General features: G+C 45.3%; 1 protein-coding gene across 1 annotated transcript; it reads right to left on the bottom strand.

Annotated features, from left to right (window-relative positions):
* Positions 1-96228: 96228 nt before the first annotated feature.
* Positions 96229-259410, bottom strand: LOC144768533 (uncharacterized). Its single transcript, XM_078652286.1, has 3 exons — positions 259231-259410; positions 141082-141411; positions 96229-97081 (listed from the first exon to the last, which is right to left on the bottom strand). The coding sequence occupies exons 1-3, from the start codon at positions 259283-259285 to the stop codon at positions 96822-96824; spliced, it is 645 nt and encodes a 214-aa protein (XP_078508412.1). The 5' UTR covers positions 259286-259410; the 3' UTR covers positions 96229-96821.
* Positions 259411-288358: the final 28948 nt, after the last annotated feature.

Here is a 288358-nt window from a genome sequence, read left to right as displayed (position 1 = left end):
AACATTTCTTTGATTTTATTAAATTATCATAATAAATATTAATATTTTTATATTTATTTTTATAATTTTACAACATAGGTATATTTTGTTACATATTTTTATAAAAATTAAAAAAATAATAACATTTTATTGACATAGTATTGCATTTTTTACATGTAAAGTGATATTTAAATGTATTAAATGATATATTTTCAATGATAACCGTTTCGTTATGTTTTGGGTCTTTTATTTTGTAACTGCGTTAGGTCGTTTTGTTTTCATTTGGATTGAAGAGAAGCTCGCGGTTGGGAAACACTTCACGGGTAAGGTTTGTTTTATATGTTTTAAGTGTATTTTATATTAATTTTGATACTATTTTGATAGTGTTTCGTGTAGTTAGAAGTTAGTTTTTTGAATTTGGTGTTTTTATATGTTGTGTTTACGTGTCGTGTTTTTACATATTGATAGCGTTGTCTAGGCCTGTTTAGAGAGTTAGGATTTCGGAGTTTAAAGTATATTTAGATGAAATGTAAAGGTAGTATTATTGTTAGTAGGTCTTTATGTGTTGTTTTATGTGTTTGTTAGTTTTATCGACTAATATATTTGTAACACTTCTCTAAATTTTTTGGTTTTCCTGGAGCATTTTTTTACTCTTTTATATATTTTCAGTTTTTTTATGGATTTTTCAAGGAACCTTGTTTGGTGGATTATTCTGTTTTGGTACAGTTGTATTTTTATTCATTTTTTTGGGGGCAAATTTTTTTTGGTTTATGGATTATGTTGGCTGAAAATGGATTCTACAGTCTTTGGAATATGATTGGTAAGTTTTTTATTTTTATTTATTGTGGGTAGGTAATGTTTTTATTATTATTGTTATGTTTTATTTTATTACAAATATTATTATGTGTGTGTATACATTTTATAAAATATAAAAATTATATTGCACACAAAAATTATTTTTGTGATAACATATATTACTGTGATTTGCATTTTATTGTTGAGAATTTTTTATTACTGATTTATTGGTGATAGCAATTTAGAAGAGAGTTTAGGCTCTTATGTTGAGGTATTCAATGCCTTTTTTACTAGGGTACAGTTTTACTTGTTGTTCTAATATTTGTGCATTTGTTTGGTTTGTTTAGATGTTTTGGGAGTTAATTGAGTAATGGGTTGTTCCATTCGGAACTCTTGATAGCTTTGTTCCTTTTGTAAGCATTTAATACATGTTTCTAAACTTGGATTTGTTCTGCCTGTTGATTGAAGGAAGGCATTATGCCATCCTTCGACTGCGTTGTTTGTTTCTGATTCTCCATTTAATGTACTTCTGTAAACATTCCACCAGGGTATTAAGAATTTAGGATTTCTTCTGCGGCCAGATCTGTGGAGTCTACCCACCCATGTGTCCTCAAAATAGTCTAATAGTGGACTTAGTTTAACTTCATTTTCTTTGTAAAAGTTGCTGTCTATTAAAATGCTGTAGTGTTCTGCAATGTCTATCTCTGGGACATAAGCAAGTGCTGTTAGTTTTTATACCTGATATGCAAAAGATGCGTTTGTTGCATATTCTATGCTTAGGGGCTCATTAGGATGACGGGCGGACTTTGTCCACCCGCCATCCCATCGTATATAGTGACCACCCGCCATTCCTGAAATTGTGGCGGACGGTGCACTCAGCACCGCCCGCCACAATGCCAGGAAGGCATTCTGTGCACTTCAATGAACAACATGTGTGCACCCCCCACCCCTCCTTCACTCTGGGGGCCCGCATGGGGCCCCTTAGAGTGAAGACCGCATGCCTTTCCCTGGCGGCATCGCCGCCACAGAAAGGCATTAGATTGGGCCCATCATAATATAGCTGGCGGTGTCTATTAGACACCGCCACCATATTAATCCTTTTCCGCCCCGGCCGCAAGGCGACAGGGGCGGAAAAGCAGCGGACGGTCTTTCCGTCCGCCGCAGTCCCCCGCCATACTAATATGGCGGGGGGCATTTGGGAGAGGATGGCAGGCGGATTGCTCCCGCCAGGCTGGCGGTGGCTATCGCCAGCCTGGCGGGGGCAATCCGCCCGCCATCCTAATGGGTCCCATAGTTGGAAAAAAGGTTTGGGACAAATATTAAAAGTCCCATCCATCATCCAATATTGGCTTTCTTGTAGTTTTATGAGGTTATTAGCAGTGCCAAATATTATTAGTCTTTTGTCATTGTTTTCGTTATCATAAATGACAAATGGTTGTTTGCTTAAACTTATAATTTGTTCAAGACTTAAAATGACTTCACTATATGTTCTGGGAATTGGAATGGTAGTGGTAGTTGTTTTTTTGGTACGTGAAATGGTTCTTTTTAGGGAAGCTACACTTGGCATTTGTGTGGTGGCTGTTTTAGGGATTTGGGGAATCTGTTCTTTTAAAATGACACTTGTTGGTTTTTGGGAACCTGTGCTAGCGTCTTTTATATTATCCAATGCTGTTCTTACTTCAATTTCTGTTATGTTCGGTGGGCGGTTATGTTCCCTAGTATAAAGTACTGTTGCTTCCCTAGTTGTTGCCCTCCTATAACATTTATTGGAGTAGTATTTACAACATTTCCAGTTCACTTTCAATCCAAATTGTTTTTCCTGTGTATAGGTGTAACCCATATAGCAGAGTAATAATTTTCCTTTCTGGCTGGTTATAAATTCTGCTCCTTTAGTCATCTTTCTGTATGTTAATCTATACGAAATATATATTATAGTTATTTAAAATCTTGTTCTATGTATTTTAATTCAAATATAAATACATTGTTATATAATATTCTTACATTGTTGATAAATCTGTATTTGAGTTTGATGGTTTTTACTCTTCAGTTGTATGTTTTTTCTGTATTTTCTTTCGCTGAAAAACAAAAGTACATTTGTTTGTAGTAATTGTTTCTATATTTTTTATAGGTTGCAGTTAGGCTTTTTGCTATTATTTTTAGCTTTGAGTTATTTAATCTATTTATTTAAATGGTTTGGAAATACTTACTTTGTTAGTTGTATCCTTTTTTTGCGTCTTCTGTTGGTTGTTATTTTTCTGTAGATTTCTCTGTAGTGGTAGGAGAAAATAAAAAGAAGATATTTATTACTATTTAGGTAATTTTTTTTTTTTTTTTACATTTAGCTGTTTGTTTAGTTTAGTTTAGTTACTTAGGGGTCCATTAGGATGGCGGGCGGATTTTGCCCGGCCGCCATCCCCGTGCAAAACGGGACCGCACGCCATAGGAGCAGGAGTCCCGCCTTGGCCATTAGGATGCGCCCGCCACACTGGCGGGCGCATCCTGTATTTTTACCATTGCGGCGGGCAGTGCTGAAAGCGCCGCCCGCCGCAATGATAAAAATGCACATTGTGCATTTCAAAGCACAACATGACAGGCACTGCGCGGTGCCTGCCATGTTGCACTTTGAAATGCGGGGGGTACCATAGGTACCCCCCATGTGCACCCCCCAACCCCGGAGTCCCAGGGGGCCCACAATGGGCCCCCGCAGGGAGTCTCCGCATGCCTTTCCATGGCGGCATTGCTGCCATGGAAAGGCATGTCTGCCAACCCATCATAATATGGCTGGCGGTGTCTAATAGACACCGCCACCATATTAAACATATTACGCCACTGCTGCAAGGCGACCGGGGTGGAAAAGCAGCGGACGGTGTTTACGTCCGCCGCGGTCCCCCCCGCCATGGTAATATGTTAGGGGAAAATGGGTGGCGGCCGGGCATGAATGTCGGGCGTATCGCCACCGCCACCATGGCGGTGGCGATCCATCTGACATCGTAATGGGCCCCTTACTTTTAATCCTCTTTATTTTTGGTTATATGTTGATTTTCTTATATGTGTATTTGAAGTCGTCCAGCGTTTTCTCTCCAGTAGTTCTCTTTTTTTGGTTGTGGATTGTGTTTAGTGTTTAACTATTTCTATAGTGTTTTTTAATTAGTAATTAGTATATTATTGGTTCATTTGACTTAGCAGTGTTTTTATTGCTTCGTTTGTATTTTTTTTAATTTTTTTGGGATAGTTAGTTTCCAAATAAGGAAAACGCTAATTAGTAGTTAGGTATGTATAGTTTATTGTATTTATTTAAATACTTTTTGGTAAATATTATATGTTAAAGTATTTTGTAATTGTGATATATAATAATATTTATTGTTGTAATCTTATGAGTGATGTTTTAGTTATTTGTTTGTGTTCATTAGATTTTTAATGGTCAAAAAGTGTTTTTATAAAATAATACTTATTTTTGGTATTTTTAGTAATACATTTTTTTGTATTTTTATATTTGTATTGATTGTTATAGTATATTGTCGATAATTTAGAAGTAGCGACATTAATGTTGTCGATAATTTTGTTAACGAAATTTTTTACTTACTGTATTATTTTTTATTGTTGTTGATATTTAAACATTCCGATATTTATGTTAGCGTCGGGACACCCCTGTGCTGGGGGTAGCTGTCAGGCTTAACAAATTACAGTATTAATATTAGTGATATCGATATTTATGTATCTCGATATTGTGTATCCAATATTTTTGTAATTTATCTATGGGTATATGATGTCGATAATATTGTTATCGATTTTTGTATCGATATTTTGGTAGGTCGATATTGTGTCTTTCGAAATTATGTCAGTGATTCATAAACCCCAAAACTCAGTAATAGAGCCAGTCAGTAATATATATAGCCAGGTATATATTTATTTATTTATTTTATTTTAATTTTGAAGGTTTTATATAGCACGAACAAGACCCTTGCAAGTATCAGAGCGTTTTACAGGGAGAATATAGGAAACAAACAGGCAAACCGTGCATAACATAATGTTCAATACTAATCAGGAATCGTGTAATGCTTAGGAACATGGCTCAAGTGAATTTATCTGTGAGAAGAGATTTCACTTCCTTTTTGAAAGATGCAAGAGAAGTGCTCATAAATATAGACAGAACACGCGGGAAAACTAATTGCTGTTTTGCTAAAAATTAATTTACTAATAAAACAACGAGTCATGCTAATATAGAGCTGTGGTATTGTAGATATAATTGAATAAACATGTGTATTTGTGCTTATGTTAGAAGTTTGTGTGGCAAACAGAATGCAGATGCTAAGTAAATGACTCATATTTGTGTGCTTTTGCTAGGTAACTTCTTACAGGGAAAATTAGACTGGTGGGAAGTAAACAGAAGGGCTAAAATTCTATATCTAACTTCTGTTGTGTTTGTTTTCATATTAGTTCCCATTGAGGCTGCGCGGCCTAGTCTGAAAATGGCTGTTTAAACGAGACAATGAAAGTTGACTCCAAAAAGATGGCCCCCACGCATGCGCAAAGTAAAAATGAGAGATGAGTGAACGGCCTGTCCTCGGAGCGAGAGATGTCAAGGCCAGCTTGGCCTATGAACGGGAAATGTGCCAAAGGATGCCTGCATTTAAAAGCCTGGGAAAGGAAGAAGCTGTATTTTTCTTATGTATAAAAGATATAAGAAGTGAATGACAAGTACAAATGTGAACATTAAGGGGTCGATTCCGATTCGGGAAAAAAAACGTCCGTACGATTCGCATCCGGAGCCCTCGCCGTACGAATCGTACCCGTCCGTCCGAGTCGCGTAGTACGATCCGTGTTTCACCAATCCGTCTGAATTGTCGTGATCCATACGTATTGCAAGGCTGAAACCGTGAACCGTATGACTTGTACACATGCCGTACGACCCGACGAGTACGATCCGGACCGGGGTATGAGGACGCGATTCGTACGGCCCACGTCAGGTAAGGGCGATTCGTACGGAAAAGCACATATAAACATACACACCATACGGTGCGTACACCCCATGAACCTAGTGGTACGGTGCCTACCCCTGCGATCATGGGGTGTACGCACCATACCCTGCAATCGCAGGGTGTTCGCACTGTACACCCAGTGAACATGGAGTACAGTGCGTACACCCCAACATCGCAGGGTACGGTGCGTACACCCCAAGATCACAGGGTACGGTGTGTACACCCCATGATCGCAGGGGTACGGTGCATACCCCTGCGATCATGGGGGGTACGCATCATACCCGGGGGGTCCGTTCCGTACCTGTTTCGAGACATACTCTGCTTTTCCGACAATTTTCAGCTCCCGTAGGAAAAGTGTTGTACGGAGAGTCGGCGGGACGAATCGTACTTGCTGGGTCGGGAAAACCTGCTGCGAACCGTACAAACGTCGCTTGCTGCGTGTTCCGGCAGCGATTCGTACAGGAATTCGAGTCGTACGGTTCCTGGTACGATTTGTACGGGGAGCTGCATTTGGTGAGAATCGTACTACGTCGTACGTACGGGGACGTTGCAGGGTACGATTCGTATGGGAAAAAGACTCCGTACGGCTATTCGGAGTGCATTTTCCCGAATCGGAATCGGCCCCTAAGTGATGAGAAACCTTGGGAATGACACGGCAAATTTGTGAACTGGTTTGAACAAGGAGGACATGAGGTGATCATCACCACCCCTCTAATGGACCAATGAGAAATGAATGCGGACCCTAAAAGTTTCAATTTTGGGTTAGATAGTTGGTGAAAAGGGTATAAAAGAGCTTGTGTGAATGAGGGAAAATGTTGGTTCTGTGGATTTTATTTTGCACCCCGAAATGTTGTTGGTTTAAACAATTGTATGGTGCAAAAGACTTTGAAATATTTTTGGGCTTTAAAATTTGATGGGGCAAAGAGAAGGATCACAGAGATTTATGTTGGGAGGGAGACATCGAGGAGGCTAGAAAGACAGTCAGCTTGGGAACCTGTTCTATGCAGTTCAGTCATCTTCTTATGACAGATTGGTAATATGCTTTCTAAATGTTCATCTTTTTGACTGTATTTAATAAATGCTTAAATTGTGCTTGTGTAAAGAACATGCTATTTTCATTTTCCTAATGAATTCAGATAAATTTCTGTAAAATATAAACTTGAGTCTGTTTTTATTTAGAATGAAAGTCATGTAAAAATTAAATGCTTAAAGTTATGGGAATATATTGTAATTGAGCTAGACTTAATCACCATCAACGTACTTCTACTAGTTGGTTCATCGACCAAATAGCGGAGTATCTTGATGTTTTATTTCTTATGACTGTTGAATAATTTTAAATGTATATAATGTATAAAGATAGAATTTAGGTTAATAAGGTACCTCGCCTTTCCAGCAGCTCGTCTTCTTTTGTCATTGATTCAGGGGCGGTGAATACTGATGTGTGAATGTGTGACTAGCGTGTCATGGGCCCCACCGATGAGTAAAATAGTTACTCCTGGGTTAATGAGATGAGTTGGAGGGTCATTTTGGAGCCGTGCTTCATGAGATTTCTTGGTAGCAGAGGTCTGGTTACTATAGGTCAGTTTGGAGATTATTGTTGTTTTGCGTTTAACACTATGGGGTCAATTCCGATCTGGGTCGGAAATCACTCCGACCGAGCCGGATCCGGGGGGTTTTCCGACCGATCTGGACTCCTGCAGTCCGACCGAGCGAGTATGATGTGGCCATATGCTGTCGGACTCATTTCGGTCGGACTCCGATTGAAGTCAATGGGAGCCGGTGATACAACGTGTACATGGGCTCCCATTGACTGAATGGGTACGTTCCGGACAAGTGCGCCCCTACAGTGGGTACGTGTAGGTGCCATCCTCACCGTACCTGCCTGTGTTGGTGTGTCCGAGCCGTAAGGCTGCGGGTAACAGGGGGTCCGATGCGGACCCCCAAAGTCCAGCTCCGGGAGCTATTGTGAGCCGGGAGCTCCGACTCGAACCGGCTGTCCAAATCGAGCATCGTACTGGCTCGGTCGGAATTCGCCTCCATTGCGCGCCATGGTTAGCTTAGGGCCGAGCCATACGGAGCGGTTCGGACCCGGAAACGATTCAGACAGAGATTTTGCGCTTGTTTGCATCGTACATCGACGTCCGGACCCGTGTACGAACCAGACGGAAATTCAGCCTCTGAATCAGACCCGCTAATGCCGAGCCCGATTCAGAGCCCTTCCGACCGTGATCGGAATCGGCCCCTAAATGTTGAGTTTGTATTAGGTTATGTGTAGTCGGAATTTAGAAGCTTCCGAGAAGTAGGATATATGTAAGGAGGTAGTTACATGGAATTGTGCATTGTCTACTTTCAAAATTGTTAACACAGGAAGGTGTTATGTTAGGGAATTCTCATGTGAGTCGCGTTGAGTGAATCGCATTGGGTATTCTTGTGAAACTCTGGCCTTAATTCTCAGGAGCCGTAGTCTCTATATGTGTTTTATCCCCAGAGAAACGGGGTTGCCTACTGCATGATAGAAGGGTAAGGTAGAGGGAAGTGCTACTTTATAGAGGAAACAAAATTCTGTGGTAGGATAGAGGTAATCATCTGCCTACTGGAAATACAGAAAACTTTTGCGCTTGTACAAACTATCTCTTTGGTTTTAGTGAAATAGACAATGAAAATGTATTTTGTGTTGTAACTAACTGATTTAGTTGTATAAAATATACAAATACTGTGCCAATTAATTTTTGTAAAGGAGGGGTCAGCAGAAGCAGGAGCAGAGCTGACATCAGCAAGAGTTGCGCTGGGATAGGCCCATGTGACTGTGATGTATGAAAAATCTGATTGGTGAGTTAGCAAAAACTGCACTGGAATAGGTCCGTGTGATTGTGACGTGTACTGCTCTGATTGGGGCGTTAGTGTAAGTCACGCTGAGATAGGTCAGAACCTCAGAACAGACTGAAAAGGGGCATACGATAGTTTTGGGGAGAAAAACTGTGAAAATGGATCATTACTATGAACATGACAGGGAGAAACCTTAATAGTTCAAGAAAATTAAGAATCTATTTAAGAAAGACATAGAAATAGTTACCAGAGAGGGAAAAGTACTTCCTCCACCGAAAACGCCAGCATCATACATGATAACGAAATATGGCTATCATACTTGTAAATGGTTAGAAAATTGGGTGAAATATACTAAAAATTATGGAGTATTGGCATTTCCAGAAATAGGTTTGCTCAGCGCAGCAGTGCTATGAAATTTGAGATAAATAATGGTGAGACTTGAAACGAGACCTAGGCCGACATAATTTGAAGCTTTGATGGAATGGGTACATGAGATGTATGAAAGAGAAAGAAAGAGATTCAGAGATACAAAAGAAAATCAATGTAGTCCTAGAGGATTATGAGGAACCCCACATGAGAGTAGGATGAAAAGATGGAGATGTGCTGATATGTGGGATGTAATGTATCCAGTGCGAACAGTTGATGAGGCTGTAGGGAGAAAATATACAGAGAAAAGGAAAAATGTAATACCAGAAAAGGGTGGGTGTGGAATTAGTGATACAGAGGACGTAGTGCTGATATTGGGCCTGATTCACAGAACTATCTTAGGACAAAATCCTAAACTTACTACCATTTTGGTATTCACAGAAGGCACTTACTCCTTTTGGTATTCACAGAAGGCACTTTCTCATTTTGGTATTCACAGAAGTTAGGAGTCCTAACTTTAGGACTCCTAAATGCCTTCTGTGATTACCGAAAGTCTTAAAGTTAGGATTTTTCTCAGTTTAGGAATAGTAAAGTTAGGACTCGTAACTTTAGGACTCCAATAAGACTTCTGTGAATACCGAAAGTCTTACAATTAGGATTTTTCTCAGTTTCGGAGTAGTAAAGTTAGGAGTCCTAACTTTACTACTCCTAACATCCTAACTTTAAGACTTTCGGTATTTACAGAAGGCATTTAGAAGTCCTAAAGTTAGGACTCCTAACGTCTGTGAATACCGAAATGAGTAAGTGCCTTTTGTGAATACCAAAATGATAGTAAGTTTAGGATTGTGTCTTAAGTTAGTCCTGTGAATCAGGCCCATTCTAAATAAGAGACCCCCTCCATATAAACCAACTTCTGCATTTGTGACACCGAATGCACCGCCAATGGAGATTGGATTAACAAAAACCCCAAAACGATATTCTGAAGTAAAGAGTACCCCTGAAAAACAAGTTAATACCTATTGAAAAACCTAGTACTTCTGACTTTGAGAGATCAACAAAGGAATTAGCTGAGAAAATCCAAGAATGAACAAGAAATGTAGAAACTGTGACTGTACCAGTAACTATAGGTCCTGTAATACCAGTTTTTGAAAATCAGAGAATAAATGAGCCTTCGTTAACCATTCTCTCAAATTCCAGTTTGCAAAATGTAAGAGAAAAGATTTATCCTGACTTGAATGAAACAAAGAATACAATTAGAACAACACCACCTGATTTAACTAAGAATCAAAGTCCAATATATAGAATTTCTATGGGAGCAGAATCAGAGACTGAAACTCCAGAGAGAAGTATAGATAAAATAGATTTGACTAAAACTCTGGTAGGACCAACAGCAGAAGAATTAAATGATTGGGTTAAAACTTTACAAAAGAAAGAATCGGAACCTAAACTTTTAGATGTGGTTGGATTAAAAATAGACATGGAAGAACTGATTATTGGAACTATTTGAATTTGAAAGACTAAAAACATATCAGGATGACGAACTGATGTTCATGTGTAAAAGTATAACTTGGAGAGCAAAGAATCTACATGATAAACTAGAAGAAACAGCAAATGTATCAGGGATAGATTTTGCTAAAATAAAATGATTACAGAAACCTTATAGAGTGGATTTTACTGAAAAGGATATAGATAATTTAAACACAGCAGGAAGATTGACCCAGACAAAGGAACTTATTGTATTACTGAGAAAATGGGGAGATGTAGACCTATGGAGAAATAGGTGGTTAAAGAAAAAGGAAGAGGCCAATGATAAAACATCCTTAGCTTTCCATGTTAAAGAAAGGGCACTAGTGGCAACCAAATATCCCATGAGAGAAATACCAGGAGAAGGGTAATTTACATGTACCATGGACTAGACAGGATATATTGTCATTTACAAATGATTTTCCAAGATTACGAGAAAAACCTGTAGAATGATATATAGGCAAGTAGATAGGTTTGTAAAAGTTTCAAAGGTGTTGTGGGAAGACCTAGATAGATTGTTTAATATAGTTGTGCCTGCAGATTTGTGGACAGAATGTAAAATTACAACTGATTGGCCAAAAGCGGAATATCCAAGAGATGCAAAAACAGGAGCTCCAGGTCCGGAGGTAATGAGGAAGTATGACCAGGTCATAACCTTTTTGAAAAATAAAATTCCTCCTAAAGAAACAGATTGGGTAAAAATTGATAGAACTCTTCAGGATCCTAAAGAATCTGTATATGCTTATTATGAAAGATTGCTTCAAGTTTTTAAACAATACAGTGGATATGAAAATTTGAGTGAGAAGGATATGAGTCACTTTGAATATTGGCTTGTGTTTGGTTTGAGACCTGAAATAGGTGACATGATAAAACATCACATGATATGCTGGCAATCCTGTTCAGTTGATGAAGTGTTGAGATATGCAAAGTATTGTAGTGATGATATTGAAGCAAGACAGCGAAAGAATAAAGAAAAGGCTATGTGGGCACAAGTGAAAATTGCAGAACAACAAGTAGCACAATTGATTAATCAAGGTAATGAAATGGGTCAAGCAAAAATGAAAGGTAATATAAATAAAGGAAAAGTACAAATGAATATAGATGAGGCTAAAAGGAAATGGCCATGTCATAATTGTAGCAAGATAAGGCATTGGAAGAACGAGTGTAAGTTACCCCCAAAGGTTAATCCTGAAAATAAATCATTGAATCCACAGGTGCAGAATGAAGTAAATCAACAATCACCGCCACAGCAACAGGTAGTTACCCAACAGAGTTAGGTGCCATTACCACCTCTCCCACAGAGTGTTAATCTTCAGAAATACAGTAAATGTAAATGTCATGGTACTTATAGAGCGCACTGTCACCAGACGGTCACCTTGCGGTGTCGCCTATTCGGCTTCCTGTCGCTGATACTCATACCGCTGTGGAACCCCTCCTGGCTTTACCTGTGAAGTGTCCACTCCTGGGCACCCCCAGGGTGAAGCCAGGCATCCTTAGCGCTGTTGGGGCCGGTGTGGAGGCTAAGCAAGCTATTGCCCAGAGTTGCAGCGTGGGGCCCATGATTAGAATAGGCACCCAGGCGAGAATGAACAGGTCCGAAGAAATTGAGCCCGAGACCCCGCCGAGGCGGGAATCGAACCCTGGTCCCTGGCCAGAACTCTGCATCAGGGTCTGCCGCTCTAACCATTGAGCCACACTCCTCCACTGTGCAGAGACAGGATTCTAAGGAGGAGAGCAGGTAAAAAGATAATCGCGTACAGCTGCTGTTCCGCAGTTTTGGTTGAGATCGGATGGAAATGAGTTCGATGGTAGTTATTGACGGTGCCTAGGAGAGGAAGTAGAGTGACTGCTTAGCGCAACTCTGGAGGTAGATCAGTCTGGTCCTTTTGTGAATGGAAAGGTGAATGGTGTAAATATTACTTTCCTAGTGGACACAGGTACTACCTGTTCTACAGTTAGATCAGTAGAAAATCAAAACCTTCTTCTCTCAGGAGAGCATATCCAAGTTGTAGGTGTGACAAAGAGGCAGATTAAAACCCCTCTCACACAACCCGTGGAGTGTGAAATTGGTTCTTTTAAAGAAATGCATCGCTTTGCAGTATGTGACAGCAGTCCAGTAAACTTGCTTGGACTCAACATACTTTGCAAGATGAATTGTGCTACTTACTGCTCACCAGATGGCATTGCTTTCCAAACAGCAGATGATGATATTCTGTATAAAATGACAATGTCGATAATAGATTCAGAAAAGAGTGAAACGTTCCCTGCGTTTGACAAAGAGAAAATTCCAATTGAATTAAAAGAAACAGGTAAAGATGAGGTGTGGAATTTTACAGGAGAAGAAATAGGTCTAATGAAAGGAGTGAGCCCTGTAAAAATTACTGTAAAAGAAGGAGCTAATTACCCAAATACCCCACAGTAAAAATTGATGGAGTAACTCCAGTAATTAAAAAAAATATTGAATAAGGAAAACTTGAACGAAATAATGAGTAGTCCATGTAATTCACCCATAATAGTACTGAAAAAGTGAAACTGAACTTTTAGGATAGTACAACATTTAAGAAAGGTGAATAAAATTGTTGTCCCATGTTGTCCAAGTGTACCAAATTCGGCAGTGATAGTATATCAAATTCCAGCATGATGCCGAATGGTACACAGTCATTGATTTGTGCAATGCGTTCTTTACAGTTCCATTGCACCATGGAAGCCAGCCACTATTTTCCTTCAGGTTTGGCGAGCGTATTTTGGCATGGTGCCGAATTCCTCAAGGGTATACTGAAAGTCTTCCATTTTTAATCAGATACTGAAGAAGTCATTGGAAAGTCTAAAAATGCCTGGCAAATCTGTTTTGGTTCAATATATTGATGACCTATTAATGGTATCAAGGACCAAAGAAGCTTGCATTTCTGATACTATTGCATTGCTGAACCATTTGGCAGAAGGAGGACATAAAGGCCCCCATTAGGATGGCGGGCGGACTTTGCTCGCAAGGCGACCGGGGCGGAAAAGCGGCGGACGCTCTTTCCATCCGCCGCGGTCCCCCCTAGCCATGTTAATATGGCAGGGGGGTCATTCCGGCATGGATGGCGGGCGGATTGCCCCCGCCAGGCCGGCGGTGGCTACCGCCGGTCTGGCGGGGGCGATCTGCCCGCCATCCTAATGGGCTCCAAAGAGAGGAATTAAGTTTGGGTATACAGAGATGAAAGACCAGTCAAATAAAGGTGCACAGAAGGAGAAAATGTCTAGTTCCACACCGGGACAAACCATGTCAAGTAATACTGGTCAGCACCATGGCATTGAAGAGTGCAGGTGTGAAAAGGTGGGTTCACGCTAGCCACACCATCCGATTACCAGAACCTGAAAATCAACATCTGGAAGAGGCAGATACTAGATCGGACTCTGACACAGAGGATGAATCAGAGAGAAATCCAGATCCGGAAGCTTCACCTGTGAGGTGACATCTGGAGATATCAGATACAAGTTCAGCATCTGAAGCAGAGACTGAGATAATTGAGATTCCAGATCTTGAAGATCGACCTGTAAGTCGCCATCTGGAAGTAAACAGTTTGGACACTGAAAGAGAACAAGATAAAACTGGTGAAAGTGAGAACCTCGCAGATCAAACAGAATTCAGAGAACAGGAATATTGATCTTGAAACTGGTGAAAAGGAAATAACTCACAATAGAGATGAGACTCCAAGCACCAGTCATGGAAATGTTTCTTGTAAAAGAACTGAATTAACTGTTTCCAAGATGAAGCCGCAATGGGGAAGGTTGCGGCAGCAATAGGGTAAGTTTTATTCAAGTTTCATTTCAGGCTTTTAAATATAATTTAATAAGGCGGGCGGAAGGCGGGCGGGAGGCGGGCGGCCAACCTCCGTTCCGCCCCCGAATGTGCTGCAAATTTCCACCCCTTTTGCGTAGGGGCGGAAGGGCAAATCTCCGCACATTCCGTGGGCGGAACAGAGATGTCCGCCCACCCCTACTTTTAGATATAACCTGACATGTAAAATGCATAAGGAGGAAAAGGTTTTTGTAGATATGGTTGAGGAAAGGAGAATTAGCTATCAAAGAAAAGCAACTGAAAGTAAAACAAAAACAACAATGTTGATTTGTGAAGATGAAAACCTTGATAAAAGTAATATTTCTATAGCAATAGGTTTAGATACGCCACAACAAGGGAAATTGTGTATTCGTAGAGACAATACTATGGGGGTCATTAGGCAGCAGGCACCGCGCGGTGCCTGCCGCTTTCTTTATGCAAATGCAGGGGGGTACCACAGGTACCCCTCGTTTGCACCCCCCACCTCTCCTTCACTCTGGGGGCCAGCAGGGGGCCGCCAAAGTGAAGACCGCATGCCTTTCCGTAGCGCCATTGCCGCCACGGAAAGGCATCTAAAAAAGCCCTTGCTAATATGGCTGGTGGTGTCTATTAGACACCGATTTTGGAAAAGGGGGGTGGTGATGGACAGAGTTTCTGAATGATGCAGAATACTCTTACCAAGTCAAGAGATCATGGTTTTAATCCATCACCGTTTTTTAGCTCACTGCACCATCCCAGCTCAGAACCTGGCTATATGCAAATTAGTCTGTTCCTGTCCCAGTGCATGATGGGAACAGGGCAAACCAAACTACCAAGCCAATTCTTATACTGGGAAGGAAACAAGCTCCCGGGGACCGGTTTCTGGCATCACAGCCTTCTTCGGCCCGATTTGCTTGAATCCTGATGGTGCAATGAGCAAGGGACTCACATCTGAGTATACCCTCCCACACATAGTGTGGATAAAACCGATTTTGGAAAAGGGGGGTGGTGATGGACAGAGTTTCTGAATGATGCAGAATACTCTTACCAAGTCAAGAGATCATGGTTTTAATCCATCACCGTTTTTTAGCTCACTGCACCATCCCAGCTCAGAACTTGGCTATATGCAAATTAGTCTGTTCCTGTCCCAGTGCATGATGGGAACAGGGCAAACCAAACTACCAAGCCAATTCTTATACTGGGAAGGAAACAAGCTCCCGGGGACCGGTTTCTGGCATCACAGCCTTCTTCGGCCCGGTTTGCTTGAATCCTGATGGTGCAATGAGCAAGGGACTCACATCTGAGTATACCCTCCCACACATAGTGTGGATAAAACCGATTGTGGAAAAGGGGGGTGGTGATGGACAGAGTTTCTGAATGATGCAGAATACTCTTACCAAGTCAAGAGATCATGGTTTTAATCCATCACCGTTTTTTAGCTCACTGCACCATCCCAGCTCAGAACCTGGCTATATGCAAATTAGTCTGTTCCTGTCCCAGTGCATGATGGGAACAGGGCAAACCAAACTACCAAGCCAATTCTTATACTGGGAAGGAAACAAGCTCCCGGGGACCGGTTCATCACCACCCCCTTTTCTGAATCGTCTATTAGACACCACCACCATATTAGACCTTTTCCGCCCCGGTCGCAAGGTGACCGGGCGGAAAAGCGGCGGACGGTCTTTCCCTCCACCGCGGTCCCCCCGCCATACTAATATGGCGGGGGGTCATTTAGGTGAGGATGGCGGGCGGATTGCTCCCGCCAGGCCGGCGGTGGCTACCGCCAGCCTGGCGGGGGCAATCTGCCTGCCATCCTATTGGCCCCAATGTAGGATAATTATTTTGTAGGTGCAAGTGAATGTAAAGACACGTACATAATTAAAGCGGAATGGGGATTTAAAGGTGGATTGATCCTGTTTTTCCTGGAATTTAATTTATATGTGAAAACAAAGCTTATTGTAGGTTACCAGATCATTGGTATGGGACATGTTACGTAGGTCTGGTCTTTACAAAAATATTTCATATAGTTAGGGGAACTAAAGGAGTTCATGAGATAGGTAACCCATTAACACGTAGAAGAAGGGAAAGTTTTAGTTTTTTAGAAATAATAGGTGATATTTTTGGAGCATTGATGCCAGCAGTGGGCATATCATTTAATGCAAATAAAATTCGGAAATTGTCAACGATAGTAGATTGTTTATCAACAAGTACTGCCGGAGGATTTTTAATGATAAATACCGAAATGGTTGCTATGAGAGCTATGGTGATGCAAAATTAACTTGCTCTTGACATTCTATTAGCAAAAGAAAGGGGAGTTTGTGGAGTATTGAAAGTGCAGCACTGTTGTACGTACATTCCTGACAAAAGTCAGAACATTCAAAGATATGTTAAGAATATTACTGAATTATATAAAGAAATTACTCCACTGGAGGTTGATGGTGTTCTAGAGAAACTTAGTAAGAGTTTTTTCTGCTGTAAAGAAGTGGTTTTCAGAAATAGGTAGTTCAATTGCAGGGAAAGGATTAATTCCAGTAACAATAGTAATATTAATAGCATTAATACTAAGATGAGTGTGCAAATGTGTGAGAAAAAAAACCTGAAAAACTGATAATGAAGAACATTGAGAAAAGTAAGCAGAGAGAACGTGAAATGGGAGAAATAGAATTGGAAGAATATAAAGAGAAAATGTACAACAACTCAAAAAGACAAAGTACGAAGGATACTAAAGTTTAAGCTGTAACAAAAGAACCTGAAACATGTTTTTAGAAATTTAGGGGTCCATTAGGATGTCTGGCGGATCGCCACCGCCATGCGGGCAGTGGCGATCCGCCAGACATCCATACCCGCCGGCCACCCGTTTCCCCCGCCATATTACTTTGGCAGGGGGACCGCGGTGGACGGAAAGACCGTCCGCTGCTTTTCTGCCCGGTCGCCTTGCGGCCGGGGCGGAAAAGGTTTAATATGGTGGCTGTGTCTATTAGACACCGCCAGCCATATTAACATGGGCCAAAACAGATGCCTTTCCGTGGCCATGCGGTCTTCACTTTGGGGGCCCCCTGCGGGCCCCAGAGTAAAGGAGAGGTGGGGGGTGCACACGGGGGGTACCTGTGGTACCCCCCTGCATTTGCATAAACAAGGCGGCAGGCACCGCACGGTGCCTGCCGCTTTGTTTATGCAAATGCATAAGTGCATTTTTAGAATTGTGGCGGGCGTTGCTGAGAGCACCGCCCGCCACAATGCTAAAAATGAAGGATGCGCCCGCCACAGTGGTGGGCGCATCCTAGAACCCCCCACGGGACCCCCTCTCTTATGGAGGGCAGTCCAAATCCCTGTGAGGATGGCGGGCGGGCAAAGTCCGCCCACCATCCTAATGACCCCCTTAGTTGGGATGATTGGTGGTGATAAAATCACCAAAGGGGGGAGTTGATGGAGCAGAGGAGAGACAAACATTTTTGTGTACCCCTTGTAAAGTTATTTTCTCATAACTCTAATAATATTAACTTTGTTAAGCATGGAAACTAATCAACCAAGTGCACATAAATATAGACACAACACGCGCGAAAACTAATTGCTGTTTTGCTAAAAATTAATTTACTAATAAAACAGTGAGTCATACTAATATAGAGCTGTGGTATTGTAGATATAATTGAATAAATGTGTGTATTTGTGTTTATCTTAGAAATTTGTGTTACAAAAAGAATGAAGATGGTAAGTAAATTATGCATATTTGTGTGCTTTTGCTACGTAACTACTAACAGGGAAAATTAGAATGGTGGAAGGTAAACAGAAGGGTTAAAATTCTATATCTAACTTCTGTTGTGTTTGTTTTCATATTAGTTCCCATTGAGGACTGCGCTGTCTAGTCAAGTCAAGTCAAAATATATGTTTATTGTGACCGTAGTCTTTAAACAATGCAATTAGAATAGCACAGAATGGAGTATGACTTATTATTTTTAAAACTTTGTCCATATGCGAGGTTCGTACACACCATTATCAAAAATACAAAAAATCAGTAAAATTTACTGTCTAGTCTGAAAATGGCTGTTTAAATGAGACAATGAAAGTTGACTCCGAAAAGATGGCCCCCATGCATGCGCAAAGTAAAAATGAGAGATGAGTGAACGGCCTATGCTCGGAGCGAGAGATGTCAAGGCCAGCTTGGCCTATGAACGGGAAATGTGCCAAAGGATGCCTGCATTTAAAAGCCTGGGAAAGGAAGAAGCTGTATTTTTCTTATGTATAAAAGATACAAGAAGTGAATGACAAGTACAAATGTGAACATTAAGTCATGAGAAAACCTTGGGAATGGCAAGGCAAATTTGTGAACTGGTTTGAATAAGGAGGACATGAGGTGATCATCCCCACCCCTCTAATGGACCAATGAGAAATGAGTGCGGACCCTAAAAGTTTCAATTTTGGGTTAGATAGTTAGGGAAAAGGGTATAGAAAAATAGAAAAGCTTGCGTGAATGAGAGAAAATGTTGGTCCCGTGGATTTTATCACACACCACGACATGCTGTCGGTTTAAACAATTTTATGGTGCAAAAGACTTTGACAAATTTTTGGACTTTAAAATTTGATGGGGCAAAGAGAACGATCGCGGAGATTTATGTCGGGAGGGAGACATCGAGGAGGCTAGAAAGACAGTCAGCTTAGGAACCTGTTCTATGCAGTTCTGTCATCTTATGACAGATTGGTAATATGCTTTCTAAATTTTCATCTTTTTGACTGTATTTAATAAATGCTTAAATTGTGCTTGTCTAAAGAAAATGCTATTTTCCTTTTCTTAATGAACTTAGAATCATTTCTGTAAAATATAAACTTGAGTCTCTTTTTATTTAGAATAACAGTCATGACAAAATTAAATGGCTAAAGTTATGGGAATATATTGTGATTGAGCTGGATTTAATCAACATCAACTGGCTTCTACTAGTTGTTTCATCGACCAAATAGCGGAGTATCTTGATGTGTTATTTCTTATGACTGTTGAATAGTTTTAAATGTATATAATGTATAAAGATAGAATTTAGGTAAATAAGGTACCTTGCTTATCCAGCAGCTCACATTCTTTTGTAATTGATTCAGGGGCAGTGAATGCTAATGTGTGAATGTGCAACTCGCTGTGTCATGGGCCCCACCGATGAGTAAAATAGTTGCTCCTGGGTTAATGAGATGAGTATGAGGGTTTTTAGGGAGCCGCGCTGCATCACATGCAGACAATACAGTACAGACATAGTAAACAATCAATTTTAAATAACAGTCCATAATAACATGGGCTATTTCTTCTTGGAGTCAAGACTTCCTAAAGTTCCAGGGAATTAAAAGAAGCCACAAAAGTGCATGTTCATAGGGTATAATGAATTAATAAGTATCTTACAAAAGCAGGAGCCTAGGATTAGTAGAGTCTGCCCAACCCCCAGTTAACAAATAGGGACCTTGAAAAGTCCGGTGCCTAAAGTGCAAAAGGGACCAAAGATATATTACAAAGATCCAAAAGCTGTTTTGGTTCAACTATCTAATACAATAATAAGACAAATTTGAAAAGAACGATAAAAACAATCAAAATCAGAACCAGGAGGTGTAGCAGCAAAATTCTATGCCGTAAGAGTTAACGGCATGACCTGTCATGCACTACAATTCCATGTTTGGTATGATACTAAGGTAATGAATAGATACTAATGTAAAATCAGTTAGGAAATAATAAAATACCAAGGAACAATGTCAGTTGCATGGTCAATGTGTGCCTTCTACTGATCCACATTTTACCAAGAAATTTTGCAACTGCACAGACAATTAGCATGCGAGAGTCAGATTTTAAAATACATAGCATATCGCTATGACAGTGGGTACCTAGCTGTTAGCAGGTAGGAGCTATCCACCTAGATCTCAAATGGTGGTACCTAGGGTATGCAAAGTGTATGTGACTGATGGACCAGGCTGCAAGGGAGCAAATCACAAATACAGAAGAATGCTGGGACCAGGAGGCAACAAAGGTGTTAAGCGAGAGGAAACCAAATCTGAATTGCATGAAGAGTTTCCTATACTGGGCATTTGTAATAACCTCCAGATATTGCTCAAAAGCGCCTTCTAGTTTGAACTCCATAAAGTTGAGAGTCAAATGGCTCCCAGTTTGGTGGGAGAAAAGGGACTGCGCCTCCCAGTCCCTGTAGTGTTTCTTAAGTTGGATTTTGGTTGGAAGAGATTCTGGGGTGTCGGTATCCCAAATGCATTACATCCCTAGAGCGGACAACAGTGATTTCACCCTGGTTATCCAGCCTATTTTCTTGTGACGTTCTAGACTTTGTCCAGAGCAGCAGCATATGGATTTAGCTCAGGAGTAAAGAGCATAACTGAGCTTTTTGCACAATCGTAAATGTACCTAAATCAAATCTCAGGGGTTGCAGGTAGGTACTCCGTGGGAGGGAACAAAGTGATCTTAGGAATTTATTTTGTCACTAAAAGTGCGTCCAATTTTTCAAACCGCTAGAGTTCCACCCCATATACAGCTTCTCCCATGGCTTTGTGAGCGTAAATACAAATGGGGGCGGCTATTGGCTTACTCACTGAGATTATATGTTCCTTAATCAAAGCCCCCGAGATACTCCTTAGCTGAAAGTTCTGCTGCTTGACATGAAATCTCCAGGAGAGGTTATCAGAAAGAGTGATACCCAAGTAATCAAAGGTACTTACTCTCTCTAGTGGGGTCCTCTCTAGAAAAAGCTTCCCCTTAAAGGATCGATAAGGGTTGATCAAAAGGAGCTTTGCAGTATTTATCTCAAACCCTCCTAGTGCGCAAAAGGACTCAAAGCATTTTAGAAGGGATTGTAGGCCACTCCTTGTCTTAGAAACTATCAAAGTGTTGTCTGCAAAAAGTAAGGTTGTCACTTTAACCCCCCCAGGGGTGGTGCATCAGCTGGACTCTGAGCGAGAAACTGGAAAACACAATTAATATAGAGAGAGAAGAGAGTAGGGGCTTTAACACACCCTTGGCGGACCCCTCTATGTACCCTAATCGGATCTGACAATTGACCTTGATTACCCCAACGTACCATTGCATAGTTGTTCTCATGCAAGCAAGTCCACTAAACTGAAGAACCCTTCAGTCTCAGAACTGTCATGAACAACTGTAAGCTCTATGTTAGCATCAGTTGGCTCTCCTGTGTATCAAGACGAGAAATGTCGATATCATTCTTCGACAATATTGTTGTTGTCGGGTGACTGGGACCTATTTTCTCTCTCCCAGTTACTAGAAGCCAGAACCATTGTGTGTCTTTCTTTGCACAAGCATCGCTAATCAGTGCCCAACGCTCCACTTCGCAGTCCTTTTAGACCTTGAGAATCGCCTTTTTATATGCTTGCCTAGTTTCCCTCACTTGATTTACAATATTTAAATGGATTGCCGATGTCAGCTGGGTTCTAAGGTCCTTGCATTCTAGCGTAAACCAGGCAAACTGCGATTTAGAGCATCTGTTCCCTTTTTTCCATTGTATTTTAAAATAAGTGGCCAGCAACTTAAAAAAATGAGTATGGCAGTCAGCAATCTTGCCAAGATCACCAGAGGTTCTGCAAGTCTATGAATCAATTTAGTACCTGCCTCTAAGTTGGTGTTAATAAGAGCTACCTTCACCGGGTCCATTGCTACACATGCCCATTTAATCATGTGCCTATTGTTATTGGTAGAATGGACCACCCTGGTGGCAAGAGTGGCATCAGTGGAATTTAGGCGTCTAGCCCAAGGATAGATTAGGGTTAGCTCGAGAGGGGTTGTGATCACTATCCGTGGTGGACCCTACAATCATTTTAACAACTTTCGGCCAGTCTAAAATCTGACAAAAAATAGTCAACTCAACTCAAATTGGTGGTCTGATTAAAAGTGTTTGCTCTTGCCTTGTCAGAATTGGCTCGACCATTAGCTGCCCTCAAACCAAATTCAAGTGTTATTGCATTAAGCTGCAGTGCGGTTTGAGACCACTTTTTGATGGGAGTATGATCCAAGGGGGGAATGTGCCATAGTTCCTCCTCTACTTTACTTCCACACAGATCCTCCAGCCCCAAAAGTTCAAAGGGGACGTTGAAGTCTCCTGCGACTATTACTGGTGATAAGAGATCGCTAGCATCTAAGAGATTCTCCAACTCCTGGAGGGTGGAAGATGTACTTCTTGCTTTCGTCCCTCTGGCATATAAGTTAAAAAGATCCATCCCCATGGTAAACAACCTTTACAACGCAACTTTTACATCGCAGAGCCTTTACAACGCAACCATTACAACGCAAACTATTACAACGCATTGCTCTGGGGGGCGCTCTAGGATAGGGAATAGGTTAATTTACTATCCAATAACCTTCCCTAGTGTCCACAGGGACTGGAGTTGGAATAGTAAATTAAACTATTCACTATCCAGCACCCCAAAGCACTATGCGTTGTAATGGACTGCATTGTAATACTTGCGTTGTAAAGGCATGCGATGTAAAAGCATGCGTTGTAATGTCATATGTAGGAGAGTAGGGTCTGCTATCCCATGGTCACCCCAAATTTTTGCTTTTTGCTTCACTGGTTTTCGACTACTGAGGCTGTGGGCCTGCTAATCAGACCCCCAGCCTGCTGTTCTCTCTCTAAATTATTGATACATGTGCTATAGGTACATACCACAATTGGAAATGGACTCCTTGTCAGCCCCTGTACCATGCACTATAGGTGCTCAGGGCATAGGTGCCACCAAGGCCTACCAGGGGCTGCAGCATATCTTTTGCCACCCCTGGCTGGTTCTTAAATTGACACAACTGGCTGATCACTCAGCTGGGGCAAGATGGTGTAATCACCCCTTGCTTAGGTATAGTATACCTATATGTAAACCTATATCTGGACACATATAAACCTGTGAGCCACTCCTATGGAAGGCCTTATCAATTCTGGAGGCAGAGTGCGTGGTTTAATGTGAGATGGAGCACTAGCATGAGCTGAGCCTGTCTGCAGCTGTCGGGAACAAATCCCTAAGCTGTTTCAGGATAATGCCATACCATATACTATTAGGTGCATTATAATCCTCGCGGTTATATAGCAACTTTGGTTTGGCTTTATCAAAACATGTCGTGTAAGGTGTCATACGACTTGGAATACTATCCCCTCGCCAGTTCTGGCGACGGGGATAGCATTCCACCCCTCTAGAGGGAGAAGACATGTTACTTTACTGAAATGCAGTTGATTTTTAAAAGAGCCCCAGATCCACAAAATGGATGCTTCTGCCACAGACACAAGTCTGACCCCCTGAAGCTGACCGAAACTCAGCCAAGGGGGCCTGGACAAAGGGTTTCCTGTCGCAGGGAGGTGTCATACCACCCCAGACAGGAGATAGTGGATTGTAGCAGGGAGGTTTGAAAGAAACCAGACACTGCATGGGGAGCACAAGGCTGCCCCTTGCATAATCCAGTCAAACCGGTTCTGGGGCACACCAGCCCCAGTCCCAGTGCGGCCTGGATCAAAGGAAAGGGGTGTATCCACCCCCTTCCTGGGTCCCACCCATAGGAGGGGACCTAGCAGGTAATCCAGCCCCCCAGATTCGAATAAGAGTGGGAGCAGTGCCAATGCACTTCAGATTATCCTGATGAAACATAAGAAACAAAACTCTGGACCCTTCGACATCCTACTCAACGTAGAAGACTGAAGAATCTCCCTTGTGGTCAAGGAGTGACCACCCTGTGCAAACAGGCACCATCCAGCACCTCGACGTCTGCTTTGTTGCAGTTCCCACCGGAACTCGAGCAACAGAGATCGACGAGATCAAACTTGCCTGCCTTCTAACAGCCCGATCCACAGTCCCTGTAGAGCTGAGACCCGTGGAGGCGACCAGAAGCATGGGGCACGCCATCTTAAAAAGACCATGAGACGCTGACCGTGCAGCCCACGAGTGACCCTTGAAGCTCTACACTGGGGTTTGAGAAGCCCCAACCCTGAGCCACTCTTGCACCGAAGTTCAGCCCTCCACACTTGACGAGTGCTGCGTGGGGCCCTTCTGCTTCTTTTGGCTCAGCGCGTTGGCCCGGTCACTTGCCAGCTGGCTTGTGGCCCCTGTGCCGACGAAAACCAAACTACAACTTGTGATTCTGGTTGCTCCAGATTTACACCAGCTCCCCTGAAAAGGAGCCCCCACTCTGACCCTCCTGGTCCGAGTGAGAAGCAATCTTCCAGTTCCGCGTGGATTGCTTTTGCCAAGTGTTGTTTGCTCCAATCTTGAAGCCGACAGCGCCGATGGCGAGAGACTACGTGGGACAGCTTGTGACCCGCTCCTGGACATTGCAGATGCCCCAGAGCCCACGTGGCAGTGGAGAGAATCTCCTCGATAACCACCTGATTGCGCCCGACATTGCCTGGTTCCATCCTGGTTCCACCTGGTCACTGCTGAGTGACCCAGACTCTGTCCCCTCTGCTTTCAGGTACTTTACGACTCCGATCCACCCTTGGATCACACCGGACACTTCTCCTTCACATCGCCTGCAGCATCTTCAGCTTCAAGCACCAAGAACCTTTACGACGAAACCCGACGCCACTTCGACCCTATGCACCCGCTTCCTGTGGGTGAGGTAACATAGCAACGCCGGTGTTCCCACACTGGTACACACCTCTAGGGTCTGTGTCTAAAGTTTTGTCCTTCTAGGTTCAGCGGAAGTATCCTAAAACTCTATTTGTGTAACTTTTACGCACCATTGACTTGCATTGGTGCATGCGTGTGCTTTAAGCACTGCACCCGAATCCCGCGGGCTTTTCCCGACTTCAGCATTGCTTGTCCCGACTGCTCCCAGCGATTCCCTAGGCCCTAGGCCTAACCACTGTTCGATTGGTATCTCTTATACCACTTTCTTAGTATATGGTCTGAGTGGCCCCTCGCCCTCATCCATAATTGTGCAACTTTGTATGTTATACTGTGCTTTTGATTTAACGCTTGTGCCCCTTTGTTCATAAAGAATACTGGGGATTATTTTAAGTAATAAATACATATATTTTTATAATATATACTTGTGTGGTGTCCTTTCATTTGATATTACAGGACTGTGATTGGTAAAACAGCTCGCTTAACACGACCTCTTGAGGTAAGCCTTCAAGGCTGCTTAGTCTATGCTACCATTAAGATAGCTTGTCTACAAGGTTGAATTACAACCAGACACCATAAGGGAAAGCTTGGACTGATACAAGGTGGTTCCAGAATTGGAAACATCATATATCAGGCCAACTTCTCACATTGGTGCGCAGCGGTGCGGATTTGAGCTTGCTGTTGTTTTACCATTGCAATCTTTTTATCAAATTGAAAGATCACATCAAGTACCTTAGGTACATATAAATCAAAAGCTTAGCATATTAAGTTCTACTGAACTTAGTAGTTGTAGATTAAAGGGAGTAGCACACCCTGACTACAACTCACTAGCAAGGTACAGTAGGAAAACACTTAGTGTAGGTAAGTGCACCACTTACACCTCACTAGCAGCCATGTCTGGCACAGGTGAAGCTCCAAGCTCTCTGCCTGTGACAGTTGACCTTACCAAGGCAACTTCCAGCTATGACAAACTTAGCCACAAAGACTTGTGTGCCTTGTGCATATCAAGAGGGCTAAAAAGGGGCAGAGGTCCCACCATTCCTACCCTGATAGCCATTCTAGAACAGGATGACTTAGCTAAGGCGAGTGCAGCTCCCCTAGATTCAGGAGATGGAGTAAACCCCCCTGTAACTGATACCACTCCAGAGGAGGAAGAAGAAGAGGAGGAAGAAGAGGAGGATGGGTCAGATGTAGAGGATCTTGAAGATCAGGATCAGAGGGGTAGCCAGGTTATAGTTGCCAGGCTTAACCAGGCCAACTTAAACCTACTTGGAAATGGAGAGGGCCAGCACCTCCCCAGATCCCAAAATATCATTCTCCCAGGCAACAGAAGAGTGAGATCTCCATCAGGGGATTCTCATATTTCTAGTGCCTCCAGAGAATCTCAGAGAGGGATGACTTCCTCTCAGAAGATAGAGCATAGAGCCAGGATGAGGGCTGTCAATCTCCAGATAGAGAGGGAGGAGGTAGCCCTGGCTCAAGCTAGACTTGCCTTGGCAAGAGAGCAGAAATTGTGTGGCTTAGATGCCACTGGTGGCAGCATAATTCCTAGAGAAAAAGACAGGAGCTATGATAACAGAAACCTGACAAAAATTGTGCCCCCCTACAAGGAAGGGGATGACATCCACAAATGGATGACTGCACTTGAGAGAGCCTGCATGGTACAGCAGGTTCCTCAGGATCAGTGGGCTGCAATTTTATGGTACTCCTTTTCTGAGAAAGGGAGGGATAGGCTCCTCACAGTTAGACCTGAGGATGCCAAAAACTACTCTGTCCTGAAGAGTGCTCTTATTGAAGGGTTTGGCCTAACCACTGAGCAATACAGGTTGTTGTTCAGAGACACCCAAAAAGCACAGACTCAGGACTGGACTGATTTTGTTGATTGTGCCACTAAGGCTCTGGAGGGTTGGCTGGAGGGAAGTAAAGTCTCAGACTATACAGGATTGTACAATCTTATAATGAGAGAGCAGATCCTTAATAACTGTCAGAACCAGCTTTTGCATCAATACCTTATTGACTCTGATCTGACCTCTCCCCAGGAATTGGGAAAGAAGGCAGACAAATGGGTCAGAACAAGGATTAAGCAGAAACCCCAGAACCAAGGTGGTGACCAGAAGAAAACAGACCAGAAGGGTGGGAATCAGAAAGATAAAGAAAAGGACCAGAAGTATTCAGGCCCCCAAACTAATAATAAGGAGGGTGGTTCCCAAAATGGAAACAAGAAAAAGAAGAATGATGGCCCAAAGAAAACCTTGGTGTAATACCTGCAAATCAGTTTCACACTGGGGCAGTGAATGCACCAAGAAAAATCCAGACCCCACCACTGTAGCTCCTAAAGCACCTTCACCCCCTAGTACAGTTAACAGTGGTGGTACACAACCAAAGGGTATAGTAGGGTTAACCTTGGGCACTGAGATGGAATCTGGCCTAGTCAGAATCCCTACTCAGGCAGTTCTCCTATACGATGTGGACTTAGCTTTGTCCACTACAGTGAGTCCCAGTAACCTGGGCAAATATAGGCAGACGCCTTTGATAAATGAGAAAATGGCTCAGGCCTACAGGGACACATGTGCCAGTGTCACTATGGTGACACCTGACTTTGTGGACCCTGGACAGATTGTACTAGGTGAAAGTTACCTAGTGACCAATGCAAGCAACTCCACTACTTCACATAGTGTGGCTGTTGTGAACTTCTCCTGGGGAGGGGTAGATGGCCTAAAGAAAGTTGTTGTGAGTGCAGACCTCCCAGTAGACTGTCTGTTAGGCAATGATCTTGAAAGCTCAGTTTGGTCAGAAGTGGAGTACAGGACTCATGCAGAAATGCTAGGGATTTCAGCACATGTCCTTGCAGTGACAAGGACTCAGGCTAAGAAGTGCCTTCCTGAACTAGTGGTGGATCTTGGAACAATAGACCAACCACAACCCAAGAGAAGGAGCAAGAGGGTTAAGGCTATGTCTTCCCCCTTGCCCCAGGTTGAGCATCAGATTTCACAGGAAACTGATTCTGCAGTCCAAGAGGAGACTGTCTCAGAGGAACTTGAGCCTGATCAGGTTGAGTTTCTGGGGACAGGGGGACAGGGGGACCCTCAAGGGCAGACCTGGGGCAGGCTCAATTAGATTGCCCTTCCCTTGAACCCCTCAGACAGCAAGCTGCTGCTGAGGCTGCAGGGAATGCTCAAGGTGCCCATAAAGTTTATTGGGATGATGGACTCCTTTACTCAGAGGCTAGAGACCCCAAGCCTGGTACAACCAGGAGGTTGGTCATACCTTTGAAGTTTAGGGGTTTCCTTCTCACCTTGGCCGATGATATTCCCCTTGCAGGACACTTAGGCCAGAACAAGACTTGGGACAGGCTTGTTCCACACTTTCACTGGCCTCATATGTCAGAAAATGTCAAGGAGTTTTGTCGCTCCTGTGTCACTTGCCAAGCCAGTGGTAAGTCAGGTGGCACAACAAAGGCCCCCTCATACCACTACCTGTGGTGGGGGTACCCTTTGAAAGAGTTAGAATAGATATTGTGGGTCCCATGGATCCTCAAACAGCATCTGGGCACAGATTTATACTGGTGGTAGTGGATCATGCCACCAGGTACCCAGAGGCAATTCCCCTAAGGACCACCACAGCACCTGTGGTGGCAAAAGCCCTCATTGCAGTTTTCTCAAGAGTGGGCTTTCCAAAGGAGGTACTTTCAGACAGAGGTACAAACTTCATGTCTGGATATTTAAAAGCAATGTGGAAGGAGTGTGGAGTAAACTACAAGTTTACCACACCCTATCACCCACAGTGCAATGGGCTTGTGGAGAGATTCAACAAGACCCTCAAGGGAATGATAAAAGGTTTACCAGAGAAGCTCAGGCGGAAATGGGACATCCTTTTACCCTGCTTGCTCTTTGCTTACAGAGAGGTCCCACAGAAGGGGGTTGGCTACAGCCCTTTTGAACTTTTGTTTGGCCACCCTGTGAGGGGTCCCCTATGTTTGGTGAAGGAAGGATGGGAGTTACCTCTCAAAAAGCCTAAGCTAGATGTTGTGGACTATGTACTTGGTCTCCGCTCCAGGATGGCTGAGTATATGGAGAGAGCATCCCAAAACCTGGAGGCAAGTCAAGAACTGCAGAAAGCTTGGCATGACCAAAAGGCTGTTCTGGTTGAGTTCCAGCCAGGGCAGAAGGTGTGGGTGTTGGAGCCAGTGGCCCCAGCAGCACTCCAGGACAAATGGACTGGACCCTACCCTATCATTGAGAAAAACGGAGAAGTCACCTACTTGGTTGACTTTGGAACCCCTAGGAGCCCCCACAGGGTGCTTCATGTAAATCGTTTGAAAGCATTTGTGGACAGGGAGGACACGAGCTTGCTCATGGCCACAGATGGGGAACAGGAGGAAGAGAGTGACCCTCTCCCAGACCTGCTTTCCCAGAACCCTGATGATGGGTCAGTTGATGGAGTAGCCTTGGCAGGCAGCCTCACTGACCAGCAGCAGATGGACTGCAGACAAGTTTTGCAAGCCCACAGACACTTGTTTTCACTCACACCCAGTAAAACTAACTGGTGCACCCATGAGGTGGACCCTGGTGACAGTCTGCCTGTGAAGAATAAGATCTACAGGCAACCTGACCATGTCAGGGATTGTATAAAGGCTGAGGTGCAAAAGATGTTGGAGCTTGGAGTGATTGAGCCATCAGAGAGCCCATGGGCTAGCCCAGTGGTCCTTGTGCCAAAACCTCATACCCAAGATGGAAAGAGAGAAATGAGATTTTATGTGGACTACAGAGGTCTCAATGCTGTCACTAGGACAGATGCACATCCCATTCCAAGAGCAGATGAGCTCATTGATAAATCTGCTTCTGCCAAGTTTCTGAGCATATTTGATTTGACAGCTGGCTACTGGCAGATCAGACTAGCTGAAGAGTCAAAAGCCAAGACAGCATTCTCTACCCCTAGTGGACATTATCAGTTTGTGGTAATGCCCTTTGGTTTGAAGAATGCACCTGCCACTTTCCAAAGGTTGGTGAACCAAGTCCTTGCTGGGTTGGATGACTTTTGTGCTGCATATCTAGATGATATTGCTGTCTTTAGCTCCACCTGGGAGGATCACCTGATCCACCTGAAGAAAGTTCTGGAGGCCCTGCAAAAGGCAGGCCTGACTATCAAGGCTACCAAGTGCCAGATAGGGCAGAGCAAGGTTGTATACCTGGGCCACCTAGTAGGTGGAGGTCAGGTTCAGCCACTGGAGAGCAAGATCCAGACCATACAGGACTGGGCTCCTCCAACTACCCAGGCACAGGTCAGAGCCTTCTTGGGTCTGACTGGGTATTACAGAAAGTTTGTGAAAAACTATGGGTCCATTGTGACACCATTAAATGACTTGACATCCAAGAAGATGCCAAAAAAGGTTCAGTGGACAGTTAGCTGTCAAAAGGCATTTGATGACCTGAAGAAGGCCATGTGCTCTGCACCTATCCTGAAGAGTCCTGACTACTCCAAACAGTTCATTGTACAGACAGATGCTTCTGAGTTGGGGGTGGGAGCTGTGCTTTCACAACTTAATCAAGATGGTCAAGACCAGCCCATTGCTTTTATTAGCAGAAGGCTGACCCCCAGGGAGAAACGTTGGTCAGCTATTGAGAGGGAGGCCTTTGCTGTGGTTTGGGCCTTGAAGAAGTTGAGGCCATACTTGTTTGGAACTCACTTCCTAGTTCAGACAGACCATAAGCCCCTCTTGTGGCTAAATCAGATGAAGGGTGAAAATCCCAAACTGCTCAGGTGGTCCATTTCCCTACAGGGGATAGACTTTATAGTGGAGCACCGCCCAGGGACTGACCATGGTAATGCAGATGGTCTCTCCAGGTACTTCCACTTAGAACATGAATACTTATCTGGTCAAGGTTAGTTTAATGTCCCTGCGTTTGGGGGGGGGGTGTGTAGGAGAGTAGGGTCTGCTATCCTATGGTCACCCCAAATTTTTGCTTTTTGCTTCACTGGTTTTCGACTACTGAGGCTGTGGGCCTGCTAATCAGACCCCCAGCCTGCTGTTCTCTCTCTAAATTATTGATACATGTGCTATAGGTACATACCACAATTGGAAATGGACTCCTTGTCAGCCCCTGTACCATGCACTATAGGTGCTCAGGGCATAGGTGCCACCAAGGCCTACCAGGGGTCCCCGGAAGCTTGTTTCCTTCCCAGTGTAAGAATTGGCTTTTGTAGTCTGGTCTGCCCTGTTCCCATGATGCAATGGGCCAGGGACAGACTAATTTGCATACAGCCAGGTTCTGAAACTGGGATGGTGCAATGAGCTAAAAAACGGTGTTGGATCTAGCCCTGATCTCTTGACTGGGTGAGAGTATTCTGCTTAATTCAGAGACTCTGTCCATCACCACCCCTTGTTGTAAATATTTTTGTCCACCCTAAGCGTGGAAGGGTATACTCAGATGTGAGTCCCTTGCTCATTGCACCATCAGGATTCAAGCAAGCCGGGCCAAAGACGGCTGAAATGCCAGAAACCGGTCCCCGGAAGCTTGTTTCCTTCCCAGTGTAAGAATTGGCTTTTGTAGTCTGGTCTGCCCTGTTCCCATGATGCACTGGGCCAGGGACAGACTAATTTGCATACAGCCAGGTTCTGAAACTGGGATGGTGCAATGAGCTAAAAAACGGTGTTGGATCTAGCCCTGATCTCTTGACTGGGTGAGAGTATTCTGCTTAATTCAGAGACTCTGTCCATCACCACCCCTTGTTGTAAATATTTTTGTCCACCCTAAGCGTGGAAGGGTATACTCAGATGTGAGTCCCTTGCTCATTGCACCATCAGGATTCAAGCAAGCCGGGCCGAAGACGGCTGAAATGCCAGAAACCGGTCCCCGGAAGCTTGTTTCCTTCCCAGTGTAAGAATTGGCTTTTGTAGTCTGGTCTGCCCTGTTCCCATGATGCACTGGGCCAGGGACAGACTAATTTGCATACAGCCAGGTTCTGAAACTGGGATGGTGCAATGAGCTAAAAAACGGTGTTGGATCTAGCCCTGATCTCTTGACTGGGTGAGAGTATTCTGCTTAATTCAGAGACTCTGTCCATCACCACCCCTTGTTGTAAATATTTTTGTCCACCCTAAGCGTGGAAGGGTATACTCAGATGTGAGTCCCTTGCTCATTGCACCATCAGGATTCAAGCAAGCCGGGCCGAAGACGGCTGATGTGCCAGAAACCGGTCCCCGGAAGCTTGTTTCCTTCCCAGTGTAAGAATTGGCTTTTGTAGTCTGGTCTGCCCTGTTCCCATGATGCACTGGGCCAGGGACAGACTAATTTGCATACAGCCAGGTTCTGAAACTGGGATGGTGCAATGAGCCAAAAAACGGTGTTGGATCTAGCCCTGATCTCTTGACTGGGTGAGAGTATTCTGCTTAATTCAGAGACTCTGTCCATCACCACCCCTTGTTGTAAATATTTTTGTCCACCCTAAGCGTGGAAGGGTATACTCAGATGTGAGTCCCTTGCTCATTGCACCATCAGGATTCAAGCAAGCCGGGCCGAAGACGGCTGAAATGCCAGAAACCGGTCCCCGGAAGCTTGTTTCCTTCCCAGTGTAAGAATTGGCTTTTGTAGTCTGGTCTGCCCTGTTCCCATGATGCACTGGGCCAGGGACAGACTAATTTGCATACAGCCAGGTTCTGAAACTGGGATGGTGCAATGAGCTAAAAAACGGTGTTGGATCTAGCCCTGATCTCTTGACTGGGTGAGAGTATTCTGCTTAATTCAGAGACTCTGTCCATCACCACCCCTTGTTGTAAATATACCAGGGGCTGCAGCATATCTTTTGCCACCCCTGGCTGGTTCTTAAATTGACACAACTGGCTGATCACTCAGCTGGGGCAAGATGGTGTAATCACCCCTTGCTTAGGTATAGTATACCTATATCTAAACCTATATCTGGACACATATAAACCTGTGAGCCACTCCTATGGAAGGCCTTATCAATTCTGGAAAAAACACAGTTGATGGACAGAATGTAGAACAATGTCATACATTCACCCCAGTACAAGGATCTGGGCCTAAATCCATCGTTTTTTTGCACTCCACACCACCCTGGGTTAGACACTGGCTATATGCAAATCAGCTCTGACCCTGTGCCTCATGGGAACAGTCCAGTCCGAACTACCAAGCCATGTCTTTCCCAGACCGGAATCAAGCATCCAAGGACCGGTTTCTGGCTATCAGCCTTCATCAGCCTGGATAGCTTGACTCCAGTGGTGTGGAGAGCCTGGGACTCACGTCTGAGCATACCCAGCGCACTCGGGGTGAAAATTGCAAAAAACAAAGTTGATGGACAGAATGTAGAACAATGTCATACATTCACCCCAGTACAAGGATCTGGGCCTAAATCCATCGTTTTTTTGCACTCCACACCACCCTGGGTTAGACACTGGCTATATGCAAATCAGCTCTGACCCTGTGCCTCATGGGAACAGTCCAGTCCGAACTACCAAGCCATGTCTTTCCCAGACCGGAATCAAGCATCCAAGGACCGGTTTCTGGCTATCAGCCTTCATCAGCCTGGATAGCTTGACTCCAGTTGTGTGGAGAGCCTGGGACTCACGTCTGAGCATACCCAGCCCACTCGGGGTGAAAATTGCAAAAAACACAGTTGATGGACAGAATGTAGAACAATGCCATACATTCACCCCAGTACAAGGATCTGGGCCTAAATACATCGTTTTTTTGCACTCCACACCACCCTGGGTTAGACACTGGCTATATGCAAATCAGCTCTGACCCTGTGCCTCATGGGAACAGTCCAGTCCGAACTACCAAGCCATGTCTTTCCCAGACCGGAATCAAGCATCCAAGGACCGGTTTCTGGCTATCAGCCTTCATCAGCCTGGATAGCTTGACTCCAGTGGTGTGGAGAGCCTGGGACTCACGTCTGAGCATACCCAGCCCACTCGGGGTGAAAATTGCAAAAAACACAGTTGATGGACAGAATGTAGAACAATGTCATACATTCACCCCAGTACAAGGATCTGGGCCTAAATCCATCGTTTTTTTGCACTCCACACCACCCTGGGTTAGACACTGGCTATATGCAAATCAGCTCTGACCCTGTGCCTCATGGGAACAGTCCAGTCCGAACTACCAAGCCATGTCTTTCCCAGACCGGAATCAAGCATCCAAGGACCGGTTTCTGGCTATCAGCCTTCATCAGCCTGGATAGCTTGACTCCAGTGGTGTGGAGAGCCTGGGACTCACGTCTGAGCATACCCAGCCCACTCGGGGTGAAAATTGCAAAAAACACAGTTGATGGACAGAATGTAGAACAATGTCATACATTCACCCCAGTACAAGGATCTGGGCCTAAATCCATCGTTTTTTTGCACTCCACACCACCCTGGGTTAGACACTGGCTATATGCAAATCAGCTCTGACCCTGTGCCTCATGGGAACAGTCCAGTCCGAACTACCAAGCCATGTCTTTCCCAGACCGGAATCAAGCATCCAAGGACCGGTTTCTGGCTATCAGCCTTCATCAGCCTGGATAGCTTGACTCCAGTGGTGTGGAGAGCCTGGGACTCACGTCTGAGCATACCCAGCCCACTCGGGGTGAAAATTGCAAAAAACACAGTTGATGGACAGAATGTAGAACACTGTCATACATTCACCCCAGTACAAGGATCTGGGCCTAAATCCATCGTTTTTTTGCACTCCACACCACCCTGGGTTAGACACTGGCTATATGCAAATCAGCTTTGACCCTGTGCCTCATGGGAACAGTCCAGTCCGAACTACCAAGCCATGTCTTTCCCAGACCGGAATCAAGCATCCAAGGACCGGTTTCTGGCTGTCAGCCTTCATCAGCCTGGATAGCTTGACTCCAGTGGTGTGGAGAGCCTGGGACTCACGTCTGAGCATACCCAGCCCACTCGGGGTGAAAATTGCAAAAAACACAGTTGATGGACAGAATGTAGAACAATGTCATACATACACCCCAGTACAAGGATCTGGGCCTAAATCCATCGTTTTTTTGCACTCCACACCACCCTGGGTTAGACACTGGCTATATGCAAATCAGCTCTGACCCTGTGCCTCATGGGAACAGTCCAGTCCGAACTACCAAGCCATGTCTTTCCCAGACCAGAATCAAGCATTCAAGGACCGGTTTCTGGCTATCAGCCTTCATCAGCCTGGATAGCTTGACTCCAGTGGTGTGGAGAGCCTGGGACTCACGTCTGAGCATACCCAGCCCACTCGGGGTGAAAATGGCAAAAAACACAGTTGATGGACAGAATGTAGAACAATGTCATACATTCACCCCAGTACAAGGATCTGGGCCTAAATCCATCGTTTTTTTGCACTCCACACCACCCTGGGTTAGACACTGGCTATATGCAAATCAGCTCTGACCCTGTGCCTCATGGGAACAGTCCAGTCCGAACTACCAAGCCATGTCTTTCCCAGACCGGAATCAAGCATCCAAGGACCGGTTTCTGGCTATCAGCCTTCATCAGCCTGGATAGCTTGACTCCAGTGGTGTGGAGAGCCTGGGACTCACGTATGAGCATACCCAGCCCACTCGGGGTGAAAATTGCAAAAAACACAATTGATGGACAGAATGTAGAACAATGTCATACATTTACCCCAGTACAAGGATCTGGGACTAAATCCATCGTTTTTTTGCACTCCACACCACCCTGGGTTAGACACTGGCTATATGCAAATCATCTCTGACCCTGTGCCTCATGGGAACAGTCCAGTCCGAATTACCAAGCCATGTCTTTCCCAGACCGGAATCAAGCATCCAAGGACCGGTTTTCGGCTATCAGCCTTCATCAGCCTGGATAGCTTGACTCCAGTGGTGTGGAGAGCCTGGGACTCACGTCTGAGCATACCCAGCCCACTCGGGGTGAAAATTGCAAAAAACACAGTTGATGGACAGAATGTAGAACAATGTCATACATTCACCCCAGTACAAGGATCTGGGCCTAAATCCATCGTTTTTTTGCACTCCACACCACCCTGGGTTAGACACTGGCTATATGCAAATCAGCTCTGACCCTGTGCCTCATGGGAACAGTCCAGTCCGAACTACCAAGCCTTAAGGCACAGGGTCAGACTGATTTGCATATAGCCATGTCTGAACTGGGGTGGCTGAGTGAACTAAAGAATGGTGATGGATTGAACCCAGATCAGTTGACTGGGGGTGAGTGTTTGATTTGTTCAAGCGCTCTGTCCATCATCCCCTTTTGTATCGCTTTGTTCGCCCTAAGTGTGGCAGGGTATACTCAGACGTGAGTCCCTTGTTCACTTGGCCACTGGATTCAAGATAGCCTGGCTGATGAGGATTATGAATCTGAAATCGGTCCCAGGATGCTTGTTTCCGGTCCAGGGAAGACATGGCTTGGCAGTTCGGGCTGGACTGTTCCCATAAGGCACAGGGTCAGACTGATTTGCATATAGCCATGTCTGAACTGGGGTGGCTGAGTGAACTAAAGAATGGTGATGGATTGAACCCAGATCAGTTGACTGGGGGTGAGTGTTTGATTTGTTCAAGCGCTCCGTCCATCATCCCCTTTTGTATCGCTTTGTTTGCCCTAAGTGTGGCAGGGTATACTCAGACGTGAGTCCCTTGTTCACTTGGCCACTGGATTCAAGATAGCCTGGCTGATGAGGATTATGAATCCGGAACCGGTCCCAGGATGCTTGTTTCCGGTCCAGGGTAGACATGGCTTGGCAGTTCGGGCTGGACTGTTCCCATATGGCACAGGGTCAGACTGATTTGCATATAGCCATGTCTGAACTGGGGTGGCTGAGTGAACTAAAGAATGGTGATGGATTGAACCCAGATCAGTTGACTGGGGGTGAGTGTTTGATTTGTTCAAGCGCTCCGTCCATCATCCCCTTTTGTATCGCTTTGTTTGCCCTAAGTGTGGCAGGGTATACTCAGACGTGAGTCCCTTGTTCACTTAGCCACTGGATTCAAGATAGCCTGGCTGATGAGGATTATGAATCCGAAACCGGTCCCAGGATGCTTGTTTCCGGTCCAGGGAAGACATGGCTTGGCAGTTCGGGCTGGACTGTTCCCATAAGGCACAGGGTCAGACTGATTTGCATATAGCCATGTCTGAACTGGGGTGGCTGAGTGAACTAAAGAATGGTGATGGATTGAACCCAGATCAGTTGACTGGGGGTGAGTGTTTGATTTGTTCAAGCGCTCCGTCCATCATCCCCTTTTGTATCGCTTTGTTCGCCCTAAGTGTGGCAGGGTATACTCAGACGTGAGTCCCTTGTTCACTTGGCCACTGGATTCAAGATAGCCTGGCTGATGAGGATTATGAATCTGAAATCGGTCCCAGGATGCTTGTTTCCGGTCCAGGGAAGACATGGCTTGGCAGTTCGGGCTGGACTGTTCCCATAAGGCACAGGGTCAGACTGATTTGCATATAGCCATGTCTGAACTGGGGTGGCTGAGTGAACTAAAGAATGGTGATGGATTGAACCCAGATCAGTTGACTGGGGGTGAGTGTTTGATTTGTTCAAGCGCTCCGTCCATCATCCCCTTTTGTATCGCTTTGTTTGCCCTAAGTGTGGCAGGGTATACTCAGACGTGAGTCCCTTGTTCACTTGGCCACTGGATTCAAGATAGCCTGGCTGATGAGGATTATGAATCCGGAACCGGTCCCAGGATGCTTGTTTCCGGTCCAGGGTAGACATGGCTTGGCAGTTCGGGCTGGACTGTTCCCATATGGCACAGGGTCAGACTGATTTGCATATAGCCATGTCTGAACTGGGGTGGCTGAGTGAACTAAAGAATGGTGATGGATTGAACCCAGATCAGTTGACTGGGGGTGAGTGTTTGATTTGTTCAAGCGCTCCGTCCATCATCCCCTTTTGTATCGCTTTGTTCGCCCTAAGTGTGGCAGGGTATACTCAGACGTGAGTCCCTTGTTCACTTGGCCACTGGATTCAAGATAGCCTGGCTGATGAGGATTATGAATCCGAAACCGGTCACAGGATGCTTGTTGCCGGCCCAGGGAAGACATGGCTTGGCAGTTCGGGCTGGACTGTTCCCATAAGGCACAGGGTCAGACTGATCTGCATATAGCCATGTCTGAACTGGGGTGGCTGAGTGAACTAAAGAATGGTGATGGATTGAACCCAGATCAGTTGACTGGGGGTGAGTGTTTGATTTGTTCAAGCGCTCCGTCCATCATCCCCTTTTGTATCGCTTATCAATTCTGGAGGCAGAGTGCGTGGTTTAATGTGAGATGGAGCTCTAGCATGAGCTGAGCCTGTCTGCAGCTGTCTGGAACAAATCCCTAAGCTGTTTCAGGATAATGCCATACCATATGCTATTAAGTGCATTATAATCCTCGCGGTTATATAGCAACTTTGGTTTGGCTTTATCAAAACATGTCGTGTAAGGTGTCATACGATTTGGAATACTATCCCCTCGCCAGTTCTGGTGACGGGGATAGCATTCCACCCCTCTAGAGGGAGAAGACATGTTACTTTACTGAAATGCGGTTGATTTTTAAAAGAGCCTCAGATCCACAAAATGGATGCTTCTGCCACAGACACAAGTATGACCCCCTGAAGCTGACCGAAACTCAGCCAAGGGGGCCTGGACAAAGGGTTTCCTGTCGCAGGGAGGTGTCACACCACCCCAGACAGGAGATAGTGGATTGTAGCAGGGAGGTTTGAAAGAAACCAGACACTGCATGGGGAGCACAAGGCTGCCCCTTGCGTAATCCGGTCAAACCGGTTCTGGGGCACATCAGCCCCAGTCCCAGCGCGGCCTGGATCAAAGGAAAGGGGTGTATCCACCCCCTTCCTGGGTCCCACCCATAGGAGGGGACCTAGCAGGTAATCCAGCCCCCCAGATTCGAATAAGAGTGGGAGCAGTGCCAATGCACTTCAGATTATTATTAGATTGCACCATCCTGATTTGAGAACTAGATGAACCGTAGTGCTTGACCTGGTCTACTGCCTGGTCCTTGTGTTTTAGTATTTTCATTATTCTGTACATGCAGTGCCAATGCACTTCAGATTATCCTGATGAAACATAAGAAACGAAACTCTGGACCCTTCGACATCCTACTCAACGTAGAAGACTGAAAAATCTCCCTTGTGGTCAAGGAGTGACCACCCTGTGCAAACAGGCACCATTCAGCACCTCGATGTCTGCTTTGTTGCAGTTCCCGCCGGAACTCGAGTGACAGAGATCAACGAGATCAAGCTTGCCTGCCTTCTAACAGCCCGATCCACAGTCCCTGCAGAGCTGAGACCCGTGGAGGCGACCAGAAGCATCGGGCACGCCATCTTGAAAATAACACGAGACGCTGACCGTGCAGCCCACGAGTGACCCTCGAAGCTGTACTCCGGGGTTTGAGAAGCCCCAACCCTGAGCCACTCTTGCACTGAAGTTCAGCCCTCCACACTCGACGAGTGCTGCGTGGGGCCCTTCTGCTTCTTTTGGCTCAATGCGTTGGCCCGGTCACTTGCCAGCTGGCTTGTGGCCCCTGTGCCGACGAAAACCGAAATACGACTTGTGATTCTGGTTGCTCCAGATTTACTCCAGCTCCCCTGAAAAGAAGCCCCCACTCTGATCCTCCTGGTCTGAGTGAGAAGCAATCTTCCAGTTCCGCGTGGATTGCTTTTGTCAAGTGTTGTTTGCTCCAATCTTAAAGCCGACAGCGCCGACGGCAAGAGCCTACGTGGGACAGCTTTTGACCCGCTCCTGGATGTCGCAGATGCCCCAGAGCCTACGTGGCAGCAGAGAGAAGCTCCTCTACAACCACCTGATTCCGCCCGACATTGCCTGGTTCCATCCTGGTTCCACCCTGGTCACTGCTGAGTGACCCAGACTCTGTCCCCTCTGCTTTCAGGTACTTTACGACTCCGATCCACCCTTGGATCACACCGGATACTTCTCCTTCACATCGCCTGCAGCATCTTCAGCTTCAAGCACCAAGAACCTTCACAACGAAACCCGACGCCACTTCGACCCTATGCACCCGCTTCCTGTGGGTGAGGTAACATTGCAACGCCGGTGTTCCCACACTGGTACACACCTCTAGGGTCTGTGTCTAAAGTTTTGTCCTTCTAGGTTCAGCGGAAGTATCCTAAAACTCTATTTGTGTAACTTTTACGCACCTTTGACTTGCATTGGTGCATGCGTGTGCTTTAAGCACTGCACCCGAATCCCGCGGGCTTTTCCCGACTTCAGCATTGCTTGTCCCGACTGCTCCCAGCGATTCCCTAGGCCCTAGGCCTAACCACTGTTCGATTGGTATCTCTTATACCACTTTCTTAGTATATGGTCTGAGTGGCCCCTCGCCCTCATCCATAATTGTGCAACTTTGTATGTTATACTGTGCTTTTGATTTAACGCTTGTGCCCCTTTGTTCATAAAGAATACTGGGGATTATTTTAAGTAATAAATACATATATTTCTATAATATATACTTGTGTGGTGTCCTTTAAGCATGGGCGTAAAATCCGCTCCGATCGCGGATTTTTCGGATTTTCGGCAAATTCGCAATCCGCGAACTCTCGCGAATTTGTCGAAAATCCGTTAATCCGCTCGCGGCGGATTTTTTGCTTGGTTGCGGCGCGCGGCGTGGTGCACGGCGTTCACTTTCCGTCATTTAGCGTTTGCCGAGTTGTTTTTCTTTGCGAGTGCCGCGCCATTTTGGATCTTGCTGCTTGATCCCGCGGGAGTTTGGCGCCCGCGAATACGTAATCGCGGCTTGCCACCTTGCACAGCACACCTCGCGAGAGTTCGCAATTGCGAACACGTAGTTGCGGCGGAAAGGAACAATCTCGCACTCGCGAAATAGAGCTTTTGCAATTCTGCACAAGAAAATCACCAGCAAACAGGATAAACCTTCAGAAAATTATGATTTTTATCAGAATCACTCCTCAGGTTGACATTTGCATGGCCTTTTTTTTTGCAAGGAGTCCATTTTTGGGGGGGGGAGGAAGGAAGTGCCCCACAGTCTCCAACTTCCTGTTCCTGTCCAGCAGGCTCCTCCCAGTGCTTTGTCCATCTCCTGGTCACTATTCATTTGGATCTGGAGCTGGAAGGATTACTTTTTGTGGGTGCTGCTGGATATTTGGATTTGAGGCCTTTTTGACTGTCTTTGGATCACTTTTGGATTAGAAATCAACTTTCACAAGTAAGTTTGTTTGGGGCATTACAGTTGCTGCAAGTAAAATTTTGGAACTTTTTCAGAACATTAAATACATTATATTGTGGGTAGCCACAGTATCCAGTAGGACCAGGGTTGGTTAGGGGTGCATGATACAACTGTTGTGTTGAATTTAAACACCATTGAGGCCATGGATGGGCTGGGATTGTGCTGATTTTTGTCGTTTTTTTGGGCCTGCTGGTGGGGCCCTTTGCCCAGGGGTGGTGAGTGTTGCATGGGCCTAGTCTGTCTGTGGGGTGTCTTCTTGAATTTAAACATAATTGAGGCCATGGATGGGCTGCGATTGTGCTTATTTTATTGTTTTTTGTCGTTTTTTGGGGGCTGCTGGTGTGGCCTTTTGCCCAGGGGTGGTGGTGCATGGACTGAGTGTGCCTGTGGCGTGGTCTCACTCTCTTTAATGTAAACATCATGGATGGCATTGGATTGTGGTGATTTCTGGCTGTTTTTCTGTTTTTGGGGGGTGTACTGTTGATGTGGACTGGCCATGTGGGTGGTGGTGGTGGCCATCTTGAGTGCTGGCTGGTACAGGCAACATGTGCTTGGGGTGTAAGGGGCCATTTTGCGGAGAGGCAGTGTCTGAGGCCTGCACTTATTTTGCCTACTTTTCATCCATTATGCCCAGGGGTAGTGAGTGTTGCATGGGCCTAGTGTTTCTGAGGGGTGTCTTCTTGAATTTAAACACCATTGAGGCCATGGATGGGCTGGGATTGTGCTGATTTGATTGTTTTTTGTCGTTTTTTTGGGCCTGCTGGTGGGGCCCTTTGCCCAGGGGTGGTGAGTGTTGCATGGGCCTAGTCTTTCTGTGGGGTGTCTTCTTGTATTTAAACATAATTGAGGCCATGGATGGGCTGGGATTGTGCTTATTTTATTGTTTTCTGTCGTTTTTTTGGGCCTGCTGGTAGGGCCCTTTGCCCAGGGGTGGTGAGTGTTGCATGGGCCTAGTCTTTCTGTGGGGTGTCTTCTTGAATTTAAACATAATTGAGGCCATGGATGGGCTGGGATTGTGCTTATTTTATTGTTTTTTGTCGTTTTTTGGGGGCTGCTGGTGTGGCCTTTTGCCCAGGGGAGGTGGTGCATGGACTGAGTGTGCCTGTGGTGTGGTCTCACTCTCTTTAATGTAAACATCATGGATGGCATTGGATTGTGGTGATTTCTGGCTGTTTTTCTGTTTTTGGGGGGTGTACTGTTGATGTGGACTGGCCATGTGGGTGGTGGTGGTGGCCATCTTGAGTGCTGGCTGGTACAGGTAACATGTGCTTGGGGTGTAAGGGGCCATTTTGAGGAGAGGCAGTGTCTGAGGCCTGCACTTATTTTGCCTACTTTTCATCCATTATGCCCAGGGGTAGTGAGTGTTGCATGGGCCTAGTGTTTCTGAGGGGTGTCTTCTTGAATTTAAACACCATTGAGGCCATGGATGGGCTGGGATTGTGCTGATTTGATTGTTTTTTGTAGTTTTTTTGGGCCTGCTGGTGGGGCCCTTTGCCCAGGGGTGGTGAGTGTTGCATGGGCCTAGTCTTTCTGTGGGGTGTCTTCTTGAATTTAAACATAATTGAGGCCATGGATGGGCTGGGATTGTGCTTATTTTATTGTTTTTTGTCGTTTTTTTGGGCCTGCTGGTAGGGCCCTTTGCCCAGGGGTGGTGAGTGTTGCATGGGCCTAGTCTTTCTGTGGGGTGTCTTCTTGAATTTAAACATAATTGAGGCCATGGATGGGCTGGGATTGTGCTTATTTTATTGTTTTTTGTCGTTTTTTGGGGGCTGCTGGTGTGGCCTTTTGCCCAGGGGTGGTGGTGCATTGACTGAGTGTGCCTGTGGTGTGGTCTGGTCTCACTCTCTTTAATGTAAACATCATGGATGGCATTGGATTGTGGTGATTTCTGGCTGTTTTTCTGTTTTTTGGGGGTGTACTGTTGATGTGGACTGGCCATGTGGGTGGTGGTGGTGGCCATCTTGAGTGCTGGCTGGTACAGGCAACATGTGCTTGGGGTGTAAGGGGGCATTTTGAAGAGAGGCAGTGTCTGAGGCATGCACTTATTTTGCCTACTTTTCATCCATTATGCCCAGGGGTAGTGAGTGTTGCATACTTGCATGTCCCTAGTCTTTCTGTGGGGTGTCTTCAATGTAAACATCATGGATGGCATGGGATTGTGCTCATTTTTCTGTGTTTTGTCGATTTTTTGGGATGTATAACTGAACTGATGTTCCTCTGTCTTCCATTGCTTTTAGGTGCACAAGAAGACTCAAGAGAACCACCAGTGCCAGGAAGAAGTCCTGCAGCGGTGTGTGTGTGCAGCATAACGTCACGCGACGTCACGTCTGGACACAGAACCCTCTGCAACTCGTGCAACTGCTGCCTGCTGACCTGCTCTGAAGAAGATGGCCCCAAAAAAAGTAACCCGTAGCTCCTCTAGCAAGAAAGGTGCCAGTAAGGAGCAGAAGAAGCAAGTTACCAAGGACACTGGTGTGCCGCCCGCCCCTTTTTTTGGGAGTAAAAAAAAAAGTATGCCTGCAGCAGCAGCGGGATCTGCTGGGGACCAAGCTGGCAGCAGCACCCCCGCTCCATTGGGCTCAGTGCCACCACCACCACCACGCCAACTTCAGTCCAAGCCCTTGAGTGCTGCAGAGGCAGCCAGTATAGTTCTTCAATCACCATCGACCAGTGATGTTGGCTCATCGCAAGAAAGCAGCAGCAATGTCCCTCAATCAACACAGGTTGTTGTAGCTCATCTGACGAGTGTTGAACAACCACAGCCGCAACAACAATCACATGTGCAAGTACAAGCCCAAGTACATGTGGAAGGAGAGGCAGCGCAAGGAGATGCGCAAGTAGAGGTGCATGGAGGGTCACAAGTGCCCACAATAGTTGTTCCTCCCGAAGTAGGGGCACATCAGGAAATCGACAATCAAGGCGAGGTATCATTTGAGGAAGCCACTCCTCCTGATGATCCTTCATTGTCTTCCACACCCCTAGCAAGGAAGAGATCAAGGGTGGTGTCTACATCTTCTTCAAGCACACCTCCTTCTGATGATACGGATCAAACTTGGGAACCAGCACCACAGCCGTCTGAGAGTGAGGCACACCATGATCCAACAAAGGTAGTTAAGCGTAAAAGGAAGCTCGTCCAAAGTCTCAGAGTTATGGAGTGTGATGAGGCTCAACAAGAAGTGGCGGATACTGCTGCTGATGAAGACTCTGCCAACGACGACCCAGTCATCATAAAGGTCACTGCAGCCCCAGCGGGCATGCAGCAAACAGACATTTTGACCCTAGCCCGAAGAGCTGCTGAGCGTGATGATGATGATGATGTTGTCGATGAGGAGGCAGTGGAAACACCACAATCATTGGAGTTAAGTAGTACACCAACTCGTCCCGCTTCCATATTTCTTTCTGGCAAGAAGAGACCTCCGTCAACCTCGACCTTAATTAGTGGCGGTGAAAGTGCAAAACGTACAAAAGTTGGGCAATCCAGATCCTCCACTTCATCTGGCATTAGCTTCATGACCACCACCACCAGTATCGCCGCCTCCTCCAGGTCCCACAGACACTTCAAGTCCCCAGTTTGGGACTTCTTTACTGTTTGTCAAAAAAATCCAAAGTTTGCCATTTGTACCCTTTGTAAGGTTGCAGTTAGTCGTGGTAAGCCAGGTACCAACTATGGTACCGGAGGCCAGAGAGGTCATCTTAGGAGACAGCACACTGTCAAATGGTTTGCGCACCTAGATGCGATCAAGAAAGGCCGAATTCAAGGAAACGTTGATGTTTCATCTGATGATGACGAGGAGGAAGAAGACGTGTCAAACACTTCCCTTACACCCAGTACCCCTGTCAGCAGCACACCCAATGTGAGGCACACTAAGAGTGTTGGAGCGAGTGAGACACCAACGCACAAAAGTTCACCAGCGAGCAAAATTGGGTCAACGAAGTCATTATCAGCCCGTAAATGCTTGGTCCAGGGCAACATTAGAACAATGCTTACTTCAGACGTGCCATATGAACGCAACCACCCATTGACGCGTCTGTATAACACTAAGCTGGCTAAAATGCTAGCTGTGGACCTTCTCCCTTTTTCTTTTGTAGAAGCGGTAGGTTTTCTAGAATTAGTGGCAACGCTCTGCCCTAAATGGAAGGTTCCTAGCCGGTTCTATTTTGCCAGAGTTGCGGTTCCAGCACTACATGAAGATGTGCTGGAGGCGATTGGGGCAGCTTTGCAGAAGAGTGCTGTTCACACAATACATCTGACAACAGACATGTGGACCAGTGGCGCAGGCGCTGATTACATGTGCATCACTGCACACTGGGTCTCTTTTTCAGGTGTTAAAGCAAAGCTAAACGCAGGTGTTGACCCGGACAAAGTTTTCAAAGCTGCTCGGAAACATGCAACACTAGCCATGTTTGGCTTGGAGAAAAGTCACACAGCAGAAAACCTTTTGGAAGAGTTTGACAAAAAGGTCTTGAAAATGCTATCCCCCCAAAAACGCAAGATTGGTTATGTTTCCACGGATAATGGCGCTAATGTAGTTAAGTCTAACAATTTGGGGCTAGGCGCACAGCGGACGTTGTTGGATGTTTAAATACATGTGAAGGTATCTCGAAGATTTTTAAGGTGCTCCTGCAGGTATCGCAACTGTTCAAGTGCGACTTGAAGTAGAAACAAAGTTGAGTATGCTACTGAAGCGTAGGCATATCCCTGCCTTGGGCACACTTGTGTGGTTCAAGGCACCAGGAATGGTGCGTCGAATTCCAAAAGAAGTTCAAGTCAAAAGTTATATGTTAAAGTTTCAGATTTTTATTCATTCCATTCGTTTCTCATGGAAATTCATATTTTTGTCATATGAAACATCACGGTGAAGTTTATAATCATTATATGACGCTGGATTAGCTCCAATGCATTTCGGACTGGAGGTCCTTTGTCGAGGAGCGCTACAACAAAAAGAGTAAACAAAATACGGATCAATGAAGATTCTGGGAAAACCGGGCTATGGGTATTAAATAATCTCATGCAAACCTTAGGGACCCCAAAGTGTGAAAGGGAGAATCAAGTGGCTGTTCTAAGGGAGTGGAATTCTAATACCGGCGTGTTCAGGAGGAAAACGGGTGAAAGGAACAAGCTGGTGAAATTAAAGGGATAAAAGAAGATAAAGGACGGAGTACAGTAAACCGGTGCGGTATAGTGAACTTCAAGAAGTGGGCTGCTCAGTGTTACTTGAGACTTGTGTCCTCTTCAAAGTCAAAGCCGGTGGCGGTGGAGAAAACTTACTTGAAAAATCAGCGTCTCACTAGCAGCGTGAGGGTGTCAGTTTCAATGTCTCCGCGGGGTTAAAGCGGAGTTTAGAAAGGATGATGGGTGATGGTAATAGAGGAAGGACTGTGGGGGTAGTGTGAGAGTGAAGGTAGGACTGTAACGGGAGGTTAGAAAGATGGTGAAATGTGAGCGGCCATCTTAGAAAGGGGTAAAGGCATGGAGAGTAACATGCAAAGCAGGGTTTATTGCCAACAAAAATGCAAAATACAGTGCATCAAGAATGTCCGTTACAAGTAACAGCTCAGTTCAGTACGGTCATTGAGACCGGACGGTTTCTGTGACTGAAGTTTGTAGATCCATGATGTTTCTCGTTGGAGTAAAGTTTTGTTGTTGTCTTTTCCTTCAACTTTTGGGACCAGTTCAAGTACTAGATATCTCAATTGTGCCACATTGTGATTGGCCTCATTGAAATGAAGGGCTACATTTGATTTCGGGTTTCTAGTACGGATGTTCGATTTGTGTTCATTGAGACGGATCTTGATCTTGCGGGTGGTTTTGCCCACATAGATTTTGCCACAGGGGCATTTCAAAAGGTAGACAAGGTTAGAGGAATCACAGGTTGCGTCCACATTGAGTCTGATGTTGAACCCTCGCATCGGGTGGTTAAGGATGTTTCCTTTTATGATGTTATTACAATTGTTACAGTGGTAACAAGGACGGGTTCCGGTATGATGAATGGGTGTGGTAACAGTATTGGTTTTAGATAGGATTTCTTTGAGATTCATGGAACGGGTATATGCAAAGATGGGTGGCTCCTTGAAAAGGTCCTTAAAGTCAGGTTCTGACGATAGGATGCGCCAATGCTTCAAAATGATGTTCTTGTAGCATTTGCTTACGGTGGAATACCTAGATACTAAGACCATTCGTTTTTCATCAGTTTTGGGCTTGTGTTGTAGTGCTTCAGTCCTGGGTATGGCTGAAGTGCGTTCAACTGCTCCTTTTAGGATATCATCGGGATACCCTCTGTGTCGAAATCTAGTAGCCATGGAGTCCAATTGGGTCGATCTGGTGTCAGGGTTGGAAACGATGCGTACGATTCTCAGCATCTGGCTGTAGGGTAAGTGTTGTTTTAGAGAGTTCTGGTGAAAGCTACTGTAAAGTAAAGAGTTATTGCGGTCGGTGGGTTTTCGAAAAAGGTCAGTCTCAATTCCATTAGGGGTCAGTTTAAGCAAGACATCTAGGAATGTTATTTGCTGGTTGCTGATGTTCCAACTAAAGAGTTATATAAAAGATACAACCGACTTTTTAAACAAACTCTCAGATGTTCAAATCCTTGAGGACGAAATGATCTGTCTATGCACGGCTGACGTAAAAAGTCTATATACCTCAATCCCCCATGAAGGAGGGATTGATGCCGTAGAACAAGCGTTATTGTCATCCCAAATGAACGATTCTCTAAAACCCTTTATCCTCGAATTGATGGTATACACTCTATACCATAGTTACTTCAAACACCAAGAAGATTGGTACCTTCAGATGTCCGGCATGGCCATGGGCAATTGTGCAGCACCGACGTACGCGAATTTGTACATGGGGAATTTTGAGAATAACCACATTTACCAGAATGCAAACTGGATAAGAAATTTAAAATTCTACGCACGTTACATTGACGACTTGTTCTTCATTTGGAGAGATACGAAAGAGAACCTAGAACTGGCACTCACAGACCTCAACACCAAAGATGACCGCATTGAATTTACATGGAACATCAGCAACCAGCAAATAACATTCCTAGATGTCTTGCTTAAACTGACCCCTAATGGAATTGAGACTGACCTTTTTCGAAAACCCACCGACCGCAATAACTCTTTACTTTACAGTAGCTTTACAGTAGCGTTCACCAGAACTCTCTAAAACAACACTTACCCTACAGCCAGATGCTGAGAATCGTACGCACCGTTTCCAACCCTGACACCAGATCGACCCAATTGGACTCCATGGCTACTAGATTTCGACACAGAGGGTATCCCGATGATATCCTAAAAGGAGCAGTTGAACGCACTTCAGCCATACCCAGGACTGAAGCACTACAACACAAGCCCAAAACTGATGAAAAACGAATGGTCTTAGTATCTAGGTATTCCACCGTAAGCAAATGCTACAAGAACATCATTTTGAAGCATTGGCGCATCCTATCGTCAGAACCTGACTTTAAGGACCTTTTCAAGGAGCCACCCATCTTTGCATATACCCGTTCCATGAATCTCAAAGAAATCCTATCTAAAACCAATACTGTTACCACACCCATTCATCATACCGGAACCCGTCCTTGTTACCACTGTAACAATTGTAATAACATCATAAAAGGAAACATCCTTAACCACCCGATGCGAGGGTTCAACATCAGACTCAATGTGGACGCAACCTGTGATTCCTCTAACCTTGTCTACCTTTTGAAATGCCCCTGTGGCAAAATCTATGTGGGCAAAACCACCCGCAAGATCAAGATCTGTCTCAATGAACACAAATCGAACATCCGTACTAGAAACCCGAAATCAAATGTAGCCCTTCATTTCAATGAGGCCAATCACAATGTGGCACAATTGAGATATCTAGTACTTGAACTGGTCCCAAAAGTTGAAGGAAAAGACAACAACAAAACTTTACTCCAACGAGAAACATCATGGATCTACAAACTTCAGTCACAGAAACCGTCCGGTCTCAATGACCGTACTGAACTGAGCTGTTACTTGTAACGGACATTCTTGATGCACTGTATTTTGCATTTTTGTTGGCAATAAACCCTGCTTTGCATGTTACTCTCCATGCCTTTACCCCTTTCTAAGATGGCCGCTCACATTTCACCATCTTTCTAACCTCCCGTTACAGTCCTACCTTCACTCTCACACTACCCCCACAGTCCTTCCTCTATTACCATCACCCATCATCCTTTCTAAACTCCGCTTTAACCCCGCGGAGCCATTGAAACTGACACCCTCACGCTGCTAGTGAGACGCTGATTTTTCAAGTAAGTTTTCTCCACCGCCACCGGCTTTGACTTTGAAGAGGACACAAGTCTCAAGTAACACTGAGCAGCCCACTTCTTGAAGTTCACTATACCGCACCGGTTTACTGTACTCCGTCCTTTATCTTCTTTTATCCCTTTAATTTCACCAGCTTGTTCCTTTCACCCGTTTTCCTCCTGAACACGCCGGTATTAGAATTCCACTCCCTTAGAACAGCCACTTGATTCTCCCTTTCACACTTTGGGGTCCCTAAGGTTTGCATGAGATTATTTAATACCCATAGCCCGGTTTACCCAGAATCTTCATTGATCCGTATTTTGTTTACTCTTTTTGTTGTAGCGCTCCTCGACAAAGGACCTCCAGTCCGAAATGCATTGGAGCTAATCCAGCGTCATATAATGATTATAAACTTCACCGTGATGTTTCATATGACAAAAATATGAATTTCCATGAGAAACGAATGGAATGAATAAAAATCTGAAACTTTAACATATAACTTTTGACTTGAACTTCTTTTGGAATTCGACGCACCATTCCTGGTGCCTTGAACCACACAAGTGTACCCAAGGCAGGGATATGCCTACGCTTCAGTAGCATACTCAACTTTGTTGCCACTGTAGTTAAGGCCATGTGGCAGGGTGACTATTTTAGAGTGCCGTGTTTGGCGCACTGTATCAACCTGGTAGTTCAAAAATTCTTGAGTGATAAACACAGTCCAGCGTTCGAGGTAATGGCCACCTGCCGCAAAATGTGCAACCATTTCAGCCATTCTTTTAAGGCCCGGAAGCATCTGAGGAGACTGCTACTTGAACGTCAAATGCCAGTGAAAGCACTCATCCAGGAGGTGGCAACACGTTGGAACTCAACCTTCTACATGCTTGAGCGTCTGTATGAGCAGTATACGGTACTCGATCACTATTTCTTCACAGAGGGTACATCTCAGAAGGAGGACATGCGGTTGGGTGCGGCGCAATGGGACATAGTTAAAAGCCTGACAGACATGCTTCGTCCTTTTGAGTTCTTCACGCGTGCAGTCAGCCAGGAGGACTGTAATTTGGAAAAAGCTATCCCATTGTTGTGCATGCTGGAGCACCAACTGATGGCGGTGTCTTCTGAGTTTGAAAAAGATGAAAAAAAAAAAGACCATTTTATTTTGTCTGAGAAATTATTAGAGCGCCTACGTGGTGATGAACGTCTTCAAAAAATCAAGTCAGAACAGCATTACATTTGTGCTACTATTCTGGATCCACGCTACAAAAAGGCGCTGGCAGGCGAAGCATTCTTTCCTTTTGCTGATGCAGATGTTCAAAAGTACAAACATTGGTTAGCCTTGTCAGCCAAGAGGTTTGAAAAAGAACGGCAGGTTATTGAAGGAGAAGCAGCATCAGCAGGCCATCCCCAGTCACAAGAATCCACTTCTGCACCTGTGGCTGGGGCACAAGTGACCTCTCAGCCGTTAAAGACACCGGCAACTGGATCACCTTCTGCACCACACACAACACTAACAGTGGCTGCTGAGGAGGATTGGCTAAGTTTGCTTGGGTATGGTTCTCGAAAAAATGTCAAAGGCACAGCAAAAAGTAAGCAAAGTGGAGGAACCGTTGATGACCTTGAGTCGATGGTGCAGGACTATATGAATGACTCAACAGAGGTCTTTCTTAATGATGAGCCATTGCAGTATTGGCATGGCAAAAAACAATTGTGGCCACAGCTCTCCAACCTGGCTATAAACTATTTGTCTTGCCCACTCGCTAGTGTGTCTTCTGAACGTGTTTTCAGTGCTGCTGGTGGCATTGTAACTCCCAAACGGAGCCGCCTCTCGCCCAAAAATGTGGAGCGGCTGACAATGATCAAGATGAATCAGCACCTCATACCACCAGATTACAAAGTACGAGAAAGCACGCCGCATGAAGACGAGGAGGACGGCAACGTAGATGAGGGGATTTGTTCTCTGTTCGGTGGCACTGACCTCATCCTGCCTGAATTCGCAGAGTATGATGACGAAATCTTGTTCTTATTCCCTGACACCGAGCACTGAAAATGAGACAATCAATCAAGAACTTTCTTTTTCGTCCTTATTCACTTTTATTCCTGTGTGCTGTGTGTCTCTCTTTCTTTGTTTTGCACAGTTAATTTAATTCAAACTTTAATCACCTAATCCCAAAAACAAGACCATCATCAGAACTGTCTTCACTTGTTTGCTTATTGATTTGAAGGTGCCGCAGTCTACATTCCTCAGGTTCACAAGTTCTGAAGAACATGCTCCTCTATCCTCCTCCTCCAGACTGCGATTTCCCTCAAAGCAGAGTGCTGGATTACGCCCAATGAAGAAAGACTCAGCACTTGTGGGGGTGTTGTACTTCTTTGCGGGTGAGTTGACGGATTTGGGCCCATTGCTGTGAAGCTCTAATAATGGACAAAAGTGTTTTGGACCAAATATGAGGTGGAAATTTCTTGCCGTTTTTGCTGACTTGCTTGCCTTTGGGGTGCTCTTTGGCGGGGTTCCGGTGTTTGTGGGTGATTTTTGGTGTCTGGAAGCACTGCTGCGACAGTCTAATCTTGATTGCATTTGCTTTTCAGGAAATCCGTGGTGGAAAACAGGAGTTATGATGATTGATGATGATGACCTAGCTGCACAGCGGCGCGTTTGGACCGAAGGCCGAGAGATATTGTAAGTATGAGATTTAGCTTTTTCGCTGTTTGGGGGTGTTGTCGGGTGGTTTTTTCCGGGTGGGTTGGCGGGTCTTGCCTGGGGCATTCCTGGGAAGGTCTAATACCGGATAGAAGTGTTTTGGACAAAATCCTTAAGGAACAGCCTTTTTTTTGCTATTTCTTCTGTCATCTTGCTCAATGTAGCGTTTTGGGGGGCTTCCTGCTGTTCGTGGGTGGGTTGCGGCCGGGGTCTCTGTCGAAGCACTGCTGCGACAATCTAATCTTGATTGCATTTGCTTTTCAGGAAATCCGTGGTGGAAAACAGGAGTTATGATGATTGATGATGATGACCTAGCTGCACAGCGGCGCGTTTGGACCGAAGGCCGAGAGATATTGTAAGTATGAGATTTAGCTTTTTCGCTGTTTGGGGGTGTTGTCGGGTGTTTTTTTCCGGGTGGGTTAGCGGGTCTTGCCTGGGGCATTCCTGGGAAGGTCTAATACCGGATAGAAGTGTTTTGGACAAAATCCTTAAGGAACAGCCTTTTTTTTGCTATTTCTTCTGTCATCTTGCTCAATGTAGCGTTTTGGGGGGCTTCCTGCTGTTCGTGGGTGGGTTGCGGCCGGGGTCTCTGTCGAAGCACTGCTGCGACAATCTAATCTTGATTGCATTTGCTTTTCAGGAAATGCGTGGTGGAAAAACAGGAGTTATGATGATTGATGATGATGACCTAGCTGCACAGCGCCGCGTTTGGACCGAAGGCCGAGAGATATTGTAAGTATGAGATTTAGCTTTTTCGCTGTTTGGGGGTGTTGTCGGGTGGTTTTTTTCGGGTGGGTTGGCGGGTCTTGCCTGGGGCATTCCTGGGAAGGTCTAATACCGGATAGAAGTGTTTTGGACAAAATCCATAAGGAAACACCAGTTTTGGCACTTTTTGTAAGTTAGGGTTCGTTAGGGTTAGCCCTAGCAGCAGGATTGCATGTGTTTCGGGGGGTTCTATTGCAACGCAGCTCTGGTGTTGTAGAGCACTGTTGGAGCGATGCTGGCTATGGATACTTTTGCTTGCTTGCAAGTGGTTTGAATACAATCCACGGTCTGTATTTGGGCCTACTGTTACTTTCAAAGTACGTTTTGTAACCATTTTTCTGATAGGCATCGTTTTTGGAGATCTGGTTGGGGTTCTTCTACATTTTTGCGACTGGCTTTAGTAAGGGTCTTGGTGGGAGCATTGCTGGGAAGGTCAAATTTTGTTCTAAAACACAGTTTACAGTACACCTACCTTGAGGGGAAAGATCCGCTATAATATTTTGGCCATACTTATTTATCCTTAAAAAGGTGACTCAGACAGAGCACGCAATTTCAAAAATATTGTACTGTCTATTAGGGAAATCAAAGTGTCACTTTTTGAACCACACAGCGTACATACCTTTTATTTATTTATCAGTGGTATTGTAATAGCACTTCCTGTTTTCCGTTCAATAATTACAGGCCGGGTTTCAGTCAACATCCGCCAGGCAGGCAGTGGACAGGGTGTCTTCTGTCAGTGGTCACCAACATTGATGGACGAAGCGTCAGCTGGAATGGAGGACTGCCGCCAATAAGAGGAATTGTTTGCTGCATGCAACTTACTTACCAAATTCAACAGGACAACTCCAACAACATACGCAATACAGATACAGTATCCATTGTTTTATTCTATGAGTGTGACTGCATGTGCTTAGCTTTAGTTTGTAACCAAAGATTGTCTTTATCTTCAATTATTGTTTGTCCATGCTCTGCTTTTTTTTTCTTCTCTCAACAAAACCTACCCAAAAAGAAACCCCCATTCCCATCCATTTTACAAACCCTAACCCTCTTCCCCCGGGCTGTGTTGTTTTGCTTGATGTCTGACTAAAATGACATCAATAATTCCACACACTTGCTGGGGAGGATAAGGTCATAGCAACAGGCTGGTGAAGGAATACGAGGATATCTTCTAGACTTACTCAGCTTCAGTACTATATCTTCTAGTAGTAGTAGCCAATGTCAAATAAATTCAACGCAAGTACTAGTTATACTTGCAAGCAAATACTTTACCATTTGTTAGGCTACATTATGGCACTGTTCTAGTGTACTGTCACCTGCTATATTCTCGATCGTACCGTAACCGTTGTAATGCTACAGTAAGGACAAACAAGGTTTCGTTTTCTTTTTTTCCATAGGCATGCAACTGCCACTGTGTCACACCACTAGTACCACCGCAATGAGGAAATGTCACCCACCCAGGATTGACAACGTTAATCCCCATTTCACGTGGAGCCAGCCCTGGCCTAGCCCTAATTTCTAACACAAATTACAGGTAAGATAAGCGTTTGGTGGGAGGTAGTATAATGGAGTATTATTTCGGAGTAGACAAGAGATTGACGGTTGTACTACTAAAGTCCTACGACTTTTCAGGAAAACAAAGTTACTGTTACACCCCCGTCCCCCACCCACCAGACTGAAAAGCAGTAAAAAACAGGTATGGTCAGATAAAGTTTAAAAATGTATATTTATGTAGCCCTAACAAAATAATCTCCCTCAAGACCCACCCTAACCCCAACGATTGTCTTTGAAACGTCCCAAAACGATCCCAACTCCCAAATCCCACCCCCCAAAAGTCTATAAAAAAAGGGCAAGGGACACTCCACTACTGGAGGGTGCTGGTGTATTTTGCGGCATGGGCATCATACTCCTTGCGGAGGGTGGCAAGCTCGGAGCGGAGGCCCTTCACCAAGTTCTTATACTTCTGGACCTCCTGCTCCAGGTTGGACATTCGGACTCGTAGGCGGCGTTGGCGTTCCTTGCAGCTCCTGTGGGGGGCAGCTGGTCTTTCTGTTGCTTGGCAGTGGCGATTGGCTTTGTTAGCCCGGCTCGGTCCCGCTGGAGCACTGCGCATGCTGGCGTCCCGTGGGGTCACGGAGGAGGATGCAGCGGTCCCAGTCGAGGTTGTTGTTGTTGCACCGCTCGACTGCGTGTCCTCCTCCTCCTCCAGGGCCACCAACCGCCGATATTCGGCGACAGTGGCATCCAGCCTCCGTTGCCGGGCCATTCTAGCCTGCTCCCTCTGTGTTGTTGATTTGGAAGGAGCAACTATATGAAGAAAGAAAGACATAGTCTGTAACCAATGCTCCTTAGCATTAATAACACAAAGTGATTGAGCCGAAAGTTGGGTCACAGTACAAGTAGCAAATTGAAAGCACAGTACATAACTATTGAGGACAGTATCTATGTAACCTCCCACTTCTGCATCCTTGCTCTAACATTAGTGGTAGTTTAATGAACAAATTCTACGACCACTATGGACTTCCATTACAGTCGACTATGACAGTACACCAGTCTTATTCTTCTTCTTCTCTCTTGTTTAGGAAAATTGGTACGTTATCTTATGCAAGCCGGCAGAATGACATGGACAGCACAGTGAACTTGCACCCGAGAAAAAAAGTTGCACACCATGATGAGTGAGACAGACTTGCGTTACTGTACCGGTCCAGTACATGCAGGTGGTGAAGCTATTACTTTTCTATTACGGGTGGCACTGAGAATACTCTGTTACAAGGGCTACTGCTTAATTAATTTACCTTTCACCCTACAGTGCAAATGAGTACTAGAAAAGGAAAATGAAGAAGCTAACTAATTTGATTATCTATCACTTCACATGGGACGTATTTGATGACATATGGGATGACTTTAGGTGCTTTGCTTAATATTGAGTGAACAGTGATACACCCACACATGAATGACGTACTACAAGTAAACTAAAGTTATTAAGAGAGGTACGGAGTGTCCACCGTAATAACCAGATATATGCTGTGATTGCAGACGCAATACAAAGTACTGCTACTATTCATGGTAGTATTGGACACATTTACAATTTCTTTTCCTCGCCTTCCCTGCACTGGAACGGACGTGCGGGTGCGGTGGTACATGCTCTTCAAGGTAACACTTAGTTCATCCAGCGACCATATACTCTCTCTAGATACACATGTGCTATCTAAGAGTCAGAGAATACCATGCTCCAGGCATCCATTCAGTCAAAGTATACGCACACATACAGTTTCTGTTTCACCCACCCAGGCTGCTGTCCTTCCACCCATCCTTGCTTCATCATTGACCCAGCCATGCACCATACCATATTCTTCCCTTCCCAGCCACCTCGGGGGCCAAGCAAACCCATATCGTTCTTCTTTGCCAGCCATCATACAATTTCGCGTCCCACTTACTTACACCCTTCTTTCGCTTTTCGTTCATCCCATCCATCACGTTCGTCTAAGAACTTATTGGGATTCTTCTCACCAAAAACTTCACAGCTAAGTCGAAGTACATTTCGAGGAGGCTACTACCTGGTTGATTTGTAATACACCCGTGCAGAAAGCACACTATGCAGTCTTCAATCTCAATAAGTAAGGAATATATAGCTTACCTGTTTCCGCCACCACCGTTTGAACCCCCACAGGACCGTCCGCCGGCTCTTGCACCGCCTCCTCCCCAGAGTCCTCCGAGTCCTCGCCCAACACAGCCACCTCCGCGCTGGCCCCGTCACCAGATGTTACACCTACAAAGTACATTTAAGAATGTTAGAATACACCACTCACTACTATATAATATTTGGTCTAGGAGAAATGTTAAAAAAACAGAATACAATGTAATAATTTGTGACTGTCTACTCCAAAGTAAAAATGTCCCTTTTTCCAGGGAAGGCTGTTGTCTTGCTGCACTTTTATGCACAACTGATGAATGCTTGCTTTTTATTTTTAACACGCACCACTTTTTCTCCTAACAGACAGAAGCTTGACTCCTAAGAACACGACCAGGATCAAGTTCAAACCAGGTGAGAGCTCGGCTCGACCACAAGAAATGTGTCCAATTAATCGTCAGCACTAACCACTTTTCCGTTTTCAGTTAAATAGTTTTATGACAAAGTAGATTTTAATAAATGTGTTTACTTTTAATAAAGCTTTTAACCTTAAATAGACTCTGTGGTTTTTGGTCCTCCAGACTAGAGTGGATGAGCTAAAGGTTTTGGAATTTTTGCAAGCATGAGTGCCTCTGACACTTCTTGACTGTGCTGTGACTACGTACTCTCTTGTCCTGCGTACGATAATCTACAGATCATTGGGGATCAATAATCGGTGACTTCGGGAGCTGAATGACTCTGCCACACTATCTAGTCAGTAAGGAGACAGTGCATAGAGCTATTGCTGAATAGAATGGGAGTCCAATGGAATTGCCAAATGTCCAATCTTAGTTAGCTACACAGACAGACTAATAAGAATAATCTAGTAATACCACAGGGAGTCATATTAGAGCCAGGATAAGAATTTATATCCAGTCTACAAGAAGATCAAAGACGATTTAGAAAAAATCGAATGAGGAACGCTAGGAAAAAATAGGTACTCTTTATTACAATTAAAACTTACTGGGGCCAGCAAAGGAGCCCTCGCCTGCCCGATCCTGGCCTGCATCCACAGCACCCTCCTCCTCCTGTGTCCTCTTGCCCTTGGGGGGAGCTGATGTACAACATGAAAGAAAGAAAGACCAGAAAACATGGATGAGATTTGTCAACCAAATCAACCATTTCAAAAGAACAATAACAACATTTTTTGGAGAAATAGCAAATAGATAGACAACTATTCCACGGGATCTATCTCATGTGGTATACTACGTTATTCGTATTGCCTGATTTGCGGACCGTTGATTTAGAAAGTTCCTATGTAACTCAATAAACAGACTACTAAAGAGGTTTGCCTAGGCCTGGCACTGAGGCAGCAGTCCGCAGCACGCGAAGTGACAGACAAAGTCCATCCTGCTTGCAGATCAGTGAATACTCAAACTATCAATCCACCCACCACCACCACTCTTTCTTCTTATAGCCATGTGTCTAAAGGAAGGAGTGGACTTCAGTATGTTGGGGCTGATTTAGAAGTCCCTTGCGGCTCATTTTCCTCCATTGTTGCGTGACTTTTGTGACGCTGCGGCAGAACAAAAGACTCGCCATGGTGTTGGTGCGGCGTATATATTAAAAAAAAAGAAATTATGGGCGATGCATCACGTTGTAAAGCCCTGCGCCATCAGGGGGCGTTCCGGCGCAAGGGAGGGCGTACCTGCGCTGGGACGAATCCTAAAAGTGGCTGAGGGAAATCTACAAGATGTCAATCAGTCACTTTTAAGACAATGATGCATGAGTCAAACCCTGCGCGCTTTAAGCCGACGTACGGCTTGATGCAGCATTGGGGAGATAGGGTACCCCAGAGCATTGCTGGAGCTGCGCCATCGTTGGCACGCAACTCCAGCAATGCGCCGCCTTTACGGCACAGATGCGTAAGGCTTCTGTGACGTTTTGGGCCAGTGGGTGGTGGTGGCATGGCACACAATTACTGCCGCATCCCTGCTACTTTGCAGGGATGCGCCGGTAATTGAAAATATGACCCTTAGTGTCTAGCATTACGCAGTTCTTATCTTTACACTACACTCATACATAATTTCTCAGGCCAATGAAATGAACACAATGTACAAAACAAATAAGCATAGTAGCAAGCAAGGCTACTGAGAAGGAGAGCAGTGCACCTGAAATGCATAGAAGATTTTGAAATATAATGTACCTACAATGTAATCGGCAGCATTATTGCTCTTGGTAAAGAACAAAGATTTGCAAATAACAGAGCCGGATAAAACAGAGTAGTGATGAATAGCTACTACTACTCACCAAGCCCGGGGACCTCTACGCCGAGCGCGTCCAGCAAGTCCCGTTCCCGGTCCATGACATCGGTCCAGCGGTGGGTGGCCTGGTTATATGTGCGCCGGACCCCAGAGAGCTTATACATGGCCCGGCACACCTTCTCCCACCGCTTCCGGCGCTCCCGGATGCCATAGCCAGTCGCGATCTTGCCGCCTCCCAGGATCGTCTTGGGGAGGCGGCGCTGGACGTGGAAGATGAGTGCCGCCACTTCCTCCGCGCTGAAGATCTCCCGCGGCACCACTTGCTCCCCCCTCAAACGCCCGCACGGGAGCTGGGCACAGGGTGCGGGACCCTTCCCCTTCTCAGGGTGCTTCCCGGCTCCCTTTACCATGGTCTGGGCAGAAATAAACTTAAATGATAAAGAAGAAATAGAATAGTGAAGAAGAAAAGAAAAGAGTTTAAAAAAGTAGTTTAAAAGTAACTAAAAGTAGCAGAAAACACAAAAATATACAGCTAGAAAAATAGAGGGATAGATAATAAGTAAAATAGATTAAATAAACTTCAAACAAGCAAAGGATGGCAGAGATTCAGAGAGGATACAGAAAGCATGCCCAGAACCATAGCAATGAATGAGAAACAAGATGGCCGCGCCCGTTCACAACCGCGTGGGTAAGTTCGCGCGAGATTTTCCTCGCGAGCACGCGCGAAATTGTACTAGCGAGCAGCACAGTTTGCGAGATTACACATAGCGGCCGGAAACGGAATTACGTCACGCAAACAAGATGGCCGCGCCCGTGTACGACCGCTAGGGTAACTTGGCAAACGTATAGCTACAAGCGCCTCGCGAACACGCGCAAAAGCACGCGAACATACACGTCGCAAAAAAAAATACGTGTATTCGCAAGCATTCGCGGCTCCCGAAATCGATCTCGCACGGATTCGCGCCCCAAAAAACGCGCGAAATTGCAGAAAAAACGGTTTTTGCTAAACTGAAAGCAATGAGCAGGTGCAAAAGTTCAAACTTATCATTTGTAACATTCACTGTAGTGCTTCCTGAGGGGCCCCTCCAGAGTTTGCAACTATTCTATGGCCCTGCTATGACCCAAACAGCAGGCTCATAGAATAGCTACAAGTAGACCATAAAGGTCCTGTGAAAAAAAATTTCACTGCAACAGAAAGCAAATTACAGATAAGGAAGGAAGCAGGTGCCAGCCAGACTGGAACTTTCTAAATAACTGACACATTAATCAACCCCCAATTCATGGCAGTTGAAGTAGGGGAGGTGTGCTTGCTTTTTTCACCCCCCATAAACTACAGTGATAAACAAACCTAATGGGTGGCAGTGAGGATGTACCAGAGGGTGGCATGGGTGTCCCAGAGGGTGGCAGTGGTGAAACAGAGGGTGCTGTGAACCTGTGATGATAAACCAGACGTAGAAACAACATAGTCGCGGCCGTTGCGTGCCGAAAAGTAAGTTCGCAATTGCGAAATTGTCCCAAAATCGTCGCGAACGCGCGCCAACACAAAAAACGGGAAAATCCGCAAATCCGCGAGAGTTCGCGTATCTTCGCGGATTGCGAATCCGTAAATCCGCAATTTCGCGTACGCGAGATCCGCTAGATCCGTCATTTGATATTACAGGACTGTGATTGGTAAAACAGCTCGCTTAACACAACCTCTTGAGTTAAGCCTTCAAGGCTGCTTAGTCTATGCTACCATTAAGATAGCTTGTCTACAAGGTTGACTTACAACCAGACACCATAAGGGAAAGCTTGGACTGATACAAGGTGGTTCCAGAATTGGAAACATCATATATCAGGCCAACTTCTCACATCATACATCCATCCCCATCCCATCTTCTACCCTTATCTGGACCATTAGTATGTCCGGGCTGTTTCTCTTAAGTTCTCTAACAGAGCAGTGGAGATCAATTTTGATTAAGATTAGTAAACCACCGCTTGGGCGTCCAGATTTACTAGCCGTGGCAGTGCGATGAAATGTGATACCTAGGGATAAAGATGGGAAAAGGGCACCAAGTTTCTTGTAGAATACATATGTCGTGCCTAATGGGCAGGGACTAACCCTGCTCAAGCCAATCCTGGCGCTGCTGGAGCAGCGTCTGGTTGGTAGAGAGGAGTTGCCAGCCACTCGCGCAGAAGACATTGAAGGCGCCAACGCACCGGACCCCGGCCCAGGAGCAGACAGCAGAGGCGGCGCGGACCTGCCTGGTCAGGTAAGTTTAAGCTTTTTTAACTTTATTTTTAACCCCCCCCCCCCACCCCCGTGCGACCCCCCCCCCGCGAGTATTGCGGGCGCGAGCTGCGACTCTGTGGAAGAGCTGTATTCAAAAACCTGCCTCATTAAATTATGCGAAAGATCACCTGTGAAAGCCTACAAAGAAGATCATTTCAGCCTTCGCTTCCAACACGTACATTTCCCTGCCCACCTCTTTCTAGGAAAGTAATCAATCACCCATGTTTCAATGCACTTGGCTTGTTTTCCCTGATGCGCTTGTTACTTCAAACTAAGTACAACATAAAAAGCCATTTTGCTCTGTACTGTAGTGCTTTTAATGACAATATTCTTCATTTGGTAGGAAGCCTATAGGTAATTATAAATGTGCCGCGATTTTCCAAAATACTTAAAGTTTTCGACTGAATTGTTTAATGCCAAACAGCCATTCACGTCAACACACCACTTTGGTTGTTAAATTGATTTTGAAGAGGCGGGATAATGCACTGACCCCGTATGAATCAGAGGTGGGTGGGGAAGGGGGGTGGGGGTGTTTCGGAAGAAAGCATGTTTGTATATCAAACGCAGGCTTTTGAATCCACAACTAGAGTTATTGTTTCTCCACCTTCAGGTTAGTTTTCGGTGTTGGTGTGTCGGCGCTTGTTGTTTTATTAATCTGCATTTTGCAGCAGGATGCAGAGTCTTTCTGCTCTTTGGAGGTCCATTTTGGCTTGTGTCGTGTTCTGACTGGAGATTTGGCCGGTGAGTCACACAGACACACTGAGGGAATCATTATTTGCAACATGACCTTTAAGAATTGCAGGGTACAGCGTAGTGTCAGAAAAATACTCCTTAGGTGATGGACATTGAGAAATGTGAAAGGAACGCCAGCGCTGCATGCTAAACACTGTTTCATTTTAAGGTTCTGTGTAATTTGGGATAGATGTTATTCAGTCACAAATGGAAGCAACGAAGTGTGCTGGTGTTTTGAGGAGCTTTTTTTTGTAGCCCGCTTGTTGTTACGGTGACCCCCTGATAGGAGAATTCTCTGTGAAGCTTTGTTCAAAGTTACACCTGCTGCTGAAAAGAACGTGCCGCGCCTCTGACTTTCCACACAGCATGCAGCTGAGATTATAGTTACTGAGTAAGGAGGGCAGGCTGGTTAATGTGTACAAGTGGATGGATTGATCGTTTTACTAAATGCATGAATTGATAGACGAAGTTGCTGGATGGAGGGGTGGATGACGGGGTTGCTGGATGGATGAATGGATGGGGTTGCTGGATGGATGAATAGACGGACAAACGGATGTTCGAACGGATGAGGTTATTGGATGGGTGAATAATGGATGGATGGATGGACAAATGGGGTCACTTTATGGGTGAATGGATGGGTGGGTGGACGGACGGATAGATGGATGGGTGAGTGAAGGGACAGGAGGGGGAGTGGCAGGATAGATAGTTGGATTTGTGGGATCAGGTTGAAGGACGGATGCGTAGTTGGATGGATTGATAAACAGAGGAGTGACCATGTTGGTGTGTGAGATGGTAAGTAAGCAGACTACCTGGGCAGACAGATATGACCAGTGAATGAAAGATACCCATAATGATTACTCTCACACTGATGGAGCGGTGTCTCCCTCACACCACCACTTACCAAATAGATATATATTTTGATGAACAACGCGCAGAGTTTCATTTGCACAGTTTCTCTTACGTCTTACCTTTCTTTGGTTGGACATGTGAAGTTTGCTTCCACAGAGTGTAGGAATCGGTTGGGTGCACTAATGCATCAGTGAGCGATCACAGCTTACACCCAGACAAACCAGTTGCACATATTGTACTGCCGCCTTTTGTACTGGTACCCGGAAGCGGCTGCTTATGATTTTTATCTGTTGCGCCAATGGTATTGGTTCTGCAAGCTGGTGTGCTGAGGTTAGAGCCAGTATTTCCATATCTGCCTCAAACATTTTAACCTCACCAGAGCAGTCTTGATTGTTTAACTTTAAAGCTACACTTCATAAAAGGCAGGCTGCCTTATAAGGGCATTTAACAAATGTCTTGTTCCAGGGTCTGTGAAATATTTGTTAATGTATTATTGACGAGATTTTTTGCTGTGCTCATACTTGAGCTCTGCGCATTCGGTTTCCATTCTGTCGTGATTGATTGTTCAGTAAACCAGTTTAACAACACCAATTTTTATCACTTTTATCTGGCACTGCTGTGGTTCCTTGATTGGAACACAATTTTAAACTGGTTTAGCATTGTTGTAATTACCCTTATAAAATCTCTGACTTTGTTCCTTGAGAGGATTTTTACTTTGTGCACCTTTGTTGTTGTCGTTGTACAAAGTACGTTTTGCTATTTGCGATGCTAACAAGTTGTACATCAACACCTTCTCAGTTCCCCATTGATGCAAGATGTGATCCTGATACAATCGCATAATGTTTCATATTTGCCAATGTTTGTGGAGTGATTTGGTATAACCCTGTCGCAGAGAATGCGCAGGACAAAGGCAGACTTAAGGGGTTGTACATGTATTGACTGTTTAACAGTTCACCATTTTATAAAATGTGCAATATGTTGATGGAAAAATAATGGTTGTATTTATTTAAACATATTTTATTGCCTCATACTCGTAGCTACTTCCTGGCTTTTAGAATGTATCGTGGTGTTTCAGAGGTAAAAGCTTAAACATTTGAGATGGAAGGGAGGAGTGTCTGACTATTTGTCTGCATTATAATTCCTATTATAAGATCCATTTGGGTGTCTCTGCTCTACAGTTTCAAGACTGAGATGTGTCTGCTTGTTAGTTGTGTATTTGTCTGCCTACTTTGCTATCCTCAGTAGAGAAGTGTGTGTACACCTGTGACTGATCATGGGTCTCTGTTGAGGTGGGTGAAGGTACAAGAGCAAAGCTGTGTGAAGTGAGGGGAGGGGAGGTGCAGTGACCGATATATGTTTATTAGGCCCAGCACTAATTGTTTTATTAACCTTCCTGCTTCCTCAAATTTGCTTAAAAATGCACCGTTTGTCCACTCTTTTTTCAAAATTTTCTTGGGGGGAGAACCACCTCAAATCCCCCGTAGGTTGTTCGATCTCACTCGCTACGCTCGCTCGCCGCAGTGCAGTACAACAATGGTACGCCCTACCACTTTCAAATGCCACCAGCCGCTATTGGTTGGGAGTAATGGATGCATTACAGGGCGATATTTCATCTGTATTCCCGTACAAGTGGAATGATTGAATCTAGTTTCTAATATAATTAGATCATGTGCAAGGTTCACATTGCCAAAGAGCAATTCTATACAATCTGTCATGGAGTTGGGTCCATTAACCCTTTTGACCCCACAAATGTCCTCCCTGATTATTGATCGGCACCCCCTCACGTGGCTTATCCAATGTATACTTTTATTGATAGGGGAGTCTTCATTTTCATGTCGCGTGATAGATTACAATCTAGGGACATTGGTCAGAAAAATACTCTTAGAGGGTCCTTGTAGTGAGACTCTCCTACTAGGTATATCTCGACAGAGGTGTGTGTGTATATAGGAGGAGGGATTGGAGGGCCACTAAGTGGCAACTGGGCTGAAAATCGAATGTGAGCTGTTTTAGCATAGTGGGCTGTGTACCTAGGCATAGGGTCAGAGGAATTCTTGCAGATTGAATTTGCAACAAGGCCTAAGGATGGAACAGTAGGACTATCAAGGGTAGTTGTGCGGATCTAAGATTTCATAGGAAGCTGCATGGGCAATTGGGTTTCGATGTCACCTTTTTTAATTATAAATTTAATTTGGCCCGTTACCTCTTGAACTGCCTTTTTCAAACTATCTATCTCTGACCTCAATTCAACTATAGTCTTAAGTGGATCCAGGCCCTTACCGACCTGGTCGATAATAGCAGTCTCACCTATTGTCCAAGTTGGAGTGTCACGGGGTCCTTGGTCTGCTCTCGAATCCTGTCTCCCATCATCTAGGCTGTGAAACTCACCTGGCCCCATCGCCCCTATCACTGGGGGTTCCTGGATGGCCTGAAGCGGGAGGAACCTATAGGAGAGGGTAAGATCGGTAGTTAAATTACTAACAACTAAGGCGTTGTCTAGGACCCTGACTGAGAGTTCCGAGGCTAGCCCCCCCTCAACCATAACTGCCTCTTCTACAACAACGTTGGATATGTTGGGTACTAGTGAGTGGTCCGGAGAACTGCTTTTTGTGCTGCATGTTTTGGGCTTTCTAAACATAGAAGGAATATGTTTGGGCCTGCTGGACTTTGAACTATTGGAGTGGATTGGTGAGCATGAGGGACAAGGGGCCAATGATGAATCGGTTGGTGGAGATAGGATATCTTTGCATTCAACAAGAAGGTCATCTATGCGATCAAGGACACAATTACCTCCTGCCGGCTTGCGTGCTTTACTAGTTTTATTTGATTTTATTTTCGATTATGCTCTTTATCCCTGTTTTCAAAGTCTCTGGACTTCCTTTTCCCCATGATGAATTGTGGGTTTTAATGCCTTACAAGTCTAATGATTTAGCCAAAGTTACTCCCCTAAATCCTTTGTAGACTGTAATTAGAGAAAGAGTTAATGCTACTCTGCCCAACAAGCAACCTAGGCACTACACAGATCACAACTACAGTAATCAACAAAAAGCTACCATAAGTCACTATACCCACACAATATAAAAACAGTATGATGCTGCGAAAGATAAACAGGACATGGGTCAGAGGCAGCAAACAAGCTGGCACCAATCGGCTACCAGCAACCCAGGAAGTTCAAGGACAAATAATGAACACCCCCAAGTGACCAATGGGCCAAATGGGTCAAGATAAGGTGCTCAAGTGGTGTGGCAAAGTCCAGAAGGTTTAAACTCCCAATTGGATGGCACTAGGATCAAAAGGGGTAGCCCTGCCTCTTCCTGGCAATGATGGTCCCGCCCTTAGCCCGGGCTTCGCCAGGCGCGGCCCGCATGTGGCCTGCGCAGCGGGGAAAGTGTTGGCGCATGTAGCTCTTTGGGCAACCCCATCCCCAACCAGGAAGGAGCCAGAGAGCAAGGCTTCTTGGTGCTTGAAGTTCCCCACAGCTCCCGTGGTGCTGCTGGTGCTGCCGGTATCCTCTTGCATGTCCCGCGCAGCAGCAAGGAGTTGTCGCTTGTAGCGGGTAGGGCAGCCCCTCCCCCAAACAGAAAGCAGCCAGAGAGCAAGGATTCTTGGGGCTTGAAGTCCCCCACTGCTCCCCTGGTGCTGCCTGTATCCTCTTGCACCAAAAACAAAAAACAAGGGGACCCTACTCACTAAGGAACCAGGTTGATTGATTAATATCTGAATCAACGGTTCCTGTGGAATGGTATAGTCATGTATTAATGCTATGATACATAATCGCGATGAAAGGGTTGACAGGATGTCAGAAAGAAAAAACCACACGCACCAATGGTCTTATTAAACACATTTGTATGTATTACTCAAATGATACGAGACGAAAAAAAATATCTGGTGCGAAGTGTCCCAAGTGAAACAAGAACCTAAAATATACGTGACATAGTGTGAAAATATTTACAAGGTTTCAAAATTTCTTTCCACAGAAAACACCGTTTGTAAGTATATGAAAAATGTACAGCAACTGTATACCATAATCAGTGCTGAATTAGTGGTTTGCTTTCATCTTTACTGTTGACGGCGTTTCGACCCTTCATGCAGTGTAGGGTCTCATCAGGACCTATGGGTGTAGGGACATCTGGATTCTCGATTGCACAGCTGAGTGAAGACTGTGTGCCAACCGTGAGTGATAGTTAAAGGAAGAGAATGCTCACAGGGAAATCCATGTGAGGGTGTGGGCTTGCAAATGGTGAATAGCACAGCTCTGATGCAGGTGACACACCTAGGCGTGTATGGGCCAGTGTGAAGGTAGGAACTCAAAATGTGGCTACTAGTCCACCAACGAGGTACTATTGAGAATGGATTGGAATCAGGCTGTCCGCTTCCGTCTTGTCTAATTGTGCATCCTGCGCAGCACTTTTATCGCGTCAGGCTGCCCCTCCCCCAACAAGGAAGGAGCCAGAGAGCAAGGCTTCTTGCGACTTGAAGTCCCCCACTGCTCCCGCCGTGCCGATGGTGCTGCCGGTATCCTCTTGCGCATCAGGCCTGGGTTGATTTTGTAGACTTTTCAGTTAAGACACTAAAGGCCAGATGTACGACCCTAAATTGTATGCGTAAACGGGTTTGCGACCCATTTACGCATACAAAAAGGCCCAGGGCAAGGTACAATTCCTAAATAGCAAGTCACAATTTATTTGTGAGTCGCTATTTAGGAATTGCGATTCGCAATTAGGAAAGGGTATTCCCTTCCTAATTGCATCCGCAAATCAATGTATGAATGTTTTGTGACCACAAAACACTCGCAAATTACCACCATCTTCAAGAGGGAGATAATGCAGCGCAATTTGGAAGAGGTCCCCAGGGGACCCCTACCACTTTGTGATTGTCTCTAAAAATATTTTTGAAGGGCAGGCATTTTTTTAAATGCATCCCATATTCCTTTAAGGAAAACAGGCTGCATTGAAAAAAATAACTGCTTTATTTAAAAGCAGTCCCAGACATTGTGGTCTGCTGAGCCCACAGCAGTAAGGCTTATCAGAGGGTAGTGTTAAGCATTTGTTGTACTCACATAGGCAATAAATGACACACACCCTCAAGAATGAATCTGACACCAATATGTAAAAATAACATCATTTTTTATATAATGTTTAACACTATTGTAATTAATTAAAGTAAAGTAAGTATTTATGGAGTTAAGATTTTTCAAAGTTCAAAAAATGCATTGCTTCTATGCGCAATTACTCACAATAAGAAATAATGGGGAAAAGGCAGAAACATGCATAGAAATTCAGGCAATGCTTTCACAAAGTTCACCTCCTCATTTTAGGTCTATGTCAAAACCAAGTACAAAGTTTCAGCAGGAGAAGTTTGCGAGAGTCCCACATCGGCCGAGTGCGGGGTGCTGAGGTCTTGAAAGCTGGTTCACAAAAAGGAAGTGGCAATTTAAAAAAGCTATGCACTGAGGGATTTACTGGAAAGTCTGGTGGGTCTCCTTAGCGGGAGAGGGTCATAAGGGCCTGGCAACCACAGGAGCAGGGCTGGTTGTTCGGTGCTGGGGCTGGTGGGGCCAGGTGCCTAAAGAACAGGTCAGCTGGAAGTTGTACCTCTTGAAGTCCTTGCGGTCAGGAGCAGGCAACTTGGAGAGGCGATCTCGGGACAGCTGGGCCGCTCCAGAAGTGGGTCTCAGGTGTCTTGACATCCTTCAATGGGTGATTGCTTCTGGTGTTTCGGGAGTCCGGTGTGCACTCTTCTTGATTTTTAGCATGAGGGGCCCAATACCCAGGCATTGTTACACCATGGCTCTGGTAGGTCCTGGCACCTCCAAACTTGGTGGGGAGGCAGATCTGAACCTCTAGAGCTGTTTTACTTCTTGCTTTGGTGCTGCATCAAGGTCGTTGGAGAGCAGAAAGTCAACAAACCAGACTTCACAGGATTGGTGCCTGCTGTGTGCAGGGGAGTGATTTCTTCACCTCAGCGGAGCTTTATTGCAATTTCTTAAAGGCTGGAGGTGCTCTGGTGTTCGTGGAGCCCTTTAAGGTTTCAGGATGAAACAGAAGCAGCTCTTGTCTAGTCCTAGGAGCAGTAGGCAGGGTTTTGCACCTTTTCTTCTACAGCAGGGCGTCACTTCTCTAACAGTTGGTCTTCTTTGTCCTGGGCTTCTCATGTCCATCAATTCTGTTCAGGTATTGGGGTGCCATCTAAATATTGAATGTATGGCAGTTAAAATGGGAGACAAGTAGTAGCCAATTGGCAACTTACCTTTTAGAGTGACTACACGCTCTAGTGACCACTTCCTGTGGGAACGGATACTACCCTAGCACTGATTGTGGCTTCTCCACCATTCCAAGATGGTGGGATTTCAGGAGAGTGGTTCCTAAGGGTGGATGCAGATAAGTAGAGACTCTCCTCTTCATCTAACTAATGTTCCTACATTTCCTCCCACCAACAGTGGAGCAGAAAAGGGGGATTGGCCACCCCCACTATCTGGAGGTTCCAGGGTTGAATTTCAAAAGTGGCATTGCCTTTGAAGCTTCTGGCATAGGTCTGCCATCCTGTCCTGGAAGAGGTTTGAAGTGCCTCCACCCAGAGCAGGATTTGTCTCCGTCCTCTGAGCGCATTGATTCTCACCACATAAGGTCAGAAACATGTTTGATAGTGACTAGCTTGCATAAACAAGTCAGGAATCGCACCAGTACTTGGTAGGTTTTCAGGGGACCCCAAAATGGGTCTCCTATGTGAATGTATTTATTAGTTACATCACTGGCATCAGTGAGGATTAATTTGGATAAGATGTTTAGTACAAAAAATCTCAGAAATCATCGAAGACCATCATGAACTAGGAAACTCGTGTTGACAAGTATCGAGCCCGCTTGTGGCTTCTCTGTGCACTCACAAAATCCCAGAATGGACTGAACATTGTAGAGGCATATCTCTTCATGCTGATATAATCAAGTATGGGATATAACGCACCTGCCTTAGGGCTAAAGGCCTGCAGAAGGGATTATTTCCCTAGATCGCATGCACTGTATGGGAGGCATGGCACACAGGGCTGAGTGTCATGTCGACACTTCAGATTTCTTTATACCAAGACACTCAGCCTGCAATGGTAAAGTGGATAGCCTTGGTGATGAGTCCCAGGGGTGGCACAATTAGTTCTGCAGTCCCAGAGGACCCTCCTCAGTATCCATGCCCTGGGTACCAGGAATACCATTTATTAGGTTCTTACAATGGCCACTGAAGTTGTGCCAATCGTGATCCATTTTAGGGGAAAGAGATCTGGCACTGGGGACCCGGTTAGCAGGGGCCCAGTGCACTTACAGTTCGAAATTATATCATACATCAGGCAAAAAGTGGGGGGTTAACCATGTCAAAAGAGGTACTTTCCTACAGTAACAATGTGCATGACTATGAAGGGCTTTACAATTTTGTCATGAAAGAGCATCTGTTGAATACATTTTAGCAAGAGAAGTTACATCAGTTCCTGGTAGATCCAGGTCCACTTTCGCTTCAAGAGATGGAGAAGAAGGCAGACCACTGGGTCAAAACAAGGGTGACCAAAACTAAACTGGTGGTAGAGGCATTGGAAAATGCCCATCATAATATGGCTGGCGGTGTCTGATAGACACCGCCACCTTATTATTCCTTGTCCGCCCCGGCCGCAAGGCGAACGGGGCGGAAAAGCGACGGACGGTCTTTCCGTCCGCCGAAGTCCCCCCCCCGCCATACTAATATGGCGGGGGGGAAAACGAGTGTGGATGTCGGGCGGATTGCCCCCGCCAGGCTGGCGGTGGCTACAGCCAGCCTGGTGGGGGCAATCCGCCCAACATCATAATGGGCCCCTAAGTTCCCAAAAAGGCTTGGTGTCATGACTACCAGGCCCTTAGACACCAAACTGGAGATGTTAGACGTAAAAACAAAAATAATGCCTCTAGTGCACCTGCAGCAAATACAATAGTAAGTCTCCAGATGGGATCACAGGTTGGCCCTGGCCATGCCAAGAAGCTCATTGAGGCAACAATAGTCACATAGGGTGTATGTAGCTACCAAAGCTGACTAAATACAGACAACAGCCACATATTAATAGGGTCAGAGTTGAAACTCTGAGAGCTACTGGTGCTAGTGGTACCATGGTTATTGAGCAGATGGTGTCCTCAAACCAGTACTTGCGTGGAGAGACCTATACAGTCCTCAATGCTGATAATCAGGCTAAGGTACATCCACTGTTGTTGGTGTCCTTAGAAGGGGAGGGGTTACTGACCACCAAAGAGTGATAGAATGTTCTGTAATCTCTGTAGTGTCTGCTAGGGAATGACTTGGAGTCCTCGTCATTGGCTAAGGTAGAAGGAAAACCCCATGCAGCCATGATTGGTATACCTGTAAAAACAAGAGCACACAGTAGAACCCACGGTGAAAAAGAAATGTTGGAGCCTGAAATTATGGTCCAACTTTCCAAGAGAAAGGGCAAGAAGTCTGGGAAACCAACGTCTATACAGACACTAGGTCAAGTCCCCTCTCCTAAGGGAAAAACTTGTCAGCCCCAGAGGTAACTGAGACCCAGGAGCTTGGGCCTTACACGGCAGAGGCTTTGGGCCCAGGTGAACCCTCTTGGGAAGACCAGTGCCAGGGGCAGTGGACCTGTCCCACTCTTAAAAGCCTGAGACATCAAACAGCTGATCAAGAAAAGGGAGATGTCAGTGGCCCCACAGGACCTATTGGGAGGAGGAACTCCTTTACAATGAGGCTAGAGATCCCAAACCTGGTGGTAGTTCCTCAGCAGTTTAGAGAGGTTCTCCTCACATTCACCAATAATATCCCCCGAGCTTGGCATCTTGGTCAGACCAAAACATGGAGTAGGTTGTTAACCCACTTCTCCTGGTCAGGTATGTCCCAGAAGGTGAAGGAGTTTTGTAACTCATGTGCCTCCTGTCAAACCAGTGGCAAGACAGGGGCCACCTAAAAGATCCATTAATTCTACTTCCAGTGGTTGGGGTTCCCTTTGAAAGGCTATGGATTGACATTGTTGGTCACCTTGATCCTCAAACAGACTGTCAGAATCCACCCTCACCGCTTTAGAAGAAGTCCTTGTTGGAGATCCTCACTGCGGCGATTGCTGTTGGAATTACAGCGCTCCGCCATATTGGGAGGTCAGCAGATTGTTCCCATTCTTAATGATGGGCAGCGGTCTAGTTGTTTTTCCTAGAATCGGAGCGTTTCTGCAATGCGCGTGCGCGACTTGCGTGCTGCGCACTTCAACTGACTGATTACCGTGACAGGAGCTTGCCAACACTCGCTGTCAATCTTTTGAGAAAAAATTCGTTAGAAATTACATTCGAAGTCTTCAGTCTACTTCTAAATGGGAAGTATGAAAATGCCTTTTGTTAGTTACATGAAGAGCGTGTTTTAATCAGGCTTTTCTCCTCAGAGTTTCGTGAAGGAAGTTCCTGTGGCAGTATCTTCCTGGTGAATAAGGAGCAGGTATTCCAGGAGCGTCTTCAGTCAAGAGAGGACCTCACCCAGTTGCAAGTAAGCGTATTTAGTAGATTTGTCGAGTCTCTGGCAATGACTGAGAAGCTTCAAGGTTCATAGGCACGGCAAGCTTTGGAACCCTACAGTTGCTTCGAGCCTAAAAGAGACTTTCCTTCTTTCGTCTTGGAATTCCAGGAATGACAAAGACTTGTTTATGATTCACAGACATTTGTGTTCTCTAGAGATTGTCTACAGAGTTAAGGTCCAGAGATTCATAGCGATTTCAGTCAAGAGCCTGTTGTGTATAAACTGAAAGTACAGAGAAGGTTCTTTGAAAGTCAGAAAGCGCTTCATTATAAGGAACTGAGAACTGTGAGGAGAATATTCGTTGGTGCACGAGAATGCAGGAGGTTGTATAAGAGCGCCAGCCAATTCTTCCAGTTAATCAGATAGACTACTACATCACAGACAAAACCACTTGGAGAGTAGCTAGCTTCTCATATGACACTGGTAAGACTAGGAAATAGATAGTGAGAATAAAAATCAGTATAAAATAACATTGTTAAGTAGGGAGGTTAATTATTGTTTTGCTTTTCAGATAGTCTCCAGTCCCATTCTGAGGAGGAGCCAGTGTTGAAGCCAGTCTCTCTTGGTTTGTCTTCCACTTCCCCTTTCCCCCGAAGTTATTTCCAAGGGTAGCGAATACCTTGTTGTCCTTGGTTTTGGCTAGTGGGATTTGGGGTAAGAGCTTCTGTTCCTGAGGGGACCGCACCAGTGTATCCTTTTCTGACACAGACCCAGGAAATAGATTCATAATGGTAGTAGTGGATCGTGCTCCCAGGTATCCACAAACTATTTCTCTTAGAACTACCACTGCCCCTGCAGTGGCTAGGGCTCTCCTTGGTATTTTTACCAGGGTGGGTTTTCCTACGGTGATGGTATCAGACAGAGATACAAGCTTTATGTCTGCATACCTAAGGCGCATTTGGGCTGAATGAGGAGTGACCTACAGGTTCACTACCGCATATAATACGGACACCGAAGGGCTTGTTGAACAGTTCAACAGGACATTCAAAGGTATGATTTGTGGACTCCCTGAAAAACTCAGAAGGAGATGGGATGTCTTACTGCCGTGCCTGCTTTTTGCCTATAGGGAGGTGCCACAGAGGGCAGTAGGATTTTCCCCTTTGAACTTCTGCTTGGTCATACTGTAAGGGGACTATTGTGCTTTGTGAAGGAAGGATGGGAGAAGCCTCTTAAAGTGCCTAAATGGGGTATTGTGGACCATCTGATTGGCCTACATTCCAGAATGGCTGAATACATGTAAAGAGCAAACAAAATCCTTGAGTCCAGTCAAGAGCTCCAGAAGCTCTGGTATGCTCAAAAGGCTGCCATGGTGGAGTTCCAACCATCCTAGAAGGTTTGGGATTTGGAGCTTGTAACTCCTGGGACCCTCCAAGACAAATGGACTGGACCCTTCCCTATCCTTAAGTGAAAATTAGGGTCACCCACCTGGTGGACCATGGTACTTGCAGGAACTCCAAGAGGGAAATCCATGTAAACCGTCTTAAACCTGATCATGACAGGGCTGAAGTGACAATACTGATGGTCACAGATGACGATCAGAAAGCAGAGAGGGAACCTCTCCCTGACGTCCTCTCTAACAACCCTAAAGATGGGTTAGTTAATGGAGTGGTCTTGTCAGACACCCTCATTGCCCAACAGCAGAGTGATTGCAGGCAAGTACTAAATCAGTTTTTTGAGCTCTTCTTCTTGAACCTTGGTCAGACTGACAGGTGTACACATGATGTGGACACCGGGGACAGCCTACCTGTCAAAAACAAAATCTACAGGCAGTCTGATCATGTCAAGATCATTCAAAAGTAAGCAAGATGCTGTAATTGGGTGGCATTGAACCCTCTGAGAGACGCTGGGCCAGCCTAGCTGTTTTAGTCCCCAAACCTCACAACCAGGGTGGAAAGATAGAGATTAGGTTTTGTGTGGACTATAGGGACCTCCATGCTGTGATCAAATCTGAAAATAAAACCACAGTTGATGGACAGAATGTAGAACAATGTCATACATTCACCCCAGTACAAGGATCTGGGCCTAAATCCATAGTTTTTTTGCACTCCACACCACCCTGGGTTAGACACTGGCTATATGCAAATCAGCTCTGACCCTGTGCCTCATGGGAACTGTCCAGTCCAAACTACCAAGCCATGTCTTTCCCAGACCGGAATCAAGCATCCAAGGACCGGTTTCTGGCTATCAGCCTTCATCAGCCTGGATAGCTTGACTCCAGTGGTGTGGAGAGCCTGGGACTCACGTCTGAGCATACCCAGCCCACTCGGGGTGACATTTGCAAAAAACACAGGTGATGGACAGAATGTAGAACAATGTCATACATTCACCCCAGTACAAGGATCTGGGCCTAAATCCATCGTTTTTTTGCACTCCACACCACCCTGGGTTAGACACTTGCTATATGCAAATCAGCTCTGACCCTGTGCCTCATGGGAACTGTCCAGTCCGAACTACCAAGCCATGTCTTTCCCAGACCGGAATCAAGCATCCAAGGACCGGTTTCTGGCTATCAGCCTTCATCAGCCTGGATAGCTTGACTCCAGTGGTGTGGAGAGCCTGGGATTCACATCTGAGCATACCCAGCCACTCGGGGTGACATTTGCAAAAAACACAGTTGATGGACAGAATGTAGAACAATGTCATACATTCACCCCAGTACAAGGATCTGGGCCTAAATCCATCGTTTTTTTGCACTCCACACCACCCTGGGTTAGACACTGGCTATATGCAAATCAGCTCTGACCCTGTGCCTCATGGGAACTGTCCAGTCCGAACTATCAAGCCATGTCTTTCCCAGACCGGAATCAAGCATCCAAGGACCGGTTTCTGGCTATCAGCCTTCATCAGCCTGGATAGCTTGACTCCAGTGGCGTGGAGAGCCTGGGACTCACGTCTGAGCATACCCAGCCCACTCAGGGTGACATTTGCAAAAAACACAGTTTGGTAGTTCGGACTGGACTGTTCCCATGAGGCACAGGGTCAGAGCTGATTTGCATATAGCCAGTGTCTAACCCAGGGTGGTGTGGAGTGCAAGAAAACGATGGATTTAGGCCCAGATCCTTGTACTGGGATGAATGTATGACATTGTTCTACATTCTGTCCATCAACTGTGTTTTTTGTAATTTTCACCCCGAGTGGGCTGGGTATGCTCAGACGTGAGTCCCAGGCTCTCCACACCACTGGAGTCAAGCTATCCAGGCTGATGAAGGCTGATAGCCAGAAACCGGTCCTTGGATGCTTGATTCCGGTCTGGGAAAGACATGGCTTGGTAGTTCGGACTGGACTGTTCCCATGAGGCACAGGGTCAGAGCTGATTTGCATATAGCCAGTGTCTAACCCAGGGTGGTGTGGAGTGCAAAAAAACGATGGATTTAGGCCCAGATCCTTGTACTGGGATGAATGTATGACATTGTTCTACATTCTGTCCATCAACTGTGTTTTTTGCAATTTTCACCCCGAGTGGGCTGGGTATGCTCCGACGTGAGTCCCAGGCTCTCCACACACTGGAGTCAAGCTATCCAGGCTGATGAAGGCTGATAGCCAGAAACCGGTCCTTGGATGCTTGATTCCGGTCTGGGAAAGACATGGCTTGGTAGTTCGGACTGGACTGTTCCCATGAGGCACAGGGTCAGAGCTGATTTGCATATAGCCAGTGTCTAACCCAGGGTGGTGTGGAGTGCAAAAAAACGATGGATTTAGGCCCAGATCCTTGTACTGTGATGAATGTATGACATTGTTCTACATTCTGTCCATCAACTGTGTTTTTTGCAATTTTCACCCCGAGTGGGCTGGGTATGCTCAGACGTGAGTCCCAGGCTCTCCACACCACTGGAGTCAAGCTATCCAGGCTGATGAAGGCTGATAGCCAGAAACCGGTCCTTGGATGCTTGATTCCGGTCTGGGAAAGACATGGCTTGGTAGTTCGGACTGGACTGTTCCCATGAGGCACAGGGTCAGAGCTGATTTGCATATAGCCAGTGTCTAACCCAGGGTGGTGTGGAGTGCAAAAAACGATGGATTTAGGCCCAGATCCTTGTACTGGGATGAATGTATGACATTGTTCTACATTCTGTCCATCAACTGTGTTTTTTGCAATTTTCACCCCGAGTGGGCTGGGTATGCTCAGACGTGAGTCCCAGGCTCTCCACACCACTGGAGTCAAGCTATCCAGGCTGATGAAGGCTGATAGCCAGAAACCGGTCCTTGGTTGCTTGATTCCGGTCTGGGAAAGACATGGCTTGGTAGTTCGGACTGGACTGTTCCCATGAGGCACAGGGTCAGAGCTGATTTGCATATAGCCAGTGTCTAACCCAGGGTGGTGTGGAGTGCAAAAAAACGATGGATTTAGGCCCAGATCCTTGTACTGGGATGAACGTATGACATTGTTCTACATTCTGTCCATCAACTGTGTTTTTTGCAATTTTCACCCCGAGTGGGCTGGGTATGCTCAGACGTGAGTCCCAGGCTCTCCTCACCACTGGAGTCAAGCTATCCAGGCTGATGAAGGCTGATAGCCAGAAACCGGTCCTTGGATGCTTGATTCCGGTCTCGGAAAGACATGGCTTGGTAGTTCGGACTGGACTGTTCCCATGAGGCACAAGGGCAGAGCTGATTTGCATATAGCCAGTGTCTAACCCAGGGTGGTGTGGAGTGCAAAAAAACGATGGATTTAGGCCCAGATCCTTGTACTGGGATGAATGTATGACATTGTTCTACATTCTGTCCATCAACTGTGTTTTTTGCAATTTTCACCCCGAGTGGGCTGGGTATGCTCAGACGTGAGTCCCAGGCTCTCCACACCACTGGAGTCAAGCTATCCAGGCTGATGAAGGCTGATAGCCAGAAACCGGTCCTTGGATGCTTGATTCCGGTCTGGGAAAGACATGGCTTGGTAGTTCGGACTGGACTGTTCCCATGAGGCACAGGGTCAGAGCTGATTTGCATATAGCCAGTGTCTAACCCAGGGTGGTGTGGAGTGCAAAAAAAAGATGGATTTAGGCCCAGATCCTTGTACTGGGATGAATGTATGACATTGTTCTACATTCTGTCCATCAACTGTGTTTTTTGCAATTTTCACCCCGAGTGGGCTGGGTGTGCTCAGACGTGAGTCCCAGGCTCTCCACACCACTGGAGTCAAGCTATCCAGGCTGATGAAGGCTGATAGCCAGAAACCGGTCCTTGGATGCTTGATTCCGGTCTGGGAAAGACATGGCTTGGTAGTTCGGACTGGACTGTTCCCATGAGGCACAGGGTCAGAGCTGATTTGCATATAGCCAGTGTCTAACCCAGGGTGGTGTGGAGTGCAAAAAATCGATGGATTTAGGCCCAGATCCTTGTACTGGGATGAATGTATGACATTGTTCTACATTCTGTCCATCAACTGTGTTTTTTTAAATTTTCACCCAGAGTGGGCTGGGTATGCTCAGACGTGAGTCCCAGGATCTCCACACCACTGGAGTCAAGCTATCCAGGCTGATGAAGGCTGATAGCCAGAAACCGGTCCTTGGATGCTTGATTCCGGTCTGGGAAAGACATGGCTTGGTAGTTCGGACTGGACTGTTCCCATGAGTCACAGGGTCAGAGCTGATTTCCATATAGCCAGTGTCTAACCCAGGGTGGTGTAGAGTGCAAAAAAACGATGGATTTAGGCCCAGATCCTTGTACTGGGATGAATGTATGACATTGTTCTACATTCTGTCCATCAACTGTGTTTTTTGCAATTTTCACCCCGAGTGGGCTGGGTATGCTCAGACCTGAGTCCCAGGCTCTCCACACCACTGGAGTCAAGCTATCCAGGCTGATGAAGGCTGATAGCCAGAAACCGGTCCTTGGATGCTTGATTCCGGTCTGGGAAAGACATGGCTTGGTAGTTCGGACTGGACTGTTCCCATGAGGCACAGGGTCAGAGCTGATTTGCATATAGTCAGTGTCTAACCCAGGGTGGTGTGGAGTGCAAAAAAACGATGGATTTAGGCCCAGATCCTTGTACTGGGATGAATGTATAACATTGTTCTACATTCTGTCCATCAACTGTGTTTTTTGCAGTGATCAAATTTGAGGCACATCTAATTTCTAGGGCAGAGAATCTGATTGACAGGTTAGGGGCAGCCAAATATCTCAGGGCTTTTGATCTCACATCAGGTTACTGGCAATTAGGTCTGGAGCAAAAGAAATGTCAGCCTTCTCAACCCCAGATGTACATTACTAGTTTACAGTTATGCCCTTTGGATTAAAAAATGCCCCTGCTACCGTCCAAAAGTTGGTACAGAAACTGCCATTGCAGACTGCATGTTTTGGTGCAGGGAAAAGTTGACAGGACACACATCCCTGTCTCAACAGTACATACTGGTAACCCGTGGTTTTTACACTGCTTTTTATTGTGTTTACCTCTGAAGACTGCCATCAATTTTTGATTATGTGAAATCTCTAGCCCTTATGTGTCTATGAGTAAAGCCGTTGAACTTGAGGATAGAATGGAATGGGAAACATTTTGTTGCATGAAAGGATTTCTTCTTGATTACAGATGGAATAATTGGATTAAAAAATGGACGATAGAGCTTGAACTTCATTGGATGGGTCACATTCATATCTTTAGTTGTGCATCCTGGGTTGGGATGCCTGACTAGGCTCCATCCCTCAGGGTTATACATTCACACACACACGGGCAGAGCCCGTTGCAGGACAGCACTCACTAATTTTTTGCCTTGAGCATTGTGAAAACATTGAAGGACATTATATGTTGGTGTGCGTTCTACCATTTAAAATATGGAACATTTAACCTCTCTGGCGATGGTGTAGTGTGCATCCTTGTTTGAGGATTCTGTACAAAATAGTTCGGTGGGTTAAAATCCAAATCAAAATGCTAGAGGACACTGGAGGTTCATTTTTAAGCTATAGTCTAATGTATTGAGAACATCAGCAGAGTTCACTGTCGTGTTTTAATTCATCATTTATATTTTCTTACAATTGGGAATACCCTTGTTTATGAGCTTATATTGGCATACTTTGGTAGTTATTCACCATAGTTTTTAGTTTTAATTTCAGTTTAATAATAATAAATGCTGCATGAGTGGTTTGATTGCATCTTGATTTTGGTGGCTCGGGGGGAGCACGATGGTTGTAGTGTTTCTTTCATTTTACAGGGGATGTTGAGTCTTATGATATGATTGTATCATGTGACATTAACTCACACAAATCTGATACACCTGTGGTGTTTTCAGTTGAGAGCGCATGGATGACTCAAACGTGTTGGTTCACGTATTTGGTAGATGTATGTTTTATTAGCTTTTAAGCTTTGGCGCATTTAAAAGATGACTGTTTGGTGGCACAGTTTTGTATCACAGCGCAGTTTTCATTGCATGTGTGGGTCTTTTGGTTTACATGAATGTGATAGATGCAGCACGTAGCAGGAGTGTATCCGCGTCATGAACTTGGGAGCACAGCTTTTGATTTTGGTGAAATGTTTTCGGGGAAAGTTTGATTTTAGCTTTGCTCCTTTCACACGGAGGGAGAAATATAGTAAGGGCTTGGGGGGCTGTCCAATCCCCCAGAGTGGCGGATCGAAAGACCAATCTGGATTGGTGTCAGCAAGCCGAGAGAGTGACTTACCAGAGCAGAGGATGCCCTAGAAAATGGAATAACATATGGAGACCCTGGGTGGAGTATAGGAATCAATAATGCCACACTTAAACTGCAGCTGAAATGGACTGGGTACAATGATTAAGACAGTCATTTGGAACGGTATAGAAATGTGTCTCTGCTGTGGCACTGTAACCTGTCATTGAAATGTGTCTCTGCTGTGGCACTGTAACCTGTCATTGAAATGTGTCTCTACTGTGGCACTGTAACCTCTCATTGAAATGTGTCTCTGCTGTGGCACTGTAACCTCTCATTGAAATGTGTCTCTGCTGTGGCACTGTAACCTGTCATTGAAATGTGTCTCTGCTGTGGCACTGTAACATGTCATTGAAATGTGTCTCTGCTGTGGCACTGTAACATGTCATTGAAATGTGTCTCTGCTGTGGCACTGTAACCTGTCATTGAAATGTGTCTCTGCTGTGGCACTGTAACCTGTCATTGAAATGTGTCTCTGCTGTGGCACTGTAACCTGTCATTGAAATGTGTCTCTGCTGTGGCACTGTAACCTCTCATTGAAATGTGTCTCTGCTGTGGCACTGTAACATGTCATTGAAATGTGTCTCTGCTGTGGCACTGTAACCTGTCCTTGAAATGTGTCTCTGCTGTGGCACTGTAACCTGTCATTGAAATGTGTCTCTGCTGTGGCACTGTAACCTGTCATTGAAATGTGTCTCTGCTGTGGGACTGTAACCTCTCATTGAAATGTGTCTCTGCTGTGGCACTGTAACCTCTCATTGAAATGTGTCTCTGCTGTGGCACTGTAACCTGTCATTGAAATGTGTCTCTGCTGTGGCACTGTAACCTGTCATTGAAATGTGTCTCTGCTGTGGCACTGTAACCTCTCATTGAAATGTGTCTCTGCTGTGGCACTGTAACCTCTCATTGAAATGTGTCTCTGCTGTGGCACTGTAACCTGTCACTGAAATGTGTCTCTGCTGTGGCACTGTAACCTGTCATTGAAATGTGTCTCTGCTGTGGCACTGTAACCTGTCATTGAAATGAGTCTCTGCTGTGGCACTGTAACCTGTCGGCATTATTAACCCACCTTGTATTGGTTTAAGTGCTTTGCTTATGTCTCAACGTTATCATCATGCTCTCTGTATATCTACTGGTGATGTTATGCTGAGTAATTATTTAATAAAAAGATGTTTTAAAAAAACAAAAGTCACTATGCACCACTTCACCAACCAAGATTTAATTATGCGGCTCTCTGGTTACACACAGACCTCTGCAGTGTATTAACTAATAGAGGTTTCATAAAGTACTATAGTGCATTTCCCCCTCAGTAACAACTTTTGAATGTATTTTTCAATTAAGCTGCGCATTATGTTATATGTAGCTACCTGACCGTGAAATATCAAAAAAGCATACATAATATTTCCTTTTTTTTTTTTTGAAAATCTTTATTGACATGAAGGCAAAGTAAGCAGTTATCGTGTTACATTTCAACATAATTTTCCTTTTGACAAGTTAACTGTCTTGCATTACGTATTTTGTAGCAGTAAGATTCAAACAATAATATTATTCATCCCTCTTGTCATGAGTGCGACCATTCGTGTTTGTTTTTGTCAATGTTTCTGAAGGTCAACACCCTTCTTCTTAGTTACATTGCCCAATATACCCCCTATCCATAAGAACCTTCTGAAACACCCCCTCCCCCCCCAACTTTAGCCATCATACCTTTTACGTTACCATCTCCCATTGTCCACAGTCAAGTCCGCATCCCTTCCCAGCACCACTTAATATTCATATATCAGTCCACCCTTGCATTCGGCCCTCAACAGTGATCACCTCTCAGCCTTTTCCTCACTCATCTTCCCCTTCGGAGTCCATATCCTCTCCCTCCGGCAGTGGCTCGCAAATCTCCCCTCGATAGACATTCCATGCTGCCCAAACTTTGTTCCACTTCCGGGGGGAAGCTCTGAGGACATAGACCGCCCTCTCCGCTACCATCAGTTCGTCCATATTTTTCGCCCATCTGCTCGCCGTGGGTAGGTCCGGAGCCCCCCACTTTTGCGCGATGTCTCGCTTAGCCACTGTCATGGCCAGTGTAACCCACAGTAGCCCATACCTGTTCAAGTCGTTGGGCTCCCAGACATTTAGGAGACATTTGTGCGGTTCAGGCAAAACAGTGATTTTAAGTGCTTGAGAGACAGTACGCAGCACTCGTTTCCAGTATTCTTGTATACGTGTGCAATCCCATAGTGTATGGAACAGTGTTCCCTCCTCCCCGCATCCCCGCAGGCAGAAGGGGTGTGTCGCTCTATGTATTTTATGCAGTAATGTCCTGGTATAATAAATGCGGTGTAGGATCTTGAGCTGCACCAGTCGGAACTTTGTCAAAATTCCCACCTCTCTTGGGGAGGCCAGTGCCTCGTTCCATTCTGATTCATCCAGCTCCCCTACTTCCCTTTCCCATTTCTCTTTCAGTTTTTGTGTAGGGTCAGCTAGGTTGTTAGTTAGCTTTTTATAGGTAAGAGAGGTCGCTTTGTGTTGCATAAAATCAGTTAGTAGTCTATCTTCTAGGGGCGAGGATTCCGGTAAGTCCGTGCCCGCCGGAATCGCCCGTAGCAGTGCATGCCTGATTTGGACATATCTATACGTCTCCGTAGATCTAAGGCCGTACAGATGTTGTAGTTGCGGAAACGATATTACTGTGTCTTTGTCCCACATGTCCCCTACTGTGGAAATGCCTATAAGGTCCCATTGTGTAAATCCCTTGCATATTCTCAGGGATCCCAGTGCCTTTGTGTCCCACAATGGTGTCATTTTCGTTATTTTCCCTTTCCAGCCCATCCGCGCCTGCGCTATGTGCCACAATGTCGCTGTGTGTCGCGTTGGGCCAGTCAGGCGCCCAAGCTGCGGTTTATTATAGAGTACCGAGAGCATACAATCCGTCCCCAGTTGAGACCAGTCTGCTTGATAAGCTGGGTCGTTCCTCGGGGCATGGAGCCACTGGTTTATTATTTTAAGTTGAGCTGCCCAGTAATATAGCTGTATGTTGGGTAATGCTATTCCCCCTTCATACCAACTTCTTACCAGTTTGTCATAGGCTATACGTGCCAGGCCAGCGTTCCAGAGCAGGTTGGAGACTAACTCCGCAATTTGCTTAAAATATCGTGGTGGGACAAGGTACGGGGTGTTTTCAAATATATATAGGAACCTGGGCAGTGCCATCATTTTGTATAAGGCTGCTCTCCCTAGGAGGGTCAGGGGCAGTGTGGCCCAGTGTTTAACGTCTGCACGTAGGCGTTCCATAGGCGGTTTCAAGTTGTCGTTAAAGAAGGCTGTTGCATCCTGTGTGACAACAATGCCCAGGTATTTAAAGGAGGACAACGATGTCATCAAAGGGCAGTCCATCTGTAGGTTTGGCGCCGGACCCTTCAGTGGGTATATCACTGATTTTGACCAGTTTAAGGTGTAGCCCGAGGACTTCCCGTGTGTGTTGCAAAGCTCTAATAGGGCTGGGATCCCGGCATCAGGGTCGACCATATAGACTAGCATGTCGTCTGCATATAGTGACACTTTGTCTTCCCATCCATCCTCCCACTTAATGCCCCGGAACAGGGGCGTCATCCGAAGCAGGATAGCCAGGGGTTCGAGCACCAATGCAAACAGCAAAGGTGACAAGGGGCACCCCTGTCTGGTCCCTCTGCCCAATGGGAATGTTGGCGAGATGTGGCCGTTTGCTATCACTTGCGCCACCGGTTGTGTGTATAGGAGTCGTATCCAGGCTATGTAGTTCGGCCCAAAGCCCATACGTGCGAGAACCTCAAAGAGATATTCCCACTCCACCAGGTCGAAGGCCATTTTGGCGTCAAGCGAGATAATTAAAGCCCTCTCTGTGAGGAGGGGCGCACGTGGCAGTACTCCATGGACCCTCCTCAGGTTCAACGCTGTACTCCTATTAGGCATAAAGCCTGATTGGTCAGGGTGGATCAGGGCTTGTAGGTGTGGCATCAAACGTTTAGCCAGAAGCTTGGCCAGGACCTTGGCCTCCACATTAAGCAGTGAGATTGGGCGATAAGAGGCACATTCAGTTGGCGATTTTCCGGGTTTCGGTATGGCTATGATCGTGGCCGTACGCTGATCAAGTGGTAATTCCGCCCTGTCTTTGCTCTCTTTATACATTGCTAACAATGGTCCACTAAGCTCCGACGCCATGGCTTTGTACCACTCTATGGGCAGGCCATTAGGGCCCAGTGCCTTGCCTGATTGCAACGCCTGGATTGACAATTGTATTTCCTCCTCTGTCGGGTCTTTCTCTAGGTCTTGCCGAACCTCATGTGAGATACTGGGGACGTCAATTGCATTTAACGATTCCGATGCTATCGGAGCGGTGATGATACGCTCCGGGGTGTATATTTCTTGAAAGTGAGTCGCTAAAGTGTGTACAATGTTTTCCGGGTGTGTCAGTACTTGGCCGTCAGTAGCGTGAAGCTTTTGGATACCCCTTGCTCCTTCCCTTCTCTTATCTAACCACGCCAGCATCCTTCCTGCTTTTTCGCCCACATCGTAAATTCTGTGTGCAGTGTTGGTGATGTACCCCTGAACCGTCGTTTTGAGGTGATTCTGATATTGCTGCTGTCTTAGTTGCAATGTGTGTGTTGTGGCAGGGGTGGGATTCGCCATATGGGCGGTGTTAGCGTCGTTCAGTAACAGCTCCTTCTCCGCGAGTTCCCTCCGGGAATCTCGTTTGTGTCCCGTTATTGATGCTATCGCTGCGCCCCTGAGGACCGTCTTATATGCTTCCCATAAGACCGACGGTGAAGTCACCGTGCCTGTGTTTTCTGCGAAGAAGTGTGTCGTTGCTAACTTTAGTTGTTTCCGGATCTTAGGGATTTTTAAGTAATTCGGATATAGTGGGTAGATTCTAGCGCACGTCTTTTCCCCGGTGGTGAGTGACAAAATGAGTGGCGAGTGGTCAGATATACCTCTGGGCAGGATATCTAGCTTGTCCACGGCTCCCAACCCCATCCCTAGGAACAGGAAGTAGTCTATTCTAGATAGGCTATTGTGTACCGCTGAGTAATAGGTGTATTGTGTCGCTGTGGGGTGCAGATGCCGCCATACATCCGTGATGCCAAAGGCGTCTAGAAAGTCAGGTAAGGCTGCGTTCCGTCTTGGGTTGTCTCGAGTGGGTAAGGTGTCTACCTCCGGGTCCATTATGGCATTCAGGTCCCCCCCTATAACTGTGTCCCCTTCAGGTAGGTCCAGGAGGAATTTACCTAGAACAGGCAGAGCCATGGAGTGGAGTGCCGGGGGTATATAGACAGAGACTACATTCAGCGGTCTTCCCTCCCATTGGCCATGTACAGCGGCGAAACGACCCTGGTCGTCTGTCACACGGTGAGTGATGATAAAGGGCGACTTCTTTTTTATTAGGATTCCTGTCCCCCTTGAACCGGTGGTAAATTCTGCGTGTGTTGCCATCTCATAGCCGCGCCTATCAAGTGCTTTACACGTTGTCCCTGCCATATGTGTTTCCTGGAGTAAGACTAAATCTGGGCTCTGTCGCTTTATGGCTTGCAACACCAACCCCCTCTTTATTTTATCCCCTAGGCCTCTGACATTCCAAGTTAAGAGGCGCAGAGGGGGCACAGGTATCTTTCTGGAGTCAGCCCGTGCGGGCGTTACATGCAGTGGTTGGGTCATTGAACCGGTGTGTTAATGTATTGCGGACCGTGGCGCTTGGGTCAATGCCGACCTGATGTGTAATGACAGTATGTAAGCGTGTGGCTCCATTTCGGGAGATAGTGTAGTGCGTGGTGTGAATGACGGCTAAAAACAGAAACAAGAACAACATAACTTTAACTCCTTCCCCCCTCCCTGCTCCCCTGCTCCACGGGCAAACCCCCGCCCGCGACCCCAACTTCGCAGAGTGCTTTAGTCCTTCCCAAACTATCTTTCTTTCTCGTGGGGTTGGTGAGTTCCTTACAGGCACTAACTGTGCCCACCTTACTCAGCTGCATCGGGACCCAGGTCCATCGTGTCTCATCGTTTCCCACTCTGCTATAGGTAGACATCAGACCGGGGCTGGTTGTCCCGAATCGAAGAGATCCTGTGTCGCATTAAGTTCAGTTCCGTCCGGGCCGTCTTGGTGAGTCGGGTGTTCGACCTGTCCGCTCAGTTGTTTGCCGTTACGTTGATCAGGTCGACCTCTGTGTGCACGATGTTGTTGCCCTCTCTGGCGCCATCCATCTAGCCAGTCTCGGGCCACTTCCGGATTATCGAAAAACCAAGTCTTTCCGTCGGCGACCACTCTCAGTTTGGCAGGAAATAACATGGAATACGGGAGTTCCCTGTCTCTCAGTGCTTTTTTAACCTCCGTGAACGATTTGTGGCGTCTGGCCACTTCCGCCGTGTAGTCCGGGAAGAAGGCCAGGGTTGCGTTATGAATCTTGACGGGGGGGGAGACTCTCGCCGCCTGCAGGATGGCGTCCCTGTCTCTGAACTTAAAGAGCCTAGCCAGTACAGGCCGCGGAGCTGCACCTGATTTGGGTACTCCGCCTGGAACTCTGTGTGCTCTTTCCACGGAGAAGAAGTGGGACAGCCCTTTCGGTTGCAATTTGGTTTTTATGAGGTCTTCAATGTAGAGGTTCATGGCTCCCTTACCCTCCGTCTCGGGAAGTCCAAGGATTCGCACATTATTTCTTCGTGAGCGTCCCTCTTGGTCGTCCAGCTTGTCTTGCAGAAGCTTGGTGAACTTCTCCATCCGCTCCATGGCCGTCTGTAGCTCCGATGTGTCCTCCACCAGTGATTTCGTCACCACCTCTACCTGGGACACTCTTTCTGTCATCTTTTGAAAGTCTGCTCGCAGTAGTGTGACTTCAGATGAGATGGACCCGACTGTGGTTTTGACATCTGATAGTGTTCTCATGATGTCTTCCAACGTTACCTTCGTGGTCCATTCCTTTTCTTGGGAAGTCCCGGTGGAGTTCCGCCCAGTGGCCTGAGAATGTGCATGCTGGCTGTAAGCGAACTTGTCCAGCTTGGCCTGCGTGGAGCCACTCCTATTAGTCTTGCCCGTCATGGCTTGAGGCCTGCAGGAAGCGTCGTCGACCCCCCCTGTGTCTCGGTGAGATGATGTAGGAAACTGTATCTGGGGCAGGGTTCCGTGGGTCAAAGTCTAGCCGTGCTTCTAGAGGAATTCTCCTCTCCGCTTCCCTCTGCCTTGTAGTCTGCCCCCTCGCCGCCTCACTCCTGCTTGGTGATACAGTATCCTTAGTGGTCACTGGTTGCCCGTTCTCGTTCAGGCCATGTGGTCTTCCCGCTCCTACATTACACAATGTGCAGTCTAATTTACCAGTGCTTCAGGTCGGAAGCGTCCCACGCTCCCAACGCGCTCCACACGGGGCCACCGGATCTGCACAGACGGATGGTGTATTCGTTAGAGGGGCGCCCTGGTATGGAAGTGCCTTAGTGCCGGCGTGCCCCGCACTGGACGCGCGCTGCCAGATCGTTCAGGGCCTTAGTGGGGTGCTCACCTCACCAAGTCTTAATCACAGGCCCCACATTAATGCAGCACTGGCGTTATTAAAATCGCAGGGTAAGCGCCGTTCTTCCTGTTGAGTAATTTTATAGATCTGTGGTGCTCCCTCCAGCTCCCCATCTTTACCTCCACCAGCCAGACTCCGCCGCATTTACTAGTTCTGTTCCTCCCTCCGCCATTGCCTGCCGTCTGACTGTGCGCTCGTTAGTCCCCCAGGGGTACTCGCCTTCACCGCCGTCGGCCTGTCCTCGTTGTGTGGAACCCGACAGTCCCGGGGGGCCAGTGGCGTCCTCACAGGTCGCTGCTGCCGTTTATCGCTTTTCGCCGTTCAGCGTCTCTCCGTGGCTCCCGCTGTGTCTCCTGCGGCGTCGCCTCCCGCCAGCCTCCGAGGGGCTCGTCTCTTTCCGGCTATATGGGGCAGCCGTCGGCAGGCACAGCAGGCTTCCGCACCCCCGGGCCGTACCGCAGGGGTCCCGTCCGTCTGTCCGGTCTTGACTGCGGGTGGGTTGCAGTTGTCGGTCGGGCACCGGGAGTCGCTCCCACCAATACGCCGGTCCGGTCCCACTTCCGCCGGGGCCGGAGGTTCACGCTAGTCCGGTGCTTCTCTCGCCGGTGCAGGCCCAACCGCGTCAGATGGTGTCGGAGTAGTTTGCAGAGTCCGCTGTTCTTCCAAAGCGGATCAAGTGGTACCGCTTCGGACCCAGTCCCAGCCGCCGCCGCTTCAGGTGGGTTTTGTGCCGGATTAATGTGCCGGATTGGTGTTAGGCCACAGTGCCTTCAGGAGCTCTTACGTTATGCTGCCGCCATGCTTGGCTGCTAGCCACGCCCCCAATATTTCCTTTTTTTAAGCCACACCTTTAACACCACCCCCATGTTCACTGATTCCGCCCCCACTGCACGCAGCATCACAGGTCCCATACGTTTTGATGCACTTCGCCCGATGCTCTGTTCGCTCAACAAAAACATACTCTGTGTTCAATCGCCTAGCGTTGTTAACTGTCCGCTTATCTAATAAAGCAGATTCCCTGTAAATACTGGAAAGCTGGGTATCATTTTTAAATATCGCCTAGACAGCGCATACCTTGTCTTTTCAAGAAGACATGTTTACTGTCAGTGGAATTGGAGGCCGCCCATTATTTACAATTGAATGGCTTTAAAGCCACACTCAAATTCTTGCTTCCTGCTAGTCAGCTCTCCTGTGGCCACTTCCCTCATCTTATAGGTCTCGGCTTGACAGCTCATGCGTTGTCTCTTTGCGACATGTACTTTGAAATGAAAGTCTAGCAGTATGAGGTGGCCAGATCTGGCTATGCTGAACAGCAGCAGAGCTACTTGTCATCATGGCTAAAAGGCATTGACATTGACAATGCCAATAGTACTTCGATTGCCGAGACCAGTAGGATTTGATAATGCTTGTTCAGTCTTGACTTCATGTCCAACCAAAGAAGCATTTTCCCCCCTGCTAAGGTTGTTTATTATCTGTAGGTTTCAAGCACAATCAAGTTTGGAAGACAGAAGGTGCCTGTGTGGGCATTCCTCGACCGCAAAGTTTCAACAACCTACAACAAAACAAGTAAACTATCTGTGTGCAATTGCTAGGGCACATGTTCATCTGGCAGATCCATGCTACAGATTCCTGGCCTGGAAATGCAAGGATGCTATTATTTCAAGGACATTTGAGAATGACGCATGTATAATGCACCTAGGTGTGTATTTGCCATTGTTATTGTGCTGTTGTCTATTCCAAATATACCTGTTATATGGAGCAGTTAGTGGAGAAGTGTGGCTCACTGGTTAGAAGTGGCAGACCCTGAAGCAGAGATCGGCCCGGGACCAGGGTTCAATTCCTGATGCGGCAGGGTCTTGGGTCAATGTCCGCGGACTCGATAATTCTCGCCGAGGTGCCTATGCTAACCATGGGTCCCACTCTGCAACTCTAGGCAATAGCTTGCATAATCTCCACAATGGCCCCATCAGCGCCGGGGATGCCTGGCTTCACCTTGGAGGTGCCCAGGAGGGACCATCTCACAGGGAAAGCCAGGACAGGTTCCCCAGCGGTATACAGCGCCAGGACACTCTGAGATGGAGTAACAGTGCGCTTTACAAGTATACTTAACATATGTGCCTTATTTGAGAATTCCCTATAACACTATAAAAAGCATGTTTGGGCTTCACCTTTCATGCATTTTCTATTCACTATTTCACATTACCATAACAGACTCTTATGACAAGTGAAGTCACTCATCCCAATAGATGACATTAAATCTGTGGTACAAGCACAAGTCCTCTCTAACTGGACTAGGGCATTTACCTTCTGCGAGAATTCCAAAGACGTGCAGTGCTCATTGAAAAGCAGTTACCATGAACGTTACCGCAGCTTGTCTGATATCCAGCATCGAGAATACCCAACCTCTTCACTTCAATACTGTTCATGCTCTACTGACTTCAAACAGAAATGCGAGGTGTATTTCTTCTCCCAAGCACTGATCGTTACAACTACTCATGGTGCCTTCCCCAACTAACCAGCGTTCAAGGAAGCACAAACTTTAAATTAGTAATTTTCAGCGAGTGGATTCAGAGTCTGGAAATCCATATATCTTCCTCTATTTATTGCTTCCAAGAGATAACCCAGCATCCTACTATTCTAACATAACTTCCAATGGTGTATGACTAAATAATGAATACGAAAGTATTGTAATACAGAAGTATCCGCAAAAAAAATCTAGACTTTACGTACTGTGAGCAACAGTAAGGAAAGCGTTGGACTTTGAAATGGTGAGATTTACTATTCCCACTGCAACCCAAACAACGGTCGGGAAAGTGTTTTACTTTGGAGGAGTTGGATTTACTCCTCTCTCTCCAACCTGAGCAACAGTTGGGAAACTGTTGGACTTTGGATGAGCCAGATTTCCTATTTTCACTCCTGCCTTAGCAACAGTAAGGAAAGTGTTGGGCTTGGAGGGTCAGATTTACTATTCTGACTACAACAAGGGGAGAGGAGTTGGCCTAACGGCTAGGGCAGTGTACCTCGAATCTGGGGAACTGGGTTCGAATCTCGGCAATGACGCTGAACATCCTTTGATTCTGGGCAAATCACTTAATCTCCCCGTGCCTAACAAAAATGAATGTGTGTCCTCATGAAACATAACTGGTGCTATGTAAAGCGCTCAGATACCCTATTCGGGTCAAGTTGGTGCTATATAAAACTATGCAAAAAAAAAAAGAAAACGTGAGGAACAATAGGGAAAGTAATGAAAATTTTGAATTTGTTCAGATTTTCTATTCTCATTCCAATCAATGTAAGCAAAAGTAGGGAAAGTATTGAACTTTGGAGGTCAGATGAATTACATAGTAGAAACATGAAGGGGTAAGCAGAGCTGTATTTTGGGCCCAGTATTATTCACCCTGTATATTAACAATTTGATCTTGTCTCTTTGTGGCGCTTCTAAGGACATACCTCGGAGGGGTCCTTGCAAATCTTAGCACAAATATACACAGACAATACTGTATTATTATTATCTAGAACCTTGGTGGGTCTCCAGAGACTCTTGAACTCTTTTACAGAGTTCATGATGTCGTGATATGAAAATTAACTACTCCAAATCCCACACTGTTGTGATTAGTGAATTACATAAGCCTCATAAGAAAATCATTGCGGGCAAACAGGAGTTAACCAGAATGCTAACTTTCCCATATCTAGGGGTAATGTTCGATGAGAGAGGAACATGGTCACCCCAAAGAAAGATCCAGCGAAATTTAATGGCTAGATTAGTGGCCACTATATTTGACTTTGCGAGTAGACTTTTGGTGAGACCGAATGAGGCATTGTTGAAAATGTATCAAACCAAATGCCTGTCAATTGCTAGATATGGTAGTGCTATATGGGGCTATAAGGATTGTGGTGAGATACAGTTAGTGGAAAATTATTTTTTCAGGAGGCTGCTGTCTCTCCCACAATCAGTATTCAATTTTATGATGCATGAAGAAATGGGTCTAGATTTTATATCAGATAACTTAGCCATTTCCCTTATAGTGAGGTGATTCAAAATCTGGGCAGGTTCTGACTTGGAGCTGAAGCAGAGAATTATAAAAGATTGTCTTGTCTTGGATTAAGGCTCCGCCAAACTGTGGTTGCTCTACATCAAAGTCTCCTTGGAAAAGTTGAGTTGTGCTGCCCTTTTTTGGGGCTACTAAACAAATCAAGAAAAAAGACCTGCCTTAGATTAAAAATATGTTATTATAAGAGCTAAACTCGAAAGAGAAGCAAGGGAACTGAAAAAAATGTCCTGTGAGTGCATATATTCATTTGCAAACAGTCCCATGTATGGAACACTATCTGTGGGTGGTGTTATCACCCCATCATTGTTTCCAATTATCACAATTTAGATTAAATCTTTTGCATTGACTCTTAGCTGAACCTGGGGACCACCATAATGTAGAAAGTTTAGGGCTGTGCTTGTGTCATACTTTTTCAGTAGAAGACACAATCCATTTCCTCTTTGTGATCCTTATAGTACTCTAAGGCAGCATTACATCCTACCATTACTCAGAGGTAACGTTTTTTTCTAGGTCCAACCCGCTCTGATTTACTTACAGATGCTGCAGACCCTTGTAGTTCATTTTAATGTGGCCTATTTTTTGTCAGGCGCTTTGAGATTGAGAAACAAACGTTCGCCCCTTTGAAGGCTGAGACGCCCTAGCTGTTTTAATCGGTAATTGGTGATAAAGTTATAGGAAATAGATTATTCACTTTGTGTACCATAGTGATGGGTTTCATTTAGGGCAATAATTATTTAGCACAATAAATGTTACCATAATGTTGACTTGGAGGACTGCCCAGGGATATTGGTATTCGGTTTAGGATACTTGTATCTGTTTTTCAGAATGTTTTACAATGCCTTTTATGTTTTGGTTTTTAAAACATAAATAAAATGCATTGTCATTTACAATGCCAATAGCTTAAACTTGTGTAAATGCGAGACCTATTGCATTGCAAATGCTTATTAATACATGTAAGTCACCCACATGGTAGGCCCTACACATCCAAAGGGCAGAGTGAAACAAACTGAAAAGATTGGATATGTACATTTAACTTTTACATGTCCTGGTGGTGAAAAACTCTTAAATTTATTTTTCACTACTGCATGGCATACCTTTCCCATAGGATGACATTGGGTTACTGTATTACATTTAATAAGTGGTAACTTTCAATTGGGAGAAGGTAGGACTGTTGGATTTGGTGTCTAAAGAACTGTAATCTAAAATCCTCTTTAATGATGAAGTCAGATTGTAAGCCATTATCCTGAAAATCCCACTTATATAAAGTTAGAATTTCTTGTCCCAACCATTTGGTGCCTGCAGCCTGTATCTTAAGTCACATGATAAGTGCAATTGACTGTTGGTTTTTGTGCTTCCAGACAGTGAGACAAAGGGGGAATAGATGTTGGCAGGATGGGCCATCTCTGACTTAATTTGGGGGAGGATTTGTCACCTACCACATCACAAAGCCTCTACCTGAGTGCACTCACAAAGGGTTTGACACTAGTTTTTCTGCCCCAAGACAAGCTGGTAGAAGGGCAGGGAGGCAGGAAATTCCAAACACCTCCTGGGCTGGAAACCTCCAGGACCTTCTCCTAGTTCAAAACTGGCACCAGGCGTATATATTGGACCCTCAGACACAACTCTTTAGTAAAACCTCTGGGTCTCTGGTAGACTAAGAAGGACTTTTCTGCTGCTCAGCTGCAAGACGGACTGCCACTCTGCCTCCCTGCTACTCTGCTGCCCTGCTGCATGGGGCCCTGCTACCTGCGTGAAAAAGACAGGACCTGCATCTTCCACTAGCTACTCGGATGGCCTTCTCATCAGAGCCTTAGGAACATGAAGGCTCCTACCACCTTGACTCTGTCTGTTATGAGTCTTGCCCCTAAGTGGTGCCACCCCAGTCTTGGACCCTTGGAAGTGGAAAATGTACAGATTTCGGCAACTAGAGGTCCTGTTGCTGCACCACCTGAAATAATCACTGGATTCCAAGCAAAGGTTGCCCACCTATAAAGACCAGCTACCAAAAGGTTACAATGTTTTGAAATTTAACATGATTGAGAGCATAAACAAAGTGTATACAAATAAAGTTTGTACAAGAAACAATGAAAACATGAATAGTAGGTCCTTTTGTTCGAGTTTGTCTTCATAAGGCATTATAAGACAATCCGGCTAATCCATACCGAACACTGAAATACCTGATTACTGGATGCGGGTTTTCTTACCGAAAACAGCTTGGATGGCTGATCCCAAAAACCCGAACATTCGACCTTAACCATACCATAGGTTAATTATCTCTAAAGCTTTGATGTATGCAAATCAATCTTTTACATGTGTGCTCTGAATGATTGGTGGTCCTCTGCAACACTGTTTTCTCAGATTGGCTCATAATGCCTTTTTATCCAATGCTGCCCAGAGGAAGCCTGTTATAAGGCAAAACGTGCTGGATGCACTTGATTGCATTGTTGTTATTTCAAAAACTTTATTCGTATACATGTTGTTTTGTTGCTTCTTGATCATGTTTATATGACCCTTGGAAGTGGGACTGAAGGTGCTCTGCCAACCCAGCTGGTGTCTCTTGGACAGAACCGACGCAACTTAATGCATCTCTCCACACCTTTCATCAGAACCACAGATGCACAATGCATCTCCTCTCAGCCCAGTACCGGAACTGCTGCTGCACGATGCATCCCTGGTGCAGGACCTTGCATTGCAGCTCGCAGTTCCTGGAACTACCACTGTGCAACACATTCCTGACACAAGACTTTGCATTGCAGTCCCTTGTCGACTGCACCTCTACGCCCGTGCAGGACCTCACATCGCAAGCCCTATTGAAGGCCTCATCAGAACCGCTGCTTCCTGGCGCAACTACTTGCAACACAATCCGCAGTCTCTGTGAACTGCCCCTGCTTGACTCATCCTCGACATGGGATCTTGCCACGCTTTGTAACCAGGATTAAAGGTACTTTGTTCAGTGGACCTAATTGGTCCCGGTATCTGGCCCACACTCCATTGCGGTTGCCCTGAATTTGTGCCTTTGTCCTGGCCCAGCACAACCAGATAACTACAGTTTGCCCTTTGTGCTTCTAAGCATTGTTTTCAGTTAAATCTTTAACATTTCATCTCTCCTAGTCTGATTGAATTTTTGTCATTTTGGTCTCAAATAATGTATTACATTACACCTTGTTCTTCTAAATTGTGTGGGAGTTTTCTTGCATTGTGTTTTTACTTAATTACTGTTTGAAGTGCTGCATACATACTTTACACATTGCCTCGAAGTTAAGCCCGTCTGCTTTAATGGCAAGCTAACAGAGGGTTAGCAGAGGTTCATCTAGGATTTGTCGGTAATGTCACCCTGGCAAGGATTGCTGCTTCTGCTTGAGTAGGGTTTCACCCCCTCAGACAGTAACCCAATTTCCTACATGGGTGCAGTAAGTGACTGCTCCTAACTACAGGGTATGTCTGAGGGGTCCGCAAGTCCTCCTTTCAGCCCTAGAGGGCTGCCCTGAGGGGTTATACTGACTGTGCAGCACCATTATGTTGTACAGTCAATGAACCTTCGACAGTCTCTTTGCCTCTGTCCCTGCATCCATAATACAGCACTTGCCCAGAGGCAAAGTGTTTCTCTCATTTTCATAGGGCGACACTCCCACACTCCCATAAAAATAAGGGAATGCCCTCATATGATAGTGCTGACACTGTATTTGTGCAAGCAGAAGAGGCCTAGAAGGGACCATACAAGCATCTGTGGGGGCGTCTGTACTACAGTGCCCCTCAGGCACAAGAAAAAGTGGATGCACTTGGATGCACCACTAGGGTTCTTAACGTAATACAACCCATAGAAATCATTGTTAGAGCCCAGATTTACATATGTTTAGTGTCTGGTTAGCGTTATGTTTGTAATGTAACTCAACGCTAAACCTATTTGGGGATTGACAAACCAACGCTAATTGGTATTAGCTTTGGTTTGTATGGAAAAGTAACGCAAAGCAATGTGAAGCGCTGCTTTGCATTACTTTGCGTCAAGGGGGCATTGCATGGGTGGCGCATGGGCATTGCCATGTGACCACCTATGCTTTTTGATGCAAAACCCTATCAACTAACATTAGTAGACAGAGTTTAGCTCCAAAAATGAATGCAGCTGGGAAGCACTCATTAAAAGGCGAAATGTTTTCATTTCTACTTTCTATCCGACTTTGCATGCTTGCTGCAGTGTGCAGCAAGCATACAAAGTAGGAAAATATTTTAAATGTGTACCCTTCCTGTACAAAACCTATGCCAGACTCAGGCACGCAACCTAGCAATATGGCACTACGGTGTGTGCTCGGTGCATAGCAGCTGAAATCAGCATTGGCGCAAGGGACACGGGAGGAGAGTGCCATATCTCTGTGAATATGGTCCATTCCTGCACTCTCCATGTAAAGCAAAGCAGTGCAGTCTCTTTTGTTGCTACGCTCTGGTTCATGGCACCTTTCAGAATCTGGGTCTTGGTCTCTTAATGTTGGACCATGAAGAGATGTCTGCTGTCTAAGTTATTTGACCCTCTTCTCCAGCCGCGGCTACTGCAGGTAAGGGCAGTGAGGCCGTGGGGCTAGGTTGGGGGATTTCGAGAGATGACCACGAGGGAAAATTATTTATTTATTTAATTTTCCCTCATGGTTGTCTCTCAAAATCCCCCTAACCTGGCCCCACGGCCCCACCGCTCTTACCTGCAGTGGCTGTGTCTATTCTTCTCCCAATTTTTGTTCTGAATGCCCTTTGCTATACTCTATGCTAGCTGTAAAGCACTGAAACACCTGGTTCGTGCTAAATGACACTTCAAAATAAGTTGATATACATCCTTTTGAGGTGGACAGCACAGCCTTGTATGATACATGGATACTGCACACTTTTCAACATTTTATATCTTCGCCAGTCAGGGAGATTGGGTGTACCTTTCGTTGTAGGTTGGAAAATGCAATACGTAAAGAGACTATCTAAAGATGCAAGGCTTCTTGAATATGCGAGAAACGAAAAAGCAAAAATGCACATTAAGAGCTTTTAATAAAGTTGAGCAAACAATTTAAACATTTGGGGATGGATGAGGGAGGCAGAAGACTTTGGCTGGAAGATCAAGAATGTTGTAAGTGCACTCTTCACAGAAAGAGTAATAAAAGGAAGGAAATGTCCTTCAGGAGATGGGTTGGGGTGTAATGAGCAATAAACATACATAGTCATCAAATGTGTTAAACAGTCTGAACTGCTCTAACGGCCTTAATCAGATTTTGGTGGCAATTGAAACTCCTGCAACTTTTGGAAGAGAATGCTAAATCTGGAGGAGAATCTACTGAGTGGAATTATGTTCACAAAATCAGGCCTGCAATTTGTTTAAAAGCAAACAGCTAAAATCTCTAGACTGAACAAGAAAACAGTAGATTTTGCACAACAGTTGATAAAAATACCAGCCCCAGCCTTTCAAAATGTAAACCAAAGGGCTTTGAGACTTGGGTGAAGTAGCTTTGTGACAGTAAAAGGCAGACCACTGCAAAATGTAAAGGTGTTTGCCTCCCCTATGCTCTGAGGGCCTCTAAATGTGTGACCTTTATATGGCTTGAATATAATACCATATTTTAAGCAATCAGAATGTGTCATTGTGCAGATGCGCATTGAGAACAGAAACAAGTTTCTGGCCCTCGCTCTCCTGCTCATGGCTAAGTGCCTTGTATTCTCTGCCAGCTGCACACTTCTCCACATCAGTCTTCATGAGGCTTATCGTCTCCTGCAGGTGGTCCACCGCCTCCTTCACCTGAATTACCAATTGCTGGGTCTCCAGGCCATATTTTAGCGAGGGCTCAACTGGGGGCGCAACCTCTTCCTCCTCCTTTCCGTGGCCAGACTCTGTGGGTGAAAAGGAACAAGTAAGAAGAAATGAGGTATGGTGACTATGATGCCAATCCATCTTCCATTATGTCGTAATGTGAGAGGCTCATTAAAGCCCTGAAGCACAGGCACCGCTGAGCCCTGCAATAAGGACACTGGACACCATTTCCTTCCCCAACAGATGGACAAGGGGTGAGATGGTAAAAGAGGTAGTGATGAGTAAGGAAGCATGGTAGCAGGCAGTTTCCTGCAGAAGGAGATACCATGTATTAGAGAATGGATTTTAAACAAACAGAAGGTTGGAACAAAGAACCGGTCTTTGTATTCTCTTCTGACCCTTCCAAATCACAACACTTTCCTATATGCATTGTTTTTAACCCCTTCCCTGCGGGGCTAATTCCCCCACGGTGCGGGGTTGAGCACGGTGCTCATGACGAGACCAGGCCGTCATGAGTCACGGTGGAGCTGTACTCATGACGGCCTGGTCTCGTCACGACCCCGCCCACTCATTAATTCTCCCGCACAGGTGGGGAGTTAACTGCGCGTGGGCGGAGCGGCGGCGTTATGACGACACCAGGCCGCCATGAGCACAGCTCAACTGCGACTCATGACGGCCTGGTCTCATCATGAGCACACAAGGGGTTAATACTGAAGTTTTAACTGCATTAAATCGAACCTCCTTGTTGATTACAGCCACTCCTATACCTTTCTTCACTGTTTCTGCTAGAGATGTCTCCATAGAGCATCCAGAGTCAGAGCGACAGGGGCATATGTCGAACTGGCATCCTGGGCAGCATACACCCACCATCCTTTAATCCCCTATGCATTTAGGTTTCTTCTTGCACCATTGTCTCTAATCATGTCCTGCAACATTCCTGACTGTTCAGTGCTTTGCTTCCACAGATAGCCACCCTTAGTGCAAGCTCCTGGCAGGGCTGCACTAAATCTAAAAAGTTAGGGGCATATGTACAAGCCCCTATTGGCACCACAACGTCACTTTTATTGATGTTGTGGTGGCAAAAGGGGCTTAGCCTTATTTACAAGGCAGCGTTAAGCCACTTAGCGTGAATGAACTCTGCTATCGTTAGCGTGAAAGGGGTGGGCAGTGGGTGTTGCGGTGGGAGTTCAACTGCAACACCCATTGATTTTGACGCTGCCCCCAATGTACACGGGCAGCATACATAGCAGGTAGCACCAAAATTAAGACCTGGGAAAACCTGGTCTTAAGACTCCAAAATGAGGAGAAATGCATTATTTCTCCTCGTTTTTGCTTTTTCCATGTATGCTGCCTTGTGTAGCACACATTGTCCCCCTTCCTGTACATAAACAATCTTTAAAAAAACGGTCATGTTGTGGCTTTCATGGGTGCTGCATTAGGCAGCCCACATGAAAGTGACAAAATGGCATTTCAGGATTATTTATGTGCAGGAAGGGACGCCTTCCTACATATATAAACAATCCCCCCCTGTACGCAGACACCCTTGCACTATAGTGCACAGGTGCCTGCGTTGGTGCTACATTGCTATGTGTAGCGCTATCGCGGGGGAAACGCAAGGCTGCACCATATAATTGTAAATATGGTGCAGCCTTGTGTTTCAGAAGTGGCAGAGTGAGGCGTTAAGCCATGATGGCTAACGCCTCACTCCGCCACTTCCTTGTACATATCCCCTCAGTGAGGACTGCTAACCTAGAAAGTTGAGGTTACTTCTGTGTGCTGCAGCTAGCAACACTTCAGACTGCTTTAGCAACTGTGTCAACAGAGCGTTTGTATGAGAATCATTTATGATCCCTAAATGCTTTGAACTATTTTTGTATTCTTCTAGCACGTAACACATTGTTGGTTATATTCGAGTTTTAGAGAGTGCCACATGTTCCCACATCCCATCTGATCACATCAAGGTGTAGTGTATTCTTCGTTGCATGGATACTTACTTATTACATTATTTTCTTTTTAATGTCAACAAGTCTACTATTCTACCATTTTTTATTATTTAATTGCATTACACGTATTATTGATCTTTTCACAGGTTAGCAAAAAGAAATTAGCTTAGTGACACTAAGATGTTTCAACTAGCTAGCACAGTTGTGACGCTGACTTTGGGTGTGAAACTGCCTGAAGAAGACTTTGCAATCCATCTTGGGTCTCAATTGCTTAAAGAGAGGAAAATATCATAGTGACTGCGTGTACCTCTATGTGTGTGCATTAGACAGATCAACCAGGTTTTAAGGATAATTCAGAGGAAAATTAATTTCCCTTTTCTCGAGAGGCCTAAAGAAAAATGACAGCAACATCCCTCTGAATGTCTGAAACTGGATCTTTAACATGCTCTTCTCTGTAGGCCCAATGTGATTATACATGTAACTCCCTAAATAAATCTTTGATGTGGTACTCATGTCAACAATTAATTGTAGCCTCAGACCTGCAAAGGGCCAGATGTAGGTCGGCAAATACCGGTCGGTAACGGCCGATTTCGGCCGTTACCGACCAGTATTTGCAAATGGAGATGTAGGGGCCTTAAAATTTACAGAATCGGTATATTGACCGAATCGGTAAAGTTACCGATTCGGTAAAATACCGATTCTGTAAATTTACCGAATCGGTAAATCAATATGTAGGTGGCACTGAAAACAGTGCCACAGGCCCTTACCGATTCGTTATTTACCATGTAATACTATTGCATGGTAAATAACGAATACCTGTGTAAATGCACATCTGTGCATGTACACCTGTGCCATGTGGCACACATACATGCCCTAAGGGCATGTATGTTTGTCACATGGCACACAAGCCACAAACAGGGGTGCAACAGGGTGTCAAAGTGACACCCTGTCCCCCTTGGCAATTCGGTATTTTACCGATTCTGTAATTACCGAATCAGTATTTGCCATTGAATCCTATGGGCTTCAAGGCCCATAGGAATCAATGACAAATACCGATTCTGTAATTACAGAATTGGTAAATACCGAATCCTACCGATTCGGTATTTTTTACCGAAAAATTACCTACATTAGATTTACCGATTCATGAATACCGAATTGGTAAAATTTGGTATTTATGAATCGGTAAGTCTAATTTACCTACATCGGGCCCCTAGTACTTTCATATTTGTTGTCTACTTTGTAATCGGCCCTATACAGGTGTTACTAGCGCAACATGTGCTTCACGTTGTTCTCTTCCTCCTCATGCAGGTGTCAGCAAGTTTTGATTTGCTAGAAAGTAATACTTAATTTAGCCATATTTCAGTTAGCAGAATTAGGCCACACCAGGTTGCAGAAAAATGCATGTTAGCCTTCCCTGTACATGCATTTTCTATATTTAAGAAAAGCAATGAAAATATAGCCCCAGTCAAGGTCTCTTCGTTAAACAGATGTATAATACATGTTCTTTCCTCCAGTATGGAGAATGCTCAGGACTGTTACAATTTTCAAAGCTGCTTAGCTGAGCTCTGCTGGTTTTTGGACAAGCTATTGCAGTACTGTGTTTCATAAATGATGGTTTCATCTCTTTATTATATGTACAGTTTTAACCAAAAAGATGCAGTATGAAGTAAGGGTTTCTGAGGGTGCCTTGCAAACTAATAGACTGATTGGTTGTCATCAATGAAACATTTCGAATCTAAGCATTCTACTAAATGATATGCTACGAATGTGTGTGTCTTCTGTTCCTAAACATTATAAATAGTGTGCTGTTTGGAGATGGTCCAGAAGACCTCTGCGTTGAGATGAATGCTCCTTTAAACTTTTACTCAAAACATTCATTGGGCTTATGTGTTTTTGGGGGGACAGAACCTATGTCGATATGCTTGCTTGTTCACTTTATTTATTAACTACTTTAGTTTTGTAATGATAGCATTTTTTTTAAAATAAACCCATAAGGTGATTAACTTTAGAATCTTGTTGTGCAGGTTTTATTAAGAGCCCTGGACTGAGTCTATGAGAGACTAAGATAGTGGGATTTCGGCTTATTATTCCTTTAAATGCTTAATAGTTAATTACTTCAACAGTTTTGTCGGCCCGTACAGGGAATGGTATAATTAATCAATTCGGCTAATTAGTGGAACTGTTTGGTTGAGAAAGAGTTGGAGAATCCTGGAGTTTTTTTAGCATTGCCACAGCACATGTAGATGTTGCCCAGAAGTTTGTTTGGTGAGTATTAATAGGGTCTTACGCAGTAGGTTTTGGGACACATGTTGTTGTTTTGGGTATTGTGTCATTTGCAGTATGTGGTACATGGGCTGTTGATAATGGAGCATTATTGCCGCTCACAGTGGTGGTGTTTGGCTGACCTGGATGGGAGTTTCTAACGGAGGGACTGCGAGGACCAGCAGGCTATTTCACCCGCAGCTGCAGCCTCTTCCCTCTGCGCCCACGCCCCCTGCCTGGACTCGTGATAACTTTTCGCGCCCCCGCTTCGCGGGAGCCGCTCACAGTGGTGGAGTTTGGCTGACCTGGATTGGAGTTTCTAACGGAGGGACTGCAAGGACCAGCAGGCTATTTCACCCGCAGCTGTAGCCTCTTCCCTCTGCGCCCACGCCCCCTGCCTGGACTCGTGATAACATTTCGCGCCCCCCGCTTCGCGGGAGCCGCTCACAGTGGTGGTGTTTGGCTGACCTGGATTGGAGTTTCTAACGGAGGGACTGCGAGGAGCAGCAGGCTATTTCACCCGCAGCTGTAGCCTCTTCCCTCTGCGCCCACGCCCCCTGCCTGGACTCGTGATAACTTTTCGCGGCCCCCGCTTTGCGGGAGCCCCTCACAGTGGTGGTATTTGGCTGACCTGGATTGGAGTTTCTAACGGAGGGACTGCGAGGACCAGCAGGCTATTTCACCCGCAACTGTATCCTCTTCCCTCTTCGCCCACGCCCTCTGCCTGGACTCGTGATAACTTTTCGCGGCCCCCGCTTCACGGGAGCCGCTCACAGTGGTGGTGTTTGGCTGACCTGGATTGGAGTTTCTAACGGAGGGACTGCGAGGACCAGCAGGCTATTTCACCCGCAGCTGTAGCCTCTTCCCTCTGCGCCCACGCCCACTGCCTGGGAGGATAACTCTGTCGTCATCTACCCGCGATGCGGGACACGCGCGGGTGGGAGCCGGGCGAAGCCCGGGCCAAGTGCGGTCCCGTTCTAGCCCGTTACAGACCGTGTAGGACCGGACCGGGCCACCCCCTTGGTTTCCGACTGACTGAGTCAGTGCCAAACGAGTGCCTATTTACTATTGGGTGGAGGATTACCGTGGATCTAGGACAATGGCGAGCCTTGAAACTAGAAGCAAAGCCACAGCATCGAGTGCCATGGTGGCAGGTGCATTGGACAATTTCTTGCTTGGAGCAAATTCTATCGTGTCTAATGAATTAATTATTCTAGAAAGACGACTGTCGCAGGGAATTGAAAATGTTAGAAGATCCTCATTGGGTCTATTAGCTAATACTAAAACCCCTGAAAGGGCTGTGGATTCTCCTATTGCTTTATTAAACAGTATTGACCAGACAATAACATCTGTATTGCAAGAGCTCAGGACTAGCCCTGGAACGCATAGAGATTCTCTACCGGCTATCCCTGAGGCCATTATTGTGCCATCATTCGATAATAGTGTGTTATCTGACGGTAGGCATGATCTTAATACCCCACAGTCACAGGGAATTCGGGAAGGGGCTGTCCCAAAAGGAAAACGAGGGGCGCAGGCAAGGGGCGGAAAAAAAGCAAAGCTAGACAAATGTCCCCCTTATAATGAGCCCAAAAGTCTCACAGAAGCTAGGGAGTTCCCTCCAGCAAATAGTGGTATTATTAACCTACCTCCCCAAATTGTTCCTGTGGCGCAGCCCACCGCATTTAGATTTGGGGATGCAGCACAGGTCGGGGGCGATCAGTTTACTCTTGCCCTTGGTAGTATTCTGAAATCTTTGCTTGACCCCTTGGTTGATAGACTTGATCTCATCGATCTTAGGTTGCAAACAATAGAAACGGCCACTGGGGCTATGGTGGATCATTTGAAATCTTTGGAAATTACACAGAGGGAGCCCGACTCTAATGGGGGGGTGCATTTCCACCTAACTTCTCCCCCTCAGCATATATTCCTGTCCCAGTAATTCCCCCTATTTTAGCACAGAACACCGAGTCGGCTGTCCCGGCTAGCTCTACCAGGATGGGTAGAAAGACTAACGAGAATGTTGAGCGGATCAACGACGAGGGCAATAGAGTGAGGCTGAAAAAGGCAGTTAATTTACCCCCTGAGGCTGCTCCTCTTGTAGTGGTTCTAACCGGTGTTCCTGAGCTTAGTAATTCAGCAGTAGAATCATTTGCCTCTCTGAAGAATAAAGCGGCAAGCTGGCTGAATACCTATAGACCCCCCCCATATTTCAAGCGAAATCCTAATGGTTAGAAGGGTCTCTTGGGTGGGCCATACCAACAAAAATATCAAGGGTGATTGTATGCTGGTTAATTTTAGGAACCCCGGGATAGTCTCGCACATCTGCAACTGGCGGGCAGCAGAGCAGATACTGCAATACAGACTCTCCCACTGTCATTCTTTTACCCACCTGTTACTACTCAATCTGAACCAGGGTTCGAAGATGGTTGGACAAGGGTGGGATCTAGGGGATAGATCAGAGAGCTCAGGACCAATCTTTATGACACCTTTATGCCCACCTACTATCCTCATAACAACATGTATAGCTGCTTGGACCAGGTAGACTGACTACACTACAAATGCAGAGTTGGGGCCCGAGATGGAGGGACGGGTGCCATGAATCAGCATAGGACCCAGGAAGAGGGTAGTGTGAGGAATAACCACCCAGGGACAGTGATGGGTGCCTCACAGGAGCCTACCACCGACAGTCAGGTTATGGGGCAAGCTAATTTTCATAATGCAAATACTTTAGCCAGCGATATAGAATCCACTTCGCTAATCCAAAGACGTACAACTGACCCTACACCATTGAAAATTTTGTCCTGGAATGTGGCAGGTCTATGTAACAAAATGGCCTGCCCTGAGTGGGGCTCTTTTATAGATACGAACGACGTATGCCTCTTCCAGGAAACCTGGGCGAGGGAAGAACAATTCCGGCGTGGTTTCGCCTCATTTTCAGTCCCTGCAAGGTGGGGGGGGGGAGGGTAGACCGTCGGGGGGGGGGTAACAATCTGGGTGGGAACCCATTTGGGCTGTAGTGCCAGGGTTTTGGATACTACAACAGAGGACGTGCAATGTGTGGTGCTGGAGTGGCCGAATGCTTCTAGACTCGCGTTGGTCAATATCTACTCTAGACCTGTGAGTATTACATCTGAGTCTAGAACCATTGAAGAGCTCTCCTCCTTTCTAAATGCGATTCCCCAGGGCATTACATTTGTGGTAGGGGGAGATCTCAATTCTCATTTTGAGCAGCTTGTGGGCCTGTTGGATGGTGTAAATCAGGAGGAGGACGACCACTGGAAAATACCTCAAGTGGTGGGTCCACCGCCCAGGTCATGGGCGCCACTGGCTGTCCAAATCATGGCCCTGACTGTAAACCACTCAATTAGGGCCTGCAATGGCCGTGTAAAATCGGATATCCCCTCAAAGTGCACTTTTAATAAACCTGGGCAGGAGTCACGCTTGGACTATATATTTGTTGAGAGCTGTGCTTGGCATAAGGTCCTTGATTTTAGAGTGGTATCTAGGGGCGAAAGTGATCACAACACGTTGATCTTAGACTTCCTATCCCCTGGTATCCTCAAAGATAGCTGCAATGCAGAGAATGGCCTAGATGATAGGGTGCTTTTATCAAATAACAGGCGCAGGGTTAGATGGGACAAACTGGCTAGCCATCCAGAGCTAGTGGCGGAGCTATATGCTCGGGCAATTCTGGTATTGGAAGCTGTTGGCGCTTTAACTCTGCAGCACCCCTCTCCTGAACTATATTTAAAGCTAGGAGATCTTAACAAGGAACTAATTAATAGTCTAGCAGAGATCCTAAATCCCCCAGGGCCAAGAGGGAAAAGAGCGGGTAACAAACCCACCTGGTTCAATACTGCCTGCAGGAAGGCGAAAGTAGAGCTCCTCCAGGCCCTGAAACAAAAAAATAATAGGGCACTGATAAAAGAAAGGAGGACAGAATATAGGCAGTTAATCCATCATGCCAAGGTTGAGTGGGGCAACGAGAATTGGGCGAAATTAACATCTGCTCTGTTAACAAGGGATGCCCGGAGGTTCTGGCTAATTGTGAACCCTGGGTTGGCTGACCCAGCATTGGCAGTAGCACCTAATATTGCTGCGGATGTGTGGGAAGAACATTTTCACACTTTGTACCAGGGGGACAATCCTATCAATGATTTGGAACAAGGGGGATTAGTTCCTAGTTCTATTGTTGAAACGATCGAGCTTGAGTTTACCGAGGGAGAGGTTTGTGCTGCTATTCTCAAACTTCCACCCGGTAAAGCCCCAGGGTTGGATAAAGTACCTGGCGACCTACTAAAGCATGAACCTATGGTCTGGGCTCCATATTTAATGGTTATTTTCAATGCAATTCTAGGGGGTATGGCGGTCCCTAGTACTTGGCTGGGAGCTGAGATAGTCCCTATCTTCAAGAAGGGCTCACCTCTGCTCCCAGCCAACTACAGGCCAATCAGCCTCATTGATGTGCAGCAAAAGCTCTTCACAAGGTTGATTTTAGATCGCCTTTTAGAATGGACGGAGGAGTTTGCCATCTTAAGCCCTTATCAAGCAGAGTTTAGAAAGAATGTATCCACCACGGACCAGATTTTTTGATTAACCCTGCTTTTTTTGAAAATTGTTAAGATCGAGGGCGGTTCACTCTACACTGTTTTCGTGGACCTTCGTGCGGCCTTCGATCTAGTTCCGCGCCAGAAACGGTGGACTGTGCTTTTGGAATTGAGCATTCCTCCCCCTCTTCTGAACATGATAATCCGACTCCATACTGAGAATTTCGCAAAGGTCAGGTGTGGGAAAAATGGCTCCTTGTCAGCTAGATTCCCCGTTGGCAGGGGGGTAAGACAGTGGTGCGTTCTGGTGCCCACCCTGTTTTGCCTTTATGTCAACGGGGTAATCAAACACCTGAATGCTGTTCCCAACAGTGATGCTCCAAAACTTGCTGGGTGTCGGATCTCTGCGATCATGTTCGCAGATGATACCTTATTGCTTTCGAAGACCCCTATGGGCATCCAGCGAGTTTTGGACGGCTTTGTGTCTTTTTGCAGGGACCGGGGGTTGGAAATAAACACTCTGAAAACGAAATTCATGATTTTTAATCGCCCGGTAACAACACGCCCAAACCCGGTGATAGGTGGAGTCCAGCTAGAAAGGGTTCAGACCTTTGAGTATCTGGGGCTTACCCTAAACAAAAGTATGACTTGGGTGCACTATCAAATAAAATCGCAACTCAAGTTGTCTCAAATAGCGGGGGTATCCTTAAGCTCTTAAATAAATCTTCTGTTAAACCAATTGGCCCACCCCTGAAAATATACAAACTGCAGGCACGGGGGGCAGTAATTTATGGTGGCGAACTGTGGGGTCACAAGTGTAGTTCCGCGATTGCCGTCCGGAGAACAAATTTTTAAGGCAGCTGGTAGGTCTGCCCCCTAGTACACCCTTGATGCCGCTAAGGTTTGACCTGGGTCTCAGACCTATTGAGGAGGAATTGGGCCTCATACCGCTAACCTTTTGGCGGAGACTCTGGGTTACCCCAGAGCTTAAGAACTATAGGCAAGAGCTCTCGGATGTCCTAAGACTCCCGAAAGCGGGGAAACTTCCTTGGCTGAAGTATGTAAGAGAGGAATTTGAGAGAATACGTCTCTCGTGAATGTGGTCTGACCCGGAGCATGCTTGCATTAAAATCTCACGCAAGTATCTTGTCAATTTGTACCACGAAAGTAACTTAACTGCTCTTATATCGAATGCCAAATTTGGTACCTTGTCTGGTACGTTTTTAATGATCAAAGATTTTTATCAATTTGAGCCTGTCTTAGACGATGTTAGTCCTGTTGTTTTTAGAAAGCTGCCCCCCCAATGGAGACACGGCTCCTTACCTATTAGAGCTTTCACGAGCAAGTGGTGTATATCTTCTTCTTCTTCTAAAAATTGTCCCGGTTGTACCTCGGAGCTGGAAAATGAATTGCATGTTGTGTTCTTCTGCCCTGCTTACCAAAAAGCTAGAAGGAGGTGGATAATTCCCCTATGTAAAAATTTGGGGATCATGCATTGTTTGCAAGCTTATAGAATATTCAAAATGGATCTTTCTCCCGTAATTGTTTTTGCTTTAACTAAATTTTTAGCAGCTATGTGGAACATTAGAAGGACGTATGTGAACATTGTATGAACTAGGATCCAGTAAATACACCTGTATAGTTGCTTGGAGCTTGACCTCTAATTCTAGATGGGCAAGGTGGAATATTTGGCCATGTATTTATCCATGTTCGCTGTCATTTACTATGATGTAATGATAAGATGTTAGAACACGCGCTCATTTCTATCTTTTACTGTGTATTTGAATGTAATGTATCAATTTTTAACTGTTCAACCTATGTGATCTCTTTTATGACAACATTGTCGAAATAAAGATGAAATGATTTAATGATGATTATTAAATATTGTTGACATTTAATTTGTCTTGATGTGTATTCTGTGTGAATATTGTTTGATTTTGGAGAAGTTGAGTTAGATAAAAGTGTCTGTGGAAGATTTAAAGGAAGTGTGAATGTTTAAAAATAAGTTGATGTTTATGATTCTTAATTGTCTAGCTGCGAATGATATTAATTAGGAATAGTGATGCTTATTGTAAGCACAAAGGTGAACTAAACTGATTCCAGGTTAGGTTATTGCTGTTAAAAAGCCTAGCTCAGGGTGTATGGGATGATGTACCTTGGAGCACTGCTTCTCTTTTGTGGTGAGTTTCACTTCCCTCTTGTGTCCCAGTACACAGACACAAACCTATTGTTTATTGTTTTTGATTTTATCGGATTAGTGGGTTTGATATATTGTTTGGAATTTTACAGTAGTTAATTGTGCATGTCTATTGTGAAGATTTTAAATTTACAAATGGATGCAACTTTGGCAAAAGCTAAGAATTAATTGTTTGGATGGCAAGCTCCGCACTGGTTGGAAGTGCTGCACATGAAATACTTTTGAATTATGGTATGCATACTTGTCTATGGCCTAGAAGACATCATAAAGATACAGCATATAATTAAAAACTAAAATTGCATGAAAATGATACATTTAAAGTGAAGAAACACGACTATTTAAGCCAAGTTTAATTTGCGCTGATTTCTCTGCCAAACGCCACGTAGTTTAAAGCCCTAAACGAATGGGATTATATAGCTAATAATAAGAAAGGACATAATTAAATCTTGAAAGGTCAGAGTGATAAAAATGTTCCTAATTGGATGGACGAAAGAATGCATTAGCGCAAAAACGCATGCTATGAGTACGTTTTAGAAACTGTTGGTGCATTATCCATAGTTGCTAGTGATGCAAATAAAACCAAATTAAAAGAGATTGAGAGGAAAAATGAACATGATAGAAAGAGTGAATCTAAGGAAGATGAATTTATGGATGATTTGTTGTTATAAGACTGACAGTAAATCCAAATGGTCGTACTCCCTCCATAGCAGGTCAAGACTCCAGTTTCTCTATTTTTGCAGAATCATTGACATTTCTGACTTTGACCAGATGCTGTCTGTCCTTATCTTTCCAAGAACCTGTGAAAGTGCCAAGCCACCCAGACAAAGACAATAACCTATCTTTCACATTCAATCTTTGGTGCATGAACAAAGCTCACTCGTGTAAGCTGTGGGTGTAAAAGACAAACCATTTAGAGCGAAGTCAGAGTCTTAGTTTATGCAACAAGACCATTTCCTTATAATGAGGATCAAGTTCAGATTCAAGTACTTGAGTTGAGTGAACCAAGTGAAAGGGAAGACAATTCAGAGGCTGGTGAATCATCATAACGTGAGACAAGGGTTTTGAAAAATAATGCTTCAAAACACAGAATAGATTTAGAAGAATTTGTACATCCAGATATTTATCATTGTAAAATTCAAAACTCTCTTTTGATGAATTGGTATTTTTTAATTCAGAAGCAGGGAAGCACGCTTGTTGTGCATATGAAAAAGTTGAAAGAATGGCTGAAGAACTGGGTGTGACTCTGGCTAAAAGAAGAAATTAGTAGTATAATGAATAGCAAATTTCACGTAAATCATAGATTTAACTCGAGAATGGGAGAAGGCGAGAAAGCACAAAGATGAATGGATTGAAACGCCATGGAAATGTAAAAAGAAAAAAGTTATGAGTGGTTCAGAATGTGAAGTTGTTGAAAGAGAATACTCACTGAGAGTAATTCCCAGAGGAGCTTATGTGCACGTTCCTTGGAGTAGACAGGACTTTTACAATAGGGTTTTCCAAAACTTAGAGAACAGACAAGAATAGAACTATACCAATTTCAAAGTTCTTAAGGAAGATATGAATTCATTTGGCACCAAAGGATTTATTGAAAGAATGTAAAAATATTGTATAGTGGCCAGAGTAAGAACCAGGTACATGTGTTCCTAGGTACAAGCCCTCACCAATTGTAATGCAAAAATATGCTCAACTACCAGGTTTATAGGTCAAAAATGATGAGATCATCACAAAATGTACACAAGTCAGTTCACAAAAATTATGGGGTATTAATGCAGATTTACAGGGAACACGGAGGAATGGATAACCACAAAAAGAAGCAGCATCTCTATTTGTTTCAGTGTTTTGTTGGTTTTGCATCTGGAATTGAGTGTGCAGGTTCAACAGAGTGCGATGTGTTGGCATGCAAAATTGCTGGATGAGATATTATTACATACATAAAATATTGTACTACTTATTGTGAGTTAAAAAAGAAATGTAATAAAGAGAATGATGACTGTTCAGACGCTGTTTTTTTCAGAAAGGTGATCAGAGTGTTTTGCAAGTTCCTGGTGTGCATTTTCAGGGTCCTCCGGGAGGCGGCGAAATTGGGGGCATATTACCAACAACTAGCGATAATTATCGTTAGGTTGGCATAGCGGCAATAATTTTATCGCCGTGTAGCGACGATTTTTATCGCTTAGGAGCCTTGATATTATCAAGGTTTATCTCCTAAGCGATAAAAATCCGCCGAAATGCATGAATATCGCTGAAAAGTCAGCGATATTCATGCATTACCGAGCAAATGCTCTTAGCCATGTTATCCACCTCCCATTGGATAACATGGCTAAGAACTGCTCAGGGCAGGTGTTAGCTTTTGGACAGTTGTTAATAGGAGATAGCGATGTTAGCGACTGTTTCCAGTCGCTAACATCTTGGCACGCCCACTTTGCATGTCATTAGTGATAAATTTCTCTGACATGCAAAGCGGGGCCCAAGATGGTCGCTATCTCCTACTAGCTGTCGCTAACTGGTGTTAGCGACAGCTAGGTAATAGGGAGATAATTTTATCTCCGCTTTCTTGGCTTTTAAAGCCAAAAAAGCGGAGATAAATCCCTTGATAATATGCCCCAAGGTTCCTAAGGTAGAGGAAGAGGTTTACATTTCAATGCTAATGATATTCTGAAATATGGAGCTTGTCATATCTGTGGTAAAAATATCCATTGGAAAATAAATAGTGGATTTAATGTGAAATAATTTGAAACTGGAGCTCAAGTGATGCCGCAAATGAATCCTATACAGCAAAACATGACTCCAATGGTACAGAATAGAATGGCACAGTCAATGGTTCTGCTACTACTGGAACATGTGCAAAAAAGCAGAATACAAGGCAGTTCAGTGAAATTATGCATTCAGTTCCAGTTTCTACAACATCAAATGCAGTGTAGTGTAATCGTATTTCTATGAGACTTTAAATGTCAGCAAAATACAGCTCAGCAAAGGCAAAACCTTTGTCTTCTCTGAGGCCAAGGGTCCCAAAGGAAGTGGCAGGAGTAGCAGGAAGCAAGCTAGTGTTCACAGCTGCAACTCTTGACTATGCCCAAATGACATCCATGGTGGGGGTGGCTGGTAACAACGCACGAGTTGTTTAGCCTTCAGTATCTAACAATGATTTTTGATGATCAGAAGTAGCTCTCACTACTGAAAAGGTTGGATACATATATTCTAGAGCCTCCCGGCCCTCCTCCATAAGGGAGGGAGTAAGGAGATCCTGGATGAACTCGAACAACCCCTACCCCTTCTCGAAAGAGTGCAGGCTATAGACGGCCTTCATATGGGCCTCCAGCTATGTAACGGTGGCCACTGGAGTCTCGACCTGGGCTCTGTTGCTCCCCTTCAGGCACTGTATTCACCTCTGGCTTTCATCCCGTTTAGCCAATAATGCCACAAGTTTCATGGCCTTGTTGCCGAATTAGTACACCTGCCCTTTCTTGGCCTAAAATCAGGCCTAGCTTCCTCCTTAGCATGTCACCATTATTGGGGAGTGGTCCGAGATACTTCTCTGCAGATACTGTAAATCCCCCCACCAGTCGGTCTGATGCAGCAGAACCAAGAGATAGTCCAGCCTGGAAAGTGACCACATAGCTTTTGCAGCATATGAGAACTGCCTCAGGTTCGGATGCTACACTCTACACACATTCGTTAGACTCTCGGACCCCAGGAATGTAGCCAGAAACGTATTTACTATAGATGCATGATCGGCCTGCATTATTCTATCCTAGTCTCCTTGTGCTGTCAAGTTGAGATCCGCCCAAAAGTTCATCTGGCGCAGTCACCATCCAGTTGCAAACCTGGCAGAAGATATCATGAAACTTTGGTGAGGAGGAGGTACCCAAAGCAGCTGCTCTACACGAATATGTAAACACAGGCCTGTCTCCCAAGGCACTCTTACTTTAGTTTAAATGTAACGCGGGTAGGGTGATACGAAAATTCTTAATTACCACCAGCCAAGTATTCTTTGGCTTTTCACATCCATCCGAGTGTCAAAGATTAATACGGTACTCACACAGCAGACAACCAATCTATCGCTATACCATCGCCCACCAAACAGTATTTGTGAGAAAAAGTGTGGAGAAGAGAGTGAGCCCCTCACGGAAGAACCGCCAATCGGGTTTATCTGACTAGTAATTGTCAGTAATCCCAATTATCATCATTGGTGACTCACTCTCATGACAGTGGGAAAAGGAAACAAACACCAGAAAAAGACCGACAACATATAACAGTGCTTCTTCTCAACATCAACCCCACAATCTGCTGACTGTTCTTATCATAGCAGGTTGACGTTTTACCCTTACTATGTTTGTGTGCACATCTAACACAAAAACACAAAATCCCCCAGTGAGAAAGAAAACGTGAATCTCACACAGTTAATATGGAAGAGTTCACTGGCCACTCTGGATTTATTCTGGGCTGTGAATCCTCCCAAGTTAAAAATGACTCACACCATACGTAGTCTCAGGTGGGTCATGGGTGCCAACATGTTTCGTTGCTCTTATTTTCCGCAACTTCTTCAGGGCAAATGGGGGTTACCCACTGCAATTGCCACTTTCTTTCAACACACACCTATGATGGTAAAAACGACACGATTGTGAAATAAAATGAGCCATGGGTTGAAAAACCCTCAATTGATTAGAATCAACACGTGATCCTTCCGGACACGAGTATACTGGCAAATAAAGGGGTAGCAGGTATGCGTGAAAGTCGCTAACCCCAGGTGATTATGTGCTTTGTTTTGAATATCACAACCATGTACTACAGTTGGTATTTTTAGACAATTGAGGGTTTTTCAACCCATGGCTCATTTTATTTCACAATCGTGTCGTTTTTACCATCATAGGTGTGTGTTGAAAGAAAGTGGCAATTGCAGTGGGTAACCCCCATTTGCCCTGAAGAAGTTGCGGAAAATAAGAGCAACGAAACATGTTGGCACCCATAACCCACCTGAGACTACGTATGGTGTGAGTCATTTTTAACTTGGGAGGATTCACAGCCCAGAATAAATCCAGAGTGGCCAGTGAACTCTTCCATTTTAACTGTGTGAGATTCACGTTTTCTTTCTCACTGGGGGATTTTGTGTTTTTGTGTTAGATGTGCACACAAACATAGTAAGGGTAAAACGTCAACCTGCTATGATAAGAACAGTCAGCAGATTGTGGGGCTGATGTTGAGAAGAAGCACTGTTATATGTTGGCGGTCTTTTTCTGGTGTTTGTTTCCTTTTCCCACTGTCATGAGAGTGAGTCACCAATGATGATAATTGGGATTACTGACAATTACTAGTCAGATAAACCCGATTGGCGGTTCTTCCGTGAGGGGCTCACTCTCTTCTTCACACTTTTTCCCACAAATACTGTTTGGTGGGCCATGGTATAGCGATAGATTGGTTGTCTGCTGTGTGAGTACCGTATTAATCTTTGACACTCGGATGGATGTGAAAAGCCAAAGAATACTTGGCTGGTGGTAATTAAGAATTTTCGTATCACCCTACCCGCGTTACATTTAAACTAAAGTAAAAGTGCCTTGGGAGACAGGCCTGTGTTTGTGTATTATGATTTGAGTGGGGGGCGGCCTGTACCCCTTTATCTCTCCCCCTGAGACTCCAATTAATTGGACACTACACCAATATGTGGCTGACCACATCCTCACCACGTGGAATGGGACAGTCTTCCAAAGAAGAATAGAATTCTGACCCCTCCCCTCCCCTGGAGGGTTAGGAGAATCCTGCATGGACTTTTCGTCTGTAAGGCCTTCAGTAAAAGAACCCACACGTATTGCCCACCAAGTTGCCCTCCTGCAACAGAGCCCCATTTGAGGCATGCCTGAATAGGAATTTTGTAACCACTCCCCTCTTGATGTAGCAATCAAGATAATTAATGATCCAGCCTCCAAACCACAGCAGTCAAACTTCCCAATTCTCTGTGCCCTGACTGTAGCTATTTGAGCCCTGCTACCGTAGCCGCTGTCTGGGCATAAATCAACCTCAATCCCCAACAAGACCACGCCACCCCACATCCTCGTGTAATGAGTTCAAAACACCCACCCCAAAGAACAAGGTGCCTGCCCCCCACCCCACAAATGCAAATTGGTCCAGCCTGTCCAAGAAGATTAGAACTAGAAAGAAAGGAGGTGGGCGCGGCCCACAGAATCCAGTGTACAGTCACACAATCAGGTCAACAGCCATGGTGGACCCCGCACTAGGAATTCACAATGTATAGGCTCTATGGTCAGTTTTAAATGGTGTGGCGCTATGGGGTAATACAAAAACCCATAGCTTGTCTGTATTGGAGCGCAAGGTTTGGAGTTCTTTATTGAATCTCCTAGTGAGTACTCCAGTGACTCCCCTCTATCTAGATTTGGCACAGAAAAATATTACTCATAAGATTGAGTTCAGACTGCTAATGTTTTGGCATTGGCTTTGGTCTACAACAGGTTTAGAATCTTACAGGGTGGGCCTTAGATACCTTAAGTCTTCGATATGTGTGATTTTAAATCTTTACCACAGTATGAGAATACCATTGATGAAATCGCCCCTCCATTGGCAAGGAAACTAAACCTACAATATAGGTATGCATCCCGGCCTGTAAATACATGTAGAAGGAAGTGGCATAAAGAAATGGATACTGTTGATGAGTCTTGTCCGTGCAGTTCAGGGAGGCCTGAGTCACTCAAACATGTTCTGTTTTTCAGCCCTTTTTATAAACAGTCTCGACAAAAATAGATTGACCCCCTTTGTAGAAAGCTGGGAATCAGGAAGCACCAGGAGCTGTTTAGAATATTGTAGACAGATTCAAGCCAGATTGTGATATTTTGCATGGCCAAATTCCTGATGACAATGTGGACTAGACCCAAGAAATATGTACACAATAGTCTTTAAACTCAATACTTTTTTGGATACTTCTTCCTTTATGCTGGTATATTGATGTCCTGCTGCTAATAGTGTATTTTAACTCTTGTAGAAGAGTTTTATCTTTTATATGTTTTTATTCTACAAAAGTGTTTAAATGATGTAGCTTAAAGATTTTATAGGAGAGCCTTCCTCAATTGGCTGCTCCTTAAAATGATTAACAAATAAATATTTAAAGTTCTCTCTGTCTTATGCATTACGTTTTATCTGTTTAAAGAGTAATGCTATGTTTCTTTGGGATTGTACATCTCAAGTTTTGTACAGTTGATCTAAAGTAATCATAGTCTTTCTGAACTGAACGTACATTGTAGAGGCATCATACTTTTGTAAGGTACCTTCATCACAAGTAGCTGAATTGATTACCATCAGAACTTGCTGTATACCCAATTACTTGAGGGTTAAAATCTATATTGATAATCTATATTGCTGTGGTGTAGTGCAGCATTTTAGCCAATTTTGGTAACCGCTAGTTACCAAGACTTCTGCTGGGAGTCCAGCTCGCAATGTGCCACATATTCTTAATTTGTTAGATGCATTGAAATTATCAAAGAAAATAGCCTTTGCCTAATGTGCGCCCCCAGACCTGGAACTGAAATGACTACATCGGGTAATAATTTCTCTGCACAAGTTGCAAAATATAGTGCACTCGTGTTACCAACATTGCCAGAACAACAAATGAGAATCCAGAGATTAAATGTGAAAATGTAATTCAATTTCTCTCAAAATGCTGACTGAAATGCCAGTTGAAGAAAGGAAAAGGTCGAAAAAAGCAGGATGCAAGAAAGATTAAAACGAACTGTATGGGAGGTTTAGCTTGCCACATTCATTGCTCCTGCAGATTGCAAGACCAGTGCATGGACCTACACATGTAGGGCGTAATGGAAGGTAGAACCTTTCAAGAAGTATTGATTTAATCTTCATTTTTTAAATTTTGCAGAACCTTGTGCCAAGGTTGCATAGTAGATTAACAAAACAGCACAAGCAATAGGACTAATGTGAAGATGTGTCATGTAGTGAAAACAGCAGGCCCTTTCACAGGACTGCAGTAGATGTTGGGGATACCACAATGGGTTCAAGTATATGGTAGGGATTGATTCCGTATTTTATTAGTAAACACATTAGGTTTTGCCTATATGATTGATAAAAATATTTTATTGGTTGCAAGTTTTAATGAATGAAGCTCCATAAAAGTGTTATGACTTGTTTATTGAGAAAGCGAATATATTGTGCAGTAACTGGTGGTAATATAATGCAGATACATTAGGTAAGGGGCAGAGGACAAAGAAAACAAGTAATACAGTGAGAGGATGTGGCACTATTGTCAGAGCTGCCGACCTTGCTACTGGGGAATTGGTTTGAATCTCGGCATCTGCTCAAGATTCGGTGATTCTGGACAAAGAATGAAAGGAGCTGTTTTTGACAATGCAACACTGAAATAAATCACAAGCGCATGCACACATGCAACAATAGACAGCAGCAGGCAGTTACTGGATGTTAGTTCCCCCATGGCATACAATTATATTTTATATGACTATTATGCAACAAGTAATGCGGTCACAGGACGGAGCTTGCCTGTCCTGAAGATGGCCCCTATATGAGTGAGCTCCTTTGGCAGCATTCAGCAGCCTGCAATATCCTGCCCTTTAATGGAATTCCAAGAAGAAAAAATGCCAACCCACTTTGTATGGTTTGCTCTAAATTATAAGCAACAGATCAATAATATTAATAAGGTAAAAATAAATATACCTAACATATCAAAAATAATATTGATCTGTTGCTTATAATTTAGAGCAAACCATACAAAGTGGGTTGGCATTTTTTCTTCTTGGTACATGATAAGGTCCAGCCATTCCCACGCCTCAAAGGACCTAACTCCTTTACTTTAAATACTTTAATGGAATTCAGCACAAGCGCAAACCTGTCCTAAGATACTGTGAAGTGCCTGAAGAGAATGCTGTAGAGAATTTGCCCCGGGAACAACTGGAGGTGGGGCAAGAGAGATGAGGCCTATGTCTGGGCTGAAAGGAGAGGGATGAACGTGAACAGCTGACAGGGCTTCATGGTATCTGTGGCTGTGAGTTAAGGGAGGCTGGTTTATCAGCACGATCAGATACATGAAGAAGGGACTCAGGAACTCACAAACTCAGGCCGTAAGAGACCTGGTGATCTTGTGACATGGAACTGAGTGATTTGATGCGCATTTCCTCTGCCGCGAAGAACCAAGAGTGGGAAAGCAAGTGCGTCGTTAGTTGAGGGCCAGAGAAGAGCGCTGCGGAGGTCCAGCCTAAACTTTGAATAAAGGCAGCAGTTTGGGAGTCGCCAACCGGCTGCAGTGAGACTGGGCGTACCCGACGGTGCGACGTACTGGTGGCTGTGAATATTGCAAGTGGCTGTGAGCCGGGGAGCCACGAGTGTGACAGCAGGGGCTAGAGGACTCTGCCCTACTGGAGTGCAGAAAAAGGCACTGCATTTGAGCATATGGGCCAAGAGAAGAGCCGATTGGCCTGAGTGAAAGGAGTAGATGTGGCGCACACTAGATTGTGAATAAACAGCCCCTATCAAGTCTGCTGAGACTGTGAGGCCATCAAGGCCTAATACAGCTGGAAAAAGGGTACACGGACATCAAAGGTGGAAGAATGTGTGCCCACCTGCAGAAGATTGACCATTTACCTTTCACCGTGGCCGAAACTGACTCTGCTGTCTGGCCATTTTCTTTGTTTAAATTTACCTCATGCCTGAAGCATTACCCAATAAGTCACTATGAACCACTGGGCAGCGCTTTCCTGCATGAAGTGTGGTCCACTTCATCAGGACCAACCAGATGTACGTCCAAGGAGGGACCAAATAAGTCTGTTTAAACCATGAGACAAAAATACCGAATTTTGTAGGGTCAAATGATGAGTTGGAAGTTGAGTCAAAAGAAAAACGTGACTGGCTAAGGGTAGTTGGTTTCAAACCAGGCAACGGCTCGCTTGTGGGATAAGCATATTCAGTTTTCTACGTACAGGTGTAGGCTGGTGGGGTCAGCAAGGGATTAGTGACAGAGTTCATCTCCATAGCAGTGTCACGCTGTGTGTCATCAGATGTGCCAAACACAGGATTCCTGGATATTGCTGGACATGATGCAGCTGGTGTTTTACTATTCAGGATAGGCCAGATGTTGTAGCTTGACATTGTCCACTGAGATGTATCTATTGTCTTTGCAGCCAGTAAGTGGTGGTAAAATTATTGCACGAGTACCCTTCACACCAAGCAATGGAACCGGTGCACGATAAAAGGGGCCAAATTCTTGTTTGTTCTCCACCTTCTCTCACACCAGATCTCCAACTTTCGGTAGCCAGCCAACAACAACCGAAATCTGTAGTGCAGCATCAGCGGCAGAGGGTAAATGATCTTTTGCTAGACTGTCACTGGTTTCCTGTTAGTCCTGTGCAGCTGCCGCTGCCATGTCTAGGCAGTCAAGGTGCGGAACAAGCATTTTTATGCCAAAGAGCATTCAGTATGGAATCCGCCCACCCAGAGATCTTCTAGGGATAATATTAAGTGTACGTTGCATGCTGTACAAGTGGGCTAGCCAGTTTTTGCCAGTACCTAAGACTCTAGCTGTCAAGGATTGCTTTAAGTCACGGTTCATTCACTCCATAACCGAGTTGCCTTCAGGCCTGTATGGAGACAAAAATTTCACCTGCACCCGCAAAGACTTCATAGCATCCTTGTACGCCTTAGAGGCGAATGCTGGACCCTGGTCAGAATGGAACGTGCCACATGCAATAATTCCCACAAAGACATGCAAATCCCTGTTGACATTTCGAGCGTCAGCACTGCGTTGTGGCCAAACCCACACGAAACGTGTGCACAAATCAACTGCACCTAAGATGTATTTATAAGCAGTATCTGAAGAAAAAGGACCACGGTGATCATGATATACACAGCCGGAAGGCTAATTAGAAATGCAGGGTTGTGTTAGTGGCGGTCGTGTGACAGTAGAGGGTTTAATCTGCTGAAAAATGTCACACGAAAGTACATAATTACGAGTCTGTTCATATAAACCACACCACCAGTAACGTTGCTGCACAACAGAAACTGTTGCAGACACTCCAGCATGTGCCGAAGCCATACCTTCGTGTGCGGCTGTTATCAAAGAAAGTCTGCGGTCAGCATTGGGAATCAGCCAATCTCCAACGTCATTAATTCTTACAAATGGAACTTGTCGGGACTTAAATGATAACTGTATTTGGAAGGGAACCCCTGAGGGTAATTACCACCATTCTCAGTGGCAGCCATTGCTGCCAAAATGTCATTATCAATCTGAGTCATGGATCTTGTAACTGCTGCAACTAGACACATCGCTCTTGCTGATTTGGCTGCTTCATCAACCAAACTACTGCCGACCGCGTGTGCTCCCACACGTTGGTGGCCAAGAGTATCTACAACATGTGTGAGTGGCAGACGTTGTTTTAGATCTGCCACTCATATCCAAAGCATTTTATGCTTAATTGTGCTGCCCTTGGAATCATGATAACCATTCTCAGACCAAAAGAATAAGTTGTCATTGAAAGACTGAACACAGTAATAAGAATCACTTACAATTAGAGTATTCACATTAGGATCTGTAAATTCTAGTGCATGCACCAAACCGCGTAACTCGGCCAATTGGCTGGTACAGGCCCCCAATGCCTGTGTATGCACAGCACTAGGTTTGAACTCTCCGTTCACCATGGTGCCTGCTACAATTGGACAGGCAACCGAATACACATGCTTAGAACACGTTGTCGGTTGCGCCAAACCATTGGTGTAAATGATACAATTGTACTCCTCAAGCGGACGCATAGACAGAGGAGGAGGATTAACAAATTCATACTGCAAGAACTCCTGTGTCTGTAGTGAGGAGTCAAAGATAAAGGTGACACCTGGAGATGCCAAAGAAGTAGCCTACTGTATCCAACATGGATGCAAGGACTTTGAGTTGGGTACACTTGCCTTTTCACTGCTTCAAGTGCAGGGTAAGGTGTCACCACCAAAATGTGTTTCCCCTGTGCCAGTGCACAATCCTTCATTAAATGTCAAGTAAGTGAAACCCACAGCGCCAGGGACGATCCTTATCACTAGGTTTGTGTTGTTATCACGTTTTAACAAGTATTTGGATTCAAGAAAATCAGACTGCAAAGATTGCAGGATAGCTGAATGTTCCGGAAGCCAGCAGGCTTTTGAAAAAGGTAGTTCTATGAATGCATAAAGAGGCCTGATACGCTGGGCATATTCGGGAATGTCAGTACGTCTGAAGTTCAAAAATCCCAGCAAAGATTGTTATTTTTTCAGGGTCTTTGGAGGTCGCAAACATGCACATTTCTCCAGGAAGTGAGATGCCAAACCTCTACCTTCTACCTTCATTATTGAGCTCATAGCCCAAAACAACACTGTGTACTCTGCAATGTGTGATTTGGCAAGTTAAATTTGTAACCGTAGTCCGCAAATAAAACAATGATGCAGTCAACTCGGTACACATGCGGCCACAATTCGTTGTCCGTAAGATAAATATCATCAACGTACGAGTACGCATCTGGGTCTATGCTGTCTCGCAAAGAGACAACACGGGGTGGTGAAAACTCTGGGGCTGTTTTTTTTTTTAGCCCATAGCTAAACGCCTAAATTGATTTTGTTTACCACCGGTGGTAAATGCGGTCCATTGACTGCATGCCGGGGACATATTGTGATTGAAAAAGCCATTGGAAATGTCAAGTGTAGTTTTATATTTCTTACGAACAAGAATGTCTACATGAGCAGAACTGTGGTATTCTGTACCACAAAAGTGTGACAATGAGAGTTCAAATGGCGGTTAACCAAAACTATGCGGTACGCCCATCGGGTTTGGTAACGGTAAAAAGAGGGTTAATCATTGGTGACGCGCATGTCTCAATCACTCCTTGATACTCTAGCTGTGTCAGAATTTCAGAAATGGGACCTTTCGCTTCCCGCCGGAGTGGATCTTGGGGTTGTCGCTGAGGAATAGACCGCAATGGCATCTCATGGGGTGGTGAGTCTTTGTCCCAGCCCACATGAGAATGGTACAAAGCTGGTGCAAGCACCAAAGCCCACTCTTCTGCAAAAGCCTCTGCATGCTCCTTGGAGACGTTTTTAAAAAACTCAGAAGTATCACCTCCTCCCCTTTTAGAGCTGCCAGAACAAAAGGTGGGGGCCAATCTGTCTCTGCTAATAAAATGTCATAAGAAGAGGTTAGACTTTCCCAAAAATCCCTTTAATGACATGCTGTACGTCGCCTTCATTTAAAAGAACTATGTCATATGACACTCGAGTGTCAGCGGTTTCAACTGTAATGAAAGTGTCAGTTGCTGTCGCCTCCAGAAACGGACGCAGTGCTTGCTGCACTATTATAACTTACGCTGCTCTGTTTAGCAGAGTTACTGCCCATGTTAAATTCAGGGGCAGGTTCTCACCGTCTGTGACATATCTCGCTGTTAAAGTTGCAGCGTTCTTTTTCTGAAACTGTGGGCGCTGACGCGGAAAATCGTCTTGTTTTCCTTTTCCATTAGTCTGACGAGGCTGCTCACATCCTTGTGGTGCACCTCGAACTCTGCCGTGCTCCTGGCGTTCTCCTCCACCGGCTTGTGAGCCTGATATTTCCTGTAAAGAACCAGGAGAACGCTGATCGGGAACCTGAAACCGGTCAGGAGACCTAATTCTCACGTGGTCGCGCAAATCATACGTGCGCTCAGAAGACTTTCTAGAAACCATCATGGTCAAGACCATACAACACCAGAGTTAAAATGCTCATTTATTCGTTGCTCACTACTTACAAACTTCATCATCTCATTTCCTCTAATCTACTGAACACCTCCACACAAACCAAGATTTGTCAATACCCTCCTGGTTCATGTATCAGATATCGCAGTTGATCATTTAAAGCCATGATTTCCAGGAGATATGAAAAAATCTGACCTGATAAACCGAAACTCTAAGCGCTAAATTACCACCAGCTCATCAGTGGTGCTATACATTATGCAGTTCATATCTGTGATGTCATATTATCTGCAAAGGACATATTCGCAGTTGAAGAAAAACGGCCAATCACTTGGAGTGAACACCATATTATACTTCAACATTAACCTGTCAGTGTTGCGATGACCACAGGCACCATATACCAATGTCTCCATAAACATGGTATGGAAGATCTTTAACATCACTGTATTCTTGGTAATATGACTGCTTAATCCATTGATGGCTGTAAATCAATTCCATCAGTTGCCCACTAAGGTTTTATTCTAAGTGACCCCCTTTGAAGCCTCTACGCACAAGCAACAACTGCAGAAGGCACCAATAAGGCTGTCAGCTGGGCTGACCAAAATAACACACAGTCTACACTCTGCTTAATTAACACACAGTCCATAAATGAAACACATGAGCTAATGACATCAATAAGCAACGCTGGATCCCCTGCTGGCCCGTGTCTGCCACATAGAGTGAAGAACAACTTTGAAGCTACCACTGCAGGCATCCCATACAAAGCAATAATTATTACACTACTATAATTCAGAGAACTTGGAGGTGAACTAAATATCTCTTGCATAAAGCCACTTCTGAATAATCAAAGAAAGGACCAAAAGACCCAATGATTTATAAAGCTATATCAAAGCGTCAATTTCTGAGTAAGCTGATCAAAAAAGCAGTCTTTATGCAGGTCTAAAAATTCTTAGTGTAAAACAGCCTCCTCGCTGACCAACAAACAGGTTTTTAACTGAATAGGGGCACTGAATAGCATTAATTGCAACCTAGGATGACCACAAGAACACAGTAGATCTCTAATAAATAGTTGCTATCCTCCTACAAAATCACTCAGCAGCTTCTAATACTTTGGACTAACAAGTATTTCTCAAAAAGCTAAACGATACAGGGACACAGTATATGGCGCTAAAATGGATTCAGTCCTACCTCATAGACAGAATACAAGTAGTGTATCTACATCTTTACCTATCCGCAGCATTCCCTTAGGAAGTAGGTGTTACGCAAAGCTCAACAATTGCTCCTCTCTCTTATTCAACATTTACCTGGCCCCACTCGCTCAGATTATAACCGACTTTAAGCTCACCTGTTATAACTATGCAGAAGATACCCGATTACCCTCACATTGGCAAAACAGCCTTGTGACATTCTAGACTATCCAAATGCCAAGAGGCAGTTAACATCAAGATGCTGCTGAACCACCTAAATATTAAACTATAAAAACAAAGGGGCTTATTTATGAGAAAATAACGCACTCGGTTGCCACAAGTTATTCTGCTGCACCAAGCTGCGTTAGTTCCGAGGCACAGGGATGCAACATATTTACAGCAACCTGTTGCATATCTGTGCCTTTCCCTGCTGTGGTGCACAAACTGCTGCCATGGCCCGGCGCAGGCACCGTTACACAAAGGTGCAAGTATGCCTACATCGTGGGGAGATTGTTTCTGTGCAGGAAGGTGCCCCTCTCTGCACAAAAACAATCACTTGAGGTGATTTCCTCTTCCAATGTGTGCTGTAGAATGCAGCACACATTGAAAGAGGAAGAAAAGAGGAGAAATGAAAAAATGTCTCCTCGTTGCACCTTGCTACGCCAAACCTGGTGGTGGCGTAGCATTCTGATGCATTTCCAGGCTTAGGACTGCTCGTAAATCGGGAAATGCATCAGGGGACATGGGTGTCGCGTGGGAACACCCACAGTAACACCTAAAACGCAACGTGTTGCCTGAAGAAGGGCAATATTTAGGAGCAAACTTAAACCACGCTGGGTGGCTTTACATGTGCTTGCAAATTTCCGGCAGCAGGTGCGCCACCGGTGCATCACACGAGATGCACCGGTGAGAGAGCGCCATCTTACTTTGCAAATTTGAAGGGGTGCCTCATAATCTCGAGTAGTCAGCACCCACATATTTAGAGGATTTCACTAATATAGTTTAGAAATGTAATATTAGGTCGGGGATCATTGCAAAATGTAGTGATGTGTTTATTAATCATAGATTAATGTAGGGCCTTAGTCAAATATAAATGTTGCATAACGTAGAAATGTAATCATATGTGCAATGTCGTATTAGCAATAATGTGCCATATTGAAGTATACATGTGCTTATAAATGAGTGAATTAACATAGGCTTTTAATATGAAAGATATATTGCTTATATTGAAAATAGAATTAATGCTTTTAAGTGATGAAATGTAATGTTCTGTCATATTAGAAATGCATTTAAACGTGCAAAGGCCTGGGATATGCTGAAGTCAGTAGAGGCCTAACTGTATTTTTTTTGGTTAGCCTTAGTCGAAAAGAAATGATTTCTCCTTCTTGGGAAAGGTTCTCATTCCAGGTTGCAGGTGCAAGGCCACAAGGCTCGTTAGGTAGAAAGATCCATTGTTTAGAAGTTAGGATAGTAGGCGCGAGTGCAGAGCAGCTGCCAAGGAATTTGGGAGTGCAACATTCAGAGAAGAAGTGCCTGGGACCTAAGGACACTCCAATGGACGCTTGATGGAGAGATACCATACTGAAAAAATCCGAAGATCCGTACCTGCCAGAGGGGTGTGTTTCTGGGCGTGTCAACTGTTTTTGGGATTTTGTATTACGGACAGCACCCGAGGGTGGAGAGTCAGTCCGGAGCAGAGAGCGGAGAGCAGAGGGCAGACTAGGAGTTAGAGAGTGGGTTTGGGAAAGGCAAGATGTAGGTAGATTGTGAACTTAAGGCAGAGTAAGGTGTAAGAAGGAGCATCTTAGAACAAGCTCGGTAGCTGAGGCTACTAATGGGAAAGTGAGTGTACTTCTTAGGAAGTATTCACTGCTGACACCTTTGTTCTCGCTGGGTAAATTGCTAAGTAGGGATGTCACTTAGAGCTAGAGTAGGGACAGTCTAACCAAATTATTTTCTTTTCTGTAAATGCACTCCCGACTCCCAGTAGGGACTATTGTAGCATGTCTGATGCTGCTTGAATTTACTTTGATCTTCATTCTGATTTGTTTGAGACTTCTGCGTAGGATTATGATTGTATTAGTACCAGCCTATTACTTGAATCTCTTGTTGAAATATCTGTATGTTCAATTATTTTTGGCTTTGTAATAAATCTTCAAAACTTCAGTTTGTAGTCAGTGGTCCTTTGGAGTCTAATTTGGATCTGGGTTGTAAACCTGTTTAAAGTAATGTTTGTAGAAATCTTCCCTCCAAGCTTCTAAGACAGGGAAAAAGGTCCAGTCGACCAGACCTGGGATTCTAGAGATTGGAAAGAAAATCTAGATGGGAATCCCAGCTTCCCCAACGGCGACACAAGGGACTCGTATATAAGCCCCAAAGATCCTAACATGTGGAATGTGGAAATCCTCAGACTCAAACACTAAGTGCACCAATATCATCAAGGAGAGTGATCTCACTTCAGCTCTTCCGCTTTGTTTGGTTCCTCAGTATTGCTTATCAAAGGAAGTGCCTATTGTTTTTTTTAAAAGGACTCTCACCCACTAGGGTTACCAGTGGCATCCTTCATCATTGAGCATCCTTCATCATTGAGTCCTCAACCAAACACAATTTGTATCTGGGTGGGCAAAACCTTGATATTCAAGAGAGCTCTTAGTGTGTTATTTTGGAGGGATCTAAATGTAAAATTGTCTATAGGTATCCCTAAGTCTCTACAGTTTATTTTAGGGAACCTTTGACAAGATTAAAAACAGGAGGAATGTTGTGGAGCATGCAAGGTACTCAAACATCCCTGGTTCTACATGTTTCAGCTACATAGTTCTTCCATACTGGTCAAATGGTTTTTATTTAGGACTGAGTTTGAGATCCCTAAGCTGATCCCCTATCTGGTTTGCTATATTTAAGAATGATGTATACTCCAAGCTTAATAATATTTCACTCATTCACCCACTCTTATTACAGCAAGCCATTCATACCATCCATACTGAGAACTTTCCTTAGTTGAGTATCTGCAGGTTAAACAAGCAAGTAGTGAGAGCACTTGTTGGGCACTGCACACATATCCTTTTGGAGTGAGAATACAAATGTACTTACAATTCCCTTCCCTTCTTAACAGACCGTATTTCTGGTATCCATGAGCATCATGGACGGCTACTAAAGAGCCTTGTGATTTAACAATACTACTCGTGCTGAATTAATCTGGCACACAGTCTCATCTAGTAATACTAATGACACCATTTTAAAGGGTGCCATAGGACTTTAGAGATTGGCGGACATTGTAGTTCTCCTCTAGAAAGCAAGGAGGGGTAGTCGAGTAAATAAAAGTTATGCTTTGGTATGGGCAAATGAGAGAAACTCAAGAGAAAGTAAAAAATGCTCCCTTTTCCTCTGTGGACTCACTTATTGAAAGACTTGCATCCATGAAGAACCTAATTGCGCCTTTATGCTCTGCATCTTGTTAGTGTCTTGCCGGAAGATACCATTTCTGTACTATCTATGTCATGTGGTATGCATCCCTAGGTGCTGTGTCATGTGACCGTGTGCGATAGCACATTATGACTGGGTGAGTATATAATTTGACCAATTATGTGGTCAGGGATATTACAATCACTACCTTCTAGTTGATAATTGTTAGGACTCTTGATAGATAATTTATCCTCCAAAGGTATTTTATTTTAGAAAAGGAAAAATAGAAAATGTCAAAAATGGACATTGGTCCTTGCTTGCTTATTATACATGATCAGATTATATTAATTGTCAAAATTATTATTTCTATGAATTCATCACTACTTCAGAGAAATACCAGTACGTGATCGTCTGGGAAGCCAATATTGTCAAAATTAGAAAATCATGAACCTAGTGTTTAGTCCTAACAGTCACTTTAATCCCCCAGAGATATTCGTTATGATTTGTAATGCCTAATGTTGTTCTCAATAGTTGTACCAGTTCCCAAATGATATTCAGTATGGTGTGTAGTACCAGGACATATAACTATTGCTTCCTTCTATGAGGACGTGGGGGAGAACTGCATCACACGTCATGTATTTAATATCTGCTTATGCAGACTGATGAGATGTCATCATTCATTCCTTCTTTGTGTGTCGCCAGTTTGTAAATCCAGGGTTGCCCCTTTTTAACAGTGTTCATTCAGACTGCCAAAAGTTATTGTCATGTTGTTCAATACCACTCATTTTATGTCCTCTATTGTATGCCCCATAGTTATGTAAAGGTTGGACGTTTTTGTGTGTTGTGTTTATACCAGCTGTTGCTATGGCGCCCGCTGATGCAGGTCTTTATTTTACTACAGGTCCTCCCTATGGATCTAATGGAGAACGGGCAGGTTAACCTCTTCGGAGATCATGACGGAATAGCTCAGTCATGAGCACTTAGTGCTTGCGTGCTCGTGACGGGACCATTCCGGCATTCACACACAAGCACAAATTCCCTCTGCTGCAGACAGCAGAGGGATTTCCTTTTTAAAATATTTGGCTCTGGAGGTGGGGTAGAGCTTCTCCATCCTCCCGAGGCGTTTTTTTCATATGTAATGACAATCGTGCACACAGCACGCGGACATCATTACATATGAAACTGAAATGAGCTGATTGGTCACAGTCTTTCTGTCCCTGATCTGCCCCCCCCCCTCGCCCCCCAGAACTGCAGAAAGCCCACTAGGCACTGACCTTTTTTTTCAATGTGCCTTGCTGTAAATTTTGGGCCCTACCACAGCAGGCACCTAGGAAAACCTTGTAAACCTGTAAATGTTTTAAAACGAGACACCCAGGGAAATCCAGGAAGGGGTGACTTGTGTGCCTTTCACCATGTTCTGTTACCGAGAATCCCTTGCAAACCTCAAACTTTGTCAGTAAAAAACAAATTTTCCTCACATTTCTGTGATGGAAAGTTCTGGATGCATGGAAGTTTGTGGCTCCCTGCAGATTCTAAATCTTTACATCACAGAAATGTAGGGAAAAATTAGTATTCTTTTTACAAAGTTTGAGGTATGCAAGGGATTCTGGGTAACAGAACCTTTATTTATTTTGATTTATTTATTTATTTGAAAGGTTTTATATAGCGCTGCTGGACCCAAGAGTATCAGAGCGCTTTACATAGGGATAAACATGAACATAATGAGATACAATATATAATTGACAAAGAACAGTAAATTAAAAAGGAGATAAAAATCTTGTGTTACGTGAGTGCTGGGGGAAAGGAAAGGAGGAATAGTAGAGGGGACAGGGGGAGTGGAAATTAGAGCTAAAGTAGGAGGGGGTGAGGTGAGGGAGAGTGAGATGGAAGGGGGAGAGGGGCTGTGTGAAAGAGCGATTCAGAGCAGAGAGGTAAGGAGCAGGGTCAAGGTCCATAGCATTAGGGACCCCAATATTTATTGAGGAGAAGTAATTTGAGTCTTTTTTTGAAGAGAGGGAAAGAGGGGTTGCAGCGAAGGTCTTTTGGGAGTGAGTTCCAGATCGTCGGGGCATTACCAGAGAACGCACATGATTGGGTCTTTGTACATTTAAGTTTAGGAGGGATAAGGACAAGGGAGTTTGTGCTCCTCAGGGACCTAGAGCATCCTGCTTTTTGTAGTTTACTTGAAAGGTAAGAGGGGGTGTTTTGGTGAAGGGCTTTATGCGTAATGCATGCAATCTTGTAGGTGGATCGACCTTCAATAGGGAGCCAGTTTAGGTTTTTGAGGACAGGAGAGATGTGATCAAATTTTTTACAGTCAGAAATAAGTCTGGCAGTTAGGTTTAGGACAGATTTAATCGGTGCAAGGTGGACTTTAGGGGTGCCGGCCAGAGTGGCGTTACCATAGTCAATCCTGGACAGGACAAGAGATTGGACAACGATTTTGAAATCATCGGCTGGGATGAAAGGTTTAACTTTTTTGATGTGGTGTAGGGTGAAAAGAGCCCTTTTGCTACATTTTTGATGTGGTGGGTGAGAGTAAGATTTTGGTCGATGCTGATACCTAGGAATTTGACAGAATTGGTGGTGGAGAGGGAGCAATTGAGAGCATTGATATCGCTGATCCAAAATTGAATGGGCAGGGAATTGTTTTTAGGAATGAAAAGGATGATTTCAATTTTTTCGGGTAAAGTTTGAGATGATTGAGCTGGAACCAGTTATGGACTTTAATCAACGTGTCATTGAGGTGAAGGATGTCGTTGTGGGATTTAATCTTGTAGTATAGTTGAGTATCGTCAGTGTAGAGGTGGTAGCTGATTTTGGTTTGTTTGAGAATGAGGGTGAGTGGTTCCATAAAAAGATTGAATAGGGTTGGAGAGAGGATAGACCCTTGAGGGACACAGAGTGAGACAGGTTGCGCTTTGGATAGGCAGTGATTGAGCTTAATTTGTTGTGATCTATTTTGGAGGAACGAGGAGAACCATTTGAGTACAGTGCCTTCAAAACCAAAGCGATCTTTAAGAGTGTTAAGTAGGGTGGGATGGTGTACCGTATCAAAGGCAGCCGAGAGATCTAGAAGGATTAGTAGTGAGGATTCACCTTTGTCAAGAGAGCGATGAATGTCATCAGTAATATTGAGCATAGCTGTTTCGGTGCTGCATCCTTTTCTGAAACCGGATTGGAAAGCGTCCAGGAGATTGAAGGAGAGGATATGGTTGTCTAACTGAGACAGGACACATTTTTCAAGGGCTTTAGAGAGGAAGGGAAGGTTAGGGATATGGTGTAGATTGTTCATGTCATTGGGGTCAGCGGTGGGGTTTTTTTATAATGGGGGAGATTTGACCTAGCTGCAGGGATGCAGGGACACAGCCTGAGGAGAGTGAGGAGTTGATGATTTTGGTCCATAATGGGGCAATGATGTATTTGAGTTCTTGAACTAAATGGGCGGGGAGAGGATCATTAGAGTGTGAGGATGGTTTGAGTTTGGAGATGATGTTGATGATAGAGGTTTCATAGATTGGACTAAATACGCTCCATGAAGCCTTGTTTTTAGGTAGGTGTTCGGTCTGGGATGAGTCAGGGTGGGTGAGAGTAGGGGGGTTTGGTAGGGGTCCAAGTGAAGGGAGGAGGAGGAAAAAGGTGAATTAGGATTATTAAGGATGGTGTGTTGGATGGGGGGAGGTTGGAGAGAGAGAGGGGGAAGAGAAGGATAGTTCAATGGTGTTGACTTTATTTGAAAAGAAGCTGGCAATTTCTTCGCATCTTTCTACAGAGGCTTCTAATTTAGGAGGGCCTGAGGAGTTTTGTTTTTTAATGATGTTAAACAGTTCCCTGGGCGGTTTTTGGCCTGGTCAAGTTGTGACCGGAGAAAGGAGGCCTTTTCGTTAAAGATATGTTTTTTGTAATGGGCTCCATTGGTTCTCAGGAGAGCCAGGTTATCAGAAGAGGGATGACTCCTCCAGGCCCGTTCAGATTGCCGAGGGCTCGTCTTTCGTTGTTGAGTTCGGCATTGAACCAGAACATGGGAGGGATGTTTTTTGTTTTTTGAGTTTATTTGGGGCAATTAGATCTAGGGCATCAAGAATAGAATTGTTGTAATGGTCGGTAAGGTCATTGGTGCTAAGAGAGGGGGGGGAGAAGTAGGCGAGTTTTAATTGTGGATTCCAATTCATCATGAGGAATGAGGTGAAGGTTTCGAGTGGGTTTCATAGGTAAAGAGTTACTAGGGGCGGGACGAGTAGTGGGGGTGTTCAAGGTGAAGAGGATGAGGTGGTGATCAGACCAGTCAACCGGAAGTATGTTCGAGAGAGAGGCCATGTCCTTGTTCATCAGAATAGCACGGAGGGTGGCGCCCTTAATGTGAGTAGGGGCAAGGCTGAGTTAGGTCAGGTCAGTGATGTCTAAGGTTTCATTGAAGAGGGTGACCGCAGGGTCATCATTTTTGTTCCAGTGGATGTTGTAATCACCAAGGAAGAGATTCTTGGGGTGGGAGAGCAATACTTGCATAATAAGGTCAGTCATCTCTTCGGTAAAGGGGAGGCAATTTCCAGGTGGGTGGTAAATGGTGTGTAGCCGAGTGGTGGGAAAGCCAGGAAAAGAGAGGTCAGCGCAAAGGTATTCAAAGGACGAGGGGTCTTGGGTCTGGACGGGTGTGATATCAAGTTTCTCATTAAAGATAAGGCCAAGGCCTCCTCCTAATTGATCGATTCTATCTTTCCTGATAATAGTGTAGCCTGGCGGGACGAGCAAGTCGAGGATAGGAGTAGAATGGGCGGAGAGCCAGGTTTCAGTGAGGAATGCGATGTCTGTTTTCTCTGAGGATGGTTTCCGCAATCTCAGTTGAGTGGCATGAGGCAGATCTGCAGTTTATCAACATGCAGCGGAGGGGGGAGGGGACGGGTCGTGGGGTGGGGGCAGGGGGGATTGGTCAAAGTAGTTGGGGGGGTCTAGGAGAAGTAGGGGGGTCTGTTCGTTCTTAGGAAAACAGGGATAGTAGATTGGTACAAGGGGGGGAAGTGTTCGGGGCTGGAGAGGGAGAGACAGAGGAGTTCATAGAAGATATGATTCCGGAGGTAATAGGGCAGGTATCGCGTTGAGGTGGGAGGTCGTGTTGGTATTGCAGGGTGGGATGCTTAAGGAGGGTTCAATGCGATTCGATTGGGTGGCATGGTTACAGGGGAGTGGAGGAGTGTCGGTGTTGGTCAAAACAGTAAGTGGTCTGTTAGAGGGCGGATTGAGATGAGTGTCGACATGCGGCAGTGAGGTGCAGTGTGAGAAAATTGAGGTGTGGTCAGGATTTGAGGGATGGGCTTTAAGAAGGAGTGAGATATCTCTTCTGAGTAGGGAGAGTTCTGACATGAGGGACGAAAGGATAAGTTCAACTTTGAGGAGTGATTGGGTAGGACTTGCGGAGATAAGTGCATCAGTTTTGTTACAGATATTGGTAGGTTTCGGGTTATCACGGGGGAGTAGCCAGGGGCGGAAGGGGTGGAAATCCTGGCGGGGGGAGGAGGGGAGGATTAGGGTGAGGGGGTGTAACTTTTTTAGGGGAAGGGGGTATAAAGGAGGTAGACTTAGGGCAGTCATTCACTTGAAGGGGGTAGATAGGTGATTGAGGTGGAAAGCCAGTAAGGGTTGTTGTATCTGGTGTATTGTGGGATGTAAGGGGGGACAAGGGAGTCTGAATGGGGGGTGTCGGTGGCGGATGAGGTGGAGCTGTTGGGGAGGTGAGGGAGACTGTTGAGCGTGGGGATAGACGATGAAGTGCATCAGAGGGTGGGGAGGAGTGGGAGTCAGAAGGGGGGAGGAGGGTAGAGGAGAGAGAGATAGATATTAGAATGGGGTGGTAAAAGGGGGAAGGTAGGGGAAGCTGGAGGGGTAGCTGAGGTGTTGGGTAGGGTGGGGGATGAGGGCGGATTACTCAGGAGGAGATCATCAGGATGAGAACGAGTGGCAGAGTATTGGAAATTAGGCGTTAGGGAAGGGGCCTGGGTGGGCGCAATAGTATCATGCAATTTAGGGGAATCAAGAGGGGAGGTGAGGGAGTCAAATGTTGAGGGGGATGTAAGGGGGACAAGTACATTGGGGGTCTGAGAGGTATTAAAGGACTGGGAGAAAATAGGGGACTGGGTGATATTCGGGGAATGAGAGAAATTGGGGGACAAGGAGACAAGGGTGTCGTAACAAGTTATAATGTTGAGGGCGAGGGTGGTAAGTAGTGTTTGAGGATTGTCAGCTTGATTGGAGGAGGGGGAGTGTAAAATGGGGATAGGGGATGACAATGGGATGGGAGGTGGGGGATCATTATTTGTAGACTTGCTAGGTTTCCCTAGGTGTCGGCTAAGCCAAGGTTAAAAATCGACAGCTAGGCGCATTGCAAAGAAAGGGTCAGTTTTCACTGGAAAAATGTGATGTTCCCAAGTTGCATTTGGGGCTGTTTCCTGTCACGGGCACTAGGCGTACCGACACAGGTGAGGTACCATTTTTATCAAGAGGCTTTGGGGAATGCTGGGTAGAAGTTTCTGGATCCACGCAGATTCCAGAACTTTCCATTACGGAAATGTGAGGAGAATATGTTATTTGACAAAGTTTGAGGTTTGCAAAGGATTCTGGTTAACAAAACCTGGTCAGAGCCACACAAGCCACCCCATCCTGGATTTTCCGTGGTGTCTGGCCCAAATCCACAACTAGCCACAGACCGAAGAAAGGGTCAGTTTTCACTGGTAAAATGTGATGTGTCCCCGTTGCGTTTAGGGCTGTTTTCTGTAGTGGGTACTAGACCTACCCACACAAGTGCGGTACCATTTTTATTAGGAGACTTTGGATAATACTGGGTGACTGGAAGTTTGTGGCTCCCCACAGATTCCAGAAGTTCCCATCACAGAAATGTGAGGATAATTTGTTTTTTGGACAAAGTTTGACGTTTGTAAGGGATTCTTGGTAACTGAACCTGGTGAGAGCCACACAGGTCACCCATCCTGGATCGCACTGGGAGTCTAGTTTAAAAAAATGCACCAGCTGAGCTTGGGTCCTAAATCCATAGAAAAGCACATTGCAAAAAAAGGGTCAGAATTCAGTGGAAAAATGTGATTTGTCCATGTTGCGTTTTGGAACGTTTCCTGCCGCGGGCACTAGGCCTACCTACACAAGTGAGGTACCATTTTTATTGAAAGACGTGGGGGAATGCTGGGTGGGTGGAAGTTAGTGGCTCTACACAGATTCCAGACTTTTCCATCACAGAAATGTGAGGAAAATGTATTTGTTTTTTTGCAAAGTTTGAGGTTTGCAAGAGATTCTGGCTAACATAACCTGGTGAGAGCCACACAAGTCACCCCATCCTGAATTCCCCAGGATGTCTAATTTTCAACAATGTATAGGTTTGGTAGGCTTCCTTAGGTGCCAGCAGAAGGTCCAAAATCCAAAACTAGGCACATTGCGAAGAAAGGGTCAGTTTTCACTGGAGAAATGTGATGTGTCCACATTGAGTTTAGGGCCATTTCCTGTAGCGGGATACTAGGCCTACCCACACAAGTGAAGTACCATTTTTATTGAGAGACTTTGGGGAATGCTGGGTGGCTGGAAGTTTGAGGCTCCCCGCATACTCCAGGACTTCCCATCACAGAAATGTGAGGAAAATTTGTTTTTTTTTACAAACTTTGAGGTTTGCAAGGGATTTTCGGTAACAGAAACTGATGAGATCCACACAAGTCACTCATCCTGGATTCTGCTGGGTTTTCAAAAATATACAGGTTTGCTAGGCATCCCTAGATGACAGCTGAGCTAAGGTCCTAAATCCACAGCTAGGCACATTGCAAAAAAAAGGGTATTTGTTCACTGGAAAAATGTGAGGTGTCCAAGTTGTGTTTTGGGACGTTTCCTGTCCTAGGTAATTTTAATACTGCCCTTATAAATACACACCGCTAACTAGAAACTACTAGCTAGTGGTATTTCTTATTCTAATAATGTTTTTATGTATATGGCTTCCAAATACAGGTCCAGATATTACATATCTACAAATCTTAAGTTACGACATAATAGGAAATAAGCCACTAATCAGGTAAACCTTTGCTATATAGCTATATAGTTACCGTACATATAGAAATATGAGTAAACTAATAAATATCGTGATCTAGTAAGTATACCTGATATTAAAGATTAATGTCAGGCTATTTCACCTTACAATTAATGAAGGCGACATGTGCTGTGTTCAACTTAGAAGTATGAAGTTGATTTTCCTTTCAGATTTGTATATAAGAGCACCTTCGAGTTATATGAAGGGCCATTATATTTAATCAATGTACCCTAAGTATTGGTGTACCGCCGTCCAATCTAAAGATATATTTTGGCTCTATTCATATTAGGAAGATAAATAACGATAGTAATTTGTTGGTTGGTAACACCTTAGAGTGTATATATTTAATTAAAGTATTAAATTATGTGTACTCTTCTAATAGGTTAATTTCCTCATAAAAAGAACAAACCCACTAGATACTACTCTACTGAGACCTTTTGTTAACTGGTAAGTCTAGCACTATATCAACTTTTAGTAGATTTGACACAATTCTGCTTTTAGCGCCTTCTTAATGGCACGGTGTATTCCTTGGTGTAGGACTTTATTTGTCTTTCTTTGTTTATCCAGTGATAGCACTTTATCTTGTTGTTACATTTTTATAACCAACTGAATGTTAAGAATATCACCTAGAAGTCGTACACATCTATGAAATGTTTTTCCCTGTGTTTACACGGGAGAGTATACTGAACATCTAATATACAGTATCCAATTAAAAATGAACTTATTATGGCTTATTGTATTAACATCTAATCAAGTGTATATGTCACTTGTTTCTAGCCCTGACGAAGTCCTTAGGCTTATTAGCTGGACGAAACACGTGTTGGCAATGAATTGTACGCTAAGAAAATGATTGGAAGAACTGTGCGTTGTGACTGCATATGAACTGTTGAAGAAATAAAGAAGAAAATATTTTTGAAAACTACTTAACTGGAAAATCAGTACTTTGATTGGACTTTATTGACTTTTTACCTAGAATTGCTCAGGTTGAGAATTGTTGAGTACTCCTGAACGCATAATGGATTAGTGTTGAAAATTAGTATAGTGAAATATGAAGTAATTTGAGTGGTGGATTTGTTAGTCAATTATTTGGATTGAGAAGGGTTGGGGAGGGATAAAAAAGCAAAAAAGGTTTGCATTTATATAGCGCTTGTAACCCTGATGAGGTGTTGAAACGCTTTGTAGGCGAGTAGCACGCTACTCTGGAACCCATAAAGGATTAGTGGTGAATTAGTATAGTGGAATATGGAAATAGAGAAGAGACCATGCTATTGTGTTATTTATTTGATTGAAAAGAATAGTGGAGAGATAGAAGAGTGAAGGATTTCTTTTTATTAGGTCATAGCAGTAGGAGGAGGCTTTTGGATAAGTAAAAAGGGTTTTTGGAGGGGAAGAGTCAAAGGGAAGAGTTTAGAAAGGTTTGTTTTGGGGGATCGGTATAGTCAAAGAGGTGTCAGATGATGGAAGGAGGGGTAGAGTAGGAGAGAGTCAAGAAAGGGTTATTTTGGGGGACATAGCAGTGGTATGGGGTTTGGGATGAATGAGAGAGTGGGTGCTAGATGTATAGGGTGAGAGATTTGGTAGTGAATGGGAAAGAGAAGTAGAAAGAAGTTTGAGATGAGTCAGAAAGTTGGGCTGGAAGATATATTGAGAGAAGTATAGGCTGAGAAACAGGGTAGTGCATTGGGAATGCTAAATTAGAAGAAAGTGATAAATATATAGATCCATAAGTATATTGAAGTATAGAGATGTATAAAGGAGGTAGGTATATGTAAATTGAAGATATTGACATAGTTAGCGGATGAGAAATAGGGTAGTGCATTGGATATGCTTTTTCAGGAAAAAAGTAACAGACAAATAGATCCAAGTACATGGAGTTACATAGATGCACAATGGAAGCAAGTACATGTAGACCAAAGATGATTTTTTTTTTTTCTTTCGTTTTTGTTTTTGCTTTTATAACAACATAATTATTGTACATGTTTATACAAAGCAATACACAAAGATAGGCACATATCTATAGTGAACATAAAGGCTTATATACAGAGAGACAAATACATTGGGTGGGTGTTAAAGAATGGGAAAATTGGCAGCATGCCTGGCCCTGGTCCCGACCAGTCTCGAACAGGCACTCACCCTTGTCCTCTCCACCCTTAGCTTTGATGCCCAGGCTGAGACGCCCTAAGCCATAGCCGTTTATAGCCCTAGTAGTCAGGTGATCCCTTTAGCCAATGGGAACTCTAGCCCTAACACTATCCAATTGAAGCACTAGCCCTAAAATCTAGAACCAATAGGAGATGAGGACCTTACAGCCAATTTTAGCCCGTGTCCAAGCATCCAATCACTTTCAAAAACCCTGATCTCTACTTCAAATAGAGGCTCTAGCCCTACCAGTAGTCTCAACCCTAGTCCAAGCAACCACTGGCACGGGAAGCCCAAGTCCCTACTTCCAATAGAAAGCCTAACCCTTCTCTTAGTCCCACACCTAGTCCAGCAACCAATCACACCATAAACCCTAATCGCTACTTCTAATTAAAGGCCTAACCCTAGTCCTAGTCCCACCCTAGTCCCAACAACCAATAACAGAGGCAGCCTAGTCCGTACTTCCAATAGAAATCCTATCCCTAGCCCTAGTCCCAACCCTGCATTGATTGACTCACAGACCCAGAAACCAATCAGAACCCTCAAATACACAACCAATGAGGGCACTAATCTTAATCCAATCGAAACATCAGATACAACCACCAATCAGTGTACACATGTACTAAACAATATTGGACTATATAAAGTCCCAGCTACCTCAGACAAGGTTTGTTGGCCAGGGAGTTGGAAGCTGCTCTTCTATTCAGAAATCTCCTAGGAGACAGACCGGCTCAAACCACACTTTGGACTTCTGCAGGTAAGGCCCCAACAAACTTGTCCTCCTAACAACACTATTTGTATAAAACTTTACTCCCTCTCCTGGCCAGAAAACGAAGTGCACAGTCCCAATTAAACACAGTTTAAACAGCTTACAGCAGATTACTGCTGTCTCAGAGGGGAAGGGGGTGTGGTTTCACTGACTTGTTAACACAAAATGGTCGCTGGGATTGCACTGCTTAACATACAGGTCTTAGCACAGAGCAAAGGAGACATTTGGAAGGAACAACTGATAGTCACGGGGAATGAGAGGGAAAAACTACAGAGTTTGGATTGCAAATCCGACAATTCAACAGGTTAAATGGAAGCAGTCACAGGCAGGAAAAAACTCAAGTTTAAACACAAAAACATGGGATACATTATGCAATCACTTGCAGGTTAAACTACAATTTTAAACTGTAACAACCACAGGCAAAGACAGTTAAAGAAATGTAAAAAAAAAAAATAAGATGATGCAATCACAGGTAGAGAAAATCGTTTTTTAAACCTTTTTTAGGAAAGACACAGCACTAGTCTGCCTCCTTACCACTTCCTGGACTCTGCTCACTGCAATCTGGGGCACGGGTAGGCTGCAACTCAGAAGATGGAGGCGAATGATTTGGGGTGCACCCAGCAAAGCCTTAAGGGGCCTGGGCATGTGTGAGAGGAGGGCTCAGATTTGCTTGGAGGTGGAGAAAAACCAATAGCAGTCCTAGATCTGCCGGCCTGGGGGTGGGGCTGAGACTGGAGAGCTGCTCTATTCACAGATCTCCTAGGAGACATACAGGCTCAATCCACATTTTGGTAAGGCCCCAACAAACTTGTCCCCTAACAACACTATTTGTATAAAACATTAGTCCCTCTCTTGGCCAAAAAACAAAGTGCACAGTCCCTATTAAACACAGTTTAAACAGCTTAAGGCAGATTACTGCTGTCTCAGGGTTGGAAGGGGGGCTGGTTTCACTGACTTATGAACACAAAATGGTCGCTGGAGGTGCACTGCTTAACATACAGGGCTTAGCACAGAGCAAAGAAGACATTTGATGGGAAAAACTGATAGTCACAGCGAATGAGAGGGAAAACTGCAGAGTTTGGACTGCAAATCCCACAATTCAACAGGTTAAATGGAAGCAGTCACAGGCAGGAAAAACCACAAGTTTAAACTCGAAAACATGGACTAAATTATGCAATCACTGGCAGGTTAAAACTACAATTTTAAACTGTAACAACCACAGGCAAAGACCGTTAAAGTAATTTAAAAAGAAAAAAATAAGATGATGTAATCACAGGTAGGGAAACTCATTTTAAAAACTTTTTTAGGAAAGAGACAGCACTAGTCTGCCTCCTTACCACTTCCTGGACTCTGCTAACTGTAATCTGGGGCACATGTAGGCTGCAACTCACCAGATGGAGGAGAATGATTTGGGGTGCCCCCAGCAAAACCTTAAGGGGCCTGGGCAGGTGTGAGAGAAGGGCTCAGATTTGCTTGGAGCTGGGGAAAAACCAATAGCAGTCCTAGGTCTGCTGGCCTGGGGGTGGGGCTGAGACTGGGGAGCTGCTCTACTCACAGATCTCCTAGGAGACAGACTGGCTCAATCCACACTTTGGACTTCTGCAGGTAAGGCCCCAACAAACTTGTCCTCTAACAACACTATTTGCATAAAACTTTGCTCCCTCTCCTGGCCAGAAAACGAAGTGCACAGTCCCTATTAAACACAGTTTAAACAGCTTACAGCAGATTACTGCTGTCTCGGGGGGGGGGGCTGGTTTCACTGACTTGTTAACACAAAATGGTTGCTGGGGGTGCACTGCTTAACATACAGGTTTTAGCTCAGAGCAAAGGAGACATTTGGAGGGAAAAACTTATAGTCACTGGGAATGAGAGGGAATGAGAGGGAAAAACTACAGAGTTTGGACTGCAAATCCCACAATTCAACAGGTTAAATGGAAACAGTCACAGGCAGGAAAAAACACAAGTTTAAACACAAAAACATGGGATACATTATGCAATCACTGGTAGGTTAAATCTACAATTTTAAACTGTAACAACCACAGGCAAAGACAGTTGAAGAAAGTTAAAAAGTAAAACATAAGATGATGCAATCACAGGTAGGGAAAATCGTTTTTTAAACTTTTTTTAGGAAAAAGACAGCACTAGCCTGCCTCCTTACCACTTCCTGGAATCTGCTCACTGCAATCTGGGGCACAGGATGGAGGATTGTAAATCATGTTTGTCTCTGTACCTTAAGAAACCTTCTCTAAAGAATTCTACTATGTCTTTTTTTACAGTCCTTAGTCAGTGTTATGAATGTGCCAGACAGAATTCTACAGTTTATGAAGGCAATGTTGTGGCAGAAAGTTAATTAACTTGTTGTTGATCAGCGTAGATGGGCTGATGACAAGTGAGTGGGAGAATAAATGGATTGACACAGGTGTGCCAAGACCCCATCTTGCAATATCATCAGGTGGATGGTGCACTTGTTTACTCATACCACAAATGTTCATCTGCATGATAAGTTCCCCCCTACTCACTACAGACATCACCGCTCTGTCGGGTATCATTTCTCCTTCGGGGCTTGGACAACCTCTATGCAATTCTACAAGCCTCCACTAGCCCAAGCAGCAGATCCTGCTGGCATGCATAGAAGGAGCTGATAAAATGCTGGCGCAGGGGTCTAAGTGCAGAAAGAAAAGAATTGGAACTGCAACAGACACAACGTTTTGGGGTCTGCAAGGGTGATGACAGTGGGAGTGAGGTCAGCGTGAATAAAGAAAGACATGAGCCTGATTATTTACCGACCAATAGCTATAATATAAAAATACAGAAACTACAGGCTGCAGAATGCAAACTGCCTTTAGCAACAACAAAAAATAAACAAAGCTGGATTAAGATTTCACACATGACCTATGGCATTCTGGCAGTTAATGTTGATTTTGCTTGTGAAAAAGGCTTCGACTAGTTCCTCAAATGGAGAGACAACTTTCTGGGAAGAGATCAAAGGCCATTCAGAGAAGCGAGGGAGATAAAACATGCTGATGGACACACATTTAAACTCACCTGGAACAAGGACGCTTACTAACAAGCATATTACCTAGCACAGTAACAAACCTTAGAGGTATTGGACTGATAATAAGAATGAGCTCATGACTTCCCCCCCACCCCTCTCTCCCTCGACGCCAGCAGCAAAAGCAGTGTGTATGAAAAGGTATCATTCTCTGCACTGGCAGGACCTGTAGGAACTTGATGCTAATTCTTTTTTTGACTAGGTTAGGATAAGATTTTCAGTGATAACATGTATGGGAATGCCAATCCCATTAGTCCCCGCCCACTCCAACCACTGTGCAGGAAAACATGTTGAAATGCAGAGATTTTGCCACTGACATGCAAGAGGAGCAACCGGTTGACAAGCAAGTAGGGGATCACATACACAGGGAATAGAATGCTGACTTTTATTATATGGACTTTGCTCAAACGAAGATTGGTTACTGACACGGAGGATGGATGATGACATACAAGGCATGGAGCTTGCCGATATGTTGGACCAGGGTCTGCTGTTATGAAGCATCACAAAATGGCTGACATTCCATTAGTGGAGTCTAATACCCGGAGACCTAGAGAACTCGAATGTAGGATTTCATACCACACACTGCTGGGGTGGGGGGCTTTCACTACTTTGTGCATTTATTAAAGCCTTTAAGGTGCCTCTAAGTAGTGGAGTAACCAGATCCTACACTATCACTTGTTTGACCATGTTCCACATCATGGGAAACACTAACTTTCTATAGAAAGTTCTATGGTGCCCAATGGGACTGTGCTGGAGGAGCGACCTAGTGAAGGGTTTGTGAGCTGGGAAAGCTGAACAATCAGTCCATCTCTTTACCTTGTACAGCCAGGACGATCTGTTTCATCCTGAATTCAGACTGGTAGTACACATAACAGCGGTAATTGCCAGAATCCTCAACTTTGGCCTTGGAAATTAGAAGGGAGGCATTGCCATTTTTCAGCTCATTGGCAAAAAGGCTAACCCCTTGCCTGTCAATGATGACAGTGTTGTCGAACTCTGCAATCTGCTTCCCACGATGGAACCACTGCACCATCAACTGCTTTAGGTCAATGGGTTGTTTGTCCACTTTCAAGATACAGTTCAACAGCACCTCCTCTCCAGCGTTCACATTCACAGAGGGTCTAGTGGTCACCTCAATTTTTGCACCTGAAAGAAAAACACGAGGTGTTAATTTAACATCCAGAGCATCAAAAGAAGAACTACAAAAAAAAATTCCCACATAACACTTGCAATTCAAACAGGAGAAATTCAAGGTAGCATGTATTGTACTGTATTGTATTTTAATTGCACCAATAGCGGCCGGCATTGCGCGCGGGTGGCAGGACGGGCGGTCACAGGGGGAAAAAAGGGAGTTAAACAGGGGTGCGCAAAATCTATATATATAAAAACGAATGTATGTCTGTCTGTCTGTTTGTCCTTTAAGCATTACTACACCACTCATCCGATCGCCATGAATCTTTGGGAAGTTGTTGAGCACACTGCCGCGAAGGTTTCTGGCATAAACAATTTTTAAATATCGGCCCCCCAGGGCCCTCATAATCTTTCGAATACTAATGTACGCACCAGACGGAAAAAGAACAAATCGCCTATCCTCAAGCACTCGAATAAATAAATAGAATTAAAACACCATTCATCCGATCGCCATGAAACTTTGGGAAGTTGTTGAGTACACTCCCACGAAGGTTTCTGGCATAACATTTTTTTAAATATCGGCCCCCCAGGGCCCTCATAATCTTTCGAATACTGATGTACGCACCAGATGGAAAAACAAAAAATTGTGTATCCACAAGCACTCGAATAAATAAATAGAATTAAAAAGACACTTTGAAATGTTTTCCATATTAAAATGAATACGTTTCAATACAAATGACACAGTGTAAATTGAATGTTATCATAACGAGTTTCCTTAAATTTCCTTTCTTCGGAGATCGCAGCAACGCGTGACGGGTACGCTAGTTTAAAATAAAAAAATGACTTACTTTGCCGCTGGGGCCCTCGTCCCTGCTCCTGCTCTCCTCCACGAACAGGAAGCACAGCCAGGCCCCACTGACCAATCACAACGCTGCAATGCAGCGTTGTGATTGGTAGGCACCCATGCTCCCCTGACCAGCATTGTGATTGGTTTTGAGCATCCCGGGTTGACGCTCAACCAGGGAATAGGGGCTTGGGAATGTTCTCCACTCAGGCTGTAATGCCGCCTACATCGAGAATGGGGAAAGTGTACATGACTGGTTTGAGTAGCCGGAGAGGGCCAACCAAACAGTCATTGCACACTTAGGAGTGGCAAACCACTCCTCCCCTGCTCTGAGAGCAGAGCAACCCACCCACCTGCAAAGCAGCATAAACATTAAATGACAATAATATTATAATTGTATGTTTCAAGTGCTCGCACTGTGACGCTCCTACGCCATAGCGGAGGAGCCTTCACTGAATTGCACTTATATAGTACTTACTACCCCTGACAAGGCACTGAAGCATTTTACAATGGGCAGCACACTGCTCCAGAACCCATGGGGTTATTTCAGTGGTAATTGTTGGTACTTGGGAGCTGTCACTGGGAGAGCCGAGCATGGTGGACGCTTGTTGAATTAGCTCCGTCCTCTGCCCGGTAAAACTAGCTTAATATCCTACAACCCCGACGGCCCTGGTGACCCGCCCGGGTCTACACGAGGCGGAGATTCTGCGGGGCGAACCGGTCGGAGTCTAGTGCCCGACAAAATGACTTACAGGGCACCGAAGCATCCGAGGCGAGTGTGGCCTGCTACCAGATCGGGAGCCGCGGCCTCGAGGGAAGTGTGGCCTCGCAGGAAGAATGCCCAGCCGGGGGCACCGAGCTAACGGGAGGAGGAGCTGACGGGAGATCACTTGCGGAGGTGGAGTAGTGCCAGCGCCGATCCCCCCCGGACCCTGCTGGAACACCTGGCGTGTACCCCTAACGCAACTGGCCGGAGAGACACAGGGCCTGCTGGAGACGGGGAGGCCGCGGCCTCGCCTGAAGCAAGGCGGAGTAAGTGGAGCCTAGCCGGCGATAACGAGCAAAAGGGAGGCGAGGCGCAGCGGAGGCCTTAACTCCTGGGACCCACGCCATACTCAAACCCCGACGAATCGGCTCAGGAGGTGAAGACGGAGGGCCGTTGCGGCGGCGCGCTTCAACGCCATTGACGCAGCGGCGCAGGAGACTACCCTGCGCCGTGGGAGAACTACGATAGCGGCAAAGGGGGGCTGTTGGAGACGAGCCAGAAAAGGGGGTGGTGATGGACAGAGCATCTGAATCAAACAGAACACTCAAACCCAGTCAAAAGATCAGGGCTTGATCCATCACCGTTTTTTAGCTCACTGCACCATCCCAGTTCAGAACCTGGCTATATGCAAATTAGTCTGTCCCTGGACCAGTGCATCATGCTCAGATGTGAGTCCCTTGCTCACTGCACCATCAGGATTCAAGCAAGCCGGGCCGAAGACGGCTGTAATGCCAGAAACCGGTCCCCGGAAGCTTGTTTCCTTTCCAGTAAAGAATTGGCTTGGTAGTTTGGTCTGCCCTATTCCCATGATGCACTGGGCCAGGGACAGAATAATTTGCATATAGCCAGGTTCTGAACTGGGATGGTGCAGTGAGCTAAAAAACGGTGATGGATAAAGCCCTGATCTGTTGACTGGGTAGGAGTGTTCTGATTAACTCAGATACTCTGTCCATCACCACCCCCTTTTTGAATCGTTGGAGACGAGCGGCGCCGCGACCTGGCTGGCCGCACACAGGGGCCAGGAACGACGCGGCGGAGAACACACTGCATCGTCGGAGGGGTGCCCAGTCCCGGCAGAGGCGTCGAACGGCGAGGGGGCCATACTGTCTTCTGACCAGGGGCCGGCTTGGCACCATAGCACCTGGAGGGCCCCCCCTGTGATACCGGAGGTGCCGGAGGCCGTGCTGCTACCGCCTGGGAGTACTGCTGATCATAGGGACTGCTGAGATAGGGGAGGCCCACGACACGGCTGCAGAGCCCTGCAGGGCCTGCAGGCTGAAAGACACGCCACCGCATGCTCCACAGGGCGTCGGACGGTGGGACACCGGCCTTCCTGCCTGAGAGGAGCGGAATCCATTGAAGTGCGGAGGGCCTGCACGGACACGAGCTTTGAGGTACCGGAGGGGGAGCGCGCGGCCAGCCGATCCTGCCCTGAGCGGCCCCCGGGCAGGGGACTAGCCATAGTATAACACACTCACCTGGCATAGTGCAATCAACCACTGCTGAGACCCAGGTCGGGTCACCTGGAACGGGCTCGATCTCTACATAGACACGCTGAGTGTGCGGCTGGACGATACCACACCACTTCGCCCACTCGCGGAGCTTAGGCACCAGAAAACTCGAGACCGGCGCAAGCGGGACACCTGTGACACGACCTACTGCACACTGGAACGTAGTCCTCTCGGGAACGCAAACACCACCATCCTGACGTGAGAAACATGGGCAGGAACAGGAACAAGATGCCGGAAAGGGGCGCTGACCTGACGCAGCAGTCTACTGGTTCAGAAGATCCACTGGCCTCTTCCAATGTTGAGATGGTGCCTCCGACTGGGCAGACCTCGCAGGAGGCCAAACTAGCCCTTATACTGACAGAGATACGTGCTTCCAGGGAAGCACTGGAAACGCGCATGGACCAGATGGCAACTGGTATGTCTCTGCTACGCGCTGATCATAACAAGCTGGCGGAGAGGGTCACGGAACATAAACTAGCCCTGGACGACTTGATACCGCAGCAGACAGAGCAATCCACAAAAATGGAAAACATGGAGAAGCAGCTGAAAGTAATATGGGAGAAGATGGACGATGCGGAAGGGAGGGCGCGCCGAAACAACGTGCGAATCCTAGGAATTCCGGAGCGCAGCGAGGGGAGGAACCCGACGCAGTTTGTAGAGGATTGGCTGCAGAAACTTGCGGGGCCACAAGAACTTACGCCTCTCTACAATGTGGAGAGGGCGCATAGGATACCAGGTAGACCACCAAGGGCAGGAGCTGCGCCTCGCCCTTTAATAGCTCGCCTGCTCAACTACAAAGACAGGGACATAGTCTTGCGAGTGGCACGAGAAAAGGCATCCATACGCTTTGAGGACAAGATTGTATCGATCTACCCAGACTTCACCCCGACGGTGCAAAGGGCCAGGGCTACGTTCCTGAGTGTGAAGAAACGCTTACGGGTTAGAAACCTGAAATACGCTCTGCTGTTCCCTGCCCACCTGAAAAAAATCCACAACAACAAATCACTTTTCTTCGACATGGCCGAGGAGGCGGCGGAATGGATGGAAGTAACGCTGACGCCGCCCAATTCGCAAGACCCCCTGGGGGAGGAACAATGGAGGAACGGGCCGCTGCGAAGGGAGGAGAAACGGCCTGCAGAGGGTGCCACACACGAGGATGTGGAGGTAACAAGCGGACCGGACACCCTGACTGGACTGCGGATGTCACAGGAGAGGGCTCGGCTGACTGAGGCCGCTCTGGGTGCACACAACGCAGGCGGCGCAGCGGTCATAGGTAGCGCCTCTGATGCCCGGACGGAGGTGTCTGGCTCTGCGGATAGCCTGCAACTTTTTCCGAAAATAACCGCACAGGAGGCGAGTGAACTTTAATGGGACTTCAGAAGACTCCGACTGGTAATGTACAGATTGCATGTAGGACTCTGGGTGGGTTGGCTGGGACCGGGGGTATGAACACTGGCCAGGGCTCGCTGCGGGGACTCCGGCGGGGCCCGGGCAAGGGAGAGCGGGACCACACCCCTAGGGCGCAGCAATGGTACTGTTAGATTGTCACCCCAGTTGGGTGCTAGTGTTTGGACCTCATAGTTTCTTGAGTGGGGACCTTGATGTTTTGGGGATGTTTGTAACTGGGGCACTCACGGCAGCATATGCAGGTACTCTTGTAACATGGTGGGATATACTGGATCTACTTGTCACAAACAGCCATGGGGTCACTTAGCGAATACAAAATGTGCACCTGGAATGTGAGAGGAATGAGCTCGGTCCATAAAAGGCATAGGGTGCTGGCGCAACTGAATAGGAGACGTGTTGCAGTGGCCTACTTACAGGAAACACATTTGAATAGGGATGAAGGTGCGAAACTGCTCAAGAAATGGAAGGGGCAACTGTTTGCTACTACTTACTCTGTGTTCTCCCGGGGGGCAGCAATATGGATCAGGAACTCAGTCCCCTTTAAGATGATGGAAGAAAGGCTAGACCCAGAGGGCAGGTATGTGCTTATCAAGGGATTGTTAGATGGCTCCCCTGTTGTGCTTGGCTGTGTGTATGCACCGAATGTGGGTCAGGTTTTTTTTAACCATGCTTAAAAGAGCGATAGCTGATTGGTCGGACAATGTGTGGATTATTTGAGGGGACTTTAATGCAGTCCTAGACTTATCATTGGACAGGTCGCACCCACCACTGCAGGCTACTGAAAGCAGGAGGCAGGCAGAAGCACTTTCTCAATGGGCAGCGGGCTGGGGGCTAGCGGATATTTGGAGATGCATGCATTTGTCGGACAGAGAGTATACCTTCTTCTCCCCTCCCCATGGTTTACACACAAGAATAGATCACATATTTTGCAACACAACGTTACTGGGGGAGGTGATAGCCTCGGAACACATGGGTAAAACCTTCTCGGACCACAATCCGGTTGAGGTCACGCTGCGATGGGGCAAGATGCCCACTCCGATACCGACATGGCGCATGTCCCCGGAACTGCTGGAAGACACTGTTTTTAAGGCCACCATGGCGGATTACATCACACACCATTTCCACATTAATGATGGCACGGCTAGCACGCGCCAGATTGAATGGGATGCATTTAAGGTGTACATAAGGGGGGAAGCAATGAACGCGCGATCGGGTATGAGACGTTTGGTCATGGAGAAGCTTAGAGATGTAGAGGGCCGGCTGGCCATGTTGGAGAGGGAGGCTGCGGGTACGAATTTGCCTTTTACACCTTTGCAGGAGGCACACATTCAACATGCTGAGTTGTTGGAGGAACTTCGTGTCCTGGATTACAGGGAATACACATGTAGACAACATACCTACGCAGACAGATCGGGCCCCCTGCTAGCCCGATTACTGCGAGATGCCCCGGCCCCTACTCCTGTGTTAGAGGTTATGGATCAAACTGGGAGGTTAGTGGCGACACAGTTCGATATAAACGCTGCCTTTCGTGACTACTATGAGTCACTGTACGGTCCACATCGACGTATGTCAGATAAGGCATTTGACGAGTTTGTGTCGGGGCTCGAGCTCCCGCGCCTAGAAAAGACCCAGAGTGACGACTTGGCGCGACCCATATCGATTGCAGAGATAAGACAGGCAATACGAGCACTCCCGAGGAACAAGACCCCAGGAACCGATGGGCTGCCGGCGGAGTTTTATGGGGCATTCATAGACTTGTTGGCCCCGCGTTTACACGTGGTGTTCAACGAAGCGAGGAAAGCAGAGGGGTTACCGCAGTCCACACTGCAGGCTCTAATTGTCTCATTACCCAAGCCGGGTAGAGACAGCCTACGGTTAGCTAACTACAGACTGCTGTCTTTGCTGAACACTGACCACAAGGTACTGAGCAAGGTGTTAGCGACGAGACTGGCACAATATATCCCGGACCTAATCCACCCGGATCAATGTGGTTTCGTGCCAGGCAGAAGCACGGCGATGAATTTGAGGAGGCTTAGCCAACTCATGCTTCACAAGCGTTTACCCATAGCAACAGAGGGCTGTATCTCGTTGGATCTGCGGCAGGCATTTGATTCCCTCCGATGGGATTATATGTTCGCAGCGCTGGAACGGTTCAGGATCCCGACTGACTTTACAGCTTGGATCCGATTACTGTACACCCGCCCTACTGCTAGAGTTCGCACGAATAGATGTATATCGCCTCAGTTGGACATAGCAAGGGGCACGAGGCAAGGATGCCCGCTGTCCCCGCTATTGTTTATACTAGCACTAGAACCGCTTCTAAGTAAGTTCCGGCCTCGGGCGCAGCACAGATGCATCAAGAGGGGAGGGGTAACTCATGTGGTGTCGGCGTACGCTGATGACATCATCCTTTATTTGAGGGATTTACATGGGCGACTGGACCCCATTCCCGAGCTTTTTAAGGACTTTAGTGCGCTCTCAGGCCTTACGATAAGCGAGTCTAAGTCGTATGGGTACTGTTTCACTGCCCTCGAGACACGTGCCCCCTTGCCTTTCCCACCTTATAGCTTCGAAATGGCGGAGACAACCTTCCGCTACCTGGGGATACAGATTTACAGGAGAGAGGCAGATATGGTTGATGGTAACCTGGGGCGGGCGGTAGCAGCACTGAGGTCCCAGGTACAATTCTGGACCGCACTGCCACTGTCGGTGGCGGGCAGGGTAGCTATCTCTAAGATGGTAGTGCTCCCGAGACTCCTTTACTATTTTACGAACTTGCCCTTTAGGGTTCCAGCTGCTGTATTTCGAACCTTGAATACCATACTGGCGGAGCTGGTCTGGGGACGGGGTAGACGCCGCATAAGTCTGGCAAAACTACAACTGCCCACGGCGGCTGGGGGGATGGGAGTACCGGACTTATTGGCATATTACTATGCGTGCCAATTACAATGGCTGGCTTGTTGGCTAGCGGGACGCAACCTGCATGAAATAGGCATGTCCGAAGAAGACAGGGGAAGGGGTGCCATACACACTCTACTGCTGCCTAACGCGGCGGTCCCCGGGCAATCTCCTCCCTTGCTCAAGATGGCCATTGACTGCTGGAGGAGAGCTGCGAGATACACGTCCCCCACCTCTTCCTACGCTCCCACAATACCATTGCTGGGGATTCCACTGGGGACGGGAAGGTTATCTAGAAGGGCGCTCACCACGTGGACGGAAGCCGGGGTGACACAGGTGGGCGATTTATTCAACGATGACCGCATGATGCCCTTTGAGGACTTCTGCACGGCACACCACGCACCTAGGGGGATGTTCTTGCTACACGGAGGGGTGCGAGACTACATCACACGGACTTGGGCACTGGAAGGTAACGAACCACATATAAACCCGCTACACACGATGCTATACCTGATGGGTGCAGGGTGCAACTTAACAAAATGGATCACGAGCGGTATCCGTTCCGGGAGGGCGATATCGTTGCAGCCGCTGCGTGAAGTGTGGGAGAGAGATGCAGGCCGAGCGTTTCGAGATAAAGAGTGGGAGCGTGTTCTTAAATTCCCAAAGAAAGTTTCGAGGAACCCAAAGTTTAAATTCATTCAACTTATGATCCTACACCGCGCATACCTCACCCCTCACCGAATACATGTAATGTTCCCCGCCACGCCAGACTCCTGCCCTCGGTGTGGAATGGAGGATGCAAGGTTGATACACATGCTATGGGAATGCCCGAAATTGGGATATTTTTGGGCTACAATACACGCCGCAATACACAGAGTGTCCCCCAACAGACAGTACGACACCATATCCTCTAGCTTGTTGGGCCTGGGACCCACTGAACGTAAGAAAAGCGTGACCTAGAGGTTTATTGACCTCGCACTGCTAATGGCTAAGCGTACTATTACCATGAGGTGGAAGTCGACCAGGCCACCTGACCCGGATGTGTGGAAAGCGGAAGTAGTGAGGTGGGGCAAGGCCGAAGGTATGGCATTACAGACTGAAGAGCGGAAAGGCTTGAGAAGGGTTCCTATATCACTAGAATGGAACACTATAATGATATCCTTTGAAATGGCGGATGTGGACACTACCACTGGGAGCTCGTGTGTGGATGACTGAAATGGGTAGAATGCCTTGGGAATACCACTTACTTTGACTCCCTAGTGCACCCGAATGGCAAGGGATAGTAGCTCATGTGCAGACACAGGTGCACTAAATAGGATACCATTAAGCCAGGGCTGGCTTATGTATTATAGGGCCCTAATGAGATTTGTGACAGTGACTTGGAGAAACTAAGAGAAGGAAGCAGAGTTTATTACCATGTATAGATGTCATATTATGCCTTATAGAAGTGCCTGGGGAGGGATGCTGGGTGGGGGGAGTTGGGTGGGAAGAGTTGGGGGTTGTGTAAAAGTAAAAAAAATAAAAAAAAATAAGAAAAGGAAATTTGAGCCAATACAGTACGGCTGCCATGTACCGCTGGCGCATATGCTAACTCGAACTGATCTGTACTGTAATGCATGTGAACTGTAATCCTGCAAATAAAAAATATTTTCAAAAAAAAAAAAATTGTTGGTACTTGGGATTCGTTTTGTGCTTTTAAGGAAACATTCCAAGCGCTTACTTCAGATTCTATGTGGTAGATGAAATAATTAGGAATTTGGTTGTATCTTTAGAGAGAGTGGAGTTTTTAAATTCATGCAAATAGTTGATGGAATTTTTCGGTGAGTTACAGAAGATTAGGTATTTGTAGGTTCCACGGGTATCACTTTTACAGGAGAGGTTCTAATCTTTGAAATGAGGTGTGGAAATTAGGTGAAAAACAACAATACTGATTAACATAGAAAGTTATGTGACTTTGGTAGGCTGTGCTCAGAGAGAGGAGGCATGCAGAGGATGCAAAGTAAATAGAGGTTTGTTTGAAAAAAAGCAGAGGAAGTTTTAAGTCAAGGAGAATGCCAATTTTCAAAGGAATACAGTTTTTCTTTTCTTTAGGTTGCATGCAATCTGAAGGTACAAAACTGTAGAAAGAAATATTATGTGCTTGCGAGATATCTTATGCAAAAACAACAGTTGGCGGACAGAATGCAGAACAATGTCATACATTCACCCCGGTACCCCAAAAGGCAAGCAAGTCTGCGCCCGTCCACGCCTGGCCGGGACCCGGGGCCGAAACACCTGCCCGCATGGGGGCAGCTTGCCGTTATTCCTCTGAGCAACTCACTGCTTTATGCCCTCCTATCTCGCAGGAGTGTAAAAACAGTATTCTGCCAGGGAACCAGTGGCATAAGTGCAGCCACTGCCCTTTTGTGTCAGTGTCAGGACTGAAAACCAGAGATAGCGGCCAACTCCTGCATTGCTCCTTGATTAACTGTAGGTCTCTGCAGAAACATAAACTGGAAATGTATGACTATCTGAGAGACGCCCAGCCGGACATGCTTTTCCTCACGAAGACCTGGCTAAACATGGACTCGGCTCCTGATATCCTGGAAGCCCTTCCTCTGCACTATGGCATTATCAGAGTTGACCGAATGCACAAGAGGGGCGGAGGAATCGCCATAAGACATAGGCTATCTACTCAGTGCACCTTAGAATCAACAGAGATTGAGGATTGCGAAGCAGGGTTTTTCTCCATCACAGCCCCTTTAGATTGCTGTATAAAGGGGTTCCTGATCTACCGCCCCCAAGGGGCCCCATACCTGCTTTGCGCATACCCTGATTGAGCGAATAATGCAACCCTCCTTACGCTATGCTAAATTGATGTTAGTAGGAGATCTGAATCTGCACTTGAAGGATACATCTAATAATGGCACACAGGAGGTCTGTCAGGCATTAGCAGATCTTCACCTAATGCACAAATCAGTCCTTCCTACCCACCAACTTTGCCATCTATTGGATCCGATCTTTGTCAACTGGGATGCCTTACATATTAAACCACCGACCCTGGTTCCGTGGTCTGATCATTTTATTGTCCCTTTTGAGATCATGCTGCCCAATTTGCCGTGCCACATAAAATGGGCACTACCAAACCGATGAGGAAATGTTTTCCACATCTAGCTTTAATATGGCCCTTCAGAAGGGCGGCCCACCTGGGGGCACTGATATTGTGTCGGCATGTGATGCACTTGATAAACGCATCCTGGAGGCACTGAATAGTACAGCTCCCAGGTCCTCGAGAGCATGGGGCAGGCAGTGTAAGACCGCGCCTTGGTTTAGCAATGAACTTAGAACGGCCAAATTAGCCTGTAATCATCGCGAGAGAGCTTGTAGGAGGAAGTTTGATGTTCCTACAAAAATTGAATATAAATCTAGCCTAAACAATACCATGCTATGATTAGGAATGGCACGGGCCACCTATTACAACAACAGGATTGAGACAGCTGGGAACTCTTCTAAAGAACTCTTTACTATTTTTAAAGAGATCACGTCGTTAGCAAGAGTTACTGCTCCTGACACGAGTTCAGTTGAGTCCTATAATAGGATAGTGGACTACTTTGCCGAGAAAGTGGGAAGGATTTCTGCCACTTTCCCTATCTCGGTACAAAAGGGGGTGGTGATGGATGGAGCATCTGAACCAATCAAACACTCACACCCAGTCAAAAGATCTGGGTTTAATCCATCACCGTTCTTTAGCCCACTCTGCCACCCCAGTTCAGACATGGCTATATGCAAATCAGTCTTGACCCTGTGCCCCGGGGGAACAGACCAGCCCGAACTGCCAAGCCAGGTTCTCCCTAGACTGGAAACAAGCATCCTAGGACCGGTTTCGGGCTTTCAGCCGTCATCAGCCAGGATAGCTTGATTCAAGTGGCATGGAGATCACAGGACTCAAGTCTGCGTATACCCGTCCCACTCGGGGTGACAAATGCAAAAACAACAGTTGATGGACAGAATGCAGAACAATGTCATACATTCACCCCAGTACAGAGATCGGGGCCTAAATCCATTATTTTTTTGCTCATCATGCCATTCCAGTTTGAACCTAGCCATATGCAAACCAGTCGTGACCCTGTGCTCCATGGGAACAGACTAGCCCGAACTGCCAAGCCAGGTTCTCCCTAGACTGGAAAGAAGCATCCTAGGACCGGTTTCGGGCTTTCAGCCCTCATCAGCCAGGATAGCTTGATTCCAGTGGCATGGAGAGCACGGGACTCACGTCTGAGCATACCCGTCCCACTCGGGATGACAAATACAAAAACAACAGTTGATGGACAGAATGCAGAACAATGTCATACATTCACCCCAGTACAGAGATCGGGGCCTAAATCCATTGTTTTTTTGCTCACCATGCCATTCCAGTTTGAACCTAGCCATATGCAAATCAGTCTTGACCCTGCGCCCAAAGGGAACAGACCAGCCCAAACTGCCAGACCAGGTCCTCCCTGGACCAGAAACAAGCATCCTAGGACCGGTTTCGGGGTTTCACCCCTCTTCAGCTAGGATAGCTTGATTCCAGTGGCACTGAGAGCACGGGACTCACGTCTGAGCATACCCGTCCCACTCGGGGTAACAAATGCAAAAACAACTATTGATGGACAGAATGCAGAACAATGTCATACATTCACCCTAGTACAGAGATCTGGGCCTAAATCCATCATTTTTTTGCTCACCATCCTATTCCAGTTTGGACCCAGCCATATGCAAATCAGTCTTGACCCTGCACCCAATGGTAACAGTCCAGCCCGAACTGCCAGGCCAGGTCCTCCCTAGACTGGAAACAAGCATCCTAGGACCGGGGTCCTGGGCTCACTCCCAGTAACAAATTGGGAGTGGAATCAAATTAGCAGGGAGGCACATAAGAGGAAATAACCGTTCAGGGGGGAAAGTGGTCTTTACACTCTTTTTACTACCTGCCAACAAACAGGATTTACTTTTCAGAATCCCTCTGGGCCTAGACTTTAAAAAAAAAAAAATCTCTTTATTGAACAAAAGAAGCAATCCACGTTTGTACAATGATCAATGAAACAGGACCCGAATAGGTCCCTCTTGTAACAGTTATCAGTGAACCAACAATCGTACACATGGCAATGGCGAATAAGCATGACATAATACAAATTTTCATTATGCTCGTAAGGAGGTCTTAAGTTTGACATGCTGAAAAAGGCATATCTCTGAAAGAACTTAAAATCAAACAATAAACATAACCGTGAGTACATAAGAACAAAGGGGTAGACCAAAGCACAAAAAGTACATAAAGTTGTGGATATTGAGCAAGTGGTAGCAATCAGTAAGGCTAATGGCAGCAGCATAAGCCGTAGCAGGCAACAGTTCAGGAGGAAGTCACCTTCAAGCGCACATTGGTCATCAATCAAATCCATGCATACCTAACTTAGACTGGGTCAGAGAGGCACCCCAAAGCCCAGCCGAAGACGTGCCAAGTCTCGGGCACCAGGGATTAACAAGGGAGGCGGGCACAGCGGCCCGACACTAAGCAGCCTAGCCCACACCCTCTGGTACAATAGAGGTAATAGAACGAGCCTGTGTCTCCAGTGTAAGTTTCGCAACATATGAACGGTATGGCCCCCAAATGTCCAGTGGCCGGGAGGCAGAAGGAAGTTGTCCAGAGTATTCAACACTGTTAACATTACAATAAGCCAGGCTGCGGAGCCAAGCATGTACAGTGGGGGGACGCCTAGCACACCAGTGTAGCGCTATCTCCCGCTTGGCTAGTAAAAAAACAAATGGCTGCCAACTTACGAAGTGGGCTACGAAAGTTGACCACGTAGCTAAGCAGCGCTATTTCTGGAGTAGGCACCAATGGCAGGCCCAAAATGTCTCCCAGGATCTTATGGACCTGGAGCCAATAGTTTTGTAAAAGGGGGCAAGTCCGGGAAAGATGGGCAAAGTCAGCCGGCGGGGAGTTGCATTTGGGGCAGGAGTTTGGTCTATTTGCATCAATTTTGTGAGCTAGAGCCGGAGTGTGGTACATCCGCCTCAGGAACTTGAAGTGTATGAGCTTGTGCCTGCTATTTATGGACACTTCCCTGGTGGCAGTGCAACACGCCGCCCACTGATCATCAGTAAACTGGGTGCCAAGATCGCCCTCCCACGCGGCTCTCACCGCAGCATCCGAGGAGGGAAGCGAGGCCAAGCAGAGTCTGTAGAGTTTCGAGACCACACGCGGCGGTGGCGATCCGCCCGACATTATAATAGACCTCATAGCGTGTCCTCATTATAGGCAGAGGAATACTCTACCTGCCCTGGCAATAGTGTGTCGTGGGGCTGAGCCTTGCATTAACACAGTGTTAAGTTGACATGAGCTTATGTAACTATGCTGACAATCTTGTTTCTAATAATATGTCTGCTTGTATTAGCTAAGGTGCTGCGCATGAGAACACAGCGTTAGAAATAAATATTTCAAACTTGCTCGTGTCTCTTTTTACTCCCTGTTTTGGACTGGTATGAGAGTATAACGAAAGAGTGTTCTTGTTTTCCACATTGCCTGAGGTAACCTAAGTCGCATGTTCTGGGTTGTCTCATCATTGGTTTGATGGCTATAGGACCAAGAGCTAATGAAACACTGATGCTAGTCTGGTAGGGGATGTTGGGTACTAAGGTGAGTTTTGGCACACCCTAATTCACTAAGGTCCTAAGTCTCTGTGTACATTTCTGTGTAGGAGCAGAATCCCTGCAACATGGTGCCCAAATGATGGCGGTCTTATTACATGACGCTTGAGTAGTACTTATATCAGTCCTTAACCCCTTCACTATCGTTTCCGGTTAACAGTGGTGACGGATAAACCTACCTATAGTTACATAGGTCTTTTCAAGTTTGAATCTTTCAAAATGGTTTCCTTTTGAATTACTACCCAGTTGTGCTACATTGTTTTACATTGTACCTTTAATTGTCTGTGTTGCTATGGCTAACGTTGACATACCGCAGCATAGTAGCATTGCGGTCCGCAATCATCTGCAGGCTTATAACGTTGGCTTGGAGGGCATGGCAGTTATGTTGGTGGTGAGTGCTGAGGTAGCCTGCCCGTTTTAGATTTTCTACTCTTTGGTGACATTTGCCGCTGTGGAGGCAGCTTCTCAGGTATTTGAAACTTATACTCACACAGCCGTGCCCTTGGAATATGTTCCTTATAGGACACAGGAGATTCCGATTTCTGCATGGCAGCACCGTGTTTGGCGTAATAGTGCCCTTCCCCACAGTGTAACGGTGATTAGATTAGATCCTTTGTCCATTCCAGGGGCTTCTTGGCCTGTTTTGGTTGATTTACCCTGCATCCTCATGCAGGGGTAGTCCCCTGTGCTGAATTGCAGCCCCTATATAACTCTGCAATCAGTGTTATCAGGGCCCTAGTTCAATATATCACCCGCAATTTCCAGGGCAGGGCCCCTGGTGTTGCGGAGCTTCCAGCTAGCTGGACCGAGGGAATGAAGCTTAGTCCCATGATGGTTAATGCAGTTATGGGCAAGCGTCCCCAAGATAAGGATGATATGCCTTTTTGGTTTGCCAAGAAATTTGACCAGCTGGAGGCAGTTTTTCCTAATTCGAATCCTGTTGAAAAACACAGGATTCTTACTATTAGTTTACCCAAGGACTTGGTACCGGAAGCGGGTGACTGTGAGTTATGGGGTAGAATTTTTGCGGCAGTGTACACGAGGTGCTTGTGCTTCGGCACTCCGTCAATGGCTGTCCTTCCGACGGTCATTAAGCGTGTTCAGGATGAACACGGACCTGAGGCGGTGGTTGAATTGGGAATGAGACTCGTTGGCACATTTGACGTAATTTCCGATTTAGTCCTTTCTAATATAAAGGGAGATGCGGCGAACTTCCAAGTGGCTAATGCCTTGCGCGATGTCCCCGATGCCGACAAACCCTGACTGCCTTTTCCCTATAGGTGCCTGAGGGAGGGAAAAGAGGTTTATTTGAATGGTGAGGATTGCACAACAACACCAGATCACTCATTAGTGTGTAGGAATATCCAATTGCATGGCTCATGCAACCAAAACGTGCCTAATTTAGCCTGTGTTTTGAAAGGTACACCTACGCCTGCTATCATACCCACATTCACATTACTAGCAAACAGTAGTTATTTACTTTTAAATAATGATGATTGTTGTGGGAATATATAGTATATGTATCTGCCTTTCTTTCACAGCTAGCTCCCTGATCCATTGTGGTCATTAGGTACCCGTAACAGTGGAATGGTGAGTCGGGTACATTAGAAAATACAATAGGAAGGAAACAGGGTTACTGGTAGTAGAGTGTAAGGTTACCCGATTTATAAATATGGTAAATTGAATTTTTTATGGGCCCAATGCGTATATGGTAAAATTATAGTCGGGTGACCTGCGCGCTCTATCAGTAATTTTCTGATAGCAGAGCTATGGTTAGGGACTAGTTAAAGATATGTAGGACTAGTTAAGTAGGTAAGTTATTTGCTGCTAATCGTGAAAGTTTTGATGTTTTATTGATGTGAAAATTATGAAATGTTTTAAATTGTTTTTCTTGCTGTTATATTGATATATGTACTAATCCACTCGTTAGTGATTGTTATATGTTTGTCTGGAATCCCCGGGGAAAGAATAGTGGGTGGTGAGTAGAATCCATCGCGCAGTGAGGTCAGTGGCTCGAGGAAAATTGGTGCAGGTTAGGCAGAACTGGAAGCACTAATTAGGTTTTTTTTCGGTATAAATGTTTGAATAAATGGTAGCAAAGAGTTCGCTGGCAAAACTTCTATTGTGAGATAATCAAGTAAGGGTCACACGGAAGGAGTAGCAGGTTCATCTAAGCTTGATTGATAGCAAAGGAGTTCACTAGTGAAACTTTTGGCTTAGTATATATCCCAAAGTGGATGAGTCGAAGGAGTAGCAGGTTCACTAATGCTTGTGTGAAGAGTAGGCAGAAGGGATCTACCTGAAAAGTAAATGGAAGAAGTTTACTTGCAGTGAAACAAATCTTTCCTTTCTAGACACTCGAGTACAGTGGCGAATGTGTTTACGTTGTAAATTAAATAGAGCACTTGCACTTTAAAAGGTAGAAATCGAAGCGTTTCTTACCTTGTGAAGGAGGGAGTCAGTTGCGGAGCTGCGCTGACGTCACTCAGTACCGCGCTGATATTGGTCAGAACGGCGGGCGTTTATTTGAGAAGGAATTGTAAAGGAGGGGTGAATGCCGAAGCGTGAGAACCTGTCTCACAAAAAGGCCGCGCACCCATTGGCTGAATTATTTTGAATTCGTGTACGTGATTGGTTGCACGAAAATAAAAGACACATTTGGATTGGAAGTGATTTTGTAAACAAAGTCGCTTGTGGAAAAGTATATGTGGTATCCAGATTTCTTACCTGATCCGAAATACTTAGGGTTTGCTAAAGAACAGATGCTAAAAGGCAGACCTTATAATATGTACGGAAGCAAGAGAAAAATGACTTTAGCAGACAAAGTTAAAAATTATTTCAAGAAGGATAAGCCCATCAAAACTAGAGAAGGAATAGTTATTCCACCACCTAATACTCCCGCGTCATTCATGTTATTTGACAAAGGGTATCACACATGTGTATGGTTGGAAAATTGGGCGGAATATACTAAAAGTGACGGAATTTTGGCATTTCCGTTAGATGGTACTTTTAATAGCCGGATTTTGTTCAATTTGAGAACCCGAATGAATGATTTGCATCCCAGACCCAGACTAACGCAGTATGAGGCCTTAGAAGAATGGGAGATAGAGGCTTTTGAACGAGATAGACCTAGAATTGACAAGGGAATAAGTAAATGGTACCTGAAAATGCATGGAGAAGCCAAAGAGAAAAAAATGAAGCAGTGGAGACAGAACATGATAATAGAAGGACTGTACCCTGTAATTGCCCTAGAAGCGCCAATGGGAGAGAAAAGGACAGAGAAAACAAAACATTTGATGACCGGTGGGGATTCAGATGACGATTATTTGGAGGAATTGTTAAAGAAGAATCCACCTCCTTATAATGAAGGACCCAGATCCTCAAGTGTAGGGGATGCTTGCCTAAGACCCCCTTACCAGGAGGGATCAAGACCAGTAAGTGTAAGAGACGGCTGTCAAATACCTCCTTATCAGGAGGAGCCGAGACCTTTAAGCACAGGGAATCCATTGCTGAAACCTAACTATGGTGAGGGACCAAGTATGACGCATCCAACTGCCCCGACTTATGCCCCAACCCTGACTCCGCAAATAGTACATGAAACAAGCCTGGAAAGAGTACTGCAGGAGAGAGAGCGAGAGGCTATAGCTAAACAGAGAACAGAATTAATTCAGAAAATCTCCCAACTAAATACAAGTCCTGAAGCCTTGACAATTCCAGTAACTATTGGACCAGTTGTTCCTTTGTACGGGGATAAACAGGGGTGTCCAAAGACTCCAATTATTACCCCAGCTGTAGTGCAGCCGAGAAAAGAGCCCTTAATTGTAGATGACCAGGAAAGTGAATGTGAGTTTGTGATTTCCTTGATGGATTTACCAATAAGAGAGCCAGAAAGGGGTTGGCGGAGGAAGAATACTCCTTTCAATTCAGGAGAAGTGCAGATTGAGTCAGCTTCTGGTACTAAAAGTGCCACCGTAGTGACTCCTGAAGAAATCGAGAGATGGAGTCGAGAATTAGAGAAACCAAATCCTCAGGCGAAACCATTAGACATTTACAAATTAAGAATAGAATTGGAAGAACTGATGGCTGGAAATGTGGGGTTAGACAGACTAAATACTTTTTCCGAGTAAGAATTGCTGTTTATCTGCAAGAGTATCACCCGTAATACCAGGGTGTTCCATGAAAAATTAATGGACACCGCGGCTAGTATGGGAATAGATATTGGGAAATCTAAAGTGTTGCAAACACCCTACAGAGCAGAGTTCTCAGACAAAGATTTAGAAAACATGAATGTGTCAGGGAAAAAGGTACAGATCAGAGAATTGTTGAACCTGTTGCAAAAATGGGGAGAATTAGAAAAATGGAAAGCCAGGTGGGCAAAGAAAAAGGAGGAGATTAGATCAAAACAGATGGTTTCCGAGTATGTCTTAAAAGAAGCAGACAAGGCAGAAAAATTATATCCTATGCGAGAAGTGCCAGGTGGAAAGTATGTGCATGTTCCATGGTCCCGACAGGATATTGTGTCCTTTACCAATGACTTCCCGAAATTACGAGAAAAACCTGTAGATTGGTGCAGACAGGTAGAGAGGTTTGTGAAGGTTCAGAAGTGCCTTTGGAAAGATTTGGATGGTTTCTTTGACATTGTAGTTCCTGTAGATTTGTGGACAGAATGCAAAATTGCTATTGATTGGCCTAGTGAGGAATTCCCGAGGGACCCTAACACAGGGGCTTCTTCTGCTGACGTAATGAAAAAGTACAATCAGGGAATGTTGCATCTGAAGGGAAAAGTGCCTGCAAAGGAAACTGGTTGGACCCGAATAGATATAACCACCCAGAATAGAGATGAAACTGTGCATTCCTATTATGAACGACTGTTACAGCTGTTCAAAACATACAGTGGTCTAGACAACATCGAAATGAAGGACATGACCCATTTCATTTACAGGTTTGTATTAGGCTTAAGACCTGAAATTTCACAATGGATCAAAGACAATAAAATCTGTTGGTAGTCTAAACCAATTGATGAGGTCCTGAAGTATGCCAAATATTGTGAGGATGAGATGGCTGACAAACGAAAGGCATTGAAGGAAAAGGTCATGTGGGCACAGGTAAAATTGGCAGAACAGCAGGAACAACAGCTAAATAAATTGACCAGTAATCAGAATCAAGGCCCCGGGGGTGGGGGGAAGCCCAGAGTAAAAATGAGCAGAGAAGAGGCCAAAAAGAAGTTCCCCTGTCACGGGTGCGGACCGATAGGGCACTGGAGAGACGAGTGTCCTCATGTACAGAATGGTAATGTCCAAATCACTGATTTAAATCCACAGACGCAGAATGAGAAATCACGAAAGACTCAGCAACAGGTAAAACAGAATCATTTGCCTCGTGCACCTAGACAAAATTTTAGGAGCAAAGCACAGCAGGGTGAAGACACCGAAGTGTGGGAAGTAAGGGAAAATAAGAATGCAGCAACCTCACAATTTCTGTTAAATGACACGTTTCTCTGTGATGACACCTCCTGACGGTGCCTGAGGGGGGAGGACGAGGAGTGCGTGCTTGGCGCCTCCTTGCTGGTGGACCAGTCAGGGCCATACATTGAAGGAAAGGTTGAAGGAAATAACGTCACCTTTCTGTTGGACACTGGTGCTACCCGTTATACTGTGAGAACAGCAGATGTTCCAAACCTACCCCACTCGGGAGAAGCAATCCAAGTAGTGGGCGTTTCTAATCAGCTAATTAGTACTCCTGTTTCAAAACCTATGGAAATTAAAATTGGAAATTTTAAAGAGATGCATAGATTTATGGTTTGTGACTCTAGTCCTGTGAACCTATTGGGACAAGATTTGCTGTGCAAAATGAACTGTACTATCTTTTGCACACAAAAAGGCGTTGAAATTCAAACCCAGACGAAGATGGAATTTATAAATTAATGTTAGCAAGACCAGACTCAGAAATTAAAAGACTGACAATGCAGGACTTACCTGAAGAGCTCCAAGAAACAGTGAATCCAGAAGTATTGGATTTTACTGGAAAAGATGTAGGATTAATGGAAAATGTTGACCCAATTAAAATAGCTATAAAGGAAAATGCAGCATACCCAAATATTAAACAGTACAAAATGAGTGCAGAAGTAAAAGCCCGAGTTGCCATTGAAATAAAAAGATTGTTAGAAGCAAACATCATACAAGAAGTAATGAGCAGCCCATGTAATTCGCCCATAATTGGAATCAAGAAACCTAGTGGGAAGTACAGGGTAGTACAGGACCTGCGTAAGGTTAACAAAATTGTGGTCCCTTGTTGTCCTGTCGTGCCAAACCCTGCAGTGATTCTATACCATATTCCATGGAATGCCGGATGGTTTACCGTCATTGTCTTATGTCATGCAATCTTTTCAATTCCATTACATCCAGACAGCAAATTTCTTTTCTCATTTGAATTCGACAGCCACGTGTACGTCTGGAATCGCGTCCCTCAGGGGTATACAGAAAGCCCCTCAATCTTTAATCAGATTTTGAAAAAGTGCCTTGAAACCCTAATTTTGCCCGGAAAGTCAGTTTTGCTGCAATACATAGACGACCTTTTGGTGGCGTCTAAAAGTCGAAAAGACTGTGTAATTGACACCATTGCCTTGCTAAACCATTTAGGTGAAGGAGGGCATAAAGTATCACCTGAAAAGTTGCAGTTCTGTACCACATCAGTGAAATATCTGGGGCACCAGATAGAGAGAGGTATCAGGAAAGTCACTTCAGAAAGAATCAGGATAATTCAAAACATGGAATTACCAAATACCCAGAAGGAAATCAGAATGTTCCTTGGAGTTGTAGGGTACTGCAGGCAGTGGATTGTGGGATTTGCAGTCCTAGCGAAACCATTAATAAAAATGACAAAGAAAGGAGCAAGTGACCCTGTAGAGTGGGATGACGAAAGCATGACAGCTATTACAAAATTACGAGACTGTCTCTGTACTGCTCCTGCTTTAGGAATGCCCGATTACTCAAAAGATTTTGCACTGTTCTGTGACACACGAGATAATTGTACACTTTCAGTCCTGACCCAAATTCATGGTTTGACTCGACGTCCAGTGGCATACTTTTCTTCCACATTGGACCCAGTAGCAGCTGGATTACCTGGATGTCTGAAAGCTGCAGCTGCAGCTGCAACTTGCACGAGTCTTGAACAGAGTGAGTCCATTGTGATGGGACATCCAGTAACTGTGTACGTTCCACATTCTGTTGTGATCTTACTGACAAGGACAAAAACCCAGTACCTCACACCTAGTCGGCTGACTAAGTATGAGAGAATCCTTGTAGGTGCAGGAAATGTAACCATCGAACGATGTAACATTTTGAATCCAGCTACCTTACTGCCCAGCTCATTTGCAGAGGAAGTGAGGCAAGAATTTGCGCATAATTGCATTGATTTAACTGAGTTCAGTACCAAACCACGCCCAGACATCAAAGAAAACCCTCTGTATAGGGAAGATTGTGAGCTGTTTGTAGACGGCTCATGCATAAGACATGAGGATGGGGGCCTGAGTGCCGCCTACTCAGTATGCACTCTAGAGCGACCAGTGGAAGCATTCTATTTACCTGGAGTAAAGGCTGCACAAATAGCCGAATTAATTGCATTGACAAAAGCTTGTAAAATTGGGAGAAATTTAAGAATAACCATATATACTGATAGCCAGTATGGTTATGGGGTTGTGCATGACTTTGGCCAATTGTGGCTACAGAGGGAGTTCTTGACTTCTTCAGGCACTCCTATCCGAAATGGAAAATATGTACAGGATTTACTGGAAGTGATCCAGTTACCAAAAGAATTGGCTGTGGTCAAGTGTGCTTCTCACAAATCTGGCAATGACGATGTGACAGCAGGTAATTGTTATGCTGACCAGTTAGCCAAACATTGTGCAAAATACAAAATGGCAATCAACATAAAGGTTGGGGGAAATGGAAGCAGCTGCCAACTTTTGATGCTAGAGGGAGTGAATACATTGGAGGAAGTGAGAGACTTACAGGAAGCAGCAGACCCACAGGAGAGGCAAAGATGGAGAAATGTTGGTTGTCGTAGGAGGCATGAAGATGGTGTCATTGTGTACCTTGATGATATGCCTGTGTTGCCAGACTGTATGCTTGCTCCTATGGCTAGGCTGATACATGGAGACACCCATGTGGGCAGAGATGCGATGATTCGCATGTTCCGCCAAACATAGTTCAACTCGAAATTCAGAGGCGTAGCAGAAGCACTCTGCCAGAGGTGTTTGACCTGTCAACAATTTAACCCTGGAAAGAAAACCATAGTAATACCAGGAAAAATTGGAAAGGCAGAAGGCCCTTTTATTAGATTACAACTTGACTTCATTCAGTTGCCCCCTTGTCGAGGAATGAAATACCTACTTGTCATTGTCTGCCTGTTTTCAAAATGGGTGGAAGCTTTCCCTGCACGGAGAAATGACAGCATCCCGGTAGCAAAATTGTTACTTAGGGAACTAATACCTCGTTACGGTTTCCCAGTCTTAATTGAATCTGACAGAGGAAGTCATTTCCAGAATGAAATAATAAAACAGATCTGTGAAGCATTCAAAATCACGCAACATCTGCACTGTGCATATCGTCCAGAGGCTCCTGGAGTGGTAGAACAGATAAATGGCACAATAAAATCAAGATTGGTAAAGATGTGTGAATACACTCTACTGGAATGGCCAGATGCTCTGCCTCTTGTGTTGATGGGACTCAGAAGTATTCCAGATCAGAACACGGGCTTGAGTCCCCACGAAATCCTGATGGGAAGAGCAATGCGGCAAGCATGGGTGCCAGGATACAAGTTAATAAGCATATCTGATTATGTGGTACTGGTATACTGTAAGGAACTGGCTGACCAAGTGCGTTCTATCTCTCGCCAGGTTGGGGGAGAAGACGTCGCCAGGCCAACGACTCCAGCACATAACCTGAATCCAGGTGATTGGGTCGCGATAAAGAAGCACACTCGGAAAATTTGCCTTGAACCCAGGTGGGGAAAACCACGACAGGTGATCCTGGTAACCACCACAGCTGTAAAGTGTGCAGGAGTACCTCGCTGGATCCATGCCAGCCACACGAAGAAAGTGACTGAACCAGACCTAACTGAAGTTGAAGGTTGCCCAGCTGAAGGATCCCAAGACATCGATCCTGAAGTAGCTGAAGAACAACCGAGCTCCAGTCAAGAAGAGTGGATTCCATTAATCGATCTGACAATTGACCCTATACGAACTAGGAGTCAAGCCCAGTTAGATAGACATTGGGATAGTGAGGACGAGACAGGAGAAGAAGAAGCTACTCAGATCATTGAAATCCATGTAAAATCTGATTCTGAGGAGGACCAGGTAGGAAGAGAGCAGCTAATTGACACTCCTCCTAGAACACCTGCACCAGAGAAGGGACAGATAGAAATAAGGGCGGACGTTCATGCGGAAGAAAATCAAGAGTTCGAAGAGCGTGAACAGGAACAGGTAGGGGTAGACAATTGTGTTCAGGAAGAAGAGACCGAAACAGATCAAAGCCAAGCTCAGCAAACACCTGAACAAGGCCAGCTTAGGGACCAGGCAGAAGAAACAGATGAAAGACCGAGACCTAGTCAGTTAGGGAACAATACAGGAGTTGAACTTGATCCAAATGTGCCACAACTGAACAAAAACAAAAGAGTGTTTGAAAAAGGCCAAGACACAGTGCCAGTTAAAAGACTCAGAAAAGGTGACTCAGTTCCTCGCTTTGTAAAAAGGCTGAGATTGCGTTTGAAGACAATAAACGAAGAGCCTAACCAAATAAATGAGGTTTCGAGTCAAACTGACCCAGTGGTGACAAAGCAAAAGAGAAGAAGTGCTCGCATTAAAAAGCTGAATAACAAGTATTCAAGCCCTGAATGGACTTACTATGTACTGGAAGAATTTGAGAATCTGGAAATAAGTGACGCAAGTACTGAAAGTGACGGAGAATTGATTGCTGAACAGAGCAAAGACGAAGCAGAACCACCCTGAAAAGGTTCCTCGAGTAAGCAAATTGTGCAGAGTTACAAAGAGGGGTTGAAGCTTCTTTAGAGCCGAAATGTCTGATTCTTCTGAGAATGGTAGACCGAGACGAAGTTGTTGTAAAACATGCTGCCAAGTATGTTTATGTAGTGTAGCAATAGTTCTGCTCCTTTGGATAGGACTAACAGTAACCCTTCCTTCTATGATGAGTAAAAATCCGAGTTTGTACCCAAACAATAACTTACCTGACGACACTGTAGAATCACATACTAGAAAGACACCACGAAGAGTAGACTCATTGGACAAACCCCTTAGCCTGAAACGGAGACAATTAGACTTAGAAGCACCAGATGAGGAAGGATTACACTTTAACAAAATAAAGAACAAGACTCATTTAAATGTTTTCGCAAACCTGTTATTGCATTATGTAGAAACTATGGAAATAGACGACTGTTATGTCTGCATGAAGCTACCTACTTCTGTAGCTGAAGGCGTGACTTATCATCACCTGCCCTTAACCTATGGAATTTCCTGTAGTATACTAACTAGCTTATTTTATAAAAGAGGACCTTTACAGTATTACTATTCAAACTTTGACGTGACGTTTTCGGAACTTCCTGTTCGAAGAAACCTGAACCCTGTACATACGACTAGAGATGTAGCTAAGTACATGAGTGATTATTTTCTAACTGTAGGAAAAATTAATATAGATGATGCACATAAAAATAACCTGACCTGTTCTTTACATGAAAATGAAAAAGAATTTCTGGACATGGTAGAGAAGAGAAGAGAGAGTTTCCAAAAGAAAGCCAAAGAAAAGAACCAGAAGGTTCCTAAATGGGCAGAGAGTATAGGGAGCACCCCAATTGGTGGAGCTAATGCTGCGATGCTTCTGGATTTCGAGAAGAAGGGGAAACTCTGTCTTAAAAGGGAAAAGACTAGTTATTATAACAATATTTTCATTGGTTCCAGTGAATGCGAACATAATTACAAGGTTATTGGAGGTTGGGGTTTCAAAGATGGGACAGAGCCTGTGTTTCCTGGAATTTATTATATTTGTGGGAACAAGGCTTACTTCAAATTACCCGACCATTGGTACGGGAGTTGCTATTTTGGTATTGTCTTCCCAAAGATATACCATGTGGGGAAAATCACTGGAAGCAATGAAGAAATTAACCAATTAGTACGCAATAAAAGAGAAAGTGCTGGTGAAATTGTAGGAGATGTTTTAGCGCAATAATACCTGCAGTGGGAGTGGTTCTGAACACACACAAAATTTGCAAATTATCAACAATAGTAGATCGGTTATCTACCGACACTGCTGGAGGTTTTCTGATGGTCAATACCGAAATGGTTGTGGTCAGATCAATGGTTTTACAGAACAGACTTGCCCTTGATACTCTATTGGCAAAAGAGGGCGGAGTCTGCAGAATGTTGAAAGCGCAACATTGTTGCACTTACATACCTGATAAAAGTGTGGAAATCCAAAGGTATGTAAGGAACATTATTAATTTGGTGAGAGAACTCAAACCACTGGAGGTTGACAGTGCCTGGAAGAGACTTACTGATGGTCTCTCCGCCGTAGGACATTGGTTTGCTAATTTAGGTAGAAGTTTTCTGATTAAGGTACTAATGCCGATGGCGGGATTAGGTTTAGTAGTATTCATTATATTCGTTTGTTGTAAATGTCGAAAGCACCAGAAAAAGTATACTGTTAACCAGAGAGGAGTAAAGAGAAATGTGGATGAACTTGAATTAGAAGAAATGAATAATCAGCTTTATAAAAGGGTGACCAATTCTCACCCTAATAAAGAAACAAAAGAGAAATTGAACAGACTGTTTGAAGAAATGGAATTGGGCAAACTGTGATGAGTTGGCATCTGATTCTATTGATTTGTGATGATATAAAATATCATCAAAGAGGGGATTGATGAGCAAGAATTCGCACGTAAAGCGTCTTGCTTGTATTCAAGAACCTCGAATAACCAATAATGAACTAACTAAAACTGTTTGTCTTACTAATTTCCCCTTTATTCAGACATTTGGGATGTCCTAGAGAAGCTTGCATATGTGTTTAATTAACTATAATACGCTTGCCACTAAAATGGCCGCTGCTTGGCGGGGTTTTCTTCTGCGCATGCGTTGGTCACAATCACGTGACGTGACGTACTCGCAGTTCTGGTGGGAATCTTTGCGCTTGCGTACTAGCATTAAGATGGCCGCTTTGTGTTCTCACATGCCGAAGCTTGTTTTGCCGCTTTCTGATTTTCTGTTTGTTTGGCATTAAAATTAATGCTATAGTTAAAATAGAGTAAGGGGAACCATGTAGGGATTCCTGGTATACAGTGTATTCATTTATTTTCTGTGTTCTAAATTGTTTCCGCTTACTTTTCATGTATTGAAATCCGTGGGCGTGAGGGATGGGTATACTCCATATTGAACAGCCTTTCTGCGCATGACAGTTTTCCGCCAGTGGATGAACTCTATGACATTGAACACTTGCCAACCTGAGGTCTCAGCCAAGATGTGCCTGGGAAGATGCACCTTCGCCTAGCAGAACGAAGCTGAACTGTCCTGTAACTGAAACAATTGTATATAATCCATTGTATTTTGTAGAATATGTCATGGGAACCCCAAATTCAATAGGCGGTCCCAAAAGATGTAAATTAGGTCTTGTGAAACTAAATTCTGGTTGGTGTGTTTACCTATCCTACTTGAGGACCAATCGAAATTGGGGATTCTTACACTTGCAACATTTGGGGGGTGGTACACTGACCCGAAAACAGTATAACTAGCCTAGCTTTAGCTAGAGAAATTGTCCGACTAGCTGACCTGTCACTGACCCAACGCACTCATTAGGTGACTGATACAGAGAGCTGCGGAGCACTCTGTCCGTAATTTCCACAGACCCAAGCGGGGTTTTAAGAACCTTAAGTGCTGGCGGAGCACTTTGCTGGAGAATTCGATAACCCAATCGGGGTTCTGACTGATAGCTGCAGAGAGGGTGTAGCGCAGGCGTTGCTACCGAACTGCTGGTGCTGGTCTTTCCTTGATGGTCCTGTCCTGATCCTAATCTGGTTTTCCTGTCCTGTCCTGGGGTGTCCATTCTGCACCTGCTGGCCTACTGGCGACTGTCCTTCCTTGGGCTTTCTCCTGTCCTTAACTGACCCGGGGCCAGGGTTGGTCTTCACACCGTTCTAGGTAAATATAGTGCTGGGAAATCTATTCTGCATCTTTCATTCTTTTCCTTGCTTTAATAAAACGTGGTCTTGCATATTGATTTTCCATGTTTTCTTTGCACTGACAAATGAAAAGGTCATACATTATAGTTGTTATTCTAGCATGTTCCATTTCTTACCCATCCTTTAAGTACATTCCTGTTTTCAGTTCATGAAATACAGTTTGTTCCTTTTCTTTACCTTCCCTTAGCTAAATGAAATGTTTGCTATGATATATTAGCGTATTCCTCTTTTTACCTTCCCTATAGTTACATGTTACTTTTCGAGTCTCCATAGACTGACTAAAATCCTCGTACTGTGTCACTTTTGAAGGGGTATATTTTAGCATGTTCCTTATTTCCCCGTCCTTTAGTAACTCTATGACTAGTCTAAACTCCTGAAATTTCACATTAGTATGTTCCTTGTTCTTACCTTCCTTTAGAATTCTAAATGGTTGGCCTGATTTATTTCCTATATGGATACGTGCTCTTTATAATCTTAGTTATTGACCGTTTATTGACTGTAAATCTAATGCTTAACGAGACTGACGAATTTTAGATAAAGGTTTTTTGAAACTTTCTGAGTTTGTGGTTATTATATGAGTGCAAGTAGAATATATAGTATATGTATCTGCCTTTCTTTCACAGCTAGCTCCCTGATCCATTGTGGTCATTAGGTACCCGTAACAGTGGAATGGTGAGTCGGGTACATGGGAAAATACAATAGAAAGGAAACAGGGTTACTGGTAGTAGAGTGTAAGGTTACCCGATTTATAAATATGGTAAATTGAATTTTTTATGGGCCCAATGCGTATATGGTAAAATTATAGTCGGGTGACCTGCGCGCTCTATCACTGTATGCATTAGCCAAAAGCATACAAAATTGTGCAGATAGACTAAGACAGTTTCTTCTTGTAAAAAAAAAAAGAAACTCAATTTGATAAGAAGGGAATCAAAAGAGATTCAACAATGGTTATAACAGTACAGTAACAGTTAAAATAAATGCACGGATTAGTTTACACTGGTGAAACACACCTGAAAACAAGTGAGGCCACTTCTGCTCAGGCCCCCCTTTCCCTTATCAATATGCATATGTTAATGGACCGTCCCAGCCAGAGAAAGGGAGTGACACCTCTCCCCTTGATAAAGGGGAGGTAATGGACGCCCATCTGCCTCCAGAAAGTCCACTTAGGAACCCACTGGCGGCATCGAACAAGGCAGAAACTGCCCAAATCAGCCCCCAAGCTGCTCAAAAAAGCAGCCCTCAGCTGAAATTCGGATTAACAGCCCCTCGGCCATTGGCCGAGTGCCCGCGTTACCAATCCGACGCTGTACAGTAACCAGACATAAATTCAAATGTATATCCTACAGAAACTCCCATCTTGGTGTGCGAGATTTCTACAAAAGCTGACCTAACAAAAGGCCATGTTATGACGATGTAAAACCTGCTCTACAACCAAAAAACAGATATCTCTATCTAATGTGTTCCACAGTTGTATAAAGCCATGCATATATGGCTTACATAGCGGGGCACAATCACTATTCATGGACAGAGAATGCACAGGCCAAACTATAAGGGAGATCAAAAAGCAATACGTGAGATGAAAAAACATTTATATCAACCCATTCCTGTTACAAAATACTGAACAAACATGTATGCTTTATGTTATATATGTATATATATATGTGTATATGTAAATAAGCTGTTCATGTAGTTCGAGGCAGAAAGTTGCAAACTAATGATGTTGTATAATTCCTCCATTTTATTCATTCCATCATTGATAGAGTGCCTTTATTTATCCACAAGCATTCTTTTCTGGATTGTCATCACCACTACTGCAGTTATTATTCCATATCAAAATGGGTTCAAAGTTGGATTTGGAACTGTCCAGTTAAAAAACACGTTATCAGTGTACGAAAGCCAACATTTGATGTTGTTACTGTGGTCTTTGTGAGTGTGCAAGATGAATTCAAATGATCAACAAAGAGTACAACTAGGTTCGAAACGAAGACAGTACCCATCATGGTCCCTTTAATATGGAGATGAAAATCCCCATTCAAGCTTATTTAATTCCTTCTCAATGCCAGATTAGTGAGTGCCATGATGAATAACCTGGGTACCGGGTGAGGGTGTTGCAAGCAATCACAAATGACGCTTCATGTTTGTTGTTGTGCAATATTGGTACACAGATGTTATATATGAATGGTAACTAGATGTTCCTGACCCAGATTCATTTGCAGACTCTATCAACAAAATGAAATCGGCACTGTCCCCAACATTTTACTTAATGGATGGTATAAATTCCTTCAGAAAGTAATCCATGTATTTACAAAGTGGTTATTGTGCTTGGCAACCTGTGTGTATGCCAAGTACCTGAGCCTGTGCAGTGGGGATAAAATATTTCTGGTGATAAGCTGTATGTATGAGTGAGCATGAGTAATGATGACCGGTGGTATCTATTTTAGATGCCAATGACTTGGTATGCCACACGATGGAGAATGGAAACTGTTCTCCCAGAAAGTGTTTTGCCTGTAATCCTGCAGTTATAGTGCGAGGAGAACCAGACACGGAAGGGAAGAAGATACAAACGGGGCTACTTTTAGAAATTCAAGGGGCCTGATGGTATCAAAAAGCTGCTAATTAGTCTTCCTGGGTACTGCCATTTAGTGGATGGTAGGTGTGAGGGGCCAAACTGCAGTCTATTTTGTGTGAAGTGATGAAGTCTCCTGGGGCCCATACTTTTGTGTGACCCTGATTATTCTTTTAGTTAGGCTGAAGATAGCTCCTGATGCAGAAGCCTCACACCTCATGTGTTTGTGTTGTCTCTGCTCCAGGTTGGATTCAGCCTCAGTACTAACTGTTATGAGAAGCATCACCATACACAAACGCTGCATCCAGAAAGTAACCTGGGGAGGGCATGTGAAACAACAGTCTGCCCTCTCCATGACCCGACATGTCAACACTCTCCGCATCCTCCGAAAGACCTTCAAATGGATCTCCCCGAATCAAGGAAGACCGTCACCCATGTACTCATAACCAGCGACTGTTCTACGGAAACACCCTCAACGCCGGGATAAACAAGACTCTGCTCTGCAAACTTCAGACCATACAGAACACTACAGCCAGACTCATCCTCTGCATCCCTCGTCACCAATACAACACCCAAAACCTGCGGAACCTCCACTGGCTCTCCGCTGAGAAGAGAGTAGCCTTCAAGATACTCACTGATGCCTACAACTGCCTCCACAACACCAGACCCCAATACCTCAATGAGAGAATCTCCTTCTACGTACCCAAGAGAAACCTCTGATCCGCCGCCCTCGCCCTCTCTGAAACCCCGCGCATCCGTAGGGCCAGAACAGGTAGAAGAACCTTCTCCTACATTGCGGCCAAGACCTGGAACGAGCTCCCGATCAACATGAGACACGCCCCTTGTTTGAACATTTTCAGGAAGACATTCAAGAGCTGGCTCTTCGACTGAATGGAGTTGCTTACCCCCCCCCCCCCGCGCTTTGAGAACCTCACAGGTGAGCAGTGCGCCTTACAGACCCCATGATTGATTTATTGATACTGATTCTGCAGTTTGAAATAGTAGTTTCACACCCCTTTCTAGAAGTTATGTATAAAAGGGGAACTCAACAACTCCATGTTGTTCCAGTTCCAGGAGTACTCCACAAAGTACGCAAAGGACTGCAGTGCAACCAGGTTTGGTGTCTGCCTGCCAAGCAGTCTCCAAGATGTGAGAGGATATCACCTGAAGCATGCACTATCTGCTGGAAGAGCTGTGGATCTTCCTAAAGAACTTAAGCCTATCTGCCAGCTGACCGAAGGAAGGAGTCTGCCTGGCACAGCAGGGGTAGATACTATCTACGAGGAGAGAGGTCTAGGCTGTGTCTGGTGGAAGAGGGACTTTCAGGGAGAACAGAATGTCCAAGAGCAAGATGGGAGAGGCCCGTATGGCAGGGTCTTTTGTAGTGTAGCTCCTATTTTCCCAATAGGCTCTGCGCATTGGAATAATACCTACAGCAGTAAAGGCCTAGACCAGACGTTAACTAGGTCTACTACTGTCGATACTAGACTTAATTTTTGGGTTTGCCAGCGTAGCTCAGAGTTCGCTAGAAACTTTCTCGAATGTTCAAGGAGGAATTAACTTCCCTGATTAGACAAGAAGGGATTTAGTTTCTGACAACCATAGAACATGACAACTTTGCTCTCCCCTAATCAAGAGTCAATCTCGAGAGTCGTGTGAGCACAAGGCAATTATTTTACTCAGTCAGTACGTGCATTCTTAGTCTCATCAGATTGTAGAGAAAAGGAAGAGACGGGCGTGTTCAATAAAAAGGTGTTATTTATTGATCAGTCTCTTTTCTCACACATGAGAAATGGATCGATATTATTGCAATACTTATAGTTAAGTAAAGTGCATACATTAAAAGCAATAGTATAAAATAATACTGTAAAAACATTGATATGGTTTCTGAGCCATATGATGTTTAAAATGATTAAAATATATTTACATACACATATACATTTGACTAAACGTACTCAACTGGTGTTTCTAAATACGCCTACCCCGTGTACCTGACCTAAGTCTAATGCGTGGGCGGGAATAGAAAGTTACAGTTTAAGTTAAGTTTGTTTTTGCCAAGTGAATAACTAAAGAATTCTCTGTGAGGGGTTATTCAGTTCTGTACCTGGAAGTTAGGATGAATGAGGAATGGTATCTCTTTCTCTGCTCTCGATATTCCAGGCTGCCTGCGAGGGCTGCCCAGAAACGCCGGTGCTGGGTCTCTCGGCTTGAGATAGCAGCGCGTCTCTCAGCGCGTCAGGAAGGCGGGGCTGCTGCCAGCGGGGTCTGCTTCTGCTCTCGGCTTCGGCAAGTGTGGCTGCTCCGTCTTGTCACCACGCGTGTGTTTGCATAGGGCAAGATCGGCAATATTTATACCTTAAAGGTGCTGAGATTGACGTAAGGATGGACATAGATACGTCAATAAAGATGTCATACGACTTGCTCGTTAGCACATTCTTTACTAAAGTTCTCTGTGAAATCAAAACAATGGCCGCACGGATTTTCCAGGTTGTCATAGGTTTGATTTGTTATGAGAACGTCATATGCCTTATCAGGGGCTGGAGGAATGTCGCTTGTCTAATTAGATCTCAAGCGTTATGACCTAATCAGATAACACGTTCCTGTGCCGTAGTGTGACTGCGTCAGATAACGGTATCTGCATCATGGGGGCTGTTCTTGCCTCATGGGCTGACTGTTAGTTAACTTGATAGTTAGTTTAACCAGAATAGGGTCAGGAATAGGGGGATCGATTCAGAACCTATAGGAATACATGACACACACTCCACGCTAACTATGGACATATTTACTAATCTATGCATAGTATAACATAGTACAACATACTATAGAGTATAGTGTATACCTTACCACCCCAAAATACATAAATGCATTTTGAAATTTTCAAATATACTGAAAAATTGCAGTCATATATATTGTATGCACTTAAGCTATGAATTAAATGCAAAAGTAAACACGCATTTGTATGCATTATTGCTAATTTGGTATTTGAAAAATACACATGAAATGGCTCTTAATATAGCTATACAGAAAGGAAGTTCGAGACCATCTCATCACATAATAAAATATTTGTGAACATCCCAGCGGGCAACTAAAGTTTTATAAAGTATCTAAAAATAGAAATCTTAGTTCTCTAGGAATAGTTTCTTACTTTAAGCAGAAGATAAGTGTCCCGAAAAATGTGTGAAAAATAATTTGGGGCTGCTAAAAAATTGTTGTCCGTGAACCGGTGGGAAGAATTGTTCATGTGACTTTATTTTTAAAGTTGAAGGCCGAATTCAGGGAACGCCGTGTGCGAGCTTGCTCAAAAGTCTCTATTTCTGTTCTGGAGAGAACATCATATCATTCAGGCTTTCGAAAAAACTGTCAACAGCTTCATGGGAAAGTTCCACTAAGTCGGAAATAGGGGTAACCATGCATTCGTGCGCATGATTGTCTGCATTGACATTCTGATTCGCATTGCTGACAGAAGGTCGTACCTGTTCGATGCTGCTTTCATCTTGAACTTCACTACTCTTCAATCGCAGTGGTGAAGATTCCAGGAATGCCGTCATCAGGATTGGCAGCCTTTGAGGGCAGCACAAAGCGTGAACCTTGGTAGGAACCAACAGTGTATCTGCATCCACTGGTGCATCCGATTGTAGCGTCAGACAGGTGTCTAACACGCATTCTTCTCCGCATAGCAGACACCTTAGTACAGGTAAAACACACCTTTGCCACATTGGTCGAAATGATAGAAACCAAGTCATGTTCAGGTCTCTAAGCCGGGATAGTCCCAGGATTTTTGATATCCGGTCCCGGTATCCAATGGCTAGGATCGTATCTTCCATTGTCGCGAGAGTTTGATCTGTGACATGGGTTGCCATAACGAAAAATAAGGACTAAGAATAGGATTCCTGCAATTAGTCCCAGGATCAGGGGAAGTCCGCCAAAAATCGAATGGACGAAATCTGGAAAAATACCCAGTATGGCTTTGAATGGTGTTAATGCCATCGAAAATACTGTCTTAAATACCCTTGAGATCCCATTGGTATCAGAAATATTTAAGATTTCGCTCAGGATTTCCGCGAAATGTACGGGGGAATTAGTTGATAATAATGTATGTATCTCTGCAGTCGTCCTTGCGACTTGTAGATCATACGTTTCTTTTGATGACGTGAGCCTTGTAGGCGTCTGAAGAAGCACTGTTTTCATTCTGCTTAAAGTATCTATTCGAATAGAAGTAATTTTCAAACTGGGCCATGCCCTTGCCTCCCTGTCTGGAAAGGAGCTGGGGAATAAAGAGTGTCCACAGCACTTGACCTTCGCCGTCGTAGTGACTAGATAAGGAGTCCCGGGCATAAGACTACAACATCTGCGGTCTACAATAAGAATGTAACTCCCATTATAGAGTCTTTGAAAGAATGGTTCTATTTCAGTTGCAGGTGCGCCTTGCTGGTGACATGAAAGGTTGTATGAATTCCATTCACAGGCTCCGTGCAAACTAATACCGTTACACAGAAGCGTGCCGCTTAGTGACATAGCACAATTGTTGCCACTAAGAAACACTTTCTGTCCTTTATTACTGACACATGCATGTGAATAGGGCAGGTTCCAAGTTGTTTTAAGGTACCCCTTTCCCAATTTCTCGTACATGCCAGCCTGTATATATTTTTGGCAGTATTGAAACCTGAAGGTTGAGATTGGAATATTTATGATTCCGTGGATTATCCATTCACTGACAGGTCGTTCTGACATTGTCATTGGTAATCTTTCTAGTTTTTCAATGCTCAAGATTGTATAATCAGCACCCTTTTGCGCCATACCGATTTGTCTATCAGTAAGGTTAAAGATTTGGAATAGTGACGTTGTGTTGATTAAACGCCAAGGCACATAGCCTGAACGCAGATTTTGTAACATCCAGCCAAGTTGTACAATAGAACGCAATTGTGACTGACCATGTTGTAATAACAGTAAGTCTTGCGATAATATATCGATTGCTGACGACACAATGCTGTCCAATGAAAAAATTCTGGAGGACAGAGTCATTAACCCATTGTCCACTACAGATAGTGATTTTTCCAAATTAATACGGTCAATTTCCCGTATTCTTTCTGCTGTCTCAATTTGAGTAACCTTCCAGGCCTCATTGTATGCTGCATATACAGAGGCTGCTATGAAACGCTTTTGATGCTGTTTGCGTGGTCCCATTATGAAATCACGCAAGTCAGCACCATCAGTAAGTAAAGTTAGGTGTTGCTTAATTTCAGGCAGTGTGGAAGTTTGTAGCCATTGAAGGCATAATTTGCCCACACTGTAGGTTGTTATTATCCCTGGGTGATGTCTTTGGGGATATCTAGGGTCTGGCCTGGTCATTTTGAAACCCTGTGTTTTATTCAGGAATCTATCTTGACAGTTATTTGTATCTGTGGGCCAGATCAACCATTGTTTCCAATCAGGATGTGTTCTGTTTTGGTTTAATATCTGGTTTACGTCTATCTCTTCATCTGTATCAGAGCTATTGCTAAACATTGTTGGCTTTGGAATAGACGGTTTAATTAAATCTTTGATTTTGGCTAAGCCAAGACAGGTGGTTTGTTGAACAGTGTCATTTAAAAATATCATTTGTTCTGGGATCATGCAGGCTCTAAACAAAGCTTCTATACCCTGTACATGCCATTCTTTTGTACCCCAAACACTTTTCAAATCAACATTTTTGTCCCAATAATCAAATCCAAATGTATTCATTTTTTCAAAGAATGAATCTGAATATATCAATTTTGTGTTGGTTATCATGGTTTTCATCCCTGTCTTGTTTGACAATTTAAAATAAAATGTTTCAGCATTACTTATGTTAAAACCTGAAAAATATGAATATTTGTCATATACGGTTCTAGAGCTCCCTTTTGGAGGTGTAGCACAATGTTCCCATTGATTATAATTTAAAACATTTCTAGGTTGTGCAGATTTATGCAAAAAATGATTACCATAGTGGTTATAGCAATACATACTATCATAATTTGTAGAACCTTGCAAATAATCATGTTTTGTAAATTTAGCAGACATTACTAGATCAGACATCACGAAGTCCCAATCATCAGCAAATGAGTTTGGTTTTGCAAAATCACTCAAGGAGATCTTGATTTGGTGTGGATATTTCAGGATCTCGACCGGACCATAAATTTCATAGTCAGTGTTGTCCCAGGCTACCCCACCAGGTATCGGATTGGCTGTGAAGTTGGCTGAAGAAAGTTCTGAAGAAAGTTCTCTTTTCTCGACGTGTGAAGATGTGTGTGGTTTGAGGATCAAGTTGATGTTCTGACTTGCTGTGTCCATTTTAGCATATTTTCCCTCAATGAAGCGTCCCAAAGTAAATACCATGATGAGCCAAAGTATGAGGATAAATGCACCAAAACCCACCCAAAATTCAATCCATGGAGAAACCAGATATGTTTCTTTCAGTTGTTTCAAAAGTTCCTTCGCTTTGTCTTTAAAGGATTTTGATGATGGCTGTGTCTTTGATTCACTGAAGCCTTCAGAGGAATCATCGAAGTTGATGAAGTACCCGGATGCAGTTCTGTCAATTGTTCCAATTGCTTCAGGATTTTTGTTTCTTGCATTTTCGCTTGGTACTTCATTGTAGATTGGTGTGTCTCTGCTAAATGTTTTAATTTGGGTTGTCAGAGGTCTGAGTTCTATTGCATTGTTGCATAGTCCTTGTTGTTCTTCTTTAGGCGTTTCGAATGTGATGAGCCTTTTTGATAGGACCTCTGTACTGGTAGCAAACCTTGGTGTTCTGCTACTTATTGGGAGTCCACTTGGCCTACTGTTTGTTATCGGCCACATGTTGTGGTTTTACCAGGTCGATGGATACAACTCGGTTCTCCTTTTTTCCAGCAAGTGGCGGTAGTACAACTGATCTTGTCCCGTTGACAGACAAGACAGGAACTGCTTTTCTGTAGGAAGGCCCAAATTCCTTCTTTACCGCGATCTTTTCCCTGACTAGATCCCCGACTTTTGGAATCCAGACAGGTCTTGCTGGGACAGGTGGTGATTCTTCAGTGGTCGTTGGCTGTTGTTTCAACTGTATGTTGCTCAGGTCTTTTCTTGTTTTGTTTAAGTTCTGCACAATAGCCAAACGGTCTTTGACATCAAAGCTTTTTTCTTTAACCACTGAAGTCTGACTATCAAGGTCAGAGATCAACATCCTAGTTCCAAATAATAATTCGTACGGACTGAATCCCTTCAGAGAATTTCTTGGCAAGTTATTTAGACTACGTTGGACACTTATTAGATGTTTGACACACCCAGCTCCCGAACCTAATATCCTTTCCATTATAGATTGCTTTCTGCCTTGGTTTTTTCTTTACACCATCCCGTACCCTCAGGAAGGAAGTGAGAAGATTCCCGCTGGACTGTGCTCATTTGGCCATGTTTCCCCCCAGGCTGGTATGCCTGAGTGAAAATAATGGTCAAACGTAACATGCTCTTAGCGTATATGCCATTTAGACTCGCAAATCTTGTATAATAGTCCGGACGTCAGCCGAGTGCTGGTGATCTACATTATAAGTGGAAACTAGCCTGTATATGTTAATCGCAAGCCATTCTTTTTGCTGGTAATATTATCTGCCTTGATACGACGAGGTATTAAACTGTTTCTCTCCCCACTGCGATCTCTGTTGCAGTTTGGGCAGTTTTTTACAAACATGGTGTAATGCAGGCTCATGCCTGGCCACCAGTACCGTGATTGTAATTCTTCCAGAGAATCTTTTAATTTAAGGTGTCTGAGACCCTCGCCCATGTGTGCGTCTGCGATTAACAAGTTTCTCCTGTCCATGTTTGGAATCACTCTATCCCCCACTCCAGGGATTCGAGCAAAAGGGACGGAGTTCGCATCGATTATGTATGTATAATTGAGTGGATAGTTGATCGGTAACGCTGAGCAGTCGCCTTTTGATGACGTTTTCACCGCCAGCATTGTTTCACCGTCAATGTATTTTAATGTACGCTTTTTTCGATCTACGGGAGCCGGTTTAGTGGCTGCCGCTGCGGCTGCTTCAGCCAATGAATTCCCCACAACGTGAACGCCATCACGCTGATGACTCAGTGAGTGTGTCACGTGAGTCTTTGGTAGTTCTTTTTGTAAAAGAGCTACTTGTTCCCAGAGCAGTTTCTGCTTTATTGGTGCATCTGTGTCATCTTTGTAACCGTTCTGAATCCATGTCTGCAAATCCTTGTTATATGCTTTGACGCAGTAATATGAATCTGACACTATAAGCGTCGGGAATTTGCGATCCGCATTATCTAGCGCCATTTTCAAAGCTATTATTTCAGTTTGTAGTTCTGAATTAGTTTCTACTGAGTGTGATTTTGTTAATAGAGGTCTTAGTTTACCTCCGCGCCACACTTCTTTTGTAATCTCACATGTGGGGTTGTATGCATGTTCTCCCCAAACGGAGGGTTGAGCATGTCCGTCTGTATAGATTACACAGGCGTAATGTCGTAGAGGAAGAATGTCGATTGGCAGAGGATACGTCTTTTCATGTTTTAGATTTTTTAATTCTTCTAGTTATTTAGAAAATTGTCAACCAGGCTATACTTGATAATTCATATCCTACGTATAAGACTGTCAGATGGGCAATTCTGGACTTTTTAAAGTTGAATTTGTAACCCTCTGCAGCGAACCCAAGTATTATGGTGTTCACCCTTTTCAAGTGAGTCTCCAAGTCATCATCTGTTAAGTAAATGTCATTGACATAAGATAATGCTTCATCATCATATAGTTGTAGTAATTCTGTTACTCTCGCTGAGAATACCCCCGGGCTGTTCTTGTACCCCTGGGCTAACCGACAGAATTGCTTTTGAGTGCCATTTACTGAGAATGCAGTTAAATATCTGCTCTCTGGTGCTATCTTTTGACAAAATAATCCATTGGAGATGTCCAAGGTTGTTTTGTATTTTTTGCGCACTATGTTATTCATTAGTGCAGTACTGTGTGAGTTTTGCACTGCAAAGGTTTTGCAACATGTGTTAAGGTGTCGGTAATCCAAAACTAGACGATATGAATTGTCTGGTTTGGAGACCGGAAACAAAGGATTGTTCATTTGTGAGGTGCAAGTTTCAATCACCCCCTGGTATTCTAGCTGATCTAGTATTTCATTTACCTGTTTTTTAGCTTCTTGCTTAATTGGGTACTGTCTTTGTGCAGTAGGTTGTGATTTTAACTGGATTTTGTGAGGAGGGGAATCCTCATCCCATCCTACATGATTTTTATATAAAGCAGGTGCTAAGGCCACTGCCCACTTTCTAGCAAGTGTGTATTTTTTATGAATCGGGATATGATTCGAGAAGGCAGGCATAATTACTTCTTCGCCATGAGGGCACTCCCTGACAAACTCTGGTGGCCAGTCTTTTTCAGCTAGTAGGATGTCATAACCCTTTGAGAGGTTATCCCAAAATAGTCCCCTTATTTTCCTAGTCTTATCTCCCTCTATACGTAATGTTATCTCGTATATCTTGTGGGGCTTGCTAACTCTGGTGTCTGCAGTTTCCACTTGAAGGTATTCATTCGTGTCCACTGTCTCCAGATGATTCATAAGGACTTTGCGAGCTATGCTCACCTTTGCTGCGCTGTCTAGCATTGTCTGAGCCCATTCTCCGTTTTTCAGTTGTGTCCTCAGTATTCTCGGCATTTTTAACTACCTTGATACTGGCTACCTTCTTTTTTGGAAATTGTAATTTCTTTTTTAGCTGAGCAGGTTCCTTGTCTTTGGACTTGGCGTGCTCTTCTGATCGTCCTCTTCTTTCCGATTTCTGCGAGGAAGTCTGAAAAGATTGAGAGGGACGTGTATCAATGTCTTGATATCTATCAGGTTTTTTAATATTATCCCTATTTCTAAGGTTATATCTATTCCCCGAGGGGTCACTCTGCGGTGACCTCTGTCTTTGGTTTGGAGATTTCTCTCTTCGCCTAGGAGACCTCCCTCGGGACTGGAATTTCTTTTCTTTAGGATTGGATTGTTTGTTTCCATCCCAGTTCTTTTTTGGTGAATTATTATTAAAAAATATTTTTTCTGGACTTGTAGTCAGTTGCGGTTTTACTGGTATTCCACCTAGACTATCTCTGCCTAGTTCTTCATAGGATTTTTCTATGATTCTGGCAATTTCAGCTGGTTGGTCTGCTATATCTGTCTCTTTTAACCTCTGGCGGATCGCCACGTTTGCTGCCTCACCTTTTATGTTGGCTAATAATATAGCCGAGACCTGCTTGAAGTCTTTTAGTAATTTCATACCAAGGGTTAAAGCAGGTTCTGGACCGTATTCATCTTGAATTTGTTTTAGCACATCTGGTATTACCGAAATGGATGGAACACCGTGCGTTTTTGTGTAGATGGAAGCAAAGACTGTACCCCAAGTGTCACAGTCCTCAATGTGTGGTGCGATTCCCATTGGGAGACATATAGTCAGAATCCTGTGTTTTTCTAATGGGGTGGTGTCAGGAAACACCGCCTCTATTTGGGTGATTTTCTGTGCCAACCAGAATGGTATCTGTTCCCATTTAGCTGGAACTTTACCTAGGCAGGATTGGATGTTCTGTGGTGTAATTTTATTTGTGTTCCCCTGGTGAGGGGTCAGCTGTGGAAGTTTAATCGCTGGCTGAATTGTTGAAGTCCGCATTACATACTGAACTAATTGTCTATGAATTTTTAGTAGTTGTTTTAGCTGTATTAACAGCTCTGCTGCAGGCATTCTTTCGATGTCTGGATGTGGTGTGTATCCGGCTAAGACCGGCCACGTTGCTCCTGGTCTTCCTAAAGGACCGAGCCTTGTAATGTGATTGTTATGTATTAGGGCGCCATCAAATAAGAGCAAATGCTCTTGGAATTTGAGTGGTACTTCCACCTCCTCGAAAGGAGTGTACTCATTAGGAGGTTCCTCTACTTTGTAATAGTGGAAGTACTTTGTTACAGCATTTGCTGCTGGAAAATGTATCCATGAATAGTATACCTCTGTCTGCCGATATTCGTGTGCCTCGATTACGAATATGACTGTGCCACCTCTAGGTGTCAGTCCATTTTCTATAAGTTTTAGGGTTATAGATCTCCTTTTAATGACCGGAATGAGTGTTATATTCGGGTCTGCTGCTTGCATGGTAGCATCAGCATCTGCGAGTTCAGTTGCTAATCTAACTGCCTCTCTTTCATCATCACTCTCTGCCATTTTACAGACAGGATGGTATTATGTTTGTTTGCAGATCAGGTTTCTTTATGGAAACAGAGATTAGATGCACAATATTTTGGAACTGTTTATCCTTCAACGTTGACTATACCAAGAACCATACATAGGAGTTCCCTCCTGCGAGGTTTTGGAGGATATTACCTTTCACCCACTCCAGACGTCTTTGGAGTATAATGGGAAAAGGGGTCTGAGTGAGAAAGCACGACTGAGTTACTCTAAATGTCTTACGTTAGTTTTATCGCCCTTTCCAAACGCGTTGGGCGCCATGTAGTGTAGCTCCTATTTTCCCAATAGGCTCTGCGCATTGGAATAATACCTACAGCAGTAAAGGCCTAGACCAGACGTTAACTAGGTCTACTACTGTCGATACTAGACTTAATTTTTGGGTTTGCCAGCGTAGCTCAGAGTTCGCTAGAAACTTTCTCGAATGTTCAAGGAGGAATTAACTTCCCTGATTAGACAAGAAGGGATTTAGTTTCTGACAACCATAGAACATGACAACTTTGCTCTCCCCTAATCAAGAGTCAATCTCGAGAGTCGTGTGAGCACAAGGCAATTATTTTACTCAGTCAGTACGTGCATTCTTAGTCTCATCAGATTGTAGAGAAAAGGAAGAGACCGGCGTGTTCAATAAAAAGGTGTTATTTATTGATCAGTCTCTTTTCTCATACATGAGAAATGGATCGATATTATTGCAATACTTATAGTTAAGTAAAGTGCATACATTAAAAGCAATAGTATAAAATAATACTGTAAAAACATTGATATGGTTTCTGAGCCATATGATGTTTAAAATGATTAAAATATATTTACATACACATATACATTTGACTAAACGTACTCAACTGGTGTTTCTAAATACGCCTACCCCGTGTACCTGACCTAAGTCTAATGCGTGGGCGGGAATAGAAAGTTACAGTTTAAGTTAAGTTTGTTTTTGCCAAGTGAATAACTAAAGAATTCTCTGTGAGGGGTTATTCAGTTCTGTACCTGGAAGTTAGGATGAATGAGGAATGGTATCTCTTTCTCTGCTCTCGATATTCCAGGCTGCCTGCGAGGGCTGCCCAGAAACGCCGGTGCTGGGTCTCTTGGCTTGAGATAGCAGCGCGTCTCTCAGCGCGTCAGGAAGGCGGGGCTGCTGCCAGCGGGGTCTGCTTCTGCTCTCAGCTTCGGCAAGTGTGGCTGCTCCGTCTTGTCACCACGCGTGTGTTTGCATAGGGCAAGATCGGCAATATTTATACCTTAAAGGTGCCGAGATTGACGTAAGGATGGACATAGATACGTCAATAAAGATGTCATACGACTTGCTCGTTAGCACATTCTTTACTAAAGTTCTCTGTGAAATCAAAACAATGGCCGCACGGATTTTCCAGGTTGTCATAGGTTTGATTTGTTATGAGAACGTCGTATGCCTTATCAGGGGCTGGAGGAATGTCGCTTGTCTAATTAGATCTCAAGCGTTATGACCTAATCAGATAACACGTTCCTGTGCCGTAGTGTGACTGCGTCAGATAACGGTATCTGCATCATGGGGGCTGTTCTTGCCTCATGGGCTGACTGTTAGTTAACTTGATAGTTAGTTTAACCAGAATAGGGTCAGGAATAGGGGGATCGATTCAGAACCTATAGGAATACATGACACTTTCACCCCAGATCCAGACAAGAACCTCTGCAGTTGCCTCATCATCAGAGGACCGCATTATCCTGTAACTGTTGTAATCATTATATACCTACACATGGGCTGCAACTGCCATGATCATTGTTGTCCTGGACTAGGGCTATAACCTCTGAAATCACTGGAGGCCTAAACAGAAACTGCCACCTCTGTGATCATCATAGGCACAGTTGGGGCTACATCTATCTTCAGCCAAATCGGGGCTGCCGCTGCCATGCGCACTGTTGGCCTGAGTGGGGTTGAAACTGTCATCGGTCCAGGCAGGGCCACATCACTGCGACTGCAAGATCCCAATGCAACAGGGTCTACACCTGCTCCGGTGCGTCAGCCTCGGAATACTGAAGCTGAGTAGGTGCCTAATCGTATGCAGTATGCACCCCTGTTTTCCAGCAGCCTTTGTAACTTCATGCTCACAGAGGCATCAAGACATGCAGACAGGCCGCTTGAGCTACAAAAAATGAGGAAAAGACTCAATTGTTGCCAACCCAATTCACTAAAGGCGATAAAACTTGAAGTGAATGCACATTTGACAGAGAGAGAAAAAAAGGTTGCATCTTTGCTCGTTTCACACTGTAACTGATTCTAAAAGGGGGGATCCAGCAGATAGAGGGCCACCAGGGAGGGCCTAGTAAGTGAAGTCATGGTGGGAGATAAAAACGAGGTAAAATTGCGTCCATGGACAAATCAGATTTTGCAGTATAAGTTTAACTCTGTGATTAAAAGTACTTTCTTTTTCTAAAAGACAAGCGCTGGGCTGGACACTTGGATTATTGTGTTTGTTGGCTGATTGTTGAGCTCGAGCACCCCCACATTATCTCACAGAGAAGTCTGTGAGTACTCAACCTCACTACCCTGAGAGTGAAGTGCAGGAAGGGTTGTACTTGGCCTAGTTTGCTTACCCATAGTAGGGCAGGCACTAGGACAACAGTAGAAAACAACCTCAACCACCATTGTTGAAGTACAGCAACTGCTCATGTGCCCTGCTGAACAGGATCTGTCAGCCTCCATAGCCATCAATTGATCAAAGTGCAGAAAAAAAGAAATTGAGGTTCTGTGAGCAAAACAAAATAACAGGGATCTATGGGGGGGGGGGTGTTGGGGTGAACTTTTGAGGGCCTGTTGGAGCCACTGTCACAACATCGAGCGAGAAGAGGGAAAAAGAGACATGAGGCAAAGGGATCAGAAGGGATTGATTCTCTCTCCCTTTTGGGAATATTAAGTGATGGGTGGCAATTTGAGAAGGGGCTGAGGACTAGTTGCACACATCTGGGAATGCATGGATGATAATTCCTGAATGGTTCCTACAGTGAAGGAGAATGCATTTGTACTCTAAGTGTATTCATAGAGAGCAGAATAAGCAGAATGGAGGTTGAGGAGTAACAATGAAACTTTCTTCCATCGAAGGTCGTTTGAATCTATAGGTCCACAAAGTCATTTTTAGGTCTCGCCTGTCAATGCGCTTGCGCATTGAGCTTGTGAGAATATAGGGGCTTAGCGAGAGCTTAACGAAACAGGCGATTTGATGCAGTGCCCGTGAAAAGCAAGCTCAATGCGCAAGCGCATTGACTTAAAAAGCGCGTGCACATCACAGGCAGCCATCTGTTCCTTCCCCAGCTGTGCGCTCTGCCTCAGGCATTTCTCCTCCCCTAATTATTCACGGCCGGCCGGCCGTACTTTCACTTTCATGGCCGCCAGGCCGTGTCTCGTTTCTCCCACATGTTTGCCTCGTCGTTTCACTTCTCTCCTTTCTTTTCCGTCGTTGTGCTATATTCCCCGTTTTCCATCCATTCTTTTCTCCGTCCCTTTGCGTCGTTCTTACTCTCTGGTTGTATTATAATACCTCTCTATTACTCTCACTAGCTCTTTATCTTGGGTCCGTTTGCGTTTAAGTTTGCTTTTATCTATTTCTTTTCCTCTAGCTCGGAGCCATAAATCATCTACCATGATTATGTTTTCCCATCTTTAGTTATCCTTTTTCTCTTCACTCGTTTAACCCACTTTCACTTTCTAACTTGTTCTGTTTCATGTGCTTCTCTACCTGCCTATGTGATGAGTTTGCCTTCGTGTGCCCATGTTGCTTTCTAAATCCTGCCCCCGGCAGCTAATAACCATTGGTGGAGCTAACTCGCTTTTCAGCACTCCCCATGTCCTTTCTAAATCCTGCCCCCAGCAGCTAATAGTCGGCAGGGCTGACTCGCTCTGCAGCACTCTACCGTGTCGCTTTGAAAATCCTGTCCCACTTGTGCTTCTCCCCTGACAAATACCCCCGGCACTATTTCTTGGTTTCTTCCTCCTAAGATGCTGTGTCTCTTGTGTGCTTCTACCCGCCATCTTCCTCCGCTCCCCGTTGAGGTCCATTTTGCTTTTCGTGTGCTTCTCCCCCGTCCCGTGTTCCGCTGTCCATGTGTGCTGCATGCTCACTCGTGTCTTTCTCCCCAACCAAACTCTCCCACTTTAGATGTTTTTTTCTGTTTCATGTGCTTCTCTGCCTGCCTGCCTGCCTATGTGATGAGCTCGCCTTCGTGCGCTTCTTTTCCAGGCAACGTGCGGATGAGTAGTAACTTAACGTTTTGGGCAAATAATCATTACTTGAAATCGACTCGCGTTATTTGTCAGAAAGTAGTGCTTGGTAACACAGTGAGCCAGCATGTACGTTAATTCGGTAAGAAAACAGTAAATGTAAGCAGCGCATGACTCCTACCTGAGGCGTTCCTGTTCATTACCTCTGATATAAACCGGCCTGAGTGACAGTGTGCTGTGAAATGACCTAATTGAAGACAAAAAAACAACAAAATGTGGCGCAGATATGCTGCTGCCTTTATACAGCAAACAGTGTACAGCATCTAGCTGCTAAATACAGAGATCTCAAGCGCAGCATAGCGCAAGTGGGTTTTTACAAACCTGTGTCTGGGGGACTTAAAATGTAACTTGCACATCTTACCTTCACTCGGTTATTTGATAACCTGCCATGAAAACGTTCAAGTGAAGCTGTGACATTCCCTAGTTGACCAGGTTACTGTTTACTAAAACTTCTGGAGCTTTGAGGCTTGCTGTGAACAAAACACACTCAGCTGACGATTGTAAATCACATCCGTTCCCCAATCACCTTCCTCCCACTCAATCAGACCCTGTGGGCATGTTTGTTTATTTTATCATTCGGTAAAAAAGAGATTAGTAATCTGTTTCCTCCATATTTTGCCACAAACAATAAAATACACTAAACATAATCTTCCAAAAAGTTATTTGCAAAAGTTTAAGCTATTGCCATTATAAATTACAATAACTTTTATTTAAGTATTAAATATTGGAAAAAATACAACCCATTGTTATTTTTAATATTAATACATCTAAGTCATGTAAATACAACACATATTGCACTACAAATGCTATAGGTGTCACGTTTGCAAAAGTTAACACTATTGGCATTGTAAATGACAAATATTAATTTCGTTATTTTCAAAACAAAAACATAAATAAAAATTTGTCATTTACAATACTAATACCTCTAACTTTACTAATGCGATCCCTATTGCATTGCAAACGTATTATTTATAACATTTTTAAAAGATTGTGATTTGTCAGATCAATACATGGAAGACAGGGGAAAACTAAACATGTACCTTTACTAATGCTATAGATGTAACATTTGCTAAATTTATAACTATTGGCATTTCAAATAACAAAATTAATACTTTTATAATTTGCAAAACATAAACAAAATTTAAAAAATATGTACATTTACCACACCAAAAGCTCAAACTTTTAAGGCGCGCTTGCGAGAACTAAAAATACAGTATGCCCTGATTTACCCGGCGCGCCTCCGGGTGGTCTTCCAATCTCGGACACAATTCTTTAATTCACCAGAGGAGGTCTTCGCTTGGACGGACGAAACAGTCAGCATTAGGGTGCATACTCCTCTACAGGCGGACCCTCCAGGGCTCCCCAGAGGTCGCGCAGCAGAAGCAACTGGCGCTCGCGCTCCCAGAAGACTCAACCTTCCCGCAATGGAGAAGCTGGGGCGGCTGAGGAGGCGGAAAAACCAACATCGGCGTCTTGAGACCCCGAGCTCAACCGCACATCCGGGCCTGGAGGCTCTGCTAATTTCTCAATGGAACATGGCTGCATTGGACGAGAAGATATTGCTTGTGAATTCCCATTTCACTGTGTGCTCCATGCAGCATGTGTACATGGGGGTGGTGGGTTGGGGAATGCCTGTGAGAGGGCGGACATACCCACGGAGCTGTTAGATTAGTAGGGTAAGGGGTAGGTAAGTTTAGAGTGGGTAGTAGGTACCTGGCCCCCCCGTTGGGGGTTGGTGATACCCTATTCCGCGACAGGTACTTCCATGTTGGTGAGGTATGGGGTGGGGGTGTGGTCGGGTAGTTGTGGGTTGAGGTGGTGGAGTTGGAGGGATGGGGGTGCTGCGGGGGGAAGGTTGGGGGGCAGGGGGGCGGGAGGGGAAGTTGGGGAAACTGGGGTAACTTGTTCAGTCACACTGTCTATTCGTGTCCGCTCAACAACCTATGTGTGCGTGCGGTCTATGGAACCCGGGGCCTTGCTGTACTTGCCCCCTGATGGCTGGTGACACCCATGACATTGACTCCCCGCTGGCGTCCTTGCGAGTTGTGAGCTGGAATGTAAGGGGTATGCTTGACAAAATCAAGAGAGGTGCGGTCTTGCGGCTGGGAAAGAGAGAAAGGGCAGATGTGCTACTCCTGCAGGAGACGCACCTCCTGGGGTCCAAGACTCTGAGCTTACAGCGCTATGGGTATCAGCAGGTATATCATGCTGGCTTTGTGCGAGGGTCGCGGGGGGTTGGGATCCTTGTCCATCGTAGACTATCCTATTCTCACGAAGCACAATGGGTAGACAGCCATGGTAGATATGTATTCAGTAAAGGAAAGGTGGGGAGCGAAACTATGGTCTTTGGAAGTGTGTATGCCCCGCCTCCACTGCAGGGAGCCCTTGTAGAGAAACTGTTTGATGTGTGGGCTGAAATCCCGACGCGTTGGCGATAGTAGGTGGTGACTGGAATGACGTGATGGATGGGAGTGTGGATAGCCATAGACCGGGAGGGGGCCGCCTAGCCGATACCCTAACTAGACTGAACGGCATGGTGCAGGGGATGGGCTGGATTGATGCATGGAGGTATCAACATGCGCATAGCCGCGAATACACCTATGTTTCCGCAGTTCATGGGTCGTTCTCAAGACTTGATTACTTATTAGTCCCTCAGAGCTGGATTGGGCGGGTGGCCTCCACTTCCATTCTCCCCCGCGGTTTGTCCGATCACTCCCCGGTCCTGATGGACCTCCACCTAGACAGGAGACGACAGCCTTTCAGATGGCGCCTCTCCACCTGGCACTTGCAGCAAGTAGACTATCAGTCGCATATGAGGACCGCAATAGCCCATTATTGGGATGAAAATGAAAGGCCGGAAACGGATGCTGTGACCCTTTGGGAAGCCTTAAAACCTGTGCTTCGGGGGGTGGACATTGCCTGGTGTGCCGCAGCCCGAGTGGCCCGTAGGGAGGCTATCACTGACGCAGCAGATAGGGTCCGAGACCTGGAGGAGAAGTGTACGATTGGGAATGATGCCGCTGCTGTGGGACAGCTGCTCCTGCAGCAACAGTCATACACCTCCTTGTTGATGGACGAGGCTCGCCAACTCTGGTTAGCTACACAAAGTAGGATCTATCAGTGGGGGGACAAATCCAGCGCCATGCTCTATAGGCTCTGCCAGACTACGTTCCAGGCGTACTCCCTACCAGGCCTCTGTGATGAGGCGGGTGAAGCAGTGACGGCCCCATCTGCTATTGCGGCTAGTTTCACGCGCTATTACGAGTCTCAATATACTCCTCGGGAATCTATCTCGTCGGAGGACGTAGACAAATTCCTGGCAGATCTCCCACCACGGACGCTGTCAGATGAGGGGCGAACCAAGCTCGACCTTCCCCTATCGGCCGAGGAGCTGGGCACGGCGCTGGGAGAACTGAACACCGGCAAGGCCCCCGGGCCCAATGGCTTTCCCTGCGAGTTCATGAAGACATTTCATCTCCAGCTGGGAACATATTATAGGCGAGTGTTAGAAGCGGCCAGGGATAGTGGTTGCCTTCCGGCAGATTGGCGACACGCTGAAATTGTTGTGTTCTGTAAACCTGGAAGGTCTCCTAAACAGCATGAGTCTTATAGGCCGATCTCGCTCCTGAATGTGGAGGCGAAACTTCTGGCAAAGGCCTTGGCTAATCGTTTGCTCCCATACATAGCAGACCTGGTTCACCCGGACCAGGCCGGATTCATGCCCGGCAGGGCGACACGCCACAATATCAGGCGTGCCCAGGTAGTGGTGGGGGCGGCTCGAGCGGCCGGGTTTCCGGCGGCGCTTCTACTAGCAGACATCGACAGGGCGTTTGACTCCCTGAGTTGGGTCTACCTACGTGCCCTCTTGTCTCGCCTGAACCTGGGTCCCCGGTTTCTTTCCTACGTACAACTGCTGTATACGGACTTGACGGCGTCCGTGAGAGTGGCGGGAGCGGTGTCCAGCCCGTTCCCTATAGGCCGGGGCACACGCCAGGGCTGCCCCCTCTCGCCCTACCTATTCGCCCTGGCGATGGAACCGCTTGCGGCCTGGGTGCGTGTAGACGCGCAATTGAGAGGCGTGGAATGGGTGGCGGGACCGTCTGACAGAATAGCACTTTACGCCGACGACGTCCTGTTCTTTCTTACAGACTTAAATAGGTCCGGGCCGAGAGTCCTGGAAATTATGCGTGTCTTTGGTGGGGTGTCGGGCCTCTGCCTGAACCCGCGGAAGTCTACACTGTGGACGCTGGGAGACTGCGTAAGTCTGGGGCCCTGGGCGGAGGGGTTGCAGAGGGCTACTGGAGGAATTAAGTACCTGGGGATATTCCTGACGGACATCCCGGGGGTCTCATGGGCTCGTAATGTACTGCCTGTGTGGGATCGTGTACGTTCGGACATGATGACGTGGTCCAGAATGCCCTTGAATATCTACGGCCGCTCAGCCATATTTAAGATGGTGGCTCTCCCGCGCCTACTGTACCAATTGCAGAATCATCCATGCCCTATTCCACTGGTATGGTTTCGCCGAGTGAACGCGGCGCTAAGCCAGTTCCTTTGGGCGGGTGGTGTAGCGAGAGTGGCACTTCGCACCTGTTTTCTTTCCGAAGACGGCTGAAATGCCAGAAACCGGTCCCCGGAAACTTGTTTCCTTCCCAGTGTAAGAATTGGCTTTTGTAGTCTGGTCTGCCCTGTTCCCATGATGCACTGGGCCAGGGACAGACTAATTTGCATACAGCCAGGTTCTGAAACTGGGATGGTGCAATGAGCTAAAAAACGGTGTTGGATCTAGCCCTGATCTCTTGACTGGGTGAGAGTTTTCTGCTTAATTCAGAGACTCTGTCCATCACCACCCCTTGTTGTAAATACTTGAATATCTACGGCCGCTCAGCCATATTTAAGATGGTGGCTCTCCCGCGCCTACTGTACCAATTGCAGAATCATCCATGCCCTATTCCACTGGTATGGTTTCGCCGAGTGAACGCGGCGCTAAGCCAGTTCCTTTGGGCGGGTGGTGTAGCGAGAGTGGCACTTCGCACCTGTTTTCTTTCCACTTACTGCGGGGTCTGGCCACATCGGACATTCTGTCCTATTATCAGGCGTTCCACCTCTTGATACTAAACGAATGGTGGTATGGGGATCGGAGCGATCCGGCCTATGCCCTCGAGCGGTTCTTGATGGACCCAGACACGCTACACACCATCTTGTATTCAGCGGCGACACGGAAGAAGCTTCCGGAGGTCACACAGGTGGTCTTTCGGGTGTGGCGCAGCGCGCTGCACCGCATGGGTTGGTGGAACAAATTGACGGGGGAGACTCCCCTCTGGCACAATGGGCGGCTGCCGGCGTTGGCATCCCTGAGGGGCTTTAGTGGCTGGGACGCGATAGGCATATCGGCCCTGGGTCATGTAATGAAAGGCACGGTTCTTAAGACGTTCCAAGCCCTGCGAGAGGAATATGATATGCCCCCAACACAGTTTTTTCGATATCTGCAGCTCCGACACGCCCTGTCTCCCTTCCTGGTCGGTCTAGACTCCCTGCCCGAATTCAGCCCGCTGGAGGCTAAGGTCTTCATGGGTGAGTTAGGCACGAAGAAAATTTCCAGCATATATCAAACGTTAATCACGCATTGCTCCTCTTCTCTAGACACTCTGCGATCTGCTTGGGAGAGGGACATAGGAGACCTGGAGGAAGAGGACTGGAGAGAAGCCCTGGAGGCCCCGAGGGGGGCAGCGATAGCGGTTCGCCTGCGCTTTATCCAGTTCAAATACTTGCACAGGGCCTATTATACTAGAGAGAGATTGTGGAGGGCGGGCCTGATAGCCTCCCCTGATTGCTTGCGGTGTGGCAGTGCGATTGGAACCTTCGTACATACGGTGTGGGAATGTGTTACACTGGCGAGGTTCTGGACTGGTGTCTGGGACTGTCTGTCTGAAGTGTTGGGGTGGGACCTCACCCGCTCCCTGCAATTGGGTCTCTTGCATGATATGGAACAAGTGGGGGGTAACATCTATAAACGACACTTACTACTTTTAGGCCTTACAGTGGCCAAACGTGATATCGCCCGAGCCTGGAAAGACCCAAGGGCTCCCTTGCTAGGGGTATGGAAAAGGGAATTGGACTTCTGTATGGGGCTGGAGCGTCCAGTGGTTGTTGCCAGGGGCTGCCCCCAAAAGCATTTTAAAATCTGGAAGAGATGGGCGGAATATAGGGGGTTGTGGCTGGAACCGCCGACAAGTCAAGATGGTGATGATGGACACTCGCTTATGGACCAGGGGTGAACGGACTCACGCACGAACTTTGTTACTGCATTGTATTAACTATTGGACCACGCTGACACTGTGAGGGGTTAGGGGTGGGATCCGGGCGGGAGACTCTTGGGATGGGGGTTTGGGGGAAAGGGAGTTTAGGGATGGGTGTACCTTTCGAATATTGCTTGCATTGCTTGATGATGATGATTACTGTTTGCACACTATCTCTCTGGTGCTCAGGGAGTGGTGCCGTTTTTGCAATGCTTCAACACCCAAAATAAAACTAATAAAACTTGTTTTGAAAAAAAAAAAAGCTCAAACTTTTCAATTGCGAGACCTATTGCACTTCCAATGCTTTTTTGAACCCATGGCAAGCAGACTTGAAACTTGGTGAAATACTGTCTGAGTTCACTTTTTTCGTATCTGTATGCCCCAAATTAAAATTGAAGCAACATTCAGTCAGAATGGCCTGCACCATTGGGACTGGAAGTAGGGGTTCTGGGGTTTCCGCAGCACCTTCAAAATAACCATTCTAAAGTTCAGAAGGTGAATGAGCAAAAAAATGCCTTTAGATTTCGTTTCCATTTGTCATATTTAATGTGTTCAAAGACAGAGGCTGAATGTCAGACTATGTCATCTGTGAAAATGCTGCTTGTTCTTTTAACATGGGGATTCGTGTTTACTTTTGTTTCTCTGACTGCAACGTGGGAGCTTCTTGTAAAGTGAACTATGTCACAATCTTGCTCGGGTACAGAGAATGTGAAAGGAAAAGCTGTAGGGTGTCATTTTCTTCTACATACCTAACGCCATATACCAGACCCATACCACTCTCCTGCGGAATGGGAATGGCTCATTTGGTAAACTTGTTCTTAGTGAATTTCTTGAATTTTTCACAATCCAGATGACTTCAGTGACTTAATGTGAATGGCAGCCCCTGTAGTGTAGTTCCTATTATCCCAATAGGCTCTGCGCATTGGAATAATACCTTCAATAGTATAGGCCTAGACCAGATGTTAACTAGGTCTTCTTTTTTCGATATTAGACTTAAAGTTTTGGGTTTGCCAGCTAGCTCAGAGTTCACTAGAAACTTTCTCGAATAGGCAAGGAGGAGTTGAACCTCCCTGGATAGACAAGAAGGGATTTAGTTTCTGACAACCATAGAACATGACAACTTTGCTCTCCCCTAATCAAGAGTGTATCTCTAGAGTCGTGTGAAAACAAAAGACAACTTATTTTACTCAGTCAGTACGTGCATTCTTAGTCTCACCAGATTGTAGAGAAAAGGAAGAGACGGGCGTGTTCAATAAAAGATGGTATTTATTGATCAGTCTCTTTTCTCATACAAGAGAAATGGATCGATATTATCGCAATACTTATGGTTAAGTAAAGTGCATACACTAAAAGCAGAAGTATAAAATAATACTGTAAAAACATTTATATGGTTTCTAAGCCATATGGTGGTTTAAAATGGATGAAATAGATACATACACATATACATTTGACTAATCGTACTCAACTGGTGTTTCTAACTACGCCTACCCCAGTGTACCTGACCTAAGCCTAATACGTGGGCGGGAATAGAAAGTAGCAGTTTAAGTTAAGTTTGTTTTGCCAAGTGACTGACTCAAGAATTCTCTGCAAGGGGTTATTCAGTTCTGTACCTGGAATCTAGGATGGTTGAGGGATGGTATCTCTCGTCTTTGGTCTCGATATTCCAGGCTGCCTGCAAGGGCTGCCAGGAAGCGCCGGAGCTGGATTTCTCGGCAGGAGAAAGCAGCGTCTCGTTCTCAGCGCGTCAGGAAGGCGGGGCTGCGCCAGCGGGGTCTGCTCTGCTCTGGGCTTCGGCAAGTCTGGCTGCTCCGATCTCGTCACCACCGCGTGTCTTTGCTTAAGGCAATACCGGTAATATTTATACCTGTAAGGTGCCGAGATTGACGTAAGGATGGACATAGATACGTCAATAAGGATGTCATACGAACTGGTCGTTAGCACATTCTTTTGCTGAAGTTCTCGGTGAAATCAAAACAATGGCCGCAGGGTTTTTCCCAGGTTGTCATAGGTTTGATTTGTTTTGAGAACTCCGTATGCCTTATCAGCGGCTGGAGGAATATTGCTTGTCTAATTAGATGGCAAGCGTTATGACCTAATCAGATAACACGTTCCTGTGCCGTGGTGTGGCTTAATCAGATAACGGTTTCTGCATCATGGGATGGCTGCTAGTTAACTTGTTAACCAGAACAGGGTCAGGAATAGGGGGATCGATACAGAACCTATAGGAATACATCACACCCACTCCACGCTAACTATGGCCATATTTACGAATCTAGGCATAGTAAAACATACTGTAGAGTATCGTGTATACCTTACCACCCCAAAATACATATAATGCATTTCGAAATTATGTAATATACGGAAAAATAGTCATATATACTATATGCACTCAAGCTGTAGAATAATGCTAAAGTAATCACGCATATGTACACATTATTACTATTTGAATATGAGAATTACACATGAAATGGCTCTTAATACAGAAGAAAAAGGTTCGAGACCATTCCATCACAGAATAAAATAATTATGAACATACCAGCGGGCAGCTAATGTCTATAAAGTTTCTAAAAATAGAAATTTAGTTCTCTAAGAATAGTTCTTACTTTAAGCAGGAGATAAGTGTCCCGAAAAATCGTAAAAATATTTTGGGGCTGCTGAAAAAATTGCTGTCCGTGAACTGGAGGGAAAATTGTTCATGCTACTTTATTATTAAAGTTGAAGGCCAAATTCAGGGTGTTGGGAACGCCGTGTGCTAGCTTGCTCAAAAGTCGTTATTTCTGCTCTGGTGAGAACATCATATCATTGAGACTGTCGAAAAAGCTGTCAACAGCTTCCTGTGAAAGTTCCACTAACTCGGAAAAAGGTGTAACCATGCATTCGTGTGCATGATTGTCTCCATTGACCTTTTGATTAGTATTGCTGACAGAAGGTCGTACCTGATCGATGCTGCTTTCATCTTGAACTTCACTACCCCTTAATCGTAGTGGTGAAGTTTCCACGAATGCCGTCATCAGGATTGGCAGCCGTTGAGGGCAGCACAATGCATGAGCCGTTACCGGACCCAACAATGTTTCTGCATCCATAGGCGCATCCGATTGTAGCGTCAGACAGGTGTCCAACACGCATTCTTCTCCGCACAGCAAGCACCTTAATACAGGTAAAACACATCGATGCCACATTGGTCGAAATGAAAGAAACCAAGTCATGTTCAGGTCTCTAAGCCGGGATAGTCCCAGGATTTTTGATATCCGGTCCCGGTATCCAATGGCTCGGATTGTTTCTTCCCTTGTCGCAGGTGTTTTGTCTGTGACATGGTTTGCCATAACGAAATATAAGGACCAAGAATAGGATTCCTGCAATTAGTCCCAAAATGAGGGGAAGTCCGCCAAAAATCAAATGGACGAAATCTGGAAAAATACCCAGTATGGCTTTGAATGGTGTTAATGCCATTGAAAATACTGTCTTAAACACTTTTGAGACTCCACTGGTATCAGAAATATTTAAGATTTCATTCAGGATTTCTGCGAAATGTATGGGGGAATTAGTTGATAACAATGAGTGAATCTCTGCAGTCGTCCTTGCGACCAGGAGATCATACGTTTCCTTTGATGACGTGAGTCTGGTCGGCGTCTGAAGAAGCACTGTTTTCATTCTGCTTAAAGTATCTATTCGAATAGAAGTAATTTTCAAGTTAGGCCATGCCCTTGCCTCCCTGTCTGGAAAGGAGCTGGGGAACAATAAGCGTCCACAGCACATGACCTTCGCAGTCGTAGTTATGAGATAAGGAATCCCGGGCAGTAAACTACAACATCTGCGATCCACAATTAGAATGTAACTCCCGTTATAGAGTCTTTTAAAGAATGGTTCTATCTCTGTTGCAGGTGCGCCTAGCTGGTGACATGAAAGGTTATTTGAGTTCCCTTCACAGGCTCCATGCAAACTAATTCCATTACACAGAAGTGTACCGCTTAGTGACATCGCACAATTATTGCCACTAAGAAACACTTTCTGTCCTTTATTACTGACACATGCATGTGAATAGGGCAAGTTCCATGTTGACTTAATGTACCCTTTTCCCAATTTTTCGTACATGCCAGCCTGTATATATTTTTGGCAGTATTGAAACCTGAAGGTTGATATTGGAATATTAATTATCCCATGTATTATCCATTCACTGACAGGTCGTTCTGACATTGTCACTGGTAATCTCTCGAGTTTCTCAATGCTCAGGATTGTATAATCAGCACCCTTCTGTGCCATACTGATTTGTTTATCAGTAAGGTTAAAGATATTGAATAGTGACGTTGTGTTGATTAAACGCCAAGGCACATATCCTGAACGCAGATTTTGTAACGTCCAGCCAAGCTGTATAATAGAACGCAATTGAGACTGACCGTGTTGTAACAACAGTAAGTCTCGCGATATTATGTCGATTGCTGAAGACACAATGCTGTCCAAAGAAAAAATTTTGGAGGACAGAGTCATTAACCCATTGTCCACTACAGAAAGTGATTTTTCCAAATTAATACGGTCAATTTTCCGTATACTTTCTGCTGTCTCAATTTGAGTTACCTTCCAGGCCTCGTTGTAAGCTGCATATACAGAGGCTGCTATGAAGCGTTTTTGACGCTGTTTGCGCGGTCCCATAATGAAATCACGCAAGTCAGCACCATCAGTAAGTAAAGTTAGGTGTTGCTTAATTTCTGTCAGTGTGGAAGTTTGTAGCCATTGAAGGCAGAGTTTGCCCACACTGTAGGTGGTTATTATCCCTGGGTGTTGTCTTTGGGAATATCTAGGGTCTGGCCTGGTCAATGTGAACCCCTGTATTTTGTTTAGGAATCTGTCTTGACAGTTATTAGTATCTGTGGGCCCGATTAACCATTGTTTCCACTCAGGATGTGTTCTGTTTTGGTTTAATACATAGTTTACGTCTATCTCTTCATCTGTAGAGCTATTGCTGTTCATTGTTGGCTTTGGAATAGACGGTTTATTTAAGTCTTTGATTTTGGCTAGGCCAAGACAGGTAGTTTGTTGAACAGTGTCATTCAAAAATATAATTTGTTCTGGGATCATGCAGGCTCTAAACAATGATTCTATACCTTGTACTTGCCATTCTTTTGTACCCCAAACACTTTTTACTTCAACATTTTTGTCCCAATAATCAAAACCAAAAGTATTCATTTGTTCAAAAAATGAGTCTGAATATATCAATTTCGTGTTTGTAAGCATGGTTTTTGTTCCTGTCTTATTTGACAATTTGAAATAAAATGTTTCAGCATTACTTGTGTTGAACCCTGAAAAGTATGAATATTTGTCGTAAAAGGTTCTTGAGCTTCCTTTTGGAGGGGTTGCACAATGTTCCCATTGATTATAATTTAAAACATTTCTAGGTTGTGCAGATTTATGTAGAAAATGGTTACCATAGTGGTTGTAACAGTACATACTATCATAATTAGTCGAACCCTGCAAATAATCATGTTTGGTAAATTTAGCAGACATCACTAGGTCAGATATCATATCATTTATACTTTCAAAGTCCCAATCATCAGCAAATGAGCTTGGTTTTACAAAGTCACTCAACGAGATCTTTATTTGGTGTGGATATTTCAGGATTTCAACCGGACCATAAATTTCATAGTCAGTGTTGTCCCATGCTACCCCACCCGGTATAGGATTGGCTGTGAAGTTGACTGAAGAAAGTTCTCTTTTCTCGACGTGTGAAGATGTGTGTGGTTTGAGGATCAAGTTGATTTTCTGGCTTGCTGTGTCCATTTTAGCATATTTTCCCTCAATGAAGCGTCCCAAGCATAGTACCATGATGAGCCAGAGTATGAGGATAAATACACCAAGGCCACCCAAAATTCAATCCATGGAGAAATCAGATAGGTTTCTTTCAGTTGTTTCAAAAGTTCCTTAGCTTTATCTTTAAAGGTTTTTGTTGATGGCTGTGTCTTTGATTCACTGAGGTCTTCAGAGGAATCATCGAAGTTTATGAAGTAGCCGGATGCCGTTCTGTCAATTTTTCCAATTGCTTCAGGATCACTGTTTCTTGCAGCTTCAGCATATTCATTTGTTACTTCATTGTAGGTTGGTGTGTCTCTACTAAATGTTTTTATTTGGGTTTTTAGAGGTCTGAGTTCCAATGCATTGTTGCATAGTCCTTGTTGTTGTTCTGTAGGCGTTTCGAATGTGATTAGCCTCTTAGTTAGGACCTCTGTATTGGTAGCAAACCTTGGTGTTCTGCTACTTATCGGGAGTCCACTTGGCCTACTGTTTGTTATCGGCCACATGATTGTGGTTTTACCAGGTCGATGGATACAACTCGGTTCTCCTTTTTACCAGCAAGCGGCGGTAGTACAACTGATCTTGTCCCGTTGATAGACAAGACAGGAACTGCTTTTCTGTAAGAAGGCCCAAATTCCTTCTTTACCGCAATCTTTTCTCTGACTAGATCCCCGACTTTTGGAATCCAGACAGGTCTTGCTGGGACAGGTGGTGGTTCTTCAGTGGTTGTTGGCTGCTATTTCAACTTTATGTTGCTCAGGTCTTTTCTTGTTTCGTTTAAGTCCTGCAAAATAGCCAAACGATCTTTGATATCAAAGCTTTTTTCCTTCACCACTGAAGTCTGACTGTCAAGATCTAAGACCAACATCCTAGTTCCAAACAATAATTCGTACGGACTGAATCCCTTCAGAGAATTTCTTGGCAGGTTGTTTAGACTACGTTGGACACTTATTAGATGTTTGACCCACCCAGCTCCCGAACCTAATACCTTTGCTGTTATAGATTGCTTTATGTCACGGTTTTTTCTTTCCACCATCCCGTATCCCTCAGGAAGGAAGTGAGAAGAATCCCGCTGTGCTATGCTCATTTGGCCATGTTTCCCCACAGGCTTGAGGGCTAAAGTGAAAACATTGGTCAAACGTAGCATGCTCCTAGCGTATATGCCATTTAGACTCGCAAATCTTTGTATAACAGTCCCGACGTCAGCCGAGTGCTGGGGTCTACATTATAAGTGGAAACTAGTCTTTGTTTGTTAATAGGACGCCTTATTCACACTGGTCTTATTGATTATTGTTTAGCCCTTCTTGAGTGAAACGCCATGGTATTACACCGTTTCTCTCGCCGCTGCGATCTCTGTTGCAGTCCGGGCATTTTTTTACAAAAATGTGATGCTGCAGGCTCATGCCTGGCCACCAGTACACTGAGTGTAGTTCTTCCAGAGAATCTTTTAGTTTGAGATGACTAAGACCCTCACCTATATGTGCGTCTACAATTAACAAAGTTCTCCTGTCCATGTTTGGAATTACTCTATCCCCCACTCCAGGGATTCGAGCAAAAGGGACGGAGTTTGCATCGATTATGTATGTATAATTGAGTGGATAGTTGATCGGTAGCGCTGAGCAGTCGCCTTTTGATGACGTTTTCACCGCCAGTACTGTTTCACCGTCAATGTATTTCACTGTACGCTTTTTTCTAGCTACGGAAGCCGATTTAGTTGCTACCGTTGTGGCTGTCTCAGCCAATGAATTCCCTGCAACGTGAACGCCATCACGCTGATGACTCAGTGAGTGTGTCACGTGAGTCTTTGGTAGTTCTTTTTGTAACAGAACTATTTGTTCCCAAAGCAGTTTTTGCTTTATTGTTGCACCTGTGTCATCTTTGTAACCATTTTGAATCCATTTCTGCAAATCGTTGTTATATGATTTGACGCAGTAATATGAATCGGACACTATAAGTGTCGGGAATTCGCGATCTGCATTATCTAGCGCCATTTTCAATGCTATTATTTCAGTCTGTTGTTCTGAATTAGTTTCTACTGAGTGTGTTTTTGTTAATAGAGGTCTTAGTTTACCTCCGCGCCACACCTCTTTTGTAATCTCACATGTGGGGTTGTATGCTTGTTCTCCCCAAACGGAGGGTTGAGCATGTCCGTCTGTATAGATTACACACGCGTACTGTCGTAATGGCAGAATGTCGATTGGCAGAGGGAATGTTCTTTCATATTCTAGATTTTTCAATTCTTTTAATTCTGGATCAAAGTAGTATTTTACTCTGTCCGTTGTAATTGAATTCACCCATTGTATCCATTCCGGATTCAATGCTGTTGTTGGTAAATTACACGGTGTTGTTAATGCCTCAAAGGCTGATTCTGCTGTTCTGACTGTGATACGTCTACCGTCAGCTTTATCTTTTTCTCTAGCTATTGCGGTTTGAACTGCATGAACAATGTTTTCTTTAATGCTGAACTTCTTTTCAGCTTCTGTGTACAAGTGTGATTTGAATGCAATTGGTACCTTTTCTCCCTCATTAGAGGTCAGGTATGTGAATCCGCATCTTCCTGGGATGACTCGAATCACAAGATTGCGTGTGTTATCACGTGTTTCTAATTTTGTTTTAATTAACATGTCTGTTTGTAAGGATCTCAGAATTTCTGTGTGTATTTGAGTCCAATTGGTTCTTTTAAAATCTGGTTTTATTAGATCATAAAGGGGTTTGACCCTTTCTGCGTAATTTGCAATGTATGTTCTTCCGAAATTTAGGAAGCCTAGAATCGACTGTAGGTTTTTTAGTGTTCTAGGTGCTTGGAGTACGGCACATTTCTCTAGGAAATTGTCAGTAAGGCTTTTGCCTTCACTTGATAATTCATATCCTAAGAACAGGACTGTTAGATGGGCAATTCTAGATTTTTTAAAGTTGAATTTGTAACCCTTTGCTGCGAACCCAAGTATTATGGTGTTCACTCTCTTCAAGTGAGTATCCAAGTCATCATCTGTCAGGTATATGTCGTCGACATAAGATAATGCTTCGTCATCATATGTTTGTAGTAACTCTGTTACTCTCGCTGAGAATAATCCTGGGCTGTTCTTGTACCCCTGGGGTAACCGACAGAATTGTTTTTGAGCGCCATTTATTGAGAACGCGGACAAATATCTGCTCTCTGGTGCTATATTTTGACAAAAGAATCCATTAGAGATGTCTAATGTTGTTTTGTATTTTTTGCGCACTATGTTATTCATTAGTGCAGCACTATGCGAGTTTTGCACTGCAAAAGTTTTGCAACATGAGTTAAGGTGTCTGTAATCCAAAACTAGACGATATGAATTGTCTGGTTTGGAGACCGGAAACAAAGGGTTGTTCATTTGTGAGGTGCAAGTTTCAATCACCCCCTGGTATTCTAGTTGATCTAGGATTTCTTTTACCTGTTTTTTAGCTTCTTGCTTAATTGGGTACTGTCTTTGTGCAGTAGGTTGTGATTTTAACTGGATTTTGTGAGGAGGAGAGTCCTCATCCCATCCTACATGATTTTTATATAAAGCAGGAGCTTGAGCTACTGCCCACTTTCTAGCAAGTGTGTATTTTTTATGAATTGGGATATGATTTGAGAAGGCAGGCATAATTATTTCTTCGCCATGAGGGCAGTCCCTGACAATCTCTGGTGGCCAGTCTTTTTCAGCTAGAAGGATGTCATAGCCCTTGGAGAGATTATCCCAAAATAGTCCCCTTATTTTTCTAGTCTTATCCCCTTCTATACGTAAAGTTATTTCATATATTTTGTGAGGTTTGCTAACTCTGGTGTCTGCAGTTTCCACTTGAAGGTATTCATTTGTGTCCACTGTCTCCAGATGATTCATAAGGACTTTGCGAGCTATGCTCACTTCTGCTGCGCTGTCTAGCATTGTCTGAGCCCATTCTCCGTTTTTCAGTTGTGTCCTCAGTATTTTCGGCATTGTTAATTACTTTAATACTGGCTACCTTCTTTTTTGGAAATTGTAATTTCTTTTTTAGATGAGCAGGTTCCTTGTCTTTGGACTTGACGTGCTCTTCTCTTTGTTCTGATCGTCCTCTTCTTTCCGATTTCTGCGAGGAAGTCTGAAAAGATTGAGAGGGGCGTGTATCAATTTCTTGATATCTATCAGGCTTCTTTATATTATCCCTATTTCTAAGGTTGTATCTTTTCCCAGAGGGCTCACTTTGGGGAGACCTGTGTCCTTGGTTTGGAGATCTTTCTCTCCGCCGAGGAGACCTTCCTCTGGACTGGAATTTCTTTTCTTTAGGATTGGATTGTTTGTTTCCATCCCAGCTCTTTTTTTGTGATGTTAAATTATTATTAAAAAATACTTTTTCAGGACTTTCAATCAGTCGGGGTTTTACTGGTATTCCACCTAAACTATCTCTACCTAGTTCCTCATAGGATTTTTCTATAATTCTGGCAATTTCAGCTGGTTGGTCTGCTAAATCTGTCTCTTTTAACCTTTGGCGGATCGCCACGTTTGCTGCTTCTCCCTTTATGTTGGCTAGTAGTATTGCTGAGACCTGCTTGAAGTCTTTTAGTAATTTCATACCAAGAGTTAAAGCGGGTTCTGGACCGTATTCATCTTGAATTTGTTTTAGCACATCTGGTATTACCGAGATGGATGGAACACCATGCGTTTTTGTGTAAATGGAAGCAAAGACTGTACCCCAAGTGTCACAGTCCTCCACGTGTGGTGCGATTCCCATTGGAAGACAGATAGTCAGAATCCTGTGTTTTTCTAACGGGGTGGTGTCTGGAAACACCGCCTCTATTTGGGTGATTTTTTGTGCTAACCAGAATGGTATTTGTTCCCGTTTAGCTGGTACTTTACCTAGGCAGGACTGTATGTTCTGTGGTGTAATTTTATTTGTGTTCCCCTGATGAGGGGTCAGCTGTGGAATTTTAATTGCTGGTTGGATTGTTGAAGTCCGCATTACATATTGGACTAATTGTCTATGTACTTTTATTAATTGTTTTAGTTGTATTACAAGATCTGCTGCAGACATTCTTTCGATGTCTGGCTGTGGTGTGTATCCGGCTAGGACCGGCCACGTTGCTCCTGGTCTACCAAATGGACCGAGCCTGGTGATGTGATTATTATGTTTTAGGGCGCCATTAAACAAGAGCAGGTGCTCTTGAAATTTAAGGGGTACTTCCACCTCCTCGAAAGGAGTGTATTCATTAGGAGGTTCCTCTGTTTTGTAATAGTGGAAGTGCTTTGTTACAGCGTTTGCTGCTGGAAAGTGTATCCATGAATAGAATACCTCTGTCTGCCGATATTCGTGTGCCTCTATTACGAATATGACTGTGCCACCTCTAGGTGTCAGTCCATTTTCTATAAGTTTTAAAGTTATAGATTTTCTTATGTTGACCGGGATGAGTATTATATCCGGGTCTGCTTCTTGCATAGTATTATCAGCTGCTACGAGTTCAGCTGCTATTCTAGCTGCCTCTCTTTCTCCTTCGCTGTCTGACATTGTACTGTCCAGAAGGTTATTCCGTTTGTTTGCAGATCAGGTTTCTTATGGAAACAAAGATTAGATGCACAATATTTTGGAACAGTGTATCCTTCAACGTTGACTAAACCAAGAACCATACATAGGAGTTTCCTCCTGTGAGGTTTGGCGGATATTACCTTTCACCCACTCCAGACGTCTTTGGAGTATTATGGGAAAAAAGGGGTCTGAGTGAAAAAGCACGACTGAGTTACTCTAATGTCTTGCGTTAGTTTTATCGCCTTTCCAAACGTTTGGGCGCCATGTAGTGTAGTTCCTATTATCCCAATAGGCTCTGCGCATTGGAATAATACCTTCAATAGTATAGGCCTAGACTAGACGTTAACTAGGTCTTCTATTGTCGATATTAGACTTAAAGTTTTGGGTTTGCCAGCTAGCTCAGAGTTCACTAGAAACTTTCTCGAATAGGCAAGGAGGAGTTGAACCTCCCTGGATAGACAAGAAGGGATTTAGTTTCTGACAACCATAGAACATGACAACTTTGCTCTCCCCTAATCAAGAGTGTATCTCTAGAGTCGTGTGAAAACAAAAGACAACTTATTTTACTCAGTCAGTACGTGCATTCTTAGTCTCACCAGATTGTAGAGAAAAGGAAGAGACGGGCGTGTTCAATAAAAGATGGTATTTATTGATCAGTCTCTTTTCTCATACAAGAGAAATGGATCGATATTATCGCAATACTTATGGTTAAGTAAAGTGCATACAATAAAAGCAGAAGTATAAAATAATACTGTAAAAACATTTATATGGTTTCTAAGCCATATGGTGGTTTAAAATGGATGAAATAGATACATACACATATACATTTGACTAATCGTACTCAACTGGTGTTTCTAACTATGCCTACCCCAGTGTACCTGACCTAAGCCTAATACGTGGGCGGGAATAGAAAGTAGCAGTTTAAGTTAAGTTTGTTTTGCCAAGTGACTGACTCAAGAATTCTCTGCAAGGGGTTATTCAGTTCTGTACCTGGAATCTAGGATGGTTGAGGGATGGTATCTCTCGTCTTTGGTCTTGATATTCCAGGCTGCCTGCAAGGGCTGCCCGGAAGCGCCGGAGCTGGATTTCTCGGCAGGAGAAAGCAGCGTCTCGTTCTCAGCGCGTCAGGAAGGCGGGGCTGCGCCAGCGGGGTCTGCTCTGCTCTGGGCTTCGGCAAGTCTGGCTGCTCCGATCTCGTCACCACCGCGTGTCTTTGCTTAAGGCAATACCGGTAATATTTATACCTGTAAGGTGCCGAGATTGACGTAAGGATGGACATAGATACGTCAATAAGGATGTCATACGAACTGGTCGTTAGCACATTCTTTTGCTGAAGTTCTCGGTGAAATCAAAACAATGGCCGCAGGGTTTTTCCCAGGTTGTCATAGGTTTGATTTGTTTTGAGAACTCCGTATGCCTTATCAGGGGCTGGAGGAATATTGCTTGTCTAATTAGATGGCAAGCGTTATGACCTAATCAGATAACACGTTCCTGTGCCGTGGTGTGGCTTAATCAGATAACGGTTTCTGCATCATGGGATGGCTGCCAGTTAACTTGTTAACCAGAACAGGGTCAGGAATAGGGGGATCGATACAGAACCTATAGGAATACATCACACCCCCTCACTCTGAAAACTGTTCTAGCACCACTGTCAGCAGCACAACAATTCCTTCTTTTGTACATTGAGGAATGCATGGAAAAGGGAATCTGTGGGTTGTCCAACACTGTAAGGGGTCAGACAATGTAATTACCTTAATGGTAATTCCACTAAGTTAATTACACTTTCTAGCCCCTGACAATGCATCAAAGAAAGGTCTCCCAGCAATGGAGCCAGTGTGTGGCGCCTGGCTTGTAGAGCACCAGGAGGGCCGTGATGGCAGGCTCTGCACACAGGCTTCCCTGCTGGGGAAGTTGCTTTCAAGAGCACTGTCAAGGACTTGGGCAATTACTATTAGGTTAACTACATTACCTGTCCCCCTCAAAGTGCATCTAGTGAAAACTAGGTAAATGTTGTTCTGCCTGTGAAGCAGCTGAGCAACTCTAATTAGCACGTTAGACAGAAAAAATAGCGAATTTCACATATCTTGAAGTTTTATGTGAGAACATCCGAGTAGTGGAATGCCGCTAAGGTAAACTGGCTCCACTAAGGAGAATGGCACATCAAAGAATCTAAAAGGGACTTATCTTGGTGACGGTGCTACAAGGTGAGGAGAACCACCACCCTCCCCAAGATTAAGGCCGAGCCAACAGAAAGCAATGACACTCCCCAGCTCACGTCGAATATGTGTAACGCTGGTTATTTAACAGTGCACAATATCAGCACAATTTATACGAAAAAAATAAAGATTATTTTTCCACAATGCAATGTGGGAACTTTTATCCACTTAAAGTTGATCATTGATGTTATTTTTGCTCGTACAATGTGTATTGCTGCTGGCACTTCTTTTAAGGATGTTATTTTATATCCAAATAAAGATTATTATTATAAAAAAAAAAAAAAGATGATTTTTCCCTTCTTTTTTTCTATTATTGTGTTAGTCTTCAGACAGCCAACACGTGTTTCGTCACATACAGGGGAAGTAGTACGGCGAATTTTTCAAGGCTGTATAGGTACAAGCAAATAAAACAAACCAATGTACTTCCTTACAAACCAGGAGTACACAAATGTAATACATCTCAGTTGTTGAGAGTCGACTCAGGGTGAAACCAATGAACATGCACAAGATGGAAATTTCTGTTAAAACCGCAAGGATGTCCCAATCCAACAGGAAACATAAACGTAATGAGTATAAAAAAAACGTACTTGTAGAAAAACAAAGAGGGGAAAGAGAGGGGAAGCATGGAGAAGAGCGTCCAGGAGTGAGGACCAGGTCCTGGAACCAGAGGAAAAGAGAAATGTCAATGTTGTTAATTTAACTGACAAATGTTTTTCAAGTAATGTTTTGTTCGTGCTAACTAAAGGCATGAGTTTTTGCCCCAAGAGTATTGGTGATGTGTGTGATGTAAAAATAGACTTTCATAAATTTTTCAGGAGAATGAAGTAGAAAAACATTCTGAGATGATGAATTATGGAAATAAAGACTTGCAACAGAATTGTGGGGTCCTAACATCCAGTGAACAATCCATTCAAGACATACTAGACATAAGACTCTTACTATCAGAACGCCGAACGCAGAACAGTGAGCGGGTCGAGCCGACGCTGCAGAAAACAGGCTGCAGAAACAGGCTACCGGCGCACCGGCTATTTGACCCCCAAAGCCGTGTTTGCCCTGCCCTGCCCTGCCCTGCCCTGTCTGCCCTGTCTGCCGGGAAGCCCGCTGAAAAGCCGAGCGGCGAGCGGGGTGAGCAAAAACGGGCCCCCTGCTCTCCTGCTTGCCGGCTCTCTGTCAGTCAGAGCCGCGCCTGCTCCGTTAGCCGTTAGACTTTGATGGGAAGCCCACCGTAGCCTACAGGAGTCTGCAGAAGCTCACTCCATGCCTGGTCCTTTTGTCTGCCCCGTGTTCGCCACTGACCGTGCTCTTCATGTGTGGTGTGCCGTGCTGTACTCCACGGGGCTGAGTGGGCTGAGCAGGAGCGGAGCGGAGCTGCTGGTCTGTGGTGCTGCGGTACTGGGAGCCAGGCTAGGCTGGGAGCTCACGGGGGGAGTCCAGAACCTGGGAGCTCGCCCGGGAGGATTTGCGGCAGGGCTGCGGTCTGCGGCGGCAAGAGGGCAGTAGGGCAGCTGGCTTGAACTCCGGTGGGCGCCCCCGTGGAACAGGGCAGAGCAGAAACAGAGTCCACAGAATCGCGGACACAGCCCAGAGCAGTCAGCTGAGCCGACCCGGCCCCACCATAAATGTGTCTGTCCCCTCCCGCTTTCGCCTGCTGAGAGGCGGAAGGGCTCCAAGAGGAGGCAAACGAAAACAAAAGAGGGCAGAGAAGCCCTCAGGAGTTTTGGAGCATAGAGCAAAAACCCCACCAGTCACTGCCAAAACTCCAGCCAAAAAACAAACACAAGGAGTATCCCCATTGGGAAGGATCACCTACTCATTGGAGAGGCGTACATCTGGAGCTGGCTACTTCGCCTCCCTTGCCATCTCTGCCTAGCAAATTGCCCGACCACTAAAGTTGACCTTTCGCCATCACCTCAGCCACGTCCACCACCATTACCGAAATGGCTACCTTTCCTGACGGCAGCTGCTCAAATTAGGTCACCGTCACACTGCCACGCATCTGATGCCATACTGAACAGCTAGTCTGCGACAGTCGGTGGGCTGGTGTCCTGAAGATCAGACAGGCTTGGAGGTAAGCCATGGTGCTTTGTCTGGTGTGTTTGTTGGCTAGGGGGAGAAGGGGGAAAAGGTCTCCCCAAGTAGAACACAGGGAACAGGGCGTAGGGACAAGAGATAAGGGAAAAAAGGCTACTTCAGGAGGCAAAGGAGCCACTGCAGTACTGGCAGAAGGAGTAGAGTGGAAGAGAGAGTAGGGGCAGTGTGATCCTACCCAGAGCTGGTGGGTCAGAGCAAGCAAACAACGGGGTTTTAAATCACCTTAACATCAGGAGGCATCAGAAAAGTCATCATTAGAGAGACACTTAAGAAAATCGGCATTTTCTAGCCTGACTCCCAGACAGCCTAAACGCTAGAGCCAGCCAAAATATCACTTACACAGGAAGGAAATCACATACCACGCACAAGTTTCAAATTTAGGAACCCAAGACAGCTACTAGTAGGAAATCACTTTGAGGAACTTTAATAAGACCATGAGGTCAGGGAAAATTCGACAGGCACCAATACACAAACATAAAAAAAGAGCTGCTACTAAAGACCAAAGTAAGCAAGTAAACAAAAACAAAACAAAGGAGACTGCCGGGAAGGAGCCAAAGAGCCTGATTCCTATCCCCACTCCAGAACCTTTCAAGTTCGGGGAGAAAAACATAAGGCACAAATTTCATTTTCTAAAAGATCAAATGGCGGCAATATACGCGAGAACAGAAGAAGAAAAAAGCTTAGAAAGCCCATTAAAACCAATAAACTTAATCACACCAAGTAAAGGGGAAGGAAAAGGGCAGGTACAGCGAGAAAATTTGTCTATACATAACCAAAGAAAGGAATTGGAAGGCAGCAAGAGTACACAGCCCGGAGAAAAATCAACGATTAGAAACTGGCTGTTAAAAACAACAGCTCAGATCCATGCACCGATCTGCCAACTTATGTCCACACCGCACAAGATAAACATGGAAGAAAAGGGAAATAGCCTAACTTTAAAAAACGACCAAAGCCAAATTGGATGTCAAGCGAATCCCCAAGGGAATACATACAAGATAAACTGGACAAGATCTTTCTCAATTTTCGAGGAAGAAGAACTGCTGAAGATGCTAGAGGTAAACACACAAAAATCAGTGTAATCAGAGGGGAAAAAGCAAGAGGAAAACAAGGATATAGAGCGGTCGATAATATTAGAAAAGGGAGAAAAACGGGAAATTACCTCAACCCCCAAAAAATCTATATCCAGCCCAACCAGTAGGAAGGACCGTAAATCTGAGAAAAATGTCCTTCAACATGGAAATGCTAAAAAACACTCAGCCATAACTATTTCCTCCGCCAGTGGCTTCGAGTCCACAACAGGGGCCCCGATGCATCCAACAACTACACAGATGGTCCCCTGGAGCGAATCACTACTAAAAAGCTTACAGCAAGCAATCGATGTCTTAAATTTCCAAACCGACAAGCTGGACGTTCAGGTGGATCTAATGAATATAATTGCAACGCATATAGCAGGAGTAGATACTAAATTGGAAACAATCTCAGATCACATTGCAAGAGAAACAATAAAGGAAATGCAAACAAAGGGTAAATCAATGGTACCAAACTGCGACTGTGGGAAAATAATAGATAAACTGGCCACTTTACCAGCTATTTTGTCAGAAATCCTAAGCGTGACATGCACAACAAGGTCATTTGGAGAAACCTCATTTCAAGAAACAAAAAGGGAAGTGTTAAATACTAAAAAGCAAAAAGGTAAAAGTTCATTCATTGAAAAAGAAACGTTACCTGAAGAATGGGAAACAAACGAAAAAGGTCAAGACGAAAGTAAAACACATACGTCAGCGGTCATAACTGAAACTCAATCCAAAAGACAACGTAAACGAGCACGGAAAGCCAGGAAGAACGCTTCCAAAACCAAACAAGAAAGTCAAAATTATCCTATATTTGCACAAAGAAGGAATTAGAGTTCAATAGATCAGAGAGAAGAATTAGATAGAATAGAAGCAATAAACCAAGAGACTGACACAGAAGAAAACACTGAACAGCCCAAAAACTCAAAGTATGCAAAGACGATGCCTAACACCCAACGAATTCCAAAAGACGATGGAATCACAAAAATAAATTCAGCAAATAAAACAAAAAGAATAGTGGGCAATCCAGCAAAACCACAAGGTGGTTTGGGAAATAAACAAAAAATACCACAGGCATAAGTGCAAATACAAGAAAATCCCCAAAAACCTAAAAAGCCAGACAATCTAAAGTTGACTAAAGGGGAATGTGACAGAATCAAATCTAATCAATCTGAAAAAGAAATTAAACACAAAACTCAAACAGAGCAATTAGAGCAATCAATGAGCATGAATACCAAATTAACAATCACGGTTGGAAACTATGAAGGGGCAAAAAATGCCCCCCAGCAGGCAACTCAAAGGTATTTTGAGAGGATGACTACAACACATAGGCCAGTTGAACCAGCACCATGATACCACAAAGAAGCAGAGTCATCACCAAGATCGAATCCAGTAGAAATATCCAGTGTTAAACTCCTAAGGCAAGACACCCACTGTGACCAAACAGAGGAAAGAAGTGAACCCAGTCGGACTCAGAAAGCCCAAACGGTTCTCATAGAGACAGGTCATAAATTACTATTCAAGCCAGAATACTCGACAAAAGGTAAAATAGACACGCTGAACCGGGGAATATACTAAGGCTATTCAAAGAGATTCCGAAACTAAGGGAAATAACAACCAAAGACCTCATAGCAGTAGAGTTTGTTCAAACGAATAAGGACCCTGACTGTGAAATAGGTAATACCACATGGGCATCAAAGGAGACAACGGACCTTATTTTTTCCACAAGATCTGACTTTGAGGCATGGGGCATAACACTCGAATATCCCACTCCAATAAAGTATCCATACCCACTATTAAACAGCACGGCCCCCCTAGCAACAAATATAAAAGTAAAAACATCTTCCATTTTAAGAGGAGCAAGAAATGAGACAATCACCCAACATATAAGGAGAGAACCCGTGTCTACCAGTACAAAACCAGGACTACTAAACCATCGACCAGATGTAGACCAGGACTGGTCCTGGATCCCACAAGTATTGAACTCGCATCGATCCTGATGGAAGCAGTTCAGAAGGAAAAAAGCGAGCAAGAAACATCGTGGATCGAAAGAAAGTGGAAAGGAAAATAAGAATCTGCTCTTGGAATGTCCATGGTTTTATAATAATAATAATCCACATTTGTAAAGCGCACAATCACCCGTAAGGGTCTCTAGGCGCTGGGGGCCGTCGGGAAGATTAAGCGAGCTATTGCCCAGAGTCACATGGTGCTGGGCTAACCTGCCGCCGGAGCCGGGGATCGAACCCTGATCCCCAGATTCCTGCGTCAGTCGCCCTGGCCGAGGCGCCACACCTCTCCCAAGATTTAAAGACATGGAACAAGATCGTGAGACAATTGCCATCCTGGGTTCTTTCGACATAATTCTCTTGCAAGAAACATGGAATGTTACCCGCAGACAAATCGCCGGATATGAGGAACACCATGTGATGGCGGAAAAAATAGCAAAATATGGTCATCCAAGGGGGGGTTTGTCCACATTTATAACAAACAAGTTCAGTTGGAAGTCAGAGATAATGGACTCAGGGGTAAATTGGATACAAATCACAAAGTTAGAAAACAATCAATCAACAATAGAAGATGGGTGGAAGTTACTGATTTTAAATGTCTACATTCACCCTGAGAAGACCACAAAAATCAATAAACTGTTAGAACTTCTAAATTTAATTAAAACATTACAAATAACTCACCAATTCTACGGGATGCTGATTACAGGTGATTTCAACAGTAACTTGACAAGAGTAAAGAATAACAAATGCAAAATCCAAACAATAAGGAACGAACTGGAATCATTGGGCCTAATGACGCTAAACGGAAACATAAAGGGTGACCAACCTGCAAAAATTACTTACATGTGCGGAAATAAAAAATCCATAATAGATTACACATTAACTAGTAAAGAGTTCATACAACTGGTTAATCATTTTGGCATCATAATACGACCTGAAAGCGACCACTTCCCGAAAGAAACTATACTGAACTTAAACTCCCTACAAAAAGCAAGTATTGCGTTAATAGCTATAATCCCGGAAGTTTACAATTTAAGGAAACTCAAATGGAGAGGCGCCATAACAAACACGATAATGGAAACAGTGTATATGCAAGTAGAAAATACACCGACACCGGAACTTCACTTGCTTGCAAAATATTGGGAAAACCTACATACACTTCTGCTAGAAAAATTTCCGGCAAAGCCAACTGCGAAACATACATATGACGCTCACAAACTGCCATGGTATACCACAAAGCTAAGAGACAAAAAAAAGGAAATTGCAAAAAAATTAAGACATAAGGCCGCAATAAACAGGCAGGGAGTGGTTATAGACAATAGCGAGTTACAGAAAATGCGAAAAGAATATAAAAAAGATTGTGGAAATGCAAAAAGGCTATACACGGGGAAAATATGGGTAGACCTGATAAGGACAAGTAAACTCCCAATTAGCAGTGAATTCTGGGGCCTAATCAACAAATTATCAAAAGGACCTGGTGTGCAGCAAAACATAGGAATAAGTGAAACCTCATGGCTGAAACACATAGACACCCTATACAACAACCATACGTTGCAACCCCGTGCACAGAATCAAGGAAGGAAACAAACAAGGGAAAGGATGTGGGAAATGAAGCAACAACACACGGAAAATACAAATGGGAAAAAGAAACACCAAGCGGGACACCTATGGAGCCATCCCCTTTGACAACAGTGAAAGAAACAATTCTATTGATAAAAAAATTGAAAGCCGAAGGCGCAGCTGGCCCCAATGGGCTACCAAACGCCCTATTTAAACAAGACCCTGACTTCTGGGCAAATTATCTTACCCCACTCTTCAACCAACTCTTCATTGATAAAAAGATACCACCGTCCTGGTATGGTAACATCTTCCACCCTATTTATAAAAACGGGAGCAGATTGGAACTACAGGCTGATAGCCCTCATCGACGTAGAGGCAAAACTTTTTTCTTCATGTATATTACGCCATCTACAGGAATGGATAAATAAAAACAAAATAGTCCCGAAGTTCCAAACGGGTTTTAGAAAAGGCATGGGATGCACTACAAACCTCACCGTCCTGTCTTTGTTAATAGAAAGAGCAGAAAAAAAGAAGGCAGGTCTTCTGGCATGCTATATTGATCTAAAATCTGCGTTCGACAGAGTGCCAAGAGACCGGCTGTGGAAAAAGCTAGAATCTTGGGGGCTCCCTCAGAAACTAATAGACAAATAATCGCCTTATACAGGGAAACATGGGCCAAAGTAAAACTTGGAGATGGGAGAAGGATATCACAACAAACAAACATAAGAAATGGACTTAAACAGGGCTGTGTGCTCTCTCCAAGCTTATTTAATGTGTATCTAGCAGACCTAAACAGTTACCTGCTACAGGCAAATGGTTATCCCCCGAAACTGGCAAATGAATCAATTCAGTTTCTGCAATATGCAGATGATATTGTGGTTTTAAGTCACACACCGATAGGGCTACAAAGGGTCATAAACAAATTAACAGAGTACTTCGACCTAGTAGGTTTGGAACTCAACAATAAAAAAACAAAGGTCGTGAGACTGGCGGGCCCGAGCAAAGGATCTTTTAGATGGTATGCTAAGAACATTCAAATTGAGGAGACAACCGCATATAAATATTTGGGTATTAAACTGTGCAGAAACATGTCCATGGTGGAACAAAAACGAGATATCATAGCCAAAGCACAATCGGTGACCTTCGCCTATAAACTACTCCAAAAGAAAATTCAATGCCCCTCATACAGCCATCTTCTAAAGGTCATGGCAGCCCAACTGTTACCTACCTTCTCTGATGGGTTGGAAATATGGCACGGGAAAGAAATCGACATCCTAAATAAATTACAGATTGGTGTATATAAATCCGTATTTAATCTTTTTAAAGGATCGTCCCCAGCACAAATACGCCTGGAATTTGGATTACAAAATCAAGTCTACCAGAGGAAAGGAATCTTTGCAAAATGGTGTTGGAAACTTAGAGCATCAGAAACAGGATCACTAAACAACCTATGCTGGCTGGAAATTAAGAAACAATATGAAGAAAAAGAACCAAACACTTGGGGCACTTATTTGGGAACCGCCCTGGAGTCACTAAAAATCGAGGAGGTTTGGAACAGCCATTTGGAACGAACATCGTTCAACAAAGTTTGAAAACTAAATGCAAAGTCACTATCCTTGATAGAAGACAAAAGAATTTTAGCCAAACGCCGTCATGCTTGGTCCGTAATCAACTCATACAAAAGATTAAAACCACAACTTTACCTTGAAGCGCACTTTCGGCTATCGCTAAAAATAAAATTCATGGCATACAGACTGGGTGATCATTGCTCAAAAGATTTAATTCCAACATGGAAAAGCAAACAGCAAGAAAAGACATGCCGGCTTTGTGGGTACCACCCAGAAAGTTTGTACCATCTAATGTGCACGTGCGAGACAGCAAAAAACGAAAGAAGACATTTGTTGAAATCAATCCTAAACGTTTTAAGAATTCGCACCTGCAGGCAGGCGGTCACTAGCTGGCTGGGCGCGTCATCGAACATCCTCATATGCCGTGGAGTAAAATTCATGACTCTGGTAGAGACTTTACTCTCGAAATGTGAAACAGAATAAACTTGGGCGATCAACTTTTTAGGATTTGTAAATTTTTAAAATACAAATTTTATCTTGTTTTTATACCGAGGGTCATTTTTATACATGTACACTTTAAGGTTGTGATAAACCAAATAAAGTTAATTTTGAATTTGAATTTAGACTCTTACTATCATTAACTGATTGTGAAGAGGAGGTTATAACTTCTGATATGATCATGAGAGATCTGAAAATAACAAGTGATTATAGTATACCCAGCAATTTGAAAGAGAAATTCAAATGGACCCCAATACAGGGAATAGAATTGACATTTTTCACAGACAGTTGATAGCAGACTTAGACAAACATGAGGACAGAAAAACTGTCACTAATGTTTATTTATTTATTTATGCAATTTTATATAGCGCAGACTTTACCCCAAGGTGTCAGAGCGCTTCACAATAGGAACAGTAATGATACATGAGGAGAAAAATTACAAGTGAACAAATTACAAAAGCAAACGTTAAGTTACATGAATCAAAAGTGACAATAGTGAGCAACCAAAATACATGAGGTAACAATCGGTACATTACAGGAGGAAAAAGTGATATGTGTGCAGGTTACAAAAGCGTACAAAGTACAAGTAGAGGTATAATACTGCAATAAATGGCAGACACTCCAGCACAAGAACAAACGTTACGTAGGCAATGGTGGCACTTGTGCAAGTATCTAAAGCAAACAGAAAGTGAGAGGTAGCATACAGTGTGATACCAGAGAAAAGTGACGTGTGCAAGTTACAAAAGGGTACCATACACAGGTACAAGGGTAATACTACAGTAAATGGTAAACACTCAAACTGCCAGAACACGCTGGGAAGGCACTTCAATAGTCAAGGACAATAGAATTTTCAATGATGGAAGGTCTTCTTTCAGATGATAGAGAGGGTGTGAATTAGATTTGGAGGTGTCTTTGGAGTAGGAGAACTTTGAGGTCCATTTTGAAGGCCTGGGAGGAGGCAGTGGTCCGAAGCTGAGGCGGAAGTGAGTTCCAGATTCTCACTGCGCTGCCTGAAAAGGATTTGGCCATCGATCTTTCCTTCTTGAAAGTAGGGGGTTCAAGCAGTAGATTTTCCGCATTTCGAGATGGTCTAGAGCCTCCAGACAGTTTCAGTTTATTCGACTGGTAGAGAGGAAAGGAGGAATGCAAGGCTTTGTGGGTGATACAGGCAGTCTTGTAGATTGCTCTAGCCTCGATTGGAAGCCAGCGAAGGGTGGATAACAACGGTGTGATGTGATCGCTTCTTTTTGCCCCACAGATGAAACGGGCTGCTGAGTGGAGGACAAATTTAAGGGGGGACAGGTGGGATTTGGGGAGGCCAGTAAGAAGAGAATTGCAGTAGTCCAGTCTGGAGAGGACCAGCAATTGCACCAGTGTTTTAAGGTCTTGTTCAGGGAAAAAGCGACGAATTCCCCAAAGAAGGCGCAGTTAGTATCGTGCAGATTTTGCAATGGAGTTGATGTGGGGGATTAGATTGAGTTTGTTGTCGAGTATGACACCAAGGGATTTTGCGCTATCGGCAATGATGGGTTTATTGTTAAGCAGATTCATCTGATCCATCCATGATTGAACCGGGGGAGGAGAAAGTGAGGAAGAGAGGAGGAGGAATTCAGTTTTGGAGGGATTCAGAATCAGTTGATGAGTTGACATCCAGTTTTGAATGGAGTCGAGAGTCGAGCTTAGGATGGCGAGATCATGAGTGGAGGCAACCTTGAGGTAGATTTGAGTGTCATCTGCATAGAGATGATAGTGGATCCCGGATTTACTTAGGAGATTTCCCAGTGGTTCTAGGTAGAGATTGAACAATGTGGGTGCAGGTATAGAGCCTTGAGGAACACCTTGACCTACCGCCAACGGAGATGAAAGACTGTTCGCTATTTTGATCATTTGGGATCTATCAGAGAGGAAGGAAGCAAACCATTTAAGCACAGTGCCCTCCATGCCCATTCTATGTTGCAGAGTGTTGAGGAGAGTGTTGTGATTGACAGTGTCAAAGGCTGCAGAAAGGTTGAGGAGAATTAGAAGACAGGACCCCCCGAGTCGAGTATCCTCAGCGCGTCATCAACCACTTGCAATAGGGCTGTTTCAGTGCTGCAGTTTTGGATGAAGCCAGACTGACAATTGTCAAAAAGATCATTGTCCTTGATATGACGAGAGAGTTGTTTCGCTACACATCTTTCTGTGATCTTCGCAAGAAAGGGTAGGTTAGTGATGGGGCGGAAGTTGTTGAGGTCATTCGCATCAGCAGTGGGTTTTTTAAGCAGAGGGGTGACCTGTCCAGTTTTGAAGGAGACAGGAAGGGAGCCTTGACAGAGGGAGAGGTTGACCAGAGTGGTCCAATAGGAAAGAGAATGGGAATAGAAGTCAATGGCAATGGCACTGGGGATGGGGTCAAGAAAATGGTTGGAGAGCTTTGTTTCGAGGATGCACTTGAGGAGGGCTTCTTCAGAGATGGGGTCAAAGTTCTGCCAAATAGCTAAGGATTTGCGCTCCTCTGGAGGGGTAGGATGTGCAACCTGAGCCACATGGGATTTCACTTTTTCGTCAAAGAATATACCAAAATCCGCTGCTTTCTTTGTAGAATCCTCCAGCTTGGAGGTTGGGGGAGAGCGGTTAGGAACCTTGATGAGATCGAATAGTTTTCTGGGTCTATTTTTGGCAGAGTCAAGAAGGGTTCTGAAGTGTGACGCTTTCTCAAGGAAGATGTTCTTGTGGTACTTGGATCTTGCTGAACGAAGCGTGGCCAGATTATCAGTGGAGGGCGCTTGCCTCCATTGTTTCTCCAGGAATCTTAGTTGCTTCCTTTCTTCATAGAGGGATTTGTTGAACCAGGGTGCTGAGGGAGTGGGCGTTATCTTTTTACTTTGGAGAGGAGCGACGTTATTGATTTCGACTGCAAGGACTGTGAGGCATTGGGAGGTGAGTTTGTCAACATCTAGGTTCAGGTCAAGCCTTGGAAGTGATAACAAAGCTGATTCACAGAGGGAAACAACGTCAATATTTTTAGCATCACGGAACCAGGAGGTAGCCCTCTTAGGTTGGCCAAGAGTTATAGAGTGTGATATGTGAAGAGAGAATGGGATGAGGAGGTCGTCAGACCAGTCTACATGAATAGGGGTAGTGATAGAAAGCATGTCTGCTTGAGAAATTACATGGTCCAGGATTGAGGCCTTAGAGTGTGTTGACTCTGTGCAGTGTTGGATAAGATCGTTAGCAGAGACGAAGGTGGCCAGCGAGTTCGCAGAAGAGTCTTGCGGTGAGCCCCAGTGGAGATTAAAGTCACCCACAAAGGTTTGATTGTCACTTTGCGAGTATTGGTCGCTGATGAAGTCAGTGAGTTCCTCCATAAACGAAGGGCCGCTACCCGGCGGGCGGTAAATGACATGGAATCTGATGGGTGAGCGGTGGTGCAATTGTAGCTCAAGAGAAAGGCATTCAAAAGTGCTGAAGGAGCTGAAAGGAGAAGCCTTCAGTTGAAGGGAGTTCCTAAAGATGACTGCAACACCTCCCCCAACGCTGTCAGTTCTGTCATTCCTAAGTAAAGAATAGCCTGTGGGTAATAGGAGATCAAAGATAGAGTGAGAGGTATCGTTGAACCAGGTCTCTGTGAGAAAGATCATGTCTATATTGTGAAAGGTGTTGGTATCGGAGATTTCAAATTTGTGTTTTACTGCAGATCTGCAGTTGTGGAGTAGACAGCGCAGCTCTGTCAAGACTGTTTTGGTGACGGGGGCACTTGGGCTCTGAAGGGTGATCGGGATATTGTGTTTATACAAGGGTACTCGGGAGGGTTTCGGTGGATGCTTGGTTCTGACAGAGGAGATGGTCAGAATAGAGTAGATAGTAGGGTTACTCGGAGGTGCAGGTTGCAGAAGGGAGGCATTCAAAGGCTTGTGTGAGTTGACGAAGTTTGTAGATGACAGGGTCAGCTTGGCTATAGTGGCGTGAGGTACATCTCGTGGGATGGTGAGGGTTTTCCAAAGGAGTAGAGGTGTATGGAAAGGTGGAAATCTTGGAGCTTAAAAGTGAAATGGCAGTTACAAGCTGGGAGATGGAGGTGATCAGAGAGTCTAGCTTATTTTCCAGACAGAGTAAGGCAGAGCACGGATGGTTGGGTGGCTGGATGGAAACAGGAGGGGGTGGAAACGGTGGTGGAAGGCAGGGAGAGGTGGGGGTACTGGAGGGGAATTGGGGTATAGGGTTCAAAAGTGGGGAAAGGTGGAGGTTGAGAGCGGGAGTTGGTGAGTCAGAGGCGAAGGGAGAGTTGTCTTTGTTGGAGTTGCAAGAAGGAAAGGAATTAAGGACAAATTTAGGGGGAGATGGGTGCGGAACAGGGCGATATGGTAGAAGGAGAGGGGAGGGCTGTGTGGCGTCAAGGGAATGTAGGGGGTTAGGGAGGAAAAGAGGGGAGGTGGTTGAAGAGGTCCTGTCATCGAGAAGGGGTGGCTGTGAGGAAACGGGCATCTGGCAGAATGAGGGGGGTTGGGAGAATGGGAAGCTGAAGAAAGGAAGTGGTTCTGCTGTGCCCGAGGGAGGGAATTGGAAAGGGTTACCAAGGGGGGAAAGGGGGGAAAGGGGGTAGCACAGCACAGCTGGAGGAGTGGGGGAAGGAGAGATATGCAATGGGTTTGTGGAGAAATCGGGGTGAATAACGAGGGGAGGAGGGGGTAGAAGAGAGGGGGGAAAGAGGAATAAGGGGAGCGTAGGGAAGGTTTACCGGGGGAGAGGGTGGAGGAGAGAAGGGCTGAAAAGGGGTGTGGCAGGTAGGAGTATGGGTGAGGTGAAGAGATTGGGGAAGCGGGATGGTGCAGATTGGACGAGGAGCGTATTAGTTAGAGGTAAGGCTGAAGTGATGAATGGGCGGGCAAACTGTGAGGGGGGAGGCATAGGTGAGGAGGGCACACGGGAGGTGGAGGGAAGAGGGGCTACCTGTGCTTCTCGAGGGTACACCCTGATGGTATGTAGGGGGGTCAGGGGAGGAGAAAGTGAGTAGTGGGTAAAGCTAGATGAAGAGTCAGGGGGTAACCCAGTCGCAGAGGAGGGGAGTAGGGAGGGGAAGAGGTGGTCAAAGACTGAGAGACAGGTGTCTTTGCCTTGGATCATGACAGTACCGTTGTTATAGAGTGAGATAGTGAGGTAGCCGTTGAAACGCGTAGAGGGGGACATTTTTAGTTGTTTGCCATGAGGAATAGAGGAGGAGGAGGTGACGTTAAGGGAATTATATAAGCTGGTGGACCAAGAGGGGGTGTCGTGGGTGAAGAAGATGAAATCGTTTTTGAGCCTCCCAAAACGACCATTGTAAAATTGATCAACAAAAAGGGAATCAGGGAAACGTTCAATAGTGTTATGCTTCAATCGTTTTACTGAAGCTTTTGTCTGGTTGGGTGGATACATGATTTTGTAGCAATTAATTCCAGCCTTAACTCGAGTGGTGGCCATGTTGGGAAAATGAGACGGGGGGTTGGGCGGGATATGAGAAGGGTGTTACTAGGAAAGTGGTGGTGATGAGAAGTAAAAGGACAAGTAGGGGGCAAATATTCCAAATGTTGGGTGAAGAAATCAGAACTAATGTGCTGTCTGGGAAGTGGGGTGGGTATTTGATGGGCCCTTCATCTAGGTATGCATGATGTCACCTGGCACTAGATAAACAAAGGAATTGTTTACATAGGATAGGACCAACAGGACCACTTTCCGAACCATTACAAAGCAAATTTGGTCAAAGTAGAACAGGTTATAAATGAACACCCAGTGACCACTGGTGATCACTGAACTTAGCATCAGCCTGTGACAGAATCCCATTTGGCACCAAACGTGTTGTACGCCCATAATCTCAACAGGCTACTATTGCACCCTAATCTCCTGAGAATAACTAACATTAGGGGCAAAGAGCATGGGGTGGAACAAAATCTGACTAACAAGGTCTAAATATGCAAAATCTGACTAACAAGGTCTAAATATGCACGAACACCTCGTCATCATAAGACCACCTTTAGCGTAAATCAGAACAGGGTGCGTAACTCATACTACAAGGAGAACATTTCCAAGCACCACATGTCCGTATAAGGGCCAGGTGCCCTATATACGTCGCAGTCTCCCAGGCCAACTGGCCATCTCAGCAGGGGGCACAGATGCCCTGAATCCATAATGTCGTGGCTGCTGCAAAGGCAGCGGGAGTCCTAACTCAATCAGAACTGACTCCACTGATAAAGTGGTCTAAACGATGCAGCTGGCACTACTTGCTGCACAGCTGTTGAAGGTCTGAACGGTGCAGCTGGCAATACTTGCTGCGCAGCTGTAAAAGGCCTAAACGGTGCAGCTGGCACTACTTGCTGCGCAGCTGTAAAAGGCCTAAACGGTGCAGCTGGCACTACTTGCTGCGCAGCTGTAAAAGGCCTAAACGGTGCAGCTGGCACTACTTGCAGCGCAGCTGTAAAAGGCTTAAATAATGTAGCTGGCACTACTTGCTGCACAGCTGTTGATGACCTAAACGGTGTAGCTGGCACAACTTGCTGCGCAGCTGTAGAAAGGCCTAAACGGCACTACTTGCTGCACAGCTGTACATGAAGCAACAGCATCCTCCTGATGGCCTTGTAGTCCTCCTTCACGGCCAGCCTGATGGTCTGCGCTGTGCGGCAAGTCTTAAGACAGCGGGAACACAAGCAAGGGTTGTTTAGCAAATGCCCATATCCAGGGTGGGAGTTTTACTAGGAATCTGTAGTGGAATAGATTGAGATGGCTATATACTCTATTCCCAACCCAAGATGGCCGCTATAGAAAACTTCTTTCTTTGCATGTGGTGAGCTTCTGGGCTCAGTCCTCTTTCTGTTTTAGTGAAGGCAAAAGTTCAGTCCTCTTTCCCTTTCTGCGATTATGGCATTTGAGGACAGCCTCCACTCTGCCCTGCAGTGCTTTCTAGATTGATGGGCCAGATAAGTTAGGATGGCCGTCCACTTCAATCTGTGCAATGGGAAACCTTCCACATTTGGCAACACAGAACTAGAAACTCTTGATATACTAAAGATAAATTCGAAGAACCCAGCAAGCTAGCCCAGTGAAATAAATACAAATAAAAGCTAAAAATAAAGATCAGAAAATAAAAATAAAAATTACAAATAGAGGCAATAGGGTTTTCTCGAAGTCGCCGAAATGGGCGTTGAACAATGTCTTAGTAGAGATGCAGAGAACATCAGGACTTCACTGAAATGATCGATGGCACCATTGGAGCTGTGGAGGAAAGCCTAAACAACCACTTCCAAAGGGATCCCCAGAGGTGGTCAGATCGCTGTGCAATCGGTAAAGTCAAACGAAAACAATGTCGCGGGGCGGGGCTGGGCAGCGTCTTGTTCCTCGAATGTGAAGAGGGATAACTTGTCATACAAGGAACGCAATGCCCTCAAGGAATTGAGTAGTGACAAAGACGTCACAATTCGTGAAGCGGACATAGGGGGCAATATTGTTATCATGCGCAGCTCAGATTATGAGAGTGATATACTTTCACAACTTAACGAACCAGAGTGCTATGAGCTTCTCCCCAATTATCCCATTTGGACGCTAAAAGATCACATTAACATGCATTTGAAACAGTGGCACGGAGAACAAAAGAAGGGAAAAAGAATCTTGACTTTTTGTGTGTAAATTGTGCTGATATTGTGCACTGTTAAATAAAAAGCTTTACACATATTCGACGTGTGCTGGGGAGTGTCATTGCATATCTCGAAGTTTGTTCAAAGATTTCGCCCACCCATATTTGAATATATATGTTAATATTGTGTCCCAGAAGGAGTGGTAGATCAACTTAAAACTGAAATTAATTCACAAAGGTAAAGTGCCTGTATAAAGAAACACAAGCATGTTTTTTTGCACAGCCAAAGTAAGGCTTAGGACTAGGTAGCTGGAGCAAGAAATAGAAAATGGACAGACCAGTTTGGACTAGCAGTCTTGAAAAGTATTTGTTTGAAACAATCTTTTCATAATGCACTAGCGAACAATGGTAGAAAGAAGGCAAAAGGAAGCTCAAGACCATAAAGGGCATATAGTTCATGAACATGCAGGAAAGTGACAGACGAGTGGGGCTAAGATCTTTATCTGATGTCACATTTTATATTTGGTCAAATAATCCTTCACTCCTTAAGGGGCTGGAAGAGTTGTCTTCTAATCTATCACCTATCACTACTTTACTCTTGCACTGGAAAATATAGGGATGGATGGATAGATGAACAGACAAATTGATGATGAATTAGTGCAGGGGAGAGTCAGACTTTATTGCCACTTAAATATTACTGTTTAGCCCCTAGTCAGAAAAAAATACCAATTGGGGTAGAAGAAAGTAGTGAAGGGCCAGTACACATTCAATGTCCGCTCCATGAGAATTCACTTCTAATGGGTGATAGACGACGTCAATCTCCTTTCCCCTCCAATCCTTCCACCGAGCGTTAGGGAGGCTGCTTTTTTAGGCCGAGTCTGTAGGCACTGCGCATGCGCTGTCCCTATGGCGAAGATCTCTTGTGTTTAAATAAACTCAAAAGGGGCCTTTAGCCCACCCACACTCACCAATTGTTGGCAACATAATCACTCTCCTTTGCTGCCTTCTAATTCGGCAGAACTCACAATGCGCCAATTCCTGTGGCTAGTGTGGACCATTGTTATGTTATGTTATGTTAAAATTATTTTTAAAGCGCACTTACACCAGGCGGTTTCATGGCGCTGTCAACGGGAGGCAGCATAACCAGCAGCAAGGAGTGAGAGGAGGGGATTGCATTACTCGTAGGCCTGACAGAACAGGTGGTTTTCAGGCGGGATCTGAAGTGGGTATAGGATGCAGTTAATCTCAGTTCCAGAGGGAGTGAATTCCAACAGAAGGGGGCAAGAAGAGCCCATTGCTCAAGCGCAGATTGATTAAGCTTAATTAGTGTTTCTCCGCTGCTTGCACTGTGATTGAAGGACTATTTCCACTTTCGCAGTCCCCCTATGGCAGAATCAGGGACCAACGTGAATGCTCCCAATCATTGTGCTCTCATGAGCCGCCACCCCCGTCCCCCTCCCTCCCGGGAAAAGCATGCATCTACTTCTGTACTCCCTCATTTTTTATGTCGAGCCTACAGCACTTGCACTGCAGGATCAACTGTTGTATGTACTTTATGGGCTCTGGAATATTTCCGCAGGACTTGTCTGCTGTCTGCTTTCGCTTTTTACTGTTCACAGCTCGTGGGAAATAGCCATTTGATTCTCTCAGTTTCTCTGGGTAGCATGCTGCTGAGTGTTGTGGGTTCAGTACGCTGCTATTTTCACTGTGGAGATCCTCCGACATGCCTTTCGTCACTCTGGAGTAAGCAAACACAACCTAGTGCCCCTGGTGCACAAGCATGGGCCCACTTGAGTGCTTTCAGGCTAAGGTGCACTCAGTAGTCCCCCCAAGGCCAAAGCAGCTATCTACTTCCGTGACTTCATCTGATTACAATGATGGTGTGCTGCTATTGTTTGCTGCAGCTGTCTATACAGCTGAGATATCTTAATAGACAGCAGTATTAGTGTGAGGGCCATGCTGCTCTGGTTCATCAGTTCAAAAGAATACCTGGACAGGGTACATTTCAGCACCTTGATTGAGCAGACAGGTCAGCGGATGTGGAAACAGAAGAAACACGTCATTTTCTTTTTCATTTTACGAGTCTTGCAGCAGTGTGTGTGTTCTTGTTCAAACAAGCTGCTGTTTCAACTGCAAGGTAAGGACTGTGAACTGTAAAAATTTAATATTTATTGTACTGATATTTTATTATTTCTTAAACAATAATAATTCAGTTTCAGTTACACTGTAACTTTTGTACTTTTTCTGCTCGTAAGTAAAGCTTTCCTGCTCCTGAGGTCGGCAACTGAACTGACACCGGCCTGCTTCTGAGGCTGGTATCTGAGAGTGGTGAACGCCATAGACTGGGACAGTGATAGCCTTGAAGCTGGCACTTAACTCTGTCATACTTTTGTTTTCTGGTTTTTTAGGTCTCGCATAGGGCAGCGCATGTGCTGCCTCTCCGAGGCATCAGGTAATCAGTATTAGTGGTGAAACTCCACCCATTGCGTTTCTATTTGTTTTGTCGCTTGCCATTGGTTAAATCTGGCATTGCTCTTCTTATCTCGCTCATTGATTGGCTGGTGGTCCAAAACGTCACTTCCGTTTTGCTTCCGTTTTGCAGGGCGCAGCACCGACCAACTACAGTTTTGTTCCGCTGCTCAGCGTTATCTATTAATTTAGGGACTACTTCCTTGCTTATTTTCCACCGTCATTCACTACTGCTTGCTATTATCAGTGGTCCCTTTTCTGAGGTAAGCGCCGAAACAACACTGAATTCTGAACAGTATCGCTTCAGAGCGTACACTGTGCATAGCTTATGAAAAGTGGCAAAGTTGTGGCATTACGGCAGCAGCTGCCGACTTTGGAAGTCTGGCTTCAACGTAACGTTCTGTGATTCTGGACGAATGACTTCATCTGCCGCCGCTAGTCACTGCTTGTTCAAGTTTCTCCTCCAGCCCCGAAATGAAAGAAAGCCCTGTTGTCGGACCTGCATGGTGAGATCACTGTGCAATAGCGCGCCCGTCTCTTTTCTTCAGTATTCTTGTGTATGCTCCGGTATGGTGATCGAGGTTGTGTATGGTGTGCACCAAATTATAATCCACAGGCAGCATACACTATCTGTTTGTCACACCAAAGGGGCAGTTCCCTTGTCTTAATTTGAGTTCAGCGACTGCAAAAACACTGTAAGCTGAGACTCTTATCTCTCGGGGATTCTTTTGGAATGTGCGCATCCATCGAGGCACGCAGGTTATTAAAGAGTTAGACAATTACCCTCCCTTTGTCCGAGTAGCTGCCCTTCCTTCCCCCACCGTACACATACTGGACTTCTGTAGAGTAGGAGAACCCAGCCACCCACCCCTCCTTTGTAAAATAGCCCATCACGAGCACCGTCTGTGCGCCATTGTATAATAATTGTTGGCAGTGCTTTTTGTCCTTCCAAGTGTTTTTGTAGGTTCGTCGTTGCCTTTTTTAGGTCTCGTCCTTTTCCATTGCGAAGCAATGGTAAAGGGGGAGAATTCATGTGCTCCATCGGATAGTCAAACCACCACTTTTGTCCGTGGCGTTTTCTTCGAGTGCACGTACAGGCACGCGCATTTGGCCCATACACTTTCATGGCCATCTGTTCCTGTTCCTAATGGCCCTCCCCCAGCACAGAGAGCTCATCGCGGCCGCACAGCACATCAAAGGGCTTCGCCCAGCGTGTGCTGTGCGGCTTCTCCTCCCCTAATTATGTGGCCGGCCGTACTTGTGTTTCCTGGCCGCTTCCCGGCCGCTCTTGTATTTAATTAGCAGCTTTTTTTGTAAAGCGTCTACACTCCCACCCGTTCATCTCCCTCCTTCCCCTGTGGCCGGCCGGTGGCTGCTGGACACTGCGCTTCATGTTTGTTAGGGTATACTTTACAGATTACTTTACTTTACAGATGCCTCGCACACCACATCACCACATCAAATGCTTCTTCTCCCCCTCACTCACTCCTCATCCCCATATGCTCGCTCCTTCCCTCCCACTCTTTGAAATTGCTTTGCCGCCCCATGCCGTGCCTCTCACGCGCACAACACGCCATGCCCGCTTTCACTTTCTCCTCCCCCCCCGCTCTCCACAGCAATGCTAAGAGCTTGTTTTCATTGGGGCTCTTTTCTTAAAGTGCGAACAAAGAGACATTGTCGTGCCAGTCCATACCGGTAGCTGCAGTGCGGCAAAAAGCATGTTTGCTTTCCTTTTAATATGAATGTTTTTATTGTTTGGGTCACTCGGTTCTCCCTCGTTCCCACTCCTAAAATCCCATGGCGAAATCTGTTGTCTGATCAACATTTGTATTTCTACAGTACTCGGTGACTAGTTGGACTCACACGTTTTGCGTGTAGAGGAGTCTGTTGTAAGTAATCTATGCATCAACTTTTAACACGTGTTCACAGAAGTTGCACTGTTTGTCAAGTGACTTAACAGCACTGCTGCCTTTTACACCAATATTTTTCATTCGTGAGATGGTAGCTTTGCTTCATTTGTTGAACATACTAGTGAATAACTTCATTGTGCGATTGCCTCTTCATTGATTCACTTAGGTCAAGGCCATGCTGTTTATGGGCACACAGGCGCACTGTCCTTTCCAGCATAACATCACGTTTGAAAACATTTCCTCTTAGCAGACGGAATGCTGCATCTGTTAAACCGTAGGAGTACCGCCTATTACTTTTTACGTCACTGATGGTTACCAGAAGACCCATAGGAGGTGAACATGTCTCTTCCTGTAGGCACTGTTTAGTGTTCCTTAATAATTACTGGATATTTCCTGTTTTATTGATGAACATTCACAAATATTTCTATCCGAGAAGGCTGCAAAAAAATGCGAGAGGACTGCATCATTTGAGTTGACACCACTTTGGGTGGTGAAGATATTTGTAGATTGTGGATGGAGATGCATACAGCGAATGATATAACAAGCATTGGAAATGCAATAGGTCTCGCAATTACGCGAGTCTGAACTATTAGCATTGTAAATGATAATGCCCTTTATTTTTGCGTTCTGGTTTTTAGAACATAAATAAAAGGCTTTGTCATTTACAAGGCCTATAGCTTATATTTGCGTTAAAACGAGACCTATTGCATTGCAAATGCTTGTGTTTTATCCCCACCACCCAATTTCGACTGAAGATGCGGTGCACAGCACCAACAGTAAAGCACATTTCAGTTCCATCTGACGCTTCAGCACGGTTCCACATGAAGCCGCGCTCATCTGCATGCAGGACATACAAGTTGTAAGCTAATTTGGGTTTTCCCTTGATTCTGAATTGAGGCATGGCAGCACGGCATGGGAGCTTTGACTGATTTCATAGAGTATGGCGTTAGGAGAATCCCCGAAAAACAAAGGCTGCTATGTTTGAAAAGGTACATCTTTCAATCAACAAACCACACAGAAATCAGTGTCAAGAATGCAAGTCATTTTACTTGGCAGTAAATGCATGGGAGCAGTGGCCCCACGCAAACTACAGATATCCGGTACCGCCATCCAAGAGCTTTAATGGGGCAATCTTAGCTTAGATCATCTGTTTGTAGTTTTTCTCTGCCCTGGTGTTTGTAAATATTTAAGAATTTCATTTTAAGTAGTTAAAAATAACATGTCTTAATTATTATTTTTTAATTACGTTGTCCTTTGATTTTTATTTTACTGTTACTCATTCTTTACTTACCTCAACCATTTTCCCAATTATCTCATGGAGTTATTTCTGGCAGGAATGTACCAGCAGCGTTAGAGCTCATCCATGGGTGACGCACTCTGAACACATTTGATAAATATATCTGTTTGCTTGAAAGCTACTCCCTTTTAATCAGCCCCTGCTTACATTAAGTGTTTTCTTTGATTCCCTGGGCGCGAATAGAAAAGCGGCACCACTTTGTTACTCCTAGAAGATAACTCTGTCCTGATTACCAAGGTCGAGGGCGTCAAAGCGTTATTTTACCAAAGGGCAAGGGGGTGAGTGGGAGGTCTGACATCTGTGAGGCTTGCGTGACCGCCTAACTCTGTTAAAGGGCCAAAGCAGATTATTTTATTTTTACGTATTTAAAGAGCACACCATGTTAATGTTAAACACAGATGACACTGAATTAAAACAAAAATAAACAGTAAAACACGGCATTCGAAGGCTACTCGAAGAGAGAAAAATGAGCGGTTTGGAACATGTAACATAGACTCTGGCTCATACAGACCATTAAAATATTTTAAGGTATATCTTATAGAATGAGCAGAGCATCCTTTTGTTAGAAATATGCCTCAAACAAAGATCGATCCTTCTTCTCGATTGACCGGTTAGACAGAGCAACAGATCTAAAACCACAATACTTTTTTAATTCTCATGATCTGCATTATTTGTAAAAGTGTACAGGTATAGTTGTAAACGTGTTTCAGCCATTTTATGTGGCATGCATATTTAATGCTGGCGAGTTTGGTTTTCACGCCTTTCCTGTATTTCCATTTTGGTATTCATACTTCGGCTCATTTTGCTCCTGATTCTGCATGTAGTAGACCGATTCAAATAGTGAAATGTAGGGTGACAGATTCAGAGAAAATGGTAGAGGTTTCAGTCTTGCTGCATAAAAGACTAGAAAGGCTAGGTTAACATTAGTATTGTAGCTCATACACCTGATACAATTCCTTCTCCTTTCCTTTGCAGAAACAGCTACTGCTTGCCAACCTCAGACACACAGCAAGAGCAGTACTTCTGCTCCGTCTCTCCAGCTCTTCTCCTTGGCAAAGGTTCCTCTTGAATTCCAGGAATGATCTAAAGTTCAGGGGGTTTAGGTCTAATACTTATACCCCAAACTGTCTTTGTTTTCTTTGTGCAAGGGGCTCTGAGCCCAGTTCAAACCAGTTCTGGGGGGCACTCTGCAATTGCACAACAACATCCATTGTCAGTGTGAGCCGTGGCTCCTGACACACCACAGGGGGTGGAGCCAGCATTGTGGATGGCAGGTACAGCACTATTCAGGTACAGGTGCTACTCTTACCACCACTCCAAATGCAGATAAAGCCTATTCAGCTTAGTGCTGACTCATCCAGGGTCCTGGAGCCACTGCACCTCCCCAGACCCTGTCACTCCAAAGCCAGACAGTCAATCAACTGTACTCTACGTGTTCAGTATTTTCTTCTTCAACCATCCTGTGTCCCTTTGCCTGTTTGTGGATTGACTGTCTGGCTTTGGAGTGACAGGGTCTGGGGAGGTGCAGTGGCTCCAGGACCCTGGATGAGTCAGCACTAGGCTGAATAGGCATGATCTGCATTTGGAGAGGTGCGAAGAGTAGCACCTGTACCTGAATAGTGCTGTACATCCACAATGCTGACTCTGCCCTCCTGTGGTGTGTAAGGAGCCAAGGCGCAGACTGACAATGGATGTTGTTGTGCACTTGCAGAGTGCCCCCCAGAACTGGTTTGAACTGGGCTCAGAGCCCCTGGCACAAAGAAAACAAAGACAGTTTGGGGTATAATTATTAGACCTAAACCCCCTGAATTTTAGGTCATTTGTGGCATTCAAGAGGAACCTTTGCCAAGGAGAAAAGCTGGAGAGACTGAGCAGAAGTACTGCCCTTGCTGTGTGTCTGAGGTTGGCCAGCAGTTGCTGTTTCTGCAAAGGAAAGGAGAAGGAATGTGCTGGCTGCTGTTGCCCCTGCTTGAAGGAGATCTCCAAGGACCTGAAGTGTGCTGGCCTCCTGTTCTGAAGTTTCAGGGACACAAAACCTTTACCCCCAGCTCCCCTGAACTCTACTGCTGTGAGATTTGACCTGCTAAGAGGTGCTTGTGCCAGTTTTGGGCCTCTGGAGGTTGTTGCTGCTGTTTAGGAGCTAGAAAAAAGATAAAATGCAAAGAACTACAGAAATCGACACATCGAGGGATCGCAGCTGAAGAGGACCGACGCAGCACCATTTGACACCTCCTCATTGATTGCCGATACATCCAAGATTTCCACGCATCGTGCCTGTGTGGCAAGTTCATCCAACACATCTTTGCATCACTCCCCATACAGACCGGACTGTTGCATCGCCTCCCCAAGGTCTCAGGAGTGTTGCATCTCTTTGTTTCCTGACTCTGCGGCTGTTTGGCTTTGGAACTTTGACGCATCTCCAGGTACTTTGGCGAAAAGTCACGCATCCATAGTTTTCTACGGTACAAGTTTTTGAAACACTTGGAAAGTCATATTTTTAACTGTGTATGTTGGATTATTGTCGTTTTTGCCTTGTTTAGTTTAGATAAAGATATTTTACTTTTCTAAACAGGTGTGGAGTCAATTTGTGGTGTTCTCACTGTGTTACTGTGAGTGTTGGTGCAAATACTTTACACATTGCCTTTGGGATAAGCCTGTCTGCTCGTGCCAAGCTACCAAGGAGGTAAGCAGGGGTTATCTAAAGTGTGTATAGCCCTTACCCTGACTAGAAGCAAGGGTCCCTATTTGGACAAAGGTACTTACCTCTGCCAACTAGAGACCCCCATTTATAAAAGTATTGCACTGTATTAAGGCCTATAAAGCGGTATTGCGTTGCAAGGACTCCCACAGTTTACCCAAGTAGGCAAAGGTTTTGGTGTTATTTGCTCCTTCCAACAAACTCTGGGTGTAGCATATATACACTGTGATAATTGTTGCTAGCACCTCAATTGAGGAGTTGTATTTTGTTTTTCAAACTGTGTCTTAGAATTTAACTGTGGGTGTACTGAAGTACTTTATAGGTCTCGCTTGAATACTTTAACTGTCTGCCAGGTTCTGTAATAAAAGCAATCATAAAAAAGACCTAGCCATGCATAGACATGATTCAGGTAAGCCCTCTTCAGCTATTGGTCTGTTTGAGTGTCATTTACATTCTGTATCCACCATGAGAGCATTTAGCTTGTGGCTATAAGTCAGCACACTGAGTCACAGCATTTTGCCTCATCACATGTACATGCCTGTCTCAAAATAAGTGTGCTTCACTGCTAGGGTTGGAGGGTCACTCTTTTACTTTCCGTTTTCGTCTTTTACAAGTACCCTTTGATTTATTTACTTTGCATTAATGTAAAGCACCTTGAAGTTCCCAACCGAGCCACTGGGCTGCTCAGTTGCCGATTTTTTCTTTTTATCTATAGTGTGGCTCATTCCCACACAGTGAAGATTTCTAAACAGGCCTTCCACATTGGAATGGTATTCTTCAGAATAAATCATTGTTTTACTGTACCAAGGTAGCCACCACATTTACAGTGCACATATCTGTCATCTTCTATCAGTACAACAATAACAAACACTGCACAATACCATTCCAAGGTAACTGTCCACTCCTTTGTTTAACTTCTTACTTTTTTTTAAAAGTTTTTATTTTCTGCAATAAAACATCGAAAAGCCTAATAATTCAAGACCGAATAGGGCCCCCCTCCCCCCAATTCTACCATCAGATGATAAATAAATTGCCACTTATAGAAAATATCCCATGTGCTCCATACACACATTTGTGGTTTTTAGGCCACCATCTAGTCTACATTTATAAATGATTGATTTAAACTCCATCCTAGTGTAGGAAGATATATGAAATGCAGGTGCATAAAAGTGAGTCCACAGATATAGCATACATCTATCAGTAGGGACAAAGAATACATCAAAAAGAGTGACCTGTACTCAATACGGGGCAAGGTGCAGAATAAACAAAAAAAGTACAATCTGCTAAAGGTAAAAATGAGATGAAAGAAATGTTGCCCGGTCATAGCCAAACAGCTGTTGTTAAAATTCCTAGTCAGATATCAGCATGAGAAGAGAGAAATATTGACAAGTTTCAGACAAATATAGAATACCAAAAAATGGCAATTCATCCAATAAGATTCATCAAACTTCAATACAATAAAACTACAAAATTACAACGGGAAAAAGTAGAATAGACCCATATGATTACATCTTTCTTTTTTGGACTGTATACCTTTTTTGACATAGATAGCTTTTTCCAAATTACAGGTGGTGACAAGTCTAGCTAGCCATTGAGAGAATAAAGGGGGGTTTGGGTCTAGCCATGCAGATGCTATACATAGCCTGTAGATTGTCATGGCCACAAAAATCAGAGCCCCACTGTTCTTCCTATCTTCAGTGTCCTGGATACACAGCAAGATGGTAGCAGGTAACAATGAAATATCTTGTTTCAACACTATTCTAAAGAAATCCTGAATTTGATTAAGCAGAGGCCCCATATGTATGCAAGAAGCGAACATGTGGATGGAATCAGCTCCAAATTCTGCACAACTGGGGCATTGCATTCCCCTGCCAGTCCCCTACTTAGCGAATCTACTAGGGGCAAAATAGGGAAAGGAACCTGTTTGATAAAACTGTGCTTGAAGCTTAGCTGAAAGCAGGTCAGTCTGAGCAGCACGTAGTGCACAGCCGAAGATTTTGTCAGTAACAACCTCCGCATGCTCCGCAGGATCTACAAGTGGATCCCGACTGAAACAAGAAGAACGGTGACACAGGCCCTTGTCAGCAGCAGACTGGACTACAGCAAGACACTCTATGCAGGAATCCCAGCCAAACACCTACGACGACTACAACGCATCCAAAACGCCACCACCCGACTGATCGTCAACGTCCCCCGCTGCAGCCACATCACCCCCACCTGAGAGACCTACACTGGCTCCCCACAGACAAGAGGATCACCTTCAGACTCCTCACTCACGCACACAAAGCACTCCACAACGCCGGACCAGCCTACCTTAACAGCAGACTCAGCTTGCACACCCCCACCCGCCAGCTCCGCTTCGCCAGCCTCGCCCTCGCCGCTGTCCCCCACATCCAATGAACGACTTCCGGCGGAAGATCCTTCTCCTACCTCGCCGCCAAGACCTGGAACACCCTCCCCACCCACATACGGCAGACCCAAGATCTACTCGCCTTCAGAAGACTCCTCAAGACCTGGCTCTTCGAGCAGTAGCAGCACCCCCTCCCTTCAGCGCCTTGAGACCGTCACGGGTAAGTAGCGCGCTCTACAAGTACTCTGATTGATTGATTGATTGATAGTGTCTAGTTTTTGATGTCATTTGAAAGAGACTCTAGCTAGATCATCCGTAATAAGATCGTTCAGGATTGTATATATATATATACCCGATAAGAGGCGTGGCAGACCCACATAGTTTGTTGATTATGTCATTTGGGAAAAGCACAGAGGGCCCACCCGCTTTTTGAGCCAGAAAATCGCTAATCTCCAAGTATTTAAAATCGTCATTATGACTCAAATTAAACTGGGACTTCAGGGCATCAAAAGTCAAGATACCTTCAGTTGAAAAAAGGCTCCTAGCCTAAGAATACCAGCGTTGAGCCAATTATGTAGGTAAGATCTCCCAAATATAGCTGGCATATTGGTATTATGGTTGATGGGGGTATAGTAATTCAATCTGCCCAAACCCAAAAGTTTCCAAACTGAAGTGAAAACCTTAAAGGTACCCATCAGGGACTTAAATCTAACCTTTTTGTGGTACCCATTTTCCACCTGGCGCCACAGACAACCCCAGGTCTCTGGCTCCAGTAATAGTTCAGAAGGGGACAGGGGAGCGCTTGATATTGTGATTGTAGAGATTGTTGTTGTAGCAGTATGGAGCAGTTTTGCAAGACAGTGGCCCAGTAATATAATCTTATATTAGGGAGCACCCAGGCCACCTCTGTCCCGAGGAAGAGACAGATATTTGAACGCTCTTCTTGATTGGGAGTATGCCCAGACAAACTGAGAATAAAGACATTCAAATTTCTGCATTAGTACATTTGGAAACTCCGGGGGAATAGCTCTGAAAAGGAAAGAATATCATTTTCAGTATGTTGCATCGTCCAACTATCATCAAGTGTAAGTTGTTGATTCTATCCAGTGCTCTTTTTGTCTCTACGGCTAGGGGGTCAAGTTTTCGAAGATGATTGAATCAGTGTCAGTGACAATGTTTATCCCCAGATATTTTGCCCTAGCGCCTACTCTAGTGTCTATCCACTTGATTTTCTTGTTAACTATAATCTGAGTTTTGTCTTTATTTAGAGCAGTGGTTCCCAAACTTTTGACTCCAGAGGACCCCCATTGAGTCACCACTGGAAGCCGGGGACCCCCAAGCACTTTGTAGGATTAAATTTCAAACATTAAAACAGTCATTCGAAAAAGAATTAACACATGTGTGCACATAAAACAAATACTTGAATTACTAATGATTTTAGGGGCATATTTACAAGCCTCTATCACCATGGGAACATCCCTTTTTGCGACGTTCCCGTGGTGATAGGGACCTCGCCTTATATACAAGGCAGCGTCAAGCCACTTAACATGGCTTAACGTTGCCTTGTAAATAAGACCCCCTTTCACCCAATGCTTAGCGTGAAAGGGGTGGGCAGTGAGTGTTGCATTTCCCCTGCAACACCCATTGATTTTGATGCTGCCCCCTATTTACAAGGGCAGCGCCAAAATTAAGACCAGGGAAAACCTGGTCTTAACTTGGCGAAACAAGGAGAAATGCTTTATTTCTCCTCATTTTTGCAAAACGCCTTAGTTTGTTTATGTTCAGGAAGGTGACCATTCCTGCACATCAACAACCTTTAAAAAAAAATGTCATTTTGTAACTTCCATGTGTACCGGTGATCCACCCCTCCAAACTTCAGAGGGCAGGGTCTACAATTATTGTGGATATAGTAGGCATTGAGTCGGCGGTGGCCCCCCCTGTAAGGTTTTGTGAGGTCTGTGATGTCAGTTGGAACCTCGGCTCCTAAAGGCTGCCCACAGGGAGCAGGCCCTTGAATCTCAAGTATTTGCATCAAGTTATCTGTATCAGCACTGCATGTTACCACTACAGGCAAGGCTAGTGCAATTTCGCTTTTGGGGACTGGGGGTTTGGTAGTAGGGAATAGTTTGCCGACTGAGGGTTGAAGATTCAGGCTCTCCTTCGCTTCTCCACTTCCTCCCAATCTCCCCGTAGTTTTCTTAATTGCCCCAGCCTCCCTTGTACCTTTCTGTACTGGCTCCTGTGCTGTCCCTTCCAAGTCTCCGTGTCCTGTGATAAGTGGAGTACTGGCATTGGCAATTGCAGCTTTCTGTTTCAATCCCCAAGCTCCTTGGGAGGCCATTGTCAATTCGCGGCAGAACCGGGTCTCCACCTCCGTTATAAACCCAGCGAGTTTAGCCGGTGGTAGAGTGCACAGCAAAAGGGTGGCTGCAGCCAGAGGCACGAGTGTGTCATAGTCTCTCCCCGATGAAGAGCCGAACCGAAACCAGCCCGCAAAGAAGCCGGCAGCACCAGAATTCCACCAGCTTTGGCGTTGTCCTCCAGCTGTCTTCAGAGCCGAGGGAAGCTGCACGCGTAGCCCGGGCGGCATAATCAACTGCAGAAACTCCTTACGGCGCGGGTGGTGGTGAGGCAGAGATTTACTCGAGCACCATCTTGCTCTGTGATCAACTTATTACTTTTCTAATTGCAAATCTTTTCCTGCTACGTTTAGGAGGTTACATTTTTTTTCTTTTTTTATACTTTTTTTTTAAACAAGCCTAATTGAATTTGGGGTACATTACAGCCGAAGCTGATCACATACACTCTGGATGAAATACACCACAGAATAGTACCAATATGTCATAACAACAACAGCCTGTGAATATACAGACCAACAAAACAACACAACTGTGGCCAGGCGCGCAATACCCATTGGGCTCACGGGCTTCAGTCCCCCCCCCCCGTCGTGTGTCAGCCCGTGCGGAGACAGGTTCGCGGGTTGGATATATTTTTCAGCCACCCCCCCCCCCGAAATTTGACTCTAGTTGCCCGCCTGTGTGTGGCACAGGTGGCATATTGCACCTCCATTCTGAGAAGTGGCCATTTGACCATATGTCTGCGGCCAGGACTGTCCGTTATAAGAGTGTACATGAGTCAATGGAAAACTGCCTGATTATGGAGAGTCTGGAGATGGTAGTGGGGACAAGTCTATACCCCTATAAACTGCCCAACAAGACCAAATCTTCCTATCTTTTTGTGGACATCCCCGCACCTGGAACACAGGCATCACTGCCCCCATACAACAGTTCATGGCCCTCCTCCACCCTCCGATCGATTGTGGGGAGGTCCCCTTCCAGAATTGGGGATAATCCGTTTGGCGAGTGTGAGGCCTAGGAATAATAAATGTGGCTTATAGTGGTTTTCCCGAATCCCCTCTGTGTTGTGTAATAAAAAAAAATTGGCTTCTAATGCCAGTTGCCATGTAAGGACCCGTTCCAGACAGAAGGACACCCTACGCCAAAACGGCTGTAGTACCCCAAAATCACAGACTGTGCGCAGGAAGGTCCATTCTGCTTCGCCCTACTAATGCCAATGAGGGACAGAATAACACCCATACGCCAGAGGCTGGAGCGTGTATAGTATGCCCTGTTGTTGGACTTAGCCCTTTTGGCAGGTTCACCCCTGAACTTTTTGCCTTTTAATATTACATAATTATAGTGATTTCTGGTCTTTGCGCACTTTGACACTGTGTCCCAGTGTAAAGTGCGTGCACTCTCTGAGGGTGTGCGGTGAGATTGGCCTGCCTTCCCATAGGAATACATGGGGAATATGTGTGTCCATGGTAGGGAGTGTTGCACAATGATGTGCGCAGATTTAATGAATCTAGTGTGGAAGTGCCACTTCTGGAAGTTGGCATGTCTGTGCAGTGAATGTGAATTGACTGTCTGACTTGTGATTGGCTGGAGCTGGCTGGTGTGCCTGGCTCCAGGAGTCAGGATGGGTCTGCCCCGGTGGTGAATGGAGAGATCTGCACGTTGATGGGAGGGAGGAGTGCACCTGGGACCTGAATAGGGCTGGGCCTTCCATCCATAATGCTGGCTCCACCCCCTGTGGTGTGTCTGATGTCCCTGACCCATGCTGTGAATAGGCAGAGGGGCTGAGCAAAACAAAGCGCTCAAGAACCAGTTGCATCTGGTTCGCCCCTTGCCTGCACCTTTGCCAACAAAGGATTTCTGTGTATAAAAGAAGGGCTGTGACCCCAAGTAAATGTTCTTGTTTCCAACTCGAATCTACCAGAGGTGTGCTGCTGCTGGGGCCCAGGGGAAGGCTTGCCTCCCTGGGCCCTGCCCAGCCCCTGGATGCTGGAGGAATTTCCTTTGCTGGGAGCTGCTGTGCTCCATCTCTTATGCCCAGGACCTCTGGGACCTATTTCCTCCTTTGTGGATTTCACCAAGGCTTGTTATAGCCTTCCTGCGCCTTGTTTTTGGACTGGGCGCTTCAATTTACCTTCCCTGGGAAAAGGAGATCCTGGGGGCTGAGCAGCGCGGACTGCAGCCCTTTTGAAAGGGATTCCCCCGGCCTGGGGATCCCCCTTCCTTGTGTTCTTCGCGGGTGCCCACCCGCCTATTTTTGTAGTTATGTGGGCAGGTGCCTACCCTGCATCTTCGTTTTGGATTTGATATTTCCTACGGGTGCCCACCCTGCATACTTGCTTTATTTTTGGCTTCGAGGGAGCCGACCCCTCACTTTGAGCCCAAGAACGCCACTGATGCTGCCCAGCCGCGGCCGCCCAGAAGTCAGGCAAACTCGCCTGCGACGTGGGCGAGCCTGTGGCTGGGCCGGGGGAAACCGGACGTGGCACGAGCATTCGTTGGGGGGGCTCCCATTACCAGGAGGGAACCCTGGGAAAGGGAGTAGCCGGGAGCCTCAAGCTCCTTACCTAAGTCCCGGTCCAGAGATGGGGGACCGGGTGAAGATTGGCGTGTTGTGAAGGTGGGGCTCTCGTGAGGAGAGAGAGCCCCGCAAAGCGCCACCGTCTCTGTCCCGCGGAGGTGGGCGCAAGGCACATTGCCGGTGCCTGCCCCCCTGCCGCATTGCGAGAGGAGAATGCAGCGCGACGAGGCTACTCAACCCACAATGTAGGAGGAGACCAGTCCTGCTGCGGGGTCCCGGTGAGTGGGGGCTCCATGTTCTGGGTGCCCTGCGAGGCCCAGTACCCTTTCCTCTTCCTGAGCGGCTCCCGCCTCATAGGGGACTCGCTCCAACATGGGGGTACCATTCTTGTCCGAGCCTACGTGGCTTGAATTGAATTAGGCGGTATCTTGTGGCAATGGTGGCATCGCGGGGACTAGCTAGGGCTTCAGTCCAATCATTGTGGAGTGGTGTGGCTCACTGGTTAAAGGTGGCAGACCCGGAAGCAGAGGTAGGCCCGGGACCAGGGTTCAATTCCCGACGCGGTAGGGTCGTGGACCAGGGTCAGCGGACTCGATAATTCTCGCCTCGGTGCCTACTCTAACCAGGGATCACACACGGCAACTCTGGGTATTAGCTTGCCTCATCTCCACAACAGCCCCCCACATACGCCGGGGATGCCTGGTTTCACCTTGGAGATACCCAGTAGGGACCATCTCACAGGGAAAGCCAGGACGGGTTCCCCAGCGGTCTATAGCGCAGAGATACTCCTTCGGGAGTCGATTCTAGCGCGTTAGAAACCCACAATTGTCTGGAATGTCAACCTCCCAAGCTGCATGTGTTGTATTCAATGTAGTTTGGGTATGAGTGATCAATGGTTGGTAGATTTGCCGGATTTCATGGGCGCCAAGGTCACCCATCAGTAAACTTTCCTTGAGAGGGTGAAATTCCGGTAATTAATCTAGAGGGCAGATTAGTGGGGTCAGGGCATGCCTCAGCTGTAGGTATCTGTAGGAATGTGTACGGTGGAAGAGATATTCTGTTTGTAACTGTAGAAAGGACTTCAGTGTGGTCCCCCGCATTATATCACCTAGAGATCCCAATAAGATCCCATACCCGGAAGCCTGGGAGCGCGGTGACCAGCCGCAGGTAAGTCCCATGCCACAGCGGGGACATCTACGTCAGGCGCCGACCCCAGCGCATCTTCTTCACTGTGCAGCACCAAAGCTTTATGACTACTTTACATGCTGAAGGTAAGTGTTCCGGATTTGCTTGGCTGTAGAGGAACTCCAGAAGGGGGGTATTGCCCATTGCGAGACTTTCACTATGAACACTGGGCCCGGTTGCGGACTGTACCACCACTCATTAATGTTCAATAGATGTGAGGCTGCATAGTTTTATACTATCATGTTTATGCTTGTATTTGTTTGTGAGTTTTTTTGTAGCTAGATGAATGCAAAAATGAATCAGTTTATCAAAGAATGGCGTATTAGTGCAAGGAAAAATGAAGACATCTATGTGTTTATGGGGCGTAGCCGGATCGGTGACCGTAATGGCCACCTGGAGCTCTAGATCCATGCAGATCCCGCGTATCATAGCTCGAAAGGGCATCAAAAATTGCTCGATCCCCCTGAAACACAAAAACTTCTGAACCAGAATAACTACAGATGCTTGTGAGCTGAGTAAGGGTCAACTGGGACTCAAAACGTCTGCTGCGCACTCCGTGCCCTGCAGCACAAGATGGCGGCCAACTGTTTCGAGCAGAGCCAGAATAACACCCCGATCCAGCTGAGGCACTCCTGAGGTGGGGACACAACTCAGCGCAAGCAGCGGGAGCGAAGCCGAATGATATGCAGTGTGGGCGGCTGCTGGATGACTCCCTGAACGTTGCGAAGCCTTAAGAAAGGTCGGTGCTGGGAGGGGGCAGTGGAGCCCGATTGCACCGAGCTGCACTGAGCGTGCCACTACCGCAGCGGAGGAAGCCTGAATCCCACTGGCCAAGCAGGGGCTGCCGTGATCCTGACCCGATCTCTACCTGCAACCCCTTATTGAATCCTTGGTACAAATGGGTTGTCGGGTGTTTAACTACGCAGACGACACCCAACTGCTTTTTAGCATAGAGAACTCTAAAGCAGCACAGCTACATATACAGGAGGTCCTTAGGTATACAGTCAGCTGGATGAGTGACAACCTGCTGAAAATTAATCCTGAGAAGACAGAGGTTTTGGTGGTGTCAACTGGCATTTCACCATGGGGAGATTTGTTTTGGCCAAAAGAACTTGGGCCCACCCCAACACCAGTGCCCAATGTGAAAAGTATGGGTATAAAAATTGACAAGGATCTGTCGATGGTTACCCAGATTTCTACTGTCGTAGGTACCTGTACTGGCCTAATTAGACAATTGCGCAGACTAGTCCCTCTCTTATTCGAATCTATGCTTCGGACGGTGGTTTCGGCCACCATATTATCAAGATTGGACTATGGCAATGTCCTTTATTTAGGTCTACCAAAGAACTTGATCAGTAGACTGCAGGTCGTTTTGAACGATGCGGCACGCCTAATCTTTAAACTTCCGAGAAGATCACATGCATCCCCCTTACTGTCTAAGCTTCATTGGCTTCCTATGAAGCAGAGGGTAGAATTCAAGAGCCTGTGTATTGCACATAAGGCAATCCATGGGCAAGCCCCTGTTTATATTAAGGATCGTCTAATGCCTTACAACCCGAAATGAACCTTAAGATCATCCGATGCCCTGCTGTTGACTTGTCCCCGTTTTAATTTGGCCACAAAAGGCGGAAGGTCCTTTTCCATACTTACTCCACTGTTATGGAACAAGTTACCAGTTTCCTTGCGCAAGGAGTCAAATCTTCTTTGCTTCAGAAAACAGCTGAAAACGATCTTGTTTAGGGAGGCTTTTGGACACACAGGTTAACTTGTAATCTGTTGTTATCTTTCTGTGAGTAAGAATAAAGTGTGTTTTCTTTGGTCTGGAGCGCCTTGAGACCTGTTGGTGAGCTGGCGCTATATAAACCAAAGTAACATAACATAACATAACATAACTGTCGCTTCAGCGTCAATCGGAGCTCGTGCGCCTCCGAAGGCGGCGGCGCTGCACATTGGGGGACAGGAATAAAGATGAAAAGAAACACCGCCAAGACACCCAAAACGCCCCGTGCTGCCAATTCACTGGAGCTGGGCATACATCAAGACTCCCTTGGCAAAACCAAGTATCTGCAGCACAGCGGCCAAGTGGGTACAGCCTGAGACCCATAACACCGGCAAGCAGCAGCAGAGCACTCAATTTCTCCTACAGACGTGTGAAACAATACACAAATCTGTAAAGCATCACTAGAGGAGCACCTGGGCACAGAAACTATGTTCAGCCACATAGCTGGGGCGCATCTTCCTCTGAACTGGTGAGTGAGCACACCCACATGGCATGACAGTTAGCTGTATGAAGCCCTTACTACTTTCACTGGAGGTGGGGTGCAAGACGCGGAGCGTCCGGGGCAATTCGTGAGTGCTCTAAGGGCCCCAAGCCTACAGCAAGCACACGTCCTACACCTTGGCTAAAGGCCATCTAATCGGGAGAGTCCGGGCAATAAATCAGTGCGCACGCTCCAATATACACCACTGGACAGGGAATTGACCCATACTACGACACCCATCGTGCTGCCAAGAACCGAGCCGATCAGAGTTAATCGCGCCTGCTGGGAATGTTGCGCAGAGACCCCAAGCAAAAACAGCTTAATTTTGATCCCTGCACAAAGGCAACCGCTCGGCAACCCGCCTCAATGGCTGCGGAAGCTGCACCCGGCGCCGCTGGCAGCATGATGCCTCTAGATAACTTGGCCCTGCTGCTAGAACCAGGTTCTGGATTCAAAGTGCTCAACACCAGATTTGATTCCCTAGACCGGCAACTTGATGGAATGAGAGAACGAATCGACCGTCACAACACTAGATTAGACACAGTGGAGGGCCGCACTTCAGACCTGGAAGACGGAGCAGCTCAAACCACTAAACGAGTCGACCGATTGGAACAAATATTAAAGTCAGTTGCAGCTAGGAATGAAGATTTGGAGGCGAGAAGCTGGCGCACTAATGTACACATCATGGAAGTTCCAGAATCAACCAACACTGGAAAGCTGGATCACTTTTCGAACAACAATTGACAGATCATTTTGGTACAGTGCATTTTTCAATCACTTTCACCGTCGAACGTGCCCACAGAGCACTAGGCCTTTGCCCTAACCTGGGACTGCCACCCAGGCCAATCATGGCACAATTGTTAAATTTCAAAGATAGAGATACTGTACTTCGACTGGCCACAGAGGCAGGGACCCTGTCATGGCAGGGCTACACTGTTTTATTTTATCCAGACTTCACAGCCATGGTACAAGAAGCCAGGCGCAAGTTTGCAGGGGCCAAAGCACCAGTTTGGAAACTGGATCTCCACTGTGGCATGTTGTATCCGGCCCGGCTCATAATTGATCTAAATGGCAAAGGAACATTTTTTGTCACCCCAGAAGAGGTCCACAACTTTTGTAAACATCACGCGGGAGCCAGAGGCGCAGACGGTGGATCTTCCCCAGGAGGAACTTCTCAAGTAGCATTGTCAGGGATGAAGTACGGACTTATTCACAGCTAGCTAGACGAAACACTTTGATAGACGAATTGGTATGCAACTGTGCCCACATTGTAAGAGAACTTCGGACGGTAACTATACGTCCAAAGAGATTTGGGCAAATCAAAAGCAATATGTTTTAAGTAAATAGACCTTTTATTCAGGAGGGGTAATTGTTAATCATTGCTGGGGGTGCCCGGGGTCCCACGTGGCATAGCCACCTCCTCTTGTGGGATCACAATGTTACAGGTTGGGGGATGTTCCATGTTGGCATTCACTGCAGCAACAGCTATGGGGGAGGGTTATAGGGATATTGCCCAGTGGACAGCCACTGAGTGAGGGAAGGGGGGGTGTAGAATTGTTTAACCGTACATTTGATGCAGTTTCATGACTTTGTTAGTTTGTCACAAAGTTAGAAAAATGCAGACACATTACACATACACCCTCTTACTGACATGGCTCACAAGGTAGAATTACGACGTAGTGCTAAAATGACCCCACTGACTTGGAATATTCACTGACTAAACAGCCCTAAGAAATGCAGACTAGTGCTCCAGTACATACGTCAACACACGGCAGATATAGTAAATCTGCAAGAAACACATCTATCCCCTCTGACTTTGTCGAAATTCACATCTAATTTGGAAACTCATTGATATTTCTCTAACGACAGCTCATATGCTAGGGGAGTTCCATCCTGATTAATCGAAGAGTGCCATTCACGCATGTTGACACGATATCTGATCCGGAGGGCAATACCTGCTAGTAAAGGGAACAGGAGCAGGACCAAAATAGTTATGTCAACGTGTACGCCCCCAACGTTAGCGATGATGGTTTCTTCGCGCGCTTGCGGACGCTTATAGCCAATCTATCGACAGACCATATAGTACCAGAAGGAGATTTAAACATTATATTAGACCCCCTTCTGGACAGCATGGCGAAGACCCCCACACATAAGCCCTGAGCCCACAAGGTTCTCCAGGACGTGTGCCAGGACCACAACCTGATAGATGGATGGAGATATCTGAACCCCACTAGCACGGAATGCACTCACTATGCACAACAGCATGGCACATGGACGAGGTTGGACTATTGGCTGCTCACTAGACCAACAACAGCGTGTGTCCAAAGCATACGACACCTGCCCCGCACATTATCAGACCACTCCCTGGTGTCCCTCTCGAAACAACTGCCAGTAGAAGGGGGTTTGAGAGGCAATGGCGATTCCCCTCCATGGCGTTAAAAGACCAAGTTTTCCACGATGAGCTACATACTGCAATAGTGGACTACTTCGCCGATAACGTTGGCTCTGTCACAACGCAAGCAGTGCTATGGGAAGCCTTTAAGGCTTGTACGAGGGGGGTTTGAATGTCCACACAGGCGGGGGTGTTTAGGGACTGGAGGAATTGATTGACATTGTTGGAAGACAAACTACAGCTAATGGACAGGGGAAACATGACAAAAGATAGTGGGGAGGGTGCAGAGTATTTACACTACAGGATGGAACTGCTGGCAGAATATAGAGAGGACGCTAGTAGAGAAGCGATATACCTAGGAAAGTACGCCGCAGCCTGTATGTATTGAGAAGGAGAGAGACCGGGCCGCACTCCAGCGAGGCTGCTCAAGCCTAATTCTACCCAGAATGACATCACTAAACTCCAGGACAAGGAGGATCAGGTTATAGTTGGGCACACTTATGTAGGACGTGCCCTATTGACATACTACACAGATCTATACACATCAAAATCGGGAACCAACTTGACAGATATTAAGAAATATTTAGATGAGATCGCTATGGTATGGTTGCCGGATGCCCACTGGAAATTTTTAAGTGAGCCATACTCAGTTGAAGACAAACAACAAGCCATCGATGCAATGGATGGCTCTAAAGTTCCCGGACTAGACGGATTTCCCGGAGTCTTTTACAAAACGAACAAAGCACTCTTAGCCCCACACCTCCTTGAGGCATATACTGAAGCATTGGACACTGGAACTCTTCCACCCTCATTTAGGGAGGCGGTGTTGGTGCTACTCCCTAAGCCTGGTAAGGACCCTGAGAAGTGCTGGTCTTTCCGCCCGCTATCACTCCTAGACTTCGACTACAAAATCCTGGCTAAAATGATGGCAACCAGACTGTCTCTCTTAATGGAGCAGATCATAGCACCTGCGACATAGATCTACTGCACTTAATCTCCGTATCTTCTTTTCGGTGGTCAATAGAATAGACCCTCCACACCTGCAATAGTGGCTTTTATAGACGCTGAAAAGGTGTTTGATTCTGTGGAGTGGCCCTTCTTACATGCCCTGGCCAATATAGGCATGCCTAAAAGATTCACGGACTTGGTAAAATTGCTTTATACAGGGCCGTCTGCTCGCATCCATTTCAACGGCACAAGCACTGAACTGTTCACGGTGACGAGAGCCACCCGTCAGGGATGCCCTCTGTCTCCCTTATTGATTATAATAGCTATGGACCGTCTCAAATGTTACTTTCAAAAAGATCATTTACACAGAGGGCTCCAATTCAAACACGGCCCGGTTCTAGTGACTTTCTATGCTGACGATGTGGCATTTTACATCAGGAAGCCTGATGAGAACTTGCAACCGATATTACAAGAAATAGATCATTTTGGCGCCCTTTCGGGCCTCAAAATTAACTGGGCAGCTCTGACTGAAGTCCAGAACCGCGAATGTGGGAACTATCTGGTCCAATGGTGTGAAGCAGAAACTAAATTTCTGGGCATCCACTTGCACAGTGATCGAGAGCAAGTTTTGCGATTGAATTACGGCCCAGCCATGAGCGCTTGCAGACCCAAAGTGGAACAGCGGATCAAACTACCACTAACCATGGCGGGCTTTTTCTACCTATTTACCAACAGCCCCATCGCATTGACTAATCAATTTTTTATGCAACTTCGCACACACCTTATAAAATTGATATGGGGAGGCAAACAGCCCAAGGTCCGATGGGATATCTTAATGCTCCCGTACGAAAAAGGGGGGGTTTCGGAGTTCTGGATATGCAGCTTTAATTTTTTAGTAGCACATGTGGGTATGCATACCACTGGTACCATCCTGACGTGTGCATCCCTTACGCTAAGCCGGAGAAAGAGTTAGTGGACCCCACTCCACTGAATGCTGATCTCACGGTGGGAACCCCACAAGACCCACACAATATCCAACCAATATCCTCCACATGCTGGGCATGTAAAAAACTGCTTATGAGAACAGGAGGGTCAACACTGTATTCACCTGCCCTACCGCTGCCCGTGAACCCCTGGATCCCCCCCATGACGGACAATGGGACTAAATGCACACTATCCCGATTGGGTCTAGAAACTATAGGGAATTTATTCCCCGGAGGCCATGCTTTTATTTGTTCTGACGATTCACGTTTTGCTACAGCCACATTCAGAGACCACTTCTCATCAACTCGCATACAAAGTGCACTTAGAGGTGCGATCCCAACTGACCTGCTAGAACCGGCAGATTTTAGCCGCCTCACGTCAATAATCACAGATAAGAGTGGAGAACACATCACTTCCAAGTTATATAAAACTTGCCTTGCGTTAATGCCTCAATGAGATACTAAAGTCAGAGACTCTCGGGCTGCCGACATAGGACAGCCGCTCACAGATGACGTTTGGAAAGGGTGTTGTAAACAGACCAAGTTGGTTTCTTGCAATCACAGACACAAGTTATTATACTTTAAGATTCTTAGAAGGGCCTTCGCCACACCACAGCAGATGGCCCCGATCAAAAGCACCACTTTCACAATTTGTCCTGAATGCAATTTACACGCTGCGCCTTTCCTCCACATGACCTGGTCCTGTAGCATAATTAACGCTTACTGGCAAGAAGTTTATGGTTTAATACAGCAGATGGCAGGGGTACACATACCAGCAACCCCATTATTAACATTGATGGGCTACGTAGAATCACTGCCTAAAAGAACACGCAGATTTATGGCAATAGCCATGCTACTGGCGAAACGAGAAATAGTACTTCTCTTCGGCACCAGGCAAAAACCTACTGTTAAGGGCTGGTTTAAAAGTCTGTCATACCGCGACACCACGAGCAAATTATATGCAGAACTGCAACTTCCCACTTCGCGACCCAAAGATATATGGCAGCCTCTTCGGGAGTTTGTCCGGTTACAGGGTATTCAGAGTGCACCAGCCAGCCAGGAAGAAAGGACAAGGAACGACCTGGACCGCGCAACCTGTGGGGTGACACACTTATGGTTGGAGAAACCGTACTGCATCCAACATGCCATGCAGGCTCCAGACAGGAAGCAGTGATATAACCAAAGTGGTCCCAGATACTAAAGCAAATGAACTAAAGTAAAGTAATATCTCAACTGGATTCAAAGAGAATATCACAGCATTGTTTTTAATCACAACGTGTACAAAATATTCAATAAAACACAGTTTATAAAATACATCAATAATTGATCATAAATAGTGCCCCTAAACAGAAGGGAAAAAGGGGGGGGGTGATGTGGAAGGTGAGGGAGCTATACAAGTGTCAAAGCAGTGGTCAGTATGACCTCAATAGAATTTTTACTAATAATTAATTAACAAAGGCTTATAATCACAATTCAAAAATTAATATAACAGACTCATGCCTAACAAAACAGATCCACAAATGATAAATGGGGAGAATAGGCTGAGGGTGGAGAGAAGTGTCGACGTTTCGACCCAGATTATTGCAGGCATCAGATGGGGCCTTGCTAGAGGGTCTTAATCAGGACAGGGAGACAGGAGGGGCAATATATCTGCCCAAAAAAATCATAATTTCATATTAATTGTGGTCAAAAATGCTCCATGTCACTCATAGAAAGTACACTATTGCTGGTCGAGGAGGAAAACACTACCAAGGGGACACATACGTTGAAACCAAGGTAATGCGAGGAATATTTATATGATTAGGGTGACCAAATTTGAAAAACTGCAGGTTAGAACACCGGTATTACATTAGAGCAGTGTCATTAACGGGTTGTAAAGGACACACCACAACATTGCTACAGTAATAACTTACATCACTGAGTGTAGTATAAGGCAGTGATCACAAAGGATAAGGGAATAGATAGATCATAAAAAAGGTTTGCCGTTCCGTGTATCTATTAAGTGAACGACTAGGTTGGTTGTCAAGAAACCTAATGCCGGGTAATGAGCATTAGGAGCAAGAAGCACATCGAATGAATTACCTCAATCACGGAGCGTGGGTATAAGGTAGATAAGGAATCCGGCGCGTGGGTCAGGATCCTATAAGAAGTAAGTTGTCAACAGTTACCCAGCAATAGAGAAAATGCTTACTGAGAGCAGACGATGATTTTAAAAGGGGGCCTACCTGGAGTGGGTAGTTGTATCACTGGCCCTGGGGGTTATGATGTTAGTATCTGTAGTTACACAGCGGCCGCATAGAATCCTTCAATTCAGTTTCTAGGAGTGTTAAAATGACAGACTAGTAAATGGTTACATAAATGTCGTCAGGTAGTCAATGTTAATACTTCGGTAAAGTCACAGTGTGCATACCTGAACACGGGGAGTTCCGGGACTCTCGCGGGGGTCTGGAACATTGAGTCCGAATACGTAGAGGCAGTGATGTGAGGTAATTATCTGCAGTTACGAACCGGCCATACAGATTGCTTCAGTTTAATTTCTAAAAGTATTAAAGTGACAGACTTATGAGTAGTCACATAAATATAGCCCGATAGTAATTGGTACTATAGCATAGTCAGAAACTTGCATACCTGAAAAAGGAATTACAGGACTGTCACGGAGGTCTGGTGTGCGTGGGCCGAAGTTGTAAACGGCGTGATGTGTAGTCAATATCAACAGTTACAGAAGGGCCAAATCACTTGCTTTATTTCAATTTCTAAAAGTTATAAAGTGACAAACTAGTGAGTAGTCACATAGATGCAGCTCGGTACGAATATTTAGTACCAATTACTATCGGGCTATATTTATGTGACTACTCACAAGTCTGTCACTTTAATACTTCTAGAAATTAAACTGAAGCAATCTGTATGGCCGGTTCGTAACTGCAGATAATAACCTCACATCACTGCCTTTACGTATTCAGACTCAATGTTCCAGACCCCCGCGAGAGTCCGGGAACTCCCCGTGTTCAGGTATGCACACTGTGACTTTACCGAAGTATTAACATCGACTACCTGGCTGCATTTATGAAACTATTACTAGTCTGTCATTTTAACACTCCTAGAAACTGAATTGAAGGATTCTATGCGGCCGCTGTGTAACTACAGATACTAACATCATATCCCCCAGGGCCAGTGATACAACTACCCACTCCAGGTAGGCCCTCTTTTAAAATCATTGTCTGCTCTCAGTAAGCATTTTCTCTATTGCTGGGTAACTGTTGACAACTTACTTCTTATAGGATCCTGACCCACGCGGCGGATTCCTTATCTACCTTATACCCACGCTCCTTGATTGAGGTAATTCATTCGATGTGCTTCTTGCTCCTAATGCTCCTTACCCGGCATTAGGTTTCTTGACAACCAACCTAGTCGTTCACTTAATGGATACACGGAACGGCGAACCTTTTTTATGATCTATCTATTCCCTTATCCTTTGTGATCACTGCCTTATACTACACTCAGTGATGTAAGTTATTACTGTAGCAATGTTGTGGTGTGTCCTTTACAACCCGTTAATGACACTGCTCTAATGTAATACCGGTGTTCTAACCTGCAGTTTTTCAACTTTGGTCACCCTAATCATATAAATATTCCTCGCATTACCTTGGTTTCAACGTATGTGTCCCCTTGGTAGGGTTTTCCTCCTCGACCAGCAATAGTGTACTTTCTATGACTGATATGGATCATTTTTTACCACAATTAATATGAAATTAGGAATTTTTTGTGCAGATATATTGCCCCTCCTGTCTCCCTGTCCTGATGAAGACCCTCTAGCAAGGCCCCATCTGATGCCTGCAATAACCTGGGTGGAAACGTCGACACTTCTCTCCACCTTCAGCCTATTCTCCCCATTTATCATTTGTGGATCTGTTTTGTTAGGCATGAGTTTGTTATATTAATTTTTGAATTGTGATTATTAGCCTTTGTTAATTAATTATTAGTAAAATTCTATTGAAGTCATACTGACCACTGCTTTGACACTTGTATAGCTCCCTCACCTTCCACATCACCAACCCCCCCCTTTTCCCTTCTGTTTGGGGGCACTATTTATGATCAATTATTGATGTATTTTATAAACTGTGTTTTATTGAATATTTTGTACACGTTGTGATTAAAAACAATGTTGTGATATTCTCTTTGAATCCAGTTGAGATATTACTTTACTTTAGTTCATTTGCTTTAGTATCTGGGACCACTTTGGTTATATCATTTACTCAGCCAGGTCCCAGCGACTTATTGGGTTAACCCGTGTTTCTACAACACCAGACAGGAAGCAAGCATACAAGAGTAAGAGAGTAGGGGAACCATGTAACATACTTCCATGACCACCATACGCCTCAAAGGAGGAAATGTACCAATTGCTTTATATATGTCTGATGATGTCTGCAATCTTTACTTATTTTTGGAGTCTGCGAGAACTGTATCTCTACATTTATACACTATGCATCTATGTATGTTGTTAATAAAAATGATAAATAAAGTTTTTTTTAAAAATCTATGATCTGTTTATTGATGGCCCAATTTCACTAGTGACTAAAGATGCACTTTCAGTTTTTGCTAGATCCTATTTATATGTTGCTGGTTCTTGTTCATCATTTTTTTCTAATGTATTATTTATTTCCTAGACAAAAACAAAACGTGCATACACAGCTGGTGTCCACAGACCACAATCAATATAACAGCATTCGCATAGTTTTACAAGATCGTATATTTACAATGCACCCCATCATCCCAATAGAATATTCTCCAATTGCATGGACTTAGTGTTGGAATCAATGGTTTTTGTTCATTGTTAACTTATGTTTTCCTGATCCTTTCCTGCTCTAGCTTTCTATCTATTCATTTAGTTAATTGTATCAAATGTTCATTATGTCACATTTTTCCAGAGGAGTAGAACTTCCAAAGTAAAAATTCTGAAAGTATTTTTTTTCGGTTAGGTATTGCCTTCAATTGTATGTGCTGAACATATAGCAATTCAACTTGTGATGGGTACATTTCTTGTCATGATATGTATCTGCATATATATTCCTTCTTGTGCCAGCTCTTGGAGGCCAACACAGCCTGTCTGGAATCTGTCATATTAGGCATTTGAGAACAAAGCTATTTTTAACATTGGATCCAGCATTTATTCCTGAATCAGACTGCATGCCTCAGTATGTAGCAATTGTATAGCTCTTGAATTCATAGCTAAAGTTAAACAACAATTGGGTAACCCTGTGTCCCTCAGAACCTGGGTATGGATATACCAACAACAACAATGGTTCTGTCAGGCATACGCACTATTGATTTTATGTAATATTTCTTATATAATCTTCATAAATGTTTTCCGTAGTATTTTAGAAACATTTAGAGACAATGGAACACATAGCAAAGAACACTGATGCAATTGATGAGTATTCTGATATTTTATATAAATTAAGGCATTTATATATACTCGAAAGTTTGTAGACAAGGCTGTCAAGACAAAGTGAAGTCTAAGGTGATGTATACTAAAGTGACATGTGTGCTTAGTTGTGAAACGTAGTGCATATATTATGTACAAGGTTATTATAAATACAGTATATACAAGGGAAGAGAATGGTTAAGGCAAGAATATTACAACAAAACAATGACTCTGGTGATTATACAAATAATTGAATAATTTGTATATACTGTATTTATAACCACCTTGTGCATAATATATGCACTATGTTTCACCACTAAGCACAAATGTCACTTTAGTACACATCACCTTAGACTTCACTTTGTCTTGGCAGCCTCGTCTACAAACTTTCGAGTATATATAAATGCCTTAATTTATATAAAATATCAGAATACTCATCAATTTGCGCCAGTGTTCTTTGCTATGTGTTCCATTGTCTCTAAATGTTTCTAAAATACTACGGATAACATTTATGAAGATTGTATAAGGAATATTACATAAAAGAAATGGTGAGTATGCCCAACAGAACCATTGTTGTTGTTCCTACTTCAATTCATTGCAGCACAGCACCCAGGATAATGATCTGCATAGCTAATCACTTATAAGGTCCCAAAGGTGAGACCTATTGGCTATGCCAATTCTTGTTCTTATTATTGCTGAGACAGGAGAGAGGCAGCAGACCCACTCTATGCATTGCCTCTCCTGAACAATGGCCCTGTCCTCACTCAGCAATGATAATATATTACATTTTGTACATTACATCTATATATGTGTGTGTGCGTGTATTTGTTTTTTCTTTTTGTTTCTTTATGGCTCCCCACATAGACCCGCCCCCACGTAGCCCCTCATGTTTCTGGCCACTCCCGAGAGAGAGTGAAGTTCTATCATTTACCCGGGAAGGAATACATTTACAAGCTGTGAGATACACAGAGGGACCAAGGCTCCGGAAGCGCGGAAAGAGTATTGGATCTAACAGTCCTTGTTGTGAGTTTGTCAGAGCTGACCAATAGGTCTCGCCTGTGGGACCTTATAAGAGATTAGCCATGCACAACACTATCGCTTATGTGGGCAACATGAAAAGTTGCTATCTCCAGAATGATGTTAGTCACCTTTGCTCACAGCCGCCCCTGGTCTCTTTCCTTGCTTGTGGCAATGTGGGTCGGCTCTTTCCATTGGAGCGCAAGAGAAACAAAATACGAACCGAAAAGTAAAATAGGTGCCTTCTGAGTTAATGCTGAGGTTAGATTTACAAATAGGGATGAAGCCCTGCACTCTCTTACAGTAATGCAATGCAGTCAATGTTGCTAAACCAAAATACGCATTTGAAGCAATTGAAAAAGATTTGCAGGTTTTCCTTCCATCCTTTTGTGGTTTCAGAGTGCCTTCCAAACATGATGGCTGTTCCCTTGGCCGGCGGCATGAATGTGTAATCACACAGGGGCATATTAGCAAGGGCCATATCACAGCTTTAGCGGCACTTTTTGCCGCTAAAGTGCCTATATTTTTATCGCCCTATTAGCAAGCTGTCGCTAACAGCAGTTAGCAACAGCTTTAAGGCGATAGCGACCGGTTTGGGGCCCGCTTTGCATGTCAGCGATATTTATCGCTAATGACATGCAAAGTGGGTGTACCCAAACTGTTAGCGACTGAAAGCAGTCGCTAACACAGCTATCGCCTATTAGCAAGGCAGGCATAGCAATAAAAAAATCGCGCTTAGCGCGATTATCGCTATAATCTAACGCCTGCTAAAAACATGGGGCCTTATTTATGAAGGCCTTGCGCCGCCGGTACGTCACTTTTTCCCATTTTAAAAGTGACGCACTGGCGGCGCAAGGCCTTCATAAATAAGGCCCATGGCTTACCTGTTTAGCCAATGGGAGGTGGATCTTCAGGTTAAGTCCTTATTGGCGTTAATGCGTGAATATCGCTGGATTTCCAGCGATATGCACGCATTTCGACACTATCGCTGGATATTTTAGTACAATGGAGAAAAACGTTGCTAATAGCAGGTTTTCTCCACTAACATATCCAGCGATAGGCAGCAATAAAAGAAATGCGCTAAGCGCATTTAGCGATAAATATTGATATTTCTTGCTAATATGCCCCACAGTTACTGAGCCTGGAAGTTTAATTCAGCATAATTTCTGCTGGTTTACCATACCACCCTGCAGCCTGACGAGGAAGCGGAACACAAGCGCAATCTATTGTCTGATCTAGTGTTTGACATGGAGGCAGGCAGCGGGGACTCGGCGGAGTGCTGACTTTGTAGGGGGCGCTGTCCTCAGGGGGGGGCGCTGTGTTTAGCAGTAACTTACGATTGGAGACATGAGGGGCACTTTTGCCCGGTTGAAGTGAGAGAATTCGAGGAAGCAGTCATGGTGTGTGGGCCGAAGATGATTGTGGCACCGGGCGCCACCAGCGGGGACTTATCCGGTGCTTCCCTTGGGCACTGCTCTGGAAACCTTCAGAGAAATGCGGTTTCTGGCTCCCCAATTGAAGCGTAGTGCGGCGCGAACGGGGGACTTATGTGTTACACAATAAGCGCTATGCGCCACTATGAAAAACGAACTCCAGAATATATCCTGCTTACACAAACCTATGTTCCTAGCCTCGATTACAACATTCTTCGAGCAGTTAACTCGTTGAGGACGGTAAAACGCCGTCTATTCTGCAGACCCTCAAAGCAGTCCAAGATTCAAACAATTGGGTACAGGAGACATTTCACATCAGCAGGCTGAAAATACTGCTGCATAGAATCTGCAATTTTGCTGAATAGAAAAGAGTAGGGGGTTAAGGGTAAACACCTGGCTCCGGTAATGGATGGGGTGGGATGAGGGTTCGATGAGGAACCCTTCGCAAAGTTGTCACTTTGTTTCTTTTCACAAATCATATCTATTTTTTTTACATCTAATTGGAACACCTTTCTGCTAAACAAAATAGTTTATGGACCCTTGCACATAGTACATAAACACAAATGGAATTCTCCACCTCGAAAAAAATTGCAGGTAAAGAAACAAAAACTGAAGGATTCTGTAGAAAAAACTCTGAAAACTGTGATGTCTTACATGGATTTGCGGAGAGTTGTGGATTTTTGTGAACCTCCAAAAAGTCAAACATACTCAATCACTGAGGCCCGCATACTAGGAGTGGACTTCCGAATTTTTGAAAAAAATAGTAGAAGAATGGCCCTCAAATGAAAAGTATGAAAGGCCAAGAATGCTCAAAGTACTGGTCCCGAGTAAAGCAAAGAGTAAGGCTGGCTAGAAATAAACCAGCCTCCAGTGTGGGATGGGAATCAGTCGCCCTTCACTGCATTGTTCTTCCTGTCAGCACTAAAAATTGATCCTTTCTTGAGTATCAGTGCTGCACTTCTTTTCTATCCAAATCCGGATGAGTCCCCTTTAGGGATGGGGAGCACTGGGGGCAGACAACATCCACTGTCGTCACTTCAGACCTCTCTTTTTCCAAGACACATATAGGTAGTCCATTTAGTACTCCTTTCAAAGTTGCATTCCAATGTTATTAGTTTTGCATTTATTAAAGGCCAAATACCTTTTTTCATCCAGCCTAAAAGTGATATATTTAGGCTTCTGGAAGATGTACATAGTTGTCAGCCAAAGAAGAACAAGACCAGGGCAACAAGCCTATCCGTCTCCACTGGCCCAATCTCTTGGCCAAGCTGAGTGATCTTCGGCAAACCTGTATTGCCATGTTCCTCAGCTGGTTAATGCATCTGCTGCGAAGCTCTGTGTAAAAACAGTTTGTGGAGAAGTTCAACATGTCATCCTTCTAAAGCTGATAAAGTAAGTATTGTGAAAGCTGAGTATGACTTATGGCAGCTATTAACAGCGCTACGAAGCAACAAGTCTGTATGTTAACAGTTGGCATACTCCAAGCGTAACATTAAACAGCAATTTGTAATTATTACTGCTACATCTGCTGAGGGACTCAAAAGGCTCCACCATGATCACTAATCGGGGTTCAAAGAACTCACGTGGACAGTCTTCCTCCATAGGGTTGATGAAGGAGGTTACCATTTTTGCCTGCCTACGGCTGATGCCTGATGTGAGGCCCATCTGTTTCCTGTTACTCAGTTCTACAATTGACATGCACTCATCACTAGCTCGAAGAACACATTGGCTGGGGTACTGCAAAAAGCGCAATGCAAACACAAGCATCTCACGCTGTCTCGTAGAGTCATGACAACCTAATCTAGTGATACTTTTGCATTTTTGCTTTGCTTGCGATGGCTCCAGCACCCTGGTAGTCAACACTTTCAACCCTGTGTGTTCATGTATTGTACAGGTTCAACCAATTGGAGCTTAACATTTTTAAAACTGAACAGCTGGACTAACCTCCCCAAAACACAATTTGTTTAGTGGAAACGTGAGCCAGAGGTGGAACGGTGGTTACCCTGTGACATGGAGGCCCCTGATCAACCTCATGATGAATGATGTGATCACCAACATGGTGTGCTTTCTGAAATAGCGCCAGCAAGGGACGCCGCAACCAACAGCATCTTCTGCGCACCAACTTCAGTGCGGAATATTGACCTAGTGTCGTTTTTGTCTGGGTTTGTTGGACATCTGCCAACAATGCAGAAATGTAGAAGGACTGGCAGGGCCGGTCCTAGGATTTGCGAGGCCCTGGGCTAAAAGGGACCGTGCGAGGCCCCCTCTAATTTAGATAAGTGGCCCCTTGCAAGGAGACCATTCAGAGACACTGTGGGGGGCCCATTGTCCAGCATTTTTGCGCCCCCACAGTTTGAACTTTTACTCCACAAGCATTTCTCACACCTTCAGTCAGATAGGTGTGAGAATTGATTGTGGTCTAAAAGTTAAAACTGTGGGGGTGCCAAAATGCTGGACAATGGGCCCCCCACAGTGTCTGTGAATGGTCTCCTTGCAATTGAGGGAGCGTCTCCCTCCCCTATGCTTCCAGACAGACACCATCCCTGAGAGGCCTGGGGAGGGGGCCCCCTCCAATGGACCTTAAGTAGAAGGCGACACCTTTTTTTTAAATAGATCGCCAGGGAAACAACAGGACACATCACCAGTGCGTGGCCCCATGCTGGTGGGCTGAGTGCGAGGCCCTGTGCAGCCGCCCACGCTGCCCATGCCTAGCGCCGGCCCTGAGTACTGGTTACACCTTTTCCTCAAATGGCGACCTACTGCCCCGGCAGCGCCACTGTCTAAATGACAAGGGGGCATGTCTGAAAAAAATCTCCAAACAGCAGATTTTGCAGCACTCAGGATAAAGTGCTGCATGGCTAAATATTTATAGCGTCCCAGACGGGACCAATTGCATTGAAGATGCGTTTTATAGCATAGTATTATACTCACAGGACTCAAGAGAGTAATATAGAACAGTAGAGGGAAAACTCAGGAGTGAGAGGGAACTTGTTTTTATGTAAAGGGTGGTATATGTATGTTACAGCCTATCAGCAGGATGGGTGGAAAATACCTGCACAAAAAACATCAGCTGTATATGTGTTGTTGTTTTTTTTGCAATTTTTTATAGTACGATTTTGGGCCAAGAGCATTAGAGCGCTTTACATGAACTCCAGATTACATTATGCAAGGTGAGATTAAAACATTTTCTTGTAGGCTATGGGAGATTAAGTGATTTGCCCAGAATTGCAGGATGTTCAACCAATGCCAAGACACAAACATTGGGGCTGATTATGATGGAGGATTTTCCGCATCCTCCGGGCCGGCAGATGCCACCGCCGGCCCGGAGGATGCGGAAAATCCTCTGCGGAGCCTCAGAAGACCCACCGCCACATTAGGATGGCGGTGGGTCTAGAAATCTGTCCGCAGCTTTTCCGCCGCGGTCACCTTCCGACCGCGGCGGAAAAGCTTTAACATGGCTGGCAGTGTCTATCAGACACCGCCAACCATATTAGGATGGTGTAGAAAGTATGCTTTTCCGCCGTGGAAAAGCATACGGACCTTCACTTCGGGGGCCCGTTGCGGGCCCCCTGGGTGAAGGGGGGTGCCCCTGGGGGGTACCTATGATACCCCCCTGCATTTGCGTGCACAAAGCAGCAGGCACCGCGCGGTGCCTGCCGCTTTGTGCATGCAAATGCACAACTTACATTTTTAACATTGCGGCGGGTGCTGCTTCAAGCAGCACCCGCCGCAATGTTAAAAATACAGGATGTGACCGCCAGGGTGGCGGTCACATCCTAATTTGCACGGAGGGACCACCGTTGCCCCTGCGGACGGTCCCTCCTACTCTATGGTGGCGGACGGACTCAGGTCCGTCCGCCATCATAATCGTCCCCTTAGTTCCCAAAATTCTAAATCAGAAGCTCTGGCCATTAAGCTACATCTCCTCCCAATGTATAACGAGACAGTAGGAAGAGGCTGTTAATCTTACCTCGTTTTCCCATTACTTGGATGTGTGTGACACTGTGGCATCCCACACACCAGTGGCATAAAGCAAAATGACCCCCGCCCCAACCCTGCAAAGTGGGCCCCCGGAATCTCCAATATCTCACGTATCTACATAGACTTTTGGCTGACTGGTTGCCCAATGCGCCAGTATCCCACACTACATGGTCCCGAATTGTACATTTGCGTTCCCATAGCTATTGGTCTGATATTCAACATTCCTGGCTTTAGACATCACACTGTCGCATATCTGTAATAATCTGAGGCCAGCAATTGGGAACAGAGAAGAGGGATTTTTCAAAAAAAGAATCCTGGAATTGTAATGTAATTAAGTTACAATGTAGTGAAACGGCTTTAAACAGGAGAGATAAAAAAAAAAGAATATTTTTGTTTTTAAAATCCAGGATTATCCAGTTTAAATGGGGCGTGACGGTATGTATAGCTAATGACAGACTATGGCATCACGTCTGGAACCAGATTTCAGACAGTAAAATCACTCCAGTACCTAGACGTCACTCTGTGATTTCACACCAGAAACATGGCAACAGACACTGGAATGGCTTCAGCAGCCTGGCTTCAGATTAAAATGTGACTTCAGGAACCTGAGTCCACAATGCCGGGCTGTGACGTCACTTTAGGGAACCTGAGACCCGCCTGTGACATAAATCCTGGAAAATTACTTCAGACTATGACATTACTCTTTCATCTCACAACAGGATACCACATCACTAGGGGGACGCATTGCCCCACATTTCAGGAGCCTAACTTCAGACGGTGACGTCATATACGGAACGTGACATTACGCCAGACGTGACATTTCTGCATGCTCTCAAACAGGATTCCTCCATTCTAGAAGCAACGTGTCTAACTACTCAAGTCTCCGAAGAATGGAAAATTATTCACTCAAATGGATTGTGCTTAACAGAAACCAAATAAAAAAACGCGCACTTAGATATAAACAACAGTAAAAGAGGAAGAAAGAAACTAGCAGGAGAATGAATTCTAAATAAAGACGAAGCTAGACGGTGTGCTTTCCAATGTTGTACAAGCGACAGGTGAAGAACTTACAGGCTGTAGCGATGGCGAGGAGGAGCAAGAGGACTGTCTGCTCTGAGTGTGCCATTCTTACGGCACAGTCTCGTGCTTCTCTGTGCTTCAGCTTCTCGCGCTGTCCTTTTGTCTCCTGTGAGGTGCTTCTCTCCCTATTCCCGCTCGTCGAGTTATCGACTGCCCAGCTTGGAAGCCGTCAGCCGTCATCAATAAATAATCTCCCTGAACTCACGTGCCCCTCACATTGACCACAGGAAATATCTAGGTCAGTGAAATGAGTGTGACTTCCCGACCACCCGAAGGATGCACTTCGATAACACGAGATCCGGTGGAGGAAATCTGAGAGTGCGAATAAACTGTAAACAACCGTCTTGGGGCCTTTCTGTGTGATCTGAAAAGAGTTTGGTTGATGAACTGAGCACTAAAGAGCACTAAAGTTATGGAAACCGTGTTACTTGTAGGTTATAGGTTCTAATCACATGAGATTGTTTTGTGGGGTGATGCACTTTTGTTTAGAAACAGAGTAATACCATTGTTATGTCAGTATATGCATTTTAATCTTGAGACTCTGTAGATCGGACACTATTTTGTGTGTGTGTGTTTACAAAAACAGATTCTGATGATGGGGTGGGGCGGGGAACCGCAAACTATTACGGAGACACTGTACAGTTTGTTTTTACGTTACACATATTTCTATATACATAAAAGAACCTATTTACCCAAATCCGACACAACTATTTGGAGCTTGAGAATTTCCATGTCCCTTCTTAAGCATTGGGCAGTAAACCAGAATGCACAAATGATCACAAGATAATAATACAAAGAGCTACAAAAAAGAGACACAATAACCTTAGAATCCCTGCTGGGAAACAGTGACAAAAGTGCACTTAAAATATAAACCTGTGTCATGACGAGAGGTCCTAAATGAAACCACCGTAGGCAAATAAATAATAAGAAAAGGCGGATATAGATAATGGAAACACATTACTTCCATTTAATGGGTGTAGAATCAACAGATACCAGGTGATCCTTACGCACCCAAAGGGTTCTAACTGAAAATAATGTATGGTTCTGTCCACCTGTCAAAGGAGACTATCCCTAGGTACCTGTGGTACCAGAGGAAAGCTACTGCCACCACACAATAGACCTTCGTTTAACTTCACAGAAGGACAACAGTCATTCACTAACTGCAACAGTGAAGCGATGGTATACATGTTCTCATGCATGGGTTCTACTCTTTGTGGGAATGAAAACTGGAAAACTTGAATACACATTACTGAACTTAAAAGCAGCATACAAAGCTCCAGACTATCAACTAAGCTTGCTACTCATTTCAAATAACAGGGCCCCCTTGAAGAGTATTCAAAATGGACCGTTCTTGAAAAAGTTAAAAACATCAAGCAACCAAGGACTACTCATAACTAAGGGAACAATCATAGTTTTACTGTTTGTGGACACACATGAAGGGTGTCAGTGATGAAGTGAAATTGAGTTTTCCCACCATGCACACGCCTTCATCTCCATCAGTGATTGATGCTCTACTACTACAACCGACACTCATGCTTCCAAATTGAGTGCTGGTCAGTTATAGGCGGAAACATTTATTTAAAAAAAAATATATATTTGGCTATTTATGTTGAGAGAAATTTCTTACCTAACAAAAAAGGGGAGTCACGATTTTAGGAAAATATAATTTTCCTTACAAAGAGAATTGCCAAAGGACTGCATTTTCCAGATTCCTTTAGGCAAGATTCAGAAAAACTCCCAACAACAGTGATCAGGGGTGAGTAGACTCAATTTTAAAGGCACACAAATGGATTTGGAAATTTGCAAGCACAGACCAAAGATGTAATGTGACAGGGGTAGCCATTCTGATAAAAAGCTCAGTACAGGCTAAGGTAGAAAATTATATTGCTAACCCCTGTTGGAGGTGGTTGACAGTTAATATTAAAATACTCTATGTAGGGTACTCAATTAAACACATGTATAGGGTATCATGGCCGAATAACGATGACCCAGGTCTTTGATGGGATCTACAATTCGATATACATGTATTATTGGCCTAATATATACAATATAAACCCGAAATCATGTAATCATATAATTAGAGTTCACTATGATCACATATTCACTTTTGATGTATTCGCTCCTATTGGTATGACCGGAGCCGTTTGTTTGTTTCTTTATGTGCAAGTGCTGTTTCCATGAAAACACGTGATTCCACTCTCTGCTCGAAACCACGACGGCCAAGCAGGCTGTCTACTATAAATGTTAGCTTGTAGCTCAAGGAAACCCAAGGTCACACCTGCCCTTCTTGTGGGATGCGCACATTCTAGCAGAGCCCGTTCCTGTACTCCCCGGACTACAGATAGACAGGGAGGCACCTTACTGACCCACCCCCGGAATAGCTTAGGCCTAGGCTACTAGCAAATCAATTGTGCCTTACATGGATATTCCTCTTGGCCTACTGACATATGTATCTTTCCTTGTAGGGTGTCATCGTGAACGTGTGAAACGTACATATGCTTTGTATTCTGAACATATAATCAATCTCCTCTGCGCACCTCCGAAGGTTGTGCAGTCTGAGGCTCCCCTGCCAGGGCTTGTATTTGATGAATAAACGATTGAACCTTCTTGTAGGAGAGTAGGGTCTGCTATCCTATGGTCACCCCAAATTTTTGCTTTTTGCTTCACTGGTTTGCGACTACTGAGGCTGTGGGCCTGCTGTTCTCTCACTAAATTAATGATACATGTGCTATAGGCACATACCACAATTGGAAATGGACTCCTTGTCAGCCCCTGTATAATGCACTATAGGTGCCCAGGGCATAGGGGCCACCAAGGCCTACCAGGGGCTGCAGCATATCTTTTGCCACCCCTGGCTGGTTCTTAAATTGACACAACTGGCTGATCACTCAGCTGGGGTAAGGTGGTGTAATCACCCCTTACTTAGGTATAGTATACATATATCTAAACCTATATCTGGACACATATAAACCTGTGAGCCACTCCTATGGAAGGCCTCATCAATCCTGGAGGCAGAGTGCGTGGTTTCACGTGAGATGGAGCTCTAGCATGAGCTGAGCCTGTCTGCAGCTGTTGGGTACAACTCCCTAAGCTGTTTCAGGATAATGCCATACCATATACTCTTAAGTGCATTATAATCCTGGCGGTTATATAGCAACTTTGGTTTGGCTTTATCAAAACATGTCGTGTAAGGTGTCATACTATTTGGAATACTATCCCCTCGCCAGTTCTGGCGACGGGGATAGCATTCCACCCCTCTAGAGGGGTAAGACATGTTACTTTACTTAAATGCGGTTAATTTCTAAAAGGACCTTGGATCCACAAAATGGATGCCTCTGCCACAGACACGAGTCTGACCCCCTGAAGCTGACCGAAACTCAGCCAAATGGGGCCTGGACAAAGGGTTTCCTGTCGCAGGGAGGTGTTACACCCCCCAGACAGGAGATAGTGGATTGTAGCAGGGAGGTTTGAAAGAAACCAGACACTGCATGGGGAGCACAAGGCTGCCCCTTGCATAATCCGGCCAAACCGGTTCTGGGGCACTCCAGCCCTCGTGCCAGGGCGGCCTGGATCAAAGGAAGGGGGTGTATCCACCCACTTCCTGGGTCCCACCCATAGGAGGGGACCTAGCAGGTAATCCAGCCCCCAAAATTAGTATAAGACTGGGAGCAGTGCCAATGCACTTCAGATTATCCTGATGAAACATAAGAAACGAAACTCTGGACCCTTCGACATCCTACTCAACGTAGAAGACTGAAGAATCTCCCTTGTGGTCAAGGAGTGACCACCCTGTGCAAACAGGCACCATCCAGCCATCGACATCTGCTTTGTTGCAGTTCCCGCCGGAACTCGAGCAACAGAGATCGACGAGTTTAAGCTTGCCTGCCTTCCTACAGCCCGATCCACAGTCCCTGCAGAGCTAAGACCCGTGGAGGCGACCGGAAGCGTGGGGCACGCCATCTTGAAAAGACCACGAGACGCTGACTGTGCAGCCCACGAGTGACCCTCAAAGCTGTACACCGGGGTTTGAGAAGCCCTAACTCTGAGCCACTCTTGCACCGAAGTTCAGCCATCCACACTCGACGAGTGCTGCGTGGGGCCCTTCTGCTTCTTTTGGCTCAACGCGTTGGCCCGGTCACTTGCCAGCCAGCTTGTGGCCCCTGTGCCGACGAAACTTGAAATTCAACTTGCGATTCTGGTTGCTCCAGATTTGCACCAGCTCCCCTGAAAAGGAGCCCCCACTCTGACCCTCCTGGTTCGAGTGAGAAGCAATCTCCCGGTTCCGCGTGGATTGCTTTTGCCAAGTGTTGTTTGCTCCAATCTTGAAGCCGACAGCGCCGACGGTGAGAGCCTGCGTGGGACAGATCGTGATCCGCTCCTGGACGTCGTAGATGCCCCAGAGCCCACGTGACAGTGGAGAGAAGCTCCTCGACAACCGCCTGATTGCGCCCGACATTGCCTGGTTCCGTCCTGGTTCCACCCTGGTCACTGCTGAGTGACCCAGACTCTGTCCCCTCTGCTTTCAGGTACTTTTCGACTTGATTCCACCCTTGGACTCCACCGGACACTTCTCTTTCACCCTGCCTGCAGCCCTTTCAGCTCCAAGCACCAAGAGCCTGCGTGACGAAACCCGACTCAACTTCGACCCTGTGCACCCGCTTCCTGTGGGTGAGGTAACATTGCAACGCCGGTGTTCCCACACTGGTATACACCTCTAGGGTCTGTGTCTTAAGTTTTGTTCCTCTAGGTTCAGCGGAAGTGTCCTTAAACTTTAACTTTGTAACTTTTACGCACCATTGGTTAACATTGGTGCATGCGTGCACTTTCTGCACTGCACCCGAATCCCGCGGGCTTTTCCCGACTTCAGCATTGCTTGTCCCGACTGCTCCCAGCGATTCCCTAGGCCCTAGGCCTAACCACTGTTCGATTGGTATCTCTTATACCACTTGTTTAGTATATGGTCTGAGTGGCCCCTCGCCCTCATCCATATTTGTGCAACTTTGTATGTTATACTGTGCTTTTGATTTAACGCTTGTGCCCCTTTATTCATAAAGAATACTGGGGATTGTTTTTAGTAATAAATACATATATTTTTATAATATATACTTGTGTGGTGTCCTTTCATTTGATATTACAGGATTGTATGTGGTAAAACAGCTCGCTTAACACGACCTCTTAAGTTAAGCCTTTAGGCTGCTTAGTCCATGCTACCCCTAGGATAGCTTGTCTAATAAGGTTGACTTACAACCAGACACCATAAGGGATTGTTTGGTCTGATAACAGGTGGTTCCAGAATTGGAAACATCACCTATCAGGCCAACTTCTCACATTGGTGAGCAGCGGTGCGGATTTGAGCTTGCTGTTGTTTTACCATTGCAATCTTTTATCAAATTGAAAGATCACATCAAGTACCTCTAGGTACATATAAATCAAAAGCTTAGCATATTTAAGTTCTACTGAACTTAGTAGTTGTAGATTAAAGGGATTAGCACACCCTGACTACAACTCACTAGCAAGGTACAGTAGGGAAACACTTAGTGTAGGTAGGTGCATCACTTACACCACACTAGAGTCATGTCTGACACAGGAAAAGCCTCAGGGTCTGCTCCTGTGATAGTTGACCGTACCCAGGCAACTTCCAGCTATGACAAACTAACCCACAAAGACTTGGTTGCCTTGTGCATCTCAAGAGGGTTAAAAAGGGGCAGAAGTCCCACCAGTCCTTCCCTGATAGCCATTCTAGAACAGGATGACTTAGAAAAGGCGAATGCAGTGCCCTTAGAGTCAGGAGATGGAGTGAACCCCCCTGTAACTGATACCCCTCCAGAGGAAGAAGAAGAGGAGGAAGAGGAGGAGGAGGAGGACTCAGATGTAGAGGACCCAGAAAAACAGGATCATAGGGGTAGCCAGGTCCTAGTTGCCAGGCTTAACCAGGCCAACTTAGACCTACTGGGAAATGGAGAGGGCCAGCACCTCCCCAGATCCCACCATGTCATTCTCCCAGGCAACAGAAGAGTGAGATCTCCCTCAGGGGACTCTCATATTTCTAGTGCCTCAAGAGAATCTCAGAGAGGTATGACTGCCTCTCAGAAGATAGAGCATACGGCCAGAATGAGGGCTGTCAAACTCCAAATAGAGAGGGAGGAGGTAGCCTTGGCTCAAGCTAGACTTGCCTTGGCAAGAGAGCAGAAATTGTGTGGCTTAGATGCCACTGGTGGCAGCAATATTCCTAGAGAAAAAGACAGGAGCTATGATAATAGAAACCTGACAAAAATTGTGGCTCCCTACAAGGAAGGGGATGACATCCACAAATGGATGACTGCTCTTGAGAGAGCCTGCATGGTACAGCAGGTTCCTCAGGATCAGTGGGCTGCAATTTTATGGTACTCCTTTTCAGAGAAAGGGAGGGACAGGCTCCTCACAGTTAGACCTGAGGATGCCAAAAACTATTCTGTCTTGAAGAGTGCTCTTATTGAAGGGTTTGGCCTAACCACTGAGTACGTATGGGCGGATCTAGCGGATCTCGCGTATGCGAATTTGCGAATTTACGGGTTCGCAATCTGCAAAAATACGCGAACTCTCGCGGATTTGCGGATTTTTACGTTTTTTGTGTTGGCGCGCGTTCGCGAGGATTTGTGGACCATTTCGCAATTGCGAACTTACTTTTCGGCTCGCAGCAGCCGCGACTATGTTGTTTCTACGTCTGGTTTATCATCACAGGTTCACAGCACCCTCTGTTTCACCACTGCCACCCTCTGGTACACCCATGCCACCCTCTGGTACATCCTCACTGCCACCCATTAGGTTTGTTTATCACTGTATATTATGGGGGTGAAAAAAAGCAAGCACACCTGCCCTGCTTCAACTGCCATGAATTAATTTGGGGTTGATTAATGTGTCAGTGATTTTGAAACTTCCAGTCTGGCTGGCACCTGCTTCCTTCCTTATCTGTAATTTGCTTTCTGTTGCAGTGAAAGCAAGCACACCTGCCCTTCTTCAACTGCCATGAATTAATTTGGGGGTGATTAATGTGTCAGTAATTTTGAAACTTTCAGTCTGGCTGGCACCTGCTTCCTTCCTTATCTGTAATTTGCTTTCTGTTGCAGTGCAATTTTTTTTCACAGGACCTTTATGGTCTACTTGTAGCTATTCTATGAGCCTGCTGTTTGGGTCATAGCAGGGTCATAGAATAGTTGCAAAAAGGCAACTGAACTCTGGAGGGGCCCCTCAGGAAGCACTAGAGTGAATGGTTACTAATGTTAAGTTTGAACTTTTGCACCTGGTGATTGCTTTCAGTTTAGCAAAAATCGTTTTTCTGCAATTTCGCGCGATTTGTGGGGCGCGAATCCGTGCGAGATCGATTTCGGAAGCCGCGAATGCGTGCGAATACACTTTTTTTTTGCGGCGTGTATGTTCGCGTGATTTTTTGCATGTTCGCAAGGCGCTTGTAGTGATACGTTTGCGAACTTACCCACGCGGTCGTACACGGGCGCGGCCATCTTGTTTGCGTGACGTAATTCCGTTTCCGGCCGCTATGTGTAATCTCGCAAAGTGTGCTGCTCGCTAGTACAATTTCGCGCGTGATCGCGAGGAAAATCTCGCGCAAACTTACCCACGCGGTCGTGAATGGGCGCGGCCATCTTGTTTCTCATTCATTGCTATGGTTCTGGGCATGCTTTCTGTATCCTCTCTGAATCTCTGCCATCCTTTGCTTGTTTGAAGTTTATTTGATCTATTTTACTTATTATCTATCCCTCTATTTTTCTAGCTCTATATTTTTGTGTTTTCTGCTACTTTTAGTTAATTTTAAACTACTTTTTTAAACTCTTTTCTTTTCTTCTTCACTATTCTATTTCTTCTTTATCATTTAACTTAATTTCTGCCCAGACCATGGTAAAGGGAGCCGGGAAGCACCCTGAGAAGGGGAAGGGTCCCGCACCCCGTGCCCGGCTCCCGTGCGGGCGTTTGAGGGGGGAGCAAGTGGTGCCACGGGAGATCTTTAGCACGGAGGAGGTGGGCGCACTAATCTTCTACGTCCAGCGCCGCCTCCCCAAGACCATCCTGGGAGGCGGCAAGATCGCAACCGGCTATGGCATCCGGGAGCGCCGGAAGCGGTGGGAGAAGGTGTGCCGGGCCATGTTTAAGCTCTCTGGGGTCCGGCGCACCTATAACCAGGCTACCCACCGCTGGACGGATGTCATGGACCGGGAACGGGACTTGCTGGACGCGCTCGGCGTAGAGGTCCCCGGGCTTGGTGAGTAGTAGTAGCTATTCATCACTACTCTGTTTTATCTGGCTCTGTTATTTGCAAATCTTTGTTCTTTACCAAGAGCAATAATGCTGCCGATTACATTGTAGGTAAATTATATTTCAAAATCTTCTATGCATTTCAGGTGCACTGCTCTCCTTCTCAGTAGCCTTGCTTGCTACTATGCTTATTTGTTTTGTATTTTGTGTTCATTTCATTGGCCTGAGAAATTATGTATGAGTGTAGTGTAAAGATAAGAACTGCGTAATGCTAGACACTAAGGGTCATATTTTCAATTACCGGCGCATCCCTGCAAAGTAGCAGGGATGCGGCAGTAATTGTGCGCCATGCCACCACCACCCATTGGCCCAAAATGTCACAGAAGCCTTACGCATCTGTGCCGTAAAGGCGGCGCATTGCTGGAGTTGCGTGCAAACGATGGCGCAGCTCCAGCAATGCTCTGGGGTGCCCTATCTCCCCAATGCTGCATCAAGCCGTACGTCAGCTTCAAGCAGGCGCAGGGTTTGAGTCACGCATCATTGTCCTAAAAGTGACTGGTTGACATCTTGTAGATTTCCCTCAGCCACTTTTAGGATTCGTTCCTGCGCAGGAACGCCCTCCCTTGCGCCGGAACGCCCCCTGATGGCGCAGGGCTTTACAACGTGATGCATCTCCCATATGCGTTTTTTTTAATATATACGCCACACCATGGCGACTCTTTTGTTCTGCCGCTGCGTCATAAAACTCACGAAACAATGGAGGAAAATGAGCCGCAAGGGACTTCTAAATCAGCCCCAACAGACTGAAGTCCAGTCCTTCCTTTAGACACATGGCTATAAGAAGAAATAGTGGTGGTGGTCGGTGGATTGATAGTTTGAGTATTCACTGATCTGCAAGCAGGATGGACTTTGTCTGTCACTTCGCGTGCTGCGGACTGAAGCCTGCCAGGCCTAGGCAAACCTTTTTAGTAGTCTGTTTATTGAGTTACATAGGAACTTTCAAAGTCAACGGTCCGCAAATCAGGCAATACGAATAACGTAGTATACCACATGAGATAGGTCAATATATCCCGTGGAATAGTTGTCTATCTATTTGCTATTTCTCCAAAATATTTTGTTATTGTTCTTTTGAAATGTTTGGTTTGGTTGACAAATCTCATCCATGTTTTCAGGTCTTTCTTTCTTTCATGTTGTACATCAGCTCCCCCCAAGGGCAAGAGGACACAGGAGGAGGAGGAGGAGGGTGCTGTTCAGGAGGATGCAGGCCAGGATCGGGCAGGCGAGGGCTCCTTTGCTGGCCCCAGTAAGTTTTAATTTTAATAAAGAGTACCTATTTTTTCCTAGCGTTCCTCATTCGATTTTTTCTAAATCATCTTTGATCTTCTTGTAGACTGGATCTAAATTCTTATCCTGCCTCGACTATGACTCCCTGTGGTATTACTAGATTATTCTTATTAGTCTGTCTGTGTAGCTAACTAAGATAGCACATTTGTCAATTCCATTGGACTCCCGTCCCATTCTAGTCAGCAATAGCTCTATGCACTGAGTGCAGTCCTCTGGGATTGTCCATAATGTCTTTTCAAGTCTTCTAAATGTTTATGCTTTGACAATTGCCAACAATAAAAAGGTGAATGACCACCAAGAAAGAATAAGATACTACTTTACTTTTGGTTTGGATAGGAGGACAATCCATTCTACTACTGTTGCAGGGACAAATCTGCACAAACCGAACTATGAACACTAAATAGTGCATTGTTTATCAATTATAATAGGCGCAGGTAGACTTTCTTTCCACATACCTCAGTGATATCAGACTTTGAAGTACCCCCAATCTCCTTACTGACTAGATAGTGTGGCAGAGTCATTTAGCTCCCTAAGTCACCGATGATTGATCCCCAATGATCATTAGATTATCCTACGCAGCACAAGAGTACGGAGTCACAGTCAAGAAGTGTCAGAGGCACTCATGCTTGCAAAAATTCCAAAACCTTTAGCTCATCCACTCTAGTCTGGAGGACCAAAAACCACAGAGTCTATTTGAGTTTAAAAGCTTTATTAAAACAAAACACATTTATTAAAATCAACTTTGTCATAAAAGTAAACGTTTAACGGAAAATGGAAAAGTGCTTAGTGCTAACGATTAATTGGACACATTTCTTGTGGTCGAGCTGAGCTCTCACCTGGTTTGAACTTGAGCTTGACCCTGATCGTGTTCTTAGAAGTCAAGCTTCTGTTAGGAGAAAAAGTGTTGTGTGTTAAAAATAAAAAGCAAGCATTCATCAGTTGTGCCAAAAAGTGCAGCAAGACAACAGCCTTCCCTGGAAAAAGGGACATTTTTACTGTAGAGTATACAGTTACAAATTATTACATTGTATTTCGTTTTTTTTAAATTTCTTTATTCCTCCTATACCAATTATTATATAGTAGTGAGTGGTGTATTTCTAACATTCTTAAATGTACTTTGTAGGTGTAACATCTGGTGGCGGGGGCAGCGCCGAGGTGGTGGTGTTGGACGAGGACTCTGGGGAGGATGCGGTGGAAGTGCCGGCGGACGTTCCTGTGAGGGTTCGCACGGTGGTGGCGGGAAGAGGTAAGCTATATATTCCTTACTTATTGAGATTGAAGACTGCATAGTGTGCTTTCTGCACGGGAGTATTACAAATCAACCAGGTAGTAGCCTCCTCGAAATGTACTTCGACTTAGCTGTGAAGTTTTTGGTGAGAAGAATCCCAATAAGATCTTAGATGAACTTGATGGATGGGATGAACGAAAAGCGAAACAAGGGTGTAAGTAAGTGTGGAAGGACGAGAAATTTTATGATGGCTGGCAAAGAAGAATGATATGTGTTTGCTTGGCCCCCGAGGTGGCTGGGAAGGAAAGAATATGGTATGGTGCATGGCTGGGTCAATGATGAAGCAAGGATGGGTGGAAGGACAACAGCCTGGGTGGGTGAAACAGAAACTGTATGTGTGCATATACTTTGAATGGATGGATGCCTGGAGCATGGTATTATCTGACTCTTAGATAGCACATGTGTATCTAGAGAGAGTAGATGGTCGCTGGATGAACTAAGTGTTACCTTGAAGAGCATGTAACACCGCACCCGCACGTCCGTTCCAGTGTAGGGAAGGCAAGGAAAAGAAATTGTAAATGTGTCCAATACTACCATGAATAGTAGCAGTAGTTTGTATTGCAACTGCAAGCACAGCATATATCCGGTTATTACGGTGGACACTCCGTACCTCTCTTAATAACTTTAGTTTAGTAGTAGTACGTCATTCATGTGTGGGTGTATCACTGTTCACTCAATAATAAGCAAAGCACCTAAAGTCATCCCATATGTCATCAAATACATCCCATGTGAAGTGATAGATAATCTAATTATTTAGCTTCTTCATTTTTCTTTTCTAGTACTCATTTGCACTGTAGGGTGAAAGGTAAATTAATTAAGCAGTAGCCCTTGTAACAGAGTATTCTCAGTGCCACCCGTAATAGAAAAGTAATAGCTTCACCACCTGCATGTACTGGACCGGTACAGTAACGCAAGTCTGTCTCACTCATCATGGTGTGCGTCTGTTTTTCTCGGGTGCAAGTTCACTGCGCTGGCATTCTGCCGGCTTGCATAAGATAACGTACCAATTTTCCTAAACAAGAGAGAAGAAGAAGAATAAGACTGGTGTACTGTCATAGTCGACTGTAATGGAAGTCCATAGTGGTCGTAGAATTTGTTCATTAAACTCTCACTAATGTTAGAGCAAGGATGCAGAAGTGGGAGGTTAGATAGATAATGTCCTCAATAGTTATGGACTGTGCTTTCAATTTGCTACTTGTACTGTGACACAACTTTCGGCTCAATCACTTTGTGTTATTAATGTGAAGGAGCATTGGTTACAGACTATGTCTTTCTTTCTTCATATAGTTGCTCCTTCCAAATCGACATCACGGAGGGAGCAGGCTCGAATGGCCCGGCAACGGAGGCTGGATGCCACTGTCGCCGAATATCGGCGGCTGGTGGCCCTGGAGGAGGAGGAGGACACGCAGTCGACCGGTGCAACCACAACATCCTCGACTGGGACAGCTGCATCCTCCTCCGTGACCCCACGGGCTGCCAGCCAGCGCAGTGCTCCAGCGGTACGGAGCCGGGCTAACAAAGCCAACCGCCACCGCCAAGCAGCAAAAAGACCAGCTGCCCCCCACAGGAGCTGTAAGGCACGCCAGCGCACCTAGGGGTCCGAATGTCCTACCTGGAGCAGGAGGTCCTTAGGTACAAGAACTTGGTGGAGGGTCTCCGCTTCGAACTTGCCACCCTCCGCAAGGAGTATGATGCCCTGGCCGCAAAATTCACCAGCACCCTCCAGTAGTGGAGTGTCCCTTGCCCTTTTTTTAGAGACTTTTGGGGGGTGGGATTTGGGAGTTGGGTTCTTTTTGGGACTTTTCAAAGACAATCGTTGGGGTTAGGGTGGGTCTTGAGGGAGAATATTTTGTTAGGGCTACATAAATATACTTTTTTGAACTTTATCTGACCATACCTGTTTTTTACTGCTTTTCAGTCTGGTGGGTGGGGGTGTAACAGTAAGTTTGTTTTCCTGAAGAGTCATAGGACTTTAGTAGTACTACCGTCAATCTCTCGTCTAGTCCTAATACTCCATTATACTACCTCCCACCAAACGCTTATCTTACCTGTAATTTGTGTTAGAAATTAGGGCTAGGCCCAGGGCTGGCTCCACGTGAAATGGGGATTAAGGTTGGCAATCCTGGGTGGATGAAATTTCCTCATTGCGGTGGTACTAGTGGTGTGACACAGTGGCAGTTGCATGCCTATGGGAAAAAAGAAAACGAAACCTGGTTTGTCCTTACTGTAGCATTAAAACGGTTACGGTACGATCGAGAATATAGCAGGTGACAGTAAACTAGAACAGTGCCACAATGTAGCCTAACAAATGGTAAAGTATTGCAAGTAAAACTAGTACTTGCGTTGAATTTAGTTGACATTGGCTCCTACTACTACAAGAAATAGTACTGAAGCTGAGTAAGTCTAGAAGATATCCTCGTATTCCTTCACCAGCCTGTTGCTATGACCTTATCCTCCCCAGCAAGTGTGTGGAATTAGTGATGTCATTTAGTCAGACATCAAGCAAACCCACACAGCCCGGGGGAAGAGGGTTAGGGTTTGGAAAATGGATGGGAATGGGGGTTTCTTTTTGGGTAGGTTTTGTTGAGAGAAGAAAAAAAAAGCACAGCATGGACAAACAATAATTGAAGATAAAGAAATCTTTGGGTACAAACTAAAGCTAACCACATGCAGTCACACTCATTGAAGAAAACAATGGATACTGTATTCTGTATGTTGTTGGAGTTGTCCTGTTGAATTTGGTAAGTAAGTTGCATGCAGCAAACAATTCCTCTTATTAGCAGCACTCCTCCATTCCAGCTGACGCTTCGTCCATCAATGTTGGTGACCACTGACAGAAGACACCCTGTCCACTGCCTGCCTGGCGGATGTCGACTGAAACCCGGCCTGTAATTATTGAACGGAAAACAGGAAGTGCTATTACAATACCACTGATAAATAAATATAAGGTATGTAAGCTGTGTGGTGCAAAAAGTCACACTTTGATTTCCCTAATAGACAGTACAATATTTTTGAAATTGCGTACTCTGTCTGAGTCACCTTTTTAAGGATAAATAAGTATGGCCAAAATATTATAGCGGATCTTTCCCCTCAAGGTAGGTGTACTGTAAACTGTGTTTTAGAACAAAATTTGACCTTCCCAGCAATGCTCCCACCAAGACCCTTACTAAAGCCAGTCGCAAATGTAGAAGACCCCCAATCAGATCTCAAAAAACGAGGCCTAGCAGAAAAATGGTGACAAAACGTACTTTAAAAGTAAAAGTAGGCCCAAATACACCCTTACCCACCGTGGATTGTATTCAAACCACTTGCAAGCAAGCAAAAGTATCCATAGCCAGCATCGCTCCAAGAGTGCTCTAAAACCCCAGAACTGAGTTGCAATAGAACACCCCGAAACACATGCAATCCTGCTGCTAGGGCTAACCCTAACGAACCCTAAGTTACAAAAAGTGGCAAAAGGTTTTGCCTTATGGATTTTGTCCAAAACACTTCTATCCGGTATTAGACCTTCCCAGGAATGCCCCAAGACCCGCCAACCCACCCGCAAAAAAGCACGCGACAACACCCCGAAACAGCAAAAAAGCAAAATCTCATACTTACAATATCTCTCGGCCTTCGGTCCAAACGCGCTGTGCAGCTAGGTCATCATCATAACTCCTGTTTTCCACCATGGATTTCCTGAAAAGCTAATGCAATCAAGATTAGACTGTCGCAGCAGTGCTTCGACAGAGACCCCGCAACCCACCCACAAACACCAGGAAGCCCCCCTAAACGCTACATTGAGCAAGATGTCAGAAGAAATAGCAAAAAAAAGGCTTTTCCTTATGGATTTTGTCCAAAACACTTCTATCCGGTATTAGACCTTCCCAGGAATGCCCCAAGACCCGCCAACCCACCCGCAAAAAAGCACGCGACCACCACACCCCCAAACAGCAAAAAAGCAAAATCTCATACTTACAATATCTCTCGGCCTTCGGTCCAAACGCGCTGTGCAGCTAGGTCATCATCATAACTCCTGTTTTCCACCACGGATTTCCTGAAAAGCAAATGCAATCAAGATTAGACTGTCGCAGCAGTGCTTCGACAGAGACCCCGCAACCCACCCACAAACACCAGGAAGCCCCCCAAAACGCTACATTGAGCAAGATGTCAGAAGAAATAGCAAAAAAAAGGCTTTTCCTTATGGATTTTGTCCAAAACACTTCTATCCGGTATTAGACCTTCCCAGGAATGCCCCAAGACCCGCCAACCCACCCGCAAAAAAGCACGCGACCACCACACCCCCAAACAGCAAAAAAGCAAAATCTCATACTTACAATATCTCTCGGCCTTCGGTCCAAACGTGCTGTGCAGCTAGGTCATCATCATAACTCCTGTTTTCCACCACGGATTTCCTGAAAAGCAAATGCAATCAAGATTAGACTGTCGCAGCAGTGCTTCGACAGAGACCCCGCAACCCACCCACAAACACCAGGAAGCCCCCCAAAACGCTACATTGAGCAAGATGTCAGAAGAAATAGCAAAAAAAAGGCTTTTCCTTATGGATTTTGTCCAAAACACTTCTATCCGGTATTAGACCTTCCCAGGAATGCCCCAAGACCCGCCAACCCACCCGCAAAAAAGCACGCGACCACCACACACCCAAACAGCAAAAAAGCAAAATCTCATACTTACAATATCTCTCGGCCTTCGGTCCAAACGCGCTGTGCAGCTAGGTCATCATCATAACTCCTGTTTTCCACCACGGATTTCCTGAAAAGCAAATGCAATCAAGATTAGACTGTCGCAGCAGTGCTTCGACAGAGACCCCGCAACCCACCCACAAACACCAGGAAGCCCCCCTAAACGCTACATTGAGCAAGATGTCAGAAGAAATAGCAAAAAAAAGGCTTTTCCTTATGGATTTTGTCCAAAACACTTCTATCCGGTATTAGACCGTCCCAGGAATGCCCCAAGACCCGCCAACCCACCCGCAAAAAAGCACGCGACCACCACACCCCCAAACAGCAAAAAAGAAAAATCTCATACTTACAATATCTCTCGGCCTTCGGTCCAAACGCGCTGTGCAGCTAGGTCATCATCATAACTCCTGTTTTCCACCATGGATTTCCTGAAAAGCAAATGCAATCAACATTAGACTGTTGCAGCAGTGCTCCCAGACCCCAAAACTCACCCACAAACACCCGGAACCCCGCCAAAGAGCACCTCAAACGCAAGCAAGTCAGCAAAAACGGCAAGAAATTTCCGTCTCATATTTGGTCCAAAACACTTTTATCCGTTATTAGAGCTTCACAGCAATGGGCCCAGAGCCGTCAACTCACCCGCAAAGAAGTAGAACACCCCCACAAGTGCTGAGTCTTTCTTCATTGGGCGTAATCCAGCCCTCTGCTTTGAGGGAAATCGGAGTCTGGAGGAGGAGGATAGAGGAGCATGTTCTTCAGAACTTGTGAACCTGAGGAATGTAGACTGCGGCACCTTCAAATCAATAAGCAAACAAGTGAAGACAGTTCTGCTGATGGGCTTGTTTTTGGGATTAGGTGATTAAAGTTTGAATTAAATTAACTGTGCAAAACAAAGAAAGACAGACACACAGGAATAAAAGTGAATAAGGACGAAAAAGAAAGTTATTGATTCATTGTCTCATTTTCAGGGCTCGGTGTCAGGGAATAAGAAGAAGATTTCGTCATCATACTCTGCGAATTCAGGCAGGATGAGGTCAGTGTCACCGAACAGAGAACAAATCCCCTCATCTACGTTGCCGTCCTCCTCGTCTTCATGCGGCGTGCTTTCTCGTACTTTGTAATCTGGTGGTATGAGGTGCTGATTCATCTTGATCATTGTCAGCCGCTCCACATTTTTGGGCGAGAGGCAGCTCCGTTTGGGAGTTACAATGCCACCAGCAGCACTGAAAACACGTTCAGAAGACACACTTGCGAGTGGGCAAGACAAATAGTTTATAGCCAGGTTGGAGAGCGGTGGCCACAATTGTTTTTTCCCATGCCAATACTGCAATGGCTCATCATTAAGAAAGACCTCTGTTGAGTCATTCAGATAGTCCTGCACCATCGACTCAAGGTCATTAACGGTTCCTCCACTTTGCTTACTTTTTGCTGTGCCTGTGACATTTTTTCGAGAACCATACCCAAGCAAAGTTAGCCAATCCTCTACAGCAGCCACTGTTACTGTTGTGTGTGGTGCAGATGATCCGGTTGCCGGTGTCTTTAACGGCTAAGAGGTCACTTGTGCCACAGCCACAGGTGCAGAAGTGGATTTTTTTGACTGGGGATGGCCTGCTGATGCTGATGCTGATGTACTGCCTTCTCCTTCAATATCCTGCCGTTCTTTTTCAAACCTCTTGGCTGACCAGGCTAGCCAATGTTTGTAGTTTTGAACATCTTCATCAGCAAAAGGAAAAAATGCTTGGCCTGCCAGCGCCTTTTTGTAGCGTGGATCCAGAATAGTAGCACAAATGTAATGCTGTTCTGACTTGATCTTTTTAAGACGTTTATCACCACGTAGGCGCTCTAATAATTTCTCCGACAAAATAAAAGGGTCTTTTTTGTTTTCATTTTTTTCAAACTCAGAAGACACCGCCTTCAGTTGGTGCTCCAGCATGCACAACAATGGGATAGCTTTTCCCAAATTACAGTCCTCCTGGCTGACTGCACGCGTGAAGAACTCAAAAGGACGAAGCATGTCTGTCAGGCTTTTAACTATGTCCCATTGCGCCGCACCCATCCGCAGGTCCTTCTGAGCTGTACCCTCTGTTAAGAAATAGTGATCGAGTACCGTATACTGCTCATACAGACGCTCAAGCATGTAGAAGGTTGAGTTCCAACGTGTTGCCACCTCCTGGATGAGTGCTTTCACTGGCATTCGACGTTGAAGTAGCAGGCTCCTCAGATGCTTCCGGGCCTTAAAAGAATGGCTGAAATGGTTGCACATTTTGCGGCAGGTGGCCATTACCTCGAACGCTGTACTGTCTGTATCACTCAAGAATTTTTGAACTACCAGGTTGATACAGTGCGCCAAACACGGCACTCTGAAATATGCACCCAGCGACATGGCCTTAACTACATTGGCGCCATTATCCGTGGAAATATAACCAATCTGGCGTTTTTTTGGGGACAGCCAGTGAAAGACCTTTTTGTTAAACTCGTCCAAAATGTTTTCTGCTGTGTGACTTTTCTCCAAGCCAAACATGGCTAGTGTTGCATGTTTCCGAGCAGCTTTAAAAACTTGGTCCGGGTCAACACCTGCGTTTAGCTTTGCTTTAACACCTGAAAAAGAGACCCAGTGTGCAGTGATGCACATGTAATCAGCGCCTGCGCCACTGGTCCACATGTCTGTTGTCAGATGTATAGTGTGAACAGCACTCTTCTGCAAAGCTGCCCCAATCGCCTCCAGCACATCTTCATGTAGTGCTGGAACCATAACTCTGGCAAAATAGAACCGGCTAGGAACCTTCCATTTAGGGCAGAGCGTTGCCACTAATTCTAGAAAACAAAAAGGGAGAAGGTCCACAGCTAGCATTTTAGCCAGCTTAGTGTTATACAGACGCGTCAGTGGGTGGTTGCGTTCATATGGCGCGTCTGAAGAAAACATGGTTCTAATGTTGCCCTGGACCAAGCATTTACGGGATGATAATGACTTCGTTGACCGAATTATGCTCGCTGGTGAACTTTTGCGCGTTGGTGTCTCACTCGCTCCAACACTCTTAGTGTGCCTCACATTGGGTGTGCTGCTGACAGGGGTACTGGGTGTAAGTGAAGTGTTTGACACGTCTTCTTCCTCCTCGTCATCATCAGATGCAACATCAACGTTTTCTTGACTTCCAATTCGGGCTTCCTTGATCGCATCTAGGTGCGCAAACCATTTGACAGTGTGCTGTCTCTCAAGATGACCGCTCTGGCCTCCGGTACCATAGTTGGTACCTGACTTACCACGACTAACTGCAAGCTTACAAAGGGTACAAATGGCGAACTTTTCCCTTTTTGGGCAAACAGTAAAGAAGTCTCAAACTGGGGACTTGAAGCGTCTGTGGGGCCTGGAGGAGGTGGCGATACTGGTGGTGGTGGTCATGCTGCTAATGCCAGATGAAGTGGAGGATCTGGATTGCCCAACTTTTGTACGTTGTGCACTTTCACCGCCACTAATTAAGGTCGAGGTGGATGGAGGTCCCTTCTTGCCAGAAAGAAATATGGAAGCGGTACGAGTTGGTGTACTACTTAACTCCAATGATTGTGGTGGTGTTTCCACTGCCTCCTCGTCGACAACATCATCATCATCACGCTCAGCAGCTTTTCGGGCTAGGGTCAAAATGTCTGTTTGCTGCATGCCCGCTGGGGCTGCAGTGACCTTTATGATGACTGGGTCGTCGTTGTCAGAGTCTTCATCAGCAGCAGTATCCGCCACTTCTTGTTGAGCCTCATCATCACACTCCATAAGTCTGAGACTTTGGACGAGCTTCCTTTTACACTTAACTACCTTTGTCAGATCATGGTGTGCCTCACTCTCAGACAGCAGTGGTGCTGGTTCCCAATTTTGATCCGTATCATCAGAAGGAGGTGTGCTTGAAGAAGATGTAGACACCACCCTTGATCTCTTCCTTCCTAGGGGTGTGGAAGACAATGGATGATCATCAGGAGGAGTGTCTTCCTCAAATGATACCTCGCCTTGATTGTCGATTTCCTGATGTGCCCCTACTTCGGGAGGAACAACTATTGTGGGCACTTGTGACCCTCCATGCACCTCTGCTTGCGCATCTCCTTGCGCTGCCTCTCCTTCCACATGTACTTGGGCTTGTACTTGCACATGTGATTGTTGTTGCGGCTGTGGTTGTTCAACACTCGTCAGATGAGCTACAACAACCTGTGTTGATTGAGGGAGATTGCTGCTGCTTTCTTGCGATGAGCCAACATCACTGGTCGATGGTGATTGAAGAACTATACTGGCTGCCTCTGCAGCACTCAAGGGCTTGGACTGAAGTTGGCGTGGTGGTGGTGGTGGCACTCAGCCCAATGGAGCGGGGGTGCTGCTGCCAGCTTGGTCCCCAGCAGATCCCGCTGCTGCTGCAGGCATACTTTTTTTTTTACTCCCAAAAAAAGGGGCGGCCGGCACACCAGTCTCCTTGGTAACTTGCTTCTTCTGCTCCTTACTGGCACCTTTCTTGCTAGAGGAGCTACGGGTAACTTTTTTCGGGGCCATCTTCTTCAGAGCAGGTCAGAACAGCAGGCAGCAGTTGCACGAGTTGCAGAGTTGTCTGTGTCCAGACGTGACGTCGCGTGACGTTATGCTGCACACACACACCGCTGCAGGACTTCTTCCTGGCACTGGTGGTTCTCTTGAGTCTTGTGCACCTAAAAGCAATGGAAGACAGAGGAACATCAGTTCAGTTATACACCCCAAAAAATCGACAAAACACAGAAAAATCAGCACAATCCCATGCCATCCATGATGTTTACATTGAAGACACCCCTCAGAAAGACTAGGCCCATGCAACACTGAGTCACTACCCCTGGGGATAATGGATGAAAAGTAGGCAAAATAAGTGCAGGCCTCAGACACTGCCTCTCTTCAAAATGGCCCCTACACCCCAAGCCAGTCCACATCAACAGTACACCCCAAAAAAACAGAAAAACAGCCAAAAATCACCACAATCCAATGCCATCCAGGATGTTTACATTAAAGAGAGTGAGACCACACTACAGGCACACTCAGTCCATGCATCACTACCCCTTGGCAAAAGGCCACACCAGCAGCCCCAAAAAAACGACAAAAACCACAAAAAACAGCACAATCCCAGCCCATCCATGGCCTCAATGGTGTTTAAATTCAAGAGGACACCCCACAGAAAGACTAGGCCCATGCAACACTCACCACCCCTGGGCAAAGGGCCCCACCAGCAGCCCCAAAAAAACGACAAAAAAACAAGAAAATCAGCACAATCCCATCCCATCCATGGCCTCAATGGTGTTTAAATTCAATAAGACACCCCTCAGAAAGACTAGGCCCATGCAACACTGAGTCACTACCCCTGGGGATAATGGATGAAAAGTAGGCTAAATAAGTGCAGGCCTCAGACACTGCCTCACTTCAAAATGGCCCCTTGCACCCCAAGCACATGTTGCCTGTACCAGCCAGCACTCAAGATGGCCACCACCACCACCCACATGGCCAGTCCACATCAACAGTACACCCCCAAAAAAACAGAAAAACACCCACAAATCACCACAATCCAATGCCATCCAGGATGTTTACATTAAAGAGAGTGAGACCACACTACAGGCACACTCAGTCCATGCACCACTACCCCTGGGCAAAAGGCCACACCAGCAGCCCCCCAAAAACGACAAAAACCACAAAAAACAGCACAATCCCAGCCCATCCATGGCCTCAATGGTGTTTAAATTCAAGAGGACACCCCACAGAAAGACTAGGCCCATGCAACAAGAAAATCAGCACAATCCCAGCCCATCCATGGCCTCAATGGTGTTTAAATTCAAGAAGACACCCCTCAGAAAGACTAGGCCCATGCAACACTCACTACCCCTGGGCATAATGGATGAAAAGTAGGCTAAATAAGTGCAGGCCTCAGACACTGCCTCTCTTCAAAATGGCCCCTTGCACCCCAAGCACATGTTGCCTGTACCAGCCAGCACTCAAGATGGCCACCACCACCACCCACATGGCCAGTCCACATCAACAGTACACCCCCAAAAAACAGACAAACAGCCAAAAATCACCACAATCCAATGCCATCCATGATGTTTACATTAAAGAGAGTGAGAGTGAGACCACACCACAGGCACACTCAGTCCATGCACCACCACCCCTGGGCAAAAGGCCACACCAGCAGCCCCCAAAAAACGACAAAAAACAATAAAATAAGCACAATCCCAGCCCATCCATGGCCTCAATGATGTTTAAATTCAAGAAGACACCCCACAGAAAGACTAGGCCCATGCAACACTCACCACCCCTGGGCAAAGGGCCCCACCAGCAGCCCCCAAAAAACGACAAAAACAACAAAAATCAGCACAATCCCAGCCCATCCATGGCCTCAATGGTGTTTAAATTCAACAAAACAGTTGTATCATGCACCCATAACCAACCCTGGTCCTACTGGATACTGTGGCTACCCACAATATAATTTATTTAATGTTCTGAAAAAGTTCCAAAATTGTAGTTGCAGCAACTGTAATGCCCCAAACAAACTTACTTGTGAAAGTTGATTTCTAATCCAAAAGTGATCCAAAGAATGTCAAAAGCCTCAAATCCAAATATCCAGCAGCACCCACAAAAAGTAATCCTTCCAGCTCCAGATCCAAATGAAAGTGACCAGGAGATGGACAAAGCACTGGGAGGAGCCTGCTGGACAGGAACAGGAAGTTGGAGACTGTGGGGCACTTCCTTCCCTCCCCCGCCCCAAAAATGGACTCCTTGCAAAAAAAAAAAGGCCATGCAAATGTCAACCTGAGGAGTGATTCTGATAAAAATAATCATTTTCTGAAGGTTTATCCTGTTTGCTGGTGGATTTCTTGTGCAGAATTGCAAAATCTCTATTTCGCGAGTGCAAGATTGTTCCTTTCCGCCGCAATTACGTGTTCGCAATTGCGAACTCTCGCGAGGTGTGCTGTGCAAGGTGGCAAGCCGCGATTACGTATTCGCGGGCGCCAAACTCCCGCGGGATCACGCAGCAAGATCCAAAATGGCGCAGCACTCGCAAAATATGATCGAGAAAAACAACTCGGCAAACGCTTAATGACGGAAAGTGAACGCCGTGCACCACGCCGCGCGCCGCAACCAAGCAAAAAATCCACCACGAGCGGATTCACGGATTTTCGACAAATTCGCGAGAGTTCGCGGATTGTGAATTTGCCGAAAATCCGAAAAATCCGCGATCTAAGCGGATTTTACGCCCATGCTTACCACTGAGCAATACAGGTTGTTGTTCAGAGACACCCAAAAAGCACAGACTCAAGACTGGACTGATTTTGTAGATTGTGCCACTAAGGCTCTGGAGGGTTGGTTGCAGGGAAGTAAAGTTTCAGACTATACAGGATTGTACAATCTTATCATGAGAGAACAGATCCTTAATAACTGTATAAACCAGCTGTTGCATCAATACCTTATTGACTCTGATATGACCTCTCCCCAAGAATTGGGAAAGAAGGCGGATAAATGGGTCAGAACAAGGATTAAGCAGAAACCCCAGAACCAAGGTGGTGACCAGAAGAAAACAGACCAGAAGGGTGGAAATCAGAAAGATAAAGAAAAGGACCAGAAGTCTTCAGGCCCCCAAACTAGTAATAAGGAGGGTGGTTCCCAAAATGGAAACAAGAAAAAGAAGAATAATGGCCCAAAGAAGCCTTGGTGTAATACCTGCAAATCAGTTTCACACTGGGGCAGTGAATGCACCAAGACAAATCCAGTCCCCACCACTGCAGCTCCTAAAGCACCTGCACCCCCTAGTTCAGTAAGCAGTGGTGGAACACAGCCAAAGGGTGTAGTAGGGTTAACCCTAGGTACTGAAGTAGGATCTGGCCTAGTCAGAATCCCTACTCAGGCAGTTCTCCTATATGATGTGGACCTAGCTTTGTCCACTACAGTGAGTCCCAGTAACCTTGGCAAATATAGACAGACGCCTTTAATCAATGAGAAGCTGGCTCAGGCCTACAGGGACACATGTGCCAGTGTCACAATGGTGACACCTGACTTTGTGGACCCTGGACAGATTGTACTAGGTGAAAGTTACCTAGTGACCAATGCAAGCAACTCCACTACTTCCCATAGTGTGGCAGTTGTGAACTTCTCCTGGGGAGGGGTAAATGGCCTAAAGAAGGTTGTTGTGAGTGCAGACCTCCCAGTAGACTGTCTGTTAGGCAATGATCTTGAAAGCTCAGTTTGGTCAGAAGTGGAGTACAGGACTCATGCAGAAATGCTAGGGATTTCAGCACATGTCCTTGCAGTGACAAGGACTCAGGCTAAGAAGTGCCTTCCTGAACCAGTGGTGGATCTTGGAACAATAGACCAACCACAACCCAAGAGAAGGAGCAAGAGAGGAAAGGCTGAGCCTTCCACCTTGCCCCAGGTTGAGGATCAGGTTTCACAGGAAACTGATTCTGCAGTCCAAGAGGAGACTGTCTCTGAGGAGCTTGAACTTGACCAGGTTGAGTTTCTGGGGACAGGGGGACCCTCCAGGGCAGACCTGAGGCAGGCTCAATTAGATTGCCCTTCCCTTGAACCCCTCAGACAGCAAGCTGCTGCTGAGGCTGCTGGGGATGCCCAAGGTACCCATACTGTGTATTGGGATGATGGACTCCTTTATTCAGAGGCTAGAGACCCCAAGCCTGGTACAACCAGGAGGTTGGTCATACCTTCGAAGTTTAGGGGTTTCCTTCTTACCTTGGCCCATGATATTCCCCTTGCAGGACACTTAGGCCAGAACAAGACGTGGGACAGGCTTGTTTCACACTTTCACTGGCCTCATATGTCAGAAAATGTCAAGGAGTTTTGTCGCTCCTGTGTCACTTGCCAAGCCAGTGGTAAGTCAGGTGGCACAACAAAGGCCCCCCTCATACCACTACCTGTGGTGGGGGTACCCTTTGAAAGAGTTGGAATAGATATTGTGGGTCCCATGGATCCTCAAACAGCATCTGGGAACAGATTTATACTGGTGGTAGTGGATCATGCCACCAGGTATCCAGAAGCTATTCCCCTAAGGACCACCACAGCACCTGTGGTGGCAAAAGCCCTCATTGCAGTTTTCTCAAGAGTGGGCTTTCCAAAGGACGTATTGTCAGACAGAGGTACTAACTTCATGTCTAGCTATTTAAAGGCAATGTGGAAGGAGTGTGGAGTAAACTACAAGTTTACCACACCCTATCACCCACAGTGCAATGGGCTTGTGAAGAGATTCAACAAGACTCTCAAGGGAATGATAAAAGGATTACCAGAGAAGCTTAGGCGGAAATGGGACATTCTTTTACCCTGCTTGCTCTTTGCTTACAGAGAGGTCCCACAGAAGGGGGTTGGCTACAGCCCTTTTGAACTTTTGTTTGGCCACCCTGTGAGGGGTCCATTATGTTTGGTGAAGGAAGGATGGGAGTTACCTCTCAAAAAGCCTAAACTAGATGTAGTGGACTATGTACTTGGTCTCCGCTCCAGGATGGCTGAGTACATGGAGAGAGCATCCAAAAACCTGGAGGCCAGTCAAGAATTACAGAAAGCTTGGCATGACCAAAAGGCTGTTCTGGTTGAGTTCCAGCCAGGACAGAAGGTGTGGGTGCTGGAGCCAGTGGCCCCAGCAGCACTCCAGGACAAATGGACTGGACCCTACCCTATCATTGAGAAAAAGGGAGAAGTCACCTACTTGGTTGACTTTGGAACCCCTAGGAGCCCCCACAGGGTGCTCCATGTGAATCGTTTGAAAGCATTTGTGGACAGGGAGGACATGAGCTTGCTCATGGCCACAGATGGGGAACAGGAGGAAGAGAGTGACCCTCTCCCAGACCTGCTTTCTCGGAACCCTGATGATGGTTCAGTTGATGGAGTAGCCTTGGCAGGCAGCCTCACTGACCAGCAACAGATGGACTGCAGACAAGTTTTGCAGGCCCACAGGCATTTGTTTTCACTCACACCCAGCCAGACTAACTGGTGCACCCATGAGGTGGACACTGGTGACAGTCTGCCTGTCAAGAATAAGATCTACAGGCAACCTGATCATGTCAGGGATTGCATCAAGGCTGAGATGCAAAAGATGTTGGAACTTGGAGTGATTGAGCATTCAGAGAGCCCATGGGCCAGCCCAGTAGTCCTTCTGCCAAAACCTCATACCCAAGATGGTAAGAGAGAAATGAGGTTTTGTGTGGACTGCAGAGGTCTCAATGCTGTCACTAGGACAGATGCACATCCCATTCCAAGAGCAGATGAGCTCATTGACAGATTGGCTTCTGCCAAGTTTCTGAGCACATTCGATTTGACAGCTGGCTACTGGCAAATCAGACTAGCTGAGGAGTCAAAAGCCAAGACAGTATTCTCTACCCCCAGTGGACATTATCAGTTTGTGGTGATGCCCTTTGGTTTGAAGAATGCACCTGCCACCTTCCAAAGGTTGGTGAATCAAGTCCTTGCTGAGTTGGATGACTTTTGTGCAGCATATCTAGATGATATTGCTGTCTTTAGCTCCACCTGGGAGGATCACCTGATCCACCTGAAGAAGGTTTTGGAGGCCCTGCAAAAGGCAGGCCTGACTATCAAGGCTACTAAGTGCCAGATAGGGCAGAGTAAGGTTGTGTACCTGGGCCACCTAGTAGGTGGGGGTCAGGTTCAACCACTGGAGAGCAAAATCCAGACCATACAGGACTGGGCTCCTCCAGTTACCCAGACACAAGTCAGAGCCTTCTTGGGCCTGACTGGGTATTACAGAAAGTTTGTGAAAAACTATGGGTCCATTGTGACACCATTAAATGACTTGACATCCAAGAAGATGCCAAAAAAGGTTCAGTGGACAGTTAGCTGTCAAAAGGCATTTGAAGACCTGAAGAAGGCCATGTGCTCTGCACCTATCCTGAAGAGTCCTGACTACTCCAAACAGTTCATTGTATAGACAGATGCTTCTGAGTTGGGGGTGGGAGCTGTGCTTTCACAACTTAATCAAGATGGTCAAGACCAGCCCATTGCTTTTATTAGCAGAAGGCTGACCCCCAGAGAGAAACGTTGGTCAGCCATTGAGAGGGAGGCCTTTGCTGTGGTTTGGGCCCTGAAGAAGTTGAGGTCCTACTTGTTTGGAACTCACTTCCTAGTTCAGACAGACCATAAGCCCCTCTTGTGGCTCAATCAGATGAAGGGTGAAAATCCCAAACTGCTCAGGTGGTCCATTTCCCTACAGGGGATGGACTTTACAGTGGAGCACCGCCCAGGGACTGACCATGGTAATGCAGATGGTCTCTCCAGGTACTTCCACTTAGAACATGAAGACTTATCTGGTCAAGGTTAGTTTAATGTCCCTGCGTTTGGGGGGGGGGGTTGTGTAGGAGAGTAGGGTCTGCTATCCTATGGTCACCCCAAATTTTTGCTTTTTGCTTCACTGGTTTGCGACTACTGAGGCTGTGGGCCTGCTGATCAGACCCCCAGCCTGCTGTTCTCTCACTAAATTAATGATACATGTGCTATAGGCACATACCACAATTGGAAATGGACTCCTTGTCAGCCCCTGTATAATGCACTATAGGTGCCCAGGGCATAGGGGCCACCAAGGCCTACCAGGGGCTGCAGCATATCTTTTGCCACCCCTGGCTGGTTCTTAAATTGACACAACTGGCTGATCACTCAGCTGGGGTAAGGTGGTGTAATCACCCCTTACTTAGGTATAGTATACCTATATCTAAACCTATATCTGGACACATATAAACCTGTGAGCCACTCCTATGGAAGGCCTCATCAATCCTGGAGGCAGAGTGCGTGGTTTCATGTGAGATGGAGCTCTAGCATGAGCTGAGCCTGTCTGCAGCTGTCGGGAACAACTCCCTAAGCTGTTTCAGGATAATGCCATACCATATACTCTTAAGTGCATTATAATCCTCGCGGTTATATAGCAACTTTGGTTTGGCTTTATCAAAACATGTCGTGTAAGGTGTCATACAATTTGGAATACTATCCCCTCACCAGTTCTGGCGACGGGGATAGCATTCCACCCCTCTAGAGGGGTAAGACATGTTACTTTACTTAAATGCGGTTAATTTCTAAAAGGACCTTGGATCCACAAAATGGATGCCTCTGCCACAGACACGAGTCTGACCCCCTGAAGCTGACCGAAACTCAGCCAAATGGGGCCTAGACAAAGGGTTTCCTGTCGCAGGGAGGTGTTACACCCGCCCAGACAGGAGATAGTGGATTGTAGCAGGGAGGTTTGAAAGAAACCAGACACTGCATGGGGAGCACAAGGCTGCCCCTTGCATAATCCGGCCAAACCGGTTCTGGGGCACTCCAGCCCTCGTGCCAGGGCGGCCTGGATCAAAGGAAGGGGGTGTATCCACCCACTTCCTGGGTCCCACCCATAGGAGGGGACCTAGCAGGTAATCCAGCCCCCAAAATTAGTATAAGACTGGGAGCAGTGCCAATGCACTTCAGATTATCCTGATGAAACATAAGAAATGAAACTCTGGACCCTTCGACATCCTACTCAACGTAGAAGACTAAAGAATCTCCCTTGTGGTCAAGGAGTGACCACCCTGTGCAAACAGGCACCATCCAGCCATCGACGTCTGCTTTGTTGCAGTTCCCGCCGGAACTCGAGCGACAGAGATCGACGAGATTAAGCTTGCCTGCCTTCCTACAGCCCGATCCACAGTCCCTGCAGAGCTGAGACCCGTGGAGGCGACCGGAAGCGTGGGGCACGCCATCTTGAAAAGACCACGAGACGCTGACCGTGCAGCCCACGAGTGACCCTCGAAGCTGTACACCGGGGTTTGCCCTAACCCTGAGCCACTCTTGCACCGAAGTTCAGCCCTCCACACTCGACGAGTGCTGCGTGGGGCCCTTCTGCTTCTTTTGGCTCAACGCGTTGGCCCGGTCACTTGCCAGCCGGCTTGTGGCCCCTGTGCCAACGAAACTTGAAATTCGACTTGCGATTCTGGTTGCTCCAGATTTGCACCAGTTCCCCTGAAAAGGAGCCCCCACTCTGACCCTCCTGGTTCGAGTGAGAAGCAATCTCCCGGTTCCGCGTGGATTGCTTTTGCCAAGTGTTGTTTGCTCCAATCTTGAAGCCGACAGCGCCGACGGCGAGAGCCTGCGTGGGACAGATCGTGACCCGCTCCTGGACGTCGTAGATGCCCCAGAGCCCACGTGACAGCGGAGAGAAGCTCCTCAACAACCGCCTGATTGTGCCCGACATTGCCTGGTTCCGTCCTGGTTTCACCCTGGTCACTGCTGAGTGACCCAGACTCTGTCCCCTCTGCTTTCAGGTACTTTTCGACTTGAGTCCACCCTTGGACTCCACCGGACACTTCTCTTTCACCCTGCCTGCAGCCCTTTCAGCTCCAAGCACCAAGAGCCTGCGTGACGAAACCCGACTCAACTTCGACCCTGTGCACCCGCTTCCTGTGGGTGAGGTAACATTGCAACGCCGGTGTTCCCACACTGGTACACACCTCTAGGGTCTGTGTCTTAAGATTTGTTCCTCTAGGTTCAGCGGAAGTGTCCTTAAACTTTAACTTTGTAACTTTTACGCACCATTGG

Source organism: Lissotriton helveticus, chromosome 7 (genome assembly GCF_964261635.1).
Source record: "Lissotriton helveticus chromosome 7, aLisHel1.1, whole genome shotgun sequence".
In the NCBI taxonomy this organism is placed as follows: domain Eukaryota; kingdom Metazoa; phylum Chordata; class Amphibia; order Caudata; family Salamandridae; genus Lissotriton; species Lissotriton helveticus.
This window is presented reverse-complemented; position numbering and strand designations above follow the sequence as displayed.

Excerpts from the sequence above, each read along its gene's own strand:
- LOC144768533 (XM_078652286.1), bottom strand. The coding sequence starts at position 259,285 with ATGGCACACTCAGAGCAGACAGTCCTCTTGCTCCTCCTCGCCATCGCT. Across the intron at positions 141,412-259,230 it reads CCTCGCCATCGCTACAGCCT|GTGCAAAAATTGAGGTGACC; the intron begins GTAAGTTCTTCA and ends TTTTTCTTTCAG. Across the intron at positions 97,082-141,081 it reads GATCGTCCTGGCTGTACAAG|AGTCTGGCCACGGAAAGGAG; the intron begins GTAAAGAGATGG and ends TTTCACCCACAG.